We start from the raw sequence: 223,089 nt of genomic DNA, 5'->3' as shown, positions 1-223,089 counted from the left end.
TACACATATATATGACTCCACACATGTATGGTATAGTCTGCTTCAGAGAGGAAGAAAAACCAGCTACGGTCCTCTTGGGAGAGGTGGGCGATGTGTCCCGCTTCGGTGCAGACATCTGCAGCTACCTGTCTCTGGGGCACAGCGTTGGAGGGCGCTGACATCGGAGGTTGCCACCGTCTGTCCCCAGCCCTTCTCCCACCTGCATTGCCACCCATGGGCTCCCTTCTGCCCTCGGGAACGTGGACCGGCACCAGGAAATCCTGCCCCAGCGGTCTGCAGGGACGCCGAGCGGCACCCCGGCTTTCCCTCGCCACGGGGGTCCTTTGGGGGGCTCGGGGCGAAGGAGCCATGAGGCCACCTGCATCCCTCCTGCCTGCTCTGACGTGAGGATGGAGTCACGGCCCCGTGCTGCAAAAGCCAACACCTGACCTCAGCAGCCCCGCTTTAATTAGCTTTTTTCCCCTCTCCATCTCTTTTTTCATGTGCAGTTCCCAGATTCCTTCACAGTCAGCTGTCCCTTTTATGCCTTCTGGAAAGCAATATATATAGCGCAGGGCTATAAATAAGACTAGCAATGTCATGGTAACCATGGTAACTGGTAGGCTTCAAACACGGATGTGTGTGAGATTTATAGGAGGCTGCCCTCGACTTTACAGCCAGATGATCGGTCCTTTTTAAAATTACACTGCTTGGAATTCAGATTTCTCACCTGGCACAAAAATTCTTTTATTTTTTAAATACGAAACAAGGAACTGGAGGGCTTTCCCCTTTTCTAAAATAAATGACTGTTGAAAAGAATGCCTGAAAACGGATACCTTCTTTGGATGCTGATCGCAATGATACTTTGAAAACTTTTTCATTTCAGGTGAAGGGAGCAGCCGTTCTTGCTCACCATCCCTTGTAACTGCTCTGTGTCATCTCTTGTTGTGAGGGATAATTCAATTCAGTGCAAGGACGAAATGGACGTATTCTGATCGTTTGTGCTGGGCAGAATACCAAAGGGTCAATTTCTTGAAAATAAATGCAGCAACTGAAATTCAAAGAAGACTCCTCTGGGGCCTGTCAATAGCTATACAGTTAAAAGGTGCTGCTCGCTTCCCCAGGAGAAGTTGTAACTCATGACACAATTCGCACGTGAAGCAGAGGAGGCCTTCGGGTACCTGTGCAGCCCTGCCTCTGCGGCAAAGCAGCGACATCCACGCGGACAGTCTCTGTGGGCAGTGGCCGCACACTGGTTTACGAGGGGGTAAGCACCGGTCTGCAGCTCCAGCCCACACCTGCCGGCACGCTGTGCGCCCCTGCCTCCCGCAACAGCAAAGCTGTGTCTGCCCGTCCCTCGGAATTCATGCAAACCACAGCTGCTCACCGCTGGCTGCACCAACCCGCCTGGGAAGCAGGGTGGGATGCTCAGATAGCCGGTCCCCGCAGACTTCCGCACGGCTGGCCTGCGACCTGTCCCTGCCGGCGACAGCGTGGGCATCCCTTGCTGTGTGTCCCCGGGAGCTTCTCCCCACCGTGATTTATCACTCTGCCCTTGTGGACACACTGATCCCAAAGTCTACAGCAATCCCTCAGGTAGTGGCACTGCAACGTGTTTGGGACCGTCGCTGGGGAATGGCCCAGCATTCTCCTTAACTAGTCCGGACGACGATAAACAGCAGGGGACCTGAAGCTCTTCAAGGTAAGGACAGATATCCACAGGTAAATAAACTGATTGCAAAGTCAAACCGTGAGCAGAAAGCACTGACAGGTTGCATCTCAGGAAAAGCTCTGGGAAAAGCCAGACCTGAGGGGTCCCTCCGCACACGATTCCCATGTTACAGAGAAGGAGTACCATCACCTCCCTGCTCCGTGGAGGTGCTAGCGAACTCGTCAAGACCAGACAAAGAGGGGAAAAAAACCCACAGTCTTAGTTTTTTCCTACCAGGATCCTGCCATAACTGCTGCAGCCAGCTCAGTGCTGCACACCGGCTGGACTTTACAGGGGCATCCCGTGCGAGCAGTTGGGTAGAGAGCCTGGTGAGGTCCGTCTCCTCTTCACCGCCCGGGAAGAGAACAAATTGTACGTGCTTCTAGACAGTGGTTGGACATGGGGAATATAGGGCTCCCCAGCAGTAAAACTGCTCTTGTTCCATGAACTTCGGTAAGAAGAAACCTGTGCTCTGCTAGCTGAGCTCTTTGTACTAACGCGCAGATGCTGCTTGGACAAAAATATGAAGCTTTCACCGTCCCAAAGATAGTTCAGCTTGAACAGTTGAGAGACAGATGCTGCAAAATGATGCAGCTCTCCACAGAAGGATTTGGGAGTGGCATCTGGGAAAAGAAGTAATGCACCGCTGTTCCATAGTTTCAGGTTTGTTGGCAGCCCCTGGGAGATTAATTTGGGGAAGGAAACAGCAATGCGCGGCGTATGGATGTTTCAGCTGTTCTGCAGACTGGCTCTGCAGCAAATGCAAGCTTTTTGTGATTGGAAAGAAAATGGGGGTCCATTGGAAAATGTTGCTTGCACCTATTTTGTGTGTGTGTGTAAACTGTGCAGCACTGGGGGGAAGCAATATGAGTCAGACTGTTTCTTTCCACTCCATTGAGACTTGCCGAAGGTCTGAGTTTATACAAATGCACTGCAGAAATTTTTCTCTCTTCCAGCAGCACACAAGGCATGCATGCTACCTCCAGCAAAGCCCTTGTCTCTGCAATTTTTGCTGCCTTCAGCAGGACGCAGGTTCAGCAATGCCCACCTCAAGCACCTGCGCTCCATCTGTCAGCAACGAATGCTCTTGAACTGACAGAAGTGCCACCGGCAAGATTCACGGTGCAACGCGAGAGGCCCGCTGTACCAGCCCGGTGACCCGTAACCATCGCCACAGATTTTCAATGAGAGTGCATTGGGGTGTTAAAATGGCCGTGCTCCCCTTGATAAGGCAAGGGCATAGAAAGGTGGCAAGGACACAGCAGATCGATAAGAGTTTTAAAGCTGCTCTGTGCAGATGGTGAGCCTTGATCTTGCAAGCAGTCACAGGGTAGCATTACAGCTATCCGTTTTCCCATTCACTCCGGCGGGATTTCTGATGCCAGTAAAGTCCTTCGTCGCAATGCCAGCCCCGGTGTCTGTTGGTCAAGAATTTAGAGCCTCTTGGCGGGCGCACGCTCAGCCGTGGGGAAAATACAGCCTTCATCACCTTCTTTCACAGACAGCTGTCAGACTTGTTGCTGGTACGGAATTGCCAGGCTCTTTGCACCTTTGTTTCACTCTGGCATCAGTAACACGTCTCCACATTGCTGAGGTTTATGACCTATGAGAAAAACACTAGTATGCCCTTGAACTTTACAGCATGGACTTGTGTTAGAATAACCTCTCTGCCAGAGAGCAGTTATCCCGTCATTCATTTTTGAAACCTGCTTCCAGACAAAAGCAGAGCACTGTGTGATGCTGTGAACGACCTCAGGACAAAGGTGAGCACAGTCATTTCCAAAAGACCTCAGACACCCACTTTCCAGGCCCTTTCCCTTTCCTTAAACAACAGAGCCACTTTCTTGCTTGTTTTCAACTGACCTTGCTCGGCTGAAGGCAATAGAAGACGTTGATTTCCACTGGCTGAGGTTAAAGAAATTGCCAATAGCGGGGGAAAGATAAGGAAACATGGTGGAGCATCCTTTCTTCCACTCTCACGATTTCTATGGTTCCAGTCAGGCATTACAATCATTCATGACATCTTTTTTTCTCTTCCCACAGACTCAGACTAGAAACTTGGGTTCATCTACAGTTCCCCAGTTCCTGCTTCATTGTGCAACTGGCCATAAACCACTCAGAACAGAGACGAGCAGCCTGCCTATCTGCAATGGCTTCTGCATGAGTCTGCTTTATAGTTGTAGCAGGTTTACAAAGAGCAAAGCGTTGGAGGCGAGTAGCTTGCAAAGGTTTTCTCTCAAAGCAAATTTCCTCTCTTACATTTCAGGGTAAACAGCTGGCAAAAAGAGCTGCCGTTTCCGTGCTTAGGGACCCAGAGCTTGCTCCACTGTTGGCTTCCCAGTTTTTCCCTCATGTCAGGGGAACTCGAGGCTGGAAAGAAATGCCATCGGAAGAGCCACACTTGGTCCTCCAACTGCACAAAGAAGCAAAATGCTCCCTGTGACGTTAATGAGCTGCTGTAGAGATCGGTGCAGCGTATGGTCGTTACCAAGGGGCAGGAGGCCTGATCTGATAGATTTGGGACACATCCTATTCCATTTGTGCCACCCAACACCTGCCCCTCATCATCTTCAGCCTCATCGTTACTCTGCGAAGGCTGAGCTTTGATGTAAGAAATTTCTGGCAGGGGCTGAATTTTGTCCTGTGATTCACACACAACACCTGGGTCAGCAGAAGCCAGACTAGCCCGGCAACACGAATTCTGAGCAATTTGTATCTGAATTCACTTGACTCCAGCAGAAAATACGCACTTGATTTTCAAAAGTATTGAGTCACCTGTCGATGGGTGGCTTTGCTTCTGAAATTGTATTAAGCGTTTCTTTGCATCTGTTGAAGCCAAGATCCATTTGACAGTCCGCCCTGCACGTCTGAGAAAACATCTGACACCAGCTTTAAAGAGGACGAGTAGCGTCTGTCTTCTCTGCCGAAAGCAATTTCCTCATTCCGTGAAGGAGGAGACGTACGGCAAGGGCGGCAGGACTTTTTGCAGCCGCAGCAGCTGAAGCAGAAGGAACTTCTCAGCGTGGGCTTTCTGGACCCCAGGCTGCCGATGGACTACGTGTACAGGAGCTTTGTGCTTTCCGAGGCATTGCCTCCAGGAACCGCTTTCATGCAGTGTTAGTCCCTGCCTGCACTGTGCTCTCCTGATCACCTTATCCCATTCCTTCCCTACTTTCTGCTTCAGTCTTTTGGGGGGATTAGGATGTGCTGAAGCCCTGCTTTATTGACGATAACAATGATCTCCATAATAAATTGACTTGATCCAGGAAGACAGATGGAAGGGAAAGTGGGAAAAGAACTAAAAAAGGGCACACAGATGAATAGTTTGGAAGGGGGGAGAAAGCAGATGGTGGATGAAATTCATTACGTTAGAGTAACCATATTGATCCCTCCTTTTCTCCCAAGCTGCAGCTAACTTTTGCGGCTCCTATTTGCAATGCTGCTCCCCCCTGACTGGCAACTTCCTTTCACATTTGCTGCCTTCACAACGCAGCCCTTGGAGCACGCTGACAGCGGCTCTTTGGTTTACCTGTAACAAAGCGAAGCCACAGCCGAACCGCCTTTCCAGCTATGCAACCAGCCAGCAATAAATTCAGGTGGAGATCCAGCTCTTGGAAGGCATTCCTTGCTGGTTTTAGCCATAGTGAGACTGTTCATTGGAAAATCGGAGCATGTGTCCTTTTTTTGCCCAGGAGGTTAGGGAGCCACTTGGGTACAAAGCTTGAAAGCTCAAGTCCCTCTGAAGTTCAGAGAGGCTGAAGTGTATTTTGGGGAAGCTCCAGCAACGGTCACATAAACCCATCATTTCTCGGACAATAATCCAATTCCTCCTGTCCCACACCGACGGCTGCTGGAAGCGGGCAGGATTCCCTGGAGCAGCTGCATGAATCTGGACAACATCCGAGGGGTTTCAGACACGACCCTGCCCTGGCGAGCGGTGCTGCGGCAGAGGGAGCGCCTGCACGGCAGAAGAAGGGGCTTCCCAGGTCCGCTCACCACAATGAGACGAGCAGAATTTGGCAGGGAAGCCACCCTCAGCCACCAGCAGCGGACACCTCCCTTTCCCAGCACCGATCGCCTTCCCAAACGCTTGCAGCTCCTTTGGAAAGGCTCAGCACGCATCCCCCGAGGCTGGGACCCTCCTTGTCATGCAGCTGTCGAGCCAGCAAGGCAGTGCCAAAGCCCAGAGGGGAAACTGGTCCTAAACCGAACGCAGGGATGGACCGAGGCACGCTGAAGGAAGTGCTAAGGCAGGAATTAAGTTAGCCGAGCTTTGGATCTGGCCCATAAATGGCTTAGTGTGATGATTTTGCCTGTTGCTAATTTGACACTAATGAATTTGACTAACTCTACGTGTTGTAGAACTGTTGATATCAGGGAAGCAAATGTTTAATTTAGAAGCTAATTAAAGAACATCAGGCTGCGGTCAAAAAAATGCAGCAGGATGAAATGGGTATTTGCCCATCTCTTAGGTTTCCTCATTGTCGGTGGAAGAAGGCAGGCTTGGTAGCCTTAGGAAATAGATCCTGGGCGTGAGCGAGGAGCAAGAGAGACAAATAATTGCTGATTGACATAACTAACGCTGATTCTTTTTCATCAAGCCGTTGGTGAAGCTCCTACAGTGAGCAATTAGAATATTAAGTTTCCACCTTGTTTAAAGGATTTTAGAATTTGGGGCTCAAAATGTACAGAGTATTTAAAAGTAAGTGCTGACCCCTAGCCAAATGCTTTTAAACTGGCCGTAAAAGGTTACTTTGTGAGGATACTAACTATATTAAGATTGGATTGCTTTTTTAAGAAACTTTGATTAGAAGTACTGCAGGAGATTTCATTTGGAGCTTTCATTAGAAGGAAGATTTAGGGACGCTTTGTACATGTGTGCACTTGCGTACCTTTCTTTCTTTGTAACATGCTGCACGTGTACACTCTCTGTAATTAGCTATAGCAATAACTTGTGCAGGCTACATTGCTTCTCCAGCTCTTAGTATCCATTAAAGCAATTATCAGGAGAAGTCGGAAGAATGCTTAGGCTGCAGTTTGCAGAATTTATGTTTTCAGGAAGCAAGGGTAGGAAAGCGTGTGCTTAGCATTCACCACAAGTACGTACGCAGTCGCTCATTGAGGTAAGGAGAGGAACACGCAGACTTCCTCCAGCTGGAGCTGCAGCCACCAGTCCTTGGGCATTGCCACTGAAGAAGGAGCAGGGTCCAAACCAAGGACAGATTTCTGTGAACCTCACTTTACAGGGTTTATCTCGATGACTGTAGTGTGCCCAGGGTTTCTAAAAGCCGGGCATTGAAAGAGCCCGTTCTGATTAAGAGAATTAGGCTGGATTGGAGCTTATAGCCGGACATCTGTTCTTTCCACCTACTCCTTCAGAGACTCATCTGCGGGGCGTGTTTCCTCAGGGCAACTCTCACAGCTGGTGTGGCCACAGAAATTAAGAAGTTAACACTGATGTGGGAAAGAGAGAAACTGCCGTGTCGCTGCAATGTGCTACACGGTTGGGGCGACTCCTGCTCCGTACATAGACCTCTGGGTATTCTTCGGTTGACTCATGGGAGGTGTCATTCTGAGAAGGTATTTCCCCATGTTATTTTGGGGTGGTAAGTTGTCTCATCACCTTTGTTGCGTACCCGTACCCATGTTATGGGGTCTGTCCTGGGGTCCTTGTGACGCTGCTGAACCGAACTGAAGGTTTGCAACTGACTTCAGTGACTGGTGCATCGAGTCCTGTTCCTCCTCGCCTGCCACCCCTTGTCTGAGATGTATGGACAAGTTTAACTGTTACATTGCAGTGCGTCTGATGCCCATGTGGCCCGTCACCGCTACGCTGTGCACAGAGGCTGAACTATTTGCCGAGTGGCTCAGGAAAGAGGTGAGCCCAGGTCTCCCCAGCTTCAGGCTACCTGTCAAACACAAGGATGAGTGGTATCTGAAGGATGCTAGCCTTGGACTTCTGTTCTACCAGAAACCCAGGGAAGTACAACCCCTCGCGAGGAGACATACAGTGGCTGTAAGATGAAGGCACAAGTGAGAAATACTGCAAATCACAGGGGAGGAACGGGGGAAGTACGAGAGGGCAGCAATTACAACCGGACATGGGATGCTCGTTGCATTTATTGTACTAAAGAATTTGAAATGTTCGTCTTTCCAAACCAGGTTTAGAATTCAGTCTTGAATTTTTGTTTATTTGGTTGAGTTTGGGGGTTTTTGCAAGCTGATTATCTGGAAGGAAAAAAAAGAATTAAAAGGGCCAGTTGAAAATCTAGGGTTGATTTTGACCTTTTAAAACTCCAAAGAAAAACACAAATCTTTTTTGTACAAATTCACCTACTTTCTAAAATGGCCAATCTTTCTGAACTGGGACACAAACCCAGAGGACTTTAAAAACTGCAAAACCTCTTTCAGCTGCAGAGGGACTGAAACGTGCATCAAAGTAATTTTTCTTGTAAAGTTTTGATTTTCGACAGGGTGTGCTTTCCAGTTAAAACAAAGTATTGACTCTGATAATTACCAACCAGCAAAGCACAGCAGTGATGGACATAACTGTCGGCTTCTGCAACACTTGGAATACCTTTTTGCTGTTCCAAACTTCTCTCGTGTTCATCTCCAGGCTCCTTCCCACGGCACAGGATGGGTCCCTTCATCATTCTGCCGTGCTTGGGTGCTGCTGCTGCAGAAGCATTATATTCTCACCAGCCTTCCCCAGTGTTCAGGTAAGGTTTCAGACCCCATCCCATTCGACTGAAAGCCACAGATGGCATTTATAGATCCCTGCGTGTCATCCAAAGCTCAAAGCTGCACTAGGGTATGGCAGGCAGGAGAGGGGGGAACTTCTGCTCTCCGCTGCAGGGTCAGACAGGACCAGCCAGGGCAGGGTCTTGTCCCCACTGAGCCTCCATTCTGGTAGACAGATTGGAGCCCACAGGGAGCTCCTTTTCTTACCCCTCCTCTTCAGCATGTGTATGCTGCAGCCCACGTCCATGCCATCACAGAGGTGGCCATGCATTAAAGTAGCTTTTTTTCCCCCTTCCTTCCTTTTGGTGAGCAGAAGTTGTCAGGGTTACGATCCACTGGGATGAGCAGATCACTCCACAGACCTTCCTGGCCTCTGCTTTCTTCCATGGCTGTGGCACCCCCCACCACTTTCCAAACAAACCAGGGCCACGAGTTCTGCTGGCAGCCTTCAGGTGCTGTTTTATTGCTACCAATAAAACACAAGCTGTCTTCAATTGCAGAAAGGCTTTTACTTTTCCATGAACAAGTGTGCCTCAGTAACAACAACAAAAGCTAGACCGCATTAACTGATATTGCTACAGCGCTTAGAGAATACATTATATGGATTAATAGCTTTGGGAAGGTTTAGTTTTTCCATGCAATTCCTTTTCAGATAAGATCCTTGAAAAGCAATGCTTCAGAAGTAAAGAGGATGAAAAAGCTGTGACCTGTCTTTTCGAAAAATGCAAACGACATGGAATAACAGCAATTCCTCAGACATACTGCTGCAGTATAACTGGAGGATGTTCAGACATGCCTTCGAACGTTGAAGTGCTTATTTGTTAAGATTTTCAGTGCCAAATACAGCATTCAAATACCCTTTCTTCCGTTACTAGCAATGGGAACTGGGCACCAGGGTGGCCTAGAAAGCTTCAGGAGTCTCCCTTTCTCTTCACATTAGGACTAATAGAAGGCATTTATCCTGCCGCACACAGCTGATGCCAAGCTTTTGTGCCTTTGCATCTTGGCAGGAGGCAGTAGCTGTGCTGCAGTCCTTTTGTGATTTTTTCATAAATCACAGTAGAGAGGAGCGTTGGTCATGGTTATTGATCAGCATCATACAAAACCAGCAGCCTTGATAAGGAGATTTTGGGACGTTTCTAATGCCACCTGTAGATCAACACCAAAAAGCCACTGTTCAGAGTGCTCAGTTATGCTGTTGACATCCAAACAGGAGCCCAAGCCCTCTTTAGAGAAGAAGCTGTCATTAAGAGCTTTCTCAGCTCTTTGGAAGCCCCTTTATTTGCAATAATTTGTTACAGCTCATAGGCTGGTGTTTCTGCAGCTCACAGATCATCTTCCGGGCGTAAGGATGGCCATAATAAAAATAGAAGTGTCACAGGTCACGTTTCTACACTTTCGCCTAATGGGATAATTTAATGTGCTGTTAAGGGCTATAGAGCTCTCCCATCCTCCCTAAACCCAGTTCTAACAATGTGAGATTTGAGGAAACAGAAGTCTCTGGTCTGGAGCTGTTCTTTCTTTTTATCGCTTGCTTTTGCCACTCTGCAGAGTGTAAAATTCAAGATTAGTTTGAGGTTAGTTTGGATAAGCATAAGTACATCACAGAGAGACTTTAATTGCCTCTTTCTGCCTTACAAAGTCCAGTGGTGTTCAGGAAAAAAATGTGTAGAGAATTCATGGGCGCTATTTGGGTGAAGGCTTGAAAGCCAATGCTTTTAAAGAGCATTCATTGCAAAGCAACTTCCACTTGAAAAATCTTACAGCTTCTTTTGGGATCCTGAGCCTTCGACAGCAATGAAGTATTTTTGGAGATCCTGTTTTATTCTGGTTTTACTTTTAGCAAATGGGGCAAAAGTATTTAATGCAAAATAAATTGCATTTGGTTATAAAGGTGAGCCACCAACCTCTGTTCTCTTCTGCTACTCAATCTCCACTCATCTAAGTGCACATAAGGCATTAAATCTATGATTACGAACCAGTTTTTAGGTTTGCCTTCTGTAGCATAACCCTTGAAATTCCTGATAACTTCCAGCTGTTCTTGCGTGCTTGACAACTCTTTCCATGTATACATAAGCAAAATGTTGTATTCTTTGTTCTGGAGTCATTTGCCTTTTGCTTTGCTTGGTACTAGGAAAATGTGATCACAGTGTCAAAACTAAAACACGGTAATATTTCACAGCTTTTTCGTAAAGTGGTAAAGTCCTTGTTACAAGGACCTTCCAGTTTGTGAAGGATCAACTCTAGTGGGGCTTCATTCTCTCCACATACAGTGGCCCAGAAGATGCACAGAATATGTACAGTTCCAGAACAGGTAACTAATATTCAATAAGAGAAAATGGCTCTTGGTTTTAGCATCATTGAATGCCTTTCTGAAGCCTTCAAGCCCCTGTGTCAGCCACACTCTATGTGTATTGCCCAGAAAGGAGGGATGTTTTCGTTGTGGTCTGCAGTTATCCTCTAAAAATAAAAAAAAAAGAAGTCATCACATTAGCAATATAAACAAATGGCTTTAGCAACTTTTCTCCAACCACTGTTCAACACACGGGGCAAACAAAGAACCACAAGTAAAAATATTACACGCACCTCAAAAAGGTTTCTTTTTACGCAATTTCCGTTAAGGAAAAGCTATCAGTTCCTCTTTCCGTTGCCACGCCACAACATAAAGCAGTCCCTGAGGCCCTTTCAGAAAGACGCCTGTCCCTCTTCACCTCGATGGGGGACTTTTCCTCTACGTGGGGTCAGTGCAAGCCCCTTCCCACCGGACACCGGCTTCTCCAGTTCACCTCTCAGGGCATCCCGGGTGACTGTCTGTCACACAACTGAGGCACAAGAGATACAACATTTCCATCAGGGTGTACTCGAAATGAAACCCATATTTAGCCTATAAACACGGCAGCTTTCCTCCAGCCAAAACGTGCTCAGGGACGACTAGGTGTCTTGGCTGAGGCAACGCTCTCCTGAAATGAAGCTGGAAGCCACGTCCTACTGACGTGGCACAACAGCAGCCAGAAGAACAAGGACCGACTGCTCTGGTGGGTCACCTCTTTGTGCACAAGCTGCTGGCATCTTCCCGAAACAAGAGGTACCGCAAGAGGTGGTGATTTTGCCAGCTGCTGGGACCCAGCTTTCTGCTTTAGCAGCTCTGGTGTTGCTCTGCTCTTCCCAACGCAGACAGTTGGGATCTTCTACCACGACAGCGTAGCGGCTTTTCAGAGGACCGCAGCATCTGTTCTGTGTCAGCTCTGGACTGCCTGGAAAGTCCATGAAGCTCTGCCACATGGGCAAAAAAAACCCCAACCAAACCTCTCTTTGGCCATTCTAGGAAACAAATGACAGACAGACTTCAGATTGCAGATGTTGTGCCGTGAATATACATACACGTACCGAGGCCATTTTCTATCACGTGAGTCATATCCCAATAAACACCCGGATCTCTAGTGACGAGGCTCAGATGGGCTGTGGCAGCAGTCAGTACGACTGGCAGCAGTCAGCCTGTGCAGAAGCGTTCTTGGTCTCTCCACCGGAGCGATATCAGACTCCGCAGCCAAAGAGACCGACAATTCATTACGCCACTTTCAGAGCTTCAAGCCAGAAGGGACTACCAGATCTGACGTCTAAATACCAGGCTCGCCCAGACAGCCTGTGCTGAGACCAACGTCTGCTGTTAGACCACAGAATGCCCTTCCTGTGGAGATTAAAATGTGTGTTCCAGGCAGAGGACTTCTTCACCGCTGTTTTGGCTGGCTAAGCACATCTTGCAGGCAAAGCAAAGCTGAGCTTACAGCTTGGTCCGACAGCCACGAAGAGGCTCAGTGTCTCTCCTCTGACTTCACTGAGCTGTGGATGCAGTTTTGTGTCCACACACCACCCTCTGCAACTTTGATCCTTCAAGGGACTGAGCAGGAGCAGAGAAAAGAACAAGCCTTCACCAGGCTGGCATTCACATCGTTAGCCGGGGCAAGGTCAGCAAAAGGGAAAACAGTCCAACAAAGTCATCGGTTAATTACGGGTGCGTTTTGTTCAACTGGCATGGTACAAAGTCGCACCAACATCAACAGCTTCCCTCTCTCAGACACACCAGCATCCGAGCTTACATTGTCCACCACGTGGTACTGGTGTGGTGCTCATTAGCACTTTTTACGCCTGTAGGTGTACGTGGTTTGCCATAGTTAGTCATACTGCAATTAGGAACTCGGGTTACGAAGCCAGGCGATGGTTCTTGCTCAAAAGCCGTTCAGTTTAGCACTTCCGTTGTCCCTCTTCGGCACAAGTTTAGCGTTGGCCTAATGTTTCCTAATGAAGCGCAGGCGTTAGATTGCAGCGGAGCTTTGATCTTAGCACTGAGATATTATGAGGCACGCCAGCTCATCACAGGAAAATTCACATCTGTGATGCATTTCTTCTACACTTTACCTCTCTCCTGCCTTAAGTTCTCTTGGGGGAAGCCAGAACTGTACATTTATTAATTCAAAATGTACATCTCATCCCTGGCTTAATTGATAATGCCCTTTTCCCGTCTGCCTTCAAGGTCGAGTATTTGCCTAGATGTGTGCAGGATTCCCAGCTTGAACAAGGTCTCATTGTGCTGAATGCTGATCAGGCAGATGGTATGGGCGTTCTCCTTTCAAAATAGTTGATAATCTGGATATCAGATGAAAAATGGCGGGTAAGCAGAACAGACAAATGATCACAAAATGAACTGGAAAAAGAAGTGTGTGGATAAAATTGAGAAAAACTGCTGTAATCGCAGTTTTAACAGAATGGTTATTTTCTCACCGAAAACGTAGGTAGTGTGAGCTCAGGTGTCTTTTGCCGTCCTGCAACTCACTTGTGAGGCATTTCTGCTGCTACCTGAATTTTTAAATTAAGGATATGCCATTCGCTGACTTCAGCAGAATAAGGATGAACTCTTCCTATCCAAAACTGACTCTTCATGGGTAAAGCACTGCCTGCTTGCTTACCTCTGGGCACGTGCTTGAGCTACACAGATGCGCTGCTTCCACGGATACGCTTCCATGCTGTTACACAAGAACTGGCTGATGCAGTGCAGACAAAAAGAGCCAGTAATTGACCTGGTGACAGATTTAATTTTTTTATTACAAGTTTGAAAATCAAAACAAATGAACCTTTTCTTGTGGTATCATTCAAATAATATACCTCAAACACCCAAATCTAAGTTCAGTATCTCTTTTGCACTGTAGTAACAGGGATGCCATGCAGCTGTATCTGCATTAAAATGCGGACACCAGAAATTTACTATGCGGCTTCTCTGCCTCATTTCCAAAAATAGTAATTCCTAACACACTGAGTGAGAAATGAAGAGTGTATGCCTTAATAAATCGGGAGTCCAGGATATCTACCTGATCACTGACCTATGAATACTCCTTAGCAAAAAATGGTAAGCGTTAGGAAAAGCATGCAAAAAATTGTAGGCTACTGGTATTTCTGCACCTTGATAAACAACGCCAAAAATGTGCAGTCATAGATAGATCAATGGGAAGTGAAAAAAGATACAAATGCTAAGTGTTTGAGCTGTCTCACTCATGTGCAGAGCATAACAGGAAGAAAATCAGGAAAAATGATGAAAATTTGAGTATGACTTAGCCTAAAAGCAAAGGGAAGCATATCAAACATAAACCCCAGTTACAGCTGTATGAACAAAAAATAAGGACCTAATATTACAGGTTTGAGAAGGTTAGCAAATACTGCTTCAAACAATCCAGGAGAGATTTGTCTTCAGTTTCTGGGCCTTTCTCTGAAGCGTGATCGAGGGAAAGGTACCAGTAGGGCTGAACTCCTGGGGCAAAACTTTAGCTGCTGTAATTTATAAGCTGCCCAGTTGTTTAGTTAGTTATAACATACTGTTACGCTCCGCTCAGAAACCAGCAAATACCAGGCAGAGATACAATCTAAATGCTCTGTAAAAGGACCCATACAATGCTGCCTCAGGTAGGGATACAAAGATTTCCGTGTCCATCACAGGAGCTGGCTGCTTTTGCAACTTTTCTACAGAAGTGCCATAAACGTTTGAAGAGACCGACAGCACTGAGGTCCATTAATTCTTCTCTTTGCACTTTCACCCCTGCAGTGCTTGGAGCTTTTAACACAACTAGCCACCACTGCTACAGATACCTCTGTCGATGTACTCGTGCACCCTCAGGTGCAAACATACAAGGCTGTTACTGCAGGACTCCGCCAAAATCTGCACTTTGCACGCCCTTTCCTATAAAGGGTTTCTTTCCCTCTACTCCACCCGTACTTCTAGCTCCATTTTCTTGTATCTCCAAACCTTCATAGATGTTTGCCTACTCAGATGATTCCTGCAATCGCACCCTCCTCTCCTGCCCTAAGTTCACTCGCCCATATCCCTTCTGTTAAGACACCTTCGTGACTCACCACTTTCTTCTTGCTCTTGGAGAATATTGCACAACTCCAGACTAGTGAGAGAATACACCCCAAAAGGCATGTCTTTTTCTTCCTCCTCTGTGGGTGGGGATAAAGAAGGAACCACTGAAGTCAGCCAGCTGCTCTCCTTTGGCAGCGGTGATGACAGTGATGATGAGAGATCAACAAGAACAACGCAAGGTCAGTCTTAAAGCGGGGGAAAACGGGCAGTGGAGTTATGCAGCCAGGAACAAATCTGTGACTGCATGAAGTATATGTGTGGTGATCTTTTATAGCTTACATAGACTGCAGCCTGTGAGTAGGACAGCTGGAGCAGGGCGATAGCAGACGCAACTCCGTCAGCGATGTTTGTTTGAACTTGGCAGTATATGGTTACAACTGTGTACCCATACAACATCTCAACCCCAACTCCAACCCAGAAACAACCAACCACCTCGCTCTCCTTCTGCAGCTGTCAAAACCACAACGTAATTATCCCTTGTCCTACGGCCTACTAAGTGGCTAGGTGCCTTCACCCAGCAAGGAAGCAAGCCCTGGTTAGCTTCTCTGTTGCCATAAGCAATACTAAAATTACTTACGCTGGGTTGACAATGCACTTACAGACCCGCCTTGGCTCAATGGTATCCTTAGTGCTACTGTGAATCTGAGATCCTTGCTGCTCATAGAGTTAGGTTTAATTTTCTCTTACAGTGGGACATATCAGAGGAAGATAAACAGCTCTGCAAGCAAGTCCCCTTGCCTTGCTCTCAGTCTTGGCATCTGCTGCCCTGGAAACCACCCTTCTAATCTGCTCTGCAGCTGCTAAAGTACTGTGGCATTTTCTTGTTGTTTGTCTGCAGAAATAAATATTTGCATCTAAAAGTACTTTATAAATACATTTATGAGGGAGCTGTTTGTCTGCTATGGAATTATAGCATGATCCCATTTGCTGATTGACAAATTGTGCAGAGTCAATAAAAATGGACTTTGTGAACGTGAACTGCAGAGCAAACCAAATAATGTTGGTCTAAACGGCTTGAGATTCCAGCTCTGGTATTGCTAGCATGGTCAGATCACCTTGTTCAGAAGTCATTCGTGAGGTCAGTCTTTTGATTTCAAAGGACCTGGTTTTCCAGAGGCTGGTGTTTTATTCTTTAACTAAAAGAAAAAGAAATCAGTCCCTTTACGCTGCTTCGTGCTCTGAACCAAAATCTCCAATCGCATCTAAAAGTCTTTGCTTTAGTCTGCCTAGGAGGACGGGAATATTCATATTCATGTCATCATCCTGTTTCCTGAGTAAACTAATCAACACTGAATGGAAGAAGCATATGCTTAGTATCAACAAGGGCATGAAATTTTTGTTCCACTATAGCCATGTTAACTCTAACTCAGAGGGACTACTCAGAAATTTCAGACGGTGCCTATTTTCCGGTAGCTTGCTGGGTCCAAGCTAAGTGCCAAACATTCAAAACCTGTCCCTATTCAGTCTAGCCTGTGGCAGCAAATTAATTATGAAGGCAGAAGAAGGCAAATGTGTAAGACAATGTCCATTCAGCAAATCAGAATCATCCAATCGACAACAGAAGGGCAGTTCTGCCGTAAGGGTGATGACATGTACGAAAAAGCCGAGACGAGTGATTTTCTACCTGTGGTTGGAAAAAAATGAACAAATACTACATAAAAATAGCATCTGCGCTTTTTCTTGCCTGCCTTTCAATCACAAGCCATTATCCTTACAGATCAGATGTATTAATGAGACTTTCTGTTTTTTCCATGACTGCTTGGGGATCGTACATTTTAGCCTCATGTCTGTTCTTTGAAGTACGTGCCATTCCCCTTTCTGAGCAGAGATTATCTTACAGCCGGGAAGCCGAGCGGTGCTTGTAGACAAGACCCATCACAAAACAACTGGCCCAGGAAGACCTACTGGGCTTGGCCCAGTCAGGGATAATTGCTTTTCTTCCAGCTGGGGTGAACAACTAAACGATGGGGGGAAGATCATCCAGTCCTCCTGGGAGCCCTGTTTCATAGCCAGAGCATCTTCATTTATTTCTTAGCTTCTCTTCTGTATATCCTTACTACGGTATGAAGCCTTCTGATTCTGGAAATTTTGTCTTGCAGTACCATAAGCATTTCCATTCTATCATAAGGCTCCTCAGCATAAGCTAAGTTGTTTGGGTTTTTTTTTCCTTCAAGACCTTAGTATAGAGTTCGCATAATATATTTTTCTGTATTAGCTGGGAAAAGAGCTAAAAGCAAAACAAAGTGTGTCCTCCCCTATGGCCTCAGAGAAGCTGTGCTGCCCCGTGCAGTCAGTTCTCTGATGGAGCATCAGCAATGACATGGGCCCTTCTGGAGTCCATCAAAGCTCCCTGCTTGCCTGTTTAGATTATCTTCCTTACACAGCAATTAGAATACAGGGAAGAGCCTTGGCTGTCCATCTGACCAAAGTGCAGCTGGGGTCCAGCCCCAGGAAGTGGTCCTGGGCTCTCAGGTCCTGCACATCGTCCCTGAGGAGCTGACCGTGAGCTTAACAAGCTCTGGTCTCTCTAACGCAGCAGTCCCACTGTGGGATGCTGAAGATCTGCTCCAAGACTAAGGACTCCTGCGATTCTGTAGTCACCTGCACAATGTTGAAGAGCCCCTGGGACTCTGAGCTGGCCAGCAAGGTGTGGGTCTGGACTTGCTCTGTAAGAGGATAGTGAGGGCCGTTTATACATCTCCTTTTCTGCAGAAATGAAGTCAACTCTTGCTCAATTTTGCAGCCAGTGCGGCTCAGGAGAGCAAAGTTGATAACCCGATGCTGGCCGAAGTCAAAAGCAAACTCTTTCTCACAAGAGGAAAACGGTTGCATGGGAGGAGTTCTGCCACAAGGTGTTTTAAAGTTTAAATCTTCTTCAGATATACTCTTAGGAAGCAGTTAAGGCAAAACCATTGGCTTAGAAACAAGCCCTAGATTTCAAAACATGCCAGGAAGTACTTACTGATTGCGTAACATAGAGACAGAGGCTTATCCTGAAGGGCATGAGCAGCTTCATACCATAGCATATTATGTTCTCAAAGAGTAAGGAAAACATTTCAAATGGCCCATACCGAGGAGCAGCAGAAATTCTGGTTTAGCTGGGGAGCCTGCAGACCTTTCTGAGCAAAGGACATAATGGTCTTTTTTTGTAATTTCTGTTTTGTTTGAACAGCTGATAAGGAATGGATACTTGCAATTTACAGGTAGCAGAGCTGTTTTGAGGTCTTGGGGGCATTTTTAGGCCCGAGGGAAAGAAACATCTCTCTGCAAACTTCCAGTATTACATGCATCACAGAGCTACAGAAAAAGATTTCTTTCCTCCTCAGGCCAGCACAAATAGCCTCATTTTGCACACTGTTCTCATTTAAAGCTGCCTTACAACAGGGGGAACATCCAGTCTGCACTACGTACCCGTCTGCAAGTCTGTGCATTCCTTAGTAGATGAATCAGGACTGTTCAGTTTGGGGCAGCTCTGCGGGCCAACAGTGTTCAAAAACTGTGCATAATTCTCAGGTGGAAATCGTGACAAAATAGCTCTGTTCACTAAATGAGGGCTCTCTACAGAAGAAATTGGTACTTGTGCCAGGTCCTTGTAGAGTTATTGCAAACTGCAGCATGTATCCTGCTTCCAGCCCCTAGAGATCAAAACATAAAGTAACCCATGTGATTCGAAACTCTCCCAGTCCTGCTAGGCATTACAGACTACTACGGACTAGTACGGACTACGGACTTACTATCAGAAGTCCTCTTAGCTCACCCCAAAGGATTAGGGCCTGTTGGTGATGGAGGTTCTGTAACTGGTTATGATAGCTACACTATCTGAGGAGCTTCCAGTTCTTTGCTACTAGCTCTGGTAGCTCTTAGCTACTAGCTCTGAGTGAGGGCTAGATTCACACGAGGATTTAGGTGCTGCCAGGAAGTGCCCATTTCTAACCAAGAGAGCCTACCTGGAGCATCCTTTTAGAGAGGGCTGGTATGACCAACTATTTCTCAAAATAAAGCACAACGTAGTAGCTGTACCCCCACCTTTCCAACCTTATACTCTAGCTTGGATGTTAGGGGTACTCCAAGATGTGAAGAAACCCAGGGCCAGCCTCCTGGTTTTCCTTAATGGATGTGGAGCCTGTCTTCCGCCTTGCAATTCATGAACCCGGCTGCCCTTGAGGGCAGACAGGTTATAGGCACGCTGGGCTAGAGGCACAAAGTGTTTAGATGAAGGCACGCGAAGCTGATGGCAAAGCAGGGAATTGAACTAAACATACCGGTTGGATTACTCTTACCTTCCCACACCTCAAGTTGCTTTCACTGTCATTTCAATGTTTACTGATACCTTTCAAAGCAGTCTGTAGTACTGATAATCTAAGACTTGTACTCAGCAGCTGCTGCTGAGAACAGCCTGTGCGCTAAGGCACGTGTCCACGGCACACCTCACCAACTGACAAATGTAGATGCTGTCACGTTAGTGTTTAATTATACAACTCTTCCCCATCTCCATCTGCACAACTGAGGAGGGCTGAGACCAAAGGTGATGAGGAAGGGAAAACAGTAACTTGGCAGGGGAAGACCTATGAAAATCTTGCAAGCTGCTGCAGCACAAAGTACTACAACCAGGGTACGATGAGGCATTAAGCAGTAAGATGTGGCAGGCGGAGTATTAGGCGGAATAACATCTCCTCTTCGAATGGCAGAGAACAGAGGAAAACAACCCCTGTGTATGACCAGAGCGGTAAAAGGGAAAGGTGAAGAGTAATACCGAAAACCCCAACGTACAGTAGATGAGAAATGTAAGGAGTGCGGGGATATCCACAGGGTTGTGCTGTGGAAAAGGGCTTAGGGTGAGATGAAGGATGCAAGACTTAGAGCTTTCCTCCTTTGGTGAAAGTGGAGCTCCTGCTGCCTGATCTCTGCTCTGCGCCAGGCTGAGGCACCGTAACAATTACACTCTCTGTCTGCATGCTTCATTCCTTATTTTTTTGGAGGAAAAAATCCCAGAGCTCTGATGAGCTTTATGATTTATCGTGTCAGTCAGGGCTCCAACAGAAACCCACTGTCAGCACTTTCAAAGATGAAGCAAAACTTTCTAAAATCAAGAAGCTTGCATAAATCAAAAGTTTTGCAGCTCTACATCTGAAAGCTCTCTACTTTCCCTTTGAGTTGTGAGGGTTAATGCTTTTAACAGCAATCTGGGATGAACAAGGAAAGTGGAGATTCATATGTAATCACCTTGCTTCAGGAGCCTGGGATTTAAGATGCGCAACATAAGACAATATTAAACTTTCATGAAATGTGTTCATTAAAATGACTGAGTTCCTTTTTTAAATAACTAGCTCCTTCACCATCTAATGTCTTCACAAGGCTCTTCAGGTTCTGATGTCTTTGTAAGTTTTGACAATCTCTTCCCCTCCATTCCACCCCTGTATTTGTGGGAATATATATGCTCCTTCTCAAATAACTGAATATTCCTCAATCCCTATAAATATTAACCAACAGACTTTGTAGAGTAGGAGAAGAAGTGTTTACCATTCACATCAAAGTTAGTCAATTCATGACCCATTTCGGTTGAATCCCTCTTGGGGTGTAGGGGAAGGAACAACAGGATGAGGTAGGAACAGTCCTCTGTGAGTGCCTTGTGAGCACACGTTCATGGCAAACCTTTCTTGCCTGCACAAATGTATTTGCATATCCATAAGTAATAAGAATTAAGACATGGGCTTTGTCTGAGCTCTTCTTGACATTCGATTTTCCTTTAACAGGTGGATCCTGGTTTGCATACCACGTTCAGCGTTAGTTGAATCCCCAAATCACTTCACCAAAATAGCTTAGTAACTGCTTTTGGGGTCCCTTCAACTCCAGATCTTTTAACAGAAATAAATTATCAAAGATAAATCCTCTTTCCTGAGTCTGTGTATTTCAGCGACAGCAAGTTAAATGTTCAGTAGTGATTCCCATGTGTTGGTGGCTCTGAGAGTTGCCTGGGGCAGGGGAATGTGTCTGCTACGGGCATAGCGTGACATGGAGCAAGTTCCTGCATCTCTTTGTGTTCAGGGTTTTGCCCCCATGCTTGTAGGATGGGAATAATACTGATAACTGTAATAAATGTTGAGACCCGGAAGGGCAAATGTTCAAGAAAGAACCAAGTGTTTCTTGCAGAAAGAGCAATCTTACAAATTTATCAGTCACTTCACAGTTCAAGCAAGTAAATAGGTGGCCAAAATGGGCAAAACAGGATAAAACCCAGACGGGTGACTTCACTGACTTCAAAAGCATGCTATGGGGTTTTTTCAGCCTTTAACAACATACCTTACAGTCTGCAGCTGCTTTTATCATTCAACTCACATGCACAGTGCGAACAAATGACATATTAACAATTCTGTTTTCTCCAGAGCATCTTTCTGTACTCAGCAATTCCAAACAGTATTTGGGGTACCTAGACTTAAAAATACTCCAAGGGATTACAAAACTCTCACTTTTTAAATAGTCCCAGCTTAAGAGTTTACAAAGAAAAGAAAGCCTTCGCTGTGATTCAGATTCCATTGCTGTTTAGACAGGTGTTAACTAAGATCATCTGCTGGTAGGCAGAAACAAACATTGATCCCACCAACCTGAGTGACATCTTTTTTCCCTTAAAACCACTGAAATTCCAATCCTCCAACACCTGATTTTGTGAAGCACAATTTAATTCCTTGCATTTTTAACAAATTCTAAATCTGAATCTTGCAAATAACTCTATTTTGTGGGGGGGTGTCAACAAATACAAACTGGGAAATTTTGAAGAGAAGCACATACAGAAGCACTCCAAGTCCAGATTCATGCCTCTGCCTCATTTTTCACCACTGGTAGAAATTAAATTCTTTACTTTCCTCTCAAAAGTTAATGCAGGGCAAGTACTGCCTGGTAAGCAGTGGTGCCTCCTAAGTGTTCTGGAGACCTGCAGAAACACACGCCATGACTGAGAGGTCTTATTGTTGAATAACGGTGTGGTTTTAGAGTGAAAATGTATCCTGCATTCATGTCCTAGTAACAGACCTAACTCGGCTGTTTCATTGTGCTCAGCATCTCACCTTGAGGTGACCGTCACTAAGTGCAGCGGGAGAGGAAGACCCTTCCTATTCCTTCCAGGTGAAAATGGTTCTAAGAAAGTGTCAGGATATTCTTGGAGATAAAATAACACAGTTGCAATCCTGTTTACCCTCCTCGAATAGGCCTGAGTTAGATGATCACAATATTCATTTTCTTTAATAAAATTAAGGAGTAATCATGCTAATGCTATTCGCTTTCTTTTTGCTAGCAGGAAATTATTGCAATGAACCTTTCTTTCCTGCCTGCCTTGTTTCCCTTCGATGTCAGAAGAAGGTGGTGGTGGGTATCACATTGGGGCACGACTACAAAGAAGGTGGATGGCAGAAATGTCTCAATTTTTAAACAGTTGCCGGTTTGCTATTGAGATATTCATGTCTAGGGCAGGGGTTCAAGTTTTCTTCTAAGCTGCAGGAGGCAGAGAGGCATCCGTTTGTCTTTCTGGGAGACAGTGCCACAGCTTAGTTGAAGCAGGAGTCTTCTGCAATAGCTGCAGTCTTCACATTCCTAAAGCAAGTGGAGCGTGGGCTTCTGCCACTCGCAATTCCCATGTTTTGCTAAACAAAGACAAATTGGAGTTTCCGATTCAGGCTAATGTATGTCCGAAAGCTCATGGTGGAGATGTGGAGAGGTGGTATGGAAATGCCTCCGTCCTCTTTAGCATGGAGGTCCCTGCTGGTGCTGGCACAGGGGGACAGCCAGAGATAGAGAAGGGAAACTGGGCTGATGGAAGTCTCTGCGCTAAGGCTCATCTTGTCTTCCAGAATTAATTGGTGCTGTCAAGTCAGTGCCGAGGACTCATCTCAGTGGCAGGAGTTAATGCTACCCTAGGAGGCAATCTGCAGCACCGGTCCTGAAGCAGCTCAGGTGGGGTGTTACTGCCTGTCACCTTTCCTTCCTCATCCTCTCCTTGTTTTAATAAGCCAGGTGTTTGGCACCAACTTGGTGCTCCTAGGAGACCTGGTAGCTACACAGGAGAACAGCTGGAGAAAATCTTTAGGTGCCAGTGAGCTGCCTAACACCCAGGAAGCTCCTGCTGCTCGTATAAATGCAAGGCTATTCTGACTCGTGGTAAAAGCTCAACTTTGCTCTTCAGTAAGGTCTGGGATGGACAAAAGGGCTGGAGCTGAGTAACTATACAACGTGCTTCTACTCTACCTGCTCCCTTAACAGTTAATCCTTTGCATGTTCTCTCTCTTTGCCTGTCTCTCTCTCTCCCTGTCATTTCCCCTTCTTTTATCAGTAATCAGAACCTCTCTAAAGGAAGTGAATAAATCCAAGCATTACTTGGCCTAGGATTGTATGCAACAACCTCAGTATCCAAATTCTTTACCTTCATCACTTCCAAACTGATCTCTTTATCCTGGAGGAGCTATGTGAATTGAGTTTGTCATTACACAAACTGGGTTGTGCTGCCTTTTCAAAGCGAGCCCTGCTTCTGGGAACCTGTATCTGAGGAGCCACTACTCTGTGGACACTGTGTGTATTAACTTCTATTTTTTGGTTCTGTTTTCCTTTTCTTCTTTTAGTTGACATTTAATATCCATTCCCTTTTAGGAGAGCAACTGATATAGGGCCAAAATGAACTACTTAACTCTTTATCCCCCTTGATATTGTCCAGAAACACCACTCCTGTGTCTCTCTGACCAGCCGCTACTTCCTTTCAACCTTCCCAAGGCCCTGGCTTTCCTCTCCCAGTCAGAAACTACCAAAGACCTCCAGGCTTTTCAAGGCTTGAAATCTAGACCCAAGTCTTGATGGGACCCTGGTTTTCTGGTGGCAGAGAACAATTTCTAGGTAAATGATTAGATATCTAGTAGCTGTAAGGCTTGTGCTGATTCTTTGATCTGATCATCTCAAGTCCTCTACTGAGCCTGGTGTCTCTGATTCCTACAGTCATGAGATACCTGGTCATGGCCAGGGTCTCTGGAAGATCCACAGACAAATCTGATTGCAATGACCGAAAGAAGACACTTCCTTTGGAAACCCTGAGGTAGTATAAAGCACTAGGGTATCAGGTTTTGGTGTGTATCCTGAAACTGCTCTAAGAATCAATGTTCAGAAACAGCTGCTCTGCTCAGACTGTTGAGTAGGGAGTGTTATATTTCTCATTGTCAAGGACGAATCACCACGACTTGTGACAGGTCTACAGGACCCTGCTTCGGTTGTATCTCTTGAGCTATCACAGGAGATTCTACATACCCTTGTGACACATCTGCTCATGTATAGGGAAACAATTCCTCTGGACCAGATTGTGCACCTGCCCCTTCAAGAGCAAAATAGTGGTTGATCCCAAAATGGACTGTGTCTGCCTCTGATATATAAGTATGTAGAATCGTGGTGCTTGGAGAGCTAAACGTGATCCTCTTGAGAACAGAGAAAGGAATCACATGTATAGAATAATTATATAAATTAAACATTTTTCCTAATATTTCTAAACTCTTAGGCATTCTAAATCTAATGAAGTCAATTCAAAGTAAAAGTGTTTGTACCTGATAAAAATCCTATTCTGTGCTACTTGATGCTCCTCTATCTTGTATTAAACCTAGGAGGGCCCAAGGTGGTGATGAAAAATGTGTAGGTTCTTCTCCACCCTCCCTCCTCTGTCTTCTACCCCAAAACTCATCCAAGAGAAGTGGCAGGGACAGCACATAGTCACCATAGTTTTCACAGAGGAAGCATTTCTTAACTGAGGGACCAAACTTCAGTGGAGCCAAATTCTCTTTGTTTTCTCCTCTCTTCCCTTCCAAACATTGTGGATGGCCCTCTTAAATCAATGAGCTTACTGGAGTGAATAAGGCAGAGAGCTCTGGTCACCCTTTGGAAACACCCCTGGAAGTCTCTCTACTCAAGACAATGGTGTATCCTCCTCGTTCTTAAATGCACACCTTGGCAAGTCACAGTATGATCAAATGCATCATGAAAAACCTAGAGAGGTCTTCGTGTGAAGCTGTTCTCAGAGGAGAAAAGTCTTTTCTGCTTCATGTTCATACCTTGGCTCTCTTATGAAATACATTTTTTCTATTGGTTGATAGCTAAACCTATCTGTCAAGCCTTTCCAATTTACCCTCTTCTTGATACTTAGATTGCATTAGGCACCTCCGCAGGGCAGTAGGTGGTTGTTGGCTGCCACCCAAAGTGCTCTGTAGCTGCGATGGCATTTCTTATTCTGCCTACACTTTGATTTGGCTGGCGATGGCTTGTCACCTCTATACAAATGGTATGCATATATAAATACTTATGGGGTTTTTTTAAGACTCCATTCATGGAAGGACATGGACCTGTTGGAGCGGGTCCAGAGGAGGGCCACAAAAATGATCAGAGGGATGGAACACCTCTCCTATGAGGAAAGGCTGAGACAGTTGGGGTTGTTCAGCCTGGAGAAGAGAAGGCTCTGGGGAGACCTTCTTGTGGCCTTTTGATACTGAAAGGGGGCTTCTAAGAAAGATGGGAACAGACTTTTCAGTAGGGCCTGTTGCGATAGGACAAGGGGTAATGGTTTTAACCTAAAAGAGGGTAGATCTAGACTAGATATAAGGAAAGAATTTTTTATGATGAGGGTGGTGAAACACTGGCACAGGTTGCCCAGGGAGGTGGTAGATGTCCCATCCCTGGAAACATTCAAGGTCAGGTTGGACGGCCCTCTGAACAACCTGACCTCGCTGAAGGTGTCCCTGCTCATTGCAGGGGCATTGGACTAGATGACCTTTAAAGGTCCCTTCCAACTCAAACTATTGTATGATTCTATGATTCTATGATTCATCATCACACTGTTGTTCAGGGAGGCATGCAATCCCTGCCTGGTGATGAGCTGGACTGGTCCACTTTTTCCCCAAAAGGGGAGACAGTCAAATGCATATCCCTTATTTAATAAGGGCTGCTGAATCAGGTCAGAGTCAAAAGTCACTGACTTTCCTCATTTCTTGTCTCTGATTAACCAAAGCAGCCATCCTTCTTGTTACGCAGCGTGTTCTGTTGTCTTTCATTTCTACAGAAAAATAAATACTGCAAAAACCAGACTGAATCTTATTCTTTTTCCACCAAAGATGCACAATTTTCTTGGAAAGGAAGAGAAAGCAGAAACTATGGATTTCCAGTAAGTCACTTCCACAGTTATCACGATTATTTTCAGACACTGGTGCGGCCAGTCCTGTGGGACCCCGTACGTTGCTCTGCTCGTCCAGGAAATACCCATGCACCTGGCCCTAAGTCTGAGCAAGACTGGCTGCAGAGCTGGAGGGGTTGTGCGGCTGGCTTGCACTGATACAGTGCAAGATTTGGATTACAACCCTCCCAAATCTAGGTACCACAGCTGTGGACAGCAATTCAATGGGCAGTAAATCTGGAACAGTCTGTAGGAACTCCTCTTCTGGACCTTTCCTTCCTCGTAATGGTTTTTAAAAAAGAAGTCAGTGCCAGTTCAGTCATCACTCATAGGTAGTTTCTTGAAGTGGGAAGGAAGCACTGAAGCTGGCTTTTCTGCTCTCCTGTCGTGATGAGCACTTGCTGACAGAATGAGGTTATTCTCAAACAGGACCTTCTAAAGAAGCCTTGTTCCAGGCTGCACTTCCAGCTGTTAAACCCCCAGACTTTACAAGCAGCCTTTCTGGAGCTCCATTCCTCACACCTGACGGAAAACCTGCTTTGCCAGAAGAGCGAGCGGGTTAATATCAAGCCTTGTAGAATGGAGCAGTTACCCTGAATGCTCTTGTGTGATGCCACATTTCCCCACCAAACCACATATAACCTCTTTGACATAAGCATTATCCAACTGCCAGATTAGTTCAGGTCCCAGGTTCCTGACCCACCAAAATGATCATTACGACTTCAGTACCTGATTCTCAGCTGCTGCACGTGGATGTAGTTGGACTTAACAAAAATGACAGATGACCGTGTAATTAAACTCAATAATTACATCCCTTCTTAATAACCTACTTTCTAGAGCGCTGTCCTACAAACTTCAAATTAGTTTTAAACTTCAGGCACTGTATTATCGCATGCTAATCTTGTTCTTAGGCTGAGCACATGGAAACAAAGAAATTCACCTTGGCATTGGATCTGATGTAAAGCTTGCTGCTCGGAGGCATCACACTCACCTTTGAGCTCTGCTGCGCAGTCGTGAGTAAGCAGATGAGCACAGAGGGGGAAGCTCCTGTGCAGGAAAGAGGTAGAGTGGGCAGGGGGAGATCAAGTCCTTGGCTGATATAAAGGCAACTCATTTTAAGTTGGTGGCAAGTGACTTCCTTGCTAAAGGGCTTTTAAAATTACTCCTACACTGGAGAAAAAGAAAAGAGTAATAGACACTGGGTGATACATCTAACAACTGTTTGTGACCCTAACGTTGGCAGGTCAGGCTTTCCAAAGCTGCTCATACTCCTTAAAACTCTCGTGCTTCATCATTGCTGCAAATGACTGACAGCTCGGTCCTGGAACCACGAAACAGCAGGCACTGAAGATGGGTTAGGAGGCAAGGACATGGATGGTGGGATGGCAGAGGTGTAAATCTCTTGGCCCATCCCTGGAGCAGCATCAGAGAGCAGAGGAAGGACAGGCAGGTGGGAGCTCTGCGCAGCCCCCGATGCTGCCACACCCGGAATGGGCACCTGCATGGTGTTACAAGGATGCCCGATTTGGTCCACCCAGGTACAGGGGTCGACTGCTCCCACCCAGTCCTCCTGAGGCTCAGACCAGGCCCCACTCATATGGCGAAGGTGTAGCTATAGGTTTTATTCACTGTCTTGCTCCAGCTGCTGTGCCCACGTGCAGGGCTGCCTGACGGCTGCCCCCAGACAGCCCCACTCACATCGTCTGCAGACCTTATTATCCCTTTTCCCATTTCTTAACCCTCCATTTCACCACCCTTGTACCTTCTGAAGTCCACCTCGGTCTCCTCCCCAAATCAACACCCCACCTCAAATTACTTCTTCCCCACAAACACCAAATTTGGTATTTCTGATACCGTTACCTGGGTAATCTTCATCTGATGTGATATACCTGATACAGTTACCTGGGTGTGGTAGCTTTGCAAGACTGTAGTTCCCAAAAGGTCCTTAGCGCTCCCCCCAGTTATCTGTGGAGTTTGGCCATGTCTCACACAACTCACCCTTAGCCGCCTGTGAGATGTGGCCGTCCTTCACGGCACCATCCGTAACTTCTGTCAGTGTCTCACGCTGCTATTTGTTATGTCCAACAGTCTTCTCATGTCATGTCCAACATTTTTCCACGTCCTCTTCAGTTTGGTTAACCTCAGGCCAGAGCCCAGTCAGTGCTCTCCTCATTTGCCTGCAGCCCTAACGTGATTTTCAGTGCAGGTCTTGTAGCATGAGTCTAAATAGCTCGGTAAGCATGCTCAAATGCCCATCCTTGGAGATCAGACTAAAATGCACTTAGAAGAGCTGTTGCTTGTGCTTTCCCTCTAGGATGAAGAGGTCCAGGGATACATCGATGGATTTCATGATCAGAAAGACTTGCTCGACTCCTGAGTGCTGCTGGACTTTTAACTTAAGGTGTAATTGCAGCATGAACAAATAGAATCAAGTAAAAACCACTGAAGTACAAACTATGGCTTGTGTAGGCCACAAGATTAGGGTCCTTTGTTTTAAAATTTCATTGATACATCAAAATTAGTCGGCTACCTTTTGGCACAGGAGCTGCTACCTCCAAAAATGGAATACACTTTTTAAAACAGTATTCAAAAGCAAGCAAAGTAATGGAAAGGGAATGGCAGGCTTTGAGTACTAAAATAAGATCCTGTTGAGTACGAATGTTACCTGAAGAGAAAGTGCAGTTCAACATGTTTGTACAAGAATGAAAAGACCTAATGTAAACTGAACACTCATGAAGATATACCAGGGAAAATCTTGCACAGCTTGGATAGAAACTAGAAGCTAAAATCTAATTCAGCAAAATAAGACTGGCAAGCTAAATTACTGTGGGTCGATACGAAAATATATAAATAGCAGGGTTACCAATTTAGCTAAACTGGTACAGCTTGGTGTAGGACAACCCCTCCTACTTCCAAGGTCTGCAACTCAGACAAATCTGAACCACTGCAGAGCAGACCTGCTCACAGAAAATCAGGAGGAGCCTCATTTGTTAGAGCCTTGAGTCTTGCTTGTGCTTTGAGACTGATTCTTACGCAAAAAATTAAAAAAGGCTTGACCAGACCCTGAAGCTTTTACAGAGGTGCCCACATTTGTGAAATCTAAACACTAGACTGGAGAGCAAACACCTGCATGCTACACTGACTCATTTACCTACTTGTGAGCTAGGCTGAAGATGTAGTCTCCACAGATTTGATGCAGTTGTTCTGAAAGCATCAATTTGCTTCTTTTGCTAATGCCTCTTCTCTTGTGTAGAGATGTTACATTGTTGCCTGTTTGAACCTCCCTAAATGCTCATGCCTAAGCATATGAAGAGCCTGTAAGGCTTTTCTCCTGCCCAGCCAGCTCTTCAGGGCATTAGGTCCAGGAGAAGTTATCTCATTTGGGAGGTTAAATTCACTGCTCTTTAGTACGATGGATGATGTTCAGAAAGCTTGAAGAAAATAACATATGCCATCTCAACAAAGCTAGAACTTCACTAAGTTCTAACTTTTAGCTCATGTCTGAGCAACTAATTGGTGAGATTTTCAAGCTGTACTGAAATAGTTTTAGTCTTCATGGCTGTCATACAGGTGAATTCCTTGTCCTTATGCTTGTCAAAAGATTTTTTGTCTCTGCATCAAGTGGCCTCAGTAAGACCCCAAGCAGGTAGCAAGGGAAGTACTCAGCATCAATTTGAGGACTACACCTGCAAAAAGTAAGCGCTATATATTTCTGAAACTGCCTGTAGGTTTGTTTGAGTCTTTCAAATCCTATGTGGAAAAGCAAAGTTTATTCTTAAGATACCTGAGTAGCAATACCTGAAATAGTTCTTAGCCCCGAAAGGGAAAACAGTGTTTGTGGATCGCTCACTCTGCTTTCTCTGGTGGCTTGGTCCTTGTCACCCACTCCTGGACGAACAGGGGGCAGATGCCTTCTGAGGTGTACAGTCTGGCATGTCCCAGCTCACGTGGACAAGGACTCTGGTGGGGGGAACTGCACAGCTGTTCTGGCATAGGAGGTCAATGGCCAGAAAGGCTCACAAAATGATGGGGAAGAGGGCTTAATGAGGTAAGCCTGCACCTCGTTGAACCTTACAACGTTCAAACGTGTGGGGAACTTCTTCCCATTGCTATAACTGGTTTTCTGAATGGGCTGGCTGCTAGTGACCCACACAGGAGGAATCCCATTGATCTGCCTGTTAGGGCAGGGCTTACCCAGAGGTAATAGAGGGTAAATAGAGGGTGTGTCCTGATTTGAGGCTTTAAGCCAACAGATACAGCACAACAGAGAGAACTGGGCTGTGGTATACATCTTGCTCTCAGATATTGTGGGCTGTTTGTCTGGAGTGCTGGTTTTAGGCACATACCAGAAAAAATACAGGGCAAATTCTGGTTTGTTCATCTCTTCCTGTACAGTAATTAGGAATTTGCTGTTACCCATATGGAGATAGTATCTTCTCTCTTGTTAATAGGAAGGTGCCAGAAAATTTAAGGAAACTAAAAAAACCACATTGGAGGCATATAAACTCCTCACATGTGCTAAGGAAAGAGCTTTCTAAGTTACTGCTGAAGCGTACTACAAGCCTACACCCACTCAGCTTGAGCTTGCCTGCCAGTACGCTTTATTATGCAAGTGGAATTTGCTATCCTACAGCTACAAGATGACTTCCCCAAACTCGGCTGTATCACACCCTATCAGCAGCCTTGTGTGTGTGTATGTGTATAGGTATGCGTATAGAGGGGTTTTTGCTAGAAAGCATCCATCTGATGCTGAAAAGCAGGGAGCTGGTTCCCCGCTCCTTGAAGAGTGAATAATTGGGATTATTCCCTGCGTCGCAGGGTGCGTTGCTCGTTGTATTCACACCCCTCTTGCCAGGTTGCTTTGTTCCCTTTCCCCATGAATCTTCTCCATGGTGAAGTCTTCTTCCGTGTCACTGGCAGCCAGAAGATTTTCATACCTGTAGTAGCAATGTAACATGTTAGAAATTGGTCTATTCCCTCTCTGTGGGCTTCCACTTCTACTTTATGCTTGAATCCTTTGTCCTCAGATAAGAAACTGGGCTTTGCATTTAGCCTACCGAGTGGTTGATGAGAAATAGCAGCTCCCATCATACCTCCCTGTGGCCAAGAGTCCACCTTCAGGAGGTGTGGGTATAGCGTTGTTTCTGAAACCGGTCTTCCCTGAACCTGAAGTGGAATACTGTTATCTTACACAGGCGAAACAGATGGTGCATTTTCCTGCGACTAATTAGCTACGCAGTGCCTCGTCTGCAACGAGTGAGAGGAAATCCCGGATGCCTCTCCGCTACTTGCTCTTCCCCCCAGGTCTTCTGCCTGTGCAGCACACCGCCGCAGACCGTAGGGGTCGAGAGCTTGCTGGTCGGACAGTGTCCAGCACAAAGCGGTCCTGACCTATGTCAGGACTTTGGCAGTTGCAGAGACGACTCAGAATTAGTCATGAGAGGCTTGCTTGGGCTGCGCACAGCTGAGATGGGAAGCCTCTCAGGCTGACTGCTGTGAAGACGGGCTTACGGCACCTCTGCAGTCCGGCCAGTGCCTGGTGTGGAGTTTCACATCAGGGCAGGGATGGTGCCTCCTTCCTGGCCCCTCAGGAAGTTCTTGGATGTGATGGTGGCCTACGGAGGCCCCCTCAGATCTTAGAGAAACTGAGTTTTCAGTCTGTGATCTAAGGAAGCTGTGTAAATCTAGATTTTAAGAGACAGTAGTACTACAGCAGCGTGCCCTGCTCTTGAGACTACGACGACCGACATAAATAAGTGCACTGAATTTCCATCCAGAAACATCTGACACCGTAACAATTGGTATGGTTAAGTCTCTGGCTAGCGATGAGGGGTGGGTCACGTCATTTCAAGATAGCAGGAGAAAATAAACCATAGTGAAAAGGAATCTCCCAAGACTGAATTCACTGGCAGCTCTGTAGCCGTCAGCCCCAGCTTTCCAGAGCGACGCCTGACTGACAAATTCCCTAACTGCCGCCTGACCTGCCATCAGTGGGCACCTGCCTAGCTTTAGGTGCTTTGCAGAGTTGTGGCCTAAATTGGTTGCATTCTTATGCACTAAACTCTGACATGACTTCATCTGAAACCTTGTAGGTATTCATATTGGTGTGGAAAAAAGTCAGATGGCAACGTCAAAGAGGTGTTTATGAATTAGAGGAATAAAGCAAAAGGTGCTGATTCTTTCTTCTTGTTGAGGAAATTGTCTCATGAAATTAACAGCAAGCAAATGCACGCTAAATATAGCAAACACTTTGGTTGTCACTGTGAGCATCCTGCTACAACATGGGATGGGATAACGTGATTGTACGACGTTGGTAGCCATGTCTCTCCTGGTGGAGACATGAAGTGTCACTGTGATCCCCTGCACGAAGGGGAAACTGCTTCCAACCTCTACGCTGTGCTACGCAAGCTCAGCTCTTAAAGGCTGACGGTGACACAGATTGTTCTGGATTTCCGGATTGGATCTACCCAAACACTCAGGCAAGCAAACAGCTTTGAATGTGGCCTGCAATAGGCTTCAATGGAGTGACTCACGCTGTAAGAAGAGTCAGAACGTGAGATGTCTTATTGGGACTTCCTCTGGAAAGAGGAGAAACTGCTGCCAGGAGCTACAAAAATCAGTAAAAACCAGCTATGTGAGTCCATGTGGGAAGGACACACGTGGTTGTGGTGAATGTCGTTACACTCATTCTGCCGTGAAGATGTACAGACTGCTGAATTACTGCAATCTAGTCTTCCAACTCCAATATTAGACGAAGGAGCTGACAGATATCCGTGCCCCCCACTGAATTATCATTGGTCGAAAACTAAAACTTGGTGCTTTCAGCAGTAAAAAAGGAATCTTTCTTCTATAGTACATACCCTTACCTCTTCCTTCTGCCTGCTGTAGAGAGCTGCACATAGAGAGCAGCACCTTGCCCACAGGGTTTCACTAACAAACGTGGGCAGGTATTCTCCCAGCAAGTTGGGCAACCAGTTTCAGTGCACTTTGGGTACCAGCTACACTCTGATTCAAAACACAGGTGTGTACCGAACTCTAAGAAGGAGGTCCATGTCTATTTAACTCACCAGGCTAGGTATGCTTTTTCTGGGAAATGAATGCCTACTGAAAACTGCTGAACCGGGCATCTCTCAAAATCCCAGTCCAGATGTACGGCGCTAAAACAAGATACTTTGCTTGTTCTGAAGGCAACACATCCTGTGGAGAGGTTGCATTTGTTTGGTTTTCGTGGGGTGGGGTCATGTCCCCTGAGATGCAGGATGCAGTTTCTACACGTTTACTATTGAGCAAGTGCTTCTGGTAAAAGATGATTCTTGTTTACACTTCTCATTTTGTTTTCTCTTCTGTTTGCTTGTTTTGTTCGCAAATGTTCCTCCTATTAATATGTCTTCTGGAGCTGCCTGGCCTACTTCAGGCTAAAAATAGCCCTTGTTGCTACTGCTGTAGCTCCACGCAAGCCGCACAACACCCACACGAGGAAAGAAAACCTCATGCCCTGCTGAGCTTCCCTGAAATGACAAGCAGGTCAGAAATCCACATGACCAAAAAGCAGGAGGAAAAACAAATCCTGCCTTCCTGCTCTGCTTCTACTAGGCTTGCTGATGGTGCAAAGTGGGGAAGCAGCAGAAAGGCGCGTTAGTGTTCTGGTTTCCCTCTGCCTCCTCCGCATCCGCCAAGGACAGTAGATGCCACTTCTCTTACGGAGAGACGTGAAAGAAACAGTGCAACTGCAGGGATGTGAAGCTGCAAAGAACACATCTGCCTGCTAGTTTCCAAGCAGTCGTTCTTCAAATTAACTTCGCTTGATTGATCTGTTGGGTAAATAGCAGTCTCTGGCTATGATCAGACCAATGCTGCCCGTGCTGTTGCACTGCTTAAACGAGCAGGAAAACCTCTCTCCCGCAACTGAGAGCTCTTCAGCGGACTGTGCCTGTGCTCCTGATGTCTTACAAAGGAAAGGGCTCTGGATACACAAATGTTTTCCTCCGCATTGCAGCAGACAAAACTTAACACTTCTCAGCCCTAAGGGCATGACTGTACACTGCTTGCCCGCTTGTGCCCCTCAGTCCCTGTGGCCCGTGATGCATGCTGGTGAGACGCAAACGGTCTGGGCTTTCTGGCGATCTCGGGCGAGTCACCTCACTGCCGTGTGGCACTGTGCTCCCCGCCTGTGAAACGGGGGGTAATGAAGTCCCCAGAAACGCTTCTGCAGCTCCCTTGGCAACTGAGGAATGAAACTCCATTGCTCCGCAGATACCGATTTTGTTCCCATGATTTACTCTAGCTTGTGGATGTCGGGTTTTTTCCGTTTTACAGTCAAGGCATATTGGCAAGAGCACTTCACACACTTGCGGGAAGCCAGGACTCTGCGCTCATTTGCAGTAGAATAACTCCCGGGTCACCTTTTCTTTGCCCTGCCAGCTAGGAATTTGGCTTGCATACAGTTGGGGCGGCACCGTTCTCACGTAGGATAACACATCTGTGACTTGGAGGCAAATCTGAGCCTAATGCAGAGTAAGCACAAGCTGCTCTCTTGCTGTTCTCACCGAGCCTCGTAAGCGATAGCTTGTTGAGGACAGGTTATGCTGGGTCCCAGGAGTTCAGAGTGGCCCGGCAGCTCCTGCCCAGCAAGAGCCGCTCCGGTGGATGGGGCAATGGACGACTTTTGAGCACGGGCCCGCAACACCGTGCGGCACTCTTGGTCAGCCGTCCTGCCCGGCGCCCTGCGCGCGCACGATGAGACAGGGGAGAAGGAGGCACGCCGGCGATGCCAAGGCCGGGACCGGGGCCTGGATCCCACCCTGCTGCCATTGCCATGCCCTGTGCTCCAGGCTGCGAGGGTCCTCTAACCCAGAGCATCCCCGGGGTTTGGGGGCAGGAACGCTGTTACGGGTCACCCAGATCTCCTCCCTCTGTGTGTTCGCTTTGCCCGCCGGGTTCGTTCTCCTCGCCGCTCCCTTTTTTGGGGGGGCGTGCAGTCCAGCCTGTGGGGGTGCTGGGTGAAGCCACTGGAGCTGCGTGCTCACCGCAGCGGGGGCCGGGGGAGGAACAGCAAGAGGGGGCTGCCGGACCGCGTCCAGCCTCTGCCTGGCAATTGCCGAACTCCAGGGAGAAATGTCGCCGGGCTGGGGGGTCGTGGCGCTCCCCGCCCCCGCGGGGCACCGGTGGCTCCGGCACAAAGGAGGGCGCCGGGGCCGGGCGGGGGGAGCCGCGGCGGTGCCCGGGGGGACCCCGCTCCCTCCCCTCCCCTCCCCTCCGCCCGCCCCTCCCCGGCCGGCCCCTGTCCCCTCCCTCCGCTCCGCAACCTGGGCGGGGGGCGGAAAGCCGGGGCCGGCGCCCGGGGAGGCAGAGGAGGAGAGGCGGGCGATGGGGAAGGAGCGGCGGCGGCTCTCCTCCGGGCACCGTTAGGGAGAAGCGGGGGGCGGGAGGGGGTGAACAAGCAGAGGAAGGCGGAGGGAGGGCGTCCCCGGCCCCCGCCCCTCTCCGCCGCGCCGAGGAGGGAGGGCGGCCCACGATGCCCGGCCGGCGGGCGCTGCCCGCCCGCCCGCATGGAGACCGCCGCCCGTAGCGGGGCTGCCACGCCGCACCGCGGGGTGAGCCGGGCTGGGCGGGTGCGGGGGGTCCGCTGCGGGGGCTGCCCGTGCGGCCCCGCGGGGTGCGGGGGGCCGGGGTGGGCGGCGAGGGGCGGGTGGGAGCCCGGTGCCGGAGGTGCCTCCGGCCCGGCCGTGCGGCCCCGTGTGCCGGGGGGGCTCGGGGAGGCGGCAGGAGCCCGACACGGCCCCGGGGGCGTCCGGGCTGCGGGAGCCGGGGCGCCGCGGCGGCGTTCCTGCTTCCCGCCGCCGTTCTGCGAGCCGAAGCGGGCTGGGACGCGGGAGCTTGCGGGGTTGTCCTTCAGCATCGCTGGGATGCCCTGGAAGCAGCGCGGGGGCAGCGCCCGGGGTGCCGGCACCAGCCAGGGGCCGTGCGGGGCCGGTGCGGGCTCGCCGGTCGCCGCGTGGCGAGCGGAGGACGCGGGGTGGCCCGCCGGGGCGAGCAGCGCGCTCGGCGGCAGCGCCGCGGCGAGCGCGGTTCACCTGCGGAGGGGCACTCTTCCCACGAGCGGGTGCCGGGCTGGCCCTTGCCCTGGCGTGGGGCTGCGGACGCGCCCCTTCCACGCGGGAGCCTCCCCCTGAAAGGGGGGTCCCTCACCGCCGCCTCTGCTCCCGACCTCGGCGGAGCTGTGCGGGCTGGCAGCCGGCCGCTGTCTGGGCCGGGGTGCCTGGGGGAGCAACCCCCTTCCCCTCGCCCCAGCTCGCTGCCGGGGCAGCCCGTGGTACCGTCCCAGCGTGTCCGTGGTGAAAACGCGTGGGTTGTCTGCGCCCCGAGAGTGGGGACAGGGCGGGGATTCCCGCCAGCAGCCCACGGAGAGGCGGTTGCCAGCGAAGGCGGACACCATGTTCCTGGTCCTCTCTTCCCCGGCTGCGCGCTTCTCTCCCGGCCTCTCGCAGTGCGGCGGAGTTGGGTGGTAGTTGGGGAGCAGACTGCGTGCTGCAGCAGGGCGGGATGGATACACTGCTTGCAGGGAAAAGGTGCTTTGGAGCAGAGATGCAAAAATGTCACGATATGCAATGTACCTGTCGGGTTTGGATGTTTTGAGAGACGTGATGCTGAGTCTTTTTGCATCTCTAGAAAACCTAGGTGGTACTAAAACGAAAAAATGCAGGCATTTTGATCGGCTGTTGTTTAAAGCTTGCAGGTAGTGAGATGACATCTCCTAGCTAACATCTGAGGTTGTATAGTAGTTCTCTTGATCTCTCTGGGTGAGTACTTAAGAAATAAATGGGTAAGAGTAACAGTACTGGTGCTGCATGTGATGTGGTCTTTGTGGGGCCATGAAGACACCTGAGACAGAGCAGGGACTTCAGGTGACATCCTCCCTATTGCAAATGAGATGGGTATGGTGAGGAGATGGTCATGGCTCTGTGCTCAGATTTCCGCCTGTTTGTACTTGGGCACAAGGAAGGACGTTTTTTAAAACCTTTCAGTTTCGTACAGTGGGCTTTTGTGCTTAACTTGGGAAGGAAGGTTTCTGGAGGAGTTACTGCAGAAGGGGTTACCTCTGAGGCAGAGGCTACTCGGTGTGACTGCCCTCAGCCTCTGAATTTCAAGATCCAGTTTAGTTTGAGGACATTGCCATGGACCTCCCTCTTTTTTAAGTCATTTCACTACCCTCAGGTGTGATTTTTGGGGCGCGGTATTTCTAAAAATAAAGATGGGAAGGACCTTAGGGGAAGTCTTTTCTGCATTTGTCCATAGGTAAGTTTGAATGTACTGTACAGGAGGAGAACCTGCTTTAGAGGCTTGACACAGGGGAGGAAAAAGGACAAAATTTACATCAACCAAGGATCTGTCAAGTACTGGGAGCTATGACAACAGCTGCCTACTACCTCCCCTTATTTATTTGTATTCCTTCCTCTCCTTCTCAACTTTCATTGCTAGCTCTCACGTGGCATATTTCAATGTTGGCTTCTGCTTGCTCTGGGTGGAAAAACAGTGACGCTGAAAAACATGCTAAACCCGCATGTATCAACAAGGATGATATTCAGTGCTGTTTCTCCTTTGATGGCAGATGTGAAATTGTTTCAGAATATGTAGACTTACTGGGCAAAACTGTGCTAGTTGTTGATGCTTATTAATCTGTTTCAACACACACAATAAAGACCATGCTTTTTTTTTTTTCCCCAAGAGCTGGTGGGGAACTGTATCCTTAATTCCGCAGCCATGCAGTCACATCTGCTCAGTTACAGAACCTTTTGCTGGGTCTGTAATTGGACACATATTTTGACTGAATTGAGAGAGTTCAGTAGCAGAAGAAGGAGATTTTTGAATTTGCAATTGCATCATAGCTGTCTTTTTTTTTTAATATTGTACCTTAATTTTCTTTGACAGCTTTGATCACACAAAAAACTTTCTATTTTTTTTCTTTGCTCACTCTTCCCTGCCTCTTTGTTCAATGGTAGGAGTCTAGATGCACTTTGTTATTTTGAGGGATTTTTTTAATTGGGAAACATTTCCGTAACTGTTACTTCATCAGATAGTATGTCGAACTGATTAGCCTACTTTCTAGTGCTCTAATTTTTCTTCTTAATAGTTTCTGCAGCCACAAATATCTTGCAGTTCGGTAGATAATATGACAGCATGGAGGAAGCGTGTTTTCCAGTTGTGTTCAGGAGGACCTATTGTGAATATCACTTTGACTGGGATTTTATCGTGGAATTATCACTTATCATGGAACTAGGCCCTCAAGATATGCAAACTTCTCTCATGGAAAACAGCTACATATCATCAATGCTTAAAAGAAGTATTTTTTTAGTCCACTAATGCTGGCCTACTTATACTGGTTGAAGTTATGGCAAAAGACTAACTTTTTAAGTTAGCAACCCTTCAAGAGTAAGATCTGTCTCCAAGATTATTTTTCCCTGTCCTTGTTTGCTGAAAATAAAGGTAGAACAAAGACAAATTCTGTAGTGCTGATGCCAGAAGCCTTTGTGAGCCTCTCTCTCTCTCCTCTCTACTGGTTTATGGCAAGCGAATCTGTGATACATGGTGAGTTCTCCACTAGTTTTCACACAGGGGTGCTGAAATCAGCTGTGCCACCTTGTTCTGAGAGACTGAAATCAGAGTGGTTATTTCTTAGGAAGTGAGAGCACCCCTGCTTATGACAGCTTAAGTCTCGAAGCCTTCACTTGGTTTTTAGTCCATTCTTTCCCAGGTGAGATTCCTATGTGAATTAAACAGGTTCAGTTTTGTTCTGTCAGCTTGGTTGGCAGCCAGGAGGTTAGTTCTCCAAAACTTGCTGCATAGTGTCTGCTGTGACTCTGACTGGGGGTCTGCGATGCTCTGTGCTTTGAATTTCCCAACTCTGGAGGAAATCCATGCTCTTCAGATAGCCTGGCTTGATGGTACATTGAATTCTGCAGACTTAGCCCTGTACTCTTCACAGGCCATGTTTTCTTTCTTTTTGGATTTTTCCTTCTCTTTTTTTTTTTTTTTTGTCTGATCACAGACAGAAAAGACTGGGTGCAAACATCGATCTGCAAACACAGTTGTTCTCTGAAGAACACCCAAAGATGTTGGAATTTTTAGTAGGTAGATGTTTGGATGGCGCATAAATACAAAACTAACGACCAACATGTTTATTGCTACTGGTGTGTGAAATTGGTGCTGCAGCTTGCTCACATATCCTTTCTTACCTATTTAGGCGTTGTTTGCTGGGTTTGCATATCCAGGGTGAAACTTGCTTTTCAATGGTGCTTTTCAGAAATGCTTGCTTGGCAGCAGCTGAGAGAGCAGTTGTGAGTGGCATTGTTGTTCACGGTGCATGTCCTGACTCTGAAAATCTCATGCTTTTGTTAAAATCATGCTACCATCAATGTCTATTGAATGGCATGAACAAAGGTTGAAAAAGGGACGCTACAGAATCAGTGCCTACTCTGAGTAATCATTAGCTGGGTTGTTAGTTATGGAGTCAACATTCACCCATTTTGGAAAACCTGCTTTGTTGGTACCCTGTACCCTGTGCACTGTCAAAACAGCGCTGAACAGCCTGTCTGTGTTGTCAACAGCCATACCTCCTTACAGTCAGTAACTGCCTGAATCACCTGTAACAATGATGGGGGCAATTCCATGCATTTGCAGGGAATGGAGGGTAGCGTCATTCATATGGTAATCTCTGTTGTGTTACCTTTTTTCTAATAAGCAAGTGGATCACAGTCTGTCCCTCTGCTTGAAATACAAGATAACTTTCCTTACCCAAGTGGGTTTCTGTGTTTTATTTCAAAAGGGTTGAACTTTGCTAGCGCGGGGTGCAGGACATCCTATGACAGCATCTGGTGTGTCTTGTGCAGCTGCCATCCTTTCTGGTTATAGTGAAAATCATACAGGAGTGATTGAGGACGTAATTAGTCGGAAAGGGGTGGCCACGGGCAGGGGAGTGGGGACAGAATAGGCTTATATGTACAAGACAGTGTTTTGATCTGTTTTTCTGAAAGATTCATGCTGCGTTATTCTCATATCTTAACCAGAACGAGAATTAGCTTCAAGGCAAATCCACGTGTGCAAATGTGCTAATCATTGATTTACCATGTCCTCTAGGGATCTGAGGACCAGCATAAATGTAAAGGCATGCCGTTCGTTGCCAACTAACAGAATTGTATCCGCCAGATAGAGGTTTAAAGTTACCCATGGGCTTGGACATCTTTTGCATTTGGAGTAAGGTTTCTGCTTTTCTTGTTTTAAAGGTGTCACTTTTATTCATGACAATACAGGGTGGTTACGTTGCCACACACCCTCTACTCCTTTAAGCCATTTGTTTAAATAGCCCTGAAAACGCACCCCTCCTTTGATTTTTATTTTCTCCGTGTTGTGCTCTAGCAAGTGGAGGGCTGATTCTTTGCTCAGGAAAGTTATCCTATGGAGGAGCAACATTAATGGCTCTTATTATTGATGACAAAGAGGGTTTGCAGAATTCATGGCAAATGTCTATGAGACACTGACTCTTTTAATGGCTCTAAGTCCACTATTACAATCTCAGAAGGCGGAACTGATTTTAAAATTGAAGTTGAACTCTGCACAATTGCAAAACTGAGCCTCATTCCTAATCCTCTCTGAGGACAAATGCTGTACAAGTCTCAAGAAACATGTCTGAATCTCATGCCTGGCATCCCTGGTATAGTCTCATCTGAGTGGACCTGAATGCCTGCTTGGAGTTTGTCAAAGCTAATGGGTTTCTAGAGAAGCTGAGGGTTGGACCCTCTTAGAAGAGCTGCCCTGTTCAGTAACTCAAATGGGAGCATGAGATTTCAGCGTGAATCCTCATAGATGTTTCTTGTGCTGCTTTTTACTGCTTTGCTGAGGCACCAGTGAATTCAGAATCCTGCTTCACCATCAATCAGTTTAAATCAATCAAAAGGAGAGGAGGAAGAGAAATAAAATCCAGCTTTGATGGAAACACACACACTGCAGAAGGCAGTTGTATCACATTTATATTCTGCGGTGTGCTTCTGTCACATACGCTTGTAAAATACTCACTGACAACAAAATGAAGTACGTTTAATTTCCACATACGCAATAATTTATTGTATTTGCTGAGTAATTACCGGTAAGCTCTTCTACAATAATGTATTTTTCTACTTATTCCAGCCCTTCTTCCACTCCTTGTGCATGGAGGGGGGTGTTTAATAACACATGAACTGAAGAGAAACTCAGCTTGTATTAGCTATTTGTTTTTAAATTGACTGAGATATTTAGCAAGAAACTTGAAAAATTTAATTTCGTAAAACACAGCTGGGATTTTTGGAGCATCCCATGAGAACCATTTATGGGAGAAAGGAAAAGTATTGGAAGAATGAGGAGTCATTGTAAAAATGTGTCTTTTCTTCCCTAAAACACCTAAATCATGGTCCTTTGTTCTCGAAGCTTGCTTGTAATACCAATGAAACACGCTCAGTAACCTGTCAGAATAACACAGTTCTGATGGCAATGCCATATTTGGATAAATGAAGCCAGAAGAACTGTTTACACAGTCTCATGCAGGAATCTTGACCTCTCACAGAGCAAACCTGCTGTACAAACTCACACTCTCCTGTGCTAAAACTCTTTCCTACCTCTCAGAGTGGCTTTGGCCCTGCTCGTGAAACGCTCGTGAAAGCAAGCAGGCCTGAGGACAGCAGGGCAGGACAGCCTACAAAATGCGGGGCTGTGGGATGATGGCCCCAGTAGACTGCAAAGTGCTGCAAAATGCCATTTGTTTCTTTGTAAGGATCATGCCCGCTGGCTGCTCTGAGAATGACTGTGCTCCTGATGAAGAGGTACCCTGGGGAGGTGTCTTACCAGTCACTGTGCTGGGAACGCTGTCAACAGAGGAGGGAAAATACACGTGTGTTGAACAGCAGTGTTTGCATGTCTTTTTGGTGTGACTTAGAGGTATCTCAGGTAGCTCAAAACCTTTGCTAGATTGCAGAACCATTGGTTGTAATTTACCAAGCTGAAAGTGGACAGATTTTAAAGAACTGGGTGTGAAAAACTAATTGACAGTGGATCATCTTTGCAACTGGGGTATTCAGGGATTTCAGGTGCTGGTATAAAGGGGTCCACCTTAAGAAATATGTGGTGATAGTTGGTATGTTTGTTAAGAGCAGGACCAGGTTAGTCAGAAGACACCAGTCTCCAGCGTTATGCTTCTAACACTAGGCTGAGTCAAGGGAATTTCAGGTCTCCCCAGTGCAAATATAAGCCACAAACTGAGGAAGGTTTCACATCCTTGCATCACTCAGACAAATTAGTCTCGGTTATCTTGAGAATGCAGTGAATGTTATTTGGAAAGACCTGAGAGGATGCAACACAATTTGTCAGTCATGAAAGCCATTAGGAGCAGGTAATGTCTTTCAGCAAATAAAATACCAGAAAAATAAAATACCATTCAAGAAATACCAAGCTTCCTGAGGCTTTCACTGAGACCCTACTGTATGCTGGCCGCGCAGGGCTATGCAGACACAGTATGCAGACATGTAGTGGTCTCCGGGCTGCATGGTTGCAGGTTGGTTTTCTGTGTGGGTGAGCATCAGACAGAGGGCAGCCCTTTGTAGCAGCCTGTGGCAGTGGGAAAACTAGACGTGGGTTTTGGGTTGTAGCAACCACATTGCTACTGTGAGGCTGCCAAAAACACAAGAGAAAAATCATTGGTACATAATCATTGCGGGCACCGCTACAGCAGTGAATGGAGAGAGTTCATTGTTTATGTGGGGTTGTCACATATAGTACATCTGCTTCTGCTCTCATGCATGCCCCTTGTGCATGAAACTGGTGACCCAAGTATCTGAGAAACAACTTGGAAATTTTCAGATATCTTGGGTTAGGTAAGGACAGGGGCAACTGAAAGGAAAGAAAACGAGAGGTTTGGTGATATTCAACTTGAGCTTTATACAGAAGCTGTAATGGCAATGCAGAGATAGCATAAGGCCACATTAATCTGTCCTGCCACCCATCCTAGAGGAGATGTAATACACATAAGCAAAACAGCACCTGGCCCACCCACAGGCTGTCACTGAGTTCAGCTCACTTAGGGTATATTGGAGCTGGACTGTGTACGAATTGCATCAGCTGACAGATTATGCAAGGCAGTTGCAGAATATAACTAATTCACAGGTGTTCAGCAAGAAAAGCAGTGTCTGTGCTACAAGGAATGATCTTTAAAGAGAAGCTGTTCAAGGACTATATGCCAATCATTCATTTGTATGAAAGTGGAGGAAATTTTGACTAGAAATGGCTGGTCTATGACTTTGTTTTTCTTATGCAGGCAGTTTCCATAGCAAAATAAAATTCTGGAACATAGTGATTTCTGCCAAAAATTACTCAGTTCTGAAATGTTTTGGCCCAAAACATTGAGCAGAAATATTATGCATACAAAACTTTTTTTTTTCCCTAGGGCTGTTTTTTTGGAGGGTTTGTTTTATGTTTACTTAAAATTGCAAACATAAAATGATCCACCATTTTGAGTTGCATTAGGATTTTTTGTTTTCTTTGTTTATTTCCTGTTGAGAGTGTGAGGGTTTATCTGGTTTTCTGTGTTGTGTTAGTGTCTTGATTTTGGCACAGAAGATTCTACTTTTTACGTTGCTATCTAAAGTAAGAGAAGGAATGTGGAGCTTGAAGTAACAAAAAGAGATTAAGGATCCAGTGAAGGTCCCCTATGTCTACTAATTCTGTTTGTGTAGATACCTGTGTTCATTAATTGGATTCTTGTAGAGATTTTCTTGAGTTTGTGGTTCTGTGATGGAAATAAGAGGTAAAGTAGGAGAGCTGGCAACTGGGAAGGAAATTGTTTTGGGCTGACCAAAGCCGTAAGCTGTTTTTCTTACTAACAGGAAGAAAACGGGGTGTCATTTCAGATAGAATGAAATATTTTGTTTGCTTTGTACCACTGTTTTATCTCTTTATGGTTTGCACCTTCTTTCTGTAAAAAACTTTATTTACCCAGAGTTCAATTTTGAAACTACCTGCTGGAGCTGTCGACCAAAAGCATTTCCCCAAGCCCCTCCACGGCTCTTTCCTTTGGATTCACCAGTTCCCTTAAGAGAAGGGAAGGCACGCAGCTGGTGTTCAACAGAATAGCAGTGGTGTGAATTGGATTTAGTGTTGCCTGTGATTCCCCAGGAAGTGACTGCATTTGTCCCTACAGAAAAGGGACCACCAAAGACAGATTTTCCTGCCACTCTGTAGCAGCTCTTGAAATAAAAGATTGAGATGCTTTTTTTTTTTTTTAAATCTGTAGCAATCTTGTTGCCTAAGCGTGACATCAGACCTCATTTCTGATCACCACAAGAGTCCTGAATAAGCTATTTGCATGAAGAAACATTAATGTCAGGCTAAACAAAGAGTAACAGAAACAGGTCTTGGCTAGAATGGCAAAAAATGAGTAAATATCATTGACCTTGTTGTCATCCTGCTGGCTTTGTTCTCTAAATAGGAATATATAGGTCAAGGAAATGGTAAATAAACTTGCTGACATTTTTTCAATACTGATAGCTCTGCATTTCCTGGCATGATAGTCTGTATTTTCCAGTACACAATGATCTGCAATTAATCTGCAGTTATTTATCCAATCAAATGCTCATGTCTTTGGAATCAACACCACTAGAGTACTCAAAGGAAAAATAAAGCTCTTGCGAGATCAGCTAATCCATTTTGAGAAGGAGCTCATCTTGTAATGTCTTTCAGCCCAGCAGACCTATAAACATTCTTTCAGTGCTCAAAAAAAGTTTAATTATTATCACATAATTGATGTTGTTTGAAAATAACTAATATTGATAGTACTAATTAATAGTTTACATAAACCATATTCTGTCTCAGGTTAGACAGCGTTAACTTAGGGATGGATGTTAGTACCATTCCTGGTGATCTGGAGTTAGGACAAAAGTTGGAATATGTTGTTCCTTTAGCACAAGACTTCGAAATTTATATTACTCATCCATGTCCAGGATACCATCAATGTGTAGATCATCGTTACTCTTAACTTACACTGTTGAACTGGGCTGTGGGAGATAGATACTTGCTTTGAAAATGATTGTGTTGCTTGTTGCCACACTCCCGGCAGTAGCTGAAGATGTTAGTCTGCGATGTCAGTGCCCTCTTAGGACAGGACTTTCTCTTTGGTCTCTGGTTGATGCAGCGTTGCAAAGAGAGATTGACAGCCAAAGGGGAGAATATGCTGCTTTCCTTAGGAGAATATGGCAGTGATGATGATACACACCCAGTGACTGAAGCTTTCCACTGTGGAATTCAGTTCAGCATTATGAGGAAGGAAATGTCTGACCAAATTTGCAATTTGGTCTTTTTAAAGTATTTTAAGAAGTTATTTTTCGGTACTAGAAATAGGTACTTGACTAGTGTTTTAGGACAGACTGGTTTTTTTCTGTAAGTCTTCATTTGCGTACCAGAACTCACCTTGGCTAACATACAACCCTGTCTTCCTCAGCCATTTCTTCTTGGGAAACTAACATCTTCATAACACTTTCTTAAATTATTAATGTGGCCATCCTTTTATAATGGTAAGGCTTCATTTATCTTAAGAAGAATTCCTCCCCTGGCTTCATTTATACAGTAGAGACAGTTTCTGCTGCTGTCAGAGACTTGGTCTGATGGATGTACCTCACAGTCCTTAAAGATGACTTAATCTGGTCCGAAGCTATTCATGGGGTTCTTGGCTGAATAACTCAGTGAAATGGCTTCACAGATCTAAAATGCATGCACCAGAGAGCAGATGTTTGGTTGCATTACTCCTTTTATGGGGCAGGAAAATATGCTTGTAAGTGTGAGCAACGTGAGTTCCAAAGACAGGAGGACTTAAAAAATGGTAACTCTCGAAAGAACAGAATGATTTGTTGAGTAGAGGCTACTTTTCATTATTCTTTTGATACATATTTGTCTGGCACCTAAATTCGTGCTGAGATCATGCTGATTCCTGATTCCAAGATGTTTGCCCTGGTATAGAGGGCTAGCAAAACAGCTGTTCAGCTTTAAATTCCATTACACAGGTCTCATACTAAATTTTACCATGGAGTGCATGGAGACCATACTTGCTATTTGCAATGATGTGATGTGGAATGATTTTAAAAAATCTTACTGTATTGTGGAACAATAGAAAGCAATCCTTTTAAAACTGCCATTCCTCCTCATTATTCAAGGTAGGGATAGATAGCCTCAGCAAAATAGTGAGTATTACTGCTTGTAGAATTTCACTTAGCTCAGTGATCTTCAGCAGAAGCCACTCAATGCAGGTAACAAAAAAAAAAAAAAAAAAGGAAAAAGGGAAAAGTATTTATCTCTATTATAAAGCATTCAACAAGAGGAATAGAAAGGCAGGAATAAAATCTACACTGTTTTGCGACGAGAGGTGAATGAGTCAGGCAGTAAATGGTATGTTAATCAGAACAGAGAGAGCACAGTGAGCATTTCAAGTAAAGCTCATATCAAACCACAGGACAGAAAAGCACATTTTGAGATTTTTGCATTCTGCGCCTCAGTGAAGAGGTAGCGTCAATACCTAAATGGGTTTTGATTGGCATTGAGTGGCTCCGTGGGCAGAGAGAAAGAGAGACAATAGGAGGTCAGGATACCTGAGTCCTCCTAGACCTCAGGGCAGTGCATTTTCTTTATGTGGTGGTTTGTCCCTTGTCACCTCCTCCATCCTCCTGTAACAGAAAAAGCCATTTTTCTTGTCTGTCCATGCCCTTTGCCCTGAAGCCAGCTGTGTGAGGTGTCCATCTCAGGACTCAAACTAGTCATGTTCATCTCCTTCATCCTCCTCAACAACATTTCATGTACCTTAACTGCAAGCTTTTTCTGCTTTATATGACTACTTTGGTGTGACTCTGTGAGTCACGCAGGTCTTGTGGGGTTTGTTTACTCCTATATATTCAGCGGCAAAGCCTTCAACAGCCTGGCTAGCAAGAGTCAGGTCCTTTTCAGGTTTGTTCCCAGCTTGGCTACTGGAGGAGTCTAGTGTTCTCTGACCTTGCTTGGGTGTCCAGCCTCAGCCTTCCTTAATATACTGGTCTTCTCAATCCTTACTTACTTTTGCGTCTTACAGTTTTGATTTCATCTACCTATGATGATGACAGAAGGAGGAAACTGAAACTTCCTCAGTAACCGCATTATGTCAGGAAAGTAAACTGAGATTACTTACAAGTATTAGTTAAGGCATTCTTGGTAGTAATTGCAGTTTTGAGTTTGTTTTAAGCCTTAACAGCCTCAGTGAGAGACTCAAAGTTTTGGTCAAATCATCAGTGATTCAGGATTGGTACTTTTAAAAATGATTTGCTTTTAAGCCTTCAAACAATTCTTCTGCTGGAAGGTTTTGCTGATGAGTTGTGGAGCACAGGAGGTAATGGAAATATTTCGGTTCAGGTGAGTGACAAATGGGAATTAGAAACTAATTTTCAGAACTTCTCTCTCCCTCTGCATTAGTGTAGCAGAAGCAGTTCATGCCCTGTTTTATCAGTTTGCTGTAAACAGTAGCTGAACAGTCGAGCACTGACAGCTTGCAAACAAATGCTGAGGTGCTGGAAGGGTGTAGCTGTTATCCTGAAAGTCATGCAAAACTTCACATTTAATGTATGCACAGTGTATCCATGTATGACAAATAAGACTACAGATATAGCTGGACTTTCAGTGGGAGAGCAGAGGGTAAGTGATGCGATGTAAAGTGGACATGGAGAAGGAAGGGAATGAAATGGTGTAAATGGCAGTGGTTCTGTGAGCATCAGTTGTTGCTGATAAGTGTTACAGGAATAAGAGTTGGTCTCTGTTGCTGTCCTGTTTTCTTTATACCTTCCAGGCTGAGCAGAAGATGGGGTCCCCTGACTTGGCCCTGGGGTTTGTACTCATGCATATGTTAACACAGAATGTCGTATCTCTAAACCAGTCCTATACTGCAGAGCTGTTATATCAGGATTAAGGCCATGCAGCTTCTTACTAGTGTGTCTACAGCACTTTTAGCTCTCCTCTGCTTCTGTACTTGGAACATGCTTTTGGTTTGATCTCCTGTGCAAACAGGCAGGGAGTTTCATTCACTGGTCTTTTAAACACTGTAATGTATGTCCTGTGTCAGGAACATCCTCTAAGAAGGTATCTAAGCTTTGTAAGTATCTTCCAGAGAAGCATATGTTTCTTTCCCCTCTTTTTCTGTCTATGTGTTCATGGCACTGATCTGTTGACAATAGCCTGGTTTGTTGCAGCCAGTGGAGGTATACAAGATGGCATGTCTCACATGAAAGGTGAAATATAACCCTGTGCAAGTAGCCTAAGTTTTATATACTACACAGCATTAGATGGATTGTGTGGGGGTGAAATTAAGCCAAATAGAAATGTAATTGAGTTTTTCTCTCATTTCTGGTATGCTCAGGTTAAGCAATGACTAATGCAGGTACTCAAACTCTTTCTAATGGCTATATTACTTTAAAATTGTTCATTTTTTAGAAATCTTCATTCTGCTAATGAAGTCTCAACTCCCATCTTGGCCATTGTTACAGTCCTGAAAATGAAATAGAAACAAAAAATAAATTGCAAACTGAAATCTGTGGGTATCCACATTTCAAGTTAAATGCTAGATCTTTTGGTGTCAACTCATTCAGATTTTGGAGAAGCTATGCTGCAAGAGATTTCTCAGACCACCTTTCCCCTTACTGTTGCGGTGTTTTTCATAGAATTTGATAGATCTTTGATTCTCTTGAACTTAATGGCAAAGCTTCTACTGATTCAGTGGGATCAAGGTTTGACCCAGTATTTGCAAGTGCTGTAATCCCCTCCAGAACTTAAGTTTTATCTTGCTTAAGATAAAAATGGGTAATGCCTAAAATAAATAATTAAATAAATGGACTATCTCGCCTTGATTTCAAATGTTTTCCAGCGGACAGTTTCACAGTACAGTTCTTGCGTTTGTTTATAAGCACTTATGCTGTGCATGCTGACATGCAATGAACACCAATTTATTAAGGCATTTCTCTTCCAGCCAAATGTGTGTTTGGCTGTTTTGAGTCAGCCCTCAGTATATGCTCGTCTTTTTTTTCTGTCACCTTCCACTCTGCTTTGCTAGCCTTGTCTCCCAGTCTCACAACCTAATGGAAAGACAATCAAATCAAATTAGCTTCTCTGACACAAAACAAGACCTGGAGCTTGCTCAAATGTGTAGTCTTACATTGAAGAGCTGCTAACACCGAGAGACTTCTTCAGGAAGTTTCACTTCTTGGTGATGTGGCCAGAAAGCAAATGCTGGGGATATAAATAGCTTGACAGGAGTAGAAAGGATAGGTACTCTGATGCATTTAGGTCATGAGTCTTTACCTGTCTGTCCAGAGACTAGGAAGAAGCTGTAGGTAGGTTTATTATCCTGCAGCCTGCTACCGCCTGCTGAGCACCTAGAGGCTGCCGTTGTCAGGTGGGATATTGAGTGTGATACGTGACTGCTCTGATGCTTTTATACCAGTCCCAATATCTGTGGTTGGAAGCACAGCTTATCTGCTGCTGACTGGATACAGATCAGGTGTCCAAGCTACTCACATTTCCAGTAACTACCTGCCTAATAAGCATCATCCTGAAGAGGGTACCTGGGAAGATCAATCATAATGTAGTCTTCCCGAGCTTGAAGAAGCCAGGGCCTTGAGGTGGGTTGCTACAAGTGATATGTTTTGGCTAGATGCGGATGTAAAGGGTAAGACTGGATAAAAGAGTTAAAATGCTCTCAACAAAAGCAGTGGACATGTAACTGAGAGAGATTTCGCTGAGGAATGGTGTTTTTAGCATGCCTTTGACCATAGGACAGGCTTCTGTAACCCTCAAAAGTTCACATAATATAAAGAAAATTAGCCTAGAAATGAAAAGGACTTAATTAAAACGTTAGTCTCACTTCACTACCCACTTATTACTGTCATAGCATAGCTGAGTTTGTTAATGAGATATGCTAATTATAGATGTTTTCTTTCTCAAAACTGTAGGGGAAAAAAAAGATTTTAAGGTCATTTGCTTTGTCTTTTTTTTTTTTTTTTTAAGAAGCTATACTCCTTTTTAGAAAGGTTTTAAAAAATAGATTTTGACAAAAGGACGATTACCATGGCCAAAATAAAAAAAAAAAAAAAAGAGCCAACTTTAGTATTCTTTTAGTGCATGTATTTTTAAACCAAATTGAACTGAAATTAGTTCCTTTCTGTGCATGAGGGAAAGGAAGAAATGGTAAGAATTTGAAATTTAAAAAAAAATTGGTATTATGTGAAATTTGGTCATGTACCGTACAGTTTTCTCTGATGGATTTTCTCTAACACAAGGGTGTGTTCCTAAGTAGCAGACTTCCTTTTTTATCATAAGGCTGTTACATTAGTGGACATGATTGTAATACCTCTCTTCACATGAACACATACTTCACGTAGAAGTATTAACCAGTGTCAGTTAAATTGCTTCTCCTCTCAAAGGCCTGTCATCTTTGGATAAAAGGTGGGAGAATATCTTGACACTCAAGTTTTTTTATCATCTCTGCTGTTCCTTGTGAGGATGTTTTCCTTTTTTGTCTGAAAGCCTGCTCTTTGACCTTTCTCCGGCAGCCCCACAAGGGCTAGCTCTGTGAATGTTGTTTTTTGCTGCCAATCAAGATCTACGTTCTACAACCACAACTGCACGCAAGCCTGGCTGGACACGCAGGGCCATGCTCTGCTGACACTTGCATCTGTGTAATATATGTGAAGGCTTGTAAAGAAGAGCAGAACTTAACCCTTTGCATTCTCTAATGGATTTCACTTGCCTGTGCCATGGGATTCATTTTGTATCTGTTACAACCTCACCCTGAACCCTCTCGCTGATCTTACCTTCTACCCGCTTACTTTGACTCTGGAAAGGTATCAAAGCTGACCTCTTCTGTCGTTGCTTCGCAGTATAAATTATTTGCATTCTCCCATCTTTTAGAGTGATAGCAAAGCTAACGTCTACAACATATCCCACTTATGCTGTGAAACATTTCTCTTTTCCCCACCGTCACAGTGCGGGGGTCTATAGTAGTCAGGTGAAGCAAAGTCTGGGTGCTCTTTGCTTCCCTAAACCCAAAAGAGGGAAAGTGGCACCAGTGATGACTGTTTTGGTGATGTACAGCTATCTCTCTGTAAAGAGTAGCAGTGCTTCTTCACCCTTTTTGTCACCCCCAAAAATATTTCACAGGAAATATTCCTACAGCCAGCCAGAAGCTTAGAGGTAAGATTATTGGTTTTAGAAATGCAGTTTTTCAGAGTTCAAGTTTCTCAGTTACAGTTTCTATTAATTTCGGTATGCTTGGGTGAGCTCAGCATGCAGCAAAGAGAAGGATTAATATATAGGGGTGGTTTTTACTGTCGTCCCCTCCTTCTCCTTGGTATTATTGTGCTCTGTACCTCTGTGACCACTGTCCAGACAAAGCCTCCTGAGAGGCAAAGACTTCTGTTTCAGCCCAGCTTCCAGCACCTAGCTCAGGTAGAAGTAGCCGCTTACCGTAGTAGCAGAAGCCTCAAAATGAGAGTATTCACCCTGCTGCTTGGGTGCGTTTAGTATTGTCCCAGGAGGTACCTCAAACCTGATTCAGGTACATGTGTGAGGGCTGAAGTTGCTGGAGCAGTTGATGTGGAGACAGCCTGCGGTACCTCCATCTGGTTGTTCTGTGCAAAGCCATGCGATGCTACACAAAGTCACGCAAGCTTGGGAACTGCGGCCACTGTAGTTACATTTCCCTGGACAGGCGATAACATTAGTGAAAAGCTGATGGTTGAACTCTACCAGTGACCTTTTTTGTGGCACCACCGTTGGGTTGCGTATCCACATAGGATGGTGGTGGGAGCCTTCGTCTGGGAGGTCGGAGAGCTGAGCTGAAATTTCACCTGCCTGACACTGCCTTGAATACGGGCCATCTCAAGCAAAGGCAGCATGCAGTGTGTGATTTGAGGTAGAAACAGAGCAGCCATATCTCCAAAACCCTTTCTCAGCTCCCCTTGCAGCTTCAGTGTGCTGTGAGCATGCCCCTGGGTCTCCGGCCCTGCTCATCAGGCAGGAGAACAGCTAGTTTGAGGACACTGCTCAAAGCAGCCCCAGCCCTAGAGCTGCTCTAAATGCATCTGCCTGGGAAATGGAGGTGTTTGTAGGAATGGGAGCCCACCAGGCTGCATCATAGCTAAGCACAAGTTTTGAAATGTCAAAGTCAAGGATTAGACCCCAGAGACTTGCAGAGAGGATGTTCACCCAAGAGCATGGTGAATGCAGGAGCCAGTCACCTAGAGGTGAATTTTGTCATGTGCTCTATCATGATTTAAGCAGTCAGCAACAGGGTACAGCAGCCCTTGAAGGTCATCTGAATGCCATTTCTGGCCAACTTTCTTGTTTGACAGTGATGGCACCACTGGATGTTAGAGACCAACATTGGCCTTACAATTCAGCACACCTTGGATTGTATCAGACCCTTGAGGTCTAATCCATTATGCTTGCTTAACTTTAAAATAAATGTTTCTTCCTTTTTGGCAAGCTTCATGACTGGCATTGCTTTGCAAGCTGGTAAGCAGAAAAGCAGGTGGTTTGCTGCATCCATCATGAAAACCATTGAAAGATGTAGCTAATTTTGTTCCTTGGCAAGGACCTGAAATTTTTCACTTAATTGATAAAGGCCCAAATCTTAGTCAGGAACAAAGCCCTGGCTTCATTGAAGCTCTGCCAGTTTAACCAGTAGAGAGTACAGCCCTGAGGATCCAAGAGCTGTACCTGGGCTTAACAGGTTTGTGAAGAAGAAGAAAGTTAGTGTGGTAATATTTTGGTGAGTGGGAATGAGACAGTTTGCAGGGAAGGCTTATGGCATAGCGTAAGTTACTTACTATCCACTTTCTCATCAGTCTCCAAGGAATAACTGCTTGATTTAATCAGTTCTTTAAATATCTTATTTTTTGCATGAGGTTGTTCATTTGGCTAATTATTTTGGAAGTTTCTGTGTTGTCTGAGCAAGACAGAGATATGCAGTGTGGCACTCACTTATAAGTATATAAATAATAATAAAATCCTGTATCAGAACATAACCTAACTTTTAAGTGTTGTTTAGAAGTGTGCTTGTCAGAAATTCACAGTGTCTTTCTAAAAGCTGCTGCTCCATGTTCAGCCATGTTCTATAGCACACAGGGTTAAAGGAGTGATTTAAACCAAAAGTGTTGTTTGTTGCTGACTGAGTGGCGTGTTTGTAGAGCCAGTTGGCAAGAGGTGAAAGAAAATCTCATATTTCAGTGTGAAATACAAGCATTAATATCAGATGAAGCCTTCTGCTGTATAAGAAGATAAGGTAGGAAAACCAAATGGAGAGGAAAGCAAGGATTTGATCCAGTTAGATTTAAGGTGATTGAGATTAGACCACTGACTCACACAGGGTACTGGGTGATAAGATGCCATCTGGGGCCCGATATTTGACGCGCTGGTTCGTTCACTCAGGTGGATGCCTGAGAGTGGTGGTACACACTTGCGCTGTTCTCAGTTTCAATACAAATTCCATTTCTGAGATTCAGTATCTTGGTCTCTGTCCTGTTGTCTTCTTTATTCTTCTAACCATCCACCAGACTCATTAGATCCACTGAACTGCCTTATTCTCTGGTCCAGCTGTTTTATAGTCTCCATTCCAGAGCTCTGCTGCTGAAATTTGTTTTACATTGGCTGGATTGGGGTTGCTTCCTGTTCCCAGCAGGGTTGAACTTCATCTCCATTATGTATTCTGCATTATGCTTATGATGAAATATATTACATTTTTATGAGTCCATAACATGTCATGTTAATCTCTTGACACCTAACACAGGTGAACTCCCATTGGCTTCCATGCATATGCTCTGAGTCTTGACTGCATGGATTTATCACAACCACACATAAAAATATACATAAACGATAGGGTGCTTTTTTACCTGCTGTTATTCCTTTAACTTCTTGTATTTTTTTCTATCTATCTAAAACCTTATTTAAGGAACTCGCTAAGACTATATTCTTAGTTGCAGAGAAACTGAGACATGTAAAAAGAGAAGGCTACAAGCTCTGGTGACTTGCATAGTGTAGAGGTAGCCTAGGCTGTGTTTCCTGTTCCAGTTGTGTCCAGATAGACCTGTGATACTGTACAGAGACCAGTTAAGCAGAAAACCGCTCCTTGTAGTGCCCTTCCGTTCCCTCATTCATACTTGGCTTGGTTGAATAGAAAGGAGATCTCAGGGAATGGTAATCTGTATCTGTCTGGGGGAAGGAAGAATAGATGTGGTGATCAAAATAATGCCCTACAACTTCAGAAGCACAGGCTCAGCTACTAACTCTGCCTCTGAGCTTGCTAAGTTGTGAGTGTCCTAGTCCTTTGACGGCAGTTGAGAGCTATCTTCATAGGTTTTGGCCTGTGAAAAAAGGAGTTGCTACCACTGTCTTAGCTTGCAAGCAAGAATGAGGACACACGGAAGGGAGAAAGTCTTCATACTCTATGGACAGTAAGGAAGATGCTGTTACTGATTTTATCTGGGTAGACTTGTTAGCTGCAAGATTTTGCACTGGGAACTTAAGGATTTAGAACAGACTCCTTTTTTTCTCGTCTGGATTTTCTTTGGCTTTCTGTTTCACATTCTCTAGGGTTTCTGTTACTGAGCATTGTCCCTGCAACTGTGAGTTAGAGAACTTGCTTAATTTCACCTTCCTAATAGTAACACATGAATCCAACAGCTGCAGCTTTAAAAAGAAGCCAGACTGTTAAGTAGTGTAGGGTATGTGAAATTGCAAGGTAGTTGCAACACAGGTGGCAGAAGGTGAGGTTAAAAGTGTCATCGGCCCAGAGTGCCAGTGAGGGATGCACGCACAGACTGAAAGCATGTATTGAAAGTTGGATTTTCTCCTGCCAGATCATTTTCTTCTATCCTAGCAAATAGATGTCCATCCCCCACACAAGATGCAGATAAAAGCTAACAGCTTCTGCTGGCTGATCTCTTGAAGACTTTGCTTTTCTTGGTGCTCTGTCTTATTTTTCCTTGTTGTCCCTCAGCTTCTTGCTTCCAGAAACCACATATGCAAAACTCACTTGCTCTGCTGTTAAATTGAGAATGCTACGTGCAAGTTGTTTTTAATGAACATTGATGAGTATTCTAGGCTATTCAAAAGTACGAAGTCAGCCTTTCTGATGTAAAAACTACTTTTTGTGTAATGGTTTTTTGGAAGATAAATGTTTTGCTTTCTTTAGAAAGCATTCTGTTGTTTAAAAACTGACCATCTGAAAAACAATTTCCATCTGGAGCTCCGTTTTCTTTGGTGGTCCAAGGTTCTTAGCCAGACTACATCCGTGTAATGCAGTAAGGCATCCAGGAAAGGGTACCACACTGCCTTGGAATGGCACACATACAGTACTTCTTTATAACATTCTTTAACCTCCAACCATTTCAGCCCAAGGACTTCCCAAGTTGGATGCGATTTCTGTGTACAGAGGAGAAAAGCAAGCATATTTTAACTAGGCTTTAATTCACTAGAGAGAGCGCCACATGAGCAGGGAGAGACAGGGAAATAGCTGAAGCAAATTTATCTTCGAATTGGAGGTGACATCCATGAAAAATGTTTTGTGCTTTTTTTGCCCGGCCAAGCTTTGCCTACCAATGTCTTCACAGCATTAATCACAACTAAAAGGTTCTGTGGGAAACCTTTTGCTCTATGTTAAGAAATACTAATAAGGATATGGACTTAATGTTTTGTCCTTTTTCAGAGGGTTTGCTTGCTGCAGACAGGGAAGGAAGGCTGTCAACAGAGGGTTTTAACCCTGGAAAGGAAGCAAGCACCTCCTGCTCACAAGATGTTTATGTTATCTTGCTGTTAAGGAGCCATAAGCATGAGATTGGCAGCCACTAACATTTCCAGTGGCAGAAGAGGCAGACAGCTTGTAAATGGCCTGACATGCAGGCAAAGGACCTGTCTGTGCTCTTAGCCAGGATCTAGGTTAAGAAGAGCAACCTTGCGTGCAAATTCAGGGATGAGCGAGAAGCGTGGTTTCGTGTGGCAGTTGTGTGGTGGCACAGCAGGACTAGCAGTAATTGGACGTCTTCAGTCGTGTGTCAGAGGGCATGCTGTTTCCTCCCTCCTGGGCAGGGAAGGAAGGAGGACAGGACAGCCCTGTCCAGGGAGGGCAGGGAGACCAAAATGTCCATTATAGGGTTGTGAAGCTGCCTACCTCAGTGAACTCTTCTTAGGTGCAGTGATCCCTAAGGCTCTGGAGAAACAAGTTTAGTGTGTTTGCACATATGAAAGTGGTTTGGTTTTCTGGTGTTTTGTGTGCTTATACCTCGAGCTTGAGTACAATGGAGATCTAACTGCTGTCCTCACCTTGCTCTTCATATCACAAAAGGCGTGTCCTTACATTCCACAACTGGGAGTATGTAATCACCTCTGATGTGACCGCCTCATAAACAAATCCCAAATGATTTGGGGCCAGCCTGATTTACAGCCAAAGACCAAATCCCTAGAATGGAGCACCGGTTATTCTGTTTTTATTTCCAACCAGTTTCTGGTTTACGTTTGCAATAGTAACAGGGTGACAAAAAAGTTTTCTTGTCTCTTATTCAAACATCAGTATGTCTGAAAGACTCTGTAAATCAGGTGTATTTAAAGCCAGGCCTTTCAGATTAAACGATGAGAGCTGAAATGTATTTAGAAACTCCTGTTTGTTGCAGACTCACAGCCATGTGAGTGTGCAAAAGCCTGCCTGTAGTCTTGGAGGCATTATTTCATCTGAACAGTGACAAAGAGTGCTTTGGGGTATGTGTTGCTACTCACAGCACCGTCACTTGAGCATGCGCATGAAGCTTTGTGGGCAAGGTTTTCTGAGGCATCCAGCCTTGGCCTAACCTTCCTTGCATAGCAACTGACGGTACAATTTGTACGGATGCCAGTGAATGAAGAGTTTAAGCCCAGTGCTGTAGAAAATCCTATACAGAGAAGTATTGTCACAATAGGGAAGCATTGTCACTGTAAGATTAGACTGTCTGATTCTTAACCATTTGTAAGGGAAGACTGAACCAAGTACTCCGACATCATAGCAATGAGTGGAGAGAGAGAGATCTGAAGTCCCTGCACGGTAAATGCAATAGCCAGCACAGTGTTGTCAAAAGAAAGACCTCTGACAAAAGGTATTCACTGTCAAGTAATAGCATAAAATATTGTGGTGTTTGGAGTATGGCATATTGAGATGCTAATGATATACTAAGTTTAACAAACTGCTTGAACACATCCTAACTTTAAACTTTGCGACAGTGTCACTAGACTTAAATGGTCACATCAAAACAATGTTTGTTTCTTGAATTATGACCTCTGTAAGTGGCAGAGCTAGCAAAACCAAGGACAGTGCTATCACCTTCTGTTAGTTTTAACTGCCTTTTCTTTGAGATTTAACAATGAGAGACATTTTATTTATATTAATCATCTCTAGCTGTGGCTGCAAATTGGATTTGGTTTGAATGAAGAGTTCTTCAGGTCAACCCAAACTCACTAGTGCTGCAGTCTTACTCTTACTATTGGGATCAGTCCAGGCGCTCTATGCACTTGTATTGCAGATCATCTTGACTTTAATACCACACAAGAGTGTTCTGTGAATAAAGCCACAGTGTTAATCCACTCCTTTGCTTTTCAAGTAAGTGCTTGTTAGGAGGTAAGAAGGCAGCCTGTTGCAATGTGAATCCTGAATAGGAGACCCCGATTCCCATCAAGTCAATGAATGAGGTCAAAAGCAAATCTTCCAGGCTCCTCTGCAGTCCTCATTAGGGCAGCACAGGCATCTCAAGCCTCCATGGGTACAGGTCAGGCAGAGCAGCTGCCTCAGTGGCTGCAGCCTTTATTTTGGCCAGTTCTACCTTCTCCTGCAAATCTGCAGCTCCTGTTTACCTGCCTGCTCACACCGGCATTGTTTGTCAAATCCAACAGCAGTGCAGTGACCCAAGGAAATGCCTCTTCTTTAACTACAGACACATAACTTTGTAGTTGTCTTTTTTTCCTCTTGCGTTGAATATGACAGAAACTCAGTGTGTTATGTCTTCAGCATCAACGGAAAGAAAATTATCGCTATATCTCTGTGCCTTGAAGACACATCACCCATTTCTCCTTATTCAAGGGTAGTGTGATTTCTTCCATCTCGCTGAGCTGAAAAAGAGCAAGGAGGTTGTCAGCCTGTCCCATCTCCAGCTTTGGGAAAGACTTCCTGGCACCAGTGGATGGAGAATGGGAGAGGGGTGAGAGGGCTGGGGCGGGTGCTGGGGCGGCAGTGGGGCGGGCTGCCTGCCCTCCTCTCCCCACAAGCCCTGGCAGGGAGGACGAGCATGAATCAACGCCCTCAAAATCTAAGGCCTGAGAGTGAGTAGGTCAGGAACTGCTGATTCCTCCATTCCTACTGGGATCTGACCTGAGAGCAAATAGCTGTGTGGTTTAGCTGACAAAAATACGCTAACATCCCTTGCAAACAAGTCTTGCAACAGACAACTTGATTTTTTTCCTTCCCTTCTCCCCCTCAATCACATCCTTTGTAATACCTAAGTAAATCTGTGTCAGTCTCAGCTCAGTTTCAGGATCTCTGCTGAAGGGAGATCAGGGTCAATGTCTCTGCTGGGGGATGCCCAGGGCTCGTCATGGCCGGTTCCAGACGGCTCCAGGCAGCTTCAGGCCCAGCAGTGGGTCCTTGGAGCCCTCTGGAGCCATCTGGAACTGGCCATGACCAGCCCAGCCTCTCAGTCACAGGTGCGGCTGCCAAAACGTATGGAAGAAAAGGCAAAAATGCTGAAGGAGCAGAGGAATGAGATACGAAGGAGTGAGGGACAGGAGGGGAAAGAGCAAGGTAGAGCAGGCGGCACCAAGCAGCATCCCAGGGCTGGAGCAGATCTGCCCTGCCACCTGTGGAGAGCCCACGCCGGGGCAGTTTTCCTGAGAGGTACTGCAGTCTGGAGGGAGAGCCCAGAGCAAGGGGACGGTGTGAGCAGGAAGAAGCAGCAGAGAGAAACCGCCATGTTCTGACCACCTCATGCCACCCCAGGGGGTGTGTGTGTGGTGGGGAAGGTGTTGGTTGGTTTGTCTTTGTTTCTCACTACCTGAGTCTGTTTTACCCGGCAAATTAATTTCCACCCAAGTCAAGCCTGTTTTGCCCACCACAGTAATCGGTAAGCAATCGCCTTGTCTTTGCCTCGACCCACGAGGTTTCTCATCCTATTTTCTCTCCCTGTCCTGCTGAGGAGGGGGAGTGATTAAGAGGCTGGATGGGAATTTGGCCCTTCACCAAGGTTAACCCACCACAATACTCTGCCAAGGAAGCACCTTTAACTCTCTAAATAAATATCTCTTTCATTCTTAGGGGCTCTGTTAGTATACTATAAAAATCTGATTTCAAATTTTCTTTAGCAGTAGGAAAAAGTAATCTCAACCAAGCAAAAAACTGCTGAATTATTAGCAAGACCCAGAGGATACAGTTTTCTCCTCAGCTGTGTGAGGAATGTCAGAGTAGCTGATCTCAGTCATCTGCCCTGGCCTTTGAAACCAAAACCTCTGACCAGTGGCTGCCCTGAAAAACGTGCATAAAGGCTGCCCAGGGGAAAAAGGCTTGTTGTTAATGATTTATGTGATACTCTTCTTCAGAAGTGCTTAAGGATTCTGTAAATGCTGGGACTACAGAGGCAAAATACAGTCCCTTTTCCCAAACAGTTCATGATCACAGGCAGCACTTCCCAAATTATTCTGCTCATGAGGCCACTCTCAGGAACAGGCTGGCCATGTTGACCAGATGTATCTCCCTCAGTGAAATCTCCTTCAGCACCCTCCTAACATCTGGGAAATGACCCTTGTGTAGCTGATTCATGGTTTAGGTGTTACTGATTTTTTTTTTTTTGCTTTCTTTTTTTTTTAAAGAAAAAGAACCCTTCTTCTAGGTGTTCTTGTAACAATCTGACTAACAAGAAAAATACCCTGAAATCAGAAGAGACTTTCAAGTACAGATTTTGCCTTTTTATAATGCAGGGTTAGACACAAAGCAAGCAGTGACTTTTTAAAGACATACTTGCTCAGAGCATTTAATTTTTGCCCCCCCGGATCTGCCATTGAGGCTATGTCCTGGTTAGAGGGCAAGCTCTGTACTCTTATCTGTGGTGGAGAACAACAGACAGACACTGTAATGACAGTGTTACCCTGCACCCACAGGAGGCCTGTAAATAGATCTTGATTCAGGCAGTGATGCATGTCTAAATGCAGGCTCTGCGGTCTCTCCCATTTACCCTTTGGCTCTGTTGCAGTGTGTCCTTTTGCAATGTCAATTACAGTCAGTCTCTCAGAGCTTGCAGGTGGATGTAGCAGCAGTATGTAATCCTAGTGAGAGGTGTGGGTTTTCTGCCAGGCGCCTGTCTGTATAGTCACCTACAAGCCTGCTGTCATACTCTATATTGCTGGTATGTCACCCTTTGAAATACCAACTTTCAGCTTGCACACATACATACACACAAATCCACTAACAGCCTCTATCAAAGGGTAAATTTCCAGAAGAGGTACAAAGTTTCTTGACAGCTGATGACAATAATATACTATTTCAATCAAGAGAGAGTTCAAGTGGGACTGCTAAACATCGCTCAGCAAACCCTCTTTAAACACAATGATAATAGAAACGTTTTCACTGAGAGACAAAAAAGAGCAGAACTGCTGTAAATTGCAGTGATGTTGTAAAGGAATAGCAACAGGACATTGCTGTCTTCTTAAGCTGCTAGAAAATAGTAACTTATTCTGGTCTCAGTCACAGCTCAGGTCTCTAATCCCTTTCATCTCATTACCTTTGCTGAGTAAAAGATAAAGCAATTTCAAATTTCAAAACAGATCCCCTGCTGTCAGACTGGGGTAATGCCTTCTCAAATCTAAAGTGGAACATGCTTTAAGTGGATCTTTCTTTATCTTCAAACTTTGCTTGCCTTCAAATGCAAAGTCAGGCACCTGTCCCTACCCCTCTGTTGTTAAAAGAAAGCTTGAATGCATGTGGAGAAGCTTTTGCATCTGTCTGAGAAGGTGAAATCAGAGTGGGATGTCAAAACTTTTTTTTAGTTTTATAGTTATATTTGGAGACCAGCACAGCACATGAAAAGGTCTCTTTGTGTTCACATTTCAGTCCTTTCAACAACACTGTTGTTGGAGTTGAGAATTTCTATGAAAGTATGGTAGGATGTCTTGTAAAACTGGCATGATTGCTGAATGATGACAGGAAATGCAGTTACAGTCTACTGCCATTACAGTTAGATACTCAATCTTGTAGTGTTTTGTTTTTTTTTTCCTGTTGGGAAGGAGTAATGCATAATGTCAGGTTAGGAACAAGCATCATTGTATTTTCAAGGTGGCAGAGGACTGACTATTTTTATTCTGATCATTAACAGTAATTCAACGTGTTCTTCATTAGAGCATTAGCCTTTCTTCTTTCTAGCTTTGTTTCCATGCAGAAGAGACATTTCTGGCTTTGAGCAATTTACAAGTCCATGTACACAGCATATTAAGCGTAGTACTCCCATTGCATTGTTTTTGTTCAGACTTCAACAGAAAAAAAACCACAGAGTACATTCAAATCCTCCATAAAAGGGCATTAATATAAAAACAGTTTTAAGACCAGTCTGCCCTTGCCAAAAACATTTAAAAAAAAGCTGCTACCTTTAAAAAATTCTTTTTTTTCTCCTTTCCGTGAACACTAAAACATATTGGAGGTTGTTCTAAACTGAACCAAATAGAGCCTCAACCTTTGTTATATGTGCTAAGAGATACAGGTATAACTCCAGTTATTTTTGTGAAGCTGTCATTGATTTTAGTGGGTGTTTTGTGCGGTAATTGAAAGGTATATTGTGACCTGGAACGAGTGAGTTACAGTCTTGCTACAGCTAGGTGTAGATAGTTGCCTCATCTTAGGCTGCCTGTAAAAAGTCCAGTACCAAACCTATCAATCTTGTCTCATATCAGAACAGTAACTGACTGTAATTGGTTCAGTTTTGAGTTCAGGTTCCATCAAAAGAAAAGTGAAGTAATGCAAATGTCCATTTAATTTCTGTGTTTCGGACAGGTGAAATGTTGACTTTTCTCTTTGCTTTGCCTTGAGACAGGAGGAGCGTTTTCTTCTTGTGCAGGTTTGTCACATAAAGACTTAGTTAAGGGGGACAAACTTTTGAACTTAGAAATCTCTCTTATAGGAGAACGGATCCACAGCTACATCTTCTAGTTCTTCAGAGCGCCATGTGTCTTTTGTGTCTCTTCCTGGTTTTATTATAAAGAAAATCTTCTTACTCTGTATCCTGGAAGAGTTGCAGTGCAACTAGCATAAGGGTGCACTTGTAGTTTAAATATTTTTCCAGGCAAGTAACTACATTGGCCAAGGTAGAGTGGGATTTTCAACTGACAATGGCCTTACTCTATTGTGTTTGCAGTTTCTGTAATATGAATTAACAGTTCTGAGCTTCTGTGTTTGTGTCTGAATTGACTTTGAGACCCTCATTTTGTCCAAGCTGGCCATGTAATTTTCAGAAATGCTTACGTTGCTAAACTTCAGAACGAGCAATCACAGTAAAAAAGTCCTTGAGCATCAGTAAGAAGCAAGGGAAAAGCTACATGCTTTGTGGACCTCCCTGATGGAGAAATTGCTTGTGATTGAAAAAGAGGCGGGCTGGGTTTATGGTACTAGACTGAAATACATTTTTTCAACTTCCCTTTGGAAATGAAACAACTGGGGAACAGATCACCTCTGCCTGCTCCCTCTCAGGACAGGCCTTAGACATGAAATATCTCCAAGGTCTACTAAGAAATGAATCATTCGTAGATGTGAGATTTGTCCTCACTTCTGCCAGGAAATCCCATTTCATGGCTTTCTCCAGCCCTTGATTCCAGCGCCAGCTGCCCTGTTGTGTCCCTTGCAGCAGTGGCACTGCTTTGCCTCAAGTACCACAAGGGGAAAGCACATCTCAAGATACACTCCTCTGTGCTAACCCTATCCCCCAGGAAATGCAGTGCAAGCCCCTTGTCCTCATGCCCACTCCTTGCTGGCTTTTGGCCTCAGGTGTGGGTTCATGCAGGCCAGTGCAATACCTTGGTGACTGCCTGGGGTAATATCATGCATATGTTTCAGTCCTGCTTCTGCACTGGAGGAGGAAGGGATTGTAACTTGGGATTGCAGTGTAATTCTGAGCCAGAGCTGTTGAAATGGAAAAGGGGAGAAAAGAGGGTTTTGTATAGTTATGTATGGTTAACTTAGTCTTTCATGTTCCACTTCAATAAGAAAAAAAATCCATGTAGGTTACGTTACCTTCATTTTAAGACATGGAGAATCTTATCGCACTGATTTGGTTGGAAGTGTATTCCAATGCAATATCCCTGGGCAGGTTATAAATTCTTTGTTTCATTCGTGCATAGTACACTGGATCTTATGAATGGTACTTCCACGGGAATTACCTGACAGTTGGGTAAAATGCCTTTGATGGGGTGGATAAGTGATACCATGGCAGGAGGATAACATACAGCAGAATGACTGTTGTGAGAAAACAAAAAAATTTGCATTTTGAAAATGACAAATTTGACTTCATATCCTCTTTGGTGACTCTGCAGGGCAAGCAAATGCAGCCAACAATGGCATCTGCTGCAGGACTGACAATGCGGCTCTTGCAACCAGGATTGGAATCCTTTTATGATGTGTGTATTAGATGCCTGGTGCTTTTTAATTTTTTATTAATAAGGTAGAATGTAGGGTATTGAGAATGCTTCTTGTAGACTAGAATAAAGCAGTTTAGACAATGCCAGAAGTAAAGCATATTTCCAAAGCAAAAACCCAGCAGAAGATAGAGATCTGCTAACTGCAAATTCTTTTTAAGCTGCACAGATGGCCCAGCCTCACAGCAGCAGCAGGATGGGAACAATACTGTGTTTCCTTATGGTGCAAACAATGATGACAGCCTTCTTCAGTCCTTAAACCAGACTGAGGAGCAGCCCTGAAGGGGCACCCACTGCAAGCTGGGAGATGTAAGGAATGCAATCAGTGCAATGTGAACACTTGCACAATGCAGGTGTAATTAACAGCTTTTATGTTTATGGACCTTGTTAATGAACTGTAATGATGAATTGCAGTTCAACAAATTTCCAGGAACCTATAATGCAGCAATAGCAAGCAAATCTGTAAGATTTCTAGTTTGTCAGAGTTGTCTAGCCTTTGTCTGAGCAAGTTAAGACTTTGGCAGTATGCTGTACACTGTAGTCTCTTCATGATGAATATGCTTTAGGCACTGTGCCAGGATGTAATTATTCAATATGATGAAGTAGAATCCTATCTATTTATCCTGTTTATGCTTCAAAACTCATCCTTTCATTTTATTTTGCCACATGCCAAATGAAATTTAATATGTGTTGTTATTTGAATATAATACTACAGTTCATGGTATTAAATTATACAAAAACATTTGCAGATGATAAGCTTATTGCCGACTGTCTTTGAAATGCCTTAATGGAAAAAAAAAAAAAGGTCTGTTATTACTAATGGGTCAATGTAAAAAGAAAAAAACCATGTCTCACACCAGTGAACTAACAGGTGGCTTAACAGGGCCATGATCTGAAACAGGACGGACTAGAATACATTGATTAAAAATCAGCAGTTTCACTCGGTCAGTACAATAGCTTAGGGGCAACATGGTTTGTTTTTGCTTTTAACTAGAAGGGGGCTTTACATTCTTTACCAATTACAGGATTATTTTTTTTTAGAATGCTGAAAGTTGCTGACATTTAAAAATGAACCAGCATAGAGCATGATCTGCATGCACATTGTGAGAAACTGCATTCTCTAGCTTCAGTACAGCAATTGTTGGTCACAGTTAATCTGAACTCTTTTGTCTGGTTGCAAAATAACTGTTAGCGTGAGTACACAGTGTCCTTATCTATTGCACATTTTGCAAAGATTTATTTTCCTTTGTTTGATGGAGAATACAGCAATATAACTTTCACAGAGCATGAAGGAACTGAGTTTTGTTCCAATACATGGGAAGGTCTCTGTGAGAAAATGAATCCCAAGTGATTTAAGCAAATGAAATGATATTATGTCTTTCAGTCACTTTTGGCCGTACCTTATTCAATAAGTGGTTCCATCAAGATTTCCCATGGAATCCAGTTTTACTCACAATGCCACAGTCTGGCCATTACCTGCTTAGACTTGAGTATTCACAATAACGTAGGGATAGAGTGAAATTAGCATTTCACACCTTGATGCCCGTGTAACCTGTCCTGCAGAGTCACTTGCCTTTAGTTCAGTAGTTTGGACAAGGAGCAAGATGAGTTCTGATCGTGTAACTGAGGAGAAGCATGCAGAAAATGGTGCTGTTCCATGAGCTGGACAAACAAGTTACTGATCCAAGTAGAGAGGTAGCCTTAATTGGACTATAGAAAGAGGGAGTAGCTGAGTAGGGTGGGGTTTTCTTTGGGGCTGATTGGTTTTGGGTTTTTTTGGGGGGGGGGGGGGGGAGGGGTTCGCCACGAAGTTGAGTTTGACAGCTTTTTTCCGGTATTTTGGAAGGAAGGGAGTCTGTGTATTTAAAAAAAAAAATTAAAAAGCTGACTGCAATTTAGAGGCTGGTACAATAGAGAATATATGCTGTATATCCATGTTTCTTCTCAGTATGGTATGAATTTTTTTCAGCTTGAGTGAGAGTTGCTTTTCATGCTGTCACAACTTACCCTTTTAACTTTGGCGGTTGTCTCCAGTGTGTCAGACAAAATAAGAGCCGTCACGTAAGCAGGGCTGCAAAGGACTTGCTTTCTCTGTTGTTTTTTTTTGCAGCAGTGTAACCCCAGTAATGGGTCACAAGAAGCCTTGTGCTGCAATGATGTTGTTGACTACTCTGAATTTTCTGCTAGAATAGCTTGGGAAAAAAAGCATCTTACCAGTCTCTAAGAGGTCTGTAGTGAAGAAAAAGAGTTTGATTGTTTTAGTATGCCAAAACACACACAACCACTTGTCAGTGCTTCAGTCAGCTTTATGAGAGTTGAGTAGCTGTGGCCTAGCTGTTGTAATGTGCTTTTGCTTTTTGTCTGAGGGATAATAGTGTAGTATCTAGCTCACAGAATTCTTTGGACAAGTCTCTTTAGAATTACAAATGCTGAATTACGAAAAATAAAACGTCATGAAGCTCAGAGATGAAGTGACTTGCCTGAAGTCTGTCACCTGTCTGTCAGTGTAGTGCCAGGGGTAGGAACAGGTACCGTCTTTCCAGAGTTGCAGTCTGGTGTCTCAAATGCATGGAAAGAGCAGGCCTTTTAGAAGTGCATAGCATTGATTTTGAGAGCATTGACCTCTACCTGCAGAATTGAAAGCCTTGTGCATTAATTTGCTTCCTTAGCAGCAGCAGGTGTCCAGCAATTGCACAGATAGGAGGATTCAAGGCAGGCAGGAACTCCCAGAGGCTGCTGTTGCTGGATGAGCAGCATCAACCGGTGTAAGCCTGGAGATACTTTGTCACTGATGTCATCTGCCTGGACTTGTCCAAAGCATTTGACACTGTCCCGCACGACATCCTTGTCTCTAAATTGGAGGGACATGGATTTGATGGATGGACCACTCAGTGGATAAGGAATTGGCTGGATGGTTGCACTCAAAGAGTTGTGGTCAACGGCTCGATGTCTGAGTGGAGAGCATTGATGAGTGGTGTTCCTCAGGGGTCGGTATTGGGACCAGCGCTGTTCAACACCTTTGTCGGCGACATGGACAGCGGGATTGAGTGCACCCTCAGCAAGTTTGCCGACAACACCAAGCTGTGTGGTGTGGTCAACATGCTGGAGGGAAGGGATGCCACCCAGAGGGACCTAGACAGGCTTGAGAGGTGGGCCTGTGCGAATATCATGAAGTTCAACAAGGCCAAGTGCAAGGTCCTGCACATGGGTCGGGGCAATCCCACGCACAAATACAGGCTGGGTGGAGAATGGATTGAGAGCAGCCCTGAGGAGAAGGACTTGGGGGTGTTGGTTGACAAGAAGCTCAACATGACCCAGCAATGTGTGCTTGCAGCCCAGAAGGCCAACTGTATCCTGGGCTGCATCAAAAGAAGCACGGCCAGCAGGTCGAGGGAGGTGATTCTCCCTCTCTACTCCACTCTCATGAGACCCCACCTGGAGTACTGCATTCAGCTCTGGGGCCCCCAACATAAGAAGGACATGGACGTGTTGGACTGAGTCCAGAGGAGGGTCACGAAGATGATCAGAGGGCTGGAGCGCCTCTCCTATGAAGACAGGCTGAGAGAGTTGGGGTTGTTCAGCCTGGAGAACAAAATGCTCCGGGGAGACCTTAGAGCAGCCTTCCAGTACCTAAAGGGGGCCTACATGAAAGCCAGAGAGGGACTTTTTACAAGGGCATGTAGTGATAGGACAAGGGGTAATGGCTTTAAACTGAAAGAGGGTAGATTTAGATTCGATGTAAGGAAGAAGTTCTTTACTGTGAGGGTGGTGAGACACTGGAACACGTTGCCCAGAGAGGTTGTGGGTGCCCCATCCCTGGAAGTGTTCAAGGCCAGGTTGGATGGGGCTTTGAGCAACCTGGTCTAGTGGAAGGGGTCCCTGCCCATGGCAGGGGGGTTGGAACTAGACGATCTTTAAGGTCCCTTCCAACCCAAACCATCCTATGATTCTATGATTCTATGTTGTTCGCTAGTTGGGTTGTTTTTTATTTGAATGTGTTATAGAAAATGTGCCAGCTCGACCATTTCCATGGAATGCCAAACAAGTCAGAAAACAGAGGCTTTACAGTAACAAGAGGGAGTGGTTGGTAAATAAATGTGTTCAAGAGCTTCTTCATCAAGTGTCAAACATGTAGAGCTGATGGATTATTCATTCTCCTTTGCCAAATGTAGAGCTGTTTTTCTAAATAAATAGTCACTTCTTTGTATTGTAAGGGAACATGCAAATCTGAGCACTGTGATATTTAGCAGATTCCACTGGCTTTTCTTTATGGCTGGAGAAGCCCTCTCTCGTCTCAGGAGGAAAGGATGCTGTCTCTCTGCTTGTGGAAACAAAAGTGTTTCCTGTGGAGCTGTTAAGAACCTTGTTCCATTAAATCCAAAACATTTAATGAGATACATTGGCATCAGTTAAGCTTTTATCATGATACATGTCACAACTGGTCACTTCTGACTAGGGATCAAGGGAGAAAAAAGTCTCTGTGAGTGAAAACATGATCCTGAACTTCTGGACATGAAAATGGGCTATTTTAAGAAAATTGCATCTTGAAAATGTATTTCCAATTCCAAAAAGATGTTTTTCCAGTGCCAATAATTTCCAATGCAGAATGAAAACACAAGTTTACTGGTTTGTCAGGATACAGTATATCCTTTTGGCAGTTCTATTTCTTGATCTAGTGCATGGATGTTAGAGAATCCTAGCCATCTTACCTCTGTTGTGCTGTTGAGAGGGAAGGGGAATCCTGATTTGAAAGAGAGAATCTTGTAGTGTAGAAAGGATGGGAAATCACAATATGGAACAATGCTATAATACAAACATTGTATGCAAATACCATAATGTGAAAAAACTTCCTTGAGTAATTTGAAAGTGAATATAAACAGAACAAAAATACATAGAGATCTCAAACTGACAGCTCTTTGTTGGAATTATTGATATATAAAGCAAAATGCTAACTCAGATAATATTTTCAGGCCATTTCATTTTCAGTACAACTTAAAATTTCAAAAACGTCGTCCTTCCTAACCTCCCTAAAGATGTGAAAATCCTTCAGTCACTCATACGAATTGATAGCAAAAGTTGCTTGGTGTACACATTGCTATATGGGAACTCATCTTTTGAGTTCAGTCCGGTGTTACCAGATGAGTGGGAAGGGGCTGCATTTAATTCTGAGTAACGTGCCTTTAATGTCATCCCACACCTGAGGTCTGAGCCTTGTACTGAAGCAGGAAAGTGTGGGTTCTACCTGTAGAATATTTAAAAAGATTAATTCTTTGTGTTCTAAAATTGTTAACTACAGCATTTCCATGTTTACTGCTGAGTTTCTTGCATTTTTAGCAAAAGGGATTTCTGGGAAGCTCTGCACTGCCAGAAGCAGTTCTTTCTGGAAGCACTACATTTAGGATTTCACTGGATGTGGTTGATACCTTGATCAAGTACAGTCTCATCAGCTGACAGGTATTTTCTACAGAGGAAACAGCATTGTTGTACTGAATATAGTCCTGTTGTGATAGCTATTTTTCCAACCGATTTCAGCAGGTTCAGGAAATGTCTGTTGTGTAATGACCTGTACAATCAATGGCATCCTTTTGAAAATGTCAGCATCTGTTTCAGACCTAAAAAACCTTTGTGTTCTAATAGAAGAGATTTGTTGTTCAGAAATTCCACTTGGAAACAATGATATGACTTTTCAAAATGAAGTGGCTTAAAAAAGTAAAAAGGGGCAGCATGTTGCTGTATTCAGAAGCGATTTACCAGGTATGTGAATGTAATTATGCAACTGCTCTGATTTTTATAGAAAACATTAATAAAGATTGATGGACTCCACTGCATCTGATTACTGTGTCCAGTGGTTCCTAAGATAGTGAGCTGACTCAAAGCATAGCTGGCAGCAGTCAAAATTTCTTTTTCTCCTTTCCACTTTTAAGTTCTCCTATTACCTGACTAATATAAACTTGCTTATTACACGTTCTGTATCCTATTTAGGAGGGGAGGGCAGTAGGCACTATGTGGCTATAAATGAAGATAGTTATTTGAAAGAAGTATGATATTGGTTGTCATTTGGTTGCCTAACAACCACATCTGTGTCCTGGTTTCTGCTGGGATAGAGTTAATTTTCTTCTTAGTAGCTGGTACAGTGCTGTGTTTTGGATTTAGTGTGAGAATACTGTTGAGAACACACTGATGTTTTAGTTGTTGCTAAGTAGCGCTTATCTTAAGCCAAGGGCTTTTCAGTTTCCCATGCTCTGCCAGCAAGCAGGTGTGCGAGAAGCTGGGAGGGAGCATAGCCAGGGCAGCTGACCTGAACTAGCCAAAGGGGTATTCCATACCATAGAAATTCATGCCCAGTACATAAATGGGGGGGAGTTGGCCAGGAGAGGCGGATAGCTGCTTGGGCATCGGTCAGTGGGTGGTGAGCAATTGCATTGTGCATCATTTGTCTTTTCTTGGGGTTTATTTCTCTTTTTTTTGTTATATACCTTTTCATTACAATTGTTATTATTATATTTTTATTATTATTAGTTAATATTATATTGTATTTTACTTTATTTATTAAACTGTTCTTATCTCAATCCATGAGATTTACTTTTTTTTTCTGACCCTCCTCCCCACCCCACTGGCGTGGGGGGGCAGGGAGCAGCTGCGTGGTGCTTAGTTGCTGGCTGGGGTCAAACCACGACAATCTGAAATTGAGTCTTAGAATTTACAGACAGTGACTTAATAAATGAATCATTAGGATGAAAAATCTTACATCTTCATTGTTCTAATGAGATATGTACAAAATGTTTATTATTTACTAATATCTGCTTAGTTACAACTGTCAGAAGCAAGTCAGTGACAACGCATGGGATGGAATGGCAGCTAGCATATTCATTTTTACAGGAATGTATACCACAAATCTCAATTTGTTTGAAAACTTCATTTCTCCTGAAATAAGAACAAACTTGGAATGACATTCAATCTGTTTTGATTTTTGGTGGGTTTTTTTTTCCAGTCACTGTATTTATTGGTTTTTTTTTCCATTGTTATCTTTTTCACTTTACTAGAGAGCTGTGATTTAGGGAAAGAATGCACAATAAAGGTGGAAAAGATTAAACAAAAAGTTGGCAAGTGAAAGACTTTTTTTGCAAAATTATTTGGTAAAGATTGCCCAGAATGTAAATTTTTTTTTCCACACCACCAAAAAATGGCAAGCTTCCAAACTTCAGATGAAAAATTGAGGAAAATTTCATGAAAGCCTGTTCTAAATTCTTTCTTCCCCACCTTTTTCTTTGTTTGGAAAACTTTCTGGACAACACTTGAGCTATACAAACTGTGAGTCAGAAAGTAAAGATCAGCTAGAACTTTGTACCAGAGCAGGCACAGGGAAAGAGGAGCATTCGGTTCATCCAGTTGCCATCCCCAGGCTGGCAACTCAATATATGAGCATACGAATATCATGTTTGTTGGAAATAATTGTAACAAAACTCTGTGGGAGATCTTACAGAAGAGAAAGGCTGTATTTATTTACAAAACCTCTGAGTAAGTTGATTTTACTTGCATTCATTCTCTCATAGTTTTCATTTACTCACGTTCTCACACCCACGTATTTGCAGGCACCAAGACCTGCATTCCCAAGTAGTCTGTCCAGCACCACTTGTGTGCAACACACAGGACAACGGCAGCTGGTGTCTGACATTGCATTACGTCCCTAGGATCCTTCTGGACTGGCGAGAACACAGTAGGTTTGGGACACATCTTTCATAACCTTTAGGAGGCTGCACTTACTATGGAAATGTCCTGTGCATCAGGATTTTGCTTCCTGTGGTTTCATTAATCTCAAACAAGATTGCTGCTCATTGTCTGTTTTCCATTGTTTGTTTGGAATATTTGTCTCTTTCTATGGCAGGGTATTGGAAGGAAATTCTTCAGCTATTGAAATGGCATACGCAATATTGCCCAGTCTTGTTGCCATCTTCCTGATGTGGGGATGGAGGTCATTGGTGCTGTGGTTGTGTCAGGGTGTAACCTTCTGGGCTTGGCAGAAGCAATGTGTCCCCCACTTTTGCTCCTGGAATTCATGTCTACTCTTATCAATACAGGGTCTCCTTTTGTTTATTCTTGTCCATCCAGACACACATGTTTATATTCTTATGTCATTTATACCAACCTTAATGCTTCTGTTGCACATCCAGATACATTCAGTCTAGCTGGCCATCCCACAGCTCTGTCAGTACACAAATCACTGCACTGTCTCTCAAACTTTTCTAAATCAGAGCATTAAGTAGGTTGTTCCCTCCCTCCCTCCTGCTCACTTCTTTCTCATGGTATGATCCTTTTCCAGGAAGACAGAATGTTTGCAGAATGTGGTAATTTAACAGAGTGCTATGCCTGGAGCTCTGAAAGCATTTTACAGCTCTGACTTCTGAAGTGTCCACATCTTAATTTACTGGAGTGCGTACCACACTTTCACCTATGTCAGCAGAACACAAAAAAGGTGAATACATTTAGAAATAGGCTTATTTTATTTTTTCTTGTCTAATTTTCATGGTAGCGTAGTGGTGGGGTACTGGACTGGGATATGGGAGACATGGCTCCTAATCCTCATGCTGCTCATCTCCTAATGGGAACTGTTGTTCAAAAATTAAGAATTGTACTTATTACTGTTGCAATTTGGTATGTTTCTCAAGAGTCAGTGAGTCCATAAAATTAGGAGAGAAACACTTCACCTGAAACACTTCATCTACTCTAGCACTTTTTTGTTTGCTTTTTAATTATGAAGTGGCTTCTTCTTCGTGATTGTCCTTGCAAGTTTCTAATCATATGGTGAGGCAGACCACTTTTGCAGATTGGTCCTCATGGAGGTATACATTGTTTCTGCTTTGGGTCTTCATTTGTTTCAGGGAATTTTTTTCCATTTTAGAAATAAGACTTTATGGATTGGTTTTCTCATTTCCCTAATAAATTGAATGCTTTTGCAAAATAAAGTCTTAATGCTGACTTCAAGAATTTTTTTTTTTCCTTTTTAGTTTTATTGCAGGCTAAATGCTTGAAACATATGGGTAAAAGTGGATCTTACTGAACATTTACATTACTCTCATGAACATACATAACTCCCATGCTGGATTTTATTCTGAAAACTTCCACAGTGATGAAGCCTCTGTTTTAAATGAGCTTATATGTCTTGCATGAGAGGTCTAATACTACCTTAAGGATCTTTAAGAACATATCTCATATATGGAAATCTTTTGCTGTTTAAAGATTGATCTGAAGTCTGAAATCAGCTGGAGCCTTCACTATGTCCTCCTGAGTGTCAGAGACCAGCAATGCAGCAGGCAGGACTTAGTACACTCCCAGCAAAAAGCAAGGGAAAGACAGCCGAAACTTGCTTAGTGACAGCTGAAATTACTTTGTATTATTAGACTCCTATAGCATGCTCTAAAACTTGGGATGGCAGCTCTTGATCAAAGAGAAGCTCATGTTGCTTTCGTTAATGTGCTACAGGGTGTATAAAGGCCTGCTTTATCCCACATAATACATAATTTCATTGTACTGTTTGTGGCATTATAGGCGCAGTTGCTCATAAAACATCACATCCTGTTCCTTCAGTGCATTGGTGTAAACACAGAACAACTGCAGATGTCAACTCGCTCATTTTACAGGTGTGTAATGCAGGTCTGAATTACGTCTACAGGACAGAGGCTGCAACGTAAAGATGAAGTTGTGCTTTTGGCTTCAGTGAACTATGTGATGGATAAAAGTGATAATACAAATTGAGAGCAAGTTTTATACTTTGCAGGATTGTGAGACTTTGCATCTATTTAAAGCAGCTAGGGCTGAGGAGACTTCCGGAATGCAGTCTCTGCATTCGATGCTAGCTCACAGGCTTTCTGCCTTCTTTAGGCAAATACTATTGCACTGTCTGAATACACTAGCTGCAGAAATCAGTAGTACTGTCTATTGGGTTTATGTGACAAGGTTTTGGTAGCGGGGGGGGCTACAGGGGTGGCTTCTGTGAGAAGCTGCTAGAAGCTTTCCCTGTGTCTGAGAAAGCCAATGCCAGCCGGCTCCAAGACAGACCGGCTGCTGGCCAAGGCCAAGCCCATCAGCAACAGTGGTAGCATCTCTGGGATAACATATTTAAGAAGGGGAAAAAACTGTGCAACAAACTGCAGCCAGAGGGAGGAGTGAGAATATGTCAGAGCAACAACTCCGCAGACACCAAGATCAGGGAGGAAGGAGGGGGAGGAGGTGCTCCAGGCACCGGAGCAGAGATTCCCCTGCAGCCCGTGGGGAAGACCATGGTGAGGCAGGCTGTCCCCCTGCACCCATGGAGGTCCACGGTGGAGCAGATATCCACCTGCAGCCTGTGGAGGACCCCACGCCAGAGTGGGTAGACGCCCGAAGGTGGGAAGCCTGCACTGGAGCAGGCTCCTGGCAGGACCTGTGGAGAGAGGAGCCCACGCTGGAGCAGGTTTGCTGGCAGGGCTTGTGACCCCGCGGGGGACCCACGCTGGAGCAGTCTGTTCCTGAAGGACTGCACCCCGTGGAAGGGACCCACGCTGGAGCAGTTTGTGAAAAACTGTAGCCCGTGGGAAGGACCCATGTTAGAGAAGCTCATGGAGGACTGTCTCCTGTGGGAGAGACCCCATGCTGGAGCAGAGGAAGAGTGTGAGGAGTTCTCCTGAGGAGGAAGGAGCAGCAGAAACAACGTGTGATGAACTGACCCAAACCCCCACTCCCCGTCCCCCTGCGCCGCTCAGAGGGGAGGAGGTAGAGAAAATCAGGAGTAAAGTTAAGCCTGGGAAGAAGGGAGGGGTGGGGGGAAGGTGTTTTTAAGATTTGATTTTATTTCTCATTACCCTACTCTGATTTGACTGGTAATAAATTAAATTAATTTTTCCCCAGGTCAAGTCTGTTTTGTCCGTGACGGTAATTGCTGAGTGATCTTTCCCTGTCCTTATCTCGACCCACGAGCCTTTCGTTATATTTTCTCTCCCCTGTCCAGCTGAGGAGGGCAGTGATAGAGCGGCTTTGGTGGGCACCTGGCATCCAGCCAGGGTCAGCCCACCACTTACTGACAGAGTGAAGTTTGAAAAATGATTACACAGTAATGAAAAGAAAGTAGTAGGAAAAAAATGCCATTGCTGATGACAGGCAAATGAATAATATTTGGAAATGACAGTCCAACAGAATCCTGGATTACTATTCTTTAATTCTTCATTGTGATAGCAAACACTTAAAAAAACACCCTGCCTTTTTATAATCAGGACTTTGTTGTGCTTGAAGGACTTGTCAGTTCAGAAGTTGGGCATAGGGACATGGAGAAAAGAGAGCGGAAGTAAATACCATTTAAGTTATCCAAAGAAGCATATGGGAGCTTATCTGTATGCAGCAGTTCTTAAAAGCAAAACTGAAGCCTTATGAGTCTATCAACAGTTTCTTTAATCTCATTTCCGTTGCTCAGTAGTATCTGATGTTATATAGTTCATTAAACAAGTGAACCTCTGTACTGATTCTCTGAAATCTGCTGTAAAACACACCTTAATATTCTAATTCCTTCATTTCTAATTAATTTTTTGCCCTTTCAGTTATCCCTGAGACTGAGCAAATATTACTAACCTCAAGTAACTTTGTCTCAATTAGCTTAAATTGGGAAGTCTTACCCCTTTATTCCTGCTAAAACAGTCTTCATTGTTGGTAATTCGTCAAAGAAAGATATTATGCCTCCCTGAAATGAAATCAGATAAGTTGTAAGTCCACTGAGTGTAAAGAATCCAACATTTCTGTGTGCAAATACTTCTCCCTGGGGCATCTAACAATGATAAGGAAAATCTGAGAAAGTGAAAGACTAGTAGGTTCCAGTTTCACTTTCCTGAAAGTTTTGCAGTTTTCTCCATTACAGAGCTCTGTTTTTAAGATTATTCTTTGATTACAGGTCTGATCTGGCGTAAGGTCTGGCAGCGAAGGTTCTTTCTTAGCTTGAAGGAGGCTGTATTTCGTACTGAAGATCAGGGCTGAAGTGATGCTGAGCTCCTGCAGGTTCTCCTGGCATTGCCTCAGTGCCCGTCTGTTCATACCACATGGCCCAGCATTTGGTTTATGCTACCTTGGCTAAATGAGCTCCTGGGATTTACTGTGTGGCTTCAGAAAACAAGAATCACGACGTGAGATATTGGCTTTAAAGGTTTGCACATTGTAGTTTTTAAAATACTAAGCTTGAGGATGTATTTGCTTACTGGCAAGTCCGGTTTTGTTTCTGTCTTCGGGGGGGGGGTTCAGTGCATGCACAAAACCACAACACTGACTCTTTAAAAACGTGCTCATTTCCCTGTTGCTGACAGTAAGGATCATAGTAGGTGTTGAAATGGTTATCAGTTGCAGTGCAATGGGAATCTGGGTTCCTTGCAGGGTGGGATAAGTTATATCACCACCACTCTGAAAGTACCCTCAAGGTAGACAGATTCATGACTTTACGCAACAGAAACCTGCATAATGCAAAAACAGGGATAGGTTAGCACAATGGTTATTCGTATGAGAAATGTATTTAGATGTCTTTTATCTTGCTGCAAACCTTAAGTTGGACAAGGATGCAAAACCTGGCTGTTACTGAATCTGACAGTAATTTGGCTTTGAGTGTAACTAAGGTAGAATTAGGCCTAATATATTGTTCCATTTTGAGTCCTAAACAAAACCAGAATTCTAGGATAGATATGCTATCAAATATGTAGATATGTTTCCTGCCAGTTTATCATCAGAAATGGGCAGCAGCTGCTTTTAAAGGGTACCTAGTTCCCAGTGTTGGAGAGCATTTTCCAAAACATGAGTGTAACAGATGTATCAGTCTCCTTGCTTCAAAAATCTGAAATCGGGATGCTGCTAACTGCAGGACTGAAAAATGAGGGAAATGACCTTATCCCCAGCTCTTGGGGACTGATTTGGGTTTTGGCTTGTCAATAACAATTTGTGTGAGGCAGGGATGGCAGTCACCTGAGGTCATGCCTCTATCAAAGACGGTGGATGGGCAAGGGGGCTTGGACTTTTATTGTTTCTTTCTATACATGCAAAATCTAGGGACTGCCTTGATGTGGGGTAGACTGGTGCCTTGCTTATTCAGTCTGAAGAAAATAAGGAAAGATGAAGGGATGGAGGGATGGGAGGAAGGGAGACAAGGAGGGAAGAAAAGCCAGAAGAGAGGGAGGAAATGTGTTTTCAAGTGAGAGAGGAATAATGTTAATAGGAATAAATATAAGATCTTTATATCAATGCAAAGAATATTTAGAAAGACCAGGATGTATGGCATATGTGGAGTTCTTTTCTTTGTTTTGGCTTTGTTTGTTTTTGTTAAAGCATTTCACTTGCTGGCAGTTACAAATCAAATTCTCCAAGGAGAACTGTAACAGGAGTAGAACAAGCAGAGAATTAAAACCTGGTCCCAGAGGTATACAGCCTCCATTTCACTTGTCAGGGAATAGCAAGGGGGAATATACTCAGCTTGGGGAAGGGTGAGTTGTCTTCTGTGTTTGCCGTGATGCACAACAGCTGAAAGAAGTAGTCTTTTTCACTGACTTTTGAGGCAAGGCAATAGGTTTACAAATACTGGCCAGAAGAACCTCTCCATTAGTCAAAACTACCTTTGCAGAACAACTTACCCTTTTAGAAAGTGATCCTAGGGTTTATTTGTTTTTATTTTAACAGCCCTCCCTGTGCTTCCTAGAACCGAAGTGAATTGGAATCATAAAATATTCATGCTAAATATAGACAGAAGGCACATTCACCAACCCAACTAGAGGTTTACTGAGCTTGTGCTTATTATTGAGAACCTGTGAAGTCCTAAATATTTAAATCAAAAGAGATTAAGGGAAACGTGAAAAAATTGCTATTTGACATACTCAGAAAACCCTGTTGATCCACAGATAACATGCTTAAAACCTCAAGAGGAAAGTGGGAGAAAGGGGAGGAGAGAGGGAAACTATGCTTATATGTTTAATTTTGTATTTTGAAAGTTAGAGTTTGTTCAATCTTTCAGGTTTTTTTGGTGGGGGAGGGGGGTTGGCTAATTAAAAAGGCTTTTACCCATAGTAAATTTACAAAATGTTCAAGCTGAAAATTAAAATTACTGTTTTGAAAACAAATACTTCCAGGGGTTTGAGTTCCTTCTGCCTCTGACTTCTTTCCTTTCTTCTTTTCTCTGACAAGCACACACAAATCATGCTCTCTGTAAGCTCAGCATAGTAAAAAAGGTTTTAAAAGTCCAAATAGCTTTCTGTTGAAAAGTTATGTTTTTGAAGAGAATGCTTTTGCAGAGAAATTCTTCCTAACTTTAATGGCACTATGTAATTGCAGTATTTTCTCTACTATTTTACCTGATCTAATTTTAGGTGAGGTTTCCTCATGGCCCTTGGGAGGACGTTTTGCAGTCTACAGTGTGCAAGCCTACACTTACCCATATTCTGTGCTTGCACCTAAAAAGACAAAAAAAGAAAGCATGCAAAGAAAATGTAGCTACTGCAAGTTTGAGATTGACAACAGTTGGTTTCTGTCACCTTTTTTTTTCACTGCCAGTGTAGGAGGTAACTAACTGTTTGAATAGCACCGTTTAGCTCATTACCTCAAGGAACAGAGATCAGAGTCTTCAGCTTGAGAAGTCTCTTTGGTATAGGCCAGTGAAGGTTATGATAGTGACACACTCATTTCTGTGTGCCTTTTGTTTCTTTTGACTTAGAAAATAGCACTTTTTAAACCATATTAAGCTTATCCAAACTGAAGATGAAACAAAGGCATCTGTTCCCTAAAACTTGTACTGATTTTAACTAAATCATTTTCCCTTCACACCATAGGTTTGTTGGTCTGTGTGTGAAAAAAGATAATTTTATAAGATTGTCTGGATAATGGGACTTATTTTCCATCTTTTGTTCTACTGCAGTATCATACTAGCAAGTCGGTCTGAAATTCCCATTGCCACCACCTCTCCTATCATTTAGACCTTTGTGGTTATCATCATAACTGGAGGACAGCAGGTTTTGTTAGTCAGATGCCGTTTTGGTAAATGTGGATGAGAGAATGAAGGCATTTGATTTGTATGGAGATAAACAGCGTAATAATCATGTTTCGCTCCAGTGGTTTTAAATCAGCTAGGCAGCCTGTTCTTGGCAGCTCATATCCTGAGCTGTCTTCTGCAGTGTCTTAAAACAAAATGTCATTTGTGAAAGTGATGTTAAACAGCCATTCTTCTATGCATGCACCAGCACTGAACTTGCGTGTGGGGCTGGTCAAAACAGCTGAGCTACAGCAAAAACATTTCTGATTGTACTACTATTCCTAAAACCCAAAAAGCCATCCTGCATTGCAACCACTGAAAGACAGGCAGAGATCTACTACCATCTAGAAGAAAATGCAGGCATTTCCATTCTTCTTCTAGCCTTCAAGGACCATATGTGTAATGTCTTGTGTTGATGATAAGGTTATACAAAATGGGTTTGCAGAGTTATACTTCATGCTTGTCTTAAAGCCTTTGCTCCCAGTCTGGTGGTTACATAATTCTGATCTCTCTCTTGTTTTTTATTTAAGTCCTATGCACAATGCTTTCAGCGAAAAGCTTTATGATAGGAAGATGTGCATTCCAAAAACTCAAAAAACAGGAGAAGATGAATCAAAGAGTGTTATATTAAAAATAATAATTTTCAAGTAAATATTGTAAATTATGAGCATCTTTCTCATGATTTTAGAATGCCTGTATATAGTTTGTCATTTTTTACCTAAGGATCCTTGAAAGTGCATCCAGCTTGCTTTGTCCCATTTTGAAGTTGTTCTAAAATATTTTGATTTATGGATAATAATTAGGTTTCATGACTTAGGAACAAAATCAATAACAACAGCAACTAAAGCAAAAATTGGTGTGGAAATTGCATTGGAGAAGAGAAGACATTTAAATCAAAGACAAAAATTACTGAGGTGAGAAAAAGTTAAAATATCGTAGGAAAAGATATAATGTCCTGGGTACTACCAAACCCTATCACACCACTTGGTGAAATATTCTGTGACTAGTGAATTAAAAAATGTTGGAATAACCATTTCAGACTGATAAGTTTTTTTTTTTTTAATTTGTCAGATAATGGCTTGTTTCCTTTTGTTAGTCTGTAGCTTATGTAGGGTACAGGAATATACCTTCTATGCAGAGCCAAGAGTTTATTTTCTAATCTGTGTCTTAACAGTTTAGTCACCATGCACCGGTTGTTATTACTCGGTTGAAATAATACTAGCAGTCCAAATTACCTGTTTTTTTTAAGTACTTCTCTTTCATAACTCAAGTAAAACTGTTACATATACTGGACTAGAGGCCTTGCAGAGTTCATACAAATCCTGTGGCCTGTCACCAGTTATGGCAGTATCACATTTATTAGTCTACGCTTCTCCCTTCGGTTCTGTAATTCTACCTCTTTGAATTTATTCTTCAAACTGCCTGTTTATCTTTATAGTTCTGTATTCACTGAATTCCTCCTAAGCTAATGGATTTATTGAAAATTTGTGTAGATGAGTTACATACATGTTAGGACTTTATCAGTACTGTATATGTTTTCACTCAGTTTAATGGGAGAGCCCTTTCTCTGTAGTGGGCCATTAAGTAAGGCAAGTTTGTGTCGTGTTGTTAATGAGTATAATAAACAACATGGGTCTCCTGTGAATCGGACAGGGAACTCAATTATCATGGTGGCTGCTGAGTCCTGTTGTGTCTCTGGGGCTCTGCTTGGCTGGCAGTGGTGAATGGTGTTTAGACCTACTTTTCTTTTGTAATCTTTAGGAGTGGGTGCCAGTCTGGATCTTTCACCTCTTCCCCCCCCCCCCCCCCTTTTTTCAGCCTTCTTAGAAGTCTTGGGCAAAGTTCTTGAATTTCACAGTTCTCATGTTTTCCTTATCTGGGTTTTTTATGTCTCCAGATATGTTCTTCACCCTCTTGAGAGCTTATCTTTTCTGTTTCAGTGAAACCATGCTTACAGTGCTCTGTGGCAATTAATGCATGCCTTTCTTTTTAACCCTTCTTCTGTTGTTTCTTCTGAAAGAAGAACTAACTTTTCTGAAAACGTTGTCTGCTGACAGGCCTCTGCTTGCCCTTGATCCATGCAGAGGTTATGTTAGTGTGAGAAGAATCAAACTGACCCAAGTGTTCAAAATAACTTTGTTAAATCCATTAGTCTGTATGTTAACCCAGAGCTCACTCACCGTTTAGCTACAAGACTCACTTCTGTCTTCAGTAAAAATGTGCAGTTAGTTCCTGTGCTGCCCTGAGTGCCCTTAATTTGATTTGAGTTAGTGATAGTGAAGAGGGCTGATTGTCTGTTAGCAGTCACATGAATGTTTGAAAAATCTTCTAGAACTTCATTTGGTTTTGAATTATTTTGGTGGATTACCTGGACTGGCAACAATCTGCTAGATTATTCCAGGGAAAACAAAGTACTCAGAGAAACCCAGAATTCTGTTAGTTAGAATTTATTCTAATCACCCTTGTGCATACTTATCCTTGACAAGCAAATTCAACTGTGCTGGCAGAAACACAGCTATGGCAATATAGAGGGCTTTATGTTTATACCCTGTGTGACCTTTCTGGCACGTTCATATCAGTAAGAGTTTGCTTTCATTGCTGTGACCATATAGATGGTACCACGAAGGACAATTAAGACATGGCCTAAGAGTGAGGTTGTGCATACCTTTGGTGTCTGGCTGGTTCAGACTGCAAACTTCAGAAGCAGAGGTTTTGTTCAAAGGAACACGTCCTGCTGGTATCGCTTGTGTTGATTTTTAATGAGAATGCTGAGCTAAAATTGTCTAAGGTCTGTGAGGAGCCCTTCTAAAACAGTGGTATATAAGCAAAGATACAAAGCAGTGATATAAAAGCAAGAATGTTTTATTCTCGTCTCTTGCTTTCTAGACTGTACAGGGTAGGACTTCCTCCAAGAAGAGTCCTGGACAGAGAGAGATATAAATCAAGTTGCCTTTTCCTGTCCCTTATAAAACCTTGCCTGATGATAGAGAACATGCTAGTTTAACAGTTTAATGAATTTTATTCCTCTGACAGCAATGTCTTGATAAAAAGCAAATGTGAAATCTCACCCAGTTGAAGTCACTGTCAGTCATTGGCAGCGGCCAGAGTGTCCCAGTATTGATGCAAAAGTAGTGGAACTCCTTCTTACCACGTCTTACGATTTTCTGGTTTCCTGTAAGTCCTGCTATGTCCACAAATCAGCACTGAGAGAAACAGAGATAATTTGAAAAAGCAGTGTCAAGTATTAGATTTGGACAGTGAATCTGCAGATGGCTTATAATGGCTGTGGGGCTTATTTTGCATTGTAATTTATGGGGATAGAACCATGGTGAAAACAGTATGCAGAAAGGGTTGGTAACCCTTTCAGCTTTCTAAGAGATGAGAACATGGTTACTTTTCAGTTGTTTATTTATTTGTATATCCACTGAGAGCTGAAGAGATGTCACACTACATGCCTGATCACTCAAGTTAAAAGATGGGAAAGGGCTAGTAGCTTGTGCATGTTAGCAGCCATTACTCTGGTGCTGTATGTTTGTTATGATTAGCTAGATGTAGCAGTTGCAAGTGTGCTGAAATCTTTCCAAAGTTTTCCGTGCTAGAAATATGTAATGTATTAAATCTGATACTTCACAAAACTTTTCTTTCTTAGATTCCATCCTGCTACTTGTTGTTATCACCAGCACACTAAATACTTCCATTTCTTTGTTAGAGGAGACACACTGTTGTTTTGCGTCTTGGGGTTCAAATATCTCTTTGCAAACAGATCCTGAAATGAAAAGATCCTTTTGAAAGTAACTCTCAAGAGAACAAAGCTGTGAAGTAATTTATACTTCCAAAATACTTGAAAACCGCTATCATAGGTTCCTCATTGTTTGGGGAAGCTGGCTATGTCTAGCTGCCACAGTCATCCTCTTATGAGCAAATACCTCCTGTTGTGATAATTGTTGTATTGCTTATCTTGGGACTCTTTTATACCAATCATTATTATTGTGAGCTTTGCTCATGGGACCAAACTCATTACAGTGGATCTCCTCCTCCCCACTGTCATCCATCTCTGTCAATTTCCTGCTGATTTTTTTCCTTTGTGCCAGGATATGCAGGGAGGTGGGGTTTGGAGACATTCCAGTTTTGTCGGTAGGAGCAGGTAAAAATGTTCAGCTACTGCATACAAGGAGAGGTCCTCTGGGTCCAATTCAGATTTATCAGCACTGAGAGAGTGGTTGCACACTTTTTAATACCAGATCAGTGCACTGTGGATTGCCAAGCAGCAGTAAATTCATCTGGGTAAGGTGGTGGGCCTGTGACTGTGATTCTGCTGAATTCACTGAATGCACAATCTGGCTTTTCTATGTTTTTTTTGGAAGCTGTAAGAGGACAGGCAATACTTGATTCAGAACACAGCCTGCAAACGTAGTTAACCAGTGATCTTCCTTTTAATAATTCTCAATTACAGCTATGCTTAGTACCTGAAGGGTGCCTGGAGACACACAGCTCTGGTACCTTTGATCCAAGTATTGGGAGACTGAAAGCTGAGTTTAGTTAAACTGAGACACAATCTTAGCTGTTGCTGAACTCTGTTATTTATGGAAGTTTTATCCCTGCCTTCAGTGACTGTATAGTTAGCTCAGCAGTGCTTTGAAAAATTCAGCCCCGGCCATTTTTATGGCAGCTGTGCTCTCTGCAGAGATCATTAATGCATCTGACTGCAAGAGGAGCAGAAGCATTTCCCTGTGGCTGTACCTGTCACTGGCAGTGGAGGGCAACGATTCGGTCTGTGTTTGGCCATTTGTAAATGATGAGCAGCTGAGACCAACTGGGTAAAAGATGTGTCATAGGCCCCTTGTGTGCCTGATCTACAGAGCTTCGTTGTCTTTTGCAACACTTCCTATGGAGAAGTGGATGCAGGCTAAAGCAGCTTTTTGTTTTGGAGGAATCAGGGTCAGTCCCTGTTCTGGTGGCCAAGATGCCAGCCATCACACAGATGTTGGTTGTTTCTTTCTCCATGTACAAGGGTAAGTAGATGCATAATGGTGGCTTTTAAGCTAAGCTGTGGCCATGTTGTATGACTGATGCCTAGCTTTATAGATAGGATGGTACAACATCACATGGCTCCACTGGAAGCTCCAAGAAGAAACTTGCAGCTCTTATGATTCCGTCATCTATTGAGTAATCATAATCATGATAGAGTTATGAATGGATAATTGACATGTGACATTAACAGCTAAAAGAGTGAGCCTCCATTTATGAAATAATGGCTTGAATTTGTGAAGAAATAGTAAAGGGGACCTACAGCTCCTAATGTGCCCCATTGTATCCACTGCTAGTGACAAACCACAGAGTGAAGTCATTTGATTAGCTTTAAGATTTCAGTTAGGCCAACAATAAATTCCTGACTCTTGATGTACGGTGTATTTCTTCAGCCCACATAGATGGCGCAAGTTCATCAAGTTGGTGGAGAAAGTGGGCAAGCCATTCTGGGGGTCTTCACGGCATGCTGGGGCATCACTGAGGACAGGGTAATGTGTGTGCCTGTGGACCTGACAAGTATGTCACTTAAAATGTAGTAACTGATTTTTGGACAACTTAGATAATAAAGGATCACAGCAAAAACACAAAGGAGGGAAAATATGGTCTTTGCCTCCTTGTCTTAATCTGGCTGGAACTCAACCTAGGCAAATTTGGGTTTAGTTAGGTGTCAGCCTATGCAACGTGAGCTGACAGAGTCTGATAAAAATAGGTGAGAGTGAGCTAGGTGTAGCCAGACGGAAGCCCAGCCTTAGCTGATACTGGTTTAAAATATTCTCATTATAGTCCTAGGTGAACAGAGGTCTCTCAATGTAGCTGGGTCCCAAATTTTATTTTTATTTTTACTTTGAGCAGGCTTTTCTGCAAAGTTGGATGAAGAACAGAAAAGCCAGGAACACCTATAAGAGAAAGGCAAGAAAACAGGTTTATATCTTTTTACTGTTATGACTGTTCAAGAGTGGAAGTGGAAGCTTGTTTGTGCTGCTCCCTAAATGGTCACTTCCTCGGTTTTCATAGGAAAAGATGACCCACCTAGGGATGTGGGTTATACAGTGGTGTACCAACTCTTGGAATCCAGATTCTTGCAGGACTTGGATGCTGACCAAGACTTTGCAAAACTGGAAGAAAAAGCACAACCAAAACCATCCTGTGAAGAAATCAGATGTGCAGGGGGATGGTGGTAAAGAGAGAGGACGAGGAACTTCTGAACTTAAGGACAAAAAACAAGAGAGAGAAAATGAGATGGAACATGTAAATTGGGGGAGAGTAAAACTTAAGAATGGTTTTGCAGTGAAATAGTAAGTTAAAAGTGCTATGCAGTACCAAAAAGCCTGTAAGCAACTACTCTGAGGAAGCAAATGCTGGAAGAGAATGAGATGTTAAAGGCTGCTTTACAGGAGAAAAGGCAGTTAGCACTGAAAATCAGGGAATGAGCACCCACCCCCACCACACTCCCTGCCACAGACAGATAGACAGACACACACATCCTATACAACAGCTATAAAAGAGGCTCCAGCAGCAGCCTAAATAATGGTGCAGGAGATGCAAATCCTGAAAGAGAAGGGTGCAGACTTATGAGATTGTGAAGCTGAGGTGAAAAAGTGCAGCACTGGGGCAACGTAATGCCTAAACACAGCTGTTACTAAAGCACCTTCCAAAAGGGGTGATGGGGTGGACAGAGACCTATGGTTTGACCTGGTTCAACCCCATTCTTCGCTCAGAGGAGTAGAGGGTCACAAGTCCCAGTGCTCCTGTTAACGAGATACTGGGAATCTTCAAAGAGAATTTTGAAGTGCCCTTTGCTGCTGTAAAATGAGAAGATTGAGGAATAAGGGAAGAAAGGGTAACGTGCAATCAGAGACATATCAAGTTGTTACAAAACTACTGAGCTGACCCCAGAACTTTAAACAGGCTTGGCTGCAAAATTAGGCCCTTTAAATAAAAATATGTGCACTGAATGGCTTCTTAAATAAGAAACAAGTATTTGCCTTATCACGGTGTCGTGGTTTAACCCCAGCCGGCAACTAAGCACCGCACAGCCGCTTGCTCCCCCCCGTGGTGGGATGAAGAAGAGAATCGCAAGGGTGAAAGTGAGAAAATGCGTGGGTTGAGATAAAGACAGTTTACCAAGTAGAGCGAAAGCTGCGCACGCAAGCAAAGCAAAACAAGGAATTCATTCACTACTTCCCATCGGCAGGCAGGTGTTCAGCCATCTCCAGGAAAGCAGGGCTCCATCACGCGTAACAGTTACTTGGGAAGGCAAACGCCATCACTCCGAACATCCCCTCCTTTCTTCTTCCCCCAGCTTTATATGCTGAGCATGACATCCTATGGTCTGGAATATCCCTTTGGTCAGTTGGGGTCAGCTGTCCCGGCTGTGTCCCCTCCCAGCTTCTTGTGCACCCCCAGCCTCCTCGCTGGTGGAGTAGGGTGAGAAGCAGAAAAGGCCTTCGCTCTGTGTAAGCACTGCTCAGCAATACCTAAAACATCTCTGTATTATCAACACTGTTTCCAGCACAAATCCACAACATAGCCCCATACTAGCTACTATGAAGAATATTAACTCTGTCCCAGCCAAAACCAGCACACATGGCTGAATGAGAAAATGTTGTGCAAGCTCCCACTACAGCTGCTCAGTGGGTGGCTGTAAAATCTGGGTTAGATGTATTCCCTGGAGCCAGAAATCATTTTTCTGAGGAGGTGCATTGACTTCTGCAAGCTTTAAAAGGAAAATCAAAAGGTGAAAAGTTACACTGGAGGAAAGAGTATGTGCCAAATAAAAGCATATTTGCGTCAGAAGAGATTGTCAGGCTCTGTCTGTGGTCTTCTAAATCAGTCGTCTCCAAAGTGGGGTGCACGCACCGCAAGGGGTGCATAAGAATTCCATTGAGGTGTGGAAGAAAATATTTTTGTACCATTAATATATTTTTAGAACAGTGTTTATTTCATCTTTAGCTCATCCTTTTTAATTTCTATTTTTCTGTATGTTTTATAATTTACGTAATATGTTAGTACAGTAGTACATGTATATGATTTATAAATTACATATATTGGGAGTGTGTGCTTAAAATTTTTTTAGTGATATGGGTTCATGAACACAAAAGTTTGGAGAGCACCGTTCTAAACAATAGCTGTGGACAAGATCTGTGTATCGACCAGGCTGCATATAGAACAGCTGTGGTGAATGGTCTTGCCCAGAAGGGCATCTAATTTTAGGGCCTATAAATATGTGAACTACATGTCCTGAGGCAGAACCCTGGTAAGAGAAATGTGAGTGTTTGGGAGGAAGATAAATGATTGTAAGCTAAAGAAAAATCCTGGGGCTAAGAAAGACAAAGAGGCAGTATAAACTGCTGCGTTTGCAAACTGACTTCCCACTACTCTCGGGAAAAGCAGTGTCAAAAGTGTGGGGGGGGAGGAAGGTTGTGGCAGGTACCTTTGCTTAGCATGAAGGTCACGGGGGGAACTGAAGCAAGCTTCAGTGTCATACTGGGCCTTCTGGTGGAGATTAGTACAAGAAAAGAAATAAAACCCGGTGCCCCCAACCTCTCAGTCTCAGCCTACAGCCATCTCCTGTGTTTCTGGGGCTTGCGCAAAGTTAAAATGTGGAGACCGGGGAAAGCCTATGGTTCTGGTAGGATTAAGAGTTGATCAGGAATTAAAGTGCCTAGGAGCTGCTGCATACTGTTATGTCTATTGATACAGCAGAAAATACTGGATGTCAGGTGCAGACTGTGTTATCTGCAGTTAGGACAGCTATTCTAAGGAAGCAAATGGTGAAAGAGAATGAGGGGCTAAGGATTTGGTTATAGCAGGACCAAAGAAACAAAGAAGAGATGCACACAGAAGTAGAAGAAGCCAGGGTGCTGTGATTGCTGAGGTACAGCTGCAGGAGCACGCTGACTGTGAGAAGCAGCCTGGAAGCACAGGTACAAAGCAGGTGGTGGGCAATACACTGAAACCAGTTTAGTCTGAAACATGCACTAACCAAGGCCTTGCAGGAGCGTGGGCTGCTGCAGAGAGGGCAGAGTGTGACGCACAGTGAAAGCAGGAGTTTCCATCGTGGTATGAGCCTCGCGTGTAGAGAAGCAAGGAGTAAGAAGTGTGGCATTTGTGGCTCTGCAGCTCCTCTAGCATGCCTTCCAGAACATTTTGGAAGAAAAGGCAGAAACATTTACAAAGAACATCTGCGTGTTTTCAGAGGTAAAGCAACTAGATTAAAACAAGGAAATCAAGTAGAGCAAATGCCAACAATATCAATGTGAAAATAAAGAGTTTACGCTCTCTGCAAGCTTTGCTATTTTTGTCTTCCATAGTACGGAAGAATATGTAATCCATTCCAATGCTATGGCTATTGTTAACTTGGCATTTCTTAGCTTTGCTTTCACTGCTTTTGTTTTGTTTGTATTGTCATATATACATATATGTGAACAGAATGATGCAATACTTTTCTTACATGTCAGTTCTCGTGGCTGAAGTGGTAAGAGAAAAATATGAACAAACTAAGGGAAGCAGAAGAATGTATCAAATTTAAAAGCATGGTAATCTCCAAAACAGAAAAAGACTATCTTTGTGAGAACAGATGTACTTCCTACTATTAATAGTGATCATGCTTAGTAGATTAGTAAGATACAAATGCAATGTTTCGGTATGTAATCAAAAAAAGGTGTGTAAATGTGTGTATACATATCTAGAGAAATGCAGTTTTGTGCATTTATAAAATGTGATGTTTTGAGCACTGCAAGGAGCAACTGTAGATCAGCTAAGTCTACAACTGTTTCCCATGATAAACTGAGTTTTAACAGATGGCATAAGTATAGCTTTAGAATGTTCTGAATGGGGTGATTGTACCTTTGTTTAATATTGTATTTGGGATATTTTAAAAAAGCACTGTATAGACCAGTGGCCCTCAGATGGGCAGAAAATAACAGATGGTAAAAACTAGTTTCCCCTGTTACGCAAAACGCTATGTATGTGTTCGATATGCAGTCCTATACCAATTTGCTGGAAAGGATTTTTTCATTTTTAAAGAGCCGGTCAGGTAATTTTTGAAAATTAGAATAATAGAGCTGTGCATAAGCAATGAAGGGCTATTAAACAAGACACGATGTTCCCAACAGTCTCCTTAGAAGGATGGCAGCAAACAGCACAGGGCAAGATGGGCATGTTTATATGCCTATGTCAGCTTTTAGCGTTTAAATGACTGTTTAATCATATTTTGACCAAGTTCAATTATGAAATTGTTCTATTTATTTCCAGTTATCATCTGTCATGCAGTTGGTAGGCTACAGTTGTATTTGAGTGTATATGAATTTGTATGCACATATGCACTCATACGCACATATAAGTGTCCACAAAATATTATAAGCTAACTTTCTGTATGCAATTTACTCCATAATAGGAGTATATCTCATGAAAACTCTGTTAAAGAATGTGATTTTAATCACATCACACTCTTAGAAGTAACATTATGGTCTCAGCTACAGGAATTTCAGAATATGGCTTTATATGCTATAATTGTCATTTTAATCGTAATAGTTTTGTTGTTTGTGCAGACTGTATTGGCTTTAAAAATCAAATGCTTAACAGGTCGAACAACAGCCATGTGAGCTCCTCTGAGACCTCTATAGGTGTCATGAGACAAAATCACACAGGGAAGAGCACAGGCCTCCAAGAAGACCGGTACTTGGCCCTCATCAGGAGCTTAACTGCATAGAAGAGTTTGCAACAGCCTTGCTGGATTCATAGGTGAAAGCCTATGTTTTACAGTCTATCAGAAGCTGAGGGATGGGGTTGTGGCCTTGTAGCTGGACAAATGCTATAGTGCCTTCTCTAGTAACAGAACACAAGTTCTGAACTAATTCTGCGAGGACAAGGTTTTGCCAGAGCTGCATTGTCAGGGCTTGTCTTGGCCTGCCTGGAGCTTTGTTCTGGTCTTTTTAACTGTAACAGCAATTGTCTAACAAACGCATATCTGTTACCTAATCGGTTTTAGCTTTAGCTTACTTTTATATGATTGTGTAATGTAGTGCCTGTTTTTATAATAATTTTCATATATTTCTCTACCTAATATGTAGAACTAACAAGTCACTATTCCGTGTAAAATGAACTGTCTGAACCTAGGATAAGAATGCAGCATGGAGGAGAACAGACATGGGATAATAGCAGAGGCCTTAAAACTGTGGGCACAAGGTGGTACCAGAGCCAACGGAGCTACAACCAACCAACCCACCAATGGTCAGTTACTGGTCTCTAAAGGAATGCAGCCATGGCGTGGGTCAAGCTGGTGTTACAAAGAAAGCAAAGAAAGAATATGTAAAGTATACCATATATAGCAAATCTGAATGTGACATGGAATTGCAAAAGAGTGTAGAACAAGCAAGGTGTAAGGTATGTTAGAAAATGTATAAAAATAAGCCCAGCTGGATCCTAGACTAAAGAGGAATAAGCTCCCACCATCAGCATTGATGCCTTCCTCTCAGAGAAAAGCTCAGGACATTGACAGCTTGCCATAACTCTCTCTCCCATCCCAGACTAAAGCCATCAGCCGTAGGACTCGGGGAGGAGTCTGTGGTGAGCATAACACCACAGAGAAGGGAGAGGTATTACAAAATCTGTAAAAGATTTTTAACTATTTTGAAATGTTTTTGTTATAGTTTGCTGAATTTTATTTTTCTTTTCTCTTTTTTTCTTTTTTTTTTTAATGGTAATAAATAGATCTGGACTAATAACAGTTATTTTATTAGACTGTTAAGATGTCAGGTAGTCTAACAGTAAATTCTTAAATTCTTGACTTTCCATCCAGGTTGTGTTTCTGAGGCCCACGTAAACTGCATGAGCTGTAGGACAGTACTGTCCTTAGAAGTGGACAAATTACAGTATTCAGCCTGTAGGGATTACACTTGCTTCCGTTGGCCACATAATGGACACAGAGATAAAAAGAAGAAAGCAAAAAATTAGGGCTATTTTTTTTCTCCCGCCTTCCTTTTTTTTTTTTTTGCTATTAAGGAGAGCTGCTATCATAGTGTTTTGTATGAGGGAATAGAGCAGGTATGCCAGAAATCCTTTGTGCTTGTCCTTCGAAGAGATGAAAGTGAAGGTGATGTTTATAAAACAAATGAACAGATGAAAAATCCACATAAGATTGAGCTTGCTGCCAGGTTTGCAGGAGTGGGAGTCTGTGCAGTCCTTGTGCATCTCTGGCAGCTCCGCTGCCAATATGAATACTAGAGTATCAGAGGAGCAAGAGGTGGTGCTTCTGGATCTCATCACCAAAGGCTACAGTGTGGTGAGGCAGTTGCTTGTTTACTTTCATAATATTACAGCTTGCAATCAATACTTACATAGTTTTGCTTGCTTGGCCCTGCGGGGAAAAAAAGAATGCATTTTTTTCTGTGTAGAGTCCACTGGCTTGTGCCTATTACAAGCCTAGTGTTTACTATTAGCTCACCATGATTTTGAGCTGAAATTCGCAATGCAGCATTCATCCCCAGAGAAAAAATTGGAAATAAATAGAAACATATTACTCACCTGATTTTCCTCCCCTCACCCTATCTAACATAGCTGTATTCTGTTCATTCCCGTGCTCATCTCAATATTCCCGCTGCTTTATCTTTACACTATGACCTATATGAACGCTCTCCAAAAGCGTTGGCTTCCTAAGTTGTCGTAGCAGGAAAGTGGGAGGAGACCGGTCTCAAAATTTCCTTGGAGATCTCCATCTGAAACCTGGGAGTAGCCAGCACTTTGCACAAGTTTCTTCCTTCAAATAAAGAAGAAGGATACGCGATTGCTTGCTCAGCAAGGAGAGGTGTGAAAGGGCCATTCATTTTTTCTCGGTTCAATTATCAGTCAGAGCATCCCATAGACTTTTCTTTCATCTCTGTCAGCTGGATTGGTTGTACCCCTTTGGGAACTGGCAGGGAGCAGATGCATGTCACTGCCAGGTAGCAGGGAGAGGGGCAGATCGGTGCCGGGACTGATTGCGCCAGGTCTGTTCCAGTGCAAGCAGCTCGTGGCATCAAGGAAATCCCTGCTGGCCAGTTAAGGTGAGACTGTAACTGCTCAGTTCCTCCTGCAAGTAAAAAGGGCGTAACTCCATGATTGCACTCAAATGTGTGAATCAGTGGCTTGCTTGGATTTAGGCTCAGCAGGGATGGCATACAGAAATACCACGCAGCATATATTTTTGAAATATGTTTTTAATATTGGGATTCCCAAAAATCTTTCTGTGTAAAGCTGTGAAGCTCTATTACAAATAAAGAACCATTACTTTAAGCAACCAATTGTTTTTTTAGTAGCTCAATAGATTTCAGTAGGACCATTGACTAAGGATATTTTGAAAAAAAAAAAAAAAACAACACTAGCAGTTTTCTGGAGTAAAGTACGAATTTTCATCTGAATGAGGGAAATTTCTTTGGGCAATTTTTTTCTTAAAATTAATTCTTTTAATAATTTTAAAATAAAAATATTTTAATGAATATTAAAATCTCTTCTGCAAAACCCTGAGGAATTTGGGAGGGGAAAGGAGAAGTGTTTTCTAGAATCTATTGTATTGATATCACTTTATTAGAGTAGATAAAATTTTCAGTCCTGTGGTTTCCCATCACAGGCAAAACTTGTGGTCTGTTTTCCTCGTCTGCCCTCCATCCCGTAGCAGTTTTTCTGTAGCTCACCCAATTTTCCTCTCCTCTGCACTGTTGCACTGTTACCCTCTGTATTCCACAACCTGGGGTTAGAAAACTTGAGGTTTTCTTTTGTTTTCTTCTTTCTCTTCAGTGTCTTCCTCCTTTTCCACCAGTTAACTGTGATAAGAGCCTGAAGAGAAGGCTGCTCTGTTTTTGTCCTGCTGAGACTGTCCAGAGTTTCCTCAATGCCTATCCGTGCTTTGCATGGAGAGGCATCAAATGCAATGGAATTCATTTCAAAGGGTGAAATTCAGTCACAAGCCGTTCATGATAGTATCCCAAATATCAGGGAGGTCATACTTTAATATTTGGTTTCCAGCCTGAGCCTTGCAAGACTGTCAGCTGTAAATAAAAAGGGGTCTTGACTATTTTCTTTGTAGGTTGTGCAAATGAGACAGTGAAATTAGAACTCTATACAACATTTTAAGACTGGTGATTTAGCATAGAGCTAAACAGAGTACCTGTGTCTCAAGCCCATGATTAATTAATTCAATCAGTTGCAGTTCTGGATCTTGAATGTGTTACTTTTGGAACTACAGACTGCTATGTTTTCATTAAACAATCATATTACTAATCTCTGGAATTCAGAGTCCCTTATGTCTATGAACTGTTACTTTATTGCTGACCACACCTGCCAGTTTATTGCTATAAATGTCATTAAAGATACATGGAGTTTTAACCAGTTAGACATAAAAGAAATGACCAGTTGCCTTTTGCATTTTTTCAGAGAAGGTCACAAGGCAAATTAATTAGTCTAAATCAATATGACGTGCCTTCAGGTGGATGGGTAAAAGCCAGAAACAGTCTTTTTTCTTTTGCCCAAGATAGCGCACAACTATTTCATTTGGATTCACTTTAAAGTTTGAAGGGATTAAATGAGAGCTAGAACAATTAGCTTTTTTTGAGTTAAATGAAAGTTAGGAGCAGGATCAGTCTTGTTAATTGCATGGATAAATTCAGTGGTTTGGTGGGTTTTTTTCAGAGACTGCTTGTTACTTTAAGAATCTCCTAATTAATCTCGTCGTCAGATTCCTTCTTCATTTATCATGCACTGCTAATCCTTTTGCAAGAAAGAGAGAAGCATTATCAGCTATAGCAGGTTAAACTTTTTATTCATATGGTTTTGCTGATGTGACACCACATTTTAGTGGGTATCACTCAAAGCAACACTGAGCAAGTGATATACTGAACGTTTTCACAAGGAATTCAATGCCTTGCCAAATGAAACAGATCAACCATGGTGACACTTTCAGACCTGCAGGACAAGGAAATGTTTGCGGGTGTGAGCTCAAAATAAGGCTTGTGGCCATTTTGTTTGGCTTCCTGGATGTTAGCATGCATATACCTGCTATTTAGACAGTTATGTTTTGGGTTCTACTTAGACAACATCTGTGAAATTCTGGCCAAGTGGCATCAATGTAAATTTTGTCACTAGCAGCTGTGGCATTGGGATTTCACTTGCCTCGCTGCAGTGAGAAGTTGTTACGAGGCCTCTGCTGTGCTGACATACACTTGAACCCTCCTGAAGGTGTAAGTGGTGCAGCTCCCGTATCAGTCTGCCTGTCTATAGATTTTATACTGCTGCCTGTCACTCAGACATGGGATAATTTTCCACATGAAGCTAGTAGCAAGGGAAAACATCCCTAGCAGAATTCTTAAAATCTCTGGCATCACTTTCTTCTGTGGATCAAACCCTGCTTTGCCACCAGGGATTCAGCAACACATTTTTAAGAGATTGGTAGTTTAGGAATCCAGACAGCTATTCATGTAGCTTTCTTCATAACAAGGCGGATTTTGTACCGAGAATCATCATTTCAGATATGCTGGGAACTATATTACTTAGGCACCATTTTTTGCCATAAAATGGTTTGCTAGTATGAGTGCAGAAATGTTAAAATGTGACCTCTGCTAGCAGAAAAAGGTCAGAACTCTGATCAGAGAAAGTGTTTTTCTGGCTTAATACTCAAATGCTGCAAAATTGTTTATTGTGATGGTGAACATGTGTGGGTTTATTTTGTGTATTGGTGGCAGGTTTTTGTTCTTTTACTTGCTATCATTAGTGATATGTAATTAGTTTCTTGTCATTGAGTCTGTGGAGACACATGTGAGCAGCACTATGACTGACAGGCCAATTTCTTTGAATGGCCGTAGCTTAAATAGAAACCAGGCATTTATGCTGTTAGGAAAGTTTATAATAAATTTTATTCTGTGGTGAGATCTAGATCCAGTAAACTGAGCTCCTGCTTCATCTGTTGCAGTGTTCTTGCAAAGTAGGAATTTGTGCTGCAGATAACGGGAGTGGTCTGGGAGACAGTCACCACCCACGTCATGAAACTTAGAACACACATTTGTTTATGATCAGCTACTAGGCAATTTCTCAGTTAACAACTAAAAATCAAGTATGACTCAAACATGTTAGTCAGGGTTTGGGCATACAATGTCATGAGTCTGACACCATGTTACGGGTCTGGTGGCTGTGGTGTTGGTGGCTCTTTGCCTCTCAGTTCATGATGGATGGGCTAAAGGGTTCTTTGTTGATGAGAAGCCAGAGTTAAGTGAGTGTCTTCCCTCTTGCCCAAGCTCCATTGTGTGTGTGCACTTTTCCAGAGATCAAGGGCAACCTGATCCAAAGGATAACTTTCTCATTTGTAGGTCAAAACCAGTGTGTTCTGGCTCATGGAGACAGCAAACTGAGTGCCAGTTGTCTGGTACCTTCTAATTGTTGCAGACATGGTGCTGTTTTCTTAGTTTTACTATTTTTATGCAGTAACACCTAGCAAACAGGCTGTGTTATGTTTGAATGCAAGGCGGACAAACCAAATCACAAACAAGTCTTTACGCTACAATGTCATTTGTACTTTTCCTCACACAATTTGGCTTTTGGAATCTTTCATGTCACCACTCAGTGTTTTTGATTACTTTGAAAACACTAAAAATGTCTGTACTTTAGCCAGGAAAACATTAAATAGCCATGACTGCCTTTTGCAGAAAAGTCTTGCCTTTGATTCCTTAGGCCCTTTTGTATGCATTGGTTAGGTTTATGTGGAAAAGAGCTTCAGGAAAGACATTTTAACTGTGTTGCAACCTGTTCAAAATTACATGCATGTTCATGCCAGGGTTGCACTGGGATAATGAGGTGCCTTTGGACATAGCAGGGGTGAAGTTGCATGGAGAGGATGTGAGGCTGTCACATCTTGCTGTATGTTTCATAGGTGCTTGTGCAGAGTTGTGATGTGCATTCTGTTGTGGTTTCAGCAGGAAGACTCAGTTTGGTTTCAGTAGCAAGCTAAGGGAAACCTGTATTACTTAAATGTGCAATAAGAACTGCACAGTTCTTATGCAGGAATTAGCAAGTACATTTGAAGTGTAGAGATTGTATAGTCAAGTGGATGAAGCACTTGACAGGAGTCTGAGAATAATATGTCTTTCTTCAGCCTAGACATTGAGTCATTGTGTGATGTCTGGCAAATTGCTTCAACTCTTTCTGGCTCTGTTTCCCCCACAGAAATAGAGGACTCCTGTTTAGAATAAGATCTGTAAGAGCTAGTGTAATAAATAATGGTTATAATGACACAGTTGTCTGCAAAAGCCTGAATAATCATCTTCAGCAGTGGCATTAGTTTGAATTTGTTTTCTTAATTGAATGGAGGTTTGACATATGCAATTTCATGTTTCAGTTGGGCAAATTGATCCTTGATGGACTGGTGCAGAAGTTTTAGTGATTTTTTTTTACTTGTAAACAGAATTCTTATTTCAATGAGAATAAAGATCTTTATAATTTGAAGCCAATTGCCAACAGAGGGTTGCAAATTGTTAATGCAAGGTTAAACTAATTTACAAACGGGGAAATGCTTGCATTTTAAATATCTTTTATATTGTTACAGAAATACCAGGGTTGTGTTCCTCCTAATATAGCATTTACATTTTATTTTGAAACAGAATGTTAGCTGCTGCTGACAAGACCATGAAACTGTCTAGATGAAGAGGGACAGGAAATCCAGTCATTTTTTTTGTGCTTGCATCACATCCTGGTACCAGATGATGAGTGGTTGCCCTCCTCACCTCTGGTCTGAGCAGATCTGGGATTCTGCAGTGAAGTGATGTCCCACATGGGCCAGTGGCTACGCTGCTGTCTTAGTCTGCACAGCAGTTACTGCATTTCAGGCTGGTGGTCGCTGAGCTAATGGCAAAAGAAACATGCATTGGTATTGATTAAATGAAACATAGGTTGAAAACTATGATAAACAGTGCCTGTTAGCTTTTCTGGATTGTTGATTTTAGTATTTTCTACAGGTGCCCAGATATCCACTGTAGCAATACATAAAGCCATAATGTTCATCTTCTCTTCTCACCTACGCAGGACATATAGCTTAAAAAACATAAGGGTGACCACTGTCTCCTGAGGAACAGACCAGCAATTAATTGGTTTGAGCACTGATTACACAGAACAACAATCAGCTGTACTGTGTGTGCTACAGGGGCTTATACTATAAAGGCTCAGCAAATGCTAGTTTGTCCTAGATATGCCCTTTTTGCTGTCAGCCATGTGCTTACGTAAAAACCTTCAGAACATACCTGAATGGGGCTTTTAGAAATTCTTCTGCTGGTTAGTAACCTGTAAGAAAATACCTTTTTTTAGAACGTTCTTCCTTCCTCCACTCTTTGACTCTCATTCTTTTTTCCCCTGGATGCATCCCTGCGGCAAGAAAATCTCTTCAGCTTGACTTCTTTTTTCTTTGCTGTCCTTTTCAGTTAATTTTCAATTCACTTATGTATATTCTATGTCTCCGCTTGTTCTCCCAAGAGATGTCAGACAATAACCTCCTACGCTGTAGATCAGGGGCTTTCTGAAAATGCATGTGGGGTAAATTGAGCAAGATGAGAACTAACTAATGCTAATTAATTCACAAATGTTGTATTATACAATTATATATTGTTTAAAGAGTAGAAGCACCTCATAATACCAGAGCTCCAGATTATTAATATTCCCTCTACAGTGGTCCCTAATTAGTTAGAATAAGTTTGACCAATTCTACTCTCAGGCAGTGCTCACATACCAGGCCTTACAAGGTCACAGCTAGTGGGACCTAAAAAACCTCTTACAGTTTTGCTAACATGAGTTCCTTAACAATTGAGTCAAATTGATAAAAATAAAAATAAAAAATAAAGAAGGCAATACCAGATGCTGATATTATAGCTGTTATTTCCCGTTGCTTTGGTCAGAGGCTTTGCACTATGAAAATTTGTTCAATGCGAAGAGATCTTCATGGATTATAAAACACTTGTTTTACATCTTACTATGATTCCCCGATTCTTTGGACAAAAGTGGGTTATCTCTGACTGCTCTACAGACTGAAGCATCTCGGGATTGCTGTAATCTGTGTTTTGCTGTCTGTGTCCCTAGAGGACTCATTACGAGCTGGAGAGAGACAAAAGGTGCTCCCACCAAGATCACACTGTTCCTCCCCTTTCTTCTTCTGTCGAGTGAGCTGATGAAAAGACCTGCTATGACAAGCACAGGCTAGCTGAGAGTTTTCTTACAGTCTGGGAATTAGCTGGCCTGATCAGGCAACTATTTGGTCTCTTACTACTTATGTCTGACACAAATGTGTCATCACATAGGAGAGAAGCTGACATGTAAAATGCTTTCCCATAGGCAATGTAGTTTTTTAAACCAGTGCTGCACAATAAGCTTAAAAGAACAGACATAGTGATATGTATTTGTGACATCGGGAGTTCCTTAGCATTAAATTAGGCAATTTTATACAACTACTAAGAACCCTCAGCTTCATTGCTAGTCTGTGCATTTGCTTTCAGTCATCTGTTGAGAACGTTTCTTAAATTCTTGGGTTACCTTGCAGCCCTCTGCTTTGGTTAGGAACACACTGCAGTCACGGCAGTTGGAACTGAAGGCACGGCTTGAAGTTACAGGACAGTGTTATGGAAAATCTTGGTTATTTCTAAGCTTGATCTGGCAAAGCATTCTTGAAGGTGCTGAGGTATTAACATCTTTGCACTAAGCCATTTGAAAAACAGGATTTGCAAAAAAGGTGCTGACAGTGTATCTCCAGGATACAAAACGAGTTTCGTGGAATAATGCTCTGTAAGCTGCTCTAACTCTTTGACCTGCTATTCTACCAGGTACCATGTGTTTGCCAAGTTAAAGGGAGAGCCACATGGCACCAGAGCTGGTGGCATGAAAAGTGTTGTTAAAAAATGAATAATTGGAATTTTTTTCCACAGCCCAAATGGGGTTGGATTACTTTGTCTTTTTTTTAAACAATGACACTAACCTCTGAGATAAACCCCATTTTATCTCCTAAGTAAAGTTGAAGTATGTTTGGAAAAACAGGCATTTTGAAAATCCAGAATATTTGTATTTCAGAACTGGGATACAGTGTAAGATGGGAGTGTCTGAAGTGTGTCACAGGTAACATTTCCTGAGTATTTTGTTTGACCTGGAACTGCATTTTTCAATGGTTAATAGTTCAGAAGCCATTCTGACACAGGATGTGGCTTCACTGGAGTCACTATAGCTGTGCTGTGGCTAGAACCGTATTACCAAAACTGTCATACGCATTGTGTACTTTACGGCTCTGGGTCAAACTGTGCAGAGCTGAGATAAGAAATACATTAAGTAGTTCATTGGTGGCAAGACCAGAGCCTGCATCATGGTGCAGGTGGTGAGTACTGGCAGCTGATCCAGCTCCTCAACCAGGCTTCGTAACCTCTGCTGAACTCAGTGCTCTGATAATAGTATTTCTTCCAGTAACCCTGCTGAGAGCTGGTGAGAAAGCACTGACCCCTTCGTGAACCTCACAGGCTCCATATGCCAAGGCCTGAATTGCCACCCAGATGCCAGTGAGGTCAAAGAGCTGGGGGAAGATGTTGTGCAAAGCATCCTCTGGAAAATACACTAGCTTTCACCTCCTTCCTCCCCCCTGGCCCTGGCCTGTGGAGATGCTTATGATCAGGGCAGGGTTTCTGTGTGACTGCTGGAAGTGAGGCTGGGCCCACCTAAATCTGTGCTCTTGCTTGATGTGCTCACGTTAAAATTGATAGCAAAGGATTTCCATTCTCCTCTGTGTCTCAGCGGCACCTGGCAGCTCTGAGCTACATGCTGCTTTTCCAGCCCCCCCCTTCCCTGCTAGCCTGTTCCTCTCTAAAATCATTTAAGCCAGACTTAGCTTCTTGATGTGTTACCTCATGCATGCAGAAAAGCACACGCATTCTCAGTAAAAATTCTCCATGTTAGTCTTCTGTTCTCTGCTTTCCTACTTTTTGTGCTGTAAAGAGATTAAGTGTCTTAGCACAGGGCGTTATCAGGTTATGTTAATTAGAATAGCCAGTAGCCTGAAGTAGTGCTAAGTAGGTACGATTTTGTGGGTTAATGTACAAATTTATAGCAGGCTAGAAAGGTTCTGCAGCAAGGGCCCAGTCCTTCATTGCGTTTTTGTTGTATTCGCTTGTTAAGGGGTTTTCGTGCATAAGACATGCTGTCATCTTGAGCAGGTCACACTTCATGCAGATAAACATTTTGATCATATGTACAATTAATGTAGTATAAGTGTGTCTTTAAAGTACAAGTTCACAAGTCCATTACCAAAACCGCTTGATTTAAAACAAACTGTAGGTAGGACAGTAGGCTGAAAATGTGATTTTACAATCCTGGGGAAGAAGCCTTTGGTTGGGAGTGGATTGTAATTAAGGAAAACAGTTGTATTCCTTATCATTCTTTGCTCTGTAGATGGTGTATCTTGTAACCTGTGTCTGTCTCTTGCTTTTTTGCTGCAAAGGGAGTGCCTTCTCAGGTTATTTTGTATGACCGCAAGTTAGACCTTGATGTTCTTTTTAGTCTGTATCCCTGGTCCAATATGTCAGTGCTCCATGTTACGAACCTCTTTGTATTAAATGTGGAGTTTGCGAAAAAGTGAAACATACTGAAATACCTTTGTCTTTTCTTTTTCAGGATAATAAAGTTTTGAACAGTGCCTCCCGAAGAAGTGTGATGAGAAATGGCTTTAGGAAACAATACCCAGAGAAGTTATTCCATCATCCCCTGCTTCATCTTTGTTGAGGTAAGTGCAGCATTCAGTTGCCAAGCCTACATAGAAGGCAGCTCTGCCCTGCAGGAATTAAGTAATTTGTTGGCCATTTTGTTTGTAAGGAAGAATGCTTTCTTACTTGGTAACATAAATGTCCATCTTCACACTCACTGCCGTCAAATCCCCCTGAAAACAGTCCTGCATGAGTTAGCCAGCTCTTAGGTACGAGCACGCAAGAACAAGTAGATGCTGTGCTTTCAAGACTTGTCTTTACCCAATTTGCCAGCTAGTCCTGTGGTATTTGGTAGATAATGGGCAGTAGCTGCAGGTGTAGGTCGGCAGCAGGTGATCGCTCATCTTCCTGTTTTTCCTGTATCCGTCTTGCTGCTGCACAAGGACTAGACCTTGTTTAAGGAAATGTCTGATCTCACAGTCTAATGGCTCATAGGCTTAGGAAGCAACACTCAGCTCTGATTTCTGTTCAGGTGGAACATAAAAGTTAGATGAGGCATGCCTGTCCTTTAAGTGTGATGAAGGAGCTTGGCTAGCACAAGGGGTGTGAATTGACTAGCAGTGAAGTTACAGGAGTGATTGTTCCCACAATAGAGTATGGCTCCATATCTTTGTTAACGGTAGTGTTTTTTTTTAAATTGGCTTATTATTTTACTCTGTACAAATTGGTTTTTTGTGGTACTTTTTTTACTTACCCTAACACTGCTAGACTGACCAAAATCATTATCCAAATCAATGAGTGTTCAGCTGGTGCTTATAAGGCTGGGATGGTTTTCCTGTCAAGGCGGGCAACTCTGGGTTTCCAAGGAGGATGAAAGCTTCCATGAAATTTAGATGGTGAGAAGGAGATTGTCACATTGCCTGTGACTGACCGTCTGCAGAGCCACCTGTCTGATGTAGCTTGAATGCCATACTCACTCTTTGGCCCAAATTATGAGGCGACTTGTGCTCTTCCACAAGAGAAGCACTAAGAACAGTCAAAAGACTAATTGTAATGCTGGGTGTTGTGTAAGACTTATCCCATTTTCACTGCAATCTTGAAAAGGTTTGAGTGTGCTGCAGCAGCAGGTGTAATGGGCCCTGTGGATGGTTGCTTTCCAGAGCTCCTGAGCACTGACCTTTCCCCAGGGACATGGGAAAAGCATGCAGTGGTATTCAGGACCTCTCTAACCCTTACTGACCTGGAGTCCCCCTCCTCATAGTGTTTTCTCCAGCCAGGAGATACAGTTCCCTTATATGCACTCCCTACTTTCTGTAGTACAAGCTTAGCCCCCAAAACACAGTCAGATGATCCCTGGGTGCTTAATCTAATATAAGTAGTAGTTTTCCTTTTGACTTGAAGGGCCCTTCCTTGCAGGAGGAATCTGACTGGTTGGAAGATGAAGACAGAGGAAAAGCATAGTAAAACCACTAGTAAAGCTTGGCATAGGGCCTTCCCAGCTGCAGCTATGGCAGACACCAGTGTGGGAAGGTGGCTGAGCCTTGCAGTGCTTCACAGGGGTTTGTCACTGACATGATGTCCCGCTTCCTGGAGAATCTCTGTCTCTGCTCCCTGGGGAAACTGAGGGGCTGTTCTGACTGAGACAGTGGGTCACTACTTTATCCCATCAGCTAGAGAAAGAAAGGTTAAAAATGGGGAAAAAACAGCAATAAGCTCAGAAGAAGCACAATAAACACCATCAGGAATGAGATGTCTCAAATTTATTGCTTAAACAAACAGCTCTGAAGATTTTTAGTCCTCTAAATGCATGAATGGTGAGCCTGGTTGGCAGCCTATGACAGAGATATAAATTGTCCTTCCTGTAGACAAGACTGACATGAATATAAGAATAAATCGTTTTACAGGAGGAAGAGAGAAGAGTTTTTTGCTCCATAAGTGTACTTCCCTTGTCCTTTCGTATACTTGCCTTGCCAATTAAAACACAATTTTAAATTAAAAATCAGTCAAAACCAGAGAGGTAGTGTCTGAAAATATGTTCTCTCTGCTACATTTGATGAAAACATGTATTTCTTCCCCTCTTTGTCCACAGTATAGATTTTTAATGTAGCACTACTGGAACTACGAATTCATAGACTTATGTCAAGCATTGTAGCATTGAACAACAGGAAATCTAATTTCCTGCTGGGAATGCAGAGATGATTGATAGTAGCCATTCAGTCTAAAAAGTCCCTGTAAATCTTCAGGCACACTGAAGGTCTTTTTCTTTTCCTACTGCCATGCTTCTGAGACTAAACAAAGTGCTTTTTAGATGAGCTACGCCAGACACCAAGCCCTGTGCTGGATTGCCTGGGTTAGGATGGGCCCTATTTTTGTAGCTTTGAGGCAACCATGAGAATTGATTAGCTGTGTGACACCTTGCTGCAGTTGCTAAAGGTGCATGCAGGACAGCTAAAAATAATGTTGCCTGCTTTCCTGATAACATTTTTCCATGCGAAAACAATCTAGCAGCAGACATGTTAGATGATTATGAGTAGGAAAAGAGATGGTCAGTAAATGTTATCATAGGCCTGTTCCCCAGAATATGCTGCCTCCCATGGAATGTGGTCCTGTGATTAAAACTTTTGAGATACTTGCTCTTAAGAAAAAAATGCTGAGCCTTGATTGTCATGTCAGATGCCCTGCCAGTAGATATTTGCTAACTGCTCAGTATGCAGTGTGCGTTCAAAGAAGTTGTGATGGCAGTGGTGGAAGGGAGGTGTCACAAACAGTTTGGACATTTTAAATACCATTATGCTTCAGTCTGTACAAATGTGACACTTATAATTTCAGCGATTATTCGCATTTCCATTTTTTTTCCATTTCACTGTCCTCACACTGAACTAACTTGTAGCAGTTAGTTATTATGAAACCTGACCTGAAGATGAATGGCTCATTATAAAAACTTAAACCCTGTGCCTGACTCTACAAATTCCTTTTTATGTTCAAAATATGAACTTTTTAATAATATAGAGATAGCATGTGATGTCTAATCTGTAATGACACAAATGTTAAATCAAAATTTTCACTCCCTAATTAGAAACACAATGTCACATTATGAGTAGATTTAAAGGCTAAATAGGGAATCATTAAACTAATTTTTAGCCACTTATCAAATCTGAGTCCCTCTCCCAAATAATGCAGGCAGCTTCCTAGATGGTTCTTTATTGTGTTATAAGAGGTATCATTACAGTCTGGCATTTGTCACCAAATGTCTATGAAGATTTGGTATATTACATTTTGTTAAACACATAAGCAGTTAATTGGGACATACAGGAGCTGAATATTCTCCTTTCCCTGCCCCTCTTTGCAGCATTGCTTGCAGCCAGCATCAGTGAAAGGAGCCTTCAGGAGGCTCTTGCCCAGCCTTGGTTTACATGTAAGAGGTTGCAACAAGATGAGACCAATTTTGTTCCTCATTCAGCTGACATGTGCCACTGCTTTGAGCAGTGTACAGACCGTTGAGTACCTGGTCCATGAGGACTGATGCTGTTAGCTGCTGACAGTTGTTAAATAGACGTGTGAAGAGCAGGGTGCCCTACTCCAGTAGCTTCCAGATCCCTTTGGAGTCAGTGATGGACCCAGAGCATGCAGCCAAGGCTATAGAGCTCCCAGCTGTAGGTATGCCCTGGATCTATCCCAGCAAATCCAAATAGTGCACAGCAGCCTGTTTCAGGATTTGTTGATGGCCAGGACTGATCACTAAAGTGGTCTTATGGATTGTAGGCAAGCACGAGAGAAAGTAAGAGAAGCAGCATCTGGGATGACAGGAAAAAATTTCTCACATATTTTTCCTTTTTCACATACTTTTGGCTTATGGTGGCATTTGTTGCCAAAACTCTTTGTTGAGCATCTCCTCCCTCCTTCACCTGCTGGGACATGCATGACAGAGTGCTGTCAGAAACATCTTTAATGATGCTTCAGCACAGCTGTCTCATTATTTTGCAACCCCGCTTTGCAAAGTTTGATCCAAGGAGTGCTATGTTACATCCTTCCACATAACACCCACATGTGTACTAGCTGAAGGTGAGGAAAGGTACAATCACAACTGGCAGAGGTGCATTTTGTACACAGTGGCCCAGTTTTCTGCAGGCAGGGAATAAATTGTCAGAACAACTAAGCTCCCTCAGATCTAGGCAATGTCAGGAGTAGAAGTGGGTAGGAGCGCAATGCCTGGCGAATCCCAGTTCTCTTCCTAGGGGACTGAGGTCTTGATCGAGCAGTGCTTTCCATGTGCTGTGGTCTTTCTCTGCCTTTCTTCATCCCATTCTGGGTGTTAGCTTTCTAGGACAAAGATCATGCCAGGGGGCTGTAGGAGAGCTGAGTACAGTCTGGCTTTGAATTTGGTGGGTCAAAGTGATTCTACTTGCTTTTACAGCATATTTGATGCTTATCATTAGTGACAGGAAGCGTAATGTGATGTGATAATTGCATTTTCTAACAGATGTTGGAAGGATAGTTGCACACTATGAGTAAACAGCATCCCCACAACTATATGTGACTTCAGGGGGAAGGCATGCAAACAACTTTTGAGCCATTGTGTCTGTTTGAATGGTGGTTTTTGAAGATGCAATAAGCAAGCAACACTTCCTCTTTTTCCTGCAAAGAAAACCCTCTCATCTCTTCTGAGTCAAGAGCAGTTATGACTATAATGGCTCTCTAGATAATAAAAGGAGAAACTGATTCTGGAATTTCTGCTGATGCGGCACTTTCTACTTCCTTTTTCCTCCTCCTCACACTGCAAGTCCTGGTTTGAGGGCTTGAGTTGTTTTAAGGTGTGAGTTACCTGAGGATTTATTTTCAAGTACAGTTACTTCTAAAGGAGTCAGGCGCATCTGAGGTGTGTCTTTGCACATGAAAACACTGCAGTTTTCTGGCACCAGATTTAATTAAATTGTCTTAAACTGATCAAAGAGTTACTGAATACCAAGTGACTTTAATATGACTCATATATGTGCCACGTTGTGCTTTATTGTGAATTGTTGTAATCCTGACATTGACAAGGTAGTAGGGGCAGACTCAGATAAGCAACACCATTAAAACTTAAAACATTGGACATCTTTCAAATTCTGTAATCTGAAGATCCTACTTTTTCACGCTGAATCCATTATTCTGCCCTCAGGAAAGCTTTTGCAGGCAGAGTGGAAACTGTTTCTTCTTGACAACTCGATATATAGTGCATTGCAAAGAATTGAAGATTTTGTAAGAAAAATCTCTTCTCCCCTTCCCCCCATGAATAAAATGAAAAATGCTGCAAAATACAAAGCACTAGTCTTACATCTATTTTGATGCAAACTTTGATTTGAACTGTAGGTATGTTACAGCCTCATAGGATCTCTGTTTCTACAGTCAGTGGGGTAAATTTTCCTTTATTTTTTGCTATTTTAGTTTTGGACAGATTGAATCATCTTCAAATATCAGTTCAAACATAGTTAAAAAAAAAAAAGTTTTAACTTACAGAAGCACAGAAGGAAAGCATTCTTCTTTCTCTGCCTGCCTACGTTTTCCTGCCAGTATTTCATGTAGTCAAGCCAACAGCTGAACTACTCTTTAGCAGGAGAATTTCTGCAATACTGAAATCATTTGTGTAAATAAGTGAGACAAGTGCCTCTTGAACTCCTATTTGTCATCAGCATCACAGCAGGGTTTAGGGAGCTATGAAAAATAAGTCAATTTAGAACAGTCATGACATACGTGGCACTCTTTTTATTCTAATTTTTTGTTTAGGTGTTCTGAAAACTCAAAAGATTTTGCACATTTGGGTGTACTGGCTGGTGCCTTCTAATTTTGAGCAGTGTTTGGGGAGTGTGAAATGTCTTCTTCTGTGTGCTGCGGTCCTCAAATCAACATTTGTAAGAGGCATTGAATGTATTGGGAGTGACTTTCTATTTGTGTTTCTTTAAAAATAAGTCACTTCTCTCATAAGAAAAACTTGCTGATTGCATTAGAGCTTTAATGCTATGATTTAAATTGCATAAAGGACATGTGAACATAAGATCGCAGTTTTGGATATTCAAAATAAAAGTTTTAATTTTGGCAAGGTAATGTCCAGTTGTCCTAGAAAATGCCAAAAAATTCCGGGCAGATTTTAACATAAACATTAACTAAAAAGGCATCCCATGTTGAACTAACTTCTAAATAGTTGCAATAATCAGTGACTCTGTTCTGTAGCAGTATCCCATATACACCATGTGGGGCTTTTTCATTTTGTTTCCTGCTGAGGCAGAAAAGAAGGATTTTCCAGCGGTTCGTGTGTGCTGGCTCAATCCTTTCCCTTGCTATAGGTGTCTTGCATATAGCTATTTAAAGCCCTGTGCCTTGTTTCTCCATCTGTGCCATGCAAGCATTAGTGCTATGCTGCTCCACCGGGATGCTGTGAGGACAAAATGCCCTGAGGGACATGTCATGTGCTGGTGCTGTATAAACTGCCTGTCATTAGATCCTCTAGTCAGACAGACTGCGTGAATTGATGGTGACAGATGCTGTGCAAATTCGGAGGAGCTGGTCTTGTAGCAGGATGATGTTTCTGCATAATCCCCGTGCTCCAGTCACTTCTGTTTCTTCGGATTCATTGTTTCTTATTTTATTCACTCAGCATATGTATCTGTTTCTCTTTGTTGCTCTTTCTAAACGTCTCTTTATGTTCCCCATTTGCCAGTCATTCCTTATTGTTTGCTTGCTTTGTCTCTCCGCCACTTACCTCCTTTGTTCCAGATGACTGGATAACTCCATGTTGTAAAACTGGCTTAATCTCAGTGAATAGGTGTCTCCTGAATGTTGGATTAGTTTTGTTGAATTGCTAGGCAGCTTTCATATTACCTGGCTATAAACTAAAACTTAATTTTTTGAAATTATTATCCTTCTAGGTGTTTCACAATTAGGCAAAGAGCACAGAAAACTCATGGCCAAAATGGGCACTCTGGAAAAAATCAGATTATTACTTGATTCTCCTTAGGTTCTTGATGACGTCTTAAAATTAACATTAAGGGACTGCCCAAGAGGGATTAGCTGCTTTACTACGTTTTGCTTTAAAACATAAATCAAAGGATTGTATTTTTGCTTTCAGACACGTGAAGCCTATTTTGTATCCTTCCTCTTTATCCTGAAAATTTCCCATCGCAAATAATCCCCTTGACAGCCTGAATAACATTTTAGGGTTTGCACCAATGAATTTGGTGCAGTTTTCAAGGAAGATATTAAAGGTACCAAAAATTCTTTGTCTTTATGAGTAATAAAAAAATGCATTTGGTAGTAGAGGAAAATGTTGTGAACATACTGCTTTATCTGTTTCACTGGGCCCTGAAACTAGCCAACACTTTTGGGAACTACTGCAATTTATAATATGTCGGTCTATATAACCAGGTTTGTAAGAGAAGGAATTGTGTTTTTTTAATTAGGCAGCAATTAGGGAGATTGAATTTGCTTTGTTTTTTAAGTAGAAATGCATTTTGCCAATTTCTAAGTTAAAAAACCACATAGCTTTAGTAGATTACTGCTAGAAAAACTAGTATTCACAATTGATTGTATAGAGATTTTAAGAAAATTGGTATATAAAACCAGGTGCCATTAATGCAAGTCTTCTGTACTATATGTACAGAACTCTACAAGCCATGTTTGAAGCCTGCTAAGATGGAAGGCATTTCCAGCAATGACTGGGCAACTTTAATTAGGCTTAAAATAGATAGCAATGTGAAAATACATATGACACAATATGTAAGATGGGCAGCTATCTCCCTATGGGAACAGAGTGATATTATCAGTGAAAATTACTGCTGAATTTTTCCCTCCTTTCTTTTCAGAATTATACTTAGATTTTTATGTTTCTTGCAGATTGTGGTAGAGCAGTTGATATGTTAATTTTGTTTGCTTGTTTGCATACTTCAAAGACCTGAGGGTTTTTCATATTTTCTCTCCCAAGCACACAATGTTGAGCTATTTATTTGCTCAGATATATGAAAATTTGGAGATCATTGCAGGTGCAGTGCGTTATCATATTGTTGACTCCTGTGTGACACAATTGCACCATTTCCTTTGGTCTGCATCTGCGAACATACATTATTCCTTTGGACTGTAGGAATATCCCTGAATTTACTTAGCATGATACTTAATTTGTATAAGTTACATGAAGTTTTAAAAAGGGTGGAAAAGAATTAATAGGGACTTACAGTTCCATACTTAAGAACCCTAAATACAACAATCAAGCCTTCCCAGAACTGATCAGTAGGAAAGATCTGAGAAACGTCAGAGCAAAGCAAGACGCTTAAAGCATATTTTGCAATATCAGACCCATTCAAACTTTTTGACAATGGTTTTGACATCAGGAGAATTTTCAAAAGTGAAATAGGTCTCTAAGCATCATATCCAATTTCATCAGGCTTGCAAAGGACTTGATTTCTGGCTCCTGACCAGCCACTCCAGACATTGAAAAGGAGGGGTTTGTTTTAGCAATGTTACAAGGGTGAAGTCATCAAGATCAGTCTTACAGCAAACAGATTCATACAAGCGATTTAGCTTTGAAAGAATATTGGCATTTTCTGTTCTCTAGAAATTCCAACAGAGTTTAAAGACCAGCTTTAGGAATCTGTCTGCCAAGTCTTGTGCTTCCTTTACAAACTGAAAGTATTGCACCAACATGGAACTTCCCCAAGCTGCTGACAGAACATTTTGGTGCCTTTGTGTGGGAAGCAAATAGCTTCTAAATTGTGGTATCTTCTCCCTCCAAAGTGCAAACAGATAATCCAGGTACCAGCACCTGAGTAACACAAAATAAATAAAGCTATTATGAATGCAGCAGAATGTGGCAACAAATAAAATAAAATACAGCTTTCTGGAGAAATGATACTGTATGTTTCCATATTTCTAACTCACTTGGCTGGTGCACCTCAGGTTTCATGATTTATTTCGTGACTTCTGGGGCAGTCTGAAGGGAGGCCTGCTACTTCCCCTCAGTCTGTTGCTGCATCCCAGCATTTCAGCAGTAAACATTTTTGCTCTATTTTATATTACCTTATAGTCATACTGCACTTCAGTGGTGTATTTCACCAGGAATTTCTGTGAAGTGTTGGATATAGTACAAGCAGTTCTCAGATCACATTCCTAAAGTCAGATCACATACTCTCTCACACAGGTAATTTTGCATGTGTCATATATTTGTTCACAGCTGTGAACTCAGTGGGGCTGTTGAAGAGATTATATGAAAATTGATCATATGCAGATGTGTTTGTAGGAAATATGTGAGAGAATGGTATTGCTGGGAACCAATGTTTTCTAAGTTGTTACATCTTGTGCACATGATGCTAAATGGGCACTCAAGTCTTAACACACATGAAATCATTACTCATGATGATGATTGCTTACAACAATGATTAGAGATTGACCCTCGGTTTTAGAGTTCATGAGTCTTCACAGATTATCTTTCAGCTTGATGCCATGCCTAAAATAATACTTCTGATTCAGAAGTTTGGGCTTTGTTAAGATTTAGGATATCTGTATAAATATACAATGATAAATTGTATTAGCTCTTCCTGGAACAGTCCAGTTTTAAGTTAAAGAGTCAGGAATAAAGATGCATCTTCATCTTGAAACAGAGTGATTTAATGGTCAAGATTTCTGTTGCAGATAGATTTTTAGAAATGGTTGTTAGATGAATGATTAATCAATATTTTACTAAGCACATAGTCGATTTTTAAAGAGGTGTTACACAGTTCAAGAAACCAAATGGTTGTTCATAATGGTCTGTAACTCTTACTTTTGGGTGATGTGTTTATAGTACCCACTGGGATTATGTTCTGCATCAGACTAGACATACCTAGAGTCCTATGGCTGGCTGTGGTCTCTAGTGGCCTTGCAGCGAAGACTCTGCATGTTTGCAGAGGGTCAGTGCAAAGAGCCAGGCAGTTTTGCCCGAAAGTTTTAAACATACCCAAAACTCTGCTATATACTTCTTTCTCATATCATTTCCTTTACAACCTGATCACATGAACAGATGAGTAGGAGAACTCATGTAATAGGACACGTGGGGGATAGGCTCTTACGATTTTAAAATAAGTTTAAATCATTTATTAACTTTTCATAATTCTACAGCATTATTAACTTTTTATGATTCTACAGTAATTATTGATGGTGTCTTCCAAAAATATGCTGCAATAAGATTAAAGCAGCTTGGAAATAATGATGCAATTATTACTGGAGCTACTGTCAGTTTTGTCACGACTTCAGTAGAGTGAATTCTGTAATTTAAAGGATAGCTACATTTGGTCATGTAATGGCTGAATCCCTGTATTTCCTTCTCCCAGCTATTAAATGCTGCATGTCTATCCTGAAAATCAATAATCTATTGTTCATTGTGACTTAATAGCTTATTTCTGGAGTGTAGACTTTGCATACCTGGAAGGAGCTCTAATAATAATAATATATCAATACTTGTTATATACTTGATTAAAGCACAGAAATTTAGTGTGTGATTATTTTGTGCAGATGTACAACATTATTGAAGTAATACCGCTTTTATTTAGTTTAAACTGTGTATAACAGTCTACTTGATTTTTCAAGACTCATTGTGAGTTTTGCATGCTTCATGGAAAGAATGAGGTTTGGCCTTTAAATCTCCTCTCAAAATAGTTTGTGATACTTGGTTTTTGTAGTGGAACTATTGATCGGATTTCCATTTGATTTATTGTAGTCTCTAATCAATATTGCATTTTTTTATAAAATTATAGCAAAAAATGTGCAAATGTACCTCATAAATGTAATCTAGTTTCTTATTAGTGCCTGACCAATATAAGATTCCAGATATAATGGAGTGAATTAACCTTTCAAATAGATTGGATAGCAGATTACACTTTTATTAGTTTTATAGTTGTGCTAATCTTTCACTTGGAGATAGTTAAATCAGTGGTCATCAGGGATCTTTATGATCTTACTTAAACCAGCCAAAGCAAAAATCAGTGCGCCCTCTATTATAATGGTAGGAAACATACTGAAACTCAAACTGACAGAATTGTGGGAACAGAGTGCTTTATATAGCATTGGTTTCATGTGAATACATACCAGCATTTGTTTATCATGATGAGTTTCAGGCTTTTCATTCTTATTGAAAATGTCTTTCTGTAGACAGAAAGGAGTAAAACAGTTTGGGACTTGGAAAAAACTCAGAGTAGATGTGATTTGAACAAGAAAGGCAGCCAGGGTCAACCAAGTGAGTAAAAGAGACCTAAGTCTATACTTCTTTGAGTTAAAAGAAAGGTGATAGACTCACAGAATAATTTAGGTGGGAAAGGATCTCTGGGGGTCTCTAGGCACAGCATGGCTCAGAAAAGTGGCAGCTGGATTAGGTTTCTCTGGGCCTTGTCCAGTTGAATTACTTATTACCTATTACCTTACTAGGCAACCTGCTTAGTTTTTGAGTATCCTCATAGGAAAAACACTTGTCCTAATATTCTTTCTAATAAAGTGATTTAACCTTGTCGTGGTTTAACCCCAGTCAGCAACTCAGCACCACGCAGCCGCTTCCCCCTCCCCCTCCCAGTGGGTGAGGAGGAGGAAAGAGAAAAAAAGTAAAACTCGTGGGTTGAGATAAGAGCAGTTTAATAACTAAAGTAAAATATAATACTAACAATAGTAATAATGAAATATGATAATAGTAATGAAAAGGAATATAACAAAAAAAGGGGGGGGGGGGGGGGGGGGGGGGGGCGGGGGGGGGGGGGGGGGGGGGGGGGGGGGGGAAAGAAGAAACCAGTGATGCACAATGCAGTTGCTCACCACCCGCTGACCGATGCCCAGTTAGTTCCCGAGCCGCGATCCACGCCTCCCAGCCAACTCCCCCCCGTTTATATACTGGGCATGACGTTCCATGGTATGGAATAGCCCTTTGGCTAGTTCAGGTCAGCTGCCCCGGCTATGCTCCCTCCCAGCTTCTCGCACACCTGCTTGCTGGCAGAGCATGGGAAACTGAAAAGGCCTTGGCTTAGGATAAGCGCTACTTAGCAACAACTAAACCATCGGAGTGTTCTCAACATCATTCTCACACTAAATCCAAAACCCAGCACTGTACCAGCTACTAAGAAGAGAGTGAACTCCGTCCCAGCCGAAACCAGGACAAACCTGATGTGAAGGAGGAAGAATCTAGACCCAATAGCAGTGAAAAGAGAAGGTAGGATGCAACAAAAAATGAGGATGGGTAACGGAAAGCAGTAAAGGAACGAATCATGTAAAAAATCCTCCTGAATTTTAGAGCTATGTACAGTTGGAACCTTAAGACCTGTTTTGTCCGCTCAGCCCCTTTTCTTGCAATAATTTCACCTAGGTATTTGCATGCCCCATATGAAAATGTGTGTTGATTACCAATAGTCAGTGTGTTGATCTCCTCGTCCACACTCTTTGTTGTAGAACCCAACATGTTAGACAAAGCTTCCTATTTCAAGCCTCGCCACCTCAGTCTGTTTTGTAAATCAATGAGCTATATCACTGTGCTGCTTTTTCCTAACATCTGCATCCTGAAGTAATTTCTACTGGACTTTTCTCCATACTATCCACTTAGCTTCTTACAGAAAGCACATGTGCATCTTAATGCCTCCTGCTACTGTGCCTTGGTTTAGTAAGACTCTGAGGGAGATAAAACTGCCCTTTGTGTATGTGGAGACTTGTTAAAAGAGAATCTTGAGGAACACACTAGTGTAAAATCCAGGTTCAGACAGACTATTCTTGAATTAAAACCAAACCTTGTCATGATAAATAACCATAGCAAATAGCAGTGAGTATTTCTACTTGTTTTGACAGGGCTAACTTTGACAAGAGAATAGTATCTTTAAGTGAAAGGGACAAAAGTGAGCACCAGAACCTAGGGATTTTATTAAAGTTTTCAAACCCCAAGTTTTCCCTTCTTCCTTACCCTGCATTCACAATTATAATTGTGACGATTACAGACTCTGAAAAATGAAGTGGTTATTATTCATTTTTTAATATGGCTGCCCACCAGTGATAAAGAGTTGTACGAAAGGAGTGGCTCAGACAAAACATGACTTGCAAGCAGCAGATGAGGTTCAAAGTGATAAGGTAATTGGTTTTTTTAAAAGCTTCCTGTTCAGTTGGGAAAATGTTGGAAACAAATAAAATGGATTTTATAATGCATTATACATATTAATAAGACCATGTCCATTTAGGTGAAGTAAAATGTCTTTAATAGTTTTCTACTTAATTTAAAACATTGTCTCTATTTGATTCTTATGATTGGTCTAAGAGTCCTGCAATCTTGCTATCAACAGATAGTTTCTTTTGGCAGTAACTGCTGCATTCATCAATGTCTAACGACTGTAAACCTGCACTACTCTATTAAATAACAGTGGTCTGGAAGCACAGGCAAGTTTTATGAATTTTAATGTATGCTGTTCTATTAATGACAAAGATTCAGATCTCCAACCGCCTCTAAGGTTGTCAACTTAGAGGGAAAGCCTTTATATAAGAAACAGGCAACAGAACAAGCATCTAAGAAGGTGAGAAGGTCAGTGTTGTTAGAGTAAGACTAGATTTGATTTTCCATCTTCTACAGATGGTTCTGGAATGATGAATTCTGGACTGCCTTTATACTGAGGGACATGGTGACTTTTACTGGACACAGCAGTCCAGTGCAAGGGTATTGGAACACAAAATACCTAAACACAGAACATGTCAGGAAATTTCCATCACAAAACATTGTTTCGAACGGAGTTTTTTAATATAATTTTTAATTTGGTGTATTCACTGAAACTCTGGTAGTAGATACCATGTTTTCCCATTGACTCACTTAGGAGGCAACTAAAGATCCTGGATTTTTAAGATTCACTGTTGTGGCACAGCTTGATACAAAACCCATAAATGTACCCAAGTCTGTGCCTGCCAAGACATTGTCACCTTTAAGACTTCTCCAAGATGTTGAAGACTAACAGGAAGGTTAGGGAGCTGCAGTTTGGGTTTGTGCAGCATGGCTCCCGCTTCTAGAAGAGGGACCCTCTGCAAGTCTGGAGGCTTGGTTTCTTGATGTTAACAGGGAAAGCAAACCGGGCAGGTAGGCTTGCACGGTCTGTGGCTTTGAGAGGTTTTATGGTCTGAGGCAGATCAACTGCTTGGAGATACCAACAAAGAGTCTTGTAGGCCCTCAAGTCAGAGAAAGATCTGGAAGACATAACATTTCAGAAGAAGCATGTAGCCTGGAAGCTTTGAAGTTGAAAGATACCTCCCAGTGAAATATTTTTTTGTTTTGAAATTAAATTTGCAGATTTTGCTTTTCAGCATGCTCTGTTCCAATAGGTTTTAGGTTAGGATGTAGAGTAGCATCAGCGAGCAGATCTGTCTGAAGCTGTGAGACACCAGCAGCGCAAAATCGTGTGCTGCATTTCTGCACTCAGGCACTGTAAAGCAAAGGCAGGACAACAGGGAGCCACTGTGCCTCTGCACGTGCACTGAGGGGATGGGGTACCTCCAAGACCTGGAACACAGAGGTCCTGCACTGTTATCCCTGCAGTATTTTCACTTGTCTGCTGTCCTTATATGAAAATCAAATAGGCAGCAAGGCTGATCACATGCCTACGCTGACCACTGTCTTGTAACCTCTGCACTTCTCTGTTAATGCTAATTACACTGTGATTTGTTTGTGTAGTGCCACTGGAGATCTTTTTGTCTAAAGACATCAAAGTGCTTCACAGCTATTAAGAGGATACTGAGTTGATCTAGAAGAGAGAGGAAAATAGCTGCATTGTCCCCAACCCAAGCAACCCTTGGACCCAGGAGGATGACATCTTTCACCAATAGAATATAAGGCAGTTGTGAGCCAGACTAAAAGCCTGTCTTGGCAGCAGGGCTCTGAACATCTGTAAGCAGGAGATAGCTAGGAAAGGGTATAAAATAGGACTGTTGTATGGTGACTATCTCTGACATGGTTTTGGTACTTCCCCTGGCCAGAGGGAGTGTCACTGTATTTAATAGCTTGTGATAGATTTTTCTTCCAGGTTTTTTTACAGTTGCTTTTTGAGCCCTTGTAAATTGCCAGCACCGATAATTCCTATGTCAGGGAGTTTTACAGCTTACCTATGCCATCTATGTTTTTGTTTATGTCACCCGACAGCTTCATTTAAAGTCTCCTACATCTAACACTTGAAAAGACTGCAATCTTTCCCTGTTTACCTGTGCCTCTGTGCCAGACATAGCCGTTTGCACAGCAGTTTCTGGGCTCTGCTTTGAGACTTTCTTGATCTTCTGGGAACTTCTGGGATGGTCAGGGGAGTCCTGGGAACCCTTGGAGGAATGTTAGGGTGCCAGTGAGGACAGCTAGATGAGCTCGTGGCTGCTACCAAGCTCCAGCAGCTTCTAGCAAGTTCTGCCAGCTGCTCCTGATCAAAGGAGTTTGCAGATCTTGAGTCCTGATCAAGGAGGGTCAAGCACTCTTCCAGCAGGTACTAGGCAGAGGCCTCTGTAAGTCCTGGCCCAGAGGACAGCTCTCAGAGGTGGCTGCTGGTACAGCAGTTTGCATAGAAGGGAACCAGTAACTCTGCTCACACCAGCACCCTTGTCCTCAGTTATGACGGTGATGTGTCACAGGGTCTGGTCCTCATCAGCCACTGCAGTCATTTTCCCTGTAACAACAGAGGCCTTGACTGGCACATGGAGCTGCAGAAGGAGGATGCAGCTTTGCAGGTCTCAGGCTGCAGAGGCACCTGGGGCCTCTTGCTGTGGCTGGGGCAATGGGAGATGGCCTTTTGGCCAGCAGGAAGGTTGTTCTCATTGAGGAACCATGTCACCAAGTACATGAGCTGTGGAAGCAGGTCAGCAGACTGCACAGCATCAGAGGTGACAAGAAAGAGATCAACTAGGTCCTCTCTGAGACCCTGCAGCTTCCAAAGCCAGAACCTTCAACAGCAGCAGGGGGACAGGCAGAGTCTCTGCATATCAGGTCGGAAAGTGGAAACTCCCATGATGATGAAGGCTGGAAGCTGGTGACTTCTGGCCCTGGGGGGAAGGCCGCTGCTCCACACGCAGATCTGCAACTATGAAATAGATTCAGTGCCATGGCAGCTCCCTGGCTGAGAGCTCTGTCCAGTGAAGCACTTGAGTCAGCTGAACCTGAACCATGTGGCAAGAGCAAATGGTGAGTGATAGTGTTGGGAGACTCCCTACCTGTGGGGAATGAAGGCCCCCATCTACCAACCTGACCTGCTGTCTGGAGAAGTTTGCTGCTTGCTAGGGGCTCAGGGGTGGGTTGTTGTGGAAAGACTGTTTCCATCCTCAGACTATTACTCCCTGCTGCTCTTCCACCTGGACACCAATGATACGGTCGGGAGTGACCTGGGAAATATCAAGCGTGACTACCTGGCTCTGGGTGCAATGGTCGAGGGCATGGGAGGCCAGTAAGTGGTCTCCTTGATACTGCCAGTGAGGAGGAGGAGGGCCTGAAGAGGACTGGATGGATCCTGTGGGTCAACAGTTGGTTGCACAGCTGATATCAGCAGCAGGGTTTGGCTTCTGTGACCATGGGACCCTCTTTGAGGATCAAAACTGCTTGGAAGGGGATCAACCTGACCAAATGGAGCAAAAACATCTTTGCCAACAGGCTGGCTAACCTGGAGAGTCGAGCTTAAACTAATAGTGATGGGGGAAGGTGGAGGGAGATAATGACCAACAATCATGTGAAGAAGTGAAGGAGCAGGTTGGAAGGACCAGTGAAGGACCAGGACTGAACAAAGGGCCCAGCATGATGTGAAAAGGAGGGACACTAATCAACAAAAGAGCAGTGAAGCGGGATCCCACCAAACATAAGCACATAAGTAAGGAAGTGACATGGAAAGCTCTCAAGCCATTTCTGGGAAATCAGCACAACTGGGTGCTTCTCTGTCACACCACATTTAATAGCTCATGGCTTGGATTCGTGGATTCCCCTGTGAGAGAACCAGATCTCTCCCTCCCTCCCTCCCTCCTCTCTCTCTCTCTCTCTCTGGATTAATTATAAGCCTTAGTCAGCAAGTAAGAACTGTTACATACCAAGTACTAACTGATTCCTGAACCTCTGATCCCAATCACCATCCTCTCAATTCTGCAGAAAAAAGTAGGTTTTTTGAGCAGCAGGAGGCATCCCTGCCTGTTGGTGGTAATGGGAGCCATTCCAGTCCACCCATCAGCAGCCGGTTCCCAGCACAAAGAGTTAACAAAGCAAGCTTGTGTTTATAGCTGGTTTCTTGGCAGGCAGTGTGGGTCATACCATTAACAGGTTTTCTCTGTCTAGCTTATTGGCAGGTGTTCTTTGTCCAGCAAGTGGCAGTTTATTATTGGATTCAGTGTTTCAGCTTGAGACCAGTTTTCACAGTTGCTTAGTTTGGGCAACATTGAAGACCAGGGTTGCACACTCTAGCTTTGACAATATTCAAGGCCAGGGATGAATGCACAGTCACACCCTTTGAAGTGCCTGTACACTATTGCACACACTGTGAGAAGGAAATGAGAGGAATTAGAGGTCTGTGTGCATTTGCAGGACTATGATTTCCTTGGTGTCACAGTGATGTGGTGGGATAGCTCACACTACTGGAGTGCTGCCGTGGATAGACAGGCTTTTTCAGGAACGACAGGCTGGGACAGCAAGAAGGGAGAGTTACCCTTTATATAAGGGAGCAGCTGGGACCCGTGGAGCTCTGCCTTGGGATGGGTGATGAGCCAGCAGAAAGCTTGTGAGTCAGAATTAGCTGATAGACCAAAATAGGTGACATTGTTGTGGGTGTCTGCTATAGACCATCTGATCACGAAGCAGTAGATGAGGTGTTCAGACAACTGGAAGAAGAAGCACTTTCACAGACCTGGTCCTCATGCAAGACTTCAGCCACCTTGATATTTGCTGGAGGGACAACACAGCAGAGCCCAGGCAATCCAGGAGGTTTCTGGAATGCATTGATGACAACTTCCTAACACAGGTGATAACTTGCTGATGTAAAATGCTCTACTAGACTTCATACTTACAAACAAGGTAGAATTTGTCTAGGATGTGAAGGTCAGGGATGCAAAGGTCAGGGATGTCCTTGGCAGCAGTGCCCATGAGATGGTGGAGTTTAGGATTGTGAGAAGAGGGAGCAAGCTAAAAAGCAGGATCACAGGCATAGATTTCAGGAGAGCAGACTTTGGCCTCTTCAAGGAACTGCTGGGAAGAATCCCATGGGATACAGCCCTGCAGAGAAGAGGCATCCAGCAGACCTGGTTGATTTTCAAGGATTACTGCCTCTAAGCTCAAGATTAGTCCATTCTGATGAGCAGGAAATCAAGCGAAGGCAGCAGGAAGTCTGCATGGATGAACAAAGAGCTTCTGACCAACCTCAGATACAAAAACGAAGTACAGAAGAGACAGCAGCAGGGACAGGTGACCCAGGAGGAATACAGAGGCACTGTCTGAGCATGCAGGAGTGGGGTAAGGAAAGCCAAAGCCCACGTGGAGTTGAATCAGATAAGGAATGTGAAGGGCAACAAGAAGGTTTCTACAGGTACATCAGCAGCAAAAAGAAGATTAGGGAAGATTTGGGCCCACTCCTAAATGGGTTAGGGAACCTGGTGACAAAGGACACAGAAAAGTTTGAGAGGTACTCAGTGCCTTCCATGCCTCAGTAAGAATGGCCTGCAGGAATCCCAGGCCCTTTAGACTGGTGGGAAAATCTGGATCAAGGAAGCCACCCTCAGTGGAAGAGGATTAGGTTAGGGAACATTTAAACAAACTGGACAGACGCAAGTCCAGGGACCCCAACAGGATGCACACATGGGAGTTAGATGGTGTCACTTCAAGCCATTCTTGAGTATCTTTGAAAGGTCATGGTGATAGGGAAAGGTTCTTGAGGACTGTAAGAAAACAAATGTCACTCCTATCTTCAAGAAGGGGAAGAAGGGTGATCCGGGGAACTACAGGCTGGTCAGCCTCTCCTCAATCCTTGGCAAGGTGATGGAACAACTAATCCTGGAAACCATTTCTAAACACATGAAGGACAAGAAAGTGATTGGGAGTATTTGGCATTACTACTGATCTCATTGTGAAGGGGAAAGGACCTGGGGGTGCTGGTGGACGAGTTGAACGTGATACAGCAATGTGCCATTGTGGCAAAGGCCAACAACCTCCTGGGTTGCATCGGGAGCAGCATTGCCAGCAAGTCAGCAGAGATCATCCTTCTCCTCTGCTCAGAACTGGTGAGACACATCTGCAGAGCTGTGCTGGGCTCCCCAGTACAAGAGACACTCTTCTCTGTGGTACCCAGTGAAAGGATGAGAGGCAGTGGGCACAAACTGAAACAGGAAATGGCATTGAACAGAATAAAAAGCTTTCTTTCTTTAAGGGTGACTGAACACCAGGACAGGTGGTTCAGAGAGGTTGTGGAGTCTCTGTCCTTGAAGATATTTAAAACCCAACTGGACATGGACTTCGACAACCTGCTCTAGCTGACCCTGCTTTGAGCCAGGAGGTTGGACTAGGTGATCTCCAGAGGTGCATGCCAACCCCAGCAATTCTGTAAACTACAGATGACAGCCTGGCACCTTGTTCAGACGTGTTGGTAGCTGGTGGCTCCATATAACTGTTCTCTTGTTCACCAGGTCTCCTTGATGCTGAAATAACTACTGTAACACGTGGGTTATAAGGGGAGCTGTATTTCAGTTTTACAGATGGGGAAACCAAGGCACAGAGTGACTCGTCTACAGTTATTCCTTTGGCTAGGGTCAGGATCTCAGCATCTGCATATGAAGTCTTTTATTCTGACTTTTGCTTCAGTCTGAGACGTGACTGTTTCAGATTTGTCTGAGAAAACCCAGGTGCATTTCAGTAGCTGCTAGTTGAATACTCACCTCTTCTCTTCTTTGTAAGTCTTTTCTTTCTTTAATGGCCTTGAACTATCAACAGAATTTTTCATAGCTAAAGAAAGTAGTTTTCTCTTAGAACTAAACATTTATCAAGTTATAGCTCCATTGCACTGGCACAACATTTTAAAATATATTTTAGTGATAAATAAATGCAGTCATCTGTAAAGCTGCTGTCTCTGGAACACAATTACTCAGCCTTTCCCTTTCTTCTTTTCCTCAGCAGGTAGCAGAATAGGAATATTGAAGCATTAGTCATTTAAAAATGTGATAAAGTGTTTTCATGCATATGGGAAAAGGAGGGGGATTAAACAGATGCTTAAACTGCGTCAGAGTGCCATGCCATTATAGGAAAGAGAGGGAGAATATTAGAGAGACTGCTGCAAGAAGTAGTTAATAATAATAAAAGAAGAACTTGGCAGCAGGGCAAAGAATTGAAAATTGTCATTTGTTGTAATTGCTGAAACTATCAGAGCATCATTTATGAAGAAAAGGAACAGTCCAGGCACACATGAGTAAGCACTCTCTGACTGCAAGAAGAGTAGAGATCTGAACACCTATCAAAGTCTTCCTAACAGAACAGTAGTTTGAGCACAGCAAAAGAGCAATAAAATGTGCTCTTTTTTGGTATGTGCCTGGGTGGCTTGTGGAGTTACCACCAGTCTGGTGGAGGGAGAGCCCCTGCTATGGAAAGACAGCTGTGGCAAAGGGTCTGACTGCAGCCTTTTGTCTCTGCATACGCCTTTACTGCTGGGAAGTTATTTGGCCATTTTTAACCCCAAACACCTGCCCAGAGCACTTCCATAATTAATGAAGCTTTCAGAGAAAGGGCTGGCTGTTAACACCTTTCAAAATCAATGGCGACATGACCATTTGTTTCAAAGGCAGCAGAAAGGGGCACAAGAATGTACAGTGTCTAGGTGTTTGGCTTTTCTGAGGCTTTACATTTACCATCAGATTTTCTGGGTTGAGAAATATTGTAGAACAATAGTTCTGTTCTGTCTAAGAACAAAATAGAAGTTATTGCTGTTCTTCATTGATGTTCTTCATGGCTATAACTTCAAAACCTTACAGCTCTCCCACTTGCCAGTCTACCTGCAATGTTCACTAAAATATAAATGTGGGTATATGTACTGAATTGCGTTGGAGTTAGGCTTCCTTTCTGCTCACATTTGCATTGCCCAAAGCGACATCTTTTAAGAACCTGACAGGATTGGTTTCTGATTGAGATTCTCTCCTAACAGGCAGGTTGATGACCAGAACAAAAGAGATGAAAGTATGGGCAAAAATGTCTGAGGCAAGAGCAGATTTGGAAAGTATTCTCAGTGTGAGGAAGGTGAGAGGACGGGCTCTCTGATGAGCTGTTCTTCCTAACCATGCACAGTTACTCTATGACTTTATTGTGAGGTTCCCCTCCCTGGAGAGGTGCTTCCCTGAGCCTGCAAGGCAGGAATGCTGGGGAGTGGAAATCAGCTTCCCCTTCCTTTGGCCAGATATGATCCCGGCAGCTTGTAGATCTGTCAGCCTGATGGGGAGCTTTTTTATAGTTTCTTTGATCTTCCTGGAAGAGTAAAGTGTAGATGAGGCAATGGCCTGTGGACCCCATGGCAGCTGTCTGCAAGAAGATAGCTCCTTTCTTCCAAGTAGCAGGTGGGGAATGGTCTTCAGGAAAAGAAAGATGTACGGGGTACAAGAATAAACAACTATTCATTGGGAGGAGAGTATGTATTACTATGTAGAAGGCTATTCTGCTGTAGCGCACCTTGGCATTTGTCTAGAAGTCAGGGTGGGAGAAAGTCCCCTCTTGACTATGTTTTCCCTTGGACTTTCCTCAAATGTGTTGCTAGAAATGTCACCCTATCCATCATTAACATTTAAGTTTACAGTCTGAAAACAGGCACGGGGAAAGTAAGGGTTGTGTTTTGGTGTGGTTTGGTTTTCACTTTCTTCAGATGTTTGTTCCTTTTGTATTTTGCTTTATCCTAGTTCTCCTTTTCATCTGATTCTCCCACTGTCAGTCCCTTCAATCTTCAGAAAGATGCTTGCTTTTCTACCTAAAAGGACGCATCAGAAATCAAAATATACCTCTGCATCTCTCAGTGAACAGCTTTGCTTAAAGATACCACATGAAGATACCACAGAGCAATCATGAAAAGCACACTGAAAAGATATGTTAGTCTGTTGTGCCAGAATCCTATGTCTTGTCAGGATCTGTTGCTTCTTGTCATTTGAGGAATAGATTTTCCCGACAGCTTCTATATAAGTGAAAATAGTCGTTAGATTAAAATGCCTTTAGAGTGCATGATGGATTTAACAGCTTTTATGAGCCATTTGTACAGTGAAATACCATCAGTCAGTGAACCATTCTCAGGGTTGTACGGTGACTTGGAAGTTGTTTTAGTCAAGGGCAGCGTTTCAGCTTTCTAGGGCAGTCCTTGCATTGGACAATTCTGGAGCACACAGCCTTATGCAAATACAATGTGTGTGTGTGTGCGCCAACGAAATCCATATTTTGCGTGGAATGACTGCGGTACTTCAAAACTAAATAAGCTGCAATTTTGTGTTTTGGTTACTGAAATTAGGCAGATAATGAATTATGACAATTTTGCAGTATTTCTAGTGCACTGGATGACTCATGTCAGTATAGTCCAGGTTAGGAGCTGCTGTCAAAAAGAATCAAACTCAAAACAGCCCTTTCACAGAAGAACACATCTTGTTTCAAGTTAGAAGGACAAATGCAACACCAAATTCTCATTAAACTATTTGGAGTTGCACTGAGTTTTACAAAACTTTTATTATTTGGCTATATTGCAATATTTAAGTATTCCAACAAGTTTCATTAATTCAGGTATTTCTGAGGCTGGAACAGACCATTAGGTAGATCCAGAATGATCTCCAGCGAACAGCAAGCTGCAGAACTTTATCCAGACAACCTTTCTTGAATACAATGTCTTGTTCATTTCTCACATAGTATGAAATGTCGTGAGAGGACAACTGTCTGTCCTCTCCTGTCCTGTCTACCCCCCAGTGTATACCTCATTTGGGTGCTTGTGCATTATCTGAGTCCTTGTGGTGCTGTAGCTGGTCCCTGTAGTCATAGGAGTGTTGTTAGGCTTTATTGCACTGCAGAATGCTCTTTGCATTATGGTCATTGTCAAATCTGCCCTAAACTCAGGGGAGACAGACTGAAATCGATTATGAGGCTGATAACTGGGGGAAGATCTGCTCTCCAGATACATATCCAGTGCCTGGACTCACTCCCCAGGGAGCAGTTTAGTGTAGTGAGTGCTGAGATACTGGACCTGCTGAAGCCTCGTAAAACATGCCCTCCATTGGGAGGCTGGGATAGGACATAGACTAGGAGGGAAAAGCCTTGGTTGGCTCAGTGCTAGAGGTTGATCTATTGTATTTTAGAACAGAATCTCATTTTTTAGAGGAGCAAACCTTGAATCCTTTGAAGCACAATTTGGAGAACAGTTCTTTGAGGACATCCTGGCAGACTGTTTTCTATTTTCTAACTCTCCTGTGGGCAGTTTCATGAGATGCAAAGAACTCAGCCTGCACTTAGAAGACTCAGCAACAAATGTTCCAAGTCTTCCAGCCAAACAAGGTCTTCCAAAGCACCTGTTTCTAGCAGTGCCTGGTCATATGATGCTTGAAACATATAAGTTTTTACTAATGTGTTAGGTGCTGGATTTCATGGAGTCAGTAAGATTTCCCTTCACAAGTCCTGAAGATGATCCCAGGATTTTGTACTGTTTGTTTTGGGCAAGCCCTAGATATGCAGAATAACCAGTCCTGGAGTGTAACTCATTTTCACTCAGCTTCAAGTGGTCATGTGTGTCTGCCACCTCAATATCCCTCCCTTTCCTCTCTCTCTCTCTCTCTTAGTTGCAACAGCAAGTCTTTACACTTGGGGAAATCTGTATGGGGCTGGTTTGGAAAAAAGTGCCTGTTCTTGTCGTTGAAGGTGCTGTATAGGTATTATTGGTGCTGGTACGCGCCTGAACACTAAAAAGTTCAGTGATGTTCTCTTCATTTGAAAATGCTGATTCTGCAGATGCCTTGATGGGCAAATCAAAAGAAAAGAAAATAAAATAGGCCCTTGGCTTCTTCTAATTTAATATCAGAGTAGTCAAAATATATCTATGCTCTGCTTCTGTTGCTAAAAAAAATCATTCAGAACAGATGCCATTTTAATGCAGCCTTTTTCTCCTAAGAAAATTACTTACTCTCTGCCATAGCTTGTTGATCATTTTAAGGTGTTAAGTGCTGGAAGCAGCAGTTTCCTGGCTGTGTGCCATTTGGAACTGGATAGAGCGTTAATGCCACCTGCTGAAAAGCCTCATGGGACCTGCTCAAGGGAAAATATATACTATACTTGGGGCTTGGAGGTTTTAATAACACTTAGTAATAGTGATAACATTCTTCATGTACAAAATAAAAATAAAAACAAAAACAAAAGTAAAAATAAAAATAAAAAAATTAAAATAAAAATATCTGCCACATTCTCCCTCTTCACAGGTGGTAGTTTAATTCTCTTCTCCCTTTGCTTGTATAAATGTCATCCTGACATCTATCAGGAAGGCTGTCAGACCTAACATTACTCCATGTTTCTGGGGTCTTAAAAGAGAATTATAGTACAAGCATCAGGTTTTGCTAAGAGAGGAGTCTTAATTTTCACACACAGAAGATAGCCATCAATTTCACAGGAAGTTCAGAAGGCCTTTATTACTAGAGCTGTTTGAGGAACACGTTTTGTTTTGCTATTGCATAACTGTTCTTTGCCATAACAAAAGCAGCAGGCTGCATGCACCTGAGGAAAATATGTTAAAAGTGAATTACAGGATGTGTAGATGAGAGAGAGAAAAAGTGTGGGACATACCATGATGTCCCAGATACTGGCAACAAAGCTAGAGGGTCTGGAACTGAAAGCAAGACCTAAGTCATTTTAGAGAGTAGTTCGCTACTGTAGCAGACAAACAGCTTAATGATCCACATCCTTAATGAGGGTGTCATCTGAATGTTGGTTGAAGTCCCAATGTTACTGTGTATTTAAAACTATTCTTCATTTTTGTTGAAAAATTCCACTCCTGGAGTCAGGTGATGATGTGACAATCTCAACTTTAGTTTAAAAACATTAGCTAAATTTCCAGCTTTTTATTGTGGAGAAAAAAATTTACAGTGCTAGCCCAAGGAATGTAATTCCTGTCAAAATTTTAAATTAATGGCTTTTTATGCTACACATATGGACATACTGTGGATTATTGTAAATGACACATAGGTTTTAATACAGGAAGATCAGACCAGATTCAGTAACTTCTAAGCTAACAGTGAACAAAGTAAGAACAAGATCATGGTGGACCAGGAGTAAGGATCAACCCTGAGTAAAAGACCAAGGAGTAGAGCCAATGCACCCGTTATCTCTTCCTCTTTAACTTGGACCCCTTCGGTCACCAGCTCACTGCTAGATTGACATTCTGACAGAGAAGCTTTGTGAATTGCCTTCAATAAGGTTTAGGAAAAAAAGTGTATTCTTTCTGTTGTTTGTTAGTGTAGGAAAACTAACACGACAAAATCCAACTGACATGATCACCTAGATTCGTTCTTCGTAACTTGCAATTTAAATTATCAGTGTGGTTACTTTTCCCTCAGTCAGTGGAGAGTGAAATGGGCACTCTGAGGGGAAAACGGTGTTATTTAAAAAATGCCTCCCAGAAATACCTCTCTTTTCCAGGTCAGTAGCTACTGTCAGAGTGCAAGTGTAGGGAAGTTGGGTGTTGTCAGTCATTTCCTCAAATGTGCACGATCTGATGTCAAGGAGAAAGTGATGCTTGTGACCAAATATCCTGCATGAGTGTTGAACCCACCTATTCTCCCTGCTGGAGATAATCCCCTTTGAAATTGCTGGCTGCAAATTTACTGATCATAAAATCAGCCTCTCCTCTTTTAAACTACATAAAACAGGGACAAAGACTTCTTTTTAAAATCAGGATGAAGCCTGCAATAGGTTATTAAACAAATTGCTACTACCAGCAAATGGCCTGGAATTCCAGCTCTACTTTAAAAAATGAGATGATCCTGTGAAAAATACAGGGGAGAAACCAAATATATTAAAAACATAAAACACTACAGACTCTGCATGGTTGTTTGGTAGTTTGGCATTTGGAATTTAATGTCGCATTAATGCCCCCTGCTGATAAGCCTTCAAAGATCTACTTTGGATGAAGCTCAGTATTTAATAGTACTGTGCACCAATACTTTCCTTAAATTAAAAAAGACAAAATCCAGCATATATCTCATCATAACTGGATTCATTTTAAATAAATCTCATTTCTTTTAAGTATGCTCCATAACAAGGCCTGTGCTGTCACAAAAGCAGCAACAAAAAAGTCCTTATAGTTGTCACATATGAACCCTTTCTACTGTTTGTTTAGTAAAATGGACGAAGTGATGTAGCATGACTGTGTAGGAACTAAGTCTTAAAGGACAGAAGGAATCTCTAAAATTTTGTAAAGAAAGCAGATTATTATAATGAAATATAGCTTGCCAAAATAGAGAAATTGCAAGAGGTTGAACAGATGTATTGCTTTTCAGGGTTATCCTAGTGGGAGCTGAATGATGGACCTTTCCACAGCATTTATTATCTGTTTTCTAGCTAAAGAAAAGATATCATTAGTATTGATTTTTATAGGGACTCTCTTGCATATGGCAACACAGGTATTACCTGATTCCATAAGAGAGCTGGAGATTCATTTCCTCCCTCTTCAAGCCACAAGGGAAATGCTTTTCCTCTGCTGTTAGTGATTAAAAAGACACTACTGTGTTTTTTCCAGTTTCCAACACCTGTGCTGCTGAATCTTTCCTCTTTGTCCATTCATCTCCCTGCCTCTCTGAGGTACATAAAATCTTGTGCAAGTGTCTGTAGCATAGGCTGACCACCTAAAGCTTGTAGGGACATCCACTCCTGGGTGTTATTCCCTCTGGAGAGAGTGAGGAGACCTGTGTTGTCCCTTTCAAGCATCAGAGAGTGAGTTTAGCCTTTCACAGGCAGAGCTCATGTAAAGAGGCTGTCCCAAGGCAGCCCAGCTGGTCAGGAGTGCGATGAATGCAGTGAGAGCAGGGTCAGGCTGTTACAAGACAGAGTATTGAGCCCTCAAACCCCTGGGTGAAAGCTGGGCAGGGGTGGGACAAAGACACTCCTGTCTGCCCTGTGTGCAGGGTCCCAGGCAAAGACCAGGCATTCTGCAGGGAAACTGATACCTGCCCAAGCCAGTTCTGCTCCCAGTCATCAATAGCTTGCACAGATATTGCCTTATGAACGTACAGAATTGTGCATTTTTCCCTTTCAACAGGAATTCAGAGAGATTGTGAAGGGAGAAAGACTGTTGCAGCTCATAGCCATGTGGGCATTTCATACAGCAGTGTAATGCACATGGTACGCTTCTGCACGTCTGTCGTAATATTGGGAATTTAATAGAGAAGAGTGCGTGGGGAAAGGCCAGCAAAATTTGTAGCATTAAAGCACTGATTTTTATCAGTGAGAGGGGACTGTGGAGCATTGTTGAATGGTGTCACAGCCTTACCATGAAAACAGAACTAGGAATGCTATCTGACCCCTAACTTCTGTGCACCTGGTACAGGATCCGATGCATTAGCCTGTGGTTTAAACAGCTACAAAACAGCTGGAAGTGCAGACCTTGAGTTACGTAGATGTGTACAGCTTCTTGTACTCAAGTCACTAACACCAAGAATTAAGAGGAAGGCAGGACCAGTTGGGAAGTACCCACTTTACACTTAGCTTGACATATGAGTGAAGAGGCCAGTCGATCAGGCCTACAACATACATGCTTTCCTTTGGTGACTTTTAAACAGGCAAGTTAGCATCACCATTACCAGCATCCTCGGGAAACAGCATGGTAGATCTATGAAGAATTTTCCTTTGTTGTTTGTAAAAGCATTTTTAATAGTCTTTGAATTAGTGGGCCCTTTCCTTACAAAGGCAATGGTCACAGATTACCAGTGACAAAAGGGAAAAAAACCCAATAGGACAGAATTGTTCATCCACTATTTGGTCAGAAGCAGGTATGTGGTTCTTGGACAACCACAGCATGAGATCGCAAATGCCTGCACACCCATTTCTGCTGTAGTAGACTGCCAATAGCCCAGGATTTGAAACAAGATACATCCATCTCTTGAATTTTCCCCACCACAAAGGCGAAGCATGCTGAGCAAGTAGGGTATGTAGGATAGAGAAGGGAGGGCAAACTGCTATTGATGTCAGTTATCTTCCTTAGTTGATACAGTCAGTGTCAGATTTCAGTGGATCTAGGAAAATTTGTCAGCTCTCTGAGGTTTTTTTGACAGAGCAGTATCATGTGATTCATTGATCTGATACCTTGTCTCCTCTCAAGCTTACACAACTTTCAGTGCTGATGTCAGCTCATCCTAAAGGTTAGAACATGCTCTAGCATCTTTGTCAGCAGTCTGAGAGGGAAGGTAGCCAAGGACTTACAGAGTTTGTTCGTGGCGTGTTGTTATTGTTCCCTTGGAAGGGTGGGGGATGTTTTCCAAGCTTTTCTCACTCCTCCTGGAACAGCACATGTTTCCATCTACTGTTGCCATACCTGTAGGAGTTGCCCTTGCCAGGCACCTGCCAGGACTACCATGACTATGAAGCTAGTCTTCCTCCCATCTTCTTACAGGTCCCAAAAGAATCAATGGAGGAGACAGAAATAAAAGCCATTACAAGCAAATCCATCTCTAGTGGAAACCCAAAATAATAGCAGAGGTCATATGCAGCTCAGATTTTTTTGTCAATATGGAGAATTATTAACTTTGAAAAGACGTATGCCAGGAGAAAGATGTCTTTTTAATTAATAGGAGTACCAGAGGATTATAGCTTGTAATGGACCCCTGCAACCGGAGTTCAGAAATCTGCCAGCTCTGCATCAGTCTTCTAGTAAATCCTGCTTCCAACAAACTGGACCCAGTATCTCCAATTATTCCTGTCCTACCAGGGTGCCTAAGCAAATGCAAAGATATTTGTCTCTGATGCTTTGGGCTTGGTTCATTTTTATACTCAGACCTTGGCTACATAAAAACTATTACACTGTTATAATACACATGTGGGTAGGTGTCCCTCCTCCCTTCAAACTGACACTTTCAGCCTGTGATCGATCCATGGGTCACAGTTACCTGTCAGAGAAAGCAGGCTTAAATTTATTACATAAGAATCACTTGTAAAATGTAAGTGTCTATAAATTAAAAGGTTGAAAACTATTGCTTTAAACTGAGAGAGTTGGAGCACTGTGTAGAGTGGATTGAGTTACACCTGATAGTCAAGGTGCCTCAACCTGTTATTAATTTGATTTCCTACATGTGAAAAAGTTGTACTGGTTACAGCATTTTTACACCTTTATGTCTCTGTTGCCATTAGGAGAACTGTCCTGCTTTAGCTACACAGCTAGAGCTGGAGAAATCTAGCTTTTTTATATGGATGAGCTCTTCAGTAACGTTAAGTTTCTGTGGTGTAGCACGTAGAAATTCTTCAAGGACCATGACATAAAAAAGAAGCTAGAACAGTTTTTAACCAGGTGTCAGTGTTTTTAGAGGCCATGCTACTCTCCAAAACTTCCTTTCCTGAAGCAGGTGCCTTAGGAAGATATAAAGTCCTCTTTTGTCTGAGAGTATCTTCTTCAGCCTTATAAACTATACCTAGTCCCAACTTAATTACTAAAATGGTAAAATAATACAGTTAGTTCTTGAAATGGATTTGTAAGAAGCTCTGCAGATTTCTACACAGCTCCAGCTTCAAAAGCCTGCGTGTGCTAATAACCCCTCTCTGCCTCCGAGCTGCTTGTGCCACCATGCTGACTGGACTTAAAAAGTCCTGCAACAAAGCCATGTCCTCTAATTGGCTGCTCTCAGAACAGACCATGACTTTTGTCTGCTGCAGTTGCATAAGAAAACTGATTTCAGAATCAGTTTGCAAAATCAGTTATACCAGGTGAGGGAGAGAAAACACTTTGAAGAGTGGCAGCTTAGAAAGATCATTGGCTTTCATATTTATTCTGCCTGTGTAAAATATATGGTTATTCAGCATAATCACAGAGTCATAGAATGGTTTGGGTTGGAAGAGACCTTAAAGATCATCTAGTTCCAATCCCCTGCCATGGGCAGGGACACCTTCTACTAGACCAGGTTGCTCATAATGAAACCATTCACTTGGAATTATTTTACCATTAAGTGGAAGTCCAATACAGATTGTTTTTCTCACTGTCTCCAAGTGAAGTATTTGTTGATTACACATTCCTCTAGCTGCTTTGTCTTTTTGGGGTTTTTTTGTAATATTTTCATAAAAAGTAGATTATTTGCTGCATCGAATCCCTTGGCAACCTAAAAGACTATGCAGTCAGCCAGATCCTTATCATCCATTAAAAACATCAATTCACTGTGGTCAGAGATTGTAAGAGCCTTTACTGTGATATGCTTGTCCTCTTTCTACAGACCTGGATATGCTACAGAAGTGTGAAGGTGAAACCTTTTAAGGCATGTCATTTGTGATAAAATGGTACAGAACAGATGCTTAACAAACTGCTGTAGAGACCGAAGCTTTTGTTGATCCCTGAAGAATTCATACTGCTAACTCCCATTAATGCTAATGGAAGATAGGTACCTGCTACCCTCACACTTCAGTGTGAAAATAGGCCTTTTAGCTCCTAGCACATCTGGATCAGATGGACTTCTAATTAATTGTTGTCTCCATCTTCTTTGTTATTTGTAAGGATAGGCTTGTCTGAGGGGGTGTTTAACGTTTCCTTACCACTTGACCACTCCACAATGTGAAAATGTAGACCCTTCTTAAGAAGTTATAGTTGGACTTTCGGCTTAGGCTGTTTGAGGAGTCCTGAAAAAATTCCCAGAGACATACTGTGAAAAAACTTGTTGAAGTAATTGTTTTAAGTAAAATTATCATGTAATAATACAAATCCACTATTTTCCAGGAGTCTGTAATTCTTCTGCCAGTATTTGAAGTAAGTTTGATTATTTAAGAAAACAAAATATAACTAATGAGCTGTTTTCTTTCTCTATTGATGTCAGGTACAAACACTAGAGGTAAGAAATCTATATCACGTGAAGGATGATTCAGTAAGTGGGTATCAGTTGGCCACAAATAAATACAGGCAACAGTTACAAAAAACCCTTGACCCCTGAATGAGCATGAGTTTCTGAGGCCTCACCCTAACCAGGATACTTCAGGAAACAGTCTCAGTAATTTTTGGATAGAGGCTTGATCTGCTTTTAGAAAGGTAAAAGTGGCTCATGAAATTTAACAATCCATGTGATTTCTTCCAATTTGTTGTGCTTCTAAACATCCCTCTGCTGCAGCAGCAAGACTAGAGTTCCCATCTTCAAGGAAAAACGGCCTGGCTTCCTTCACAGAGAAAGACCCAGATACATCCCTGAGCAAAACAGTCTGGGATGCACAGTTAAATATTTCTGACATTATCCAGTAGAAAGCAAAGACACACTCTTAACAATTCCTTCCAGCAGTAACTTAGGAGTCCTATATGTAGCTAACCTGTCTGTCTTCATGACACACATATGCTATGACTGTTGGATACTCCAGCGTGTCTATACCAAGAGTCATGCTCTCATCACCTAGCTCAAAAAAGCACACCAAAATTTTTCAGGCTTTGCATAACAATTGGTCACTAGAGTTTATTCAGAGCAGGAGGTGGAAATCTGATTAAAATGGGTGGAACTGTGAGCCACCGCATGTGTGTTGAGAGTTGAAAACACTTGTGCAGGTTTGTGGTTCTCTGCTCATGAAATTGTGACTCTTTCAGTTCATGAACTGAAACCCACTGAAGCTTGCTGGAAACAAATAAACTGAGCAAGGGTATCAATAGGTATCTCATTGACTATCTGCTAAGGAACACCTTGTGGAAAATAGTGGTTTGGTTTCTTTCAGAAGCAATAAAAATGTAGTCTTTTATGTTGTCATTTGTGTGCAAGAACAATTTTCCAATTATCAGTCATACACATTAAAGGCATTGTAAGATATATTATCAGTAGCATGTGGGAAGGCTGATAAGCTGAAAGAATTTACCTATTTATGTATAAATACCAGCAGTAGTTGGGGGTTTTCAACTTCATTCATATGGATTTGCATTATGATTTATATGAGTGACAAAACACACAGCAAAAGGAGATTTTTGCAGTGGCAGTATGCCTGTCTTACAGAACACAGAGATTGTATGGCTAGAGAGTACATGAGAAATTTTTACAGCCTCTTTCTTTTTTCCCTCAATTTCTTGCTCCTCTATTAAGTACTCTGGGGAGTCTTCAGTATAGGCTGATCAAAAAGCTCTGCCTCCCACCGTGTCTACTGTCTTTTAACATTAATCTCTATCTTTTACAGCTTTATGTCCCTCTCCAAAATGGAGTTGGCCTCTTGCTTTCTTGTTTGCAAAACAGGGGCCTCTGTTCTGTGGGTAACAGTAAAAAAAAAAAAAAAAAAAAAAAAATCTTCCAATTGCTGTTAAAGGAACTGGGAAGTGCTTTGCAGTGAATGAAGAAAGTGTATGCAGTCTGGGACTTCGGTCCCACTATCTGGCATTGTAATAATTTTGTTTTGGATGTGCAGTGGTCTCTGAGTATTAGGGTGAAGGGGAGGCCCAGCAGCCCTGGGATTAGTGCGACTGAATTGTACTGCTTACTTTGAAGATTCTCTTTCTTTATACTCAGGACACAATCTTACACAAATACCTGATTACACCTGCACCAAACAATTACGAATTGCCCAAAGAAGACTGCAAGACTTGCTTCATATTTCTTGGACATCTAAGAAAGTGATTTTTTGTTTGCAGAGAACTCCCACAACTTAAGGAATAGCAAGGGTGTGCAGTGATAGGAATGTCTGCAAGGACAGTGTCAGTGTGGTCTTGTAGAGCGGTGCAGAATTTAATGGTGTGGCAAGGGACAGGTGTTAAGTGCCACAGAATTAATCCATTTAAATAGCAGGCTTTGAGGAAAAAACACACACCAATTGTTTGAGTCCAGCTTGTCAAGCTTGATCTAAAATCAAGCAGGAGTTTTTAAATGGGGCTGAATCAGAGACATGATGTGTTTCCTTAACACTATCATGAATGAGCTTCTGCAGAATCAGGACCTAAGCATATATCATTGAGGTTTTTCATGTGCAGATTATTGACTAATCCAGAAAAATCTGGTCCAGAAGAAAGGTAAATCTTGGCTGTGCCACAGGCTCTACTGGGACCTAAGGGCAGTCTCTGTTTTTGTCCCCTCTCTGTAAAATGCTGATAAGAGCATTTTCTTATCTTACAATGGAGTAGTGATGATAAATATTAAGGATTATGACATGGTTAAATACTGTGGTAATGGAGGCCATTAAGCACCTTAGACACTTGTATTCATTGACTGCTTTTCTAAAGTGAATTATTGAGCATTTTTAATTTTTCCCAAGTAAACTCAAGGAAATGAGTTGATAAGGATTAACAAATAAACCCTGCAAAATGTCAGTGTTAAACTGCATTGTGTTTTCTGAATTATGTAACTGGATGTTTTTTATCTTTATCTTAAATCAGCCTACCTGCTCTTCTTCACTGCTTCCTTCAATAACTGTAAACCTGAAAATAGGGAGAAAAGGCAAAGTTGTTATCTGCTACAAACTGACTATGACTACAAAAATCAGGGATTTGTGCATTTATCATTTTAGGTTTTAGCTTTAGAAATTGAAAAGGTTTAGGGGACTGAAGTAGATTAAGGCATCTGTGACCAGTAAATCAAAACAAATGTTGGGGAATTTTTATGGTACCCGTTGAGGGAAATTAAACACATGTTTGTGCTTTAATATAAAGAAAAAATTAATGAACAGTGCATTGGGCAGAGTCCTACCGCCATAAGCAGTTCTACGAGGAGTCTGCAAAGATGTATCAGGAGCCAATTCCTTACGTACACTTGCACCAGCACCGACCCCGAGAGCGGCTGCACGGGTCACCTCAGCCCGGCTGCGGGTCCATCCCCGGGCCCAGCTCTGCGCAGAGGTGGCCCCTCAACTTGGGCCCCTGAGCACTCCCATTCCAGGATGGCTACAAGACAATGCTGCGGCTGTTTCTTATCTCATCACCAAGGGAAACTTCACTCCTTGCAGGGAGTCCTTCTGTCTCTGGCATCCCTGCTTCCAGCCAGTTTGACTCCTTCTTGCAGCTGGGCCTTCTAGCCCTCTGTGCCAGATCACTCCTTGGTCACAAATTACCACTGCTGAGCCGTTAACAATTAGAATTTCCCCTGCACAAACAACCAAAAATCGCACTCATGCCACAATAAACACATATGAAATAGTCACCAAATGGAAGGGAAAGAGGAAAGGAAAAAGGGGGGGAAAGGGAATAAGAAAAGTTCTCCATGTTTCTGTTTGCCTTTTGCTGAGAAGCTGCTTAGAGCAGTGAATACTCAACATGAGGCACAGGAACATGCCACAGAGATGTGGGCAGGTCTTCACTGACTGTATGAGCAGCAAAAATTTTGCTCACGTCCGTGGTAATAGCCGGACTGTCCTTTCTGTGTCTCACGTCATCCCTTGTCAACGTGGGACTGTGGCAGGGTTTGTTGAGCTGGAGGTCTAATTTCTGATGTCTGCTGTTGCTGTTTCCTTGAGATGGTGGGCATCACCTATGGGATCTGATATTTTCACAATTCAAATCTCATTTTGCAGGTTATATGTTTTTTCTTTCTCAAAAGAACAAAACACAGAAACTGAAGTGTGACCAGAATTGGGTTTATTGTTGAGGTATCTGTGGTATTGTAGGTCAGTATTGACATAAGTCAGACTAGAGCTGTATTTTATATGCAGGAGGGGTTTTCGTGCAGCACTGAGGCAGCATTTGGCACTGGGAAGGTCAAGTTAGTTGTACAACCATTGGCTAGAGAGCACATTTGGGATAAGTGAAATTTTCCTCCTGTATCAGAAAAAGACATTTTCTGAAAAGCAGTTTTTTCCATATGACATCCAAAGAAGGTTGTAAGTTCAGTACCTGCTTTCTCCCTTTCACAGTAACAGGGGAAAACCCAGCTGTTGCTATTGTACTGTCTCCAGTTCTCTCCCCTGTGTATGCTGGCTGGGGCTGGCAACCTAAAGTATGTCTGGGGGTGTGTTTGGGATAGGAAGGGTGGGTTAGATTGCTTCTGACAGCCCTGGGCCTATGAGGTGCTGGAACTGAGCTTAAATACCTCTATACCCAGGCATCCTGTAATCTCAAACATGTTTATCTGGGCATGTCAGGTAGAGTAGTGATAGTGTCATTGCCTTCCTCTGGTGTTAATTTATAAAGCTGAGTTGCCCAAGGTAATCAGGCAATCTATAGCTGCTCAAGGAGTTAAATTCAGGTCTTCTAAGTCCTTAATTATAGGACTGTGTTTGTTTATAGGGAATCCCACTGACTCATGCAGGATGCTGTAAAGGTCTCTGGGGAATACACAAATAACAGCATCTTGCTTTATATTTGTTAAAAAAAAATCCTTTTGGGCAGGTATGGGGTCTTGAAAATGTCAGGATAAACACTGAAAGTTGAAAAAAGTAAGTACTTTTTCAGCTACACATTTAAGAAATTGAATACTCTAGTAGAGCAGTTCCATCTAAAGCTATTATTATACGATCCAGATAAAATTATGTGAGAGAATACATTTGTTCACACACCTTTAGAGTTACATATCGCATAGGAAAAAATACACAGACACTGAGTTTCCAGCCAGTTCCAGCTGTCTCCAGTGTACACCACAGGACATAGGAGAAGTGTGAGTGGGAAAGAGCGGCAGAGAGCAACTGCCCTGTACTGACCATACATGGTTAGCTTATCTGCAATTCATTGTGGGGTGGTAGATTTCAAAAAGTTCTGGATCTTAAAGTTACTGCATCATCAGAAGGAAGCCAAAATCTTCAGAAAACAAATGCTTGATTAACATTTTATGTTGATGCATTACATTCATGCTGTAAATCAGGGTGGGAGAAAGAGAGAATATGTATCTTTTGGAGAAATAATTATGTAGATTCCTACTTGCTTAAGCTTCTAAAAAGGGGCTATGTGCTTTGTCTATATGAATTTCACTTCGTACCATAATTCTGTAATCAGCAGAAGTTGATGTTTGAATCCATAGAGCTAATTGGTTGAGTTAAAACATTAAACAATCCAGGCTGTATTTTCCAGGGGTGGAATTAATCTGTAGTTTTTAGAATCTGGCTACAAAATGATAGTGTTAATTTTAAAGGTAAAAAATGGGGGAGGGTGCAGAATCTCTCAACTTTGGCTTCACTTTGACCTGCTTAAGTCTATCTTACAGGTTGCTCAGGGAGGCTGTGGAGTCTCCATCCTTGGAGATACTCAAAAGTCATCTGGACATGGTCCTGGGCAATGGGCTCAAGGTGTCCCTGCTTGAGCAGGGTGGGTGGACCAGGTGACCTCCAGAGGTCCCTTCCAACCTCAACCACTCTTTGATTCTGTGATCTTCTACTTTAATCAGTGATTTCTCTGATTTAATGTTTTTTATAATTTTAGTCCAACACCCACTCAAATATACAATAACCTTAATGGCTGTCTTGTGTGTCAAAGCATATGTGCAAGGTCAGGCCAGAGGAATGCACGGGTAGCTTGTGAGTGTATCTTTGAGCCAGAGTTGCCAAAATTATTTTTTAAACGTCTATTCTTACAATAATCTCACAACCACACAGTTTTGATGCAGAAATCTTGGAGGCAAAATACTAAAAACAAGCCACTTTGGAGTTTGTTATTTGACTTTCTTTAGTATTATTATTATTTTCTATAGTGTGGCAAGACAACTTGTATATGTGACAACTCTTGTAATAGTGGCAGGAGGCACTAGTCTCTAGAAAGAGGATTCTGAATCAGATCCTGTAATTGTCGTAATTTCCAAATCAATATTGCTATTTTTGTAAATTATGAGGATTGTGACGTGAGATTTCCTTTGCGGCCTGGCAGAGAGGGAACAAGAATGATGAATTAGTATATCTGCTTAATTTCATGAATTGAGATTAGTGACAACCTTTGTGAGATTGTTTTGAGATGTGTTGTTGAAGCAGTGTGGGAAGCTGACACAGACAATGACAACAGCGCATGCACACTAACTGTGGATATATACAAAAAAAGTTGATAGCTGAGGTTTTCCAACCAGCCCATTTAGCCAGCAATAAACTACCAAAAAAGAGACAAGAAAGGCTCCTTGCAGTTTATATGTGTAAAGATGAAGATTCAGACTCAAGGCAGAGTCTTTTTCAAAAGCAGTTGTGATGGAGTGAGGAAGCCAGGCAGTGCACAGTAGCCCCAACTGGTTGTTCAGGGAGTCAGGATTTCTGAGTAGACTTCTAAAGCTTTACTCATAAGCAGCAGCTCCAAGGAAAGGTGAGTGGCAGGAGGCAGATTTCCCTCTGGATGAGTCTTCATCTGGGACTAATCCAGAGGGCTCTTCTGGATTAGCACAGGGTGCACATTCCCCAGCATGGGTTTACAGCTGCAGCGCGGAAGCATTTTGGCTTTAGCTTCCTTTATCCTTTGTAATAATCCTTCCCAGCTCCCTACCACTGTGCACAGGTTTTAGCTTGTCACTACTGTTGGCTCCTGCAGCACTGCCCCTCGTCCTGCTAGCTTTCATTGATTGTTGCTGCCTGCTGCCGTTGACACTCACATGCCCTTTGATAAAGTAGCTGTCAAAGCTCCCATCCCTCTACAAGCCGCATTACGGACCACTCCTATCTGAGACATTCATTAGTGTCGTTTGCCAAAAGGTTTATGTAACAGATGTTGCAAAGCGGACACGCAGAAACACACGCACATGCACCATTATTGCAAGGGCTATCGGGGTGACGATAAAGGGAGGATGGTCTGCAGGACTAGAGTAGCTTGAAGGCATAGCTGCTTCTGTTAAAAAAGCAACTAACGTCTCTGTGTGACCATGCTGTATTTTCAGCTTGTCATCATGGCTGGGACTGTTCTGCTCGCCTACTACTTCGAGTGCACCGATACTTTTCAGGTGCATATCCAAGGTTTCTTCTGTCAGGATGGCAATTTGATGAAACCATACCCTGGAACAGAGGATGAGAGCTTCATTTCACCTCTTGTGCTCTACTGTGTGCTGGCTTCAACTCCGACAGCTCTTGTAAGTATAAGAAATTATTTGAGTTCTCCACAACTGCTCCATAAATAATAGCAATAGTCCTTTAATATCTTTGTCCTCTCTCCTCTCTTTTCAGCTGTAATTGATTTACACTTAGCTGGGTCTCTGTTTTGCGTTAGCCTAATATGATCTTCATTAGTTATCTCCAGAAGTAATTATTCTGAGGTAATCACAATGCAAGATTGAGGGCTAGAGCTTGTTAAGCCTTTTACAATAGCTTGCTCACTTCAGTGATTAGTTGTGAATTGCCTGGGCTCCAGAGAGGCTCTAATGCAAAGGTGATGTATTACTAGAAATAAGAAAACAGGATAAAGCTGAAGTAAAACCTGGGTTGGACATGCAGTATATCCAGGATTATTTGCTGCTGTATTAAAAGGACTGTTGAAGGGCTTTAAAAGGCTTAGATGAGCAGAAAGGTGCTCAATACAAAGAAAAATATGAATGCCATTTCCTTTTTATTTATAATATCTTTATTTTTGGCAGTCACATCCACTTAACTTTTTTTACCTGATTTTCTTTACTATCCAACCAATAAGCTGCAAAGTAGCTGTTCTGAGCAGATGAAAATATTCAATTAGCTGAGTACATCAATTCCAAACAGATTATCGCAGTCACTGATTAGCAAAACTTTGGCCCTTTTCCATTTTCTGTGCAGAAAGTTGCAAATTTCACGAATAGCCAACTTTGCTGCATTTGTAATTACATTGGTAAATTCCTGTCAGACTGTGTCTTTATGTACTTTGTTTTGGTTTATTTCTTTCTCTTTATTTCTTTATCTTTAGTATTTCTTTCTTATATTAATTTTGCTTTGCATCCCTTTCAAAAGTTGATTAAAGCTGTACCTGATGTATTTACTTGTGAAAGGTGAATGCTGCACCATAGTCCATTTTAAGTTTTGGTCTGCAGTAGTTTTAATGCATGAAACAGCGTAACACAGAAATGTGAAAGGGATCTGCAGAAGAGGCTATAGTTTTTGGTACAGGACACTTTCTGAAAACAAGTAGGGGTTTTGAATTGGATTACATCATGAGTTTATGAAAATCCTCTGCAGTAACGGTGTTATTTTCTCTATTAAAACTCAGTTGAATGTTAAGACTTTCATTTTACTTTGTGCTGCACTGATAGATGATTTGCAAATGAAAAAATAAATACTACATTCTCCAGCTCCACCCCCCCTAAACACAGTGCCATTGTTTACGGAGGTGGTGTTTGTAAAGGGAGATTGAGTGTCACTACCATGTCTTGATGCCATAACAATGAAGTTAGTGGGAGGTTTGTCCCTTGATTCAGCAATATGGCATTGGGTGGGCCAGTGGTCATAAGAATGTTGCTCTTTATTTGGATCTTCTGTTTAAGTCCTTGCTCTGGCAAAGTTTGCTGCCAACCTTTCAGGTTTTACTCCACTGGATCAGCATTTTCTTTCTTTTCAGTGACCCAAGAAGTTTTTCGTAGTTACTCTAATTTATGAAAAGCTAAATTGGAGTCTTCTTCGGGAGATGAACAATGCTGCTTCTGTAATTTCCATAGCCCATGTTAAACACAAGGAATGAAAGACTGTAGTGAATGTCAAATAAAGTTTTTGGGTACTGAAGAGACCTTCAGCTTAGTGCTGTGTAGAGCTGGTGTGACTATGTCATACAATGCAAGCTGTGCAGAAATGCTAGCCTGGGTCCAGAAGAACAGTAATAACCCTAGATGATTGGATCCAGTGCTGGATACAAGCTAGTAAGCTCTGCTTCTTGGGTTATGCTATGCCGTTACACTGGCTATACTGCTTTAGCTAGAAAAAACGTGGTCAGGGACAGCACAGGGCTCTTTGCACCATGCTTCATTGTGATCTCTACGTACAACCTCAAGGAAATAGATCAAACTTTCCCGGGAAAACATTTTTCTTTCCATTTTGAATGTAGTATGTATTCATACATTATTTAATGCATTATTTGCATTATTTCTATTATTGTATTGTATTAGTAATACATTATTTAATTATTTAATGTATTATTATTTAGTATTGGGCTAATCTTCAACCAGAGCATATGTCAGAGTGATCTTTTTCTGTCCTCCTGAATGGTGCTCAGCACAATGTTTTTATATGAGTAATTTCACTTTATTTCTCATTCCGATCTTTGTCTGAGAGACTTTCCTCTCCTTGCAAGCTAATCTCAGACTTCTGCTTCAGCTAGTAGCTGATCTGCAGACTGAGTTTTGGCAACGATCATTAATAGAAAGCTAGTAAATGAGACAGAAAGTGAGCTCAGACTCTCCCTAAACCCTGCCCTTGCATTGCACTGCTGGTCAGACCATTCAGAGTGTGAGTATCCTCAGCTGTCATCTGGCACCCTAATGGGTGCTGCCTGTCATTCAGACTGTCACAGTCTGGGAAGAGATGTTTGATTCGGTTGAATCTCCCAGGGATGTCAGTGAAAGGAGCAAGTGCAGCCATTTCTATTTATACTGTGATGATTGTATTCTCTCTCTCAAAAACAAAAACCCAAACCAAAAAACCCTCACAAACAAAAGAACTCACACAGCTGTGCTTTGTGGGAAGGAGCTTTGCATGCATTCACTGTGGGTTAAGTTGTAGCTTCACTCTCTACACTGTGGTCTCAGGAATAATCACTGACATCCTGCAGCTCCACTGTGAAGAAATGACTTAAGTCAAAGGTAATGCCAGTCCCTCCTTACAATTACTTGTTTCTCCTCTGCAAGACACTTGTTGCTTTGCTTTCTGACAGCAAATTGGTTGGTTTGGCTAAGAGGATTTACAGTAGCAAATCTGATCTCTCTGTGTTGCCTGCATATTGCCACTGTCCTGACACCTCATGGCATGAGAGGAGTGATTATTGTCAGAAGGGGTGGAACCCAGCAGCAATGTGGGAGCACTCATGGTACTAGTTAACAGCGTTTCTGGAGCTATGGAAAATAGTCTAGGGGTCAGTACAAGCTCCCCTATCTGAGATACAAGCAGTGTTTAAGTGCAGTCCTGTGTGCACAGGTCTGCAGAGGACTCAAAGCCCTGATCTCAGCATAGCTGTGAGGTGTTACAATGCTTGCAAGCCAAAAGGGAGCATCTTTGTGAATTTAATGGAGTATGTTTGTGTCTCAGTCATTTGGCCATGACAGTGGCCATGGGGAAAATGAATGCATGTACTTTATTTCTTCCCTGACAACACTTCTCAGAAGTGCTGTTGTGGGTTGGTACCACTGTATGTGCATTTCCCTGCACTTTCAGTGGCAAAATAAATGAGATCACCCTGTTTTCCTGCAGTTTTATTTGTTGTTCTTGAAACGTGATGCCGCTGACTCTTTTTAACCATTTATTTCTGCTACACTGGGTAGTTAATCATCATACATCAGAATTACAAAAGTCTTTTAATGCTCCTACTGATAACCTCTTAGTCTCTGATAATGAGAGTTTCTTGCAAGGGGGGATGCCTGAATCTCATGACGACACTGTTAAATAAATGAAAATCATGTATGCTTGACTCCATTCTGTGAAATGCTTTTTTTGTGCCAAATGTTCCACTGAGGATAGGTCAAAGGCTTTCATCTGCCTTATTCATTTTTAATTTTCTGAGTGTGGTGGTATTAGCATCTTTGCAGCAAAGTAGTAGGATACGGTGAATTTAGTAATAAATTGCACCTACATAAGGAAAAATTTGTTTTTCTTTGTAAAGAAACAACTGGCCGTTTTATTTCAGATGTAGTGATTTATCCCTGAGACATACATCTTCAGACTCAAGTAGTAAATTTTGCTGTTGGTACTGGTAGAAAAGGGGGATTCCTGGAATCCTGTCTGTTTTGGATTGAACTTGTAGTTATCTGTATGTTCTGGTGCCATGAAGAGCTTCGTAAGATAGGTATGATTTAATCTGCATCTCATGCCAGTTGTTTCTAATGCCCTTTTTTTTTTCCAGAGACTTTCCCCTTCTTGCAGGCTGATTTCAGTTGTACTGACATTGTTGGCGGTTGGTTATTGAACAACTGCTAAATTTCCAGCGTTCCTGTTGTCATGCTGAGATGGGTATAGGAATACTTTCAGCCTGTCTCACAGTAAAGTAGAAGCTATGGCTAAATCATTTTAATTTTTGCAGACAGGAATGTACCATCCTTGACAGTCATGGCAAGTTGGGTACTGTAGCTACCAGCCAGTCTCTGGGGGCCAGGGAAGGGGAGTGAGAAGGAGGATATTCGTCTCTGTGGCCTTGCGAGAATAGCACAGAACTTCAGTCTTGGCCTCCACTGTATTTCAAAGGATCAAAATTTTCCACTTTTCCAAAAACTGCTTTTGTCTTGGGCTTCAGGTGGCCTACAGCAAGATGTCTGCATGCTCGGATAGCTGACCTCTGCATTACAGAGCTTTAGACAGACAGCCCCTCATTTTGGTGGTTATAGGTACCTCAGGAAGGGTGAAATTAGCCAGAGAATAATTGCACTTTTTTTTCAGAGTTGGAAGTCTTAGAATGCAAACCTTTTTCTGGAGGTAAATATAGCATAGATATTTTACTCAGCTGGTTTTCCGGTGATAGGGAATGTAAAAATTAAGAGCAGCTTGTAAGTTTAAGCACCGGAGCTTGAGTTCTATAATCACATGTCTGGTGAATGTAAAAGTGACCTGTCCCAAAGCAGCATGTTATGCAGGGCCTGGGAGAAAGCGTAATATTTCAATGCACTCTCAATTCCAAAATATTGGGGCAGGGAGGGGTAAGAAATAATACTTCTTTTAATTTTTGCCAGTATGAGAACTTTATGAAAACAATGTTTAAAGTAGAACAAGTTGCTTTGCACAAACATAACATTTGCAAGCCATTTCCTTAAAAATATTCTGGGATGACTTCACCACATTCATTAGTGTCCCTCAAGACTAGCTTTCCCTGTTACGAGGTTACTGCAAATCAGCCAATTCCCCAGCTGGTACTAAACAATCCTTCCAGAGTTCAGAGCTGCTGCCTGCACTGCTCCATCCATTGTGATTTTTCTGCCCGCCCGAGAGAAGCAGAGAGGCTTAGGAACAGAGCCAGCTCACTGAAATGAATACTGAACAACAGCAGAAAGCTTCAAGGGCACTGTTCTTTGTTTCCTTAAAGTAGAATAGAAAGTGCCACTACTGTTTTCACACAATCTTCAGTTTCTTTCCTTCCGTTTCCAGGTTGGAAGTGGCAGCCTACATGTAATTGTTAACTGGCCAGTGCTATTAATTTGTGCAAAGGAGTATTTGTTCTCAGATAGTGTTGGAATCAGTCAAACCGAACGGGTCTGATTATTAATTAGAAGATGAATTACAGTGTTGATCAAATTTATCTGAAGCGGGAGGAAACTGTTCAAATTTCTCTCTACAATCTACAAGCTCCCAAGCTTCAGAAACATCATTCTTTTAGATGGTTTTCCTATTCTCTCTGCCACCTTGCTTCCTTGGCTTTGGTGTAGTACAGCCATGTTACTACAGTGATTTATTTCTAGAAGGGAAGCCAGGGAATTTCTGCCTGTGTTGGCTGATTCCCCTGTGGCAGCTCAGCAGCAGATGCCGGGAAAACCAAGAGCAGCTAATGCAGCTCAGAGCTCTGTTACAGTAGCTTCTTCCCAGCTTTTTCAGGCAGAAATCCCTAGGCTCTGCTAGCGACGGTGCTGCCAGAAAGCAGACGCCTGTGCTGCAGACTCCTGTGCTACAGTCTCCTATCTGCCGTGCTTCACCCCTGTGCCAGCATGGCAAGCTGGGCGGCAGTGGGGACGAGAGGTCAGTGTCAATGCCTGGAGTGTCCCTTACTCCTTGTTAAGGAAGGATACGTCCCTTTTCCAAGGAGATGTACCACACATGGCGCTCACGTGGTCCTGGCTTTCAGGGCTGGCCTCCATTTCAGCTTGGTCCCAGAGAGGGGGATGGATCTCCACGCGAGGGCATTTGGCTACACCTTCCTTTTATTGTTGGAAAACGGAGCTGGGGTTGCTCACAGGGCGAGGCTGGAGGAAGAGTCCCACTGCCTGTCGGGTTTCCTCTGCTAGTGGTGGCTTGTCTCCCTCTTTTTGAGACTTGCCAAGGACCCAGCTTCTGAAGTGGTGAATGACAAGCTGGGATACATAGGAGTGAGGCAAAGGTGTGCCCATTACCCTGTGTGAATGTTTATATTCTCGTATTTGCACACCATTCTGGAAAATAATAAATACATCTTGTTTGTTTGGTGTAACACGTTCAGGCGCTTTTACTGCCAGTGTCTCCAGGACTTCATAATCGTCCCGGTCACATGCCAGTTTCTGAGGAACAATGCAAAGCTGCGGGAAGTTTATTCTTTTGATTAGAACTTCAGTATAATTATTTTAGACAGTTTTACCTGTCTAAAATAAACCACAGTAAATTGGTTTTTTGAGCACAATAATAAGGCAGTTGTGGTTTCTGGGCAAGCTAGAATCCAAATTGTGGATTTTGGCCCTTTTGACTTGGAAACCAATTTTCTTTTTCTGGAAATGGACTTTTAACTGCTCTTCGCTGTTTTTTTCATTGAACAACAACAACAACAACAAAAAAACCCAGAATGAGATAATAAGTAATTGAATGCAGATTAAAGTTTTGTCCTCAGAAGATCATGGGTGAGCTGGCTCTGCAAAGTTCAGCTGAAGACATTGCTTCGTTTCCTCTTATAGTTATGCAAAATACAGCATTGATTCCTGTGAGCTAGAGAAGACCTGTCTAGATGGTGATGGCAAAGATGAGAGACTGTCTCAGAAAACTCTCAGCTGATCCCTAGTCCTCATGACCAGCAATGGTACTGATGTTATCAGGGAAAACCTCTGCCCTCCCAGGCAGGCTTGGATCTGGCTGCAGATCACAGCAGAAATACTGTGTCCTGGAGAGGGTGCCAAGGCAGACCTCAGTGACTGCTTGCCTGCTAAGGTGTCTTTTCTCAATATGAATGTTGCTTGGTGTTTGCCACCCGGGTTTCACTATGGAGTCTCAGCTGTGCAGTGTCAATATTTGGCACTGTAGGTAGCAGGTAGGATGGCAGATCAATAACCCTCAGGGCCTAGAGCTAACTGCAAGGGAGATCTAAGGAAGTAAGGAACTAACAACACTAAGTGAAAGTCAATACGAGCCATGATCTTAGTGGGGACTGTAGAGAAGTTGGAGACAGACTGTTCAAAGCACAAGAGGCAACCTTGCAATGGACACAAGCTGCAAAAAAAGAAACGAATTAAATACTAGGGAAAATCTTTTTATGATGACAGTAGTCCAACACTGAAACAGTGCCCCCCTAGAGGCTGTGGGATCTCCATTCTTGAAGACATTTGTAACGCAACTGCTCACGGCTGTGGTTTGTGCTGACCCTGCTTTGACTAGGGGTTGGACTGGAGGCCTCTGGGGCCCCTTCCCAGCTAAATCACTGTGTGATTTTGTGGCTCTGCATTCTGTAGTGCTCGTGAAAATTTTCTGCTGTTTAACTAATGACAGATGAATGGAGCCATGAGCTCCCGTGTAGAGCCTGAAGAGTGTCTCTCTACCGACAGGCAGCTGTGCTAATGCAGTCCTCAGATATACCGTGATGCAAAAGGGCAGAATTGCGTTTGGCCCAATGCAAGCCAGTGCTGATGAAACACCTGCTGGAGCACTTTGCAAAGATCACCTTCTGGTGAACAGGCCTGCTTTTCCCAGGGACAGTTGTGTGGAGTCATTTTGAAACTGGCTGATTGGGGTTGAGAGACCCGTAACCCTCATCTGCTTATATTCTCTGTTTCTGAGTGCTCTGCACATAGCTTGTCTCACAGCCAGTGCCTTCCTTGTATCTGCTCCTCCCCTTGGCTGCTATTTGAATGCTGCAGACTTGATTAATTTAGTTCTTTCTATTTGTAACATTAAAAATGCAGCCACACACATCCTTATAGAGGATTTGGGAAATGTCATACAGCTTGCTGGAACCTGCCAAGAACTGAGAGTGATGATGTCCCAAGACCCAAGTTCAGTTTTGTTTGCTGCCAGAGATTTTTGTGTGTAATAGCACGCCTCTGGATGTGGTTTCTATGTAGAAAGTGGTGTTAACAAGGATTGACTGTGTCACAAGGATGCTGTTAGAGTAAACAAGTTGAAAGATTTAAAAACTTCCAGAAATCAGAATAATGTAAACTCCATGCATGGAAAAGACATGCTATCTGTACTTCACATAATTCTTCCTAATATGGGATCTCCATCGTCTTGCGGTGATCAGAAATGCCATCAGTTGTACTTTTTTGTGGAAAGCAGCAGAAGGATGTTGTTTCACAGGGAGACTTCAGGCAGTCCCAGGCTGTGGGCACAACTGTGCTTCCTGCATCTCTTCTGTGCGCCTTGGCTGATGGTCCTCCTTCTTTATCTGTGTGGAATTGCAGCTGAAATGAAAACTGTCTGTGGCAACTTTCACACCAGCCCAGTGTTCGCTGAAAGTGTGAAAAAAATAGAAAAAAGGTGTTTTCCCATTTGTTGCCCCTGAGTGAGCGAGTGAATGCGAGGCAGGAGGGCTGTTGAGATGCAGCCTCTGCCAGCAGCGATGTCGGAGTGCATGGAGGCGGTCAGGCCAGATCCCGTTGGAGAAGAGGGGCGAGCAGTTTGACTAAGTTGAAGTGAATCTGTGGTGAGTTTTCAAAGGGAGGTGGGGAAAAAAGAAGGCAAGACTGGAGCAGTGTGACTGGTGGCAAGCCAGTTTATGCATAGGAGGAACTGGATTGTGGCACTCTACATGCACAGGAGTTTCAAGAAACATGACTAAGGAGAAAGATTTTGGCTACTGGAGGAGAGATAAGCCAAAGCGTGGCAGGGGAGTGAAGCAGGGGTGCAGTCCTCAGCTTTGCTAGAGTATTTGAATTGAGGTACAAGGCTAATGTCCTGAATGAGAGAAACTAGTAAAATGAACAAGTCTTAAAGCTGAACCCATCCTAGGCTGTCAGCACCATCAATAATTACTTTTCTAAATTGAATGCAACTCTTCAAGGCTGCCCGCCACCCTCACCCCACTGCACAGTTCCTGTACGAGTGCTGCTCCAGGATGCCACTCTTCTGCAACCTCCTCTTGGTTGTAACCCAGATTCATTCCTGGATAGTCTATCTTAGTTCACCCTTACAGAAACAGCTCTTCTTGATGTTTACCCCAATCTATTTTTAGAATGCAGTTGTGCAAAGAAACATTTGGCAAGAAGACTGTGAGCTTATCGGAAAGTGTTACAGGAAAAAAAATTAAAAGAAAAGATTCCATATCCCTTTAAAAGCAATAGTTACATTCTTTTGTTGATTAAATTGATAATTAAATTAAAAAACTGTTGGCAATCTGTACAGGAGTGCAGAGAGTATTGGGTGCTCATGTTGTGCTGAGAACTTGAAAGGGGAAGATGTGATATTTCACTGTCTGAAAATGTCAGTTTACAAGTTGAAGGACTATCATTTCCAAATCTATCATGGACAAAAGGCTGTTGAAGAGGAAAATGGGACAGATCATTTTATCCATCTCTTTGCTCAGGAGGAGCCAGGAAGTAAATAAAGCATGTGCAGCAGAGGTTTTTGAGAGCTGAATGTTGAGGAGCAAGTATTTGGTGACACTGCCAGTAATGGGAAGGCAGGGCAAATTGAAGAAGTTTTCTCAATGGACAGGTTGAAATCAGCAGAGGAAAAATAACTGCTGGGTAGGTATTTCTAATTCATACTGGCACTTTGGGGCATTATTGTAGTATTTTTACCTAATAATAATATGAAAAGGAATGTGAGCAAGAGTGTCCAAGCAACATAACCTCAGTGTAGTTGAGCTGCTATTGCATTCAGGAAACAAAGAACAAAATCACATCCAGTGGCACTACCTTTGCTTCCCTACTGCCTACATCACCTCAGACTGCAGATCACCTGTGCTTTCAGTCCCCAACCTCCAGTGCAATTTTCTTGCCATTTCTGCTTTCTAATTAAGCCAGTATGATACAGCAGTTCATTAACCTTGCATTGTTTTCCCAAACAGAAATAAGCAGTTTGCTGTCTTCTTTTTCCACCCATATCTGTGTATCTATATTTAGATGTCAGAGTTAGAACTGAATTGTACCAATTCCTGTGGTGCTGATTCTGTGCTGGCAGAAGCTAAGGTACTTAACAGTGCCAGTGATTGATTTTGGGAGGCCAGCTGGACAGCTTGGCTGGATGTGGACCCTGCTCATGCAGAATCATCAGGTTTTAAATCATGAGAATCAGTGGAGTTACCTGACTGCAGAAATGCCTGGAGAAAAAAAAAATCATTTTTTTGAGGAGCTATTCAGACCACATTCAATTTTGCACAGCTAGATTACCTATCAGAACTAGCTGCCCATGCCCCCATTGAATTTTTGGAGAACAGCAAGGCTCACTTTCTAGAGCCCACATTAAACATACAAGGAAACAAAATCCTCAAATTCAGGCAACTAAATTCAGTGCCAGAGATGGCACCACAAGAATAGTCCAGTTATGTTGAATCATCTTATATAACCTCACAAATACAGCGTTATTACTATATACCTAAACTTGGTATTAAACCAAAGGCACTGTTCACTTAAAAAATCACATTTTGATCTGTTATGCTATAGGAAATCTGGGATAACTCTGCTTAAATCAGTGGAACGGAATTGAACAGATTTATAGCCTGGCAAAATTTACTCCTAAATCTAAGTGGAACTAATCTATCCACATGGGAGTTGCTAGGAGTATGCCAGACAGCTAAATTTACAGAAATAAAGATGGGAAAATATTCAGCTAACTTCTGATGCAAAGGAACTTTAAAAATGAATGTATTGTTAAAGGAGGGCTATTAATATACTTTATACTTAGGTCTCTCTTATTTGAAAAGTTTGGGTTTTTCAAAGTCCACTAACCCATGTCTTCACAGAGCAGAACTTCCTCAGGGTGTGAATTGTCTCTCAATGTGTACGTACAGCCCCAGGCAGACAGAGCACCAAAGCATTAATTCAAACTTCTGAACATTATCATAATTCAAATAATAAATGGTTTGAAACAGAGTGTCACTTTTAAACTGCTTTAGTGCAGATGGTCTTTTTCTTAATTCCCAGCCCTATAGTTAGTGAGCTGAGCTTATTGAACTGCTTGCCAATTCTGTTAAGAGCAGATGGAGTGAAACGGGATAAAGGCAATATTTCAGTGCGGCTCCCATGCATCGGCTCCCACCCCTAGATGCCATTATCGACATACATTTTACAACTCCACATCTCTCACCATCAGCGGTTAGAATTATAAAGAGGTTGAGCATACTTGTCTTGAATGTCAATAATCAATAAGGATGCTCATCTGGCTTAATAAGGATAAATTGTTGCCCTTGAAACAACATACCATGCCAGCAGTCAAAGTGAACTAAGATTAGTTGCTTAATATTTATACTAACTCTGGGTGTCTGTGTGCATGTGTGTGCGCGCACACACTTTTGTTATGCATTTCTCTGACAGTTCCCTAGCACTATGGATTCCTCTTGTGTGTCTTATAATAATGTATTAAATTAATTCTTCTGAGTGCTCCCCTTTTAAAAGCTCATTTCTTCCCCTTCAGGCTGGCTTTTTTTTTCCTGAAGACTTTCATTACAAATTCTGTCTTTCTAAAAAGCTCCCAGTTTCCCCTTCTAAAGCCTGCTGACAAAACATGATAGGTGGGATTTTCAGAAGTGCCTGCTGTGAGTGGACTGTCGCTGCCTCTAAAGCCTGTGATCAAATTCTGTCCAGCTTTAGCTAGGGCAAATAGACCTCTGTGCAACAGACTTAAATTAATTCTGAGTGCTTAGGAAATATTGATCCTACTCCTATGGGAAGCAGTTATCATTTTTATAGAAAGCATGAACGTTCTGATCACAAAAAAATACGTAATACATAAGCACAGCTAACATCAAGATCAATGGATCCCTGGAGATTTCATTTTTGATGTTTTAATAAATAAAACAGGATATTTAGTAAATAAAACAGGCCAGAAGTCATCCTCTGGTCCTCAGACTAGCTGGCATGTGCAATCTGTGGCCAAATGGCTAAACTCCTTCTGCGTAAATAGCAGTGGCTGCATGCAGCTTTCCTCGTGGGACTTGTCCAGGCATTTTCTGAGAGACTGTTGTCACCAGGCCAGGCTACGGCAGGGACCATGCTAGCAATGTTACAGTATAGGTGACTGGCCGTGCTGCACCCATACCTTGGCACTTCTTACTTCATTAGTACAAATACGATGTATTTGTCCAGAATTTTCACTGACCTCCCCAAAAGTTTTGTGACTTCAGATCAATGTCCATTGCAGGGATGTCCTTCATCTAAATTTATTTTCAGAGTTGGCAGGAGCTCTGTAACCTATCTGGCAGACTTAGGCGAATATAAGTTTGAGAAGGTGTGGAGGCTGCAGGAAGCATCCAATATTGCTGAGGCTTTCTGGGGTGGAATTCTGCAGCATTGCTTTCCATTTCCCCAGATGTCTAGAAGCCTTCCGTCCATGAAGTCTATACTGTCAGTAAATTTTAAATGAAAAATTCCATGCCAAGCTGTCCTGCTTTCAGCTGCATGGTGCTTAGTTGCTGGCTGGGGGTTAAACCACGACACAAGCGCAGTAAAAATGGGAGCTTCTGTGATCCACGGTATTCATTAAAGCTCTCTTTGCCCCCTGTATCCAGTAGTTAGTGTAAGAAGACCTACTATTTGCTGTATTTTGCCAGTGAGTGCAAGAATGACAGATCCTTTTCTGGCTAGGAGCTGGGTCTGTGTCAGTTCATCTCAAGTGAATAAGCGTAGCCTTACTGTAGAAGTGCAATGTCCCAAAGACACACTGCTGTGTAGTAGTTTCTGTGGGCTGGAAACAGTCACCCATGTTTTAATGTTTGCTCGTGTCATTTTTAACCTTCCATTTCTTTCCCTTTCCTGGCAGATTTTTATTGGTGAGATATCCATGTATTTCATAAAGTCAACCCGAGAAACACTAATTATTCAAGAGAAAACTATTGTGACTGGAGAGTGCTGCTACCTGAACCCACTGCTTCGAAGAATAATACGTTTTATAGGTAAGCATCCTGAGCACTGCAAACTTAATCCCTGTTTGCACCAAAACAGAACGAAACATCCTAATAATCTACACCACAAAATTAATTAAGCTGTGAAATCTTTGCAGGCATCTTCCACCTTAGAGGGATAGTCCCCCTTGGGATTTGCAAGGTAACGTTCAAAATGTGCCATATCATGCTGTCTGGAGCTATATCGTATTCTGCTGAGCTTAATGCTTCTTCTGGACCCTTGAAGAAAGGTTATGCCAATCAAATCCTTATATGAATAATTCCATCATTGCTAGTCTGTGTAAGCTACCCATTTTACTTACAAATTGGTCCTCACCAGCCCATCTCTTTGGCATTTTTCTTTTCAGCGCTAATTTTAACATCCATAGCTCTGCCACGTAACATTCAACTGAGCACAGTGTAAAAAGCCCAGAGACCACTTCAAAATAACTTTCTTATTTTTATCGTATTTGTTTTTTGTTAGAGCTTTCATTGAGTTAATCGCTGAGAAATGAATCAAGAAGTTCTGTCACTAAACCATTTGGAGGTTGCTTTATATGGTGCTTGCAAACTGCTATGCCTTTTTCACCCTGTAGATTAGTGGAAAAAATGCCTATGAGACCTTACTGAGGTGACTGTCCCATGGTTCTTTTGGAGCAGGAAGAGGAACAGCATCGCAGTTTGTGTTTCCGCTGTGGCACTGACAGAGAATCTGGTTGTCCTCTGAAGGCTTCCCTATTCACAGCCATTTAAGGCTGCCCAAACCGCACCCCTTGGTGTTCAGAGATAAGGAGGTCTGGTTGCTCACGTACTGCTTCCTTGTAGCAGCACAGTAAGAAGAGGGCAGCTCCGAACTACATGTGCAAGGAGCTCTAGCTTCCCTCCTTCTTACTTGTTCATGAGAAGTCCCAGGTTCATGCATGGGATGGGATGGCTTGTCTCACTGCTAGCGTGGGCCAGTGGCAAATATGGCTCCCCACTGACCAAGAGGGGCTTTGCCCACAGAGCATCATGGCACCTCCCTCCCTGTATACTCTCAGAGGTAAAGCATCTTCACACACTGCATCTTACAGAGAACTGGGTCCAAATTCAGTCTGAGTTAAAAGAAGCAATGGGAAAAAAAGCTGAAAATATCTGGATCACTTCTTTCCTGTCACTGCTGAATTTCTGAGCTTTATCTGGAAGAAAAACGTCTGCTGTGACTGTGGCAAGGGTTGTATTGCTTCCATGGAGCACAGCCCTGGCTGCAGGCAGGGTTACTTGCTCAGAGCATGGAGTTGAAAGTCTTATCTTGTGTTTTCATCATCAGCAAATATATGCTGCAAAGGAGGAAGAGCCATGGTTTTCTTTCTCCCTCTCCCTGTGCCTCCTCCTTTATGCATGGAAGTTAGAAGTGAAATGTTTTTTTACCTTCTGCCACACTGGAGGTGGAGACAAACCACCTGTGGTTCATTACTCAGGCCTGGCCTGTGTGCTGCTGACGAAAACAAAAGACATGGGAATGCAGTTAAAAGTAAAATACCCTTGAACTTCACATAACCTCTAGGATATATTGATGGATAGTAAACTGCCATTAAGGGAGAAGCAGGGTACCAGAGTCCACTGGGCCACTCTGGGCTGTTTCACTGTTCCAGGACATTCGGCATGTTGCAAAGTCCTAATCAAATACTCTTGCCTGCGGGGTCAGCACTAAACGAGCTTAGACCATGGAGGCTAAGCACTTGCTCTATATGTTTTCTTATAGTTAGCTTTATTCTTAAACATTCATGCTATTGTTTCTCTTCTGGTGGAAGAGAAGGGGGTAGCGATGATACAGTGGGCTCTCAGACAGTAGTAGGATATGAACCCTGCTAGAGAAATCAATCTTGGCTTGCAGCTATATTTGTTTTCCAGAGAAAAATGAAGTTAGCATTATTAGAAATGGCTTAAAGTGTTTGTCTCATCTTAAACTACTCTGATTGTTTGCTTGCTTTCTTCTGAAACCTTCTCCTGCCTCTGCAGTAAAATGAGAGAAGCAGAGTTTGTTGAAAAGTGGCTGAAATAATTTATGAGAGGAAGTAAAAAAATCTGCATGTTTTTTATTGGCATTCCACCTGCACTTTGAAAACATGATGTGGACTGAGCAGCTGTAGCCCGTGCTGGATGATCAGGGAAGTTAGCTCCATACAGGTGCTTACTCCAAAAAGAGACTACCTGGATGCTTGGCTCTGGAGAGACTACCAGGTTGCTCATACATGGATTTCCTTGCATGTGTCTTCTGTTGCTAAACTTGAGGGCCATAAGTTACAGAGCTGATGAAGTAGGTTGTCTTCCAAGATACCCTAGCAAGCAGTCTGGCTTGTTGCAAAGAAGTTTGCTGCCAATTTAGTCTTGGTACAAATTCACTAGAGTATCCACATCTGATTTCTTTTGGCCCAGATGTGTGAGCAAGAGTCTTAAGTGAGTACCTGCAAAAAGTAGTAACTGAACTCTTTGGAATATTGCCTTATAAGTCATTACAGTGGGTATTACTCAAAAGGATGAGAAAAATCCTTCAATGTGTCTGGGTGCTCATGTGTCAGGAAAAATGAACGCTACTTGCTGACCCTGCAAGGCACATCATGGAGAGCTTTTGAGAGTTGCTATTGCCAAATTTTAGAAAGGCAAAGAGGCTTCTTCTCCCTCCCTGACTCTGTAACTAGAGTTGCTGGGAAGAGATGGGGTTTTAAGAATAGTAGCCTAAATGTACTTTCCACTAAACAAGCAGAAAGTTATAGATACTTCAGTGAACATTCACTCACCTTTTGTAAGGAAAGAGAAGCAAAAAGGGCAACTCCAGACTAGCTTTTGGTGATGTGAAAGATAAGCACCCTTGTCGTACTATCTCTGTGGGATCTTTTGGATTTGGTTGCTAGACTTGAGCCTTTTCCCCTCTTGCTTTTTCTTCATGTATACAGAGTGAAGCACTTTCTTGCACTTTGACGGTGGAGCAAAGAATTAAGCAAAACCAAAAACCTGCAACTCTTCTGGGATGTTGGCAAAGCCCCATGTTTGGTTTCCTTGATTTTTCTTATCTTGCCTACTATGCTCTGTGCTTATTCTCTCCTTGTTTTCCTCAAGCCCTCAGCAGCTGTCTGTTTCTAAGATTCTCCCCTCCTGAGTTTAGCGGGGACCTTGAATGTTGAGCTTTGTCTTAAATCCTTCCCTGGTTCTTTATCCACAGGAAGCAGAACCAAAATTTCTTCTTGCTTCCTGGCCCAGGCATGAATTCTGCATGTTGGTAGACATTTGCTTTTGTGGCGAGGGGCTGCCTCTCAACTTGCTTCAGTCTACGTCAAGTCCTTTACTGCAGCCTAGATTGGTGAAACCTGCTCTGTTCCCTGTATTTAGAAAATCAATTCCTTTATCAGTAAAGCTGGCTTAGCTTGGAAACATCAGACTTTGATATATGTTGCAATTTGTTCCATCTTCCTCTTTATCTTTTATAGCTGCTTCCACAGACATTTGTTTTGAAGATTTTCAGGTCAAACAAGTGGTGTGCAATTGCTTTGGAGCAGTTTCTTCTGTCTAAAATATTGGTGCTGCACTGCTGTTCTTTAGTCACATCATCTCTGTTCCCTCCTCTCTCTACCCCTCCCAGCAGTTTTATTACGAATTTCTGCTGCCAAAATTTGCCGTTTACGTGCTGGACCTTTGAGAAACAAGGGGATAAGAGTGTTTTTTTCTTGGGCCTCTGCCTCTTCTCCCTGTTACCCAACTTCAGTACACACAGCCTCTTGTATTTTTATTCACCCTGTCTTGTGGTAATTTCCCATTCAGTACTTTGTTAACATCTTGCTATCTTGCATTTGCTTCTGCGTTCTACTTCATCATTTGTATTTGCAAATAGAGGTTATAAATTATTTTAGCATTATTTAGTGAATGGTTTCAGTCAACGATTTAGTCTGTTTATATGCAGCTGCTATCGTAACCCCAGGATCATGGATTCAGACCTCCCTGACTCAGTTTGGCAGGGTGACTAGAGCGTGTATTGTGTTGCATTTCATTATATTAGGTTTCTAATCCATGTGATTAAGTTGTATACCTGCAAAGCCCTGATAACATGCAAGTAGCCTCTCTCCAGTTCAGACATTTAGGAGTACAATGTGTTTCATGAATTTGTTACCAGTGGCTTTTACTTCAGACCTGCATAATTTGCAGTTAACAAATGGTGCAGATCAGCTTCTGCTGACAGCTTAATTTAAAGCATGGTGACACCTCACAGTGGGCAGCTAAATAATGAAATTAGGGCTTTATTTCAGCAAATTAAGGCTTTAGTTCAGCAAATAAAGGTTTACAAGATTTATACACACATTGAGTTTATTGTAATAGGATAGATATACCCCAGAGCTCTGGTGTCAATTCCCTAGGCAGCTGCAGGACGTAGTTTGCCTGACCTTATCCTTCTGTCTGCCTTGGATCTGAAGTTCGCTGTGAAACAATGCCCATTCTGTTATTAACTGGCTGCTTTTCAGCAGGGCTCAAGCTGTATTTGGGTGTGCTGCCTCTAACCTAAACTGCTGCAGCAGCTTAAACTACTGTAGGTCTCACTTCTTATCACTGAAGAACCTCCACAATGTGGTCACTGTGTTGGGGACCAGTCAAACCTTACTGTTCCATTTTATGCCAGGCTCTGAGCTGGCTGTTGTCTAGATGAAAACTGATAGTTGTGAAGCAGTGAGGAAGAAAGAAATCCCGTGTGTCTGTGGGGAGAAGTCTTGAGGCTCCAGAGTACTTTTGCACTGGGAACTGAATTTCTTCTTGCATTCTCAGACCACGTCTTCCTTCTTACGTCTTGAGGGAACAGCATCCAGGCAGGACACTCACAGGTGAAGCAGGCAGACACAGGAGGCAGCAGATGCCTGGAGCAATGAGCTTTGTGGGGTCTTCACTGGGAGATCAAAGCCAATCCTGGGATCAGATTGTGAGTGCTCGGAAGAAGCTTGCTGTTGAGCCTGTTCCTGATGCCATGGCAACAGACAATAAATTTCCCTCCAACCCCCATCTCTCCAGTTGTAAAATGGATTAATGATACAGATGTCCTTTAACAACACCCTTTAAGATATAATGATGAAGGGTGGTTTAGCAGAGTCTGAGTCACAGGACTATAAATGTATGGCTTTATTGGATGCACAGGACCATTAGAGCAAAACCTTTAGAGATGGACTGAGGATCAGCATTTCCATAGAGCCATGAGTCCTTCCAGGGACTCCCTACATTGAAACTCCAGTCTTCTTTAAAAAACATAGGGGTGGAGAAGGGGTTGGGGGAGTGTGAGTGTGCACGTGTAATATGCATATGTTTTCCGAGCAAATTAGGTTGAGTGTGACAAATTCAGATAATTGACTGGGCACTGGGAGAGAGAGGAGTGCCTAAATAAATGCACTTGGTAGAAGACATGATGATATGTTACCAAAGAGCACAGCTTCTGATGTCTCATGAGCCCTTCAATGCATTGTTTCTTTTGTCACTTTACTTAAGTATTTCATGTTTATTCTCTAATAAAGCCTTGTACCTCCTCATTCTTATTTCCACCCACTGGCTTCTCACTTCTCTCTTCCTGATGTCTTTTCAGCTGCTCTTCTACAACTCCCAGGGTTTTTTTATTGATTTTTTGTTTAAAATCAGTGGCATCTTAAATGTCTGTAATAGTGAGAGTTTCCACGGAATCAACAAGCAGCTGCAGTCACTGATTTTAGACAGATTCAGGGTGGAAGAAGAGTGAGCTTGGGCACAAGTTGCAGGGAGAAGACAGGGTTGTACTGAGGTTACGGTGAGTGAGGAGAGCTGGATTCTTCTTCAGGGCAGATATATCTGTTAGCAAAAGCAACAGACAGAGCTGGAGGTGGCAACTCTGATGAACAGCCACGCTAGGCTTGGTGGGAGAAAGACTGTTAGAGTAGCATGTGAGTGAGAGCCCAGAAATTATGGGTTTGTGCTTGGAGGACTTTTTGGCAGCAATTTAGGGGGAGGTGTAAGTGGAGAAATTAAAACTGAAGTATTCACAATTGAAGCTGCTGAAGATTTAGATTCTTCTGCCAAGGCAAGTGTTAGTTCAGGTGAGATGGAGTTGGAAAGACTTAAGGTGCATGTTGTCTGTCCTCAGCATTTTTGAACAGGACTTTCCTTGTTTGTTCTTTTTTTGGTTTGCACATGTAGTTTGTCTAAGGTCTTTCTCACTGAAGGTAAAGATATGTTCAAATCTGATCCTCAGTTCTTGGACTCTGGGGCAGCTAAAGAGAGTAGCAGGGAGTATAGCCTACCCTCTATCTCTGGCCCAAATTAGTCTCTCTCCCAGTTACATTCTGCTTACTGGTTTGCCTTCTAGCCTCTTCTTTCTGGCTGCTCCTGACACACACAAACACAATGGAGAGACAGGACAGTGACAAGTCAGGAAGCCTTTCCAGAAACAGCTTCTGCTCCTTCTTTAAGGCCTTTTTGTGCAACCAGACGATATGACATATGTGGATAAGGGGAAGGAGCGGCTTTATGTAAATGAAATTAACCTCTGTCCATCCTTTCTGCTAGTAACCAACTGTAGAGGCTGTAGGTCTTCTTCTCACGTGGCTTGCACTCTTTACATCTTTTCTCAGCATATGCTAAGTTCTGGACTAAAGTTCACTCGCAGGTTTTCTAGGCCAGAGTGAGCACAGTGAGATAAGGCGCTTGCTTCTTAGCAGGATGACATCACCTCCCATTACACCTGCACATCAAAGTCTGGAAGAGGTACATGTTCTCCCATTCTCTCTCTGTGGCATTATATTACTGGCTTCAGCTGTATGACCCTGAAGAGCTAGGGCTAGTGGCCCTTCCCGTGAAGCCTTTCAGCAGCAATTTCTCTGCCTCTAAAAACCTGGCAATCACGTCACTGCATTCTCGTGCTCTGGTCAGTTAGCTTAGCTGCTGTAGGTCATTGAACAAACCCATTGAACAGATGGATTCCTGAGGTACAAAAACCATCAGGGGACTCTCCACCACTGCCCAGGCTCACTGGTGTTACAGCCTTTAAGCCAATTACAGCCAACCCTATCTCAAAGTCTCCAGAGACTACATGATGTGTAATCAATCTGCAAGGGTTAAATTCCTGCTAGCCAAATTAATTGCTGTACATAGCTATGATTTTCATAAGGCGCAGTTTGGCAGAACTGCAAGAGGGGAATTACGGTGATCAATATGCATCACAGTCAGAGCATGATAAAGGTTTCAACCATGGCTTGTTCTGCTGTTCTGCAGAGTACTGCAGCCCTCAGCAGTTGAGTCTGGGCCAGCACTTTCAGTGCTACCAAATATTGAGAAAATGCAGGTGTTGAAACTTCTTTTTTTGGAGAAAAACACTGGACCACCTTTGTACCTGTGCACTGCCTAGAGATTGAAATAACTTTGTGAAGCCCATGAGCTTTTTCTGAAACACCTCGGTTCTTGGCTTGTACTTACTTATGCGACAAAGACCATGGGCCAGACTGCCTGGCTTTTAGATTTCCTCTAAGTATTGTAAAGGGCTGGGTAATAATCCTCACTGCATTCCCTGTGATTTGCAGAGCGCATCAAAAAGATGGCATTTAAAGCAAGCTGTGCCAAAAAATTTTAAGAATTTGGCCAAAGAGCCGTATATAAAACAAGATTCATCTCTGGCATAACTTGCTGTTTCACCAGGCTGAAAAGATACCCACTGCCTTTTTCCTTTGAACTTGCTTGTGCACTGGCTAATGTAGACGAGGAGTTCCTGCCAGCTGTGGAAAACCATGGATTTAAAATATTAGCAGAGGGATAAAGGAAATAAAGGAACAGTGTCAGTGCTCTCTCCATTTCCCTTTTAAACACAGACACTTAGCAGGATAAAAGGGAGGAAGAGTGTCATGCCAGTAAAAAGACAGGGGCCAGTCCTGCTGTCTAGAACCAGAGGAAGGCTACCTCCTTTGACCACGACTCACTTTTTAAATCCATGATCACACATCAGTTCATTAATAATGAATAATAATAAACTTATATAAAGAATAGTAATAAACTCAGTCCCCAAAATCGTCTTCACTGTGGTAACACTCCTTCCTAACCTTGGGGAAGTGTGGTGAGGACAAACCACTCTGCACTCCTGCAGCCACTCCAGGCTGCTACCCAAGGAGAGGGCTCTTCCCATCAGTACCCCAGTAAAGAATCTGTGTTACAGCACAGCTGTATCAGTCACACCACATCATCTCTGTGAGCGAGTGGCACTGGCAAGCCGCACTTGACACTTGTACAATGAATCCATTTTTAGTTATGGGTTTTGTTTTATTTTATGTTACTGTCTGTACCAGTGTCCTGTGTGTAGATAGGCCCTGGATGTTTAGAAGGACCTAACTCTGTCAGCTGTAGCCCTTCTGCTTTCTGTTAGCTGCATGGTGGGTGACAATATCTGCACAATGATCCTTGATTCTTATTAATTTGATGTAAAGCAGTTTCTGCTGCATTATATTGCTGACTCCCTGATATTTTTTTTTTCTCAGACTATAGCAGTCTTTTTTTCTTTAAACTCTGTACAGACAAGCAGTGAATTTGTTATAACCATAGTAGTGCCAGCTCTTTTATAACCATAGTGGTGCCAGCTCTTAAGATTTTATCACAGCTCTCCTAGGATGTTTTCCCTGGAGCTCCAGCTCTTGGTCACATTTAAATACACAGCAATCTCAGCTAATTTATAATTTAAATTACTTTTGCTTACAGAGCTACAGGAGGGAGAAAGCAAAAGTATATTCCCACACCAAAAGTAAATATGTATTTGTTCTAAATTTTTGTGACACTTTAATCCACCTTAGTGATGGGAAGGGGGAAAGGGGAGCCGATTTAGTCTTTTAGAACATTTGGGTTTGGCATTTCTGCAAACCTGCTGTTCTGTTTGTTTGGTATATGGGTAGTACATGCAAGTAAAAGATCCTCATATATGTTCATAGCTGCTGTAGCAGATATTGGTAACACTCACGGGGAGTCAGTGGAGGATGTGACAGCTGCAGTATTGAGCAAGGGATGTTCCACAACCCTGGAAATGTTCCTGCATTCAAGTCAATGCCTCCTGCTATAGCATTTGCAGATATGTGCTCCCAGTAACATAAGCTGAACTGCAACTGTGTGGAAATGTCTTCCAGAGCAAAGCATTACGATGTTTCCCAAAGGACCTGCCAAATATTGCCAGATCAAAATCTTAATTTTTCAACATCAGGAAAGTGAATAGTCAAAATCCAAAAGGTACTTGGCACTAGTTATGTTAAATGCAGTATTGTGTCTCAGCACTACTGCTCTTTCAGGTTCAGAGCTGTTATATTACCATTTTTTGGCCCAGATGTGGTAAAAATCCATAAACATTTTTAACAACTCATGCATGACACTCGACTGCAGGCTGTGAGCCTTTGTTATAGTGGAAACTTTACAGGCATAGTATAGGTGCAGAGTTTTCAGTGAAATCTGTAGCTCACAGTTCTGTTCAGAGCTTGAATCAAAAAGTACTTAGGCACTTGCTTATCATTTTCAGCCTGTTTCTGAGTCCTTCTGGAGTTGCTGAGTTAAGCACCTGTCAGAGTTAAGCATGCAGTCTTCTGTGTCATGCCTTTGATGCAGGACTCTGCTGGAGTCAGCAGGGGCTTTTTCCAGGTAATGACTGCAGGGTTTGGTCCCTTACCTCTCATTATGTCTCTTCTTTCCAGGTACCAAGATTTTTTCTAAATCTGTTTGAATAATCAATATTTTCAACCTTTCCTCACAGGAGTGTTTGCGTTTGGACTTTTTGCCACTGACATATTTGTAAACGCTGGCCAGGTTGTGACTGGGAACTTGGCTCCCTACTTCCTGACTGTATGTAAACCCAACTACACTGGAAATGACTGTCGGGCCCACCACCAGTTCATAAACAATGGCAACATCTGCACTGGGGATGTGGAGGTGATTGAAAAGGCAAGGAGATCCTTTCCATCCAAACATGCTGCTTTGAGCATCTACTCAGCTTTATATGCCACGGTGAGTGCCAGCGATGATTGCTAACTTATATGAGAGGTTTCTGTATGTGCATCTAGACGGGGCCAGTTTTCTTACAATGGGTTTTTGAAGAAAAAGACAGTTGTTCTGGGAAGGGCTTTCTTCTTTATCTGTAGGGGAAAATCCCCTTCTCTTTCTATTTTACCAATCCTAGTATAAGCAAATGAAATGCTTATTGCTTTTGAGGCACTGTATGATGTGGAGGCATGAGGTCCTAATTTTGGCTTTGCTGCTGATTTTCTCAGAGGCCTTTGAGTATGCATTTGACCTCTTCTTCTCCCTGCCCCTGCCTCATGAACATTAAAATTAAGTTGATGCTTAAACAGCTCCTGGATCACTACTGTTTATTTTGTTCACATGCCATGGGTTGTTGAACATTTAAAATGTAAATTGTGCCATTTCAATGGGAGGCTGAACTAGGCTGGATTTTGCTCCCCTTGTTTAGGACTTGAATTCCCTGTGCAAAGAAGGTTGTAATAAAAGTCTGTGCCAGAATTTTGCTGTTATCACAGAGAAATGGACCTCAGCTGACATCTTGACAAGGTGACACTGCTATACTGTCAGGAAGGAAATTGTCTGTCTTTAAAAGTCTAGTGAAACAGATGGGCTGCTCCTTTGTGTTCTCTGGTTAAAATTTCTGTAATGTTTGAAAATTGACCCAAGAAGCTTACTCACAAAGTAGAAAACCTTGGTGGTTTTGCCATTAAGATCCAAGGACATAACCTGGTTCTGATCTCAAAATGGCTTAACTAGGTCTTTTTTCCCCCAATAGCTTGACTCAAATGAGTGGCAGAGACTGTAGGTCATCAGGATTTGAGAAAAGCCTTAAACTTATTCATGACAGGGTGTTTACTGAGTATTTTACCCTGATCTTGGTAGCAGATGAATAAAACACCACATTATTACTACAAAATGAAGAGGCTACCCGCTGCTGTTTCAATATCCATCTGTTTGCACTGAATGTTGCGTGAATAATGACGGAGATATAAATTGGTGACTCCTTTGATCAGCATTTGCTGGGAAGTGTTTGGAAAGCCCATAATATTTTGCGCTCATTACTTCTGAACAATAAGCAACCATGGGTGAAATACAGTTCCCAATAAACTCAACATTGTTGTAGCAGCTGTTTTCATCACGATAAACACTTAGGTGCAAGCTTCAGGATCAGGCTTGGTCGCGGTTCTGCCCTAAGCTAGTTACATCTTTTCATGGACTTTCCGTGCTCAACCTCCCTTGTTTCCAAGGAAAGCAAGTCTCCTACAAACAGGCTGATTTCTACAACTGAAGGGGAATAATGCTTTTTCTTCCTGAGCTTAAGTCCCCAGTAGTTCAGTGTTTCTGAGCCCTGGTCTTTCAAGAGTACCTGCAATGGGCCTGCACTTTTCCCCACATAGGAAGATATCAGGTGGAGCCAGGACATGGAGTTATTTCTGAGCCACAAGGTCATAAAAGTCTGCCCTTAAGACATTTCAGCCTACGGTCCAATTTTAGCCCAGTTCTCTGCCTGAAGACACCCTTTAGCACTAAAGATGTTGTCACTTGTCTTTTCTCTGTCTGTCAGCTGGGGATAACATGAGCATTACATAAGAAATGCAGTGTTCAGATCTAGCTTTGCTTAATAATTGCTCACAATTTTTTGAGAAGTGTCTTGCTGATTCTAATAGGCGTGATAATGTGGGCTGCTGAACACAAAACACAGAGTGTTTGGTTAGTGATAGCTGTATTTTGCATAAAGCTGAAGATTTGAGCCATGGAGCAAGAAAAATAAAACAAGTTGAACACGAGGAGGCAGGAGAATGGAATCAGCACAGACATTGTCTTTCATCATATAAATATCTGTTGAGATCTGGGCGTCTCCTCCCATCACTGAACCTTGAGTATCCTCTGCAGATGTCTCTTGTACTGATTTGTTCATTAGTCTGCTAGTGACAGTACTCCCACTGTGATTGATTTGGCTTTGTGTTTTGGGTCTTTTTTATAATCTGGGTTTTATATTTAATCAGCTAGGCTTTTTCTTGTCACCTGCCAAAGAAGCTGAGGAGAACCCAAAGCATCACTTCTGTGATCTCTGCAGGTAGAGATGAATCTTGTATGCCTAAAGTAGGGGAAAGAGAAAACAGCTGGCAGTCCTGGCTTCCATACTTACACAAAAATTAGAATGGCATCTAATGAAGTTTTATTAGTCTTCCAGAAGTATCACAGGGAGAGATGGCAGTCACTGCACATAGTACACGCTGCTGTACAGTTAGAAACACGTGCTTCTAAGTACCTTTCCCAAGGGAAAATGGTAGGCTAGAAATACTCCTTAATTCATTAACATTTCTGGCAAAAAACCAAAAAAAACGGATGATAAAATCATATGTTGCATATGGGTATCCCAGTTACATCATCTTTAAACAACTGTTACTTCATGCTCTTCTGAGAAAGGTCATGGAAGAATCAATGACAAGGACATCTAGCAGATGGTAGTGTTCAACCAGAACGTGGAAAATTGAAGTATTTCACCAGCACAACTGGAGGACCTCTTATTGTAGAAAGAAGGTAGATATCCTTGCTGATTCCCCTGTTTGCCTCTGGAGTGAAAGCAAGGAGAACTGTTTTACAGTCACAACAGGGTCTCTATGGTTGAAAGATACAACTAATCACTTATGTTGTTTAGTAGTGTTTTTCGGATTCTTCAGCTAAGCTCTTGCCTAGCAGCATCCACAAGTAATGCTTTCTGTCACCTCCTAGAAGACTCTACCTCATCACACGGGATCACAACCTGGTATCTGTTGTTTACGCCTGGATGCGTTGCTTGTTGACTAGATAACCTGGACATGAAACTTTCAACATTTGGGAAATCCTGAATAACAGAGAACACTACAGCAAATCCCTTCAGCAACCCAGGTCACTGTAACCCCACCAACAATTTCTTCCATTTCTGCATTAACACCTACCAGACTAATCAATGAAATTCAAGGCCTTGGCACTTCGAGCAGCTGCGCTGAGCATCTAGGAGACTGCATCATGTTCTACAATACACATCATTGTCAAAGGCTCTGCTTCTCTCTTACTGTAGAAATGTCTATGGTAGAGGAAAAGATTGTCTGTAAAGCTTCTAGGACACAGAATTTTCCAGTATTGGTATGAAACTGTGAACTTTCCAAGGAAAATAAACTATCACAAATCTCCCCGTTTTCTGCTGAAAGGACAAGACAGAATGCTTCCACTCTGCCTTTCTCATCATAGAGATAACAAACATTCTAAATATATGCATATATTTGCATATATATAAATATATATATGTATGTATGTCTATTTTAAACTTGCAAACAAAAAAGCCTCCTTGACTGTCTGTGCTTTTGTCTGTCTGAAAAAGATGGGAGAGGAATTACACACAGGATGAATGCTACTATCACACATTGCACATTGCTAAATACACTGCTTGAGTGTACTGATAAGAGCCCAGCAAAGAGCTGAATAGAAAATTTATATAGTTAAATCACATGTAGTTTATTTTTTTAACATGATTTATTCTATTTTCTTCAAATCTTTTTACATTCCCTTCCTTCCTCCCTCTCCCACCCATCAAATAACTGTTTTTGACATTTAGAGTTTTGTAAATAAATTTACCCTATAAACAGCATTGTGGGAAATTCTCAAAAACACCTGCGGTGTGTAGGAAATCAAATGTAAGTGACTTTCACTGAGATTTTGAGCTCTTTTACACAAAGCTTTAAACACATTGTGAGAATCTTAAAAAATATCTTGGCTTTAGGGACCAGGACAATAAAGATCAAACTGCAGTGCTCGGGAAGTCTGACCAGAATGGAGAAGTTCTCCCAGTTATTTCTGAGCTCAGTGTGTGATTTATGGATGAACTGGAGCATACCTTCTAGGAAAACAGTTTGTCTTGTTTTAAACCCTCCTCATGAGGGTTTAACAGATTTCCCTTGGCAATCTGTTCGCATGGTTAATTACCCTTATTGCTAAAAATGTTTTCTTTACTACAAGTTTACGTTTTCCTGCCGAGACATGTGAAACTTCAAATACATTAGATACTTCCCATCCGTAATAAGGAGAACTCTCCCATGTGGGTAACCCAAAGATCCAGCTTCATCTCATGCCTGTAAGAAAACAAGCATGTGTGGGTTGTTCTCTGTAGCTAGGGTCTGCAGCTGTCGCAGCAGGACTGCATTCTTACTTTAAAGAGGTGATGCTTTTCCTTTGGATGCTGTAAACTGCAGTAGTGCTTTGGTGGGGAACAGCAAAGCAATCCAGCTCCCTATTGCTCGTTTGAATTGGCTTCTGCTAAAAGAAATGCATAGGGTGAAAGAGTGGGTGGTAATTATTCACACAGTGGCAACGATATTTTTTCCTATTGTTTCCAAAGAAGAACCTTAACGTGAGCTTTGGTGATACTCAGGTGCAGCTCAACCTGCCAGCAAAGACTGGGCAAGATTGCCGCCTAGTGCTCCGTTGCTAGCTGTCATTTCAAGGCATGTGCTGCAGTCAGGTATTAGGTTTGAAAAACAAAGCAAGCAGGAACCTCTCGAGTAGCTTAGTCCCATTCCCAGTGCTATTACACACCATAATGTCACCACCACATTTAAGGGCAGAAGACTTCACTTCCCCTGACAGAGATCTGGCAAATTCAGCTGTTAAAAGTCCAGTACTGCAGTTTCTTGGCAGGTGAAAGTATAATTTTGCCTAGGTACAGGTCCAGAGGCAGTCAGATTTGCCTTCCTCTGGTCGGTTTCTCTGGCCTATCCCTTTCCCTTCCAAGACATGGTTGCTGCGTCACTTCCCTTCTTCTAGGGTTACGTATTGTAATGGGTTTAGGGCTAACATTTTCAACACCAGCCAGTGAGGGGAAGCCAACTGTAGGGACATTTGATGGCCCAGTCAGGGAGAAGGGAAAAGTAATACGAACAGGGAGAAAGTTAGAGTAAAAAATATGCACAATACAGCAGAATAAAGGAATATATGAAGGGCAATGAACAAAGTGACCTAGAGAATCGATATTTCTGTTTCTTGATCCCAAAACTATGTGCCAGACTGTAGTGACCTCTGTATACCTGGCTCATGAAGAAAGGGACAGGCATTAAGATACAGTAAAATAATTGCTCATGGCTGCCAAATAGATCATGGAGTATGACGCAGGCTGTGCTGGTAGTTGCGATTGGAAGCACCAAGCCAAGCCTCCGCAGAGTTCCTTCAGCACAGGCACAGGAAAATCCCAAGGCAGCTTCACCCCAGCCAAGCCATTGTAGTCTTGGCCAGAGACTGGCAGTGTGAGCCAGCACGGTGTCCTTAGCCGCTGCAGCAGCAACAAAGCAGAACAACTCCTGGGTCTCCACAGTCCTGCAGAGTCCTGCTCTGATTTCAGTGCTGCCCATGGCAAAGCGCTGAGCCGTGCCCTTCCCCCAAAATGAAGTCATCCTAGAGAAAGATGAGGTTTGTGACCTGCAGACAGCACAATCAGAGATCCCAGCTGTGGTGTTATTGCAGATGTGATTAAAACAATAAGGATCGTCTATAGAGTCTTTTGTCCAGAAGACTAACACAACCATATTTCCATTTCTGACAACTGAAAAAGGGTCAAGAATGGAAATATTTTCAGCTTTGGTGATTTTACTATTTTTACAGCAAGAGAACGTATTTTTTTCTTTACAAATAAAATGGCATCTTTTGATATTAAACACTGGAAAAGACACTTAATGGTTTGTAATCTTTTCATTCCCCAGCAGAACAGGTGTTTCTACTTTCACTGAATCAGATCTACACTACGTGAATCAGGTTCATTTACCAGCTGATTAGTAATAAGAATCAAATGACTTTTTCAAATGTATCTTCCTGATTCTGTTTCATGTATGGGAGGCAATGTGTCATCTGGAGACACTTCTGGCAAATGGGTTTGACATATTTGCTTTGCTTATCAAAGCTTTGGAAATCAGGCAGGCATCCATACTTCCTTGCTGAAAAGGATTTTATTGAATTGTTTTGCCATCAGGCTTGGTTTGCTTGATCTTTGTCATTTTGTGGCTCTGCAATTAATGACTGGCTGCTAATTGTGACCCACATGGTTTTACTCTGTCAAAATGCATTTAAAATAAAATACAAACTGCCAAAACCATGTGGGGTTCATTAAAAAATATTCAGAGCACAGTGAAACTTCATGCTCTGGAATTACATTTTCAGAATCAACTTTGTTTTGAAAGAAATCTCTCTCATATTCTGTGTTTCATTTCATCTTGCAGAGAAAATGCCTGGAACGGTTTCTCTTGATGTTCTCTGTTTCTTAAATTTAACACCACTTAGGAAACTGGAGCAGCTAGTTCATATGGATGCTAGGCACTCCATCATGTGCACATTACAGTTTCTGCAGGAGTATAAACATAAATTCTTGACTCCCTTTGCAAACATTTAGCCATGTACATTCAGAGTGCATGTTTGCTACCATATGAACAAGTACTTGCGCAAGTTAGGAAGTCAGTAAAACTGAGCCTGTACATATCAGCTCAGAAAAAGTCCAGTATGTAAATACAGTTGATGGGATATTTGACATCCTGAAACATCATTTAACAGTATCTGTTTTGTTCTCTTAAAAGTGTTCTCTGAATTACCTTAAACCTCTGCCTCCATTTCCCAATGCCTTTTTTAATGAATCATGGGTTTTGTCACATCCTTGCTGATTTAGGATTTGTCTGGGTGGAAAAAGATGCACTTCTGGCAGAGCCCCTTTTCATTTTTGGCTTGCCCTTTGTTTCAGATGTACATCACAAGCACAATTAAAACAAAGAGTAGCAGGCTAGCCAAACCTGTGCTGTGCCTGGGTACCCTGTGTGCTGCATTCCTCACCGGGCTAAATCGAGTTTCTGAGTATCGAAACCACTGTTCGGACGTGATCGCAGGCTTCATCTTGGGGAGTGCTGTAGCTTTGTTTCTGGTAAGCCCATCAGTTCTTCTGCATTCCTTTTAAAAATACCTCAGTTAAAAAAAAATGTAAAATTACTATTCTTTTGTGGCCTATTGCAGCTGATTAATCCAGTTACTAAGAACTAATTCTAGCCCCATCTAATTAAAGGTATCATCAGAGAAAATCCTAATATGAAATCAGGTTGATACTAATTAATAAGGCTAATATGATGACATTTGTGCATTGTATATATTTCAAGACTATTTTAATTACTGTACATGTTCTTACTTGACCTGTCCTGGAAAATGCTTTAAAGATGGTGTAGATTTCAACTAACACCAAAAGGGGGGCATGCTTGCGACTTCTTCTCTGACACCCCTGTGTTGCAAAACCCCACTGTCTGCCTGGTATCTGGCAAAAATGTAGGATCCAGGGCATTGTCTGAGGCTCTAAGCAGTGGTCCTGGTTCCCCGTTTTGTTTCAGACCATAAAAGACGTGCAATAGAAAAAAAGGTCAGGACAAACTCCCTGGGAGACAAAACTACCTCCCTTTGCAGCATTTGGAGTTGAGCTGAAATTATTCACCATCTCATAGGATAACCAAATGTATTAAAATGTATCAAGGGCCTTCCCACAGAATCTAGGAACGGCATCTCTCTGGACTTTGAATGTTACTTGCTCCCCTGTTGGCTGTGTGGTTTACGTGTTTTGTTTGGTAAGAGATCTCTTGCTGAGGATTTACCCACACAGCAAGCAGTCAAGGTGATTCTCACTATTACCAAGGAATGTGCCTGCTTCCATTTAATCAAAATATGCTTCAAAACTATTCACTGCATAGCAACAGACACTTTATCCCTGTAATCAGGAGGGATTAGGTTTCAAAGATCCCTTAAATCTAGATTGTCCTGTCACTGATATTTTCTCTATTCTGTACTTAAAAAAACCGAACAAACCTTACATATCACTTATTCCTGTGTTCCTTTTAAATAAAAAGATGTCCGCAACCTCTGACCTGAATCTCCTTGGCTTTAATGTAAGTAATTTGTCTGATTCCCACTGAGAACGGCAGTTTAAATCTAGCCCATGCAATGTAAGAGGCAGTCACCCCATATATCTGGTCAGGACAATCTATGTGCTCCCAGTACCTGTTTCTAGCAGTGACAGCCTGCTCCCAGCCACATTTTGGCCCTGCAGACCTTCTGCCACCCTGCAAGTGTCACAAGGCCAATTGCAGAGTGGTGGAAGGGGTCTCCCCAGCGGGGAGGAGTGCTGTCATATTCCTGCTGCCACCACAAGACTCACCCAGGCTGCAGCCTGCCTCTTGCTGAGGTCTAAAGAGCAGCAAAGAGGAAGAGCCAGCAAGGAGCTGGCTGCAGGAATCACTCTGACAGCAGATGTGTCAGCTCCTGTATGTCTTTTTTTCCACTGTGTTCCCAAGCCCCAAACTGCCATGTGTGTTTGCTCTTATTAGCATCACCATGTGGGTGCAGTAAGTCTGGTCATGCACAAGGGAAGGGCTTGTGGTATAACCACCACAGCAGTTGTGCTGTAAGTATGCAGGAATGGTGCTAAATGAGCTTGATGTCATCCAGACGTGAGGTAGATTCAGCCATCCAGTGAGCTGTTTTCACTGTTTGTAAATGACGGTCAGAGTCTGAAGGGAGTATTTGGCCAGTAAAATGCATCATTAGGGTAGTCCATGGTTCTGTGATGATAAAGCAGACATGGGAGTCTCTGCTGTATAAAACGTAAAAAGGCTGAGAATGGTTCATCACCTCAGATTACAGGCCAGATGGACCCATTTACCAAGGTAGTCCACCACATCCAACTATGTCAGTAAACACACTGTAGCCCGAGGCTGAGATAGATGATGCCTTGAACCAATACCGAGGTTAAGTTCTTCACAAAAACTGGCAGTTGTGAGACCCTTGATGGTAATTCCTGTGAGTTTTTCCTGGGGACAGAACACGCTGACCTCACTTTTTTTTTTTTTTTCTGCATTACACAGGGGATATGTGTTGTCCATAACTTTAAAGGCACTCATGGAGCTACTTCTAAACCGAAGCCTGAAGACCCACGAGGAATGCCACTAATGGCTTTTCCAAGGGTGGAAAGTCCTCTGGAGACATTGAGTGCACAGGTACTGTAAATCTGCTCACCCAGACCATCACCAAACACATTTTCTGTTATGGCAGAGTAAAAACTAGTTGTATACATAACTACACAGGGAGCTGGTTTTATTCCTAACATTAAGCCCATTGAACAGAATGAATTTGCATCAGGGGAGAGTTTGTTTTAAGGGATTTATCCCTTAAACTACTAAAGACTGTAGATCTTCTTCCCCTGTGCACGTCCAAAGCTAAAGCAGTAGGATTTCACATATCTCTGCATATTGTTTGTGATAACAAACTTCTGCTTAGAAGAATAGAAAACTGAGAGAAAAGTAAAGATCATTCTGTCTTAATTACACTTTGGAATGCTTTGGGGATGTCTTAAGGATTTACTCTAACATTTGTAATCCTGAGAATAAACTATGCTGTCCAGAAAAATGTTATAGAGATTTTTTTTTTATCCTTATTGCTGTTCAGTATCTCCTATAAGAAGAAGGAATCATATACTGTTTTCTGTCTCTAAGTTATCAGAAGAGAAGTTAATAGCATTCTTTCAAGTTTGCAAAAAAATAGGCTAGCGGGAGCATCATCATTGATGGTGTTTCTGTTAAACTACTAACTTCAAATGTCTTGTATTGGCGTAACTGAATCATACTCAGTCCTTTCAAAACAGACAAGCAAGTGCCACCTGCCAAGAATTTCTGGGAACAAGGAGGAGGAACTGTAGTTTATCAGTTATCTGAAATGCCCTGGTGTAATTTATTTGTTCTTTAAATTGTACTTCCTTTATTAGATGGCCTGTCATTCCTGTGTACATGGTGTGTGGCAAGATCAGTAGTGACTTTTGTTAAGCACTTTGACAAATAAACTGAAAATAGGAATTAAAAAAAATGGAAAAGACACTGTTTCTAATGCCTGGAAATACTTTGCTTAATTGAAAAGTCGATTTTGAATAAGCAAAGATTTGCTGGAAGACTTTCAACTAAATCTGCAGAACTGTGTGCATTAACTGTTCTCTTGGTGGACTCGCAGTCCAGAAACTAAGTGCTACTTATATAACCACATTGTATCGTGTATGACAAAAGGGCTGAATGGGTGAAAATATTCATAGACTGTGAGAAAAATTTTGCCTAGTCAGCTATTTATAGCTTCTGGACTGCGAAGTGCAGGTAGGGACTAGGCCTTAACTGTTGATGTCCACTATAATCAACAAGATAATTTTCTCTGATTTAAGGTATCAGTCTCTAAATGACCATACATCTACCATGCAGGAGTAGATTGGGAAAAAGAGTGATCCTACTCTGAAGCTATTATAAACAAGTCCTTGGGAGTGGCTACTCATTACTGTTTCATCGGATATAGGAGGTGCATCGTCCTTCTCTGTGCAGATTTCTGCATCCATTCCCACTCTTGTTTTGCCTTGCACCCACACGAACCCTGCAGATGCAGCATGATCCAAGGATGACTCAGTACTGCCACTGAAGTCCTGGACATTACCTTCCAAGAAGGTTAAATCAACACTGTTTCCACCTAAAGAGGACTTCTGTGTTGCTATATATCTGTGGCTGTATGTGCTTTGGCATAATGACCCCACCTCTGTATGGTTTTAAGCTTTATATGTTCCCTAGTATCAAACTGCGTAGGATCTACATGTACACATCACACGAAGCCAAACCATGGTCTTTTAGGCCCTTCATGACTGAGGACAGACCCACGGTATTAGTTATGTGACTTATGAACTGCTTGAGTCTGCACTGACATGTCCCTCTGGACAGGATCCAGTCCAGTTTGAAAGTCTCTATTGAAAAAGTTGCACGTTGTTTTTCAAGCCTACTGGTGAATGTTCATAGCCCAGAAGCAGGGCTTCAGTTCAGTGTTTCCCACCACAAGCTCAGGACAGATGGCAGTCACATTTGCAGTGATCTCTTCATTTTAAAGCCCTACATTAGCTGGGCAACAGATTTTATTAGGGAAGGTTTTTCTTATTAATTTTACACACTAGTATATGTAATGCCAAAATGTATACAAATGTTCATGTGTTTGCCTTTTCTTCTTTGCAGAATCACTCTGCCTCTATGACTGAAGTAACCTGAGATGGAAGACTGGCAACCGAAGCTATTTTTTATTACCCTCCAGTACAATACTCCAAGACACACAGTTACTAAATGTCTAACTGTGATGACCAGTATTATGTTATGTCTAGTTAGAGGCTAATGTTTTGTACTTTTTTTGTATGAGGAAGTGATGTAGCTTGCCCTGATTTTTTGTCAGCTTTAATATTATTATGCCAGAATTTAAAAGCAAAATGGAAAAAGAACAAAAAAAACCTTTTCTTGTTTAAAGTGTGCACTGAGGAACTACATCTATGGAATTGTTGATGTTGTTATGTGATATTTGTACACAATTTTTTTTTTCATTTTTGAATTTATATATCTTGAAAAAAAAAATTCACTTTTACCTTTTCTTACCATAAGAAGTGCTTCTACCAGTGGGTCAGATTCTGATCTGAGTAAGCTCAGCATAGATCTGAAGTAATTGCATATATTTAATTCAGACTAAAATAACGGTGATCAGGAATCTAACCCAAATGATACTATCAACAAGTAATAAACATCCATTCTTGATTCAGTGAGCTACTTAAGCATTCCTTAGCGTTATGGACTTCAGTTAGCCCTCCTGTTTCCAGACTACGTGGCAGACTTGAAGTATGTCCTTAAGCATCTCACTGAATCAAAGCCTGATTGTTCTGGTGTGGGTGATTGTGCTAGTTATTGAAGAATAACTAAAACAACGTACTCAGTCTGCAATATAGACAGACTGGACATGAAAATTTATAGTAGTAGCTGATAGCATGTGAGCTGACTATATCATCTCCCTAGATCTCTGTTCCTCCCTGAGGCCCAGCTAAAGCTCCCAGTGAAACCTGGCTTCAGGAATTGACTATGGGGATATACAGCCACCACTGTGGAGCTGAGGCTGTGCTTTAAGTGTTTCATAACTTCATCATAGATTTGTGGGGTAACTAGTAACACTGGTGCAAAGGAAAAGTGACACCACTTCTTCAGTGGAGTGGCATTACTTGGCATTCAGATTGGCATAACCAAGAAACCCATTTTGCCCCGACAGTGTAGTTTTCACTGAGGGGCTTTGGCAAGTCAAAAAAAAAAAAAAAACCAAACCCAAACCTGACACAGTCTGTAGTGGCAGTCTGCATTTTTGTAAATGCTGCCATACAGAATTTATATCAGAACTGCTATTTTATAATTTAACAACTTTGTTTAAGGAATAAAAAGACAATTAAGCGTGGGTGCGGGGTGGGCAAAAGAACAAAAAAGAGCCCATTTACAATAGCTAGAACTGGGGCAAAGGCTTCATTACATGACTTTTCACTGTTTCTAGGATTTTCCTGCATCTCATTCTTCTAGCATGGTGATAACTGCTGTGTGTCTCCTTTAAAGAATGGAGCCTCTGTCTGTACTTTTACTGGAATGTTTACCTCACATTTCCATGTTGGTTCTTCTTGGCTTTTTTTGTATATTTTTTCCAAAACAGATGCAAAAAAAAATTATCAAAAAACCAAAACATGTAGCCTGGTCTCTGTCATTTGCCTGTGACACAAAGAATATTTAGGATATCTGTTTGTGTCTGGTCTTGCAGCGTTTCTTCCAGGTTGGTATTTTCTTCTGACTCTACTGATGTCTGCTTCAATCTTAGGAATGTAAGGATCATACTTGGGCCATGCAGGCTTTCTGTGACCATGGGGAACCATCGACAGTGTTCTGGGTCCCTGACTACAACTTTGATCCAAATTGCACAGGGAAAATTTCTGCTGAATAAACTTGGCTGTGGAACCGGTCCTTGTTCTGCTGTGTTAGGAGAATAATGACATGTTAGGAAAGCTTATCAGAAATGAATACTCCAATCAATATGCCCAGGTAGCAGCACGTAAGTCCACTCATACTGCAAAGGGTTAGCAGGGGGTTGAATTCTAAGATAAAAACTTTATATTCTGTAGCCTAGTTTTTGCAGCTGTGATCCCTGGGGTTGTGTTCCTCCCAAGTGTGCTGTTACCACAGTGCGAATCTTGCGTTCTTGGTCAAGAGCTTCCACAGAATTGGTAGCAATGTTGTCCCCCTCTGCTTATCCTCTAGCACGATGGCGTGGGCAGTCTTTCTGAAGGTGGAAGATGTGGTTTTGAGTTTCTTCCCCATCCTCCAGGTTGAAGAAGGATTTGAATCTTGATTTTCCACTTCCTGAAGGACTGCTTTATCCTTCCAGTTATAGTGCAGCATGGTGAGTGGCACCTCTCTCCACTTTGAAATACGCAAGTGAGCCCTGCTCTCTTCTCTGACATGGTACATAAGGATGCCTATATCCAGGAGAGGTCTGCAGGCAGATGCAGATCCACAGGGACGTGCATGCTTGTTTGCAAGTACCTGAGGTCTGGATGACTGGTTAGATGAAGCTAGACTTATCACAGACATTCACTGCATTTCCTCTTGGCTAACTCTATGTGTTTGCTGCCATTTTAGATTTATAATACCCTCAGCCTTTTCCAGTTGACAGATAACCCCCTCCACAGGAAGTCTAAACCTAACAGCACATTTGCTTTTCCCAGGTACCTTTCCCTTCAGGAGCGATCTGTGTCCACCTCCTGGAATCTGTGACCCAGTGAAAAATCAGTCTTTAGGTAGCCCTTGGATTTTTTTTTTTTTTTAGTTCCTGTTCTGAGGCACATCATTCTCTATGTGCTGTGTACAGTGAGCTTAGGCAGCTAACAGTGGCTTCTGTAGTTCAGCATTATGACCAACTGCGTAAAATAAACGTTGCAGTTGGATCACCTCTCAAGACGGACGTATGGCCCTTGGGCTGTGTGCACTTTCACGCACTTCAGTTATGAACCTGGCCTACGTAATGTGACTGGCAGCAGTGTCTGACCCTCCTGCTTGGGGGGGCACCCAGCTGGGTGGCTGTGGCCTCTCTCTGCCCCCCAGCTAACTCCTGTCTGACAGGGAAGTGGGTACCCCTGCAGAGCTGTTGTGCTTGCTCCTCCCGGTGTGCGGACTGTGCCCATCGGCTGTGCGAAGGCTCTGGAACGTGACTTTTGGGATCAGGAAAACCACCTGTCCCTGTCTTAATCAAGTAGAAGTACGGAGGGACAATTTGCACATCTCATCGAAACCGGAGGTCAGCATTAGAAATAAAATGTTCATCCTCCCCCCAACTTGAATGGGCAGACTTTGCTGATGCCCCCACAGGCTGGCAGACGTGGCAGGGTGAGACAGCCTCCCTCAGCTGGTTGTACAGGTGCAGGAGCCTCTTCATAGCGCACCGCAGCTTTCTGTCATTCATGCACACACCGGTCCACCCAGTCTCTCTGCTAAGAAATACCCTCCTAATCTGGCTTCTTCACACTTTCTTTTGATCTTCTCTACTGGTTCTGCCTCAAACAAATGAAGATCAGCCCTCCTGCAAACGCATGGGCAGGGCTTTTATCTATTTATTTATAATTGAATTCAATAGAAACTAGGTACTTTTGAAAACCCAAGGATAAAAAGAAGTGTTGAAGCACCTAGAAGTCTTAGTCCTTCCATGGGACAGGTGTTCTATGCAAGACGTTGATCTCATTTCCAACTTCTGCTTTTTCAGCTTGTTACGAGCAGTTAAAATTTTGCATCTAAAATGCCCATGTCGGATCTTCTTCCCTTGTTCATTAGCCCCTGCAGCTTCTTGCACAGGTGTGCTGATGGAAGCATGAGGTTTGCACCTCAGAGGGACTAAAGTATCTGAGATTAGGGAAATGGCAATTTGACTCAACTCAGACACAGCAAAACACAAGACGAGGATGTTGTCGTGCTCCTTTCTTGCCTATTCTCCCATTTTTCAGTCTTCTGTTTTTCACTCTCTCTTCTGATCACATTACGTAAGCTATAAAAGTTACATACTGGGAAAGACAGAGAAGTGCAACAACCACTGAAAGTGGTTTTTTAGATAATGAGTAAGAGGAAACAAGCAGGCGTAAGTATCTCTCCTTTGATGGAAAGGAGACATAATTTCATGGAAAAAATACTTCGAATTCATTGGTCCCAAACAGCCTCTGAAGCAGACAAGATGACAGACTGATCTGTTTATCACACTGTGTTTCTCCATAAGCTACAGGGAAGGGATCTGCGAACAACCAGCCTTCCACAGTGACCAGTGAAAACATCCCCAGTTCCCTCACGTTCACTCTGCAATGGAACATGTAGTCATACACTTACGCTATTCTGGAATTCCCCAGGAGTCAAAAGGAGAGAAGAACAGGTTTCTTAAATTTCTTCAGAGCTATGAGAAGAAAGCAGCACTTGGGAAGTTTGCTGAATAAAGAAACAGAGCACCATAACACACAAAAGCAGCAGTTCCTAAGCATGCTTCAGGTATTTGTACACTAAAAGAAACCAAGGGAGCTAGGGTTCAGGACAGCGAGGGGTATAACCAGGGTATTTCTGGTTATTCCCAGAAATATCACATATACAGAATCTAATCTCAGTGTAAACAACCTGTTTTGTAGAAAACATTCACAAAGTACCATGTACTTCTCCGCCTGTTGCATTTCTGTTCTTGTCCTCCTGACTTCACTGCTTGCCTCCGATTAAAAGCAAACCTACATCATCAGTTACACAGGAAGAAAAACTAACATATAGCTATTATGTGATTTTCCATAGCTACAGAAAAACTAATGTATAGCTAACATATAGCTACCATATAAGAAAAACTAACTAATAGCTATTAGAAGGAGCAACAGAACTTATAAATATAAAAATGGGGTCTTTCGACAGACATGGAAGAATTCTACAAGCTGCCTTGATGGCAGCTGTTTTTATAGGGCTGTTGGAGAGTTCACCACTACTAAGTTAAGAGATTTCAGAATTCCACTTGGCCCTATCTTCATGTAGCAATTTTGAGTAGAACAAGTGGTTCTATTTTAAGATGGTACCTGTGATGGCTTTTAAAAACCTTATTGCTGACAGGGTCTTCTTTTCAATTTCAAGGAAAAAAAGAAAAAGAAAAAAAAACACCCGATGCTGGCTTACCTCCCCGCTCCCTCCCCAAGAGTTTGCTGGCCCCACTGCTCTTGGTGGCCGAGTTGAACAGGGCTCCTGTCATAGCCAAACTGCACTCACAAAAGCCCGTTACACAGTTCAGAACCGAAGACAAGAAGTTTACAAGGTGCAGGGAAGAAACTGGGGAGTTGGTCCCTCCCTGTTTATCCCCACTGGACCCTGTAACTGTTGGGCAGCACGGTAAAGGCCAGAAAACATACATTAGTACCGTTACTGACCACACTGCGTCACTGTTTCACGAGAACTTCTGCTCTTTTTTCCGTATATAATAAACAGAACCAATGAAACCTGAGGACAACTAAATGAACTTTTATTAGTGATACTCATCTATTCGGTTGCTACCACAATGAAAGGGATCTGCTTCTGCTCTGCAATCCTGCCTTAGGAACAAAAGCAAGGCAAAGCAATGCTTTGTGGTGCGACTCACTGCTCCCAGATAATCTTCAGGTTTGGGGGCAGCTCTGCAGCGCACAGTTCATCAAACTTGGACGCATCCTTCACAGGAGTGCTATAGAAATTCAAGACATCCTCAGCACTGTTCATCAGGTGCAGCTGTGAATTGGGGACAGCATGACCAAGTTCTGCTGCCAGCTGAGCCAGGAGGCGATACTTTAACCTGTTTTCTTTGAGGGATGTCTGCTGCCAATTATCAGGAAGCGAGGGTCCAAAAATCTCCTTGACATGAGACTCAAGGTAGCTCTGTATATCCTCCGGAGGAAGATAGTTTCTGCTGCGTGGTGGGGGACAGATCAGGCTGGGTTCACTTTTCTCTTGATGAATTATTTTGTCTGCTTCTACTTCTTTTTCTTCCTTCCTGTTGACACCAGACAGAAGTATTTTCAGTCTCTGGGCTACTTAAGACTGAGTCAGAGCACATTTCTATTCATAGTCTTTTAAAATCAGACTCAACCTAGCCTGTAGAGAGTTTACACATCCTGTGGACACAGCAGGTTCGTTATGCATGCAAGAACAAAAGCACATAGACTAGACCTTTGGTTTTCCCCCAAATGCTGCTTGCCACGTAGGCTGTCTCTACATAGCGACCACCTGCCTAGCTTATTTTGTTGGTCTGAGTGTAAATAGAATTTTAATCAGATTAATGACTTGTTTTCCCAGTTACAACTCCATTTGCTAATCTGCTGTGAAAAAAAAAAGGATAACAGAAAATAACCACTACTATAGAAAAAATTAGTGCCCACAGATAAAAAAAATATGATCACTAGTTTTAACTAGAAAATTGAAGCCTACCCCAAGTTATTTGACTTGCTTATATGCCACAATCCAGTCAACAACACAAGCATGGTTTCACCTAAAGAGTTATACAGAAACGACTATTTTCGTTCCCATTGAATAGAGACGTTTCAGGGCAGTAAATTCCCATTTACTGCCCTGAAACGTCTCTTTCTCCACACCTACTAAGTTCCCTTACCAAAGCAGGTAAGAGCATTAAAAACCCTAAGTCTGCACCGTCACACCTGCCTGCTAGCAGTGCACCCTCGGCATGGAGGCGATGAGGGCATTCGTCGCACGCCCCGAGGCCGCTCTGGCACACGGAAACCGAGCACTGAGGACGGCAGGTCTGAACGACCAGCCAGTTTCCCGACCGCGGCACAGCACCGTCCCCTGCGGGGGCCACAGCGAACCGCGCGGGCCTCCTCAGCCCGCCCCGGCTGGTCGCAGGCCCAGCACGGGAAGGCAGCGGGGAGAGGGGCCGAAAGCCGCCAGCGCCTGCCCGCCCCCGGGAGCCACCCCCCCCCGCCGTTACCTCAGGCCGCCCCAAAACGCCCTGCGCGCCGGAGCGCCGAGGCCCAGCCGCCGTCCCGCCACCCGCAGCGCGGCAACAGCCGCCATAGTGAAGGCACGCCAAGACGCTTCCCGGCAGCCAGCGGGGAGAGTGACGTACTTCCGCTCCACCCCGCACTGCCTCACGGGAGCTGTAGTCCCGCCGCGCTCCCGGCTGAGGCCGCGCCGGCCGTTAACGGTCGCCCCCGAACCGCCCCCCCCCCGCCGCCGTCCCCTCAGTCCGGCGGTGGGGGGCAGCCGTCGCCTCACCTGCCCCACGCACCCCGCGGGGCGGGCACGGCAGAGGCCGTGCTAGCAGGCGTGGGAAGGAGGTCTGGCAACAGAGCGTGTGGGACTAAAACAACATGAGAGAGGGACGTATGTCGTCACCCGCTGTGACTTCAGCGATGGCTGTGTATTTTTGCCAGTCAAAGACTCTTGGCAGCTGTCTCTGGAGGTTTTCATCCCGTCTTTGGGGTGTGATGGTGGCCGGTGCTGTCAGCCAGCCCGTTTTCACAGGGAGTTTGTTCTGTAGGCCCCATGTCTGATCCGGGCATGCAATGATATGAGACTATCACTTTTCCTATTTTTTAAAAGGATCTTCATTTTTAAAAGCGAGAAATAATGCTTCATCTGTACACAGCCTTGCTTTGATTTCGTGGTAGTACATTCAGCAGACATCCTCTTGCTCTGGTCACCAACGCCTCTGTCAAAGAGAAGCATGAGGAGCCTGGGCACAACCGCCAGCTGCATCAGGCACAGCATGTGTGACAGATGTCCAGCAAAGGAGCAGGAATTATTTAGCAAAGTTACAGCTTTAGTTTTATAAAGTGTGAGAGGGTTTCTTTTGCCAATTTGGGGGAACATTTTTCCCACTCTCAATTTTAAGAGAAGCGATCTACGTAGGTCAGAAGATCAGTAGGATGCTTCTCATCAGGAGCAGAGGTTTATTTGAACTCAGGTGTGTGGAGACCTACAGGACCACAACCGAACCAGAGAAGAGGTGTTGTTCCTGACTCTGGTATCAGTCTCTGGAGTGTTCTTTGGCAAGTCACTTGCTCTTCGTTCATGGTTGAGGTCAGGACAGACTAAATGCATGCATTAATTTTGCAACGATTAGATTTGTGTGACAGAGTTTGGCTATTTATTGCCTGTGTGAAAGAATGGTTACTAATGCAAAGAACACAAAGAGGTTACAGGGCAGCGATCTTCCCTATTTTCCCTCTCCTTGCTGGCAGGAGCAGTGGGTGCCTGTGGCTGGGAGGAGCAGCCTGCAGAGCAGGGTGGCTCCGGCTGCGCAGGCTTGGTCCCAGGTGGCCCTGAAGGCAGGACGGGGTGTCTTCTGGGTTGCTTGGTCTTTGCTAGTCAGTGGGCTGCTCCAAGGTGTCACTAGTTGATTAGTGTAGCGTGTTGCTGGGCAAATATTCTTGTATAACCTTCGGTCTGCTGTTTCTGCCATTTATGCCTTTTTTCATAACAGCTGTCTAATTGTGCTTTAGCTAGCAAAGCTTACATCTCTAACAGGTACACAGCAACATACCAAAGGTCAAACTGTGGGCCTTCAACATCAGCCTAATTATTCAAGCTATGCCAACAGGGTAGGCCAAGATGCCTCCCTACATGTTTTATGTTAATTATTGTCGAAAATGCCACCGTAAAAGCGCTTTGGAACGATAGTCTTTGCACAGCACTAACTCAACCTGTGCAATCCTAACTCAGTGTATAGCAGCCTCATCACACCAACCGTGACTCGCCAGAGACACGAGAACCTTCTGAAGGTAGTGTTATTTATCTGTGGCCTGAGTCCCATGCACTGCTTGCCATATACATCTCTCAAGTTTTCTCAGTGTCTGTCAGACTTCAGTCAGCAGGATTAACCTCTCCAGCTGTATCACTACTGGATTATTTCCCTTTGATCTCCTCAGGGTTTCCCAAACTCACCAGCAGTAGTGCTTTGTGACTTAATCTTTGCATAGGTTACTGAAAAGCACAGATGTGTGAAAGAAGCTGTGAAGTTTATACAGAATAAAGAATTGTGAGATGGAGATTAGTTTTCAATTACTGTTTTATTCCCATGATTGAAGACACAGTCAGGTTTTGTAATTCAGGATTTTGGCTGCAAAATGCAGTAATGGGCAAGGGTATGTATTTGAATTGCTAGGGAGCTACTTAATCTGCCTACCATTCTGGGGACTAAGTTTAAACCAGAGGGAGAGTGGGTTTGTGATTCATTAGCAGCTGTTGTTTGTTGTATGGAAAGAATTCCCCTTCCTTGGAATGTGCAGATGAAACAAGAATATTCCCTCGGTAACTTGTGGGAGCAAAGGGTGGAGAGGAAGCTAATCCATTTTATCTCCAGTTTTGTTTAGGGTAAGGGAAATTAGATTTCTTTGTTTTTCTTTCATTTCTGAACATCTTCCACCTTGTGAAGAGGGACAGGAAGAAGGAAGGTTCCTGCACTTTCAGTAGGTGTAGCTGGCAGTGAAAAGTGACTGCGTGGAAGCTGTGTCAGTCTTCCCAGACACGACATACTGTCCTCTGCAAGCCAAACTGTTAATCTGAAAAAGAAACAGAAAGGAGGGGAAACCAGTTAGCTTGGAGTAAGAAAGACAGATGTAGAAAGACAGCAGGAGTAACCAAGCAAGGCAAAAATAACAGAATAACATCCCTGGTGAACATGAAGCACCAGGAGAGGTGGGAACAAGAGGAACCTTAGGAAGGTGACAACGTCACCTTCATGGTGAGCAGCTCCTCTCTGCACTGGGGGGAAGCCTCATACCTGTGCCCGCTTGCGGAAGGCCTCCTGTGCAGCCTTCTTGTTCTCGCTTTTGCCCACCCATGCTGCCAGGGCAGAGGCTTGCAGGGCTCTCCCATACGAAAAGGTTAGTTTCCAAGGCTTAGGCAGAGGGGACTGATTCATGGCGTTCAGGTTGACAGAAGCCTCCTCTTCACTCTGACCTCCGGACAGGAAGCAGATTCCTGCAAGAAAGAGGTTTCGAGGCTTAGAAACAGAGTGCTGCAGCCACCACAATCCCTGGCCTTTACATGCCAGAGGAGCGTGTGTCAGATGTAGGAGCAAAGCCAGCAAGAGTGACAGTATGAATGGAAACATAGGAATGAATCGGGAATCACCAGGAACGGCAGCAGGAACGGTGCGGAGAAGAGTAGTGACAGTTGCTACGGCTACATCCTGAGGGGTGTACTTCTTGGGGCAGGAATGCCCAGCCGTCACCATGTTGGGTTTCAGCAGTGTCCCTTCCAGGTACACATGATGATCATTCAAGGCCTTGTAGACAGCAGCCAGAACCTGAAAACAGGAGGATTGAATACAGACCTCTGCTCAAATCTTCACCTCAACCTGCTGTGGAAAGACAGCTTATTCCTTGGAAGTGTGAGAAGATCAAATTGAATTTTGCTTTCTCATGAAATTTATCACAGGGGTTGCAGCCCTGGAGACACCACTGCTTTTGAAATGACCAGGATACCACTCTTCGTATTTACTGGATTTGTCCCTGCAAACTGATGTACTGAAAGAGGGGTATGTGTTTTTGCTCCCAATGCATCTTTTTGAGATCAAGAATGCTTATATTGGTGGTTTGAGTGGAAATGCAAAAGCATGGATTCTACTCTCACATTCGCTATTAACTCATTACTTGACTGTGAGCAACTCATTTTTGTGATGCAGTTATGAAGTACCTTTTTGGTCAAAACTCTGAGGTCTGTGAGCACAAACTGCGTAAGATTAGCTACTGATTTGTGAAGGGGAGGAAAGCGGCAGGAATCTCTTACCTTTTCTGTGACATACTGACAGCGTTGGAGATCATGGTCTCCATCAGGCAAGATTTCTGGCTCCACAATGGGCACCAAGCCATGCTAAGAAAAGAAAAACAAGGAAGACTTTAGTAGTGTGGAATAAAAACTGTTCTTGTTGTCTACCCTGATTTTGGTGGTATTCCTTCTTGCCGCACTGCCCTTCTTCCTCATCTTTCCCAAAACCCTCACAGAGATCCGCCTTTCAAGTTACCTAGCATGTTATCACAGGGAACAGTGAGAAGGGGCAACAGCATCTCAGGGAAGGTTGCTGGAGGGTAGATACCTGCTGGCAGATGCTGGCATAGCGTGCCAATGTGTTGGCATTCTCTTGGATGGCGAGTTGAGAGGGTGTTGTGCTGGTTATCTTCAGCACTGCACGCCACTTGCCAAAGTCAGCACCATCTTTCTTGTACTGGGCACAGCGCTCAGCCAGTCCATCCAGCCCTGCAGATGAAAGAACAGTGCTTCACTGAGAGCAGTTCTTCAGCACATAGCTCTGAAAAGTACCATGACACCAGCCAAGGCTGCAACTCAGGTGAGTCACTCCATGGCTTTTGCTGCACCAGTCATAGCTTAGGCTCCTTAGAGCTCTCCTTACCTTGGATGGTGGTTTCTCCATTTGTTCCTGCTAGGGGTGCTGTGCCTTTATCCAGCTGTAGAGACCAGGAAAACAGGAAGGGTTACAGAGAGACAGAGATCAGTCTCATCCTTGTCTTCTTACCCATGGCTAGTCTGTCTTTGCAGGCTGACTGTGAGTAAAGTACGAGGCTGAACACGCTAAGGGTGCAAAGGAGGGAAATGTTGGAGCAAAGGGGAAGAAGAGGAGTGAATTGGGTGAGAGGAAGGGGCAATGTGTAGATGGCTGCAGGGAACGGCTCGAGAGCTCTGTCAGATGCGGAAAGGACTGGATTTAGGTTACCGCATGGAGAGATTTAATTGCAGTGAATGGTGAGTAGATGGGAGTTGGTGGATGAAAAGTTCCTGCATCAAATGCAAGTGTGCCCCTGGTTAGTTGTACAAAGGCAATGCAGAGAATGGTGGCAGAGATCCTCTAGTGATTTTAAAACCAAGCACAGAAAAGAAAAAAAAGTGTTTGGCAGGAGAGAGTGCAGCCCCATATATTATTTTCACTGGAAATGCAGTTTGGATTATGCTGCCAGCCAGACACGTACAGATACTCACCTTTATTCCCACCACAATGCCTTTTTCTTTGATGAGAGCTGGAAATGGCTTTCCACTGCTGTCTTTCTGATAAAGAGTCTCATGGAAGAGGATCACTCCCCCAATGTTCTGGTTGATGGAAGCATCTGAAGAGAAGAGGATCTCTCGAAAAGCCCGGCGATTCTCCTCTGTGTTCTCCACATTGATCCTCTGCAGCCTGTTCCCCATGGTACCTAGCGACATGGACAAAGGTCAGACAGAGAGGTGTTAGGCTTGGCTGGCCTCCTGGTCCCAGTATGTAGTAATGAACTGGGGCTTCAGTGCAGAGCTTCTCTTCTCAACCCATAGTTTGTCAGCTTTTGTTGCTATACATGCAGCCCTGCCTGGCTGAGTTGTTCCTGCTCAGTCAACAGTTTTTAAGTGTTTTTAATTTACTCCACTGATTTCAAAGGTGAAGCAAACTTAAGAAAAAAAGTCTTGGGTACTGCTAATTGATTGATATCCAGAACTCACCCACTGATTCATCTGCAGCTAAGATCCCCTTTCCTGAAGCCACAATCCGCTGAGCAATCTCTGAAAGAGCTTTCTTCTGCTCTGGAGACAGCGCTGGGAATTGGTGGGTCATGTTGACTTCCCTGTGGAAGAGAATTACTGTTACAAGCTGGGGGAGACTGTATACACAAACTGTGAACCAGAGACACCACTCAGGTATTTCTGTTGGAGGGCTCTCGGTGCTTGTCTGGTCCATGTTATCATAGGCACATGCCCAGAAATCCATTCGAGTTCTTCTTGGCTTGGTTTGTCTGGCAAAACCAGGAGAGAGAAATGCAGGAGCCACAACCTAACACATCCTTCCAGAACCAAAGTGGGAAAGACTCTGCTTTTTACATGGATTTGCTCAGAGACTAAAGGAAGGTCAGTCTGTCATGAAAACATGCACCAAGCTAACAAGTATGCTAATTGCAGACTCTGCAAACTTCTTTGCAAAGCACTTATGACTTTTTGGTCCCAATCAGAAGAATGCCAATTATCACATTGCTTACCTTTACACATTTCCTAACAATGCCCCTCTCCCATGCCCTGGCCTGTGTTGGCAGTATTTGCTGCTTTGTCTAGTTGACTTTCCATCCCCACCCTCCTGCCTTGCTTTGTAATTCTCTCCTCCCCATGGCTGCTTTCAGAACTGTAGTGCATTGCTTACTTTATGTAAGACCTGAGGGTTTAGAAGGATTCACCACCCATTTCTGTCTTTTCTGCTGTGGCAGAGGCTTACCAGCTGCAGATACCCAGCACCTGAAATCCAGGTTCTGTCTTGTTATGACAAAATGCTTGATCTTATTGAAGTTTTGATTATATGGCATTAAATTACAGTTTCTCAGATAGTCTGACTAGTCCAAGTTACTTCCCTATGTGGATAAGCCTGTGAGCCTGAGACATAAAGACTCTCTTCCCTCTGTTTATCATATGCGATAGCTAAAGCAATACCCATGTTTTTATCAGCGGGTGGTAAATCCACAAGATGAATCATTAAAACCAACACAAAAGATCTCCAATATCAAGTTTTCCTCCAGAGGGGCAGGCCTCTGGGCAGTGTCTGCATTTTCTATTCCCAAACTCAGCCTTAGAGAGGGGTGAGAACATGCCATTTCCCATTTCACCACGTGTTGGAGATGGCCAGCAAATATGTCTCCCCATATAAGCGTGTACGCGGCCAAGTTCTCCATCCTTTTTCCCTGCACACAGCTATTATGTTGCCAGGAAATCCTTATCTTGCCCTCCCTGCTGAAGGGCGTAATGGGGAGAAATGATCAGGGGTCTGGCTGCTACTCATGACAGGGTAACAGAGTTCTGTGCACCATGCCAAATGGTGCCAAAATGTTCTGGCAACAATGCCATAACAGTACTGTGACAGCTATAAATCCGTGGCTCTGATTTATAGTTGAAGGTACTTTGGTATTGGTATACGTTATTGTGCAAGATTCAAATAGCATTGTCTACCAGTACAGACCAGTCAGATGCAGTGTCCAGATGTGTGCTTTACCTTTTTGTGATTTTTTTGAGACTAGAATTCATCCTATGCAACTTATCATCGGTGAGTCATTCTAGGTTTAGAGGGAATTTGAAGGAGTGCATAATGAAGACTGCGTCAAATGAGGGAGGGTTCCCTCCTTTTCCAAGCGCTGAAATGCCTTGCTGTGGTCCTGCAAAAGCAGGCTTTGCTGAACTCCTCTCTCTGTATGCCAGGCTGTGGCCAGAGCTCTGGGAAGCATCCTTCCACTGTGGTGACCACAACTCCATCACTCCCAGCTCTTATCCTGTTCAGCCCACCTAAAAGAACTTGAAGAGCTATCGTTTATGCTGCATAGCTAATTAAGTTCACCTGTAACTCTCCTTACCCCTCACCTGCTTTCTGTGTCTGATACGTCTCTTAGAAATAGGAAACTGGCTTGTTATTATGATTATTGTAATAATAGTTTGTGTTGTAAGCACTTCAGTCAAAACCATAGCACTGTTAAATAAATTGCTATGTGAAATGATGAGGAATCACTCCAGTAGTTCACAGTCTCTGCAAAAAGACTGGAAAATTGTGATCTGGCAATAATATGATCTTGTCCAAGGTCAAAGCTAATGAATTGCTAAATCAGTAATGGGATTTCAGAGCTGCAGTTTGGAGGTATGCTACAGCATGAGTAGGTGTATGCAGATAATCTTAAATCCAGCTAGCTGAATTACAAGTTCATCAGTCACTCTAGTTATGTTATTATGGGTATACTTTCTCTCCAGCAATGCAATAAGCAATGAGACTAATGTCTGTTGTATCTTGTTTCCAGTGTTTGCATAAAGATAACAAAGAGACAGTTATCACTCAAAACCAGCCTGGAAAGCAAATTGCCAAAATATGGAAATACGAGTTTTCAGTGGATAATGCTGGTCCAAGTGAGTACCCTGAGAGACTGAAACAATACAGTGTAGTTCCACAATGATGAACTGGAAGACAGCAGGTTAGTTTCAGTTTCTATGCAAGTATCTCACTGAGTGTGAAGGAGTAGGTGGAGATTTGCCAAAAGGCTCCCCAAAATGATCTGTAAGGCCATGGTGAGTGGTTCCCAGCTACCCTCCTGCGCTACAAGAGTGAATAAAATGCACAGTGCTTCTAATGGAAATGGGGAAGAAATGAGTGCAAAAGAGCAGTTGTAAAGCTAGGGATAGCTCTAAGGTCCAGAACGGTCAAGTACCCTTGATTTAGGACTTTATTTTTCTGTGATTCTTTCATGAGGAGCATAATCTCTGAGGATCTTCCCCCGTTGGATTCAGAAAGGGTGTCTCTGCTGTAAGGTGCTTCTCTGAGCATTTAAAGGGGAGTGAAGAAGTCTTACATTTCAGTAACATTTCATACAACTGCCTTGTAAAGAGTAAGCTCCCAGCACATCCACAGAAACATTAATGTCCCCCCTTAAAAGAGCTGGATATGTCATCTTACAGGTCCTGACGAAAAACAGTTGCGCCCAGGCTGCCAAAGCTGGGCAGCTCATTTCATTCTTCCAAGAACGAAGCCTATTTGCCTTATTATTCTGCTTTATTTGTTTAATTTGACAACTTTTCCAGGCAGGAAAAAGCTTGAAGGAACTGTGTTCTCAGTAACAGTATCTAGGAGTTGTCCCACCACTAAAGTTTTTCATGAAATTTTATTTTTATTTACCCATTTTAGGCTGTGGGCTAGTATCGTAGTGTCACAAGCTCAAGTGATTTCACATTGATTTGACATTGTATGAATACAATGCATTCTCTTTGTGGTAACTGCTTACATAACATTTTTAAAAAGTGGAAGAAAAAAACAAAAGAATAAAACTGCACAGAATGCACAAAACCCGCAGCTTTATGGCTACCTTAAGTGTTTGTCAGGCTTCAGCAGCTCCTTAAGCAAAGTTCTTTGTTCAGCCCCCAGCCTGTGACCAGCAGGAGGTGGAGGTGGGGGGAAAGGGGACAGCAGAGTTGTAAAAGTAAATATTGTACTGCTGAAGTCTCAAGTTTTTCTCAGCTACCACAATGGAGGACTGCAGGGGAAATATCTTCATGGATATCAGCACAAGCACTGCATCCTGTTAGTATTAATGGTGAGAACTAAAGGGCAGAGGCAAGACGAACAGCAGAAGGAACAAACTGTTACATTCCACTTCAGGTCATCTTAGAAACATTAATACTTCATTGGCGTCTTTTCTTTCCAACCACCTCAAGTGACTGGCATCTGCTAATCTTACAGAAAATCTCACCTGAGTCCTGGTGTGCAGACGGGAAAAGATTGGATTAGAATCTGTAAGTTTTTCTCTTGGGTCTCTTCATTGCCTTCTTTTATAAAATTGGTTCCAAAAGTGCAGGACCAAACTCTCAAAATACAGTTTGTATCCCAGGCATGTAGCTTTTCCTGTTCAATTACTAGTAAACACAGCCCTTCAACATCATCTCTGACAATTAGCAATACGAACCACATGTGGATGTCGTTGCACTATGCAAACAAGAGATTCTGCTTCCAAAGAGAAGCACAGTGCTGACCTGACTGGATTTACTCCTCCTTTACACTTGTATGCTTAGGAGAGACAGACACATAATGAGTTATGCACCTTATATTCTCATTACAGTGGATAAATGTAGTTATCGGCCTCACTTCTCTATGGAGCTCCATTAAAAAGCTATTTCTAAGTAAGTCTGGTTACTTGGACATTGGGCAAACTGGTGAGTACGAACGGCTGGGCAAGCCTGGCCCCATCCTGCTGACGGAGCACATTCTTATCTATCCTGCAGACGTCACCAAGCTGGCAGGACGAGTTGATACGCTTGATTGCTGGGCAGCCATCCAGAGGAGCCTGGACGGGGGCGGGAAGAGACCAACAGGAGCACCATGAAGTTCAGCCAGGACAAATGCCGAGTCATTGCCTGGGGGGCAGAGTCCTGGCAGTGATCCCACCAGGGCTAGCGGGACAGGGGAACAGCTCTTTGGAGAAGGCCCAGGGCCCTGTCGGGCAGTGAGCTGAACAGGGGCCAGCAACAAGGGCCAGCAGCATCCTGTGTGAGCAAGAGTCCAGCCTAGAGAGCCAGGGGAGGACAGGGATTATCCCCCTCTGCTCAGCGCTCTTTAGATCACATCTGGGTACTGCATCCAGTGTTGGGCTCCTGCAGTACAGGAAAGATATTGACAAACTGGAGTGAGTGCAGCAGATGCCACCGAGAAGGTCGGGGGCTGAAGCACTTGCTCTGCAAGGAGAAGGCTGCAGAGCTGGGTCTAGTTCAGCCTTCAGCAGAGATGGCTTCGGGGCCACCTCTCAGCAACCCCCAATACCTACAGAGTGGTGATCGAAGAGGCAGAGCCAGGCTCTTCACAGCGGCATGTAACGGGAGAGTGAGAGACAACAGGCAGACGCTGAAACTAGAGAGGTTTGAACTGGATACGAAGAATTTTTTTTCACTATTGGGACAGCCAAGCAGTGGAGCAGGTTGACAGACAGGCTGTGGTATCTCCATCCTTGGAGGCTGTCAAGACCTACCTGAATAAAGCCGTGAGCAGCCTGGTCTGACCTTGTGTCTAACCCTGCTTTGAGGAGGAGGTTGGACTACAGACCTCCTAATGTCCCTTTTGCCTGAATTACCCTGTGACTCTGTGTGAGTACTTACTTTAGGGAGTTGAAGTGGCAGTGGTGCCTCCTGTATGTATGAAGGAGCTCTGAGGGAAGAACAGGATGTTTCTCCCTTTATCTTTGCAGTGGGAGTGAAGGTTTCAGCATAGCAAAATGTTTCATTTCTGGGTTCTAAAACGTGAGTCAAGGGTATGGGATAAAAAGAGATATTCAGACTTCTGTCACCTAGAAAAAGCAGCAGATGTTTTTGATTGACACACTAATTTCACCATCTTGATAGGTCCTTTGGGGCATATATGATGGTAAATTGCCTGGTTGGTTTTTGTTCTCTCTTACGAGGGTGAGAACAGGGTTTTTTCCATCTTCATGCTCTGTCTAGGGACCTTGCTTCAACATCCTGTCTCAAGTGGATGGGAGTATGTGAGACCTGCAGTTCTCTGTCCCGATTCCCACATTAGCCTCAGAGCTATACTCAAGCCCTGAGCAAATGTACCCCCATTTCATCTCTCTAGCAAGTATGAAAGGAGGTTATGTACTCAGGGACCTGGCCTCTGCAGTCAGCGCAGAGCACTCCTGGTGCACTCACGATGGATAGAGATGGCTGAGGTAGCAATAAACTGGTTTCTTGGAAGTATGGTCATTAGGGTGAAGCCTCCTCTCTCAGGGCTGGGCTCTCCTCAGAGAAGGTGAAAAAATGCCGCCAGACTGTCATGAGAATTCAAGTCTTGTAATGCCAGCAGGGGAGGCTGGGGGAAGCGGTGGTGAGGGTTTCAGGTGAGCTAAATAGTTTTGAGTGCCAGGCACATGGGATAGTTGAGAAAGTGATGGAGGATCACAGACTCAGGAGGATTTGAGTTTGTTGAGCAATTTCCTGAAGCTGGCTGTTCACAACTTGAAAGGTTACAGCCTAATGCAAGAGCAGTTTTTAGTTTCCTGCACTGCAGACTACCTTACCCTGCCAAAGACTCTTATCCACACTACTGCACTAATACTTCAGAAGAAGCTCCACAATGAACACACATAATTACACTTCTGTCAGCATTGGTGTTTGTCAGGACCAGGTGCATTCTCCAGTCATTCTCTCTTCTCCTTGCAAAACATAAATTTATGTACTCCACAAGCATAAACAAACACATACAAAACAAAGCAGTAGAAAGCAATGCAGGTATGTTATTGCTCTAGTCCCCTTAGACTAAGGATTCACTTACTCCAGGAGTTCTGAGTGACTAAACTAAGTTAGAAAGCCAGTGTTAGCAGCAAATGGGTCACATTGGAAGATCACTGCAGAATGGCTGAGTGCATATTTCTTGCAAGTTGTTCCTGGAACAAAAAAATAAAAACAAAACCAAAAACAACTCCCCAAGCCCACTTTAGATAAACACATTGTGTCTCAGCTGCTGATATACATACCACCTTTACAGTTTAGAAATGAAATGATTATACTTACTTGTTTGTGGACAGTGCCTCTGCTGCTACAAGTTTCTGGTGAGGTGGTTGCAGGCAAAGAGACCCAGTCCTTCTAATCCCTAACTTTTATAAAATTCTTGACAGGTTGTTTTTTTTTCTCTTCCACTCCTTCATTCTCCCTCCTCCCCAAGCTGGTTGGGGAGATATCATTGCTCGAGGTTGGTCATTGGCTGTCAGGCCACAACCACACACAACCAATGGGACCTAGTTTTGCTCCTCGTGTTCCTCCCCTTTCCCCTCCCCTGTATATATAAGGCTATTCATGATGCAGTGAAACTGAGATGTTTTGCAGTTATTTCAAATTATTCCTCCTCTTCCTAAAACAGACTGAAAAGAGCTACAAGAGGAACCATGGAAATTGTTTACAGGGATCTTGTGCATAACTTTCTGTTTAGGGTTAGATCTTCTGGAAGCTTATACTTAGGAAACTACACAGTGCAGGAAGGAAGAGTAGAAAACAAAATGCAGAAACAATGCAACAGATCCTTAATTGACATGAGTTACTGTCATTTCAGTGACTTCCTAAGTGTTACACTGATTTTCCTCACTTGAAAATTTAACCCAGAAACATATTTTCCTTTTCCAGTTAGTATATGGAAAAGCAAAATGTGATGCTACAGTATCAGGGTTAATGAAACTGCAAGTTCTGATTTCCCTTAATGCCGTGTATGTGTGAGAATGATGGTTATCAGAAGAAATATGGCCACACTGAGGTGCACAAGTACAAGCCAAATTTTCCACCAAAATCCCAGTGAAACGCCTACCCATATTACAATGACATACAAACTTCTCAGTTGCTTAGCAAAATTTTCCTTGAAAAATGCTAATGCTGTATAAACAGTATATCAGCGTTCCAGTTTATATGAAATCACACTACAGCTATTCACCAAATCCAGGTAGATAGACTTGATTATTTTTTTATATATCCCCCCCCCCCCCCCATACTGCAGGTCAGCACTCCTGGAGGGACGTACAGCGCAGGGACTGTTAGGCAATCATACCCTCAGCAGCAACACACTCTGCGACCTTGGACATTAGCATGTCTTTACCACAAAGAGACAGTGTTTGCCTGAAGAATGACGTCGTTTATCCATTTGTTCGGCTCGTGTAGTGACACCTTTAGCCTTTACATGGACACGGTGAGACATCTGATTTCTCCTCTCACTGAGCAACGCTGTCTTCATTAGGGCACTTCCCCCTTGAGCCTGTCTCTTCTAGAGCTGCATGCCAAGGTCAGTGCCTGTAGGAAGTCTTAACAGCTTACATACTGCCAGCGGTAGCACTCTGTGACAGTCAGCAGAGAAACCTCTGAAAAAGCTGAGGATACAGTCCAATTGAAGGCCTTGTGCTTGTGTTGTTTTGTTTTAACGTTCTTTGTCCTGATCCATACCTTTTTGCTGAAGAATACTGTAACACATGACATGGACATAAACCCTTCCCTGCTTTACAGTGTTTGCTTTATATTCCATTTCTCCCATCCTAGCAGAAAGATGAACCCCATGGTGTGTTAAAGTTTCTCCACGACAAACAGAGGCATCTAGTATGGATTAAAAATATTTTTAATGAAATACATTATCTAAGACCCTCGTGAGACCAAGAAGGTGTCATACTGATGGTCTGCTTCAGGGCCACAGAGAAAATCAGAGTCTGAGTCCCATCATTCCTGGTTTGGTTAGAAGCTGTCACAGGTAGGAAAGTACTTGGAACTGTTTCTTTCCCAGTGTCATCTGTGATATGGTCTGACAGGCTATTGGAGAAAAGCTGGGGGGAGTCTTCTTGAAAAAAACAGTGTCAGACATTTAGAAACCACTTTAGATAATCCCCTGCACACCCACCTTGCGTTCTTAACTCTTTCAGAAGTATGTATGTGTATTTCCAGGTGGGTAATGGCTAGTATGTGCCTTTCTAGTCCTTCTGAGCCAGTATCCAGCACTTCAAGCACTAGGATTACAGGTCCTAGCAGAGATTCTGAGGAATAAGGAGAAAAAAAAGTGAAAGGACATGATGGTTAACTTTTTCACTTGATTCAGGAATGGGAGCCTTTTCAGGCAAGAATATGGAATGAGCAAGCATGCTAGATAATGTCACTGTAAGGTTCAGTACTATTAACATGCAGACCCATGACGTTGACCATGCTGTGCAGAAATTAGTAGTAGAGTGATATTAAAACAACACTGGAAAAGAATACATACTTGCGTCATCACAGGTGCATAATCATAGTTTGGGGATACTTAGACCTCTAAAAATTAGGTTATAGTGGTATTGTGTATCCTTAAATGGTAAGAGGAATAAGCTTGCATTGTGAGGGGAACGGAGTGTACTTGTGTTTAACCAAGCAACTAACCTGCCCCATAAAAAAATATGAAATCATTGCCTGCACTAATTATTCTACAGCAAAATTGGTGTATTATCCAAGCTGCTGTCTCATTGAGTTACTGTTTGAACTCATAGTATTGCCAACTCTCTCAGCTTTCCAGTGATCCAACTAATTTTGGAATGGTTTCTGGTTTTGTTTAAGCCTTTTTTAGAGTAATGTGATGCAGCCATACAGCTGTAGCTAGCAAGAGGCTGTCTGCTGGTGTGAGCACCCTTGGTAGAGGTGGCTACATCTAGATGTTCCTTTGACAGAGATTGAATTTGTAGCCATGAACAGCATGACTTTGATACAGGCATCGCAATACAGGAAGACTGGGATACCTTTGGTGGACATGGAGTGGGAGGAAGACCAAAGTCCTGGTGGAAGGTGTGTTCAGAGGGATAAGGACGCAGGTCAGGAATCAGATTTGGGGGCTTCAGGAAAACAGGAGGCAAAGAGAGGCAGAGATCATGCAGATGAATGTTAAGGGATACAGATAACAACTTTGTGACAAAGTGGCTCGGTAATGGCGCGAAACATCCACTGTTGTTTGTGTTGCCACCCATCTTAGTGGTATGTGGGATTTGTCTTCTGCAGTTTGTAGGGCTGGCCATGCAGGCAGAGTTTCCTGTGGGAGTGCAGTTCCTGAGGAACCACCAGCTCTTCTCTGCCTCCTTAGGGTTCCTCACCCCCCTCTGCCTCTGGCATGGGAAGGGGGAAGGGGGCGAAGTACTGCAAAGATCCCAGGCTGAGGATAAGGGCAGGGAGAATGGGAAGGGAGGGCAGTTGAGCTAAAGAACAAGTACTCTCAGTTACTGGTATTCTTAAAAATAGTTTTACAGAGTATTGCAGTGATTGCTGATCCACTTTTCTGGTGAAGAGAAAAATCTTTTAATAGAGCAAGGATTACTAACTACTTCTTGAGAGTTTTGGATGTGTGAGAATTGATTACTTAAATACATATCTAACTAAATACGGTGATTGAAGTTTTTCTGCATGGATTACGGCTTTTTTATCTGTTAATGAGAAAGCTGATATAAACAGCCTTGCAATATAAAAATCTTTATAGTTTACTCAAATCCGTGTTTGAAACATCACTGCAAACAAGATGCCTACCTAGTAAGAGAGCTTACATGTTCATTGTTGTGCCTTTTATAGCATGGAAACAGAAAACGGTGATCAGCTATAAAAGAGATGGATAACGTTAAAACACAAGCGTCTAGCATTTCCTCTCACAAACATGGCACAGCGTAAGTGAATTTTGTATTTGAATGTCTTGGAGATTTTGCTGATATTGACTTTTCCATCTGAAATTACCGTACAAATGTTGACAGAAGTATACATTTAAAAATCTTAAAGACCACTAAAAACTGTCTTTACAGGTGGCTTGGGTTATTATTTAGGTCTTAATTTGTCATTTTGCTTTCTTGAGTTTGACAATGCAAGTACTGGATTTTCATAGTAGAAGTTAATTTAATTGCTGTCCTTGTTATATCCAACCTTGCTGTCAAAGGATCTGTCAGATCTGCAGTGAAGTTTTGAGTGAAGACTGTTGCTGGAAGAAGTACGTTAAAATCAATGGAAAGCCTGGTTTAAAGGCAATGGGTAAAAATTTTAGAATTGCTTATGTTTCTTCAGGTTGATGATTGTGTTTTTTCTGTGTGTTTCTAGCAGTATCATTCCGATACTGATTTTGCGTTTAATGACTCATATTAACTAGCATCTTAAATGAAAATAATAAGTAAATGTGAATAGAGACAAACTGTGGTACATCTGAGAAAGAAAGATTAAAAAGAAAGAAATGGATGAAGCAATTTCAGAGATTACATGGTCACCAAGAGAAAAATGAAAAAGTTAAAGCTTCCCTCTGCACTTCAGTAAATGAAGTACTATTAATCTTATCAACACTTTTGTATATGGTCAGGCCTGTAAAAGGGTTTGAAATGGAATGGAAAAAAACACTGGAAGTTGGAAGAATGTCTGAGTATAATATGCATCCACATGAAAAACACCGGGCTCTGTGTGCCCCAAGAGAGTGCTGCCTGTGCGGTGGGGTTAAAGTGTAATCAGAGCAGACCTGAGCTGCGTGGAGTCTGCCTCCTCCTCACCTCTCCACACCGTGCTGGACGTTTCCTGTTTTCTGTACTCTGCAGTCTTGCTTAACAGTCTCAAAGTCCAGCTTGTTCATCCCTATCTAATCAGAAGTACTGTTTATTAAGTGGTTTGTGTTTTCCCTGTTCACCTACAGCCCTCACCCCCAATGCAGAGAGCCTGGCCTTTAACCCCGCTGAAATAAATCACCTGTATTTCTGGCTCCACAGCAGTGTCTGCAGACACGTACATCAGGAAGGGTACGGAGGGTGTTGGGCAGAACAGACCCGGGCCCACAACGAGCACTGAGGGGATTGCACAGGGAGGGTTTGCTTGCTCTTTGTTCTTTGTGCTCAGCATCTTAAACCTGGGCTGCAACAAACACCGTAACGGGGAATCAAAAACAGGCAAGCACATAACTTGTCTGTTATCAAAACCAAAATCTTTGTAATAAATTCAATAGTGGGGATAGCAAACAAGGGTACAACTTCAAATCAGGCTGCCAGTGGCAACATTTCTGGGCTGTGCAAAGTAACTGTAACAGGATATGAAGATGAATGCAGTAATGACACTGGTCTCTGTGCCTTTCTGTTGACATTTTGTTTTTAAAAAAGCAAGCAGGCAAACAACTGGCTGCTATAATGGGAGACTCTTAACTATTTATTACCTGTTTATCTAAGCAGCACATAGTCCCCCAAAAAAGCACACTTAGGTGCTGCATGTTAACATTGGCATACAATTTGCAAAATACAAACTACAACAGATGATTGAAGTGGACCAGTTTGCTGAAAAGACCATTGTAGGTGTGCTTTCTGCACTGCTGGAGGAACACTGGACACCATGGCAGAAATTCAAAGAGAAAGTAGGCACTGAAGAACACATAGCTGGCCAGAGGCTTACTAACAGGGCAAGAAAATACACCACTATTTTTCTTCATCAAAATTTAAAAATCACCAGTGGTTACACAGCTGGGAATGTGGCATTTGTAGCTTGCCATGCAGAACGAAGTCTTGGAAATGAACACTGATATTGCTGAGTCTTAGCCTATAGGTGCACGAATAAACTGGCTGATGGGGTGGATTCCCTCAAAGCATGAGCTGTCAGGACAGATAGTTTGTGGAAATGAAATTACTGTAGCAACAGAGACACATGCAGTGCAGAAGCACAGATGATGGAGTACCTAATTCTATATGCGTTTTTGGCAGATGTATGTTTTACTGAAGATTATTCAGAACCATATTTTGGGCCCTGTCATCTGCTGAATTTGGATACAACTTCTATAAAGCTGGTGTGCAAATACACAAAAAGAAACTCTAACTTTGGGAGAGAAACTGCCAGTGCCTTTGTAACTACAACTGTCTCCCACAGAAAATTACCTTTTTTATTTTGTGAAATATATAGCCTTTCTACACAAAAGTATACTAAGGTTAAATTGCAGCACTTAGAGCTTGATTTTATCTCAGGTCTCTATTAAAAGGCCTCAATACTTGATTGGAGAAGGGCCTGAGCAACCCGGTCTAATAAGACCTGCTTTGAGTGGGGCATTGGACCAGGGACCTTCAGAGGTCCTTTTCAACCTGAATTGTTGTAGGATCCAATTTGTCACATCCATGCAGATGCATGCAGATGCATGAACACAGAAGTATCTTTCTTAGTCATATATAGTAAGGAAAGAGATGGATCTGCCAGTCAGGAAAACGAACAGTGGCATACAGAAAGAAGAGACAATAGAGTTTTAATAGAAAGGTTGTTTATTTGGTAGAAAGTTTGCTTGTAAATATCTTTAGGAAAAAAGTAATTCACCCTGCATCCAGCCAAACTGCTGTTGAAATACCCAGTCTGGCGATTCACAGCTCCTCACAACTGAGAGGAAAGCTTTTTACTTCTCTCTTCAAATGCCTTCTCACTAAGATATTGATACCTACTGTAGTTAGAAAATTCTCTTGGGCTTCTAATCTAATCGAGACCTATCAATTTGTGCTTTGTGTTCTGCCGGAATCATGCTTATGTTGGACATGCCTTGGAAACAAAGGTAGTTTTTGTTTAATTGAATAACTTCCCCTGAATTGTCTCGGACAATAATGCCTTGAATCTTGCTGTCTGGCCCATCAAGAAAGAATCTTCTTGTGCAAGCAGTAGTTGCTGCATTGAAAAATAGTCTCCGAACTATTGGGAATGAATCAACACCCAAGAAAATCCGTATTGGTTGTTTCAAAAATAGTCACTACGTTTGTTTTAATGTGAATAAAACCAAACTCTTAGGGCTGCGTTTCAAGGAGTTAATGCTAGGCCTTGAACTTACGTAGGCTGAGATATGGCAACTCAGCTTTGCTTCCCTGGTAGAAAAGAGAAGGAAAAGGGTTGTGTGTTTGAAACTGCATTTTTAGCCCAAACTGTGGAACAAAATCCAACAGGAATTAAGAATTCACAGTAACATCCCATTTTCTGTTCCAAGGGTGAAGTACACTTCTCTGACTTGTCATTTCTAATAAAACATGTGGCACAGAAAACAAACAAAAATCAATCTACTTGTGAAAATTCAGAGGCAGAAGAAGGAACACTTGCCTGAAATGCCACACTGGCGTGGTGGGCACTGCGCAAGTACCTGAGTAACTCAGAAATAGCCCCCAGCAGGCTCAGTAAAAGAAGCACCTCTGTTGTCAAGGTGAATTGTGCACTTCAGGAAATTATTCCAGAAGGACCTGAAGAATTTACTAGCCTGCTCCTTGCACAAAGGACTTAGTTCTCAATGGGTTTATCTGAAACTCTCTCACTGGCAGGTTCAAGTTGTAGGTCCTCTGCATATTGTTTGGTCTCCCAGTCAACTTCTCTCATCTCTTATGCCCTGAAAATTGTGTTCTAGTTTAGAACGGATGCTCAAATTCATGTTCTTCATTTTCAGCTATGAAGCTCCGTGAAATTATTGACCTCCCCTGGACTTCTGGGATGACAAATAAAATACGACCGGGCAAACAAGGAAAATAACTTTGAGACAAACGGATAAATCATTTCCCACATCAAAACATTTATTAACTGCACATAGTTAGTTGGATTCTTTTCTAAGGTTTCTTTCTTTCTTTTCCTTCCTCCTTTTTCCTTTCCCTGTCCCATTTATTGTACCTTGCTGTGAGATTTTCTTTGCAAGACTGAATATGAATGGACCCTCATGAAAAGGACAGGGCATTGTCCTGGATTTGTGTACTACAAAGACAGAAAAAGAGTGAAGAGAAAGCAGCTGCACTGAAACATTCACAGCTGAAGATGCATAAACAAACAAGTTGTATTTCCTCACACGCGCAGGCACTTAGTGGAATAAATACACAATGACACTCAAATCCTGCTGTCTTAACCATATTATAGTAAAGCCTGAGAATAGGTTTGTCCACCTGCCACTGTGTGACCACTCTGGTATCTTTGGGGTTCTCAGCATCTGTGAATGAATTGTGGTTCTGCCTATGCAATTTTTCATGTGTCCTCTGACAGGAGAGGTGCTTTGCGTTTGGAATGACATGGAATCCATAAGCAGTTTTTACTCACATCTGGTTTCCAAAGGTGTTAGAAAAGTATCCCAGCTGATTACTAAGAGAGCAAAGCACTGCTCTGTGTTGTGAAGCCATTTATCAGCTAACTTGCATTATGCATTTGTGTTGTGTAGATACTCATTGTGCGCTGAGAGCTGGAGGTGTGCAACTTTCTTTGGTTTCATCTCCCAGGAGTTTTGTGTCTTTCACATCTACAACCAAACTTGTTAAGAGCTTAAGGCATAAATGACCTGGGAGAGACTGGGGGAAAGAAAGTTCAAAGTAGAACTCTTCCTTCACCAAAAACAAAAAAACCCAAACAACGCCCACTGATCAAAACTTGACAAAAATACTGTACTTGGTTCATTCCAAAGCTAGGAATATGGTTTCAAAAATAGTTCAACCAAACTCCACATATAAGTGAATTTGATTCAAAGCCCACTAAAGTCAAGGTGGGCTTGTCATTAGACATAAACATTTTGGTGCCAGTTTTGATTCTGTATGAGATCTCTGTCATCTACATGGTTTTATATTTAACTGTGCCCACAGCTGTGGTACAAAGTACCTATCCCAAACGCCTAACAACCAGAGCACATTAAGTTAATGGGTCAGTATCAGAGTGGCCCCTTGATGTGTTGTGCTATTGTTGCTTGTTTTTGTGAACAGCTAGCTTTGTTTCCTACGGGTATTTTGCTTGTTGCCAGGAGCAGTGAATGAACCATTCAGGCTGAACTGTGAATTACAGCTCCAAAATGAAACAAAGATCCTGCACAATGGCAGCACCTGGTCTAATCTTTCCTTTGCCTCTGTGCTGATAGGAATTCAAGGTAAATTTATGTTGAATGTCTAAGTCCAATCAGCAACTGATAAGGCTTCTTTTAATGACCTAGATCCACTACAACTAGTGATGATACCAGCCAAAACAGTAGTCATCCTTTCTTGTTTATAACATCTATAATGTATCAATGAAAATGTGCATTTGTGACCTGGCTGTGTAACATCAATGGCTGTTACTCTGTTTTCCTATTCCTACCTTCAGAGGTGACCTTTAACAAAGCAGCGGAGGCTTTGTTTTTAAGAGCCTCTGTTCCAAGAAAAAGGAGTGGGAAGGGTGGAGGTGCAGATAGGATCTGTAGGGGGAGACAGTAACAAATAGAGGCTTCGTAAAATTTGGAGAATCAAGGCGAAATTTGTGGGAAAGTTCACATAAACCACTACTGCTTTTGAAAGGTCTGCTCAAAACCACAGCTTTGAAACACACAGAGGTCGGAGATCAGACCTTAGTAAGGATGGGAAAATAAGGGCTTTTCCTCCTCACTAGCTTAAATTGGAAACATTCACTTTGTCCAACATTACTGTTGCCCTAAGGTGAGGATTTCTGTAACCAACGTAAAGCAGAGTAGGCAGTATAGCTGTTTGTATTGGTGTGAGAGCTTTTCCCTAAGAATGATTAAGGAGAGCAGACAATTCACACCCTCAGCTGGAATCCTCCACTCCCCTCCCACATGGTGCACGGTGATTAGTTCCAAGTATATATTAAGTAGGGTCTGCGTGTACATAAGTTTATTTTTTAAGAAACTTTTTTTTTCAAAGAGAGTTGTTCTTTGTCCACCTGGAGGCACAGGATGCCCGGTGCGAGCAGCACAACATCTGAGTTTGCACACTGTCTCCCTGCCCAGTGGCAACTTCTCTGGGCTTTGTGTCTGGAAAGGCATGAACAGATCACAGCAGTTTCGGGTTGTCATTTAGCCGAAGGCTGGAATACATTCCCACATGCCGGACCAGGTTGGGTTCCACCACGTAGGCGTTCTCCCCCTTAGTACGCAGCAGCGAGTAGAGGGCAATATCCTTAGCAAAACCCTGGCGGCAGTGCAGCCCCTTCAGGTAACCTAAGGCACGGTGGGCAGATGGAGCAGAGAAGAGCATGGCAGGTGTGCAGCACTCAGTGACCGGCACGATATTATACAGCATGGGGGCCAGCCGGCGCAGCTCCAGCATGTAATGCCGTCCCACCAGCTCTGACAAAGCCATACTGTACAAAGCAAAGAACAAGACAATGGGCCAGCTGAGGCTGGGACGCCCAGTTGCCCAGGAGTACACACAGTTCAGCACAGGCCCCAGAAACATGCCCAGGCCTAGCCACTCAAGGATTCTCATGGGTTCGGGGTTAAAGTAGCGCTGAAGCCTCTCGGGATGGTAAAGCTTGAAGTAGAGTGCGTCTCTGAGGTATGGTTTGGAGAACCGGGCCAACAAGAGGTGCTGCAAGACGGCGAATATCTCCTCCTCTGGCACAGCATCATCTTCCACTATGAGGATGTATTCTGGGTTGTACGCCAACAGTGACTGCTCAAGGCAGAACACGTAGTCCTGCTTCTCCTTCTCAAACTGGTTCACTCTGGGGTCAGGGTTCTCACCAGTTTTGTCACGACTGACCATAGGAAAGAAGCTGCTCAGCAGCCTGACATCCTGATGGCTTCTGGGGTCTGACTCCACATTACAGAGGAGGATGCGGTGGCTCCGGCAACGTGCACCACATTTCTGGAGGAGGCGGTGGAAGCGGGAGGCCACTTGCAAGACATAGTGGAAATCATTCCGCCTCTGCACAGTGATAATGGTGACCAGCAGCAAGGGCTGGAAGGCGTCACTGCCAGAGGCCTTGGAGGCGTTTGGTATCTGCAGCTTCTCAAAGTAATGGAGGGCAGCCTGGCCCTCCTGCTGGTTCTGCTCCAGGAACTCCTGGCTCATGGGATTCAGGTGCCAGTGCCGCAAATAGAAGTAAGAGTGGAGGAGCCGGTGGCAAATCAAAGGTGCGAGCACACCGAATGTCACCACAGTCAGTGTGAGGAGATGGATAAAAGGACTGGACCAACGGCACCACCTCCCATAGAGCTGCCAGGCTTGGTGTAACATGACTGCTGCAGAAGGACACCCCTGCTCTATTCATGCCCTCTTTCCTTCACTTCCCATGCATCCTTCCTGGATTGCAAGGTAGCACTGGGGCAGTGGCTGCCAAACCTGCACAATTTGTCTAAGCCTAGAGAGGAAGAAAAAAGATGGTTAATGAAATAGGAACTGTCAGAGTGGGAAGACTGTGATTTGAGAAAATGGAAAGCTGAGGGCTAGTCACTGAATAAGCCAAAATAAAAGGCCCCTGAGGAGTCCCTTGTGGTGGGGGCATCACAGAATTGTTGTGTGAGGTTGAGGAAAGATGAGCCAAACTTAGTTTCCAGCAAAGTGCCCCTAAGGCCTTTTCAGCAGGTAGCAGCTCGGATCTGACTTAGCTAGATAGGACTTTGTTGTGTTTGACTTAGATACCACTATCTGGTCACAGTGACATAGTAAGACTTGGGTCACAGCCAAGAACCAAAGCCAGATCTCTTGTATCTTAGCCTAGTACATACTTGAGAGACCAACTTTTACCTCTGTGGAATGACACATGCTTCCCTTCTGTTGCTCACACACTTCCAAACGCATGCTTTTTCACTTTACTCCCCAGACTGTGAAGCAAGATAACAAAGATACCAATTTACTTCACTAAGGGCATGTGTACGCTAAGTGTAATGTGTGTGTCTCTCTCACAGGTCTCCTCCTCTCTAGACCCTGTGAAATACACAGTCACAGCAAGATTAACAAGTTGCAATTGAGCCATTGACTCACATTTGTTATTTAAAAGTTTGTAATTTAAAATTATATGCCTTTAATTTCAAACTGAAAAAATTATATAAAAATATATATTTTTTTTGTACACACACACCCCCTTTAAGCAAACATCCACCTTCACAAAAATGAGATTTTGCCATATGTGGCTTTTCTGTTCTCTTTCTCTTGTGGGCTGCCACAAACACCTAACAGCCTGGCTGTCAGAAGCTTACACAAAATCGGGGCAATTAGGCTGTTCAGATGAATTCTCATGCGCCAGTATTTTCCCTTTTTAATCTGCAGTTTGACTCTCCCTTTTACTTTCCATTTCCTCTCCTTATGAACTGAGTTATTCATCTCCCCCCCCAGCTGACTGACTGTGCGCCATTCAGTGGAGAGTTTCTCCCATTTTTAACCTTCTGCCTTCACCAAGTTCTGATCATCAAATGGTGCTCCCAGACCAAAATGTTACCCTTTTTCCTTCTCTGCACTGTTGTCTGAAGCAGCCTAAGCAATGCTGTGTGGATGGAAAGAAATCAGGGCTGTAGCTTTTCTTCTCTGTCTCCAGAAGAATGGACCATGTAGAAGAAATGACTCAGAGGACACTGGGCAGGGTCTAATTCTGGGACTACTTCAAAACTGCCTTCATTACTGTAGTCACAGATTTGCTATATTTACCATTAAGAGAACTGCTTCCTATTGCCATATGGGAATCTGATGATCTTATATGAAAGGCCTTTTACTAAGATCAATGGAAAATATACAGGAGTTATTCCAAATGTTTGTTAGAGACCAGGCACTTCATGCTGTAAGATCTCAAACCATCCTTGGATAGACTGTGGCATCAGTGTTGTGCTATCTTATGATTCACAAAACCACAAGACTTCAAAGATTTAGTGTAATTAAATAGAAATAAATTTACACAGGGATGCATGAGAATCTGCAGTGTCTTCCCATATAGCTTTTTTTTTTTTCTTTCTGGTTACACAGTCCTGTTTCACAGACACTGCATTGTATTGCATCAGTGGACCTTGTAAAGGCCTTAAAGGTGATGGCTGCATTTCAGCCACCAGATCCAAGCCATGAGGACTCAGGACCTGAAGACCTGAAATCCATCAGTTGCAAAGACCCGGCATTTAAATGCATTCATTCATCCAAAACCCAGGGCCTTCCTTTTTCTCATTTTCTGCTAACCAGTCACAAACATTACGGGAACACACAAATGCAGAATCATTACAGCTCACACTTTTGAGCCTCCTCTTGATGCGAGCAGCATTGTTGGCACTGTCGCTGAGCCAGCCTCCAAACTTGAAAGTGAGGACCACAGTGGGAAAGGACATGAAGAAAAGCTAGAAGGTGGTTTAGTTCTCGGGGAGTACACTGAAGCATTAATAATCCCCACGCAAGCAAGAGGGCTCCTCCCTCATACCATCTTCTACTGACAAGGGAGAAATAGGTGTCGTGTCTTCCCTGCCGCAGCAGGAACAGCTGGCTGGTGGCCAGCTGAGCTCTGGGGGCTGCAGCCTCACGAGATGAATCAGAGGGAAGCTTGCCTCGGGTCTTGCTCTTCTGCAGCCCGTGTTGTTCAAGGGTGAGGCTCACCTGCACCACGAGAAGGTACTCCCAGGTCCCTGCGGGTGGACTCCCTTTGAGTCTGCAGCCTGCCGGTCCGTTCTCCACCGGCCCTGCATGCTGGGAAAGTTGTGCTGGGACTCCACCTACTGGTGTCCCAGCTCCTGGCACACGAAAGGGTAGGTACGGTGGTGCAGGTAACCACCACCCTCTCAGGAGGTATCTCCTCGCTTCATGCAAGGAAGTAGCTAGCTCTGAAAAAGCACGTAGGACTGGAAGCCATCCATGCAGGTCACAGTGTCATATTCACAAGCGTTTCTGACTTACCCTGGCATCACCTCATCAGTAACACAACTCAAGGTCTTAGAGCTCTTATTGTGGTTTTGCAACTCAGAACACCTCAAGGAAAACAACCATCAAATAGGCACTTCTGCTTCTCTCCAAATCTTCCTCTGCTGCCTGGGCCGTTAGCACTCACATTGACTGCCATGCTCTTTATCAGTTTATTTGCAGAGGAAAAGGCTGTTTTCACTGGCTAGTGGAATAACCACAGATGCTAAAAATGGTCAGGAGCATATTCAAGTGGGTCAAATACTCTAGTTCATGCCAAAAACAAGCTGAAGGATCTAGAAAAGAGGTGAGGCACTGACCTCCTCCCCACTTTTTGGCTGTAACACTGGGAACCTGAGAGATCCAAATCTAGATAGAAATTTCTTGCTTCTACAGAGGTGAAGTTTGATCTTAATCTGCAGGACTTGAGTCCACAGTTTCTGGTCAGGCTGTTTTCTAGTCATTAGGATGGTTCTGACTTTACAGAAGCTATTCTGTTTTCAGAAGCTGTTGGTACTGTCACTTTCACTTTTTTCCCTTTTCAGGGAAAAAAAAATCTTGTTTGTTCTTCTTTAAGTATTTAAGTGGCATTTCTGACACAAAAATGAAGTCTGAGGAGAAAAACAAGAATCAGAATTGGATTTTATAGTGCTTTAAAAAAACTGCATGAATCCTGAATAGTAACTACTTTGCAACCATGTAAATACTTGCAGTGGAGGCCACTTTTATATATGTTCTGTGTAGAACTGAGCCATTGCTTCAACACGTTTAGAAGCTGTGGTGATATAAAGCTATATATTTGGCTTGTTTCTTTTCTTGGATTTTCATGATGAAGATTCCTTCCAGAAACAGCTTGTTCACCTGGTTCCAAATCTACATTGCCATCTTCATTAGTCCCCGGATTACTTGGCTGAATTATACTGTTCAGGAAAAAGTTACCTCTGCACACACTGAGGAAGAGTAGAAAAATGAGTAACATCCTCTTTGGGGTGCAGAATACTGTCTGCTGTGCTAGTGCTTTAAAAGAGAAAGCTGATTTTCTGTCCACTCCAAACTCCTCTCTACAGAGGTATTCCTGCAGGCAGGTGTTCCTGGAACAAAGCTTCCTATGTGTTTCAAAGCTGCGAAATTTTAGGAGGCTCCTGGATAGCTAATGTGAGAGAGAGCATCTGTCTTCTACTGCCTGCTCTGTGAGACAAGGCCATAATTATTCCTTTATGATTACAATATTAAATGATTCCTTTTTGCCTAACTGCACTTCTTTTCAGTGTCAATGGGAAAAGCCATTCCTTTCCTAACATAAAAACAGCTGGATGAAGTCATGTGGTCAGAAGCCATAGAGCCATCTCTCTGGGAAACAAAGGTAGGCTCTCAGAAAATGTCATGGGAAGGCCAGCTGTTACAGTCCCCACCTCAGCCACAATGGTGGTAGTAGTAACGGTGTTCACACAAGTGGTAGCTTTGACTGGTGTGTTGATCCTATAGTGGCATCCCAAGTTGAAACCTTTGTGCGAAAAACACTTCTACGCCCCAACCTAATATTGTGCGGACAAGCTGCAACCTCAGGACCAAACTCCTCTACTAATTAACCCTCTCTGGCAGAGATAAGAGCTTTGCCTTGGCTGTGATATTGTTAGTGCACCAGCAAACAGTCCTGCTTTAATCTGAGGAAACTGATGCAAGCTTCACAAAGTAATAAGGAGCTATATAGATCTCCTTCTGTTTCATATATGCGTGCTGACAGCTGACTGTTGTGTACAGATATCCTCAGCTTCTGAAACCCGAGGTCCTACCATGAGCTGATCCCTATTACTGGACCAGATGGCCAGCTTTTCTCATCTGCAATTCTTCTTGTTTTCTGACAGCTCTTAGTAGGTCAGGTGCCAGATAATATTTCTGCAATGTGTTCAGGCTCGCCTTGAAAACAGCACTGTCCAGTAGAAGCCAAGCATTCACAGATCTGACCATTACACTTAGATGCCAAACTGGGAGCTGGGCTCCCTAGAAAATACAAACCATCCTGGCAAGAGCTGTGCTTCTAAAAACATTTAGCAGAATCTTAATGGTACTCAGCAGTTGTTCTTTGATTGTATTTTACTAGCAGGTACCAAGTATCTCTCTTACCTCTTCTACTTCAAGCACTGCTTAAAGCAGTCATCATTATGTTGTTTCTAGACAATGAATGTCAAATAAGCCAGGCTGTTTCATTTAACTTTCACCTGAAGTGCTTCCTGCTATGGCAAAGACCAGGGCTGCTGGTGACGTTCTTGATCTGTCAGTTCTCTTAGAACTTTATTTTTTGTTTCTTATGGTCTATGTACGAAAGGCATAACGCTGCTACAGTCTAACAGGTTAATGATAGCTTGAAGTGTAAGAGAAGTGGCTGGGGAGGTGGAGGGGTTTGAACTTGGCCCTTTGCAGGACTTACATGGTGTAAGAGGTAGAAATCAATGGTACAGCTGTCTATTTTGATCTGCCATTCCTCAGAGCCTGTCAATAAACATAGAAACTTTTTCTGTCCAAGGATATGGAATTTAAGCACTATTAGAAAAGTGAAAATGCACAGATACACAGGGAGTAACCCTGTCCAGTTAGGAAACCCCAGAAACCGCAGAATTGCATCTTGAATGTAAATTTACTGATAGGCTGGTCTGCTTTTCTCATTTAACTGTAGTTAACTTTTACAGGTTTTTCATAAATCCCTAGAAATCCAGGGAGCACAGTTTGAGAGCTACTGAACTAAGAGGCAAGGTACATGGATGTGGCAGCTAGAACATACTTTCTCCTTTTCCCTTGAACTAAGAAGGTAAAACTATGCCACCAGTGAAACAGGCTCTGAACTGAATACATAGTAATTACAGTTACTTCCCCAACTTCTGCCTTGCTTCTCATGTATATTAATTTTCCTCTGCCACATAAATCTGAAGGGAGCCCATTCTCAACACCTGCTGACTTTGACCTGGCTCCTGCCCTGCTATGCAACGTCATGGGAAAGCAATGCTCTTCCCTGTTGCTATCAAGCAATAAAGCCAGTATTCCGATCAAGTGGGAGTGGAAAGCAGCCTGGAGAAGAGAGTTCCGCAAGATAATTGCTTAACACAGAGACTTAAGGCAAGGAGTTTTGCAAGGAGCTGTCTTTTAGAAGATGACACCAAAGGTTTACGTGGCTTTCAAGTTAGTTATGCAATCTGTATCTGTCTGAACTTACTCTTTCTTTTGTGCCAGAGGTAAGAAAAAATAAAAAAGATATGTTGTTAGAGCATTTGATAACGATCTGTGTAAAAACTGCTGCGTATTTTCAGAGATCTGCCTGGAGCCCTCCAAAATCTTAAATGTGGCTTTTGGTTTGAGCCCACTTGTGCTTTAGAATAAAATTTACATCCCTATTTGTTAAAAAAAAAGAAAGATGATATTAAACAAAGCTGCTGCTAATAATGGCACCAGGTATTACCTTCTGCTGTCTGGCTCTTGGAATCTCAAGCTAAATGTGCATTGACTCATCAGAGATGCTATAGATAATTTGTATTTTAAGTCCTTGTGTCACAGTCTTTTGGGGAAGTAAGACCAGGGCCCCTGCATGCAAGATAATGTACACAAATATAGCAAGAGGAAATTTCTACCTTAGTGGATCTTCAGCTTAAGAATATAAAAGATAGGAGGGAATCTGTTTTTCCCAGATATATAACATATCAGCCTGATTTTGTTGTCATGAACAACTGGCATTTTATAGTTCAACCATACTGGTAATCCACACAGGTAAATTATCTAGAATAGCTATTGAAAAACAGCTACTAAACGTGGTATGTTGAAGTAAGAGCAACTCTTCGCAAATTAAAGCAATCTGAACAGATGAGGAAGAAGAATTCTTGGTCTTGGAGAAGTCTGTCCAGAAGGAGCTATTCCAGAGCAGCAGAAATGAGGTATCCCAGCGCAGCTATTGCAGAATAACTACTTCTATTAAATTTCTATACACAGTTGTGCCCTCAGGGCTTGCTAGGAAACCAGCCACTTCACAGTCTCTGAAAGAGCAATATGCAGATTAAATTAGTTCCCCGAGTATCTGTGACTTGGGTAGGTGTGACGGGTGCACCCACTCTGACTGAGGGAGCAGCACTTTGGTTCAGGCATCACCAGCCCTGCTGTGCAAACCGTGAGAACTGTGCTAGGCCATACCTTCTCAGGAACTAAGGATTCTAGGCCACGTCTTACCAGGAGCGAACAGTACCAGCCTGAGCTGGGACTGGACAAAACTACAACTGCTACAGCTGCACTCCTGCACATACACCAAAGGGGGGTTTGACTAGGAGTCATCACTTTACGCTATAGATATCTGTAGCCCTCCTGAGCCCATTGAGCTCTCCTGTATGGCTGCAGGCTGCATGGTGGTGATCTCCCCTTGAGCAGGGACACCTCTCAAGGTTACTCTTCGAAGCTGAGAGACCCCTTATCCGGCATCTATAATGAGGTAAGCACATTTTACATTAGGCCTACAAGTATATTGTATGCTAGCGACATTTATATATCCAGCTATAGCTTAAGTAGCAGAGTGTTTGACTGCCGTCTAATCATCATTTAATTCATTGTTGAAATCGTCAATTAGATCATCATTCAATTACCATTTCATTACAGCTTAATTGTCAATTAATTATTGTTAAATCATTGTCAAACCACTGATTATCATTAAATTATTGCTTAATCATAATTCAATTGTCATTTAATTATCATTCATTGATTAATTGTCATTTGATCATCATTTAATCATTAATAAAACCTTTTAGTTAATCCCACAATGATGACTTCTCTTAATAATTCACCTCTGATAGCAGGGCTGGGGGTGTGGGTATATGAATGGGGGGAGAGGGAAAGAAAAGGAAACAGATGTGGTGATGGCTGCTAATGCAGAAAATGTTGCAGCTTTACTGTTGTTCATTTATGACTGTAAAGAATAAAACACAGTAATAAGGAAATAGGGTATTATTTTTGTGAGCAAAAGCCTTTGAGGATAAGGGTGCAAGTTTCCAGTTGGGATAGGTCTATGTAACAATAAAAATGCAAAACTGTACCAGGAGACAACCAGAATATTGTGATTCTAACCTGTTTGAAAGAAAAAATGTTTAGTCATATTGATAAAATGCATTCCTCTTTTAAGAGACACTGTCTAACAATGTTAAACAGTACTACTGACTTTCTCTGTATTCACCACTTGTGTCTGAGGAATACAGTCTTCCTCCCCTCCCCCGCCAATGTATGAAACAGACTATTTATCCTGCATAGAAAGGCATGGTAAATGGGATGCCCTGGTTCTGGGGGATACTGGTGATCTGTCTGAGCCCCAAGGGAAGAAAATGGGATAAATACAGTAGCTGAAAAATAGTCTGTTATATAATTAGTATTGCCCTTGTTAGACAGACAAGAAAGCAGCAGATTTCACACATGCAGGAGGGTATTTCTCCTGGTTTTTGTGCTGGCAAATGCTTGCTGAACCTGGTGTGCCTTTATGGCAGCCCATTGGTTGTACATAAAATGATTTTCTCTGTGACTATATGAGAGCAAGCCAGCCTATGAACCTGTAGTGCACATTGGTATAGTTTCATGTTTTGCTGCACCATCAGCACAGCTGCAAATTTCCTCCACAGCCTATGATTTTAAATGTCAGTGATCCCCCCTTAGGTTTCTTAGGTGCCCCTCTTTCCCTTTGGGAGACCTGCCAGGTAGCACAAGGTGACCCTTAAAGCACTGGGATTAATAGCAGTTACCTTAGGGATGATGGTCAAAGAGGAGAGGGCTTTAGATAAGAAAAGCTGGTCCCCCCTCCACTCTGTCCCCTCCTTGCAAAACAGCAGAGACACAGATGGTCTTTCAGTGTGCCCAGTCCTCAGCCCCCTTGCCGGGACTTTTGACCAGACAAATTCTGGCCATGCTTTTACCTTGGCCGAGGGCTCCTTTGGGTGGCACCAAGCACAGGGTGGAAACTGGCTGGTTTTTCTTGTTTCGTTAAAAGAGTTTCATTCATCTTCCCCAACGGAAGGACTATTTCTTTAGAGCCAGCCAGGCTCTGGCCACCCTCTCTTCTGCTCATCACCATGTATAGTCACATCCTCAGAGCAAGCACAAGACATTTCCTCGTTCCCTGGAGGCTTTCCACTTCCCCCCTCGCTCGGGTACCTCAGCTACAGCAGCTAAGCCCAGATGGTTCTCGGAAAGCATGCCCTTCTCCACTGCTAATGAGTCAGTAACTTCGTGCCTCCCCTCGCCCAGCTCCCCCAAGGCTCGGTGCAGCCGGCGGGACAGAAACGCCCGCCGCCCCCCTCCGCCCCGCGCCGCCGGCGGAGCGCCTTCCCCGGGCGGTCCCCAAAGCCACGCCGGGTGAGGACGGCCCCCTCTCCCCGCAGTCCCCGCAGCAGAAGCGAGAACCAGCCCCCCTGGGACAGCCCGAGCCACACGGAGAGATTTACCCTTTCCTGCTCGGCAGCCTCGCCCCGCGCATCAGGAGGCGTCCTGCAGCCTGCGGGAGAGCCGGGCTCCCCGCAGAGCCGGCACCTCCGCTCGCCTTCTCCCCGCCGCCGGCACCGCGGGCTCTCCGCCTCCGCCGGCGGCGGCGGCCCATGCAGCTCCGCTCTCTGTTTTATCTCGCCACTCTGCTTGTGGCTCACTTCGCTCCCGCAAATTTTTCTCCTCCCTCTCGGGCGGTGAGGGTGGGATTAAAGGCATCGAAGCCTAAACATGTGACTACGCCAGCACAGAGATGCTCGGAAGGAGGGGAAGGGGAGCCGACAAGAGTGAGAAACAGAAAAACAGAGAGGGGGCAGGTCGGTGAAAGCAGGTTAAGAAGCAAAAGGCGAACTGCCTGAACCCCAGAAGGACTCCCGGGACAGAGATCGCAGCGCAGCCGGAGTCCCTTATTCCTGCTCGGTGGTCCCCGAATGCTCCATCGGCGGCAGCGAAACGCCGGCCCGGGTAGTGCTGCAGAGCCCTGCGGTCCTCTACGGCTGCACAAAGCTCCCCGACACCCTTCCATAGCCAGGATTTCAAATGTACTCCAGGCATGTGTCAGGTGTATTTACCGGCTCCTATGGCCACGCCTTTGCGGCACTGCCCCGTCTTGCTCTTTCTGCATGGCTCCCATCCCTCCCTAGTCGGTAGCTGGTTTATTTTCTGGACTCCAGCTCTGCACCCCACGCGGAGCCCTTTGCCAGCTGTCCAAATCACCATGCCTTACTTCGTGGAGAGAAAGATCACGCCCCGCATGCTCAAGTGCAAACTCAGTGCTGGAGTTACCAGCAGAGTGTTTTATGTGTATGTCAACCATGATTATGTCGAAATGCTAAGCTTTCACTGTATTAATCTGTAATGAGTTCATTACAGATGTATTCATTGAAGTGGGGAGGCTCATCAGCTACACCAAAATTTGTATCAGGCTGTTCAGGATCCAAAAATCATACCAAACTGACCCAAGGGTGCCTCTGACCTCTTCATTCCCCCTCCCCCTTTTCTCTGTCTTCCATTTCCCTGTTCTTCTACACACATACCTTTCAGCCCTGTGACCATAATACTTAATTATACAAATTGTTTCTAACTACAATTATCTGAAATATGCCTCAGAGAAAGTTTTCTGTCTTTCATTGTAAGAACTCCTTAGTTTTGTGCCTGCAGCTCCAGAAAAAGTGAGTGCATATATTTAGGCTAAATTTCAGGCTCTGATCTATCACTTCTAGGAAAAATCTGAAAAAAAACCAACAAGAAAAAAAAGAAAAAATCCCTCACACTGTTTCAGTAAAACGCTATGTTCTGTTAAGCACAGCTAGAATTTTGCTAGACCCCAGTCCTGTGATCAGAAGCTTCTAGCATGATGCATGTTTCTGGTTTTTAAACATATCAATTTATAATATTCCCTCTAATAAGCATTATGAACAAGGGAACTCAGTTATGCATGCCTGTGATCCTTACTTCTTACAACTGGCAAGAGCTATCCCTCAGCTAAGGCTTCTTTTTGCAGAGACAATGTGGATGAAGGGGGAAAAAGCCAGAGGAACAGCAATGCTCATAATAATAACACAATCAAGCATCCCATTTGGGTTCCTATAGTGGCTTGCTCTCCTAGGAAAAGGTGAGGCATGCTGAAAGGTCCACAGGTTTACCTAGATGCACATTACTCTCTGAAAATAATAGAAGAAAGAATAGTTTCTCAGGTGATTTGCTTTCCAAAATCCTTCTTTGCTGACCACCTCGGCCTCTTTTTCTACCAGTTTTTAATGACAGTGATTTATACTCCACATTCCACTTGAATGTTCTCACGCCTGCAAATATTGATGCACTAGAAACACAATAGATCCTGGAACAGAACAGAGGCAAAAGGGTATATGAGAGTACTGGAGGTGGGAAAGAGATTATACATTCCTGTGAGGCCCATCAGCATGTTCCTCCCAGGATTAGAGTTGCAGAATTTGTGAGAAACAAAAAATATTTTTTTTTCTGCTTCTGTGTCAGTATGTGTGTGGGAGAGTGACTATTGAGTGACGTCAGCAGAAACACATGTCACACTGCACCCAGTATTACATTTCAGATGGGGTTTCAGCCAGCAGAACAATTTGGCGGTAATAAATTAAAAGGAATGGGCCAGAAGGCCTTTTCTTTGGGAATAAATATTTAGGTAATTGTAATTTTGTGAGGAGCCTTTCTGTATAGTCTTCTCTGCTCCCACTTTGCTCACTTGCCTGCTTTTCAGGGAACACTTGACTTTCATCCTTAAACACTTATTTCTTTAAAACAGCTTCTGCTAGACCCAAAAGACTGAGGGAGAAAAGTGACAAGTGATTTTAGGGCAGTGGCACAGTTTAAACAACAGCCTGTCATCCCTGACTACTCATTCTTACCACAGTGCTGTCTCCTGCTGTGCACTAGCATAAGGGAGACTGATCTGGCTGAAAAATAAACCTTTTTTATGATGGATTATTTCTTAGCCGTATCACTTCATCTCTTCAGTTCCCCATGCCAAATGACTATGTCAGCACAGCAGGGAGGGGTCTGGAAAGCAGAGAAGAACATTTGGTGACACAACCGCTCATGCAATAACCTAACTGCAACCTGAAATGCTCAGAAGAAATAGTTACTTCTGAAATTATTCAGCCTGTACAATAACAGGACAATAATTTAAAATCATAATCTGAAAAAATCCTGTGGTGAGAACTAGATCCAAGTAGGGGAGGTTCAGCCCAGCCATTCAGATCTGAGTATTTTCTGTTGCCAAAGCAGCCTTCCCCTCTGCCACCCACTGTAACAGCTCTCACGGCACCAAGCATTTGTACAAGGGAATGGAGCTAATATTTTCTTTTGCTTTGCTTGAGATCAGGTACAGCTCCTGCTTTTCATAAACATGAGTGTTAGAAGCAGGACAAGCTAGGCTGGTGATGTTTAGATGCTTGCACACTGTGGAAAGCAGCACAGCAGAAATTCCCGGTCTCCGGGGCTGCTGAATTGAGAAGCCTCGTTTCTTATGGAGTTGTGTCATTTGTGCCCTATGCATCACTGTCAAAATATCCTTAGCTCCTGTCTCATGTTCCTTGCCCCCTCCTGATTCCTTAGCTTTCCTCCCACACAGTAGTCCTACTGCTTCATGTTTTTACCAGAAGGGAAGGGCGTGAGTGTGTGCATACTCTAGTTGATTTTGAGCTACATGTGCCAATTATCCAGCCAACAAATCAGACGTACAGGTTCCTGTTCAGTGTATGTTGAAGGCTTTCGCTCAGTGGGATGGAGATGTGGGTTTCTCTGCTCTACAGGAGACTGCATGAAGTATATAGCAGCAAACATATTTGAGACTTACCTCCTTCATCCAGTTGCACTGAAATTTGACAAGTGTGTTCAAAATTTATTAGGGACAGGGAGGAAGCTCTGAAAAGCCAGGAAAAAAAAGAAGAAAAAAAAAAAGATTTTGTAAGCCTGGTGTCCTTAGGAAAAAATCCAAAGCGATTGCATTCTAGCAGGAAGAATGAATAGTATGTTTAGCATAACATGTTGTACCAGTATGTATATAACCTGGTCAGTTGCAAAGGCTGTGCCTCTTCTACAAACACTCTGAGAAGTTCTCCAGTGCAGTGACAGTATTACTCCTTTACGTTCAGCTACCAGATGATAATAATTATCTGGTTATTCCTGCACCGTCAGCTGTACAATAGGTATCTTCTCTTTGTAGGTATCTGCTGTTCACTTCAAAAGCTAACTTTTTAAATATTTTTCTTCCCTGGCTATGTATTTATAGGAAAAAATCCACAGAGTAAACCAATAAATATTTCCTGCTTACATTCCGCTTTTTAAGAAGCAGCAGACATTTCTGATGGCTCTTTTGAATAGGAATACAATATTGATGATAACCAAATTACATACAGTGGCTTTCTCTTTTTTTTTTTCTTTTAGACTTGGTATTGATCACTGGGGACAAAAAGTGTTCAAAGTCCTTTGTTGTTTACTGGAGACACAGTGAGCTCATATGTCAGGGCTATTGTGTTTGACTTCAGACAACAGTAGTGAGATGAAATACAGCTCCAAAGGGGATCAGTTCATGCTGGCTTAGCTGTCTAGGGTACATTAATGTTCTCTGAAAAGGCTGAAATATTTTGATCTCCTTTTCATCCTGGTCTGTGCATTTGGTTATCTATTCAGGACTAAGCACTCTTCATGTATTTCCCAGGCCTTCCCTCTATACAACCTCCTATATACAACTGCATTCCGGACTTTTCAGGCTTATACCAATAACTAATTCATCTTGCAGATACATTATTAAATACTGTTCCTGTAATCTCTTCTACCTAAGCTGCACACATCTGAAGATGACAGAAACACACCTATTGCAGTCTAGTTCTTTTTAGAGAGTATTGTACACGGACGCACATGCAAATTTTTTCTATGCTTCCTTTGCTTCTCTGATCAAATCATTAGGTAGGGCTGTTCATAGCAAAAAAATACCAGTGTGAGCTAATGTGGCAATATGTTAAATGATGGCAGAATTTCAGAAGGACCACAAGTGTGATCGCACTCAGAGAAATGGATCTATCTTAATCAGTTTAGTTGTGTATGCTCTGGTGATCCAACTTCCTACCTGTCTTGCTCTAACATTCTGACTCTTGCAGACCACAAACAGAATATTTCAAAGAGAGGGACAAATGTTTTAATTTAGAAATAGAATCAACTGGCTCTCCAAACTATCTGTTAAAATACATTGGCTCTCAGTTACTTGCTCTGTGTTGCGACATAGAAGAATAGTCTGGAACAGTGTACTTATTGCAGATGCTAAAAAAGAGAATGGGGTAAAGAGGCAAAACACAAGATTTCCAAACTGAGGGTCAGACAGGAATTATCCTCCAGGGACTGACGGAAAGCTTTTAGTTTTCCCTCGCAGAATGGAGTAAAGTTATTTTGTATGGTTGCTGGGCGCATTTTGCTAACAAATTCTGTGCCTGTGTGGGAAGCACAGAGCATTAGTAATTGCTCTGCTCTCTTTCACTGCAAATTTTAGGTGTGCACTTTTGGAACTAAAGGTCTGCTAGTGGCATGAGAGAAATGGCCCGTCTAGCTGGAAGGTTTGGGTACCACTCATACAAGGTTTTAACTACACAAAGACTGTCAGGAAAATTGTATCAAATTATGACTATTTTAAAACTGCTTCGAATCTCTAAGGGACAGCAATACTTGAAATTTAAGAGGTTTTAATTCAGTTTAGCTGAATGGTCTTTGGAAGTGAAAGAAGCAAAGTAAATGTTAACCTTTTTTCATTCTACATAATAGTGTCTATACAGGATGTAACACAGAGACTAAAATAGTTCACATTTAGTTCATATTTTTAATTCATTCAGATTCATTTTTTTGAATGTTTAAGTTTAGACAAGTCCTGGGAGGCCAACTAGGGGCACCGGCCTTACTTGAAGAAGGACATAAAAGTCCGTGACTAGTCCATGATCTAGAAGGATAACCTGCTATAATTACTAGTATAAAGATGCAAGTTATTTCTCTAGAGTTTATTTCGTAAATTCTGTAATTTTCACTGCTGATGAGTAATTAATATTTTCAGATAAATTTCATTTTCCTTTTCCAGTCTCATAGTGCAACAGTATAGAGCTTACCAAGAAACAAAGCAATTTCTGAAGAGCAGCTCTTTAAAATTTAAGCGCATCTACTAGTATGGATAGTGGACATAGGCTCATTTTCAGGAAACTCTTCATAGCACTGTTTCCAGAATCAATTGCTCACAGGAACCCTCCATGCACAGACAGCAAATTAAGGGGGTATGCTGCCCAGCAGCAAAAATAGAAAACACTCAAGCTCCTGCTCCATTTGCTGGGCTTTTTATTTCTCATGATCATTACTGTAACTGGGCAGTGAGGCAGCAAGGCAATAGCTAGTAATCCCCATTGAGACTTCTCAGTCTGGGTTACTCACTGACCGAGTCTTTCCTTTCTTCTTTCCTTAGACTGCCTGCCAGGATGTTCTGGGTGTCAAGAGAGTAAGCAAGAGAGTGAGAGAGCACTTCACTTCTCTATGGTCTTGACTTTTAATTGAGCTGCTTCCAGTATTTACCTTTTTGTATCTCCAGGGCTGTCTGGTTCTTCAGGTACTTCCAGTGTGAGTGGTGTGGACAAACAGTCTTTGGCTTATTACAGAAGATCGTATTTACAACTTAGTGAGCTGAGCAAAAGCTACTGTTATAACTATATAGTTAGATCATATGCAAAGCTCGTATTTCGAAAAAGTATGGGGGGGTCATCCTTGTGAGTTACCAAACAGGAAGGGGAAGTCGGTAAGGCATGTTTTACAGACCTCATTATTTCCATAAAATAAACCCACTTAATTGTCTTTTGCATTCACACCTGTATTCTCCATTTAGCTTACAGCATCAAGTGTTTCTCTACAAGAGGAAGAGAATTAGGGAAGTAATATGACAAAACAAAAGTAATTGAGAATTTCTGTGCAGAATATAAAAGCCACTTAAACATTTCTATCCAAGTCAGTTCTGGTCAGATGACAATGGAATTTCATTTCTACACGTGGGCAAAATATGATTTGTATCTCCCCTCCTAGATGTGTGTCATCAGTATTCTAGTATGCTGTAGGATGAACTTAGATGAGCAACAATGAACTAATTTTAGTTTAAAAAAAGAGTAATACAATTTCTTTTTACAGTAAAGCAAGAACTCACTTAGTCCAAGTGCATTGGCTACAGTTTTATGTGTGTTCATTTTCTTTAGTCAGCTTGTCTGCCAAGAAAATGATACCATCTTAAATAATATAAAGAATTGTTGGATAGATCAAGGATCCTGTAGAGTGATATATTTCTGTGTGATCTGATGTACACACTGCATTGGATGGATATTATTAGGTACAGTACCCTGATGTTATTAAATACAGTTCCACTGGTGTACCTAGCACAGCACACTGCAGCATCACCTTTTCATTCCATTTCATGCCACAGCAACATTAGCTACTTCACAACATTTATGAGAGAAAAACAAAAATTATTCTATTTTTACAGCACATCCTTAGCTACAACGAGGTAAAGATGAAGTCATGCCCAGAGGATGGGATACTAGAACAAACCTTAAAGAACCAAATTTTGAGCAAGGACTGAAGCTTTTTGCTTCAAAGGTCAGATTTAAAAATTAATTTTCTTATTGCTTATCACATTTTGGTAACATGAAAGTGCCCCTTACACAAATCAGCCAATAAGGAAGGGATGTCTTTTAAGACAGTAGTGTTTCTATTTTTGCTTCAAAGCACCAATGATCGAAATAGCAGAATAAGATGGAATCATCTTGGAGTCTGTAGCGAGTATAGGAGGAAATTAAGGGGGTTAGGAAGCTCAGTCTAAGCCCTTCATCCTATTTATTTATTTATTGTAGTTGTTCTTCCAAGGAAAGAGCTACATTTGCTTTGAAGCCAAAGACCTGCACACACATATGACAGGATCTGGCACTTTTATTCGGAAGTATGCTCCACTAACATGCATTTTCCTTTTTTTTTTTTTCCCCCTTTTTGAGACACTCCCTACTTTTCCTGTCAACTACATGATCTGACCTGGTAGGCTCTGAGCATATGTGCAACCTGCCACAGTACTAAGGGCTGTGTTTCATACCTGCTCTTCGGTGATAACTGGCACCAGGTTATCATGACCTAACTGCTGTGGTTCCAGTTTACAACCTAGCAAATGAAAGGCTGACTTGAGTGCTGACACAAAAAGATACTATATCTACAGAATTATTTACGGCAAGGGCTTTGCTCAATTTAATTTGGGGTACGGTTAGCTCTTTTAGGGCAGTTAGTCTGCCTAAGTGTTGTGGATACTACTTTGCTTTGCCCATTCACAGTGGTGGCCTGAAGATGGCATTTTTCTAGCTCATTATCTTAGGCTAGCTGCTTCTTGTGAGGCCCAAGTCCTCAGGTCCATTTGTCCAAACTCTTTCCTTGTGTATGTAACTTGCAATCCTGTTCTCCATCTGCCACTGACTGCATCAGGAGCTGGCTGGCCAAAGCTCTTCCATTCCCGTCTTTGGGATAAATCTGTGTTCTTGTATTTCCTCAGCAGACTCCAGGGCACATAACCTTTCTTGCAAAAGAGAGGATTTCTCTCTGCCCTCCAGGGCAGAGGGAGTTTCACTAACAGATTTTAGTGAGATCAGCTATTGCACCATCTCCCATATGGCCATTCCTCTTGGAAGCTGCACAGTTCTGCTGGATGAAAGATCATTTTAGGTACCGTCCTGGGTGTGCCAAACTTCCAAATTTAACTACATATCTGCATGCTGCCTGTCCAGACACATCTGGGTAATGTGTGAACAGTTCCCAACACTGTGTCTCAACATCCTGCCTTACTGAAGAGGATGTATTTCAAGCCAATGTGTTGGGCTTTCATAACAAACTTTGGTATATGCTACTACTCTTACGACTTGAGGGAGAGCCAATATTTGAGGTTTTGTAGGTCCTTTTGATTTGGAATAGAGATTAACTGGTAATGGGTGATGCTCAGCGCAACCCTGGTCACAAGGCTGTGCAAGTCGTGTTTACACAAGGAGAATCAGTCAATCTGAGTGTCCTTTTGTGGTCACAGCCTTAGCACACTAACACTATGAGCTCAAAATTGTCTCCTCTGTAGGCTGCTCCTTACACAACTTCGTTTACTTCATTTCAGGGTCTTTGGTGTTTTTCTTCATATCAGTCTCCCCTCTGCTCATGCTAAAACAAGTGGACATCCTCTCCAAGAAACTGTGCTTCAGTCATTCAAATTCTTAACCAGCTGTAGTTTTGAATGAAGTATGTGCTTAACTCTCTCTTAGAGCAATTGCAAGTGAAGGACTGTGGTTGAACCTGCCAGTTTCAAGAAAAAGCACCCCTACCTGCCACATTCCTAGTAGACTCTAAATAATTGCAAATTGGTGCAGGACATCCTCTTCAGTTCCTCTTCACTGACATTAGATTGCTTGCCTCTCCCAGTTTCTTCACTAAAGTATCTCAAGTATTAATATTCCCCCTCTTTCTCTCCTTAGCGCTCATATTTATGCTTGTATTTTTTTCCATGTCTGCTGTATTGTCTGTGCATAACAATTCACAAGGACGTGACAGTTAATCTATAAACACCACTAAGGGGAATGGCACATTCCTTCTGCTGGAGGGGAGCAAGCATCTCAGTGCTCAGAGGAAATGACTGTCAGGAGTTACGTAAAATCAGAGTGGTAATGGAGGGGAGGAGGAGGAGGATGGCAATCTTTGTGCCTTGAGTTTCCAGGCTGTGTGAAAAGCTACACAGGTATCCTGAAGCACTACAATCTAGCTGGCTGCAAGGACTTTCCCTTTTAAATCCCACTTTAGGACACGCCCAAACACTATGCGGTATGCAGTGTCTAAAAGAGCACCTCAAAGATCAGTCTGAATGCTTATCTAAAAGATAGCAATTGAGACAGATATGGAAGAGAATGTACAAGAGACAAATGACAGCGCTTTGCAGGAAAGGGGTTTTTCTTTCCCTGTGGAGGAAATGCCAAGGTGTATAGAGAAAAAAGACACAGACACTAAATTAAATAAAAGGTTGTGACTGTCCCCATTTCAGTTACAGTTTTGCTGTGATGATGTAAAGCTAGTCTGTATGGGATCAACACCTGAGAAAAAATATGTAGAGGGGAGAAAAACCAAGTATAAAGCAAAGACAGGGAAAACACAAGGACTGAAAGCTATGCCTACTTGAAGACCTGATTTGGAGTGCATTTGATTCAACAAAAAAGCTCCTTTTGGTTTCAAACATTTTGGTCAAGGACTGGCTGCACCGAGAATCAACAGCTTACCAACCGTTTCTTACTCAGCTACAGAGTCTCCAGCTGCAAGGAAACGCTGTGGGTGGAAAACGCATTAGCCAATTTTTTGTTGTTGTGTTTTTTAACTAGGAGAGGTTTGAATGCAACTTTTTTAAAAATGCCCCAAGGTACTCACCTTTCCAGTTCTGTTATGTGAAGTTTATTTTGTGCTGCCGTGCTGTGTAGATACAGACTTCAACCAAGCCGGTCAACTTCCCCATCCCAGCTGCTCTCACGCTTGCTCACAAAGCTGCAGCAGCTCACTGGCTCGCCAAGCTCATTCTGGCAGCTGCAAAGGAAAAAAAAAAAAGTAAAAATCATAGAGGAAGCTTTGTTTTTCCTTCAGGAACTCAGCCTGAAGTCTTGTAGTGTATTACTAGGCTAGTCTATTGCTCTTCGGCATAGCAGCCCATTATATAGTGATTTGCAATGTGGGGACTGCACCTTTTTTGGCGTTTCCCAGTGGAGACAGCTGCTGTGGAGATGGGAGAAAGAGAACCCCAGCACCTGCACAGAAAGCTTGCAGCTGCTTAAGAGATACAAATCTACTTCAAACTGATAAATAAAGAGGGAACCCTGTCAGTCTGATGATGTTTCTAGGTGTTTTCAAGTTTTTCTACAACGATGGGCAGTGATGAAGACATTAAACCTAAAATATTAAAATTTTACTTTAAACTTGCATTATCTAAAATATTACTTCAGTCTTAGTTGGAGCTAGGCCTGCGCGGTGTGTGTATTTTTATGGGTGTTACATATGTAAATGTTACCTGCATTACAGAAGTTTACATACACTTGGTATGTACCCGCGGAGCACCGCGCGGGAGCACGGGCCGGCGGGTGTCGCTGGGGGACACCCCCTCCGCGGGACGGGACCGCCGCCGCAGCCGCTACGCGACCCCTGGCCCGCTGGCCGCCCCCGGCGGGAGGCCCAGCCCACGGCATCCTCCCGGGGCCCGCAGGAGCGTGTGGCGAGCGGGCATCACCTCCCGCGGCTGCCGGGGCGACGGCAGCCATCTCTCGTGCGGGTAAGGGCGCTGGCGTCAGGCGCCTCCGCGGCACCATGGCAACGGCGGCCATGTCGAGCGAGGGCAAGCGGCAGGGCGAGGAGCGTCCATGACGGGTGAGGGCGAAATGGCCGCCGGAAGGGGCAGCCGCCGATCGCGCCGGCCGAGGGGCGGTGCTGCGTGACGTCTGCTCAGCCACACACGGGATTGGACCGCCGGCGGTGACAGCGACTTCCGGTGGGCCGGAGGAAGGTGGTGGCGGAGGCGGCAGCTGGTTTTGGGGCGCGTATGGGGTGTGTGGGGCGGCCGGGCCGGGCCGGGCCGGGCCGGGTGTTTGGGGAGGGGCGGGCCGGGAGGGGGGGTGCGGGGGAAAGGTGGGGTTCGGGGGCAGAGGCACTGTACACCCGTGAAGGAAGGGATGGGCCTAATGGACAGTACGTGTGGGGGTATCGTGGGGAGCAGCGGTCGGCGCGGGGCTGCCCAGAGGTACGCGCGAGGCAGCGGCGGGTGGGGGGCTCTCGGTGCCCGGGCAGCAGTGCCGGAGTGCCCGGAGGTGCGCGGTGGGAGTGTCCGGCTGTGGGCGCGGGTGGTGGTTGGTGGCGTGGGAGGCTCTCGGGTGTGCGTGGGGTCAGTGGCAGGAGCGTGGGGGTCCCCACTGGGCGTGGAAG

At 43.2% G+C, this 223,089-nt stretch overlaps 4 protein-coding genes across 7 annotated transcripts; 1 reads left to right on the top strand and 3 right to left on the bottom strand.

Moving 5' to 3' along the window:
- The first annotated feature begins 35,571 nt into the window (after positions 1 to 35,571).
- PLPPR1 (phospholipid phosphatase related 1) lies at positions 35,572 to 174,167 on the top strand. Of its 2 annotated transcripts, none has more exons than XM_050913040.1 (8): positions 35,572 to 35,615; positions 100,478 to 100,586; positions 138,394 to 138,582; positions 151,469 to 151,601; positions 161,341 to 161,591; positions 168,364 to 168,540; positions 170,519 to 170,650; positions 172,682 to 174,167. In XM_050913040.1, the coding sequence occupies exons 2-8, from the start codon at positions 100,524 to 100,526 to the stop codon at positions 172,712 to 172,714; spliced, it is 978 nt and encodes a 325-aa protein (XP_050768997.1). In that variant the 5' UTR covers positions 35,572 to 35,615; positions 100,478 to 100,523; the 3' UTR covers positions 172,715 to 174,167. The 2 variants fall into 2 exon arrangements, with proteins under 2 accessions (XP_050768997.1, XP_050768998.1); XM_050913041.1 differs by lacking the exon at positions 35,572 to 35,615 and adding an exon at positions 75,919 to 75,943.
- A 3,850-nt stretch (positions 174,168 to 178,017) lies between these two features.
- On the bottom strand, positions 178,018 to 179,575 carry MRPL50 (mitochondrial ribosomal protein L50). 2 transcript variants are annotated; one of them, XM_050913427.1, is made up of 3 exons: positions 179,490 to 179,575; positions 178,988 to 178,990; positions 178,018 to 178,538 (listed from the first exon to the last, which is right to left on the bottom strand). In XM_050913427.1, the coding sequence occupies exons 1-3, from the start codon at positions 179,573 to 179,575 to the stop codon at positions 178,148 to 178,150; spliced, it is 480 nt and encodes a 159-aa protein (XP_050769384.1). In that variant the 3' UTR covers positions 178,018 to 178,147. The 2 variants fall into 2 exon arrangements, with proteins under 2 accessions (XP_050769384.1, XP_050769385.1); XM_050913428.1 differs by lacking the exons at positions 178,988 to 178,990; positions 179,490 to 179,575 and adding an exon at positions 179,200 to 179,247 and having other exon boundaries at positions 178,018 to 178,534.
- Positions 179,576 to 181,563: 1,988 nt separating this feature from the next.
- Positions 181,564 to 191,644, bottom strand: ALDOB (aldolase, fructose-bisphosphate B). Of its 2 annotated transcripts, none has more exons than XM_050912987.1 (9): positions 191,558 to 191,644; positions 184,994 to 185,115; positions 184,502 to 184,713; positions 183,918 to 183,972; positions 183,603 to 183,763; positions 183,296 to 183,379; positions 182,639 to 182,813; positions 182,286 to 182,485; positions 181,564 to 182,064 (listed from the first exon to the last, which is right to left on the bottom strand). In XM_050912987.1, the coding sequence occupies exons 2-9, from the start codon at positions 185,103 to 185,105 to the stop codon at positions 181,969 to 181,971; spliced, it is 1,095 nt and encodes a 364-aa protein (XP_050768944.1). In that variant the 5' UTR covers positions 185,106 to 185,115; positions 191,558 to 191,644; the 3' UTR covers positions 181,564 to 181,968. The 2 variants fall into 2 exon arrangements, with proteins under 2 accessions (XP_050768944.1, XP_050768945.1); XM_050912988.1 differs by lacking the exon at positions 191,558 to 191,644 and adding an exon at positions 191,319 to 191,390.
- Positions 191,645 to 200,913: 9,269 nt separating this feature from the next.
- Positions 200,914 to 214,926, bottom strand: PGAP4 (post-GPI attachment to proteins GalNAc transferase 4). The gene is made up of 2 exons (XM_050913384.1): positions 214,910 to 214,926; positions 200,914 to 202,579 (listed from the first exon to the last, which is right to left on the bottom strand). Exon 2 carries the CDS (start codon positions 202,453 to 202,455, stop codon positions 201,268 to 201,270), a length of 1,188 nt encoding a protein of 395 aa, XP_050769341.1. The 5' UTR covers positions 202,456 to 202,579; positions 214,910 to 214,926; the 3' UTR covers positions 200,914 to 201,267.
- Positions 214,927 to 223,089: the final 8,163 nt, after the last annotated feature.

This window comes from Gymnogyps californianus, chromosome Z (assembly GCF_018139145.2).
Source record: "Gymnogyps californianus isolate 813 chromosome Z, ASM1813914v2, whole genome shotgun sequence".
Taxonomy (NCBI): domain Eukaryota; kingdom Metazoa; phylum Chordata; class Aves; order Accipitriformes; family Cathartidae; genus Gymnogyps; species Gymnogyps californianus.
Note: the sequence above shows the minus strand (reverse complement) of the source record. Positions and strands in the feature narration are given on the sequence as shown.

What these genes read in the sequence shown, in the direction of transcription:
- PLPPR1 (XM_050913040.1), top strand. Translation starts at nt 100,524, where the DNA reads ATGGCTTTAGGAAACAATACCCAGAGAAGTTATTCCATCATCCCCTGC. An exon ending in CCTGCTTCATCTTTGTTGAG is followed by an intron (nt 100,587 to 138,393) that starts GTAAGTGCAGCA and finishes CTGTATTTTCAG; the next exon opens with CTTGTCATCATGGCTGGGAC. An exon ending in ACTCAGCTTTATATGCCACG is followed by an intron (nt 161,592 to 168,363) that starts GTGAGTGCCAGC and finishes CCTTTGTTTCAG; the next exon opens with ATGTACATCACAAGCACAAT.
- MRPL50 (XM_050913427.1), bottom strand. Translation starts at nt 179,575, where the DNA reads ATGGCGGCTGTTGCCGCGCTGCGGGTGGCGGGACGGCGGCTGGGCCTC.
- ALDOB (XM_050912987.1), bottom strand. Translation starts at nt 185,105, where the DNA reads ATGACCCACCAATTCCCAGCGCTGTCTCCAGAGCAGAAGAAAGCTCTT. An exon ending in TGGAGAAACCACCATCCAAG is followed by an intron (nt 183,764 to 183,917) that starts GTAAGGAGAGCT and finishes TTTCATCTGCAG; the next exon opens with GGCTGGATGGACTGGCTGAG. An exon ending in CCTTCCGCAAGCGGGCACAG is followed by an intron (nt 182,065 to 182,285) that starts GTATGAGGCTTC and finishes TTTCTTTTTCAG; the next exon opens with ATTAACAGTTTGGCTTGCAG.
- PGAP4 (XM_050913384.1), bottom strand. Translation starts at nt 202,455, where the DNA reads ATGTTACACCAAGCCTGGCAGCTCTATGGGAGGTGGTGCCGTTGGTCC.